Genomic DNA, 236,445 nt, shown 5'->3' with positions numbered 1-236,445 from the left:
AATAGTATGGAGAAATCAAGACCTGGGCACTAGGTTGTTTATTGTTACTGCGGTGACATTGTTTCTAGATCCTCTCAAAAGACAGAGGGAAGTTGATACATGTATATACATGCACACATATTCATATGTGCATATACACATACCCTTGAGCATCTGTTTCTATTTCTATGCCTACCTATGTACATATATCAAATCCCATGCATTCATTTTGATATCTAGCAGACATATTTTAAACACCATCACCTCTGGTTCAAATCTTGATTCTCTAATGTTCTAGTTCATGAGACCTGGAAGTCAAAGAGATTAAGTTACTTTCCTAGGTTTTAAAAAATATTAAAATGGGAATAATTAGTTGCCTATCTTGTAGTTTATTTTCAGGGTTATGTGCTATGATGCATGTGGAATGTGTAAGGGCATTACACAATGAGAATTTTAAAATGGTCTTCTTGTGACTGCGTCCTTAAGAGCGGAGAGTACAGGGCAGAACATTCCTGTTTCTATGTAGTGGTTCTGCACTCCATTTTACAGGCAGTGTGGGAAGCTACTAGGGATCAAGAATTCAAGAGTCAATATCCAGGAGAGGGATAGAGTGGCTAAACAGCAAACTAGACTTGGCCACACCTAGAATAGGAAGAAATAGGACAAGATGTCAAGCTTGATAGGAGGAAGCTGTTGATATGAGGGGAGAGTTAAGCGGAGAATGTTGAGTCCATGTGGAACCCCCTGGGCCTCTAGGCCAATTCGGGGGAAGAGCTTAAAGGGAATATGAGTATTCCTACTCACAAGAGCAGGCAGAGCCATCAGACTTTTGCTCTGACACTGTTAATGAAGTACCATTTTGATATTCCAGGTATGAGACCAGGGGACACATGTCTCCCATTTGTAGGATATTAATAATACAATGCCAGTTCCAGGGAAAACACTCAGAACATTGTTCTGATTCTCTTCTAAGACCGTTCCTGTTCTGAAAACTCTTAGTGAACTGAGAGTACCAGCACTCCACCAACACTGACAGAATAAAGGTGACAAGCAGCATTTGTTGACTACATGTTTTGTGAAGTGCTTTGTACATCTTCTCATGCAAACATTGCAATATTCTTGTGAAATAGGCACCATTGTCCTCATTTGAAAAAGGAGGAAAAGGAGGCCGAGAGACTTTCAATAGCAAGCCAGGTTACGCTTCTAGTAAGTGACAGAAGTGGGATTTGAAGAGCATCTACTCCCCACTTTTGGGCTTTACACAACTCTTTGGAGGGACTCAGGAAGAGGAGAGCTTCTTTGTGTATATTGCCCATGTGTCCTCTCCAGGCGAAGTATTTGAGGTTCTGAAACCATTATCAGACTTGGTTGTAAATTCCCTCTCCATCTTGGACCTTTTCCTATGCTCTTCCAATGGCCCTTTGCAATGGGTAATTAGACCTCAGTTGTCTACATGGGTGAGATCTGCTCAACATGGAGGGGGCTCTATTTTTCTACACCTTTGATAATTTGTGGATTTGGGAGAGCATGCCCAGTATGGCTTGCCAGGGCTAACACATATGTCTCCGTTCATATGTCAACTTGGCTTCATGGGTAGGGGCTGCCTGGAGTCCTGGGATGAGAAGGACTCCAAGGTTGCATTCCAACCAATGACATTGAGGGGCCTGGTTAATAAATGATTTCTATTAGGAGCTTGGGAGGTGGGGGATGTGTGAATGTTCTAAGTACTTGCCATTTTGGGTCTCTCAATAGCCCCTAAACCTGTCTATCCTAGAACCACTTGAAAGTTAAAATATTGATGCCTGGGGCCCACTCCAAATTAGTTAAATCCAAATTTCTAGGAATAGGGCCTAAGCCTCACTTAAAAAAAAAAAAATTGAACGTGTTAGAATGTATATAGCCACAATTGAAAAACACCATTTGTCTACACTATCATTAGGCATGATTGAAATTTATCTGCCTTGATCCTGCCCTGATCTTGCCTTTGCTACAATATTAAATGAGCTCTTATTATCAACAAATACATCTAAGTATTCTCTAGGTCTTTTATTAGCTTGAATTATTCTTATTCTGCAACATAAAAGATTTTGAATGTATGGTCTTTGTGGTTGATGGTCTAAATAGCTAAGTACAAACCTCACTGCAGCTGTGACTAGAAAGTCCTCATTGATGGAGAACCCTAGAGATCCTTTTACAGAAGAAAAAATAATTCAGTGAGCTAAGCTGTAATATTTTGCCTCTGATTCTCAGATTCCTTGTTGGTAAAATGGGAATGCAAAATAAATAAGGACTCTATAGTAAGTACCTAATGAGTATTTGTTGAATAAATAAATTAGTGGAATACAAAATTAAAATACTTGTCTCATTAAACATCTAGAGAAAAAGGAGACAGATACAGAGCTAACCCATGCCTGTTACACCATTTAATGCTAGGCGTATGGAAGCAGATACTGTGTCTCTCTAGTTTCACAGGCTCTCAGATTGGGAGGAACTGTACTCCAGGAGCTGCATGTGACTAGTCATTCCCAAGCAGTCCCCACCCCAATACCTGATTTGATGAGATTCTGAACTTTTGTTGATGCTGAAGGGGGAGGAGACTTTTAGGGATGTTGGGAGGACGTAAGTGTATTTTGCATGGGGTGGGGGATGTGAATCAATGGGGGCTGGAGGACAGGATTCCCAGCAACCCCTAAGATGGCCTCCAGTGATCCATGCCTCCTGGTATTCATGCCATTGTATAATCCTCTCCACTCCCTTGCATGTTGGCTGAACCTAATGTCTTGCTCCTAACAAATACAATATGGTGAAAGTGATGAACAGCACCTCTGAGAGGTTACAAGAAGACAGTGACTTCCATCCTGCTCGCCCTCTCTTGCTCTCTAGCTTTCTTGTTCTGACGGAAGCCAGCAGCCATGTTGTGGGTGTTCTATGAAGAGGCCCAGTGGCAAGAAACCGGAGGTTGGGGGAGTGTCTGACCAAGAGCCAGCCAAAACCTGAACCTGCTAATAACCACATGAGTGAGCTTGGAAAGGAAGCCTCCCTCAGTTGAGCCTTCAGATGAGGCCATAGCCTTGTACTACTCCTTGATTGCAGCCTTTGGAAGACTGCGAGCCAGAAGACCCAGCAAAGCTTTGCCTGGGCTCCTGACTCATAGATACTATCAGAAAAACACTTGCTGTTTTAAGCTGCTAAGTTTTGGGTTAATTTGTTACTTTGCAATAGATAACTAATATAGAAGAAAAGGGAGAGAACATTTATTGAATCCTTCACTATACCCCAGGTACTTTGTAAACCTTTTTCCATTTCATCCTTAAGTCAACCTGGATGAAAATATTCAGGTTCAGAGATGCTGGGTGAGTGCCAAGGGCAGGATATGAAATCACTACTGTTCGATTTGAAAGCCTGTGCTCATTTCTCTATTCCAGGACGCAAACCAGGAGATGTTTTCTAGTCTATGTTTCTCTTTTCCTTTCTTTTCTTTTCTTTTTATTCTTTTCTTTATTTTTCTTTTCTTGTGGCAGGGGGACAGGGTCTTGCTCTGTCATCCAGGCTAGAGTGAAGTGGAGCAATCATGGTTCACTGCAGCCTTAAACTCTTGGATTCTGGTGATCCTCCTGCTACAGCCTCCCAAGTAGCTGGGATTATAGGCATGTATCACCACATCTGGCTAGTTTTTTTGTTTTTTTTTTTTTAATTTTTATTTTTATTAGAGACAAGGTTGCCCAGGTTGGTCTCAAACTCCTGAGCTCAAAGGATTCTTCTGCCTCAGCCCCTACAAAGTGCTAGGATTACAGGAAGGAGCCATTGTGTCCGGCCACATTTTCTGTGTTCGTAAAGTCACCAGTAGAATAGTTAACGTTGTTGCTAACAGTTTGTATAAAATGAGTAATTATTAGTGTCCCTGCATGCAGCCACCTACTGTTGCTGACCTTCTGGGCCTCTGCAGCCAAACACACACCAGGTACTTATGTGCACACACTCCACAGGCACAAAGATGCCTCCACAATACACATGTGCCCAAGATGCAACTGCGAGCACACAAGTGCACAAATAAGCACACACATGTGTCTTCACAAAGAACTATCTCCACCTTCATTTTCTCCCATCCAAGTACTAACCAGGTCTGACCCTTTTTAGCTTCTGAGATCAGATGAGATTGGGCATGTTCAGGGTACATGGCTGTAGCCTACAACCTCATTTTTTAATGAAAGACCCTTTGAGACAGTTCGTACCTAAATATGTAAATAGTACACAAGATTTTGCAGCCTGAACAGAAACAGCCACTATCGTTTTTTCTCCTTAGCAATTTTCTATGTGCTTTAAGCAAATTTGAAATCTGGCTAGAGACTTCACAAATCATGTTGACCACTCCCCGTATTGTGCAGATGCGGAAATTGAGGCCTTGAGAGACTTGCCCAAGTACCCCAGCAAAGTAGTGTGAACTGGAGTCCAGGTCTCCCAACTCCCAATGGACTGTCCTTGCTGTGGCACTGTGCACTGTTGGTGGGGAGAGCACTCCTGGTCCTTGGGAATCCATTTCCGAAGGACATCAGGAGCACAAACAAGTTCAGGCCCTGTTGTTCTTTCCACGTAAAAGAAGTTGATGACATTTATGCTTTTCTCACAATATCCCATTAAGATAGAACATTGTTGAATTATTTGTGGATTAAATACAGATGTGCAGGGATTTTAGGGCCCTGATTGATTTTCTACTGAAAGAAGTGAAAGGAATGTTAATTTACAACTGGCAAATGTTAGCTCTTAGGAGGCGGCAAAACAGCATTTCAAAGGCCTGTTTTTCGTTTGGTTTTGGTATTTCATGAAAGAGATTTTTCTGTGCAAGGTGGCAGGAAGCCATTTTCAACAAGAGCTAAAGGGAATGAAGATTTAAAAAATGGACTGAAAACAAACTCAAAGGTGCCGGGCCTTTGTTACTGCAAGCCCCTCCTGCAGGATGAGAGGCTGCTAAAACAAAATCAATAATTTAAGCAACTTTCTGTCCCTCTCTCCCCTGCTATTCTGGTAAAATGATTTGGCATTTCAGACAACAAGAATGAACATCAGACCAGGAAGAAAAGGGCTTGGGTATGAGTCCCAGGTGTGTGATTTTAAGTAAATGATTAAATGTTTCTGAATTTGGTTCTCTCATCTCTAATAATGAAACCATCATGCTTACATCTTGAGTGTAAAAGATGCTCATTTACTAGAACTCACCCCCTATCAGATGCCACATTAGGATTTGTGCAGAGTGATCTCATTAATTCTTTTTTTTTTTTTTTTTGAGATGGAGTTTCACTCTTGTCACCCAGGCTGGAGTGCAAGTGTGATCTTGGCTCACTGCAACCTTTGCCTCCTGGTTTTTGTTTCAAGCGATTCTCCTGCCTCAGCCTCCCGAGTAGATGGGATTACAGGCGCCCACCACCATGCCTGGCTAAGTTTTTGTATTTTTAGTAGAGATAGGGTTTCACCACGTTCGTCAGGCTGATCTCGAACTCCTGACTTCAGGTGATCCACCCACCTCAGCCTCAAGTGCTGGGATTACAGGCGGGAGCCAAGACGCCCGGCCTCATTAATTCTTTATAGCAGCCCTGTGAGGAGGTCTGTTCATTCTCATTGTACATCTAAAGGTGCTGAGGCTCAGAGAACTCAAGCTCCTCGCTCAGGGTCACACAGCTAAGAAGTGACAAGGTGGAGATTTAAACCTATGCTTGTCTGGCTAGGCACTGTCTTATATAGTAAGAGTGTGGGGATGACAGATTGCAAAACAAAGCAAAATAAAACTCACAAGCTCTGAAAATGTAATGACTGCCTACTCTGCCCCTGTGCTAGTGACCCAGAGTTAAAGATGGGTTCTCATCATGGTCTCTGCTTCTGTGGACCCCTCAGCGGCTTGAGAAGAAAGCAAACCTGGTGGTGGCGACGAGGGGATCTGATACTTTGGATTCCATTTTGGACTCATTTTAAAGTGCATATGGGCTATCCAGGTGGGTGTATGAGCTGAGGACCAGAGCAGAGGTCTAGGTTTGGGACCAACATCACCAAAGATGATAGCCAACCCTGAGTGACTGCTTAATTTGTGCTGGGCACGGTGCCAGACAGTTTTCATGCATTAACCCATTCTCTTTTTTTTTTTTTTTTTGAGACAAAATCACACTCTGTCACCCAGGCTGGAGTGCAGTGGCGCGATCTTGGCTCACTGCAACCTCTGCCTCCTGGGTTCAAGCAATTCTCCTGCCTCAGTCTCCAAGTAGCTGGGATTACAGGTGTGCGCCATCACACTCAGCTAATATTTTTGTATTTTTAGTATAGACGGGGTTTCATCATGTTGGCCAGGGTGTCTCGATCTCTTGACCTTATGATCCGCTTGCTTTGGCCTCCCAAATTGCTGGGATTACAGGCATGAGCCACTTTGACCGGCTGCATTAACCCATCCTATCCTCAGACTGATGCCGTTGAGGCTGCTGTCCTCACCCTGCTGTACCGAGCAGTGAGAAAACTTGCTTGTAGGTGAAAGTTAAAACCTCAAGGAGGATTCCTCTTGAAAGCCATCCCGGGGTTTTTCTATTTGGTGATTCATGATCAGTGTTATGCCCCAAGTCCCCACATTCCGTCTATTTTGAGTCACTCAGTCTCATAAGAGCCCCTGGTGTCTTTATTTTGCTTCATTTGAATTCTGGATTCAGCGTGCATCAGAAATGTTCTCCCTGTGAGCTGGAAAGCATTTTTGTGATGGCTGGGCTGGAGGACCATTAAGAAAATATCTTTGCACACCAACAAAAAAGACTAAAGCCTTAATTGCTGATCAGAAAGGCAACAGGAAAGGATGCACCACTGCGTATATGGTGAGGGACACATTGCCTTGGTCAGGGCACAGGTCCTCTGTCCCTGAGTCCTGTTTCCTTGTGGGGGTAGAGGGCGTTTTCATACTCTCTGTCCCCAAAAGACCTCAGGGGGAACCAAAGAGTAGCATGAGCAGAGGACCATGGTCCTGGGCATGGACCGGGTGCTTGCTACATGCAAAGCTTCTGTGTTAAGCACTCTGGAAACACTCACTCATTCAGTGTCCCAACAAAGCCAGGATGTAGGTACACGTCATAGTCCCACTTTACAGGTGACAACATTGAGGAATAGAGAGGTTCGGTGATTTGCTCAAGGTCACACAGTACATGTGGCACAGCTGAGATTCAGACCCACAAGTGAGACTCTAGAGCTTGTTCTTCTCACCGAACCCCCTGCCTCTCATGGTTCTGTGGCTCATGCTTCCATAGACTTAAGTCCTGAGGCTGAGGAAGGGTCCTCAGAGAAAAGACGTCAATTTCTGTGTCTTTTCTGAGCAGCCCTCATGAACATCAACACTCATTTGAGGTTATTGAGAGCATTTTCCTGACCTTAACATTGTCATCCCAAAGCTCCTTGCCAATCCATTCCCATCTCCACAGCCCTGTCTTTCTCCAGCAGGCTTGGTCTGTGGTTCTAATGAACACAGGAGGCTTGGTTCATTTGGATGCAGGACATGAGGAGGAATAATATGAATGGGATTGATCAGATGCCTCAATTCTAATCTGCTGAATGGAGATACTTATCATACCACCTTATGCAGTGCTGTAAAGATTAGAAGGGATTCTTTATATAAAGGACTTAGAACAATACCTGGCATGTTGTTAGTACTCAATTGACTTTATACAATGTATTAGTCAGGCTTTGTTGTGATGACGCTGCATAACAAGTAATCGCAAAATCTCAATGCTAACAACATTTACTTCTCATTTCCGTAGGTCAGCTGTGGTTCTATAGGGCTCTTCTGGACTTGGCCAGATTCAGATGGGCCTGGATCTGGGTGGTGAATTGGGTTCCTATTTGCTTCACTTGGCTCTCATGAGAGGATCCAGGGAAGTAGCAGCAGCTATCTGAAGCATGCTCTCTCATGCTGGAGGACAAGATCACCAGAGGCCATGCAGGAATATTTAATGCCTCTGCTTGGATGTGGCAATCACTGAGTCACTCACATTCCATTAGATGAAGCAAGTCACATGGCTAAGCCCAGTGTCAGTGGGATGGGGAAGTACACCACTTCCATGGAAAGGAGGGAAAACAGATGTTTGCTGAATAATAATACAATACTATGATCTACCACAATACTATGATCTATCATTATACTATGCTCTACCATTAACATTTCTGGAGTGCCTAATAGCTCTCAGGAAGTGTTCCAAGAATCAGGGATTTTAGAGATGAATCACATAGCAGCTCTGCTCTCTGCTCTCAAGGGTGCCCTCACTACAGAGTGTGGTCACTGTGATGACAGGTGGCCCCAGGACAACTTAACCTCTCCTGAACTGTTTTAATTCTCACAATTTCCCCGTAACCCCAGTATCACTATCCCCATTTTATAGACAAGTAAACTGGGACTCAGAGAGGTTCAGTAATTTTCTTTTGTTCCCATGGCTAGAAAATGGCTAAGCCTAGAACCAAACCCTGGTGTGATTGTTCCAGGGTGCCATTCTTTTCATGACCACTCTGGACTCAAGTATGTAGGCAGAGACAATAGAACTGAGACGGAGACTGACCAAAACTCTCATATCTTAACAGGAGCCCAAGTCTGCGTATGTATGAGCCTCATCCATACATACGCAAGCTCTGGCTGAGACATTTGTAAGCTGGACTTTCATAGCTGGGCTACTAACTTCATCATCTGAAGGAAGATTCAAGTTATCAGCTGCCACCAATTCAGTGAATTATCCATAAACTTGTTTCTACATTGCCCTATGATGCTCAGTCCAAGCCCAAGTCAAATGTTCCCTCCTGAAAACTTCTTTGATTCCTTAGCCACCAGTTTCTGCCTGTGTTGCCTGTCCACAGCACCAGACACTTAAGACACTTTCTCCATGATCCTACGATTTTTTAAAATTTTTTTGAAACAGGGTTTCACTCTGTCGCCCAGGCTACAGTGCAGTGGTGCACATGATCCTACAATCTTGATGTATATATTTTAGGCAACCACTGCTCACAGAAAGCCCATATTCTCCTATTCCACCTCCACAGTCCCCAGAGTTCCGGCCCAGTACTTGGCATTCAGCAGGGGCTAGATGAAAGTGTGTGGAATGAGTGAATGAATGATGGATGGATAGAGGCTTCTGGGTCCTTAGGAAAGACAGCAGATGAGATTTATTTTTTATTTTTGTCCCTATCCCCTCTTTGGTCCTTTGGAGGGATTTTAGTCAGGATGGGTCTGGTGCAACCAGGTGATCCAAGGGTTAAAGGCATAGAGGGAAGTAACTGGAGCTCCCTTTGGTTACCACAGTAAACACCGGTGGTGGAATGCCATTGTCTTATCTTCTGAGAAGTAACAGGAGGCTTCCATATTCTTGTGTTTCATCAACTGTCTCCAATCATTAAGCCAAATACTCAGCTTATGCAATGCACTTAACCCAGATGATTTAGAAGTGGCACCTTCCCAGTCAGTCTAGAGCATTTGCGTGGTCACTGTATTCCAACATTCACTACAATTCGGGACTGCCAGAGAAGCCTGATTGTCTTCAGGGGTTATTTATAACCAAATCATAGTAGCAATCATTATGTAAAGAGAGTTGTTTCTCCACACCCCCAACTTCCTCGCCTTGCCCGCCCCCAATGTCAATCCATCTATTTTGTTTAATGCTTCTGGCTGCAGTGATTAGATGTAATGAGCATGATAGGGCTTTGAGTTGGAAAGTGCTAGAGGCAAAGGAGTTTTGTTATTCTCATCCTTAGAGACACAGAATCCCAGAGGTAAAGGGGACTTAGAGATTTCTAGTCCAGCAATCCCATGTTATAGATGGGAAAACTTGAGGATCAAAGTCAGGTAGCTTCATGAAAAGGGCATAAATGTGGAAATCCAAGACTCCAGTTCTAACTGAGGCTTAATCACAGATAATGTGTGTGATCCTGAGCTACTTGCTTAGTGTCTCTGGGTCTGAGTTTTCCTTTCCGAAGATGGGGAAACTAATACATATTCTAGAGTGATTAGAGATAAAGTGTAGAAGTAGCCAGGTGTATGGCAGCTGGTACAATGGATGCCATAGTAAAGGAGTTGGTGCCAGCATCACTGCGTCACTGCTGTCTTCCCATCACTCCACATTGCCTTCAACTAGCTGAGTGCTCCTGCTGAAGAACCGACTCCCGTGTTCCCTGGCTGTCAACCTGACTCAGTTTGACTTTTCATAAGTGCAGGTAAGCAAGATAAAATGGAAGTTCTTGTTCCTCTCTACAGACAGAAAATACCAGCAGGAGACCAGCCAAGTAGAGCTGTGGAAGTCTTCAGACTCACCCCATGGTCTCTATGACCTTTGTCTTAGTTCCTTTGAGCTGCTAAAACAAAATACCTTAGATTGGGTAATTTATAAACAACAGAAGTTTATTATTATTATTATTATTATTATTATTATTATTATTATTATTTTGCAGTTTCAGAGGCTGGAAAGTCCAAGATCAAGGCATCTGCAGATTCAGTGTCTTAGTGAGGGCTTGCTCTCTGCTTTAAGATGGTGCCTTCTTACTATGTCCTCACGTGGTGGAAGGGGTCAAAAGTTCATCTTCATCTCTTTTATAAGGTCATTAATCCCATTCAGAAGGGCTCTATCCAAATACCTTGATCAGCTCCTAAAGTTCCCACCTCTTAAAACTATCACCTTGATTAAGTTTCCACATATGAAATTTGGAGAGACACAGACATTCAGACCATACTAGTCCCCATCCTCTGATGTGGACCAGCAGCACACTCTCAGTCTTGCGTAAATGACGTTGCAAGTGCAGCTTTCTGAGCTCCAATCCAATTGTCCCTCCTCCCACCTCCATAGCAGTTTTGGTGAAGCCCTGTGTAACTTCATGACCTACAGGCAGATTTAATAGATGGTGTTATGTTACTAGGAGTGGGGAGCTGCCAAAACACAAACCTTAAAATGTGTGGCTCTAGGGTCAGATGGCAGTGAGCAAGAGAACTGTTACTGAGGGTTGGAAAGATGGTAATCTATGTTATTCAGTGGTGAAATATTTGGTAAGGCTGTTGTAGGAATAACTTGAAAGGCGGATGATGTGCTGAAGGAAATTAAAGCTTAAGGTGAAAAAATGGGGAAACTGAACGTTAGTAACATCCCTTGGTCACTACTGTAATGAAGAGATGAGCTCAGAAAAGAATTGGCTAAATTCTAAGCAGGTATAAAAAGAAATAGAGAGAGTCCAGGACTTCTGGAGTCCGATTTATCCTAGGAAGGGGCCTGCCTCAGTATTCCTGCCAACCTCAGTTACTGGCTGGGAGCGGCTTATGGGAAGCTTGAACTCAGCACAGAGCTGAATTTCAGAGCGCTGCAGCTGGGCTCTAGGTATGGACGTGGGTTGAATTCCTCCCCCTCAAATTCATATATTGAGGTCCTAACTCCTAGTACTTCAGAGTGTTACCTTATTTAGAAATGTCCTTGCTGATATTATTAATTAAAACAAAGCCCTATGGAGTATGGTGGATCCCTCATCTAATATGATGGGTGTCCTTATCAAAAGAGGAAATTTGGACACAGGCATGTATAGAAGATGATGTGAAGCCACAGAAAGAAAGTGGCCATTTATAAGCCAAGCAGGGAGCTCTCAGAATGAAATCAACCCTGATGACACCTTGCTCTTGGACATCTATCCTCCAGAATTGTGAGAAAACACATTTGTGTTGTTTAAGCCATCCACTTTGTGGTACAGCCAGCCTTCCAAATCTGTGAGTTTTGCATCCTTGGATTTAAGGAACCACGGATCAAAAATATTCAGGAAAAAGAACATTAAAAATAACAATCCATCAACAAAAATAATGCAGTATAACAACTATTTTCACATAGCATTTATATCGCATCAGGTATTATAGGTAATCTGGAGATGATTTAAAGTAGATGGGAGGATGTGTGGGGTGATATGCAAATACTATGCCATTTTATATCAGGAACTTGAGGATTTGTGGATTTTGGTATCCTTGGGGTCCTGAAATCAATCGCCATGGATACCAAGGGAAAACTATATTTTGTTCCAGCAGTCCTAGTACACTCATGCAGTCAGGCACAGTCCCTGGAGTTGGAGGTCTGCCAGGTTCTTCTCACGGCTGCCACACCAGCTACTATGACACAAGCAGAAGAGTAGAAGGCACTTGCAGACTGGTGTTTGCTGCTTCTGGAAACCCTGCTTCTACCACATGTGTAAGACACATGGCTCATTTGAATGTGGCTTTTGTTGTCAGGAGGAAAAATAAAAGACACATGGCTCAGTCCCCTCTTTCACTCCAGCTGACAGGCAGTCAACCACCTGGCAGGTCAGCAAAGCTATCCTAGACTTTCTCCGCAGTCTCTCAGCCTCACTGCCATCTGATCACAGACACGTGAGCAAACCCAGCCAAGATCAGTCTAGCTCAGCCCAGAGGGGCCCCTCCTGGGCCACTGCCTGGTAAACTTACAAGCTAAATACAATTTGGGGGAGTGGTTTCTTCCAGCAGTAGCTACTGCTAACTGAGGATAATTATAACCTCACAGAAGAAAAGCCAGTTGAGGGTGTGTTTTTGAGCTGGTTTACACTATAAATTCAACCCAGTTGGAGACCCTAGTGAGCTGTGGAGAATGCAGTCAACACTGTAGCTCTGAAGCATAAGCGGCTGAGGGACTAACTCAGTGAGTCTCATCTGCCATCATTGAGGGTGGTTCTCGCAGACATTAACTCTCCTAAACTGCTGGGCTAGGGGTTGAGCCAGTTGCTGTAGCTTCACAAGAAGTTGAGGTAGAAAAGTTGAGCCTCAGAGGGCCTTGAGATGAGAAACCATCAGGGTGCCCAGAAACTGTCCCCCCAAGCAGCAGGTGCAGTCAGCTACGGTGGCATCTCCTGCACGTGGTGAATCTAAGTTATAACATGGACAATGCAAAGAAACAAGGGGGTTACAGGATAGGGGGACCGGCCAAGGAGAATGGGTGTGGGAGTGCTGTGAAACTGCTGAATGTGATGCATTTTAATGGCTTTTCTTAATCTAACTCAGGGGATCACTTAAGGGTGAACATTTCAGGCAAGGGTGAGCAAAAGACAGACTCCCAGTTGATTGATTGGGCAGCTGTGTTTGGGCTGCAGCGCTGGGAGCTCTACTCCATCCCACTCGAGCTGCTTCCTGGAGGAGGCCACCTGCTTTGCCAAATGTGGTCTTGTTCTGCTTCTCCAATGATGGGCTTATCAGCATAAGACAAGTGCTTACTAGCCAGGCTTGTTTACTCAGGACCGAACCTTTTAGATGGCCCTTCCAGCAGAGAAATAAGGATGTATGTGTTATGTTTGATTAGAGACAGGGCATTTACAGATTAAAGGGTTTGGGAGAAATGTTTCTTAAAAATGCTTTTTGTTTTTTTTAATTTTAACTAGAGCTCATAATGAGAAGTAATGAATTTCAAAGAAGTGGTGACCTGTGGATCCTGGCAATGCAGAAAATACAATGTTGGGTCTGCAGGCTGGCCCCCACTGCGCCTCCCCAGGACATTCAGGGGCAGCCAGTGCCATGTTTGGGAAGGAAGGGCTCTGTGGCTGATGTGGGGGACAGGACTGGGTGAATCTCCATGCTCATTAGCATAATTAGCATATTCATCTCTCTCAAAAGATGAGCAGTAAAGAGCTTTCTTTTTTTTTTTTTCTTTCTTTTTTTTTTTTTTTTTTTTTTTTGAGATGGAGTTTCACTCTTGTTGCCCAGGCTGGAGTGCAGTGGTGTGATCTCAGCTCACTGCAACCTCTGCCTCTAGGGTTCAAGGGATTCTCCTTCCTCGGCCTCCCAAGTAGCTGAGATTACAGGTGCCCACCACTACGCCTGGTGAATTTTCTTTTGTATTTTTAGTAGAAATGGAGTTTCACCATGTTGGCCAGGCTGGTCTCAAACTCCTTACCTCAGGTGATCCACCTGCCTTGGCCTCCCAAAGTGCTGGGATTACAGGCGTGAGCCACAGCGCCCGACTGGGTAAAGAGCTTTCTAATCCTGCCCAACCCAAGAACATTTCCCAATTGTACTCTATCACAGAACCCTTTCTAAAGACCCCAATTAACGTCCTCAGCGAATACTTTGTAGACACTGGACTGCAGGAATTCACTTCACACCCATTTTCTTGATAGATATATGGTGTCAGAGGAGATGAAACTTGCTTGGCAAATGTATTGGCCTGGGAATTGGAAGGTTTGGACCTGGGCCTGACTTTGGCACTATCTTGCTATTTGTCCTTGACAAACCACTTAGCCTTTGTAGGTGACAGTCTGTCTAATTCTCTCTGTTTTCTCATCTGTTAAATAAGGCTAATAATAGTTGGGTTGTTTGAAGATTAAATGTGAGTTCATGGGAAATTCTTAAACAGCCGGAACACAATATGAACTTGGGGTGTTACTGTGACAATGATGATTTTGATGGTGATGATACATGGGACTTTGTGCCTGTGATTTGACTATATCCTCTAGCCATACGCATTGCCATTTATTGGTTGTATATCAAGAACTGTGCTAAATGAATTATCTATTTAAATCCTCACACCAACGCTTAACATAGGCAATATTCTCCCCATTTTACAGATGAGAAACTGAGGCTTAGAGAATTTATGTTACTTTCTTAGGGTCCCAAAGCCAGGATCCAATCCCAGCCTGAAATCTCTTTCCCAGTAAAAGAATAGTCCCGTGTCCACCATGAGGGATTGAGGAAACCTTTGTTGACAGCTATGGAGACACGTTCTCTCACACTCTGATGTCTTACTGTACTTTCAGTAGCACTTGTTATCACTTGATGTTATGTGTCTGTGGTCTGCCTACCCCATAGAATGTCAGCACTAAGAGGAACGGAGTTCTTGGTTGTCCTTGAACTATGGTGTCCCCAGTGCCTAGAACCCAGCTGATGCAGTAGGCTCTCAACAAAGAATTGTTGGATAAATGAATGAAGGATATACTTATTAAATTCCTCCTACGTGCTAAGGGATATGTTAGATCCTCTGATACAATAATCACCAAGATAGCTTGTGTTTTTGTTTTTTGATAAAGCTTAGATGAAGTTGTCTAAAGGTTATATCTATTCATTTCTTACCCTCCCTCTCCCAACAAAATACGTATCAAGCACTTTTTAACCATTGGTGCTCTGCAGAGTGATTTGAAGGTGTTTTACCCATGCACGTTCTTCTCAAGAAGTTCATGGTTATAAGGAGAGCAAGATACATGAACGGATGATAAAAATACAATTTTAAATCACTAGAAACTCTGTGTATGACGAGAAGAAAATAGCTCTACCTGGTGTCATGAAAGCTTTTGGAAGAAAGGTGATTGAATGTTTGTGGGTGAATAGGGATTTGCTGAGTGGACGCAGGAGTCATGAACTTTTATGGCTCCAGGGTAATGTCAGCAGGTCTAGGTTGTGAGAGGTCAACACACATGTAGAGTTCATTTGGTTTACTGTTCACAACTTCTTTAAATGGCCCTCAACTCATCTGCCATTCTCTTTGACTTTCATTCCTCACTTCCTTCACCCATGGGCTGTTCAGCTGAGCACAGTAGCTGTGACCTGTGGAAAGCAGCTTCTGTTCTGGGAGGATGGCAAGGGGTGGGACCCTCTTTTTATAGGCCACTGCTTTATTCCCATTTACTGACTCCCCGCCACATACCAGCCAAGTTACCTGCCTGCCTACTGTGATGTTTCTCCCCTCCTTTCCTCCCACCAGGATTTTGAGGCTATATCCTGTCTTTGGCTAAATGCTGCATTTTTTCCTATTATTGTGTTGGAATCACTCTTCTTTAATCCTGCCATCTGCCACATCAGTACTACAGTCTTCAAGAGTTGCAGCAGGATGGAGAGGAGAGAATTGCTTGGGCTTTGAGATAGTTTGATGAGGTTTCTAATTCCAGCTTCGCCACTTCGTTAGGGTAGAGTCCACTCATGACAGTGGAACCCAGGCCTGGAAGTTCAAAAGACAGACTTTAACATGGGGAAGTAATTGGAAGAGCTGAGAGGGCTAACAGGAGTGGGAACAGCCCCGTTGTTAGTGACAGCACGAGGCTTCTATCTTCCCTAGAGCTACAGGGACAAAACAAGGAGATGATGGGGCCACAGGGGAAATGCGGCCCCTGAAAGAGACTCTGCCTGAAGTGGAGAGTTGCCCTGGCCTCGCCCTCTGCCTGCCTGCAGATCTCCTGCCTGTGTCTGCCACTGACTGAGTCAGCTGGGCTAGGCTGGGTTAGGCCACATGACACACAACCCCCGAATCTCAGTGGTTTACAGCAGCAAAGCTTTAATTTCTTGCTCGTGCTGTAGTGTAGTCAGTGGTGCTTCACTCCAGAACCCAGGCTGATGGGTCGGCCTCTCTGTGGGATGCTGCTGATTTTGTGGCAGAAGGACCATAGAGAGGTGGTGAGCCACGAGCTGGCTCAAAAACCCTCTGCTCAGATGCAATACTCATCAAGCCCATCCATGTTCCATTGGCTAAGCAAAGCCTCATGGTCACTTCTGAATTCAATTCATTAGCAAGTATAACCCTGCGGTGGCTCACACCTGTAATTCCAGCACTTTGGGAGGCTGAGGCAGGTGGATCACCTGAGCTCAGGAGTTTGAGACCACTGTGGGCAACATGGTGAAACCCCATCTCTACTAGAAATACAAAAAATTAGCCAGACACGTGGCAGGCACTTGTAGTCCTACCTACTCAGGAGGCTGAGGCACGAGACTCACTTGAACCCGGAAGATGGAGGATGTAGTGAGCTCGTGCCACTGCACTTCAGCCTGGACGGCAGAGTGATTTGTGATTTGACTACAAATCAAAATCAAAAGTCAAATCAAAGCCCCCATTGATCCTGATAAAGGAGCGTCCACTCTATCTTCCAGAACTACTCTGTGGATGAATAGTAATAGCAATAGCCAACAGTTATTGTGGGATTATTAAGTGCTGGGCACTGTTCTAGGGGTTTTCCATGCAGTAACTAATGATGTTCTCACAATAATTTTAGAAGTAGTTCTTACTATTATCCCCATTTCACAGTTGAAGAATGCTGAGGCAGGGCAGGTTAAGCAACCTGACCAGAGTCTCACAGCAAGTATGTAGTAGAGCCTGGACTTGAACCCAGGCTGTCTGGCTCCAGGGATTGCTCTTCTGTGCTATACTTCAAAGGGGAGAATGCAGAGAAAGTGTTAGCCTTAGGCTGGGAGCATCAACACTCAGTAAATTCTTTCCACCTGCATGTTTGGTTGTTGGGAACAAGCCCCAAAATCTGGCCATCAACTGGCTCCAAAACTGGCCATAAACAAAATCTCTGCAGCACTGTGACATGCTCGTGATGGCCTTGATGCCCATGCTGAAGGTTGTCGGTTTACCGGAATGAGGGCAAGGAACACCTGGCCCACCCAGGGTGGGAAACCGCCTTAAGGCATTATTAAACCACAAACAATAGCATGAGCGATCTGTGCCTTAAGGACATGTTCCTGCTGCAGATAACTAGCCAGAGCCCATCCCTTTATTTTGGCCCATCCCTTTGTTTCCCATAAGGAATGCTTTTAGTTAATCTACAATCTGTAGAAATAATGCTTATTACTGGCTTGCTGTCAATAAATACATGGGTAAATTTTTGTTCAGGGCTCTCAGCTCTGAAGTCTGTGAGACCCCTGATTTCCCACTCCACATGCAGTATTTCTGTGTGTGTGTGTCTTTAATTCCTCTAGCACTGCTGGGTTAGGGTCTCCACAACCAAACTGGTGTCAGCATTTGGTTCCACTGGAGAGGGCGCTGGAGAAAGCACCCTCCCCTTGGAATAAAGGCTGTGTGCATGAGGGGTGGGAGGGGAGACGTGGGGGTAGTTGGGGAGCACAATGTAGAGTGCCTAGCTTCACAGCAATCTGGGAGACATTGGCTTTCGAATCCCTGCATGTTTCTTGAGGCTGGAAAAATGGCTTTCTGCTGCCTGGCTCTCAGTGCCTGTGAGGGTCGCTCGAGGGGATGTGCTTGAACTCAAAGTAGCTTCTCTGGAGGATGCTTGAACTGACGAGAGGAGCATCTGTTTGGCTTTTAAGACTCATGAAGACTGAAAGGGACCAAACTCATTGATTTCCTCGTGAGGCCCCTTCTCAGCCCGCTCTTCCAGCTGACTGACACCTGCCTTCTGGTTGTTCACGTGTTCATGTGGTTTGTCTGGGTACAGAAGATGGACCCTGTTTCTTAAAAGTAATCCCAGACCTAGTGGCCATCCAGCTGGCTGGCATGTGGATGGAGGAGATGCTGTGACTACAGAAAAGAGGGGCCGGCACTTCCACAAGGGATCAACTTCAGGTGAGTGCCTGAAGACACTGGCGACTTTCTCTCATTTGTTCTTCCCAACAAATGGCTGATGTAGGGACTGTCATTTCCCTGCCAGGAAACAGAGGCTCAGTGGGGCTACAGAGACTGGGAACAAGAGCACCCAAGCATCCCTGGGGGACATCCAAGGCCAGGTGACCCTTGAAATGAGACTTAAAGTATAACTCAGAGTCTTCCAGGGTAAAAGAGGTGGAAAGACATTCAAGGCAAAGCAAACAGCATATGCAAAACTTAGAGTGGTAAAGGAAGGAGGCATAGCCAGGAATGGCAAGTACAGCTGTAGCAAGGACTCAAGAAAGGCAGTGTTGGGGAGTGAGTGCAGGCCACAGTGTGGACCACCATCACAGCAGCTTGAGCAAGACCAGCTGCAGAGCTATAGCAGTGATGGAGTGAAGCAGACAGGCAACATCAATGCCCAGACAGGGGAAGCAGTACTGGAGGATGAGAGGAAAGGGAAGCATGCTCTCAGGGAGTGGCATCAGGACTTGGATGCTGACTGCACCTGGTGGGGAAGAGGACAGCTGAGTCCATGCGGTCCTCTGGTTTTTAGCCTGGACAGGTGGATGGCAGCGGCTATTCTCTGAGACAGGGTGCACAGAAGTAAAAACAGATGTCAGCACAGGTGAGTTCTGGTTTGGACGTGCTGACGAGCAGTGCCTGCAGGTGTCCAGACGGAGATATCTAGTGGGTATTTGAACACAGGTCTGCTGCTCGAAAGGGAGATCTGGCCTGGAGATACACATCTCATAGCCTTCAGCATGTTGGGTTGTTGAAATCATGGAGATAGGAGATATTTTCCAGGGATGGCATTTGGATGTGAGAGGGATGAAGGCTGATGATGGAGCCTCTGTAAGTGTAGGAAGAACAGCAAAGGAAGCCAAGCAGGAATGCTTAGAGAGGAAGGAGTGTCCGAGGCCCATGGCGTCACCATTCACTGGGCTACAAGTGCCCCTGGGCACTGAGTGTGGGCCATCCTGCCTCTCTGGTAGGTCAGGGAGGGCTTCTGGAAGAGGTAATATCTGAACTGAGCCTTGAAAAATGGCTCTGAAGCTGGTGAGGAAGGAGGGATGTCAGGAGGATGGAGAAGCTGGGCACACGAAGGAATAATCTGTTACAATAACTGTAATTGGTGACATTTCTGGAGAAATGTGGAAGCAGACTAATAAAGGGGCAGTTGCTTCCCTCTGAACAGCTCTCCAGTACACCAAGCTGACCAGGTTATTCTTTGGCTTAAAAAAAGCATCTGAAGTCTCCCCAGAGGCTCTGGCAGATTTCCCAGAGTGTTCTGTGGGATGGTAATAGCTTTTCTATTCTTCCTGGTTCAGTAGGCTTAGGAAGGGAGGGGTGACATGGTTTGGCTGTGTCCCCACCCAAATCTCATCTTGAATTGTATCTCCCATAATCCCCACGTATCACGGGAGGGACCCGGTGGAAGGTAATTGAATCATGGGGGAGGGTTTTTCCTGTGCTGTTGTCCTGATAGTGAGTAAGTCTCATGAGATCTGATGCTTTTATAAAGAGGAGTTCCCCTGCACATGCCCTCTTGCCTGCTGGCATGTAAGATGTGACTTTGCTTCTCCTTTGCATTCCACCATGATTGTGAGGCCTCCCCAGCCATGTGGAACTGTGAGTCCATTAAACCTCTTTTTCTTTATAAATTACCCAGTCTCGGGTATTTCTTCATAGCAGTATGAAAATGGACAATGGGGTTAGACAAAGTTAAACAGGTTTTTGCTACAGGGCCTCTCAGGACTTTTATTATGTGAACGCACTCTGTGACTCTCCAAGGGAGTTGGATAGTGTGAGGGTTTTCCCAAACTCATTTGACCACAGAACCTGTCTTTCCCAGGGGTCCCGGGGCTCTACAATTTCAGGAAGAACACTTTGGGAACAGCTTGCCTTCAGCACAAAGGCCTTATTCCTTAAAATAGAATGCAAGATCCTGTCTGCTTCTTGAGTCTAGAACTTTATTACACCTTTACACTTCCTAAAACACCCTGAGGGCCAGTTTCATCAGCCCCAAGCATGGTCCCCATGTGCCACGTTTCATGTGTCCAGGGCCTCTGAGCAGTGGCTCTTTCCTTTTTGCTGGGCAGGCCCTTTCATCTGTGACTCCCTTCAGTGAGAGCCCACCTCCTCCAGGAAGCCTTCTCTGACTTTCTCAGTCAGGTTGGGTGCCCTGCTTTAATCCCATAGTGCCCCATGCTTCCCTCCATGCCAGCCCTCCTCTCATCACCCTGAGACTGTGCACCTGACTGTCCTTTCCCATCAGGGGATATGATGGATTCACCTCCATATTGCCAGTGCTGGGCACACAGTGGGTGCTCCTCATCATAGTTTTTGAGTTAACGGGAAGATGGAAAGAAGCAGAGACTGAGCTTGCCAGTAACATTTCTTCCAGAACAATATTCTTTGATGTAGCTGCTATCAACCCACTGGCAATTCCTTACATCCCAGAGCCCTGTCTAGCTTACAAACCATGTTCTATACACTTTCTCAGTCCCTGGAATTATCAGTAATAATAATTGCTTTATTTGTAGTAATAATTATTACTGCAACCTGCCTTCTCCCAGCCTCTTGGGATAAATTATTTAACCTGTTATTAGTATGGTTCCACATTTAAAGGAGAGACTTTGAAATTCTTCCACCAGCATCTCGCACCCACAAATAAAGATCACCCACAGGCAGGATGAAGCCTCGTAGATCCAATCTTTGAGAAAGGTTGTTCTCTCCCTTTTGCAACATGCTTCCAAAGTAAGCAGCAGTGTGAACCAGAGAGAACACTGTCTTTTGGCTTATAAATCTCTCTTCTCTGTCCTATGTGGACTTGGGGGCAGAGCTGCCCTGCACAACTCCATGGGCGCCATTTACACAAAAGAAGGTACAACACAATGGCTCTGGCTTGGACTGTACCTGGGATGCATCGGTTCTTTCTTGAATCAGACATCAGGATTTTTGCTGCAGCCCTGGAAATGGGCAACATTTGTGTTTGAGTCAACTGGCCTTTCTTGGGAGCCCTCTGATACAATGGAAAAGAATGATTCTGATTTGCCTTAGTTGGGAAAATCTGTTCATTTTCTCGACATGATGTGGCTTGGTAGAATGTACATTAAACTAAGGTTTAAAGTAGTTAAGTTCTAGGAAATCTTGAGCAGGTCACAGATGTCAGACTCAATTTTTAATTATTCAAATGGACAAAAGTGGACAGATAACACCAGCCTGGAAGTTTCCTGGAGGGAGCAGAGTGTGTGGATCAGATGTCCTTGGGTATCATATCCCGCTGTCCCCAGCCCAGCTGTCTTGGTTGCTGGGGGTCATGGGAATGTTAGTGTTGCTCTGAAGCCAGGAAAGCACCTAGTTAGTAAGGACTGGAGGAAAAAGCATTGGGCATGGGTAGCCCACTGTCTTTTCCATTCAAACAGAAATACTCTGTGGACCACAGGGCACCTGGTTCTAGTCTCTTGTGTGTACTGGGGTGGAGAGAAGGGAGCAGAATGGCCCAGGCAGAAGACGAAGAATCATGGAAAGGCTGGAGAAAGGAAGCAAACAGCTGAGCACATTCCAGATGACCCTTCAGCCTGGCCTGCAGCGCCCAACACGACATACCTTCTCCCAGGCTCTCTCGGGATAAGTTATTTAACCTCAGCGAATCCGTTTCCTCACTGGTTAAATAGTGAGACCAATACCTGCACTGGCAGGGATGTCGTGAGAATTAGAGATAATTCATTTTAGGCACTTAGCAGAGTCCTGAATAAATTATGGATATTGCTATTACTATCAATGGTTTTAGCTTATCCCAACCTATACAACCCTAATCTAGCCACCATCAACAAGTTTTCTTTTTTTTTAAATTCATGTGATATATTGTTAAGTCAGGTCTCCGGTCTAGACATATGCATGCAAAGATCATTTTGTCCAGGCAACCTATTTTATAGGTGGGCACCTGAAGCCCATGGGTAACATTTTGATGCTATTCTTATGTTATTCTTCTCTGGCCATCCAATCTAAAGTCACAATCGAGACACTTTCTAGCACACCACCATGTTCTAATTGTTGGCATTGCACTCATCACCATTTGACCTTTTTGGTGGTCTATTTATTTATCTGATTATTTCCCATGTTTCTCCACTTGAATGTCAGCCTCATAGAAGGCTGGGCATTTTCCGTCTTCTTTACCACCATATCTACAACACCGAGAACATTACTGAGTGCACAGTAGAGACAAAATTAAGTGTTATGTGATGAATGGATTGTATTGAATGAGTGGTGAAGAGCCTCTTTCTGCATTATGGTTGCCAGCTGTGACTGTGGGCCAGTCATTTTTCTCATCCTTAGTTTCTTCTGAGATTAAGTGGGGACAATACCTAGAGGCAGGTGCAGCATGAGCTCAGACATCTCCAGCCAGACCTCAGGGAGACCCTTTAAGGGATGAGATTTTGGTAAATTCACCATGGTGTGTCTTTTAGCCTTCAAGATCAAATCTTCCTTAGTATCTGAGAATTGGTTGGACTGGGAAATGAATCACACCTACTAGTCTCACGAGAGACTGATCCATGAGCCAGGCATGAGCATTTACTAATTTTTGCTGCAAAAATAGTATTATTAAGAAAAGTCGGCCATGCGCAGTGGCTCATGCCTGTAATTCCAGCACTTTGGGAGGCCTAGGCAGGCAGATCACAAGGTCAGGAATTCAAGACCAGCCTGGCCAATATGGTGAAACCCCGACTCTACTAAAAATACAAAAATTAGCCGAGCGTGGTGGCGGGCGCCTGTAGTCCCAGCTACTTGGGAGGCTGAGGCAGGAGAATTGCCTGAACCCGAGAGGCAGAGGTTGCAGTGAGCCAAGATTGTGCCACCGCACTCCAGCCTGGGCAACAGAGTGAGATTGTGTCTCAAAAAGAAAAGAAAAGAAAAGAAAAGTCCGTGTTCAAATTGGCCTAGCCAGTTTGCTGGAAGCCAAGTTATAATCAGAAAGCTGCTGAAGGATTACGGAATGAGAAAAAGGGACATGGGTTTACTGACGTAAGTATTTGCCATTTCCGGCGGTTGGCTTGGAGAGTTATGCATTCATTTCCAAAGGAAGGAGAGATTGGACAGGTTGAGTCTATAAGTTGGGGCATTTTCGTCCTGGAAGGGCCAGTGAGCAATGCCCTTTGACGCTCTGAACTTTATCTTCAGACTGTCACTGCTGATCATCATTCCCTTAGGATGAACAGAGCCTGCTTTGAACTGCGCTAGCATTAGTTTTGTCTTCCAAACACACTTTTCCAACCTTTTCTGGTTTGTGGGAGATTTCCTCCCTGATTCTAGGTGGCTCTGAAACAGTTGTCCATGAGATTATTCTACTTCTTGCCCTCTCTCCTATTAGCCACTTCTGGGTTGAGCACATGACTACGCTGGCCAATCAGAGTGACTAACCCTCCTGGGCCACTGGGATGGACTCAGGGATACACAAATGACCTGAATAGGGCCAATACAAATCTTTGCAAGATTGAAGTCTGGACATTGGGGGTGGTAGATAGTTTGCAAAGTTGGCCGTAGTAACTCCTCATCCTGCATGCCCCTTGGGGATGTGACTTTGGGGGCCTCTTATCTGGAGCTGAAGACTGCTTCCCCTCACCTTGAATTCGGGCTGGTCCTATGACTTGGTTTGATCAATTGAAGAGATATTGTATGAGTTCTGAGTTCTCAGCCTTGAAAGGTCTTGCAGTTCTCTTCCTGCTCTCCTTTCTAACACTGCTACTTTGTCAGAAAGTCAGGCTGGGGCCTTTCTGAGATGGTAACGGTTGGTCTAGGGGCCACACTGAGAGAAGAGAAAGAGGGAGAGACATCCCAGCCATTCTAGCCATCCCAGTTGAGTCCCCTGACAGGTGAATAAAACCATTTCAGACCAATCACCTCCAGCTGATGCCATCTGGCCACAAATGCCTGATTAAATTCAGGAGACACCACAGGGATCCACAGGACTGCCTGGCTGAGCCTTGCCTGAATTGCTGATGCACAGAATTGTGAGAAAAGAAAAGGTTGTTTTTTTCAAGCCACTAAGTTTCGGGGATATTTTTTTCCTCAGCAATACATAGCTGATACATTGGGAGGCAGAAGTTTCTTCCTCACTGAGGTGGCCAAGCTGAGAAGACACAAGGCTAAGGCTATGGAGGCTGCCATCTTGAGAAATTGAAGAATAAAACCAAGCAGAGAAAAGTAGAAGCGAAAAATAAAGGAGGCAGAGTTGGAACTTTGAAAGATGTTATTTGAGTCCCTGAATCCAGACAAGACATGAGCTTACTGTGCATCAGCCTTACAAGACTTCCTAGTTAAGCAAATAAGAAACTTCCTTCTTTTATGTTAAAGCCACTGTGAGTCCAGATTCTGTCACTGGAACCGAAAGAGTCCTAAGTAATAAACATTTATTTGTTGAGTGTGTTATTACATGCAACTCGGTTTCCACCAAATTTTATTGGCCTGGTGACTTTCAGCACTTTTAAAGTTAGTTCCTATATCTCTCAACAATCCCTGATTTTTAAAAATTACCTTACTCGTGAATTAATTTATTCTTTCAGCTGCACTTTATTTAGCACTTAGTATGTGTAGAAACTGTGGCAACTCGTAGAGATTTAGCAGGAAATGACATATCCAGCGTTCCCAACTTCCACTCAAAGTTATTTAATTAGAATTGTGTTAAATTCCAAGAAGAAAAAGAAATGGGCATTACGAGAGTGTGAATATCCTGTCCTGCAGTCTTGTTGTGAAAATCAAAAAGGATCATATGTGTGAAAATACTTAACATAGTTCCAGCATACACATTTTATATATATATTTTTTTACTCATGGTTTGAAACTATAAGCCCCTTTCTAACATACCTGCTCTCAGCACTAAAAATATCTGTCTTTAGATGTCCTTTCTGCATCTAGGTCTGGCATCTAGATGCAACATTCTCAATTTGCCAAATGCGTAGGTAGCTGAGAAGTGCCACATTTTAAAGACTGCTCTAAATTCGAGAGACACATAGTCATGGAACTGCTGGAGGTTTGGGTTTCCGACACACTCTGAAATACTGCCTCTCTCCTCACCACCCACACTTCCTGCTGAGAACCCAAGTTCTTTTTCTTTGCCTTTATTACTTCCAAGCTCTAGTTCTTGGCTGAGACAAACTGCAGTCCCCAAATGCTGTGATTTAATGAGAGGAAATTTACTTGACTTAATGTACAAATTTGCCAGGGGAAGTGATTTTGATAAGGATAATTACATTCACATCTTAGCGTAAATTATAGCAAATATCTTACACTGTGAACAGCTGCCGAGTCCCTGTCACTCAATGTGACCTCTGTTCTTTGGGGTTCATAACCAGCTAATGAATGTTTAGCGAAAGCAAAATGAGAAGGCTGATTATAATGATCTGAACTCCCAGAGCCTCAGCACTTATTCAAGTAAGAGGCAGTATCAGAATTGAGTGTTTTCTGCATAGACCTATGTTCAGCTATATATGGAAAATGTGGGGCAGGCAGGTTGCAGGAATATTTAGGAAGTGGTGTTGGTGTGATACTCATGGTTTTTCAGAGTCTGGGCCAAAACCATCAACCAGTTTCATCACTCATTCTTACTCTCATAGCCACCACACTTGTCCATACCAACAGTTTGCTGTTCTCTGAATATTCCATTTACTTGTTCACTCCCATGTCTTCTGCCCTTGGTCTTGAATTTCTTTTTTCCTTCTTCTCAGTTTGATAAAATCCTAACCCTCACTGGAGATGCAGCTCATATCTGCATCTGCACCTGCCCTGGTCACCTGGAGCCACACTCATTCCCTTCACAAGGCACCCATTACATTCTCTTTATATATTTATGATGGTATTCATTTGTTCAGTAAATACGTAAGGAGCACTTACTAGGTGCCAGAAACGTGGAGCCCTAAGAAAAATCCAATGTAGTTAAGGATCCCAGAGTCTATCATGGGAGATGTGCAAGTGAAAAATAATCACAACGATCCTAAAGCAGTGATAAATCCATCAATAAAAGTGAACACAGGCTTCTATGGAAGTCAAAAGGAAAGAATCTAGCCCAGACTGGGGAGTCAGAGAAAGAGTTCTAGAGGCAGGGGGCCTCAGCATAGTCATTAAGAATGAATGGGCCAGGTGATGTGGCTCACACCTGTAACCCCAGCACTTTGGAAGGCTGAGGCAGGCAGATCACTTAAAGCCAGGAATTCAAGACCAGCCTGGCCAACAAGGTGAAACCCCATCTCTACTAAAAATATAAAAAAATTAAAAAGTAAAAAATAAAAATAAAAAAAGAGCCAGGTGTGGTGGCACGTGCCTGTAATCTCAACTACTTGGGAGGCTGAGGCAGGAGAATGGCGTAAACCCAGGAGGCGGAGCTTGCAGTGAGCTGAGATCCGGCCACTGCACTCCAGCCTGGGCAACAGAGTGAGACTCCGTCTCAAAAAAAAAAAAAAAAAAAAAAAAAAAAAGAATAGAAGTTATCCAAGTAAAGAGGAGGAGAAGGACGTTCTACACAGAGGAAATACTAGACTCATTCTGGCAATCAGTGGTTTGTCTTCCCTACCATTTGCTCAACTTGTTGAAGGTAGATATTTGTTTCAGTTCTTTTTATATTCCAATTACCTAGCACAAGCATAAAGTAAATGCTCCAAAATTGTCTGGTAGATGAATGAATGAACCATTAATCCAGAGAATATTAATTCTGGTCTTGTTTGGGGATCCGAGAAGTGCTAAGAAATTCACTGAATGGTGAGAAAACTGTGGCCAGAAACAGTGGGTCTGTAGTAGCCATCTATTGCTGTTTAACAAACCATGCCAAAAGTTGATGGCTTAAAGCAACAATAATTTATTATTTCTCATGATTCTGTGAATCGATTGTGCTCTTCTGTTACTTCCTTCTGGGCTCACTTGTGTTTAACTGGAGTGTCACTTGGATCTGGGCTTAGCTGGGACAGTGGAGACAGCTGGGGCTCTGCCTTTATGTGGTCATTCATCCTCAAGAAGGCTAGATTGGGCTTCTTCATGTGATGACATCAGCATTCTGAGAGAAAGTGCTAGAGCAAAGGTGTTTATCAACTTCTGCTTCTATCACATTTTCTGACGTCTCAGTGGTAAAAAAAAGTTGCATGGCTAAGTCAAGAGACAATGTGGTAGAGGATTACACGTGGGCATGTAGTGGGGGGCACGGTCCAACAAGACCACAAGGTTACTAGATGTCAAAGTGCCATGGTGAAAGGGATTAACAAATGGATGTGGTACACGCAGATAGGGAAACATCATCACTCTGGAGACAGAGTGGATGTGGTACACGCAGATAGGGAAACAGTCATCACTCTGGAGACAGAGAGGTCCTGCAGTGTAGTGATAGGAACACTAAACTTGACTGGATTGGAACCTGGAAGAAGAGGGTTTGAATCATAGAAAATAACCCAATGATATTTACTTCACAGGTTGTCTCCAGCATCATACACAATAGTATGAAAGTATTTATGCAAACTTGAAGATAAATTAGCACTGCTAGGTGGAAAGTCCACGCCAGCACCACGGACAGCACCAGAACTCCAGCAAAGCTGCTGTGACTAGAGAATCCAGGACTAGGAATCCATGCTCCTTTAACCCGGAGGCATCTGTGCCCCACAGAAACAACTTGTCACGTGTCTAAAGAATTGGGCTGGCTTCACATATTCTCATTTGCGTTGTGCTCTTTCCTGTCATAACCTGTATGGATTAAGTTTAGGTTTATTCATGAGTAAGAGAAACCCAAATAAGAGTAGCTTAAACTAGACAGAAGTTTTGACTGTTGTAAGCACAGGGCAGAGGTAGGCAGATCACAGCTGTTACAGAAGTTCTGCTCTGTGAAGTCCAGACTCAAGAGCCTTAAAGCTCCCTGGCCTGTGCCCTTAGGGTGGGGCCTTCAGTTGCATGATCTAAGGAGGGTGGCCAGTGAGCCTGTCACTACATCTGCATGCCTCATTTCTTCCTCCCTCCAATAAAGGCAACGTTTCTGGTTCCTACTATGTACTAGAAAGAGAGTAAAAGGTGTTACATGTGTGGGATTAAAAGTCAGCCCTCTTGGGATTCTAAAGGAAGGTGGAAAAGAGAAGTCCTTCAAAATGTCTGTAAAAAGCAGCAGCCAAGGTGTCTAAGCAAGGTAACGGCTAGTTTGGATTAGGACAGTGCTTGAATCATGTAAAATAAAGTCCAATAATATTCACTCTAAAATAAAAAAAATGAGGCTGGGCACGGTGGTTCACGTCTATAATCCCAGCATTTTGGGAAGCTGAGGCAGGTGGATCACTCGAGGTCAGGAGTTTGAGACCAGCCTGGCCAATACAGTGAAACCCAATCTCTACTAAAAATACAAAAATTAGCTGGGCGTTTTGGCACACGCCTGTAGTCCCAGCTACTTGGGAGGCTGAGGCAGGAGGACCAGTTGAGTCTGGAAGGCAGAGGCTGCAGTGAGCTGAAATTGCACCACTGCACTCCAGCCTGGGTGACAGAGCGAGACTCTGTCTCAATAATTAATTAATTAATTAATAAAAAGACCTTCTAACATTTTCTTCTCACATCACAATAAAGCACCTTGCGCTCTACTCACTCATTACCTGCTCTGGAGACAACTGCTCTTGGCTCTCTGTAATAGTTTTCTGCAGCTGCTGTAACTAATTTCTAAAAACTTACAGCTGGACAGAGAGGAGAATGGTGGTTTCCAGGGGATGAGGGAAGGGGAGAAGTGGAAAGATGATAGTCAAAGGGTACGAAGTTTCAGTTATGCAGGATGAATAGGTTCTAGAGATCTCATGAACAGCATGGTGACTAGTTTCAGGTATTGTATGCCTGAAATTTGCCAAGAGAGTAGATTTTAAGTGTTCTCACCACATATAAAAAGAAAAGAAAATGGTAAATATATGAGATGATGATACGTTAAGTAGCTTGATTGTGGCGATGGTTTCATAACGTATACTTTTATCAAAACATTGAGTTCTACATCTTAAATGTGTGCAATTTCAGATGTATGAGTTCTATATCTTAAATGTCTAGCCCTTGTGAGTCAGTTGATTATACTTCAATGTAGCTGAAAATATGGAAACCTGGGTGATTTTCTCTTTTCGTAAGTTTTCTGTAAGTGTGAAAGTATTTCAACACAAAAAGCTAAAAATTAAAATTTTAAAAAAAGATGACACGCACATACACCCTCTTAGTGGCTCAAAACAACACAAGTTTATTATCTTACAGTTCTGGAGATCAGAAGTCCTAAAATCAAAGTGTTCATAGAGATGCAACACCTTGGAATCTTTAGGGGAGAATACATTTCTTTTCCTTTTCCAGTTTCTACAAGCTGCCTGCGATCCTTGGCTCATGACCCCTTCCTCCATCTTCAAGGCCAGCAGTGCAGCATATTCAAATCTTTCTCTCTCTCTCTCATCTCTTCTTCTAGTATCACTTCCTTTCTGACTCTGACTCTGCCACCTCCCTTTTATAAGGACCTTTGTGTCCTTATGAGGACATCAGGTTTACCCAGTCATCCATGTTAATGACCCAAACTCAAGATCCTTACTTTAATCACATCAGCCAACATTTGCCCTGTGAGTTAAAATACTCGAAGGTTCTTAGGATTAGGCCCTGGACATCTTTGAAGGGGCTACGATGCTGCCTGACATACTACTCATTCATTCATTCATTCATTCATTCATTCATTCATTCATTCAATGTTTGTCAGGCACCTTCTACATGTGTGCCAGGTACTATGTTGGCTGAATACAGTGGAGAATAAAACAGACAAGACTCCTGCCCTCCTGAAGCAGTTCTTCATTTTTCTAGATAAGCACCGCTGATCCAGCCCAGAGTGGGTCAACATATGCAATAACAGAAGAGGAATGTTTCATGTGCTTAACATACATGCACAAACACATCCACTCACATAGTCACATTTGTATGAGTGTCCTGGTCACTGTAAATGTTTAAAATGTGTTTTAGAAACTTTTTTTTGTTTGTGTAATGTCCACTCTGAGTCCTTTTGCTAAATGAATGGGACTTCATTTATAAGGGAACACCCCTCTCAGTGCAACTCTCCTAATTCTCAGTCTTATTAAACAATAAAAAGCAGGGAGATTTTTGTCCTACCAAACTTCAGTCTTCATAATCTCAGCTCCCTCATCTCTCTGGAAGCCATGGGTGACTCCATCCTGTTCTGCAAGAGCAGCAGACAATCCCTGCTGCCAGAGGCCAAGCTCGACCAATCACTGGCTTTGTCTCTCCCTCTTGTTTGCTGGTGTTCGGCAGGGCAATTGTGCCGCATTCTTGGATTGACCAGTGAATACATGGCTAAGCACTATTTTGAGTGACTGCCTTCCAGTGCTACACTACTTATAGTTTCCCAAACTGTAAGACAAATTGGGGTTGAGGATTATAGGTTCACTAGTCACCTCCTTGTCAGAGGCCCAGCATCTTCAGTTCCCTTCATTGTCTGCACTCCAGAGATGGATGCTGGATCATGGATGACTCTAGCCATGCTAAGCAGGTGTCCTATGCAAGACTCTCATCTCCATCTGACACTGTGCATGGGCCAACCATTATGTATGTATCTTATTTCTTCCTGGATCTGTTAAACAGGAACTTCTGCTCTTTTTACTCACTCCTCCCCCAAGCAAGGAGGACTAATCTTCTGGCTCAAGTTTTTGTTTGGATAAAGTATAGAGCTATGAGTATCGTCGAAGAAAAATTCCACTGGACAGACTGAAACAGGTAAGGGGAACTTTATTCAAAACTGTTGTGTAGGGGTCAAGACTATTGCAGTAGAGGAGACGGCTTGAACTTAACTCTGATTACAACATGGCCAGCTGGGTATTTATAGTAAGGAGTCGGGTGAGGGAGTCAGTGGATGGAAAATTACTGAGAGAGCCTTGGTTAGGATTCAGGGTTAGGGAGTTTTCACTAAACTGGCTTAGCAGGATTCTTGCTAACACTGGGGCTGCAGGTCAAGGCCAAGGCCTAGTGGAGAAGAGTGCTCAGAGGAGCTGGACTAGAGTTTGGTCAAGGAGGAAGTCCCTGTCACGATTATTATTTTCTCTGTCCTGGGAATTGTTTGCCACAGGATTGACATAGTCTCTGTTCCTCCATCCAGAGATGGTCTAGCCCTTGTGAGTATGTGTGGGGTGGGGGCAGGTGAAACGCATATAGGTCTTGGTGGGTACAGTCAGCTCAGGGGTTCAATATTAGGAAATATGCCTAAGATGTTTTCTCCAGTACAGCTTCAGTCAGTAACAGAGACACTATTTTGATCACCACTCCACTGGCTGTTTCTGTTTTTCATTCCCACCAGCCATCTATGAGAGTTCCCACTGCTCCACATTCTTGCTAACACTTAGTACTATGAAGATTTTTGTTTTAGCCATTTCAATAGGTTTGGGGTATCTCGTGATTTTAATTTTGGTTTCCCAAATAACTAACCGTGAATCACCTTTCTTCATGTGTATTTGCCATTTGTATACCTTGCGCTTGTTCATAACTTTTGCCCAGTTTTTGAGTTGTTTTCTCATTATTGAGTTTTGAATGCTCTTCATGTATTTTTGATACAAGTTCTTTGGTGGATATGTGTGTGAGAAAAATATGTGAACATATTTTTATCCCAGCCTGTAGCTTGTCTTTCATTCTGTTAACAGTATGTTTTGGCCCGGCACGGTGGCTCACGCCTATAATCCCAGCACTTTGGGAGGATGAGGTGCGCGGACCACCTGAGGTCAGGCATTCAAGATCAGCCTGGCCAACATGGTGAAACTCCATTTCCACTAAAAATAGAAAAATTAGCTGGATGCAGTGATGCGCGCCTGTAATCCTAGCTACTCTGGAGGCTGTGGCAGGAGAATCACTTGAACCTAGGAGGTGGAGGTTGTAGTGAGCCGAGATCACGCCACTGCACTCCAGCCTGGGTGACAGAGCAAGACTCCATCTCAAAACAAACAACAACAACAAAACAACAACAAACAAACAACAACAAAACCCCCCAGTATCTTTCAAAGAACAAGGTTTTAAATTTCAATGAAATGTAATTTATCAAATTTTCTTTTATGCATTGTGTTTTGGTGTTACATCCTAAAGTCTTTGCTTAAATTTAACAAGAATTTCTCCTAAGTTTTTTCCTAAACTTTTTCTAATTTTATGTATTATATTTAGGTTTATGATTCATTTTGAATTCATTTTTAAAGAGTGAGATATAAGTTGGAGTTTATTTTCTTGCACTATTTCAGAACCATTGTAGAAAAAATAATGCCTTTGCACTTTTGTCAAAATTCAATTGATCATTTTTGTGTGGTTTCATTTCTGGAAGCTCCATTTTATTCCACTGATCTTTGTATCTATACTTTCACCAATATTGTAGTGTCTTGATTGCTGTAGAATTATAATAAAGCTTAAAAATCAGGTAGTATGAGTCCTCTAACTTCATTCTTTGTTTAAAAAACTGTTTTTGCCATTTGTATACATTTTAGAATAGGCTTGTTAATTTCTACAAAATTTCTTTTGGGATTTTGATTGAGATTGTGTTAAATCTTAGATAAATTTAAGAAGATTGACCTTTTAACTTTAGTAAAGTCATTCATTCAGGGAACACGGTATACCTTCCCATGTATTGGTTCTTTGACTTATTTCATCAGTGTTTTGTAGTTTTCGGCAGAAAACTAAAGAACATAAATATGTTTTGTTAGATATTTAACCAAGTATTTCTTGTTTTTGGAACTATTATGAATAGCAACATTTTTTATGTTTTAGATTTTAGTTGTTCATTGGTAGTACAGAGAAATACAATGAATATTTATGTGTTGAACTTCTATTCTGTAACCTTGTTAACTTTTTAGTTCAGGTAGATTATTGGAGATTTAATATGTAGACAATAATGTGTGTGAATAGAAGTAGTTTTATTTTTAATGTTTTGCTTTTCAATCTGTATACCTTTTATTTATTTTTCTTACCTTATTACATTGACTTGAAATTCCAGTATGATGGTGAATAGAGGCAGTGATAGAAATATCTTTACTTTGTTCCTGATCTTAGGGGAAAAGCATTTAGTTTTGCCTCACTAAATATGATGTTAGCTGTATATTTTTTGTAGATACTCTTTTTTCAGGTTAAGACAGCTTTTTTCAATTCCTGGTTTGGTAAGTGTTTTGAACATAGAGGGATGTTGGATTTTGTCAAATGTTTTTCCTGTATCTATTCATATAATCATATGTTCTTTTCACCTCAGTCAGTTAATATGGGGGATTAAATTGACTGATTTTGGAATATTGAAACAGTTTTGCATTTCTCCACCTTGTTGTGGTGTATTCTCCTTTATATATTGTTGATTTAACTTGCTAATATTTGATAAGAAATTGTGTGCCTTTGGATGGATGAAGCTGGAAACCATCAATCACAGCAAACTAACACAGGAACAGAAAACCAAACACTGCATGTTCTTGCTCATAAGTAGGAGCTGACCAGTGAGAACACGTGGACACAGGGAGGGGAATATCACACACCAGGGCCTGTCGGAGGTTGGGGGGTGAGAGGAGGGAGAGCATTAGGAGAAATATCTAACGTAGATGACAGGTTGATGAGTGCAGCAAACCACCATGGCACGTGTATACCTACGTAACAAACCTGCACGCTCTGCACATGTACCACAGAACTTAAAGTATATATATAAAAAAGAAATTGTGTGCCTTTGTTTATGACAAACATTGGTCTGCAGTTTTATTTTCTTGTACTGTTTTATTGTACTATTTTGGTATCAGGTTTGTGTTAGTTTCATAAAATGAGTTAGGAAGCATTTCTCCCTTTTGAATTTTCTGGGATAAATTGTGTAGACATTTTCCATCAGCATTTGGTAGAATTTTCCAATGAAACCATCTGGACCTGGAATTTCCTTTGTTGGAAAGTTTTAGCTAAAAATTCTGTTTATTTAAGTGAATATGGGACTATTTGGGTTATCCATTTTTTCTTGAGTGACTTTTGATAGTATCTTTTGAAAATTTATCTATTTCATTTAAAGTTGTTGAATTTACAAGCAGGGTTATTAATAGTATTTCCTTATTACCCTTCTAATATCTGTAGGGTCTGTAGGGATATCGCCTCTTTCATTACTGCTCTTGGCAAGTTGTGTCCTATCTCTCTCATCCTTTCTTTTTCTCCCTCCATCTCCCCAACATCACTTCCTCCATACTCCCTCTTTTGGCTAGCTTGGATAGAGGTTTATCAATTGTATTGATCTTTCCAAAGAACCAATTTTGGGTTTCACTGATTTTATTATCTTGTCCTGTTTTTGATATATTTCAATTTTTGATTTCACATATTTTTATTCTTATCTTTATTATTTTCTTCCCTGTGTTTGCTTTTTGTATAGTTTGCTTTTATTTTTCTAATTTCTTGAAGTGAAATTTTAGATTATTTACTTGAGAGCTTTCTAGCATTTAGAGAATGTAACACTATAAAATTTCCTCTAAGCATCGCTTTACCTGAATCCATAAAATTCAATCTATTTTATTTTCACTTTCATTTAGTTCAAAAAAAATTTTTTTTGAGACTGAGTCTCGCTCTGTTGCCCAGGCTGGAGTGCAGTGGCGTGATCCCAGCTCACTGCAACCTCCACCTCCCAGCTTCAAGCGATCCTCTTGCCTCAGCCTTCTAAGTAGCTGGGACTACAGGCACGTGCCACCACACCCAGCTAATTTTTTGTATTTTTAGCAGAGATGGGGTTTCACCGTGTTAGCCAGGATTGTCTTGATCTCCTGATCTCGTGATTCACCCGCCTGGACCTCCCAAAGTTCTGGGATTACAGGCATGAGCCGCCGCGCTCGGCCAGCTCACAATATTTTATTACTTCCTTTGAGATGTCCTTTTTGACTCATGGGTTATTTAGAAACATGTTTTAAGTTTCCAAAATTTGGGAATTTTCCAGATATCTGTTACTGATTTCCATGTGGTCAGAGAACATACTTTTTATGATTTGAATCCTTTTAAAGTTGTTGAAATTTGTTTCATGGCCCAGTATATACTCTATCCTGGTGAATGATCCAAATGAACTTAAAATGAATATATATATATTTTACTATTGTCATTAGGAGTGTTTTACTGATGTCCATTAGTCAAATTGTTTAATAGCATTGCTTGGGTCTTCTATAGCCTTGCCATTTTCTACTTGTTCTATTGATTATTGAAAGAGGAGCATTAAAAGTCTCCAAGTGTAACTGAAGATTTGTCTAGCTTTCCTTTCTGTTTGATCTGGTTTGCTTCATGTATTTTGAAGCTTGATTTGAGATACATGCACATTTAGAATTTTTATATATTTTTGGTGAATTGGCCCATTTATAACTATATAACTTTCTCTTTATCATGAGTAATTCTTCTTGTTTCATAGTCTACTTTTTCCACTATTAATATGCCAACTTTCTTTTGGTTCACATTTGCATATTATATCTTTTCTCACTCTTTTACTTTTAACCTATCTATATCATTATGTTTAATGTGGGATTCTTGTAAATAGCATACAGACAGGCCTTTAAAAAATTCAAACTGGATTGACAGTTCTTTCAGCATTTCAAAAAATGCTGAGATATTGTTCCAGTCTCTTCTGGCTTACATGGTTTGTGGTAAGAAATCTAAAGTCATGCAAATCATTTTCCACTCTATGTAACGTTTTGATTTTCTAAGGCGCCTTTCAAGATGTTTTCCTTTATATTTGATTTTCATCAGTTGGATCACATTTTTTTCTCCAAGGGCCACGCCTTTCCTGTCACTCTGGGCAGCGATAGAGGCAGGAGATTTATCCTTCAGCTTTTTCAGACCATGTCCATTGCGCAGTTTCCAAAACTGCCCTGTACTGGATTATAAGCCAGGAGATACTCACTGCCATATTAACTATCCTTTGGGTTTTGATTTCTCTCTTCAATTTTCCTGACATAATTTATTCTTCAGAGTCCTTATATGTTTGCATTATGATTCTGTCCAGGGTTGCTAGTTATGATCAGTGGGGGAAATAGGGTAGAGTGTGCTTACTTAGCCAGAACTAGCAGCTGGAAGAGTTACTCTTAGTGAACCTGAAATGAAGAAATGTAAACCTCCATGGCTTGGAGATGAGAGAATATGTAAAATAGAAAGACAAGGGTCTAATCCCCAACTCCTGGTCAGGAATTAGGAAAAGAGACCTGTTAATTTGACTAGAGATTCTTTTAGGGTGTGTGAATGGATACAGGGTGCTGTAGGCAGCTAGTACCTTTCAGCCAAGAACCAGAGCCTGTGAAGCAAAGCTCATGAAAATGTCTGTCTCTCTGACTCCTCACTCCCCATTATATTTGGGTATCTGGAAAACAACTTTTTTTTTATGTCACATGATTTTATTTCATTGAATATTATATGAACATCGGGAAAAGTGTGAGACAACAAATCCTAGTTTATCAATGTAGGTAACAGAGAGGAGGAAGGCCCAAGCAAACATAAGAAAAAAGTTCTGCACTGAAACACAGCTATTCCATTCTACTCATCTGTAAAGTTAAAGTGTGAATATTAGAAAATAATACAATATTAAGACACTAAAAGAAAGAATAGCCCCTAGATTTGTGGTACAAGCGTGTGGCTGTGAAAAACAACTTTATACATGAAGAATTCACTGGAGTGAATATCAGAGTACAAACAAAAGGGTTTGGAATTGAGATGATGCATTTGATTTAATATAAAGTGGAAAAAATAGAAGGTAAAACACAAGATGATTGTAATTGTGTTTCATGTATTCTGTGATTCCAACTGGATGAATAATAAGCAAGAAATGGACAGAGCTGTCTAAAAATTAAACTGCTCATGTTGGGGGAGTGAAGGATATGAGATTATGGGTGTCTCATTGTTTTATTTTCAAAAATTTCCTTAATGTGGCTGCTATGGTTTGAATGTTCCCTCTAAAAGTCATGTTGAAACTTAATCCCCATGTGGCAGTATTGAGAGGTGGAGTCTTTAAAAGGTAGTCGGGAAACGAGAGCCCTCATGAATTAATGGATTAATGAGTGAATGAATGAATAGGTCATCATGGGAGTGGGACTGGTGGTTTTATAAAAAGAAGAGAGACCCCAGTGAACACACTGAGCTGCCTCGCCATGTGATTCCCCGTGCCGCCTCAGGACTGCAGAGTCCCGGCCAGCAAGAAGGCACTCGTCAGATGTCTGCCTGACCTTGAACTCTACAGCTTCCAGAACTGTAAAAAAAATAAGTTTATATTCTCTATAAATTACCCAGTTTCGGGTATTCTGTTATACACAACAGAAAGTGGAGTAAGAAATGGCTCTATGAGCTTTTCAAATATAATAACATATAAGAATAATTCCTGGCCTATTGCCTGATAATGATATTGTTCCCCATTCTATTTCTGTAACTTATTTGAGAAGGTTTTCCTGATTTTCACCTCTCAGCCCAGTCATCCCTGTTGCATGTTTCTATATCACTGTATTGATGACAATTTACTATGCTGTAAAGTACAGTACTGATGACAACTTTACACTTAATGCTTTGATTTTCTATCTTCTCTGGCAGACATGGACTTTTGCAGGTGAGGGCAGCATATTTTCTTGCTCACTGATACATCTTTAGTACATAGCTAGTGCCTTGTCTATGGGAGGTACCTAATAAATATTTATTGCCTAAATTATCAAGTCTCCAAATAAAAGAGAACACCAAAAAGCTAAGATTTTTATTTTGCACTGTTTTTGGCTCTTTTGGTCTCAGCACTTTTGGAACCCATACCTCACTTTTTCTTCGTCTTGACAAACACTGTCCACATTTTTCAGCCAACCCAAAGCTGGATGGCATGGTGCCTTGAGTTGGCAATTAACCAAAGGAGTGGCCCAGTGATGAAAGAATAATCCACAGAAAAGGAAAACCAAACTCAAGTTTTGGCTAAGGCTGCCATCGTCAAGAATGATCTGAGGAAACCCAAGGGATTATGGCCAAAAGGATTCTAGTGGTATTGCTAAGTCAAGTCCTCTCTGGCCCCACTCCTATGAAATACCAACCAAACACACTGGTGCTAATTCAAGTGCACTTTACTTTAGGACACTTTGTTTCATTTTAGAAGCAAGTATAGGAAATCACCCAAAATACAAGCCACACATTACGATGGCAGGCTGCAAGTGGCTCTTACCAAACAACCCTAGCATGTAAGAGTTAGAAGAGCTTCTCAACATGTCTGTTCCAAACACCTTTCTCCAAAGTTGACACAGATTTTCTTAGCAACAGTCAAGATGAGTAATCACCCGGTCTTCCCTTGAGCACTTTGAGTGATGGTGAACTCCCCATCTTTCAAGACAGTTCATTTCCTTTTCAGAGAAATCTCTTCTAGACTTGGTAAACATGAAGTACATGTGCTGACACTCTGAGCCCCACACTTGTGGCAGAGATCACCAATTAATCACAATGTTTTTTGGTTTTTTTTTTTTCCCACCAAGCCTAGGTTTAGCTTTAGAATCATCCTCAACATTGTTTTTCATTTGGATAGAGGTCAATTTGCAGTCCCTGTTGCAGTTTCTAGAAAGTTAAGTCTTCTGCACATAGCTCTTCTTCATGTTCTCTGTGAGCACACAGGACTCTAATAGTCTGGGGCGAGGACAGCGTCAGCCCTTAAGTCTTGAGCCCATTCCTGGAACACAGTTTGGGAAAGACAAAATCTGCAGGCTGGTGGGTTGGTATTAGGCTCTCCAAAGCCTGAGATCCACAAGGTCAAATATTGGAAACAGGCATTTCTTAGGCACGATGAATAATCTTTCCACTGACTTCTGAAAGCCTATACGGGGGATGGAAGCCTAGGGTCATTGATGCGCTGGGACCCAGGTTGAGGGCAGATCAAGGCTGCTTGTGGTAAAGCTGGGACTAGAACCTCAGTCTGTGATTTCTAATCTGTTGAGTCCCCTATCAGACCAAATTGTCTTTCTTTGATAAAGCATTAACATACTATTTCCCCAATTTCATTTTGAAATCGTGGATTGAGTCATGAAGAAGGCAGGTCATCAACCTGTATGGAAGAACGTTGGGTCCAGTGAAACATAGAGGGATTCCTTGCAACTTCCAGAAGAGTTTGGGAGATTTAGTTGTGAATAATGCTAACATAGTTGCAATGTTAGATTAGTACAGGTTTACTTTTAAATACTTAATAATATAAAAGACTTGCACAGCTTCAATTCATTTAAGCCTCCCAATAATGGGTAAATTTTAAGTTTCCTGAAAAGTGAGATTATCCATTTAGACAATCCTGTTTTTGACATAATTGTCCAACGTGGAAGAGGAAACTTGTTCAGAACTTCCGTTTGTCTTATCATCAGTGACAGCTGAGTCGATTTTCTCTTCTGGTGGGTATGCTTTGTTCCTTTTGGAAAATGCCTGACTGATTTCTGCCTGGGTTCTGTTTTTGGTCTCAGGCAGCACAAAATATAGGTAGATAGCACCTGTGATACAAATTGTAGCAAAGACTAGGAAACAGTAGGTGTTCAGACTTTTCTGTGGAAAGGCAGAGACAAAAACCATCAAATAGATAATCAGTAAAGTTGCTGTCAAACCATCTCTACACAGATTTTTAAAATAGCTCCACATTCATATACCAATACTCCTAGACAAAACACCATGTGTGATGCTGGCTCTATAAGGCAAGTGTGCCCTACATGAAGTGTTATCACATGAGGCTTGAATAAATCAGCTTCAAACTCTGGTAAAGATGAGCAAATGATACTTTTTGTTGTTGTTGTTGTTGTTGTTGCAAATTTGGCATTTAAAAATTAATCATCATGAAAGCAAAATGGTATGCTTGCTGAATATTAGCTTAAGCTTATATTTACAATTAACCACATTGTCTCCTTGATTCTACTATACACATAAGACAAGAATGACATCAAAAGGGAAGAGAAATGCCTCAGTTCATAGGAAGAATGTGGAGCATAGAACAGGCCAAGGTAATGCCAGTTTTTCTAATACGCAAGTGATCTAACTCACTAATTGACACTCTGAGATGGCCTTGCACAAATAAGAGAGATGAGAAAAAATAGAAATGTTCAAAGCAATCACTCCATTTTATGTATCCTGATTAGTGCTTGGACTAGAATAACCCTGCCAACTGCACTAGACCTTGAGCTTCTCAGTGACGCAGTCACCTCTGTAGCTCCTGTGCCTCATAGGAGGTACTCAGGACATGTCTGTGGAATAAAAGACTTGAAATCCTAGCCTGAAGCAATCCACCTGCTTTGGTCTCCCAGGTACTGGAATTATAGGCATGAGCCACCTCTCCAGAAATAAAAGACTTTCTGGGTCCCAGCTGTCAGGATTGTGACTATCATATGCAACAAACATCTATTGATCCAAAGATAAGGTTACACTGTCTTTGAATAATACTTCCCAAGAAGCAATATTCAGATATTAGTCCATTCCATTCCATTCTTTGATTTGACAAACATTTATTTTTGGAGAATGGCAGAGTGCTTAAGCTTGATCTCTGGATCACATCCTAGATCTACCATTTACTAAATCTGAGACTCTTTGTGCCTCTGTTTCCATGCTTGAAAAAGAGGATAATCATGGTACATGCAGGGTTGTTGTAGGAATTAAGTGAGACATTCCCTTTAAAGTGCCACATGCAGTAAATGTTCCACACCTGGGGATGCTTAGCTCTTGAGACTGTGCCTTCTGCTCATACAAAGACTTCAAGAGCAGTATGGAGAAGGGGGAGAGTATGGACTCTGAAGCCAGTCGAGTGGGATTCAAATCCTGATCCCATTACTCACATGTTGTTTTAACACTTATGATGTGCCATTTAAGATAGAATTTCAATCCACTGAGCATCTGTTTCCTCATTTGCAACATGGTGATATATACCCACATATTATTTTGAAGATGAAATGAGATATATCAATTTTGCATTCAACATCCTCCACACCCCCATCTGCATGCTGAATGGACATCTGACTTATCAAGTCCAAAGTGGAGCCTCTAAAACTGCCTACTCTAGCCTTCCTCATCTCTGCTGATGGCACCTCCATCCTTCTGATTGATTATGCCAACAAAAACACTTGGAGGCAGGCCGAGCTTCTCTCTCTCCCTCTGTCTCTCCCACCTACATCTGCTCCATTAGGAAATCATGTTGCTCTACCTTGAAATGTATTCCAAATCTGAGCGTTTGTCACCACTTCTATTGCAACCCAATTTTGGTGCAAGCCACCATCATGTCTTGCTTGGATTTTTGCAATAGCTTGTCAACTGATTTCCCTGCTTTTCACTTTAAGCATAATCTTGAGATTATTCTTAACAGACAAGCCAGAGTGATCCTGTTAAACAAAGGACAAAACTTGTCACTCCTCTGCTCAAAACCCACCATGACTTTCTAAGTCACCTACAGGAAAGCCAAAGTCCTCACCACGGCCTCCAAGGCCACCGACCATGTGTCCCTCTTACTTCTCTGATCTCACTCTCCTCACTTTCTTTGACCGAACTCCACTGCCTTTATGATTTCCCTCCAGTATTGGGCCTCAGAACCTTTGCAAATGCTGTTCTCTCTTGCTGGAATAATCTTCGTTTAGGCCTCTGTATATCCTGCTTTCTTACTCCTCTTCATCTGACTTATAGGTCATTTTCTCAGAGAGGTTTGCTTTGACTCTCATTTCTAAATAGCCCCTCCCAGCCCTGCTTCATTGCTCTTCAAAAACACTCACCACTATGCAGCATTGTAGTGTGCAACTGCCTGTTTATCAACCTTCTCCCTACCAAGAGGTAACTATCTGAAGGCAGAAGTCATCATTTTTCTTGTATTCCCAGAACCTGGAGAGTGTCTGATATACAGTAGATGCTCTGAGTATCTTACTGAGTGGATGGATGGACTGAGGCTCAGAGAGGTTTCCTGCCCCATCCCAGGCCACATGCAGGGCTTTCTAGGACCTCTCTGACACCCACACAGCTGCCTCTTGCTTGGCTTCCTTTTCCCAAGGGACCTGATGGGGGTGGCGAGGATTATTCTCACAGTTTCACAAAATTCAGTCAAGAACACGTGGTTCAGCCGAGCACAGTAGCTCACGCCCGTAATCCCAGCACTTTGGGAGGCTGAGGTGGGTGGATCACTTCATGTCAGTTCAGGACCAGCCTGGCCAACACTGTGAAACCCCATCTCTACTAAATTTACAAAAATTAGCTCAGCATGGTGCAGCCACCTGTTATCCTAGTTACTTGGGAGGCTGAAGCAAAGATTAAAAGTGGACCCCCTCCTTACACCTTATACAAAAAGTAACTCAAGATGGATTAAAGACTTAAATGTAAAACTCAAAACTATAAAAACCCTAGAAGAAAATCTAGGCAATACCATTCAGGACATAGGCACAGGCAATTTCATGACAAAAATGCCAAAAACAATAGCAACAAAAGCAAACATTGACAAATGGGATCTAATTAAACTAAAGAACTTCTCCACTGCAAAAGAAACTATCATCATAGTGAACATACAACCTACACAATGAGAGAAAGTTTTTACAATCTATCCATCTGACAGAGGTCTAATATCCAGAGTCCACAGGGAACTTAAACAAATTTACAAGAAAAAACAACCTCATTAAAAAGTGGGCAAAAGACACAAACAGATACTTCTCAAAAGAAGACATTCATGCAGCCAAAAAACATATGAAAAAAAGCTGAACATCACTGATCATTAGAGACATGCAAATCAAAACCACAATGAGATACCATCTCATGCCAGTCAAAATAGGGATTATTAAAAAGTCAAGAAACAACAGATGCTGGTGAGCTTGCAGAGAAAAAGGAATGCTTTTACACTGTTGGTGGGAGTTTAAATTAGTTCAATCATTGTGAAAGACAGCATGGTGATTCCTCAAAGACCTAGAGGCAGAACTGCCATTTGACCCAGCAATCCCATTACTGGGTATCTACCCAAAGGAATGTAAATCATTGTATTATAAAGATACATGCACGTGTATATTCATTGCAGCACTATTCACAATAGCAAAGACTTGGAACCAACCCAAATGCCCATCAATGATAGACTGGATAAAGCAAATGTGGCACATATACACCATGGAATACTATGTAGCCATAAAAAGGAATGAGATCATGTCTTTTGCGTGATGTGGTGACGTGGATCCAGTGACATGGATGGAGCTGGAAGCTGTTACCCTCAGCAAACTAACACAGGAACAGAAAACCAAACACACTGCATGTTCTCACTTATAAGTGGGAGCTGAACAATGAGAACACATGGACACATTGAGGGGAACAGTACACACTGGGGACTATCGGGGGGTTGCAGTGGAGGTAGAGTGTCAAGAAGAATAGCTAATGGACTCTGGGCTTAATAGTAATACCTAGGTGATTGGTTGATCTGTGTAGCAAACCACAATGGCATATGTTTACCCGTGTAACAAACCTGCACATCCTGCACATGTACCCCGGACTTAGAATAAAAGTTGAAGAAAAACAAAAAGCTCAGAAAAAGTTTGACTAGCCCTGCCCATCTCACTCTGCTGAGACATTCAGGATATGACCCAATATTCTTCAGGTTGAAAAGAATAATTTGCTCCCTTCCAGAATTTATTGAACTCAAACTGGATTTTACAACTCGAGTAGAATCAAAGAGGCATACATTTGCATGCAATTTTCTCTGAATCAGAAAATATTGGCAGTCCACACTGGAGACTGTTTTTCGCAGGCTTTATAACAAATGGCCCAAGCAACACTGATGCTGACCACAGCAAATGCTGCCAACACGATCCCAGAGCCGGCGTGTGGAGGTGAGCATGAAGGGATGTGGGCTCCTCCCCACAACCACAGTGGCCTCCTTTCTCTGTTGGTGACGAGAGGTCTAAGGATTTTCCATTTTACAGGTGAGGGAACTCATGCTTGGAGAGAAAACCTATGCTTGAGGAGTATGCCCAGGGCCCTGTGCTAATACATGGGCTACAATACGGTGTGATTCGTGCTATTGTCTGTGGCTCTACTGGCTCAGATATTTTATTCTGAGGAAGAAGTCCAGGCTTCTTAGGGGTCTGTTTGAGGGCTGGAATACATTTGCCACTGACACCTATTGGAATAAGTGAAACAATCAAGATGTGTGAGTAGTTTCTCTTGGTGGCTCCTGTGGGCTGAACTGCGTCCCTCCTGAAATTCATACATTGAGTCCTAAGCCCTAGCACCTCCGGATGTGATTAAGTTAAAATGAGGTCATTAGGGTGGGCCCTAATCCAATATCCTGCTGTCCTCATAAGAGAGGAGATGAGGACACAGATCCACACAGAAAGGAGACCACGTGAGGACACAGGGAGAAGACAGCTGTAAGGAACATGGCTGTGCTTTGGTCAAGGGTAGGCTGAGGTAAACATCCAGAGCGACTCAGTGAGTTTAGAGGGCAGGTGTCTAACGCCACTTGCCATAACATGGGAAGGGCATCCCTTGGCCCTACACCACTGTTGTCTGTAAATGTATAACTGCCCTGCTGACACTGTACAGGCACTCTCGCACTGGTGCCCAGAGAAAGAGAGAGAGAACCAGAGATGTCCATCTGCAAGATGGAAAGAGGAGAGCCAGGACACAGTCGGAGTTCTGGTGCCCAGAGGAAGAGTTAAGCTGCTGACCCTGAAGGGCGAGCTGGCAGTGCAGCCGTGTGTGGGAGCTGCTGGACTAGGCAGCCAAGACAGGGTGGACAGCGTGAGAGAACTAGTGTGAGTGAGCTGCTGATGAGAGAACTACATTGCACCTGTCCACGGCCCCTTGAGTGTTCTTCCAGCTGTCTGCTCATTCACCCACTCCCTTCAGACCTCAGTATGAGCTGGAACCAGACCCTGGGGATAAAAATTGGCATAGCCGTGAACTTGACCACAACCATTTACAAGCCAAGGAGAGGGATCTCAGAAGAAATCAACCCTGCTAATCCCTTGAGCTCAGACTTCTAGCTTCTAGAATTGTGAGAAAACGAATTTCTGTTGTTGAAGCCTCTAGTCTGTGCTATTTGGTCATGGCAGCCTGAGGCCCGAGTAGATGAACACAGTAGCTCTTGATTGCGGCCGAGCTGGCTTTCAGAAGGGAGGTAGGTCAGAAATGGTTCCTGTATGGCGTCTACAACACATACATGTTGCTCCTGTGGGTGGGTGTGGGTGGGGCTGGGGTGGGCTGGGGTTGGGGGATGTGACTCAGAACTTGTTAGCCCTGTATTTCTCTAATGCATTGCTCACTGCTCACAGCAGCCCCCTGAGCCCAGCTCTCTGACTTGCTAAGCCCCTCTCCAGAAAGGAAATTAACCGTGGCTGCCTTCCCAGGCTTGGGTCAGGAGGCTGACATTTCACAAAATACTAAACGTAACTACCTGCCCAGTGTCTCCATCCGTGTGTCCGGCCTGGCTGTTCCCGCTCCAATGAAGGTTCATCAACAGTCACACCTGCAATGTTTCCTTAATTACCCCCTGAAAACCCAGACACCCTGGACATGCCCAGCTGCTTAGAAACTGTTTCCAGAAGGGATTTGTTTCGAAATTGCCCATAGGCCTAAGAAAAGGCTCATAAATGACAGGCAAGAGAAGCAAGAACAAAACAAAGAATTGATTCCAGGTTTTAGAAATACAAAAAATTATCTAGGTTTGGAAGTGCGGTAACCTTGCAAGTTACTACATCTCTCTGAGCTCATCCCCTTGCCTGTCAAAGGTTGTGATACAGGCACTACCTCCCAGCATAGATGGCGGTGGAGTACTCTGGGCACACAGCAAGCGTTCAATGAACACTATGCTAAAGTGGCATGTTGGTGCTGTTAACGCTCAAACTGTGGCAGGCCAGCAAGGTCTTTCACACCCCACACCTGCGAGTGGCTCAGAAGATAGTGGCCTGCTTCTCGGACATACAGATCTCAGGACTGGGCCATGTGAAGGTGCTGGAACTTCTCTACTTAATTTATAAATGTGATGGGGGAACCGTGTTGACAGAAACAGCTTGAAGTTAACTTTTGCCATAATAATGACGATTTTACTGACACCTGGCTCTGCCGGCTTTGAGCCAAACTGTAAAAAGCCACTTAAGGTTTAAAAGTCCATTGAAAAGATAACTTGTTATGTTCTGACTGCAGCCACGTGAAGATGCCCCCGGATGGGAGTAAATGAGTGTGGGACCTTGACAAACTCCATGGCTCATGGAGCCCCCAACAGCACTTATGTTTCAGAAATAGAGTGGTTGTTGCTAAAACACAAAGATGCCTTGAAAGTTACAGGGTGTGGCAGCCTTTTAACTCTGAGACCAGGAGGCTGTAGTAAGTGATGGATGGAGAGGGAAGATGAGGACCAGGTGGTGAAGTGGAGAAACTGGGTCTGATGCTGACTGTGGGACCTGGATTGACCACGTCTACTTCCTGGACCTCCTTGCCTGTACAGTGGCAAGGATCAGAAACTCCAGCTCAGGACTGTGTGAAGGTGATGTGGGCACAGAAAACCATGCATGGGGGAGGGGGTGGCACAGAGCAACTGCTCCGTAACTGTGAATGCAGAAACAGCCACCATGCAGGCTTGGAACTGGGGTGGCTGGGGCTTGGAGTGCCGCAAATACTGACCTTCAGCTCACCCACGCTGGCAGCAGAATCTCTGGGATGTGTTGCGCTTGGCACTAGTAAATTAGCAGGCAGACTCCGAACTGAGTGCACAGAATAGTTGGTGAGGGGAGGAGGACAGGATTGAAATAGCTCCTAAGAATGGATGGTGATGTATCTGACAGATTCTCACCTTCTCCAGGTGGTACCACCCAGCACAGAGGGCAGCAGAGAGCCCTGGTAGGCATTTGAGCAGGGATGCTTCATCTTCCTTCTGCAAATGCTTCTGGGCCCCTTGCTCTGTGCAGAAGGCTTGCAAAGACTTTTGTGTTCCTGCTCCCAGATAACCCTGTGATCTGATCCTCTATCTCACCCATCTTTCTTGCTCACTCTGTTTCAGTCATATAGGCCTCTGGGTGGTTTCTTACACAGGCCAAATCTAGCCCTGCCTAAGGGCCCTGCACTTGCTGTTTTTCTAGCCAGGACTTCACCATTCCCGGACAGCTCTGCTCCCTCACTTCACTCAGGCCTCTGCTCAACTGCCACCACCTTCCAGAGCCCTTCACGACTGCCCCGTCTCAAATAGCACTTCTGCCTCCTTTGTTTCCCCATTCAGCTCCAGGAGCAGGAAACACAGGCTTTGTTACCACTCTATCCTCATTGCCTAGAATAGTGCCTGGCACACAGCTGGGACTCAACATATATATGTGTTGAATTAATGAATTCAGTTTCCAATGAATAGATTCTTTCCCTACCCAAAAAGAACTTATATCTGATTCTTGAGTATGTGAGCATTTTCCTACCGATCACTGTCACCCTTGGGATGATGATCCCATTAGCTGTGGTTATGATGATGACAGTGAGGATGTTAAATGGGTGGTGGTTTGCAGTGTGCACTGGAACTATTAGATGGAATCTGTCTTACACAGTGATGAGCACATTGCAAAAATGATAAGTAGGTTGTAGGTTTGAGTTGCTAACCTAGGAGTCCTTGCATAGTCTCAGCAATGGGTAGCCCACGCCCTCAGAAGCAGCCCATAGCAGTTAGGGCAGCTCTAGGAAGGCACAGGAAAGAGAGAGGGATGAAAGGTTTTGCCCGAAGCATAGTTTCTTTCTTTCTTTTTTCTTTTGGAGAAAATATTTGGCTTATATAGCCCCTTTATTCTAGTCCTAATCCTCGATGCATTAGACATAAAGTTGGAAGTGTTTTTGTATATATATATACACGTTAAATTCTAGGGTACTTGTGCACAGCGTGCAGGTTTGTTACATATGTATACATGTGCCATGTTGGTGTGTTGCACCCATTAACTCATCATTTACATTAGGTATATCTCCTAATGCTATCCCTCCCCTCCCCCCACGCCATGACAGGCCCCAGTGTGTGATGTTCCCCACCCTGTGTCCAGGTGTTCTCATTGTTAAATTCTCACCTATGAGTGAGAACATGTGGTGTCTGGTTTTCTGTCCTTGCGATAGTTTGCTCAGAATGATGGTTTTCAGCTTCATCCATGTCCCTACAAAGGACATGAACACATCCTTTTTTATGGCTGCATAGTATTCCATGGTGTATATGTGCCAAATTTTCTTAATCCAGTCTATCACTGATGGACATTTGGGTTGGTTCCAAGTCTTTGCTATTGTGAATAGTGCCGCGATAAACATACGTGTGCATGTGTCTTTATAGCAGCATGATTTATAATCCTTTGGGTATATACCCGGTAATGGGATGGCTGGGTCAAATGGTATTTCTAGTTCTAGTTCCTTGAGGAATTGCCACACTGTCTTCCATAATGGTTGAACTAGTTTACAGTCCCACCAACAGTGTAAAAGTGTTCCTATTTCTCCACATCCTCTCCAGCACCTGTTGTTTACTGACTTTTTAGTGATCGCCATTCTAACTAGTGTGAGATGGTATCTCATTGTGGTTTTGATTTGCATTTCTCTGATGGCCAGTGATGATGAGCATTTTTTCATGTGTCTGTTGGCTGTATAAATGTCTTCTTTTGAGAAGTGTCTGTTCATTTCCTTTGCCCACTTTTTGATGGGTTTGTTTGATTTTTTCTTGTAACTTTGTTTAAGTTCTTTGTAGATTCTGGATTATTAGCCCTTTGTCAGATGGGTAGATTGCAAAAATTTTCTCCCATTCTGTAGGTTGCCTGTTCACGCTGATGGTAGTTTCTTTTGCTGTGCAGAAGCTCTTTAGTTTAATTAGATCCCATTTGTCAATTTGGGCTTTTGTTGCCATTGCTTTTGGTGTTTTAGACATGAAGTTCTTGCCCATGTCTATGTCCTGAATGGTATTGCCTAGGTTTTCTTCTGGGGTTTTTATGGTTTTAGGTCTGATATTTAACTCTTTAATCCATCTTGAACTAATTTTTGTGTAAGGTATAAGGAAGGGATCCAGTTTCAGCTTTCTACATATGGCTAGCCAGTTTTCCCAGCACCATTTATTAAATAGGGAATCCTTTCCCCATTTCTTGTTTTTCTCAGGTTTGTCAAAGATCAGATGGTTGTAGATGTGTGGTATTATTTCTGAGGGCTCTGTTCTATTCCATTGATCTATATCTCTGTTTTGATACCAGTACCATGCTGTTTTGGTTACTGTAGCCTTGTAGTATAGTCCTAAGCCAAAAGAACAAAGCTGTAGGCATCACGGTGCCTGAAGCATAGTTTCTTCCTTCCTTAGGAAAATAGCATGAGTTTCCAGTTGAAAGGAGAGAGATCAACCTCTGCTCTATGAATCACCCCTTAAAAGCTGCAGAATCAAAGGGAACCCCATGGGCAAAAGACTCCTTTTCAGTCATACCTGAATGAATGGGAAGAGGAGCCCAACAGCAAAGTTGGAGAGCCAGTTGACGGTGCCTGCGATGATGAAGGTAGCTGGCTGCTGAGATTGCTGGAAGTACTCACCTTAGTCAAGATGAACGGGATGCCACCTGCAATGTGTGAACCAGGACATGGAATTAATCAATCTGAGGAGGTCATGCCTCCAGCATCCATCTCCATCTGCCACACTTTAGAGCCCCGCCCCTGCCACTTGACTGGATGTGTAGTGGGCCCCAGTTTCTGAGTCGCCCTGGTGACTTAGTGTTACTCAGTGGAGACATCATTGACATTGGGGTGGGACAAGTCTTTATTTTGAGAGACTGTCCTGTGCAATTGCAGGGCATTTATTACCCTTTACTTTCTGATGCCAGGAGAGCCTCCAGTCACCACCACAACCCAAGCTGCCCCCGCCACATTTCCAAACTCACATGTGGTCTGAGGTCTATACCCTTCTATTCCTCCATATCCTGTTCAGTAAGACCGGTGATTGCACCCTTTGCCCAGACCAGGACCTGGGGCTCAGCACAACTGCTGGGATCCCACTTGAACCTCCCCATCTCCAACTGGAGTCACCACTCTGCCAATGAGATCTACACCTGGGTGTTTCTCAGACAAGACAGAGTGGACAATGGACAGGAAATCCCTCAGGGACTTTTACCAAACTCTAGAGAGACACTGAACACAATTTGGAAATTACTAGGACGGAGCCATTCATTGTGTCAACATCCAACAATTATTTATGTGCTGGGACTGTTCCAACACTGAGGTCAAAAGCAGCATGTCCTTGCTTTCATGGGGAACCCTTGTCTGCTGGGATGATTTGTTCATTAAAATGGTAGTGAGCCCAGGAATGGAAAACCAAACCTCATATGTTCTCACTCATAAGTGAGAGCTAAGCTACGAGGATGCAAAGGCATAAGAATGATACAACTGGGGCCAAGGCATGGTGGCTCATGCCTGTAATCCCAGCACTTTGGGAGGCAGAGGCCGGTGGATTACATGAGGTCAGGAGTTTGAGACCAGCCTGACTAACATGGTGAAACCCCATCTCTACTAAAAATACAAAAATTAGCTGGGCGTGGTTGTGCATGCTTGTAATCCCAGCTACTCGGGAGGCTGAGGCAGGAGAATCGTTTGAACCTGGAAGGTGGAGGTTGTAGTGAGCCGAGATCATGCATATTGCACACCAGCCTGAGGTATAAAACACTACAAATTGGGTGAATGTATTTTGCTTGGGTGATGGGTGCATCGAAATCTCAGAAATCGCCACTAAAGAACTTATTCATGTAACCAAACACCACCTGTTCCCCCCACCAAAAAAAAAACCTACGGAAATAAAAAAATAAAAATAAAAAAGGGGAGTGAGCAAATGAATAAATAAATATAAATCAAAATGTGATAAGCATTCTGGAGGAGATACACTGTCTATTTTGGTACTGGGTGGAGAAGGATGCCCTGCGGAGGAGATGGTGGAGATGTGGATTGAAGAAGGAGAGGTGGCTCCTGAAGATCTGGGGAAGATCATGCTGGGTGGAGAAAGGGGCCGGCAGAGGTCCTACAGGCGAAAGGATTGGGCCAAGGTCTACAATAGGGGCCAATCTGTCTAGACACCTGAAGGAGGCAGAGAGGAATGGGGTGAGGTAGCAAATGTGAGCAGGGGCAATGAAGCAGCCTCTTGTAGATCATGGAGGGGATTTGCGGTTGAAGAAAACTACTTTGGGCTGCTGGGCAGCAGTTGAGGTGATCAATCTGCATTTCACAGAGGTCACTGCTGTTTGGAGAAAAGCCGGGAGGGTGTAGGAGTGGATGCAGGGGGCTGTCAGGGCAGTCCAGGGAGGAGGCAATGGTTGTTTAGGAGGGCTCAGATCATGGCAGGTGAGATGAAAGGAAGGGACTGAATTCAGAGACAATTGCCCCATCAAGGTAAAGCTTTCAAGGTAAGCATTGCACACACACAATCACTGAGCAAGCTGACCCAACCAAGCAACCCAGGGTGACAAAGACACAAAGCCAGGACCAACTCAAGTCTGAATCTCTCCAGACCTTTCACCGTTATCACTCTGCTATGTTGCCAGCAAGGCTTGCACTCCAACAAATCAAAAACGACTCAGAGTGGACGGTTGCCCAACAGTCCAATATAGCTTAAACTTTGAAAATTAGCCCCAATTAATTATGCATGTGGGTCCACTCATCTTGTTACCTTATTAGAGTCTTCTTTGTTATCTTGTTTGAGTATCCTATTCTGGATTGCCCCAGAAGCAGACACTGAGGAGCAGTTTATGTGCCAGTTGATCCCAGAAAAGGCAGGGAAGAGTGCAGGGAAGTGAAGGAGGTGGATAAGGGGTGTGTTATTAGCAACACCACCATGGTCAGCCACATCTTAATCCAACTGGGACCCTTGGGAAACTGTGGAAAACACATCTCAGAGTTACCCCATCTGAGGGGTAAGAGGGCTGGATTATCTATCCACCACGTCCCATCAGTCACTGACTGTTACACTTTGAGCAGTGCTTTTGGCCGGCCACAATGTGGGCTGAGAGGGCCGGGGAAGTCCTCAGGCAAAAAGCCACATATGGGAGCAGTCGTAGGTCTGTCCGGGAATCACAAAAGGGTGTGGACAACGGGATTTGGGGAAGGTAACAAGAATCTTTGCTACTGCCATCTATTCCTTAAGTGTTTAACTTCTCAGTGACTATTGCAATAATCAGGTAGCCATTACTAATAACAACAGTGATGAAAATCTTTATATCATATACACCTAACTACTCGTTTCAGGAGCTGGGGTATAACACTAGGGTTAAGAACATGGGGTGGAGGTCCCACACTCTAATTAGGAGTGTGCAGTGGGGGTCTTACCCTAAAGTTAGGGGCCTGAGGTGAGGGTGTAACACTGTAGTTAGGGGCCTGGGTGGGGGTCTGATACTATAGTTTGGAGCATGCTGCTTCAATCAGACCATCTGGGTTAGAGTCTTGGTTCTGAGACTTGCAGGCTCTGTGTGACCTTGGGCACACTAGTTCACCTTTCCGGCTCAAATTTCCTCCTCTGTAAGCAAGGACAATGGAATTGATTTCATGGGGTCATTACAAAGCTTAAAGGACCTAATACAGATAATACACATTGAATTGTGTCTGAGGTGTGATGAACACTCAATAGCTTTTAATGATGATGATGATGATTATTCAGAAGAAGCATGTTCCAGGAGACTATGAATCATGTGATCAGAGTAAGCTTCCCGGCTCCTGGATCCCATGGACACTGAGCCACACTGGTTGACTAACTGTTTTTCCTGAGCGGGTGGTCTGCCCGCCAATTTGCTTTGGCAGAAAAGGGCTTTCCCAATAACATATAGTTGCTCTTGCCTTAGTAGCACATACATTGTGGAAAAGGAAACCAGATTTGAATCCATGCATTTGAGGCATAGAAGCCTAGGACTCTAGGTAAAATAAAAACTCTTATTTTACAGATTAGGAAAATGAGGCTCAGAGAGGGAAATGTATTTGCTCAAGGTCATAAAACTTGGTGGAAGAGCCAGATTTAGTTTAAAAAAAAAAAAAAGTCCCTCTGACTCCTTTCTTTACAGAATATCAAGAGGTGATATGGATTGAGGTATCTGTCCCTCACCTTGAAATTATTTTATTCCCCTCTTTCTCTCTCCCCATCTCTTTCCCTCCCCCACTCATTTTTCTCCCTTCTTGCCAGGAAAATAGAAAATATGTACTGATTAATTGAGTATTCTATGTAAAAATTTGCCAAGTAATTTAAAAAATTCTGTAGATACCCTAAAAATATTCCTAATAATTTTGAGACATTGTTCACCTCATTAATAATGTATCGATCTACTTCGTTAATAATGCCATTATTTTTCCTTCAGAAATGTTCATAAGCAAAGAAACATTCTTCCACCTCATTGGTAAATTCCTAATAGTTACATTTAGTTATGTTCAAGTGAAAAGGAATTGAATTATGCACGTTCTTCATACAAGAATTACTTTTTGAAAACTGCCTTTTCCTCCAAATCTCTGTTCTCTGTGAATCTGTGCTCCAGCTCAGCTGGCCTAACAACCAAGCTGCCTTGTGGCAACAGCGCCCCTGGTGTCTATAGTGAGGAACTATCTGCTACCTTTCTTTCTCCAGAGGTAAACCTGATATAAATTCCCATCACTTTACCTACTAGCTATGTGACCACATGTACCTATGGTTCTCAGTTTTCTCATCTATACAATGAAGATAATAATAGTTCCTACCTAGTTTTGTTTTGTGCATTAAATGAGACTATGCTTAGCAACGTGCACCTGTGGTATTTCTCTAGAGCCAGCTTTGTTATTTCTGCTTCCAGCAATGTTTCCTACATATTATCTTTAGGCCCTTTCTCCCTCCTCTCTATTTTCTAACTCTTGCCCATGTACCCTAGAAAAAGTTCAATTTTAATTTTATTTTTGAATAAAAGAAATAAAGGGCAACTGCCCAAACTTTTCCTTAATTCATATGTATTAAAATGCTTCCAATGGAGCCACTATCATCAATTTCTAAAGCCCTTCAAAATGCCTAGAAACCCCCTTAGAAATTTCCTTTAGTGTGTCCATATGTCACTTAATCCTTTAAATAAATGTTCTGTTAAACACCAGGTTTAAAAATAGCTCTTTTCTTTTATCAAAATATAATCATTTTGAAAACTCTTCATGGCCATTCTGCTTTGTTTACGTCAATAGACTTTATCTTGTTCATCCACTCATTTATCCATTTCCATCCGACATTTACATGTCAAGTGCTAGGCATTTGCAGACACTACTAGTTGATGTAAGAACTATCTTGGGAGGCAGTTACTCTAACTCCATTTAACTGGTGAGGAATTTGTGACCCAGAGTAGAGAGTGACTTGCTCAAGGTAGCACAAGCAGTAAATGATAGACTTGGCTCCGAAACCAAGAGATCTGGACTCAGGTAAGAGACTTTCTCCTCTGCCCTTTCTCTAGGAGAGACATTTGAGAATTTGAAAATGCACAGGCTCCCAAACAGATTTGTTCTATGACAACAGCCAAGATATATGAGCAATTAGAACTCATGCCCTGCAGCCTGTTGGGAGGGGTGGGACCAGAGTGCACACAGGAAGCTCCTCCCCTCAGAGGATGTATAGGAGGTCTGTCCTCATTTCTGAGAGGAGCTTAGACACCCACCTCCTCAGGCATGTGCTTCCTAGGTAGGGAGGCAGAGGAGGCTGCTGAGCAACCAGGGATGAGGAGGTGTGGCAGATGCTTCCTGGGGGCTCCTTGCAGAGCCTTGACTCACCCTGACTCTCAATGGGCTCCTCTGGCTCTGCCGACCACGAGATGGGAGGCTTTGGTCCTTCTCTAGACCTCAGTTTCCTTGCCTATAATCTCACTTAATGAGCCATGTAAAATCTCAGTAAAGTCAAGACCTTGATAGTGCTTACTTGGCACGTGGCAAATTATTACCATGTGGAGGTGGCCAGGCTAGTAGCTAAGAGCACTGGCACTAACTCTTGCCCAAGTAACCAAGAGAAAGCTCAATTGTAATTTCATGTTTACATAAAAGAAATAAAGGGTACTGCCCAAACTTTTCCTTAATTCATATTTATTAAAATTCTTCCAATGGAACCACTATCATCAATTCCTAAAGCCTGCCCCCCAAATGCCTAGAAATCTCCTTAAAAATCTCCACAAGTGTGTCCATATGTCACTTAATCCTTTAGATATATTTTCTCTTAGTCACCAGGTTTAACCCAGTTTAAATTCCCCCTCTCCACTTCCAAGCTGTGTGACCACAGGTAAGTCATATCTCTGGCTCTCCATTTTCTTGTACATAAAATGAGGACAGAACAGGAGTTCCTGCCTCTTTGGTCTGAACTGGGGATTAAATGAGATAGTGTTTAGCAACATGTTTAATGTGTGGCTGTATTAGTCTGTTTTCACACTGCTGTAAAGATCTACCTGAGACCAGGTAATTTATGAAGAAACGAGACTTAATTGACTTACAGTTCTGCATGGCTGGAGAAGTCTGAGGAAACTTATGATCACGGTGGAAAGGGAAGGGGAAGCGAGTATATCTTCCTGTGGCGGAACAGGGGAGAGAAAGTGAAGGCGGAGATGTCACACGCTTTTAAACCATCAGATCTCATGAGAACTCACTCACTGTCATGAGAATAGCATAAAGGAAACCACCTCCGTGATCCAATCACCTCCAACCAGGTCCCTCCCCTGACACATGGGGATTACAATTTGACATGAGATTTGGGTGGGCACACGGAGCCAAACCATATCAGTGGCAAAGGCCCAATCAATATCAATGATTATGGCGATTCCTCTTCTGCTCGTCATTAATCCCCTCAGTGTTTGCTGGGAACTGACTATGTGCCAGGAGCCACGCTGGGGCATCGATGGTGGCAGAAAGCTGATTCAACTTCTGCCTTCAAGGAGCTGTCAGCATCTGAGGTCCACTGTGTCAAGAAAGCCAGGCCCAAGCACAAGATTAATGTTCTCCTTTATTGGGCAGCAATAAAATAGTAAAAATGTATTGAACACTTTCTATGTGTTCTTGAAAGGTTTTCCCTTTGTAGGGTTTCTAATTATTTTAGAAAAGGAGTGATAAAATGGCATCAGATATGGCATCAGACATTGTTGATCTTGGGCAAGGAAGATCAGATTGTCAGGAGTCATTGGTCTGAACTGAAAGAGCAAAGGAAGTTTCCTCCTGTTGTATTTGGTCATTGGTCTGAACTGAAAGAGCAAAGGAAGTTTCCTCCTGTTGTATTTGGTCATTGGTCTGAACTGAAAGAGCAAAGGAAGTTTCCTCCAGAAACACTGCAAAAGTTAGAGGCAGAAAATACCTTAGGGACCCCCTAGGCCAGCCCCAACCCAATATTTCAGGTGGGGAAACTGAGGCCAGAGAGGTGGAGTGAGACTCCCAATGTTTCAGAGGAGTAGGATCTAGAACTTCCAAACTAGCCTGATTGACTGCTCTATTGTGTCCTCCTTGCGAATTCTTGGTGCTCACCCACACTTTGACTGTTCCCACTGCTGGAAATGCCCCCCAGCTTTGGAAAGATTTCAGGGCGCACAAGGATATGGGCAATTTACTTCACATGAACTTGGCTCCCAGTATGGGATAAAGAAGCAATGGTGCCTTTCTCCCCTTCTACACAGCCCAGCCAGGTAGCCAGCAAAAGTATCTATGCAAGCCTGTGGTCTAACCACATGGGACATGTTTTCTAAAAAAAAAATGGAAAGGAGACTTCTCCAGGAATGGGCATGAGACATGAGCATCTATTTAATTAGGCAAAAGGGGGAGGTCCCTCCACCACTATCTTATTCTCGATCACAGCCTCATGTTTATTTATTTCCATGGATTGCATCTTCATCTTTGCATTTATCTTTTGCTTGTTCATTGTGCTCCTTGAGGGCAGGCATTTTGTCTCTTTTTCTCACTGTTGCTTCTCCCATAGCAAATCATGTTTGTCTCTTGGGTGCTTGACAGATGTTTGCTGAATATGCAGATGAAGGGAAAACGATGATAGTTAAACAGATCTTTTAAGGATGAGTGGAAATTCTTTTTCTTTTATTTTTTTGAGACAGAGTCTCGCTCTGTAGCCCAGGCTGGAGTGCAGTGGCGCAATCTCGGCTCACTGCAAGCTCTGCCTCCCGGGTTCATGCCATTCTCCTGCCTCAGCCTCCTGAGTAGCTGGGACTACAGGTGCCCCCCCCACCATGCCCGGCTAATTTTGTATTTTTAGTAGAGACGGGGTTTCTCCATGCTGGTCAGGCTGGTCTCAATCTCCTGACCTCGTGATCCACCCACCTCGGCCTCCCAAAGTGCTGGGATTACAGGCTTGAGCCACCGCGCCCTGCCGGAAATTCTTTATGCAGTTGAGGAGACGGAGGGCTAAACCGGGTGCAGGTTTGGTGAGAGCCCGGCTGCGATGGGGAGGTGGGACAGCAGAGGCATCCTGTGAGGGGCCAGCAAGGGTAGATTCTAGGGTGTCTAGGAGGCCATGCTTGGGGCAGGAGTTTGCATGCAGAAGCTGTAGGCCCGTTGAAGGGTTTTAGGTGAGAAACAGGATCAGATTTGTGATTTGAAAGGTGTCCCTGATGCAGGGTGGGATATGGGTCAGTAGAGGGAGGAAGTGGAGGCAGACGGGGACACTGGTTAGGAAACAGTGGTTCAGAACTCCAGAAACACAAGGGAAGATGTTTGTGAAAAAGAAGTTCATGCCTCTCAGCATCGTTAACAACCATACATGGTGATTCTAACTTGAATTTGTGTAGGATCAGTCATAAGACTAAGATTGTTTCCTGATCTCTGCTCTAGGGAAATATAAAGAGATTCTTCCTCTTGACTATTCATTAGTATATTTTGACATACACTATTTTCCAGTGGGATTTAAAATCTGTGTTCTTTAGTTGAATCAATAGGCTTGAACATTACCATCCTGGACTGTCTGGGGGAGAGGATGTTTTTGAACAGCCTCAGGAGCAAACGGGCCATGTAAGGCCAAACTGACTGTTAATTCTAATTAAAAAGAGGAAGCTGCTACAGCATAATGAGTGGGACAGTTAATTAGCAGGTTAGAAAACACAATTAAAGTCTATCAGAACAAACCCACAGTGATGTGTTCTGTTTGGTGGTGAGTTAAGCACACTCAGATGACCTGTTTCTAAGCTTGGTGACGAGTTTCTGTTTCAATAAAGACGGAGGCCAGCAGTCTTGCTGGCAGGTTCTCGTGGGCGCATTTTAACATTCTTCCTTTTTGGATGAGCACGGGGCTGGGAGGGGGTGTTGAAATAGAAAAGTAAGGGTGACTAGATAAAAGAGGGTCAAGCTAGGAGGAACATCTCCCACCAACGGACTGGGACATCAGGAAGATTGGCACACTCAAGCCATATCCTCAGAGAGAAGGCATTGAGAGTGGATAGAGGGAGGATGCAGATGCTGGGCTGAAGCCGGGAAGTCTGGGAACCCTGCATGGGGCTGTTAAGCAAAGGGAATTGTTTCCTGGCCCCCAGTGACTCCTGGGGAAGGGGTGAGTTGAACAGGTGAGTAATGGCCTGCTCTCACCATGGACTTCCAGAATCCTAGCAGCAGGAGACCCCACAACCCCACAGAGACTTGAGATGGCAGGGAGAACTGCTTAGATGGTGGCAGGGGCAGGACTCCGGCCTGTGTAGTGCCCAGAGGGTTTGATGTGGGAACATCTGCAGTGAAGCATGGCCAGTAATGCCCATTCCCCAAGGCTTGCCATGCTCCTCTACAAGGCGTTAGCCTTTGCGTGACTGTCAGACCTGGACAGAGCAGGGTGGCCTTGCCTGTGGGATGAAGTCAGTACATTCTGAATGCCCCCTATCTGCTGGACTCTCTTGGGGCCCCAGCCTGGCTGTGCCCATGTGTAGTGCAGTGTCAGATGCCCAACCAGGGTGCTTTCCTGGGGCCCTCATCATGGCTCCTTTGCCAGTAGACCATGTCTGACCATTGGAGAACTCTAGCAGACTGGCCCCCACTGGTGTGCACCAGCCCACCCACAGCCTCCCCTCACCACAGCCTCCTTTCACTGGCACACACTTGTTCATGCCCCACTCCCCACCACCCCATCATCACTTTGCTGGTGCACTGTGAGTGGACCTTGCCTCCCCCTCTTCCAGTACATGTGTGTGCATGTACCCCATAGTGCCTCCACTGCTGGCATGTGTGCACCCTGCTGTGCCCCCTACTGATACATGGGTACCCTGACATGCTGCCACTGCCAGCATGAATGCACAAATGGACACTGGCAACCCTGCTCCTGCCATTGCCCCACCCCCACTGGTGCAAGGACTAGCACAGGTGCTGGCAACCCCACTCCCACCAGTGTCCCACCCCTGCTCTGCTGCCTTCCATCACTGGCCCAGCTATGTTCAGGAACACCGTCACCCAACTCCTGCTGCGCCCCACCCCAGCCAATGCACATGCACCCCACTGCACCGTTGCAGCTGCTGGCACATGTGAGCGAGTATGGATCCCACTGCTGAAGTGCTTTGGCTGGCACACCCATTGGAGTGTTTTGGTCAATGGGCTGGAAACACCTTGGCCCATTCAGCGTAACAGGTTCCTAACCTTGAGGGGCCAGAGAACAAATCTAGGGGCCCAATGTCAGTCCCCCAGAGCCAGAGCATGCAACCCAGGAGTGCTAAGCTGAGCATTGGCTCCCTAAAATCTTCCCGAAATGAAGACAGTCAACTGAACCCACCTCATGCCGCAATCAAACCCCCAAGGGTATCAAAGAAGATAAAAGCAAAAAAAACCCCTATCTAAAGGTCAGCAGCCTCAAAGATTGAAGGGCCATTAGTCAACACAGATGAGAAAGAACCAGTGCAAGAACTGTGGCAACTCAAAAAGCCAGAGCATCTTTTTATCTCCAAATGACTACACTAATTCCCCAGCAACGGTTCTTAACCATAGTGAAATGGCTGAAATGACAGACCTAGAATTCATAATATGGATAGGAATGAAGATCACTGAGATTTGGGAGGTCAAAACCCCCAAGGAATCTAAGGAATTCAATAAAACAATACAGGAGGTGAAAGATGAAATGGTCATTTTAAGAAAAAAACCAAACCTATCTAATAGAGCTGAAAAACTCACTTCAAGAATGCATAATATAATCACAAGTACTAGAAGCAGAATAGCCTAGGATGAAGAAAGAATCTCAGAGCTTGAAGACTGGTTTTCAGAAATAATTCAGTCAATAAAAATAAAGAAAAAAGAATAAAAAGAAAGGACGAACTCTCTGAGCAATATGGGATTATGTAAAGAGACCAAATCTATGACTCACTGGTGTCTCTGAAAGAGAGGGAGAGAAAGCAAGCAACTTGGAAAACATGTTTGAGGATATTGTCCATGAAAATTTCCTTCAGGAAAAGCAGGGAACCCCTGCAAGATACTGTATAAGATGAACATCCCCAAGACACACAGTCCATCAGATTCTCCAAGGTCAAAATGAAAGAAAAAATGTTAAAGGCAGCTGTAGAGAAGAGGCAGGTCACCAACAAAGTGAACCCCATCAGGCTAACTGTGGATGTTTCAGCAGAAACCCTACAAGCCAGAAGAGACTGGGGGCCTATATTCAGTACTCTTAAAGAAAAGAAATTCCAGTCAAGAATTTTGTAGCCAGTCAAACTAAGCTTCATAAACAAAGGAGAAATAAGATGCTTTTCAGATAAACAAGTGCTAAGGGAATTCATTACCACCAGATCTGCCATATAAGAGTTCCTGAAGGGAGTGCTAAATGTGGAAAGGAAAGACCATTACTGGCCACTACCAAAACACACTTAAATACACAGACTAGTGATACTATAAAACAACTACACAATCAAGTCTGTAAAATAATCAGCTAACAATATGATGACAGAATCAAATCTGCACATACCAGTATTAACCTTGAATGTAAATGGACAAAATGCCCCAATTAAAAGGCACAGAGGCCAGGTGTGGTGGCTCATGCTTGCAATCCCAGCCCTTTGGGAGGCCGAGATGTGCGGATCACTTAAGGTCAGCCTGGTCAACATGGTGAAACCCTATCTCTACTAAAATACAAAATTAGTTGGACGTGGTGGTATGCACTGTAATCCCAGCTACTCAGGAGGCTGAGGTACGAGAATCACTTGAACCTGGGAGGCAGAGGTTGCAGTGAGCCGAGATTGTGCCACTGCACTCCAACCTGGGTGACAGAGTGAAACTCCCTCTCAAAAAAAAAAAAAAAAAAGGCACAAGTGACAAGCTTGATAAAGAAGCCAGACCCAACTATATGCTGTCTTCTTCAAGACACACATCTCACATTCAATGACACCCATAGACTCAAAGTAAAAGGATGGAGAAAAATTTACCAAACAAATGGAAAACAGAAAAAATCAGGGGTTGCTATTCTAATTTCAGACAAAACAGATTTTAACCCAACAAAAATAAATAACACAAAGAAGTACATTATGTAATGATAAATGGCTCCATTCAACAAGAATGCCTAACTATGCTAGATATATATGCACCCAACATGGAGTACCCAGATTCATAAAACAAGTTCTTAGAGATCTACAAGGAGACACAGCACACAATAATAGCAGGAGAAGTCAACACCCCAATGACAGCATCAGACAGATGATCAGGGCAGAAAACCAGCAAAGGTATTTGGGACCTGAACTTAACACTTGACCAAATGAACCTGACAGACACTTACAGAATTCTCCACCCAAAAACAACAGAATAGACATTCTTCTCCTTTGCACATACTCCAAAATTGACCAGACAATTGGCCATAAAACAATATTCAGCAAATTGAAAAAAAATTAGACCAGCCACACCCTTGGAACACAGTGCAATAAAAATAGAAATCTTTACTAAGAAGATCACTGAAAACCATACAATTATATGAAAATTAAACAACATGCTCCTGAATGACTTTTGGGTGAACGATGAAATTAAGGCAAAAATAAAGAAATTGTTTGAAACTAATGAGAACAAAGATATAACATACCGGAATCTCTGGGACACAGCTAAAACAGTGTTAAGAAAAAAGTTCATAGTGCTAAATGCCCATATCAAAAAGTTAGAAAGATCTCAAATAAACAACCTAACATCACACCTAGAGGAATTAGCAAACCAATCCCAAAGCTAGCAGAAGATAAGAAATAACCAAAATCAGAGCTGAACTGAAAGAAATTGAGACACAAAAAAATACAAAAGATCAATGAATTCAAGAGCTGATTTTTTTTAAAGAATAAATAAGACTGATAGGCCACTATCTAAACTAATTTAAAAAGAGAGAAAATTCAAATACACAATCAGAAATGACAAAGAGACATTACCACTGACCCCACAGAAATACAAAAAGCCCTCAGAGACTATTATGAACACCAAGAAGAAACTGATAAATTCCTGGAAATATACAACCTCCCAAGATTGAACAAGGAAGAGACTGAAATCCTGAAGAGACCAATAACAACTTCTGAAATTGAAGTGGTAGTTAAAAGCCTACCAACCAGAAAAAGCTCAAGAACAGATGGATTCACAACTGAATTCTACCAGATGCATAAAGAAGAGCTGGTACTATTCCTAACAAAACTATTCCAAAAAATTGAGGAGGATGGAATCCTCTTCAACTCATCCCATGAGGCCAGCATGATCCTGATACCAAAACCTGGCAGAGACACATACATACACAAAATAAAACTTCAGGCCAATATCCTTGATGAACATAGATGCAAAAATCCTCAACAAAATACTAGCAAACCAAATCCAGCAGCACATCAAAAAGCTATCCACTATAGTGAAGTAGGCTTTATCCCTGGAATGTAAGATTCCTTCGACATATTCAAATCAATAAATGTGATTCATCACATAAACAAAAGTAAAAACAGAAACTACATGATCATCTCAATAGATGCAGAAATGACTTCTGATAAAACTAATATCCCTTCATGTTAAAAAGCCTCCACAACTTGGCATTGAAGGAACATACCCCAAAATAATAACAGCCATCTATGGCAAACCCAGAGCCAACATCATACTGAGTGGGCAAAAGCTGGAAACATCCCCCTTGACAACTAGAACCAGACAAGGCTGCCCACTCTCACCACTCCTATTCAACATAGTACTGCAAGTCCCAACCAGAGCAATCAGGCAAGAGAAAGAAATAAAAGACATCCAAATAGGAAGAGAAAAAGTCAAACTATCTCTGTTTGCAGACAATATAATTTTATACTTAGAAAACTCCATAGTCTCTGCCAGAAAGCTTCTTGATCTGATAAACAACTTTAGCAAAGTTTCAAGATACAAGATTAATGCACTAAAACCAGTAGCATTTCTGTACACCAACAACATCCAAGCTGAGCACAAGATCAAGAATTCAGTCCCATTCACAATAGCCACACAAACACACAAAATAAAATTCCTAGGAATAGAGCTAACCAGGGAGGTGAAATATCCCTACAATGAAAATTACAAAACACTGCTGAAAGAAATCAGAGATGACACAAACAAATAGAAAAACATTCCAAGCTCATGATAGGAAAAAATCAGTATTGTTAAAATGGTCATAGTGTCCAAAGCAATTTGCAGATTCAATGCAATTCATGTCAAACTATTAATGGTATCCTTCACAGAATTAGAAAAAACTACTATAAAATTCATATGAAACCAAAAAAAAGAGCCCAAATAGCCAAGATCCTAAGCAAAAAGAACAAAGCGGGAGGCAACATGACTTCAGACTATACTACAAGGCTACAGTAACCAAAACAACATGGTACTGGTATGAAAACAAACACATAGACCAATGGAACAGAAAAGAGAGTCCAGAAATAAGGCCACCTACCTACAACCATCTGATCTTCAACAAAGCTGACAAAAACAAGCAATGGGGAAAGGACTTCCTGTGCAATAAATGGTGCTGGGATAATTGGTGAAGTATATGCAGAAGACCGAAATTGGACCCCTTCCTTACACCATATACAAAAATCAACTCAATATGGATCGAAGACTTAAATGTAAAAACCCAAATCTATAAAAACTCTGGAAGAAAACTTAGGAAATACCCATTCTGGACATAGTCCCTGACACAGATTTTATGACATAGATGCCAAAATCCATTGCAACAAAAACAAAAATTGACAAATGGAACTTAATTAAACTAAAGAGCTTCTGCATAGCAAAAGAAACTATAAATAGAGTAAACATACAACCCAGAGTATGGGAGAAAATATTTGCAAACTACACATCTGACAAAGGTCTAATATCCAGAACCTGTAAGGAACTTAAGCAAATCAACAAGCAGAAAGCAACCCCATTTAAAAATAGGCAAAGGACATGAACAGACACTTTTAAAAAGAAGATATACATGCAGCCAACAAGAACAAGAAAAAATGCTCAATATCAGTAATCATTAGAGAAATGCAATCAAAACCACAATGAGATACCATCTCACATCAGTCAGAATGGCTAGTCTTAAAAAGTAAAAAAATAACAGATGCTGGCAAAGTTGCAGAGAAAACAGAAAGCTTATGTACTGTTGGTGGGAATGTGTTAGTTCAGCCACTGTGGAAGCAGTCTGGCAATTTCTCGAAGAACTTAAAACAGAACTACCATTTGATCCCGCAGTCCCATTATTGGGTACATACTCAAAGGAATATAAATTGTTCTACCATAAAGACAGATGCATGTGTATGTTCACTGCAGCACTATTCACAATAGCAAAGACATGGAATCAACTTAAATGCCCATTAACAACAGACTGGGTAAAGAAAATGTGGTACATATATGCCATGGAATACTATGCAGCCATTAAAAAGAAAAAGATCATGTCTTTTGCAGCAACATGGATGGAGCTGAAGGCCATTATCCTAAGTGAACTAACATAGGAACAGAAAACCAAATACATGTTCTCACTTACAAGTGGGAGCTAAACATTGAGCACACATGGACACAAGGGAACAACAGATATTGTGGCCTACTTGAGGGTGCAGGATGGGAGGAGGGTGAGGACTGAAAAAACAGGTACTATACTATGCTTATTACCTGGGTGATGAAATAATCTGTATATCAAACTCCTGTAACGTGCAATTTACCCATATATCAAACCTGCACATGAACCCCTGAAATGAAAATAAAAGTTAAAAAAAACAAAAAAGTGTTCTTTGTATGGGTGCTGGAGTTATAAGGCTGCCTGAAACAGGGTCAAGGATCCAGGGGACATAGCTCAGAACCTGGGTTCCCACTCATTCCTGTGATGTGAGGCCATCACACCCTCAGCCTAGGTCTTGGTTTTCCCGGCTGCAGAACTTTGTTTGTTCATTCAGTGAACAAAAGGTACCGAGTTCCTGCTTGGAGGGAGTGCAGGGTTGGAAACTGAAGACAGAGCCCGGAAGAAGCCACAGTCCCTGGGCTAGACAGCGTCTTAAATCCTGTGCAGTTCTGTTGTTCTCCAGCTCAGACCCTGGAATGCTGAGGCAGATGTGGATGGCTGGTCTTTACTCTATCCTCCCTCACCATCTCAGGCTGTCACCTCCACCTGCCTGCTGGCATCCCTGGCAGAGGTTTTTGTTGGCTTTTCACAAGCCAGAAGGGCTGGGGAGCTGACAGAGCCTCTCCCCAGGATGGACTGAAGAGAGCTGGTGCCTTCATGCTTCCTGTGAGAGGATGCAGTTGTCTTCCCCCACAGTCTTCCAGAGCTCCCCAGAGGATCATGCTGCAGGTGCCCACAGCAGGAACTTGCCCTGAAATGCACTCCATGGCTGCCTGCCTGGCCCTGCCCTGCCTCAGTGCCCACTCCCTCCTGATGTCTCCTGGGATCACCCCCAAACAGACTGCCTTCACTGGCATCTGTGTCCTAGGGTCTCTTTTGGAGAAACATTTTCCAGCTTTTCAGAGTCCTGCTGTCCCCTCCACTGAAGCCTGCCCCGAAATGTCCTTTTCTGAACTCCTACTGCTTTCTAATCCACACTGCCACGGTACTTAGGGGAACCAACTTACTGTCCCAGCTTTAAAAACAGAATATCCCATGTCTCAGAAACCCCTTCAGAGTCAGCAAATCAGACAGTCACTCTGGTAGTACCACAATTAATTATTTCCTGATTACCTACAAGGGTTTATTATATTGTATTATGATATGGCGAGAAAGAACATTTGAATTGTAAATGGTTCTGAGACACTAAATTGATCTGCATAGGGAAGCACTGAGTAGAAAGAGGGGAGGTGAGAGATGGGAAGGTACAGGGTTCAAATGTGAAGTAGACCTGGGGACATGGAGTGGGCAGGAGAAGGACTTTAGGGGTAGCTTGATACTTTAGCAATGCTGAGGTTAATTGATGGTGTGAACGCATTTCCACGTTGGTGTCTTTGTGACTAGCTGGGGTGGAATATAAATTTCTGCTTCTCCTTGTTAATGAACTGATGTTTCCATGCAAGTACTTTATCAAGACTGCTATGGTGGAAAGCGGGTGGCATTTCCATGTTTATCAGGGTTTTTCCTTTGCATTCCCTTCATTCTCCCTCATAAAAGTCCTTGGGCATGGCACTATCCATTTTATTGATGAGTAGAGACACCATGCTGTTTACTTTCCAAACTCAGACATTTTGAGAGTGTAAGGGGGTGGTATTAGTAATCACATTAGGATGTCAGGCATAATCTGAGAGTGTTCCGGGCAAACTACTGATGAGGACACAAGGTAAAAACTCTTAGCTAAGGTCCCACAGCTAGTAAGGCAGAGGCAGAGGTGGAATGATGGTTAATATTGAGTATCAACTTGATTGGATTGAAGGATGCAAAGTATTTCTCCTGGGTGTGTCTGTGAGGGTGCTGCCAAAGGAGATAAACATTTGAGTCAGTGGGCTGGGAGAGGCAGACCCACCCTCAATCTGGGTGGCCATCATATAATCAGCTGCCAGTGCTGCCAGAATAAGGCAGCCAGGAGAAGGTGGAAGAGCAGACTTGCTGAGTCTTCCAGCCTTCATCTTTCTCCCATGCTGGATGCTTCCTGCCCTTGAACACCAGACTTCAAGCTCTTCAGCTTTCGGACTCTTGGACTCACATCAGTGGCTTGCCAGGGACTCTCGGGTCTTTGGCCACAGACTGAAGGCTGCACTGTCGGCTTCCCTACTTTTGCGGTTTGGGGATTTGAACTGATCCACCACTAGCTTCCTTGTGCCTCAGTTTGCAGATGGTCTATTGTGGGACTTTACCTTGTGATCATGTGAGTCACTTCTCCTTAATAAACTTGCTCTCATATATACATCTATCCTGTTAGCTCTGTCCCTCTAAAGAACCCTGACTATTACAGGTGGGATTTGAAACCAGGTCTATTGGACTGTCCACGGGGTCCTCTCCGTCAAGGCAAACACCTTCAACAAACATATCTACCATGTGCTGACCATTTACAGTGTGGCCTTCCATGCAGAGCTATACTGATTGATTTTTACATGCTAAGACTCTTTCTAGATAGGTGGTATTATTTCCAATTTACAGATGAGGAAACTAAGGCACAGAAAGATGGATTGCTCAAAGTCATTCACCTAATTTGTGGTAGAGATAGAAATTGATGAATGGTTTTTCTCCTATACCAGCCATGAGGCCAAGTGAGGGAGCACAGAGACCGAAGCCCTTGTTCAGATTAAAACGGAGATCCTCAGGGTGACGGAATAGGTGAAGTAAGGCCCGCTTTAAGCACCCTGCGCACATGTGACCTCATCAGCCTTTGCCACTGTTTCTGACTTCTCTTGAAAGTTTCTCCCAGCAGAAAAGTGAGCTTATTTTTCTTTTCCAGGTGTCTTCCTCCGACTTGCACAGCCTGCAGCTCCTGTTGCTGCCACAGGTATTAAGACTGATATCAAAGCCCCTGCTGGAAGTCAGGCAGCGCCTGCTCTCTTTGCAGAACCGGCAGCCCCAGGTGTGCTATCTTTCCCCAGTTGGCTGTGACAAGTGACCTCTGCAAGGCCGAACCATTTCCAGATCCAAAAGCTGAATCCCCCTCGGCTGCACTCACCCCCAGGTACCGAGGGTGTGGAGAGCCAAAATCTTCCTGCTGAGCCCTGACAGTTGCTCATTCTGGGCCCCTTCCCACAGCCTGGCTTCTTCCTGCCAGGAGAAATTCGTCTTTTCACAGCAGAGGGAGTGAGGACAACCTGCAGCTCCTGCTGGATGGCACCTGCTATCTCTCTGCCCCCTGGGGAGTACCAGGTGTTCTCCTCTGTGGGAAATGCCCTTCCTCCTCCTTCTCCTCCCTCCTCGTCTGCCTGAAAAACGACTCAGCTTTTACAATTCACTGCACATCACCACCTCTTCCCTGCCTTTGAGGCTGTTGGGGTCTCCCTCTGTGTTCCCACAGCCCCTGCCCAGCCATCTGGCACAGCCTTCTGCACACAGAAGGACACTACCCGTCATCCTTATGGATTCATGAGTGGTGAAGCGACAGACCTGGCACAGATGAGGTACTTGATGAGGGTGTTGAATGAAGGTGGGGAGATCAATGGATGGGTGTGTGAACAGATGAACAGTAGTATTTAGAAATGAATTAAAGACTGACCCAGTAAACAAACAGGTGAAGGAATAAGAACTGAGGCGCTGAAATCCTGCCTTCCCCAGGACAGGACTGAATTTGAACTTGGTTTCAATACTCATTCATTTCATCCCTTTAGGAGTGACATTGTCCCTTTCAGGTCCCACCTTTCCCAGATAGGGCTGGACTCCAGGCCAGCCTGGCTCCCTTGTACACCTCAATTGATGGGCAACTCATTCCTTTTTGAAAGAAAGAGTCCAGCTTTCTGATGGAGCCCCAATCTGAGTCTCAATTGTCTCCCAGGTCCCTGATCAGATATCACAGCCCCGGGAAGTCCTCCCTGAAGCCTGAGGCTGGTGCATGCACCTTGGGAACTGCGATCATGAATCCTGAATGACACATGGGGCCTTTGCACCAGCTGCTCCTCCGTCTGGATTGCTCATGCGCAGATGTGCACGTGGCTGTCTCCTTCTTGTCTCCCCATCTCTGCTCCATGATCAACTCTGTGGAGAGGCCTTCCCTGGCTACCCTAAGATAGAATCTCCTCCATCATTCTCCTCCTCATTTTGCATGACTTCCCTTCAGTGCACTTATTGCTACATGTATTAGTCTGTTCTCCCATTGCTATAAAGAAATACCTGAGACTGGGTAATTTATATAGAAAAAGAGGTTTAATTGGCTCATGGTTCCAACAGGCTGTACAGGAAGCATGATGCTGGCATCTACTCAGCTTCTGGGAGGCCTCAGGAATCTTCCAATCATGGTGGAAGGCAAAGGAGAAGTGAGGTGTCTCACAGGGTGGGAGCAGGAACAAAAGAGAGGCTGGGGAGGTGCCACACACTTTTAAATGATGGGATCTCATGAGAACTCACTATCACAAGGACAGTACGCAGGGGATGGTGCTAAACTATTCACAAGAAATCCATCCCCATAATCCAATCCCCTCCCACCATGGCCCACCTCCAATACTGGGGATTACAATTCAACATGAGATTTGGTGGGGACACAAATCCAAACCATATAATTACATTATATTTTCATGTGTTTACAATAAGCCTCCCTCAACAGAATGTCCATTCCTTGAGGGCAGGGATTTTTGTTTGTTTGCTTTGTTCCATGCACTGCTCCAGTTTCTACAACATTATCTGCCGTATAGGGGCTCCTCTTGGCATATGGGGCCTCTGGGCTCAATAAATATGGGTAAGTGAATGAGTGAATGAATGAATGAATCTGGCTGTGTCCTCATCAGGAGAGTCTTACTCATCTTTGCATCCTCTGGGTCTAGTATGGAACCAGGCATGTCGTAGGTGCTTAAAAACTACTTGTTGACTTAATGATTAAAGCACAGACACATCTTTCACATTTTGATCAAATCCTTCCTCTGCTTCAAATCTCCAATGGCTTCCCATGGTGTTGAAAGTAAAATTCCTAATTCCTTACCATGGAGTTATGAGATCTTCTATCCTCCGGCCCCTACTATCCTTCCAACTTCATCTCTAATTTCATCTCTTTCCTTTACTAACATGGAACATCAGAATATTCCACCTCAAAACACAAAGGACTGTTGAGCTAAAGGCATTTAAAAAGAAGTAGATGCAGGAAAGCTCTCTGCCCTTCCCTCTATTTGCCTAAAAGCAGGACACAGATTTACAAAGACAAGAGATATTCTGCCCCCACCCTCTTCTGCCAGGGAGAACAAAGGGTACCACCACTGATGACAACTTTGGACCTCATAGGTCTGGAGCTTACACCAGAGGAAACTACATGAACCAGTTTCCCTAACCCACCTCGATCTGCTACTTACCTGTTTTCCCCCAAGTTGCCATCACTAGAGACTCAATGTCCTTTTGTTTTATCTTGTTGCTTCTTTCAACATTTATTATTTTTTCTCGAAGCAGGAATTTAAAGCCACTTCTTTGAGCACTACTCATTCCCTGGGTGTCTCCCATGTATATGTGAAATATACATGTTAATAAGCTTCTGTATTTTTTTCTTGTGTTAATCTGTCTTTTGTTACAGGGGTCTGTTTCAACTAAGGACCTACGATGGTTGAAGAAAAAATATTTTTTATCCCCTATGCTACCAACACTGCAGCCTTTCCTGAACCTTCCAAGCGAGTGCCTGCCTCGGGACCTTTGCACATTCTTCCCCTGCATCCTCACAGGGCGGCTTCCTTCTTAGACCCAAGTCCTGCCTGTGGCGCTGGCTTCTCATGGGGGCCCTTCCTGTACACATCACAAAAGCAGTCCTCTCCTCCCATCGCCCTAGCCCCTTACCCTGTTTACTCCTTCTTAGCACTGGTCAGTAATCCTCAATATTTATTAGCTTACCAGTAATGGTTCTATAAATATACACTTGTAGTGGCCTGTGTCATTCGCTGGGTATCTCCTGTGCCTGGATCAACACAAGAAGTGCTTGATTAATACTTTTAACAAATGCTCTTGCCTATCAACCTTGTTTTTCCAGCTCCTTCCTCTCTATTGCACTGGACAATAAAGCACAATGAATGTGCCCCGCCCAGGGAGGCCTACTGTTATCAGTGTATATGTCTTCTTAATTGGATTATGGGCCTGACGGGGACCGAGAAATGTCTCTGACTCTATTTCTGTGTCATCAGTACAGAGTACAGTACCTGGTACATAGTATGTGTTCAAAAATTTTTTTTGTTTTGAGACAGGGCCTTACTCTGTCACCCAGGCTGGAGTGCAGTGGCATGAACATGGCTCACTGTAGCCTCAACCTCCTGGGCTCAAACCATCCTCCCATCTCAGCCTCCCAAGTAGATGGGACTACAGGCATGCACCACCATGCCTGGCTAATTTTTAAATTTTTTGTAGAGATGAGGTCTTGCTATGTTGCCTAGGCTGGTCTTGAACTCATGAGCTCAAGAAATCCTTCTGCTTCAGCCACCCAATGTATCGGAGCCACAGTGCCCAGCAAAAATCTTTTGCTGAATGAATTAATTTGGGGTAGAACTGAGAATATATAAAAGGGGAAAAATGACTGTGAATGATCAGCATGTAGTTCAGAAAATCCTGCATTAAAGCACATGCATTAGTTTCCTCTTTAAGACAACCTCCCCATAGGTCCTCTTAAGGCATAATTCTGACAAGCTTGGTTTTATATTTTAATCCATATTTTGTTTCAATAAAGAAGTTGGGCATGTAAAGGGAAGCACCTAAGGGGTGAGAGAATGAATGTCCACTGACCAGTCTTCTGCTCGCTGGACCTGACGAATGAGACTTCACAGCGGGGTGAGAATTTCCATCAGAGGCTATGTGGGAACAAGAGTGACTTTATTTTAAATGCAAATCCACCATGTAACTTCTGACTAACCCCACATCCAGGAATGCCTCCAAGAAGTCGAGTTGATGTATTGCTCTTTATGTAGACAGACCCTGTCATAGAATTTTCTCTAGTAAGTCACGTAACGGTATCATTAAATTATAACGTGCTCATCATTTTGGTGGGTTTGTGAAGAAAACAAATTTGTATGAGACCATTTATCATTTCTTTCCAGAACTCTGAATTTATAATTTATATTGTTACAGAATACTTTAAATCTGCCTTAATAAAAGCAAGGAGGTGAGGAAGGAAATTCAAACTCACTAAGTGCCTTCTGTGTACCAGGCACCATACACATCGCTTAGCAGTCTTTAAATAGTTCTTATTGCACAATAGCTCTCAAGGTGGAGGCTTAGGGAGGCTAGGTGACTTCCAAAGACATCACACATGGCTGGAGGTGTAGCCTGTGTCTGACTCAAGCTCATGCCTTTCCCTCGAGGCCACATGGCAGGGCTGAGTTTCCTACTCTTTCCAGGACATAAAGGAAGGGAATGGGCAGGAGCTGGTTTTGTTTGACAGTCTTTGAAGATTTGCCACAATTGGATTGATGAGACAGCCCAAGGTCCCTGCAGTAACACTGGTTTGCAGGAATCTGGCCCTGGGGCCCATGATTTGCCATTTTGGCAAACAGAGCATTTCAAAGCATATGGCCCCCAGATGCAAGGACGTGAAACAGAGAAGTGAGGCATAGCCAAGCACTTCACCCAGGACCCCTCTGCCTCCAGGTAGTGGTTTCATCCCTCAAGCCATTCAGGATGGCAAGGAAGGACTTGTGGCATGGGGGAAAGGGCCCCAGTCCTTGCTTTGATACTAACTGCAATATGCAGGGCCCGTTACTTATTCCCCAGCTTTCTCATCTGTAAAATTGGTGCACTGATCCAACAGAATGATGGATATGAACATGGATGCTAATTACTATTGTATTATCATTATTTTACCATTATTATTATTATTATTATTGAAATATCTGCCTCAGGGCAGCTCCCCTCTGTTGAGAACACCTTGGGCACATGTCCTCCAATATGTTAATCCACACAACAGCCCATGTGATCATTTGAAATAGAATTGAGATGACGTCTGTCCTCTGATGCACACCCGCCAAGAGTTTCCCATTGCACTTGGAATCCAGCTGCTGAACTGACCAGGCTCTGTGGCCATGGAGTTTGCTTCCTTCCTGCTCTCTGACTTGGTTTTCCTTCACTCTGACCCTGCTGATTCCATTCCAGTCACACATGCCTCCTTGTTGTTTCTAGAACGACTCAGTCTTCATGTTCAGGTCAGCGACAACCTGAGAACTGGGGAAGGAAGATGGGGCTGAGACCTGGGATCCCAGGCAAAATGGCACATCCATGGATACAGGGACAATGCTGCCTTGAGTGCTCCTAAGGCAGGAGCCATGAGGAAGGCAGTGGCAGCCAGCACCTTGGACGTACTCCACATCCACACGTGTGGGCTGCATCTGACTCGCTTCATGTATGTTGTCTCCTCTCAGCACCTAGCGCCCATTTTACATGTGGGTAAACTGATGCACGAGGGTGGGAACAGGCCAGCACCACTCTACTGGTTGCATGGAGGATTCGACGCACGGTGGGTGGACTCACAGCTCACAGTCCTCCCCAATTCATGTTGGCTCTCCGGGAGAATCATCTTTTGTTCTTTACGCATCCACTTTTGGAGCCTAGAATCTCCTGAATGCTGGTCACACTGTTCCCAATATGGGGAGACGAAGAGTAGTCCTTCAAGAACTTTTTGCCAGCGTGAATCTTGCTTTCCTCCGTTTAACAGAAAAACAATGGGCCGTGCGTGAATGCAATGGGCCCTTTTCCATCCTAGCGCTTTATTTTTGACACCTCACAGAAGTGAATCATTGTCATGTAACTACATCTCATTTGCAAAAGTACAAATTAAAACAGAGTTAATGCCAATTCCCTCAGCTTCCACAAGAGCTTGGTAATTAAAGCTGCTAAAGAACAAAGAAAGTGGAAGCAGTGTTTCCTTCAAGGCCTGGTTCCATCTCCCAACCCAGCCCGCACTCTCTGCAGCCACATGGCTTTCTCACGTCAGCTGAGGCGACCGGAGTGGAATGCCTCCCTTTCTTTCTCAACTAACTCTTGAGCTTCTTGTTAAAGGAGATAATGCAGGTAAAGTACTTAATTCCATGCTTGGCCCATAATAAGTACTCAATAAATAGTATTGGTGATAATGATGATGATGATGAAGAAGATGATAATGATGATTATCATTATGACATTCCCAATTAGGAATGGAAGAGAAAGTGGGGAAGCAGGGAAGATTTCTACAGAGATAGAGGGGCACCTATTGCTGAGCATAAGTCCCTTTCCCTCGCCCCATCATGGGGAGTGCAGGGGAGCCTCACTCAACCCAAGCCTGGTGAGAAGGACTCACACTACCCGCTGAGAGCTGGGGACACCGTGGACAGAGGTCTGACTGCCTGGGAGAGAAATGGGCTAATGATCAACTGCTTAAAAGGATGCAGGGGTTGAAATAATATTCCTGAGATTTAATGGACTGTCCCCCTCTGCAGGGGACTAAACATGAAGCCTCTGCATGCTGATCCCGTTCTGTGAACTGGTGGAGAGAATTCATGCATGCCACTCACAGGCGTGCCCCCCCACCCGAGGCCCTGGAATGCACTGCCCAGACACACTCAATTACGGGCCTCTGAGAACGTGCCTTGTGCAGTCACACCTCAGTGATTCTGCTCATGCTGACTTCTCCACAGGCATGTCTTTCCCCTCTGTCAGTCTTGGAGCTGAAAGAACCCCAAGTGGTGGATTTTCGCCTGACCTGGGATCGTTCCATGCGCTCCTCTGTTGTCCTCCAGGCCCTCTGCTATGTTCCTGCTGGAGAAAGTGGTCTCTTCTGGTGGGCATTAGTCAAGTTCTGTCTGTTTCCCTAACCAGAGTACCACTCATCTCTGATGGGGCCATGCCCGGAGCAGCGGCTCAAGAGTGTTCTGACCTCAGAGCTGCCTGGCAGTGCAGCCTGGTGCCTTTGCTAGTCCACTGTGGCAGGGCAGGCAGTTGTTCCCTTAAACTCCCTTGGGCACGTGGCCCATCATGTAATTAGAAGCCAGGTGACCTGATAATCATCAACTCCTGCCTGGCTGGAAAGCTCTTGACTTCAAAGCATCCAGCTACCCAGGGCTTCTTCCCCAGAATTGTTTACTACCCTGATGGGGAAATGCTATCCACCCATTTATTTCGACTGGGCACCTGCACCTTCATAAAATGGCATGAACTAAACAAGGAAGTCCCTAGAGTCCTCTGTACCCCAGTCGTCACCTGTTGAGGAGCTCATATGTAGGGGATATGAGAAGTCAATTGTCTGTGGAGCTGACAGCCAGCTCAAAGCTCTCCCCCCTGTCACCCCAGGAACCCCCATATCTGTGGGATTAACTGAGCGCTTCATAAGCCCAGAGCAGAACTTCTCCCCTCAGTAATTTTGTGACTAACGCTGAAGATTTTGGAACAGAATGTTTATTTTTTTTTCAAGTTTGAACATTGAGATAACTAAGTCAGCTCATGTTTGCATCACATTTTGAGCAGTGGTGAGGTTCCCAGGGGGAGAACAGCTCTGTGTCTGCAGGAACACCCCCCAAAGGCATGAGTTCTGATTCCCTCTGGGGTCAAAGTTGCTGACATATAAAGGGGAATGTTTTCCTTCATCAAAGAGGTTATTCCTGCTCAGCCAGGCTTCCTGATGGTTTTTATTTTAGTGTTTATTTAACCCAAAAGCGAAGTCAATGAAAATGGTCAACTAAATTCTGTGTATTCACAGAGCTTATTGGCAATAATGATCTCATTTGACTCTCACACTAATCCGTAAGAGAGAAATAGTGTAAGCTGGGATCTGGACTTTTCCACAGAGAAAACTGAGGCTGAGAGATGGATGGAACTGGGGAGTGGCCCCAGCCTCAGGCCTCAGCATCAACCTCTGTCTCCACCCAGCTTCTAGAATCAACTCTCACATGCAAACCTGGTCAGTCCATGCCTCCTGCTTAAAACCCAACAGTAGCTTCCCACTGGCTTCAAAGCAGGTCTACACATTAAGGCCTTCTGTGTTCTAACTTCTGCCTACCTTTGCACTTTCACCGACTGCTGGTTCCCATTTCCAGGCACATGGTCAGCCTCCTGCCTCTGGCCCTGGGCTCCTAGGCTCCTCCTTCCTCTGACAATGCCCCCTCCTCACATTTGCCCAGGGAACTCCTCCCTGCTCACCTTGCTAGACCACAGCCAACCACTTCTTGCTCTGGGACTCTTATCTGACACACCAGGCAGATGGGATGGCTTGCAATACATCAGTTATCACTCTTATTTGATTTGACACCAGTCTTTCTCCCAAGGGTCTGGTGGCTGTCCCCTGCTCATCTCTGTAGCTTAGACCTAGCACAGTGACTGGCAGACAGTAAGAAGGTGTCCAGTAAACTAGGATCTAACTTGAATGAACTGTTTTTGGTAGAGGAGGCCAAAGTGTTTACCAAAGCATATGAGAAAACAGATGCTTATCTCTAGTCCAGTGCAGTGGGCTGAGTGGCGGCCCCACAAATGTACATCCATGTCCTCATCCTGGAGTGTGCAAATATCACTCAAACAGCAAAAATATGATTAGGTTACAGATGTTGAGAGGAGGAGCGTGGGTCCTAAATGCAATCAACATATGTCCTTGTAAGAGCATGGAAGAGGGAGTTTTGGGATGCACACATAGGGGAAGGCCTGTGATGGTGGAGGCAGAGACTGGAGTGATGCAGCCACAAGCCAAGGAGCACTGGCAGCTGCCAGAGGCCAGGAGAGGTGCATGGAAGGGACTCCCCTCAGAGCCTCTGGAGGGGCACTGCATCCCTACTGAAGCCCCTATCTCTGCCCTCTGGCCTCAGAACTGTGGAGAGCACATTGCTGTCATTTGTGGAACTTTGTCACAGCAGCCACAGGAAATGGATACAGCCCAACAGAGGACTGTTCTCACCATCTTAGCAGCTGCAAGGAATAATTAAGTGACAAATTCCTCTGCTGGATTCCCAGGGATTGCCCAAGTGACAGTGAAGAGGAAGACAGCTGCTGACAGAAACTACGAGAAAGACCTACGAGCCTGGCAGGTGTCACTGATTTCAGGGCCCCCAGAGCCAATTTTTGAGGTTTTCTACATTTCTGTTGAAAACCCCAGCGTATGCACCAAAACTCTGAAGGACTCAAAATCTTTCTCAGAACAGCATTTGCTTGGACTGCTTCTGAGGGGAGAGATTTTCTGGCGGGTTTTGGCAAAAAATCGTAAGGAGCACTGCCACGTTTTCGCATTCAAGTTTCAGGTGATAAGCTCACTAATTAACTCTGCCATAGGCTGCGGGAAAGTGATAAGTAGTAAAACGGAACATGTGAAAATGCAAGGGAGACCGACTGGAAAAAGGAGACTTCGGAGTTGGGCAGACATGCGTTCAAATCCTGACTGGGCCACCTACACTATGTGCCATGAGATGTGGCCCAGGCAGGGCTCCCTGGAGCTGTGGTGTCCTCATGGGGAGAGGAGGGTCTCCTTGCGGAGACTTTGTAAGGATTAGGGTGAGTGTGGCCAAGTATCTAGCACTGACCAAGTGCTTAACTTAGGAAGATTTTTTGGAGGTGTGTGGGGTCTTGCTGTGTCACCCAGGTTGCAGTACATTGGTGTAATCTTAGCTCATTGCAACCTTCAAGTCCTGGACTCAGGAGATCTTCCTGTCTTGGCCTCCCAAAGTATTAGGATTACAGGTGCAAGCCACTGTGCCTGGCTAGAAAGATAATATTATTAATTTTTTTTTTTTTTTTTGTGAGACAGAGTCTCGCTCTGTAGCCCAGGCTGGAGTGCAGTGGCCGGATCTCAGCTCACTGCAAGCTCCGCCTCCCAGATTTACACCATTCTCCTGCCTCAGCCTCCCGAGTAGCTGGGACTACAGGTGTTCATCACCACGCCCGGCTAGTTTTTTGTATTTTCTTAGTAGAGACGGGGTTTCACCGTGTTAGCCAGGATGGTCTCGATCTCCTGACCTCGTGATCCACCTGCCTCGGCCTCCCAAAGTGCTGGGATTACAGGCTTGAGCCACCGCGCCCAGCAGATAATATTATTAATTTTAAAAGTTCCCTGGTGTTCTTGAAAAAGCAGAAAGTGCACCATAACCTTGGCAGGCAGCTTGCCCACCCACCATTGTTTGACATGAAGCATCGAATGGTGGAGATCGCTAACTTCCAAAGCCCTGGTACATCCACAGCTGCGTGGGGGGTTAGGAAATACTTTCCTGCCAACTTAGTGGCTATATTCATTTTCTAGGGCTGCTGTCACAAATCACCACAAACTTGGGGACTTAAGAGAACAGAAATTTATTCTGTCATTGTTCTGGAGGCAGAAGTCTAGAATCCAGGTGTAGGCAGAGTAGGTTCCCTCTGCAGACTCTGAGGAAGAAACCATCCACGCCTCTCTCCTGGCTGCTGCTGCCGGCAATCCTTGGTGTTCCTTCGATTCTAGATGCACCACTCACTCCAATCTCTGCCTCCACCTTCACATGCCCTTCTCCTCCCTGTGTCCTCTCCTTGTCTTATACAGACACCAGTCACTGAATTTAGGGCCCACCCTAAATCCTGATGGTTTCACTTTGCGATCCTTAACTGAGTACATCTGCAAAGACCTTATTTCCAACCAAGGTCACATTCTGAAGTTCTGAGAGAACATGAATCTTTGGGGGACACTACTCAGTCCACTACAGTAGCTAAGAGCACAAACACTGCCTCCCCTCTGACTTCGGGGGCACCTGCCCTGTAAAACCTATGAGTTATGATCTCTCAGAGACTCAGCCCTTCATGTGCGAAGTGGGAATGAGATGGTCTGTCTCCTGGGCTGCCATGAGGATTGAATGAGGTGGATTGCACAGCCACAGGGTTGGTAGATCGGGCCATCAATTCTGGAGCCTTTGGTTGCTGGGGAATCATTCAGGAAATATGTGGAAATGCTGTCCCTGGGCCTCCTCAGCAGAACCTGGATGAGGTCCCTCCTCATCCAGGCCCCCGGGTGGGGGATGTTCACCTAGGGAAGGGGGTTCTGAAGTGCAGCCATGTAGTTAGCCCTTAATCTGGTTCAACCCCTCATTTCACTGATGGGGAAACTGAGGCCAGAGAGGGACAGGGACTTGCCCAAGTTACTGTAGATTTTGGAAAAGGTCACAGCAAGATTCCAAGAGCATCTCAGACCATCTCTGCCCTCTACTCAGACATTCCTCCTTTTCCCTTTAGCTGGCCACCTCCAAGGCCACTTCTAGCCCAAATGGCACTTTTGCTATTAAAAAAAAAATGCCCCTTTCTCAAATAAAATATTGTACAAGTTAGTGCATTACTGAATAAACAGAATGATCACACCCTGTGACCTGGTCCAGCCTTGCCAGGGAAGTTCTCCAGATGCCCTCTCTGATGGCAGCAGCTCTACAACCTCTCTGTGAGTTGGGGCAGGCTGCAGTGGGGTGTGGTACCTCTGTGTCCTGTCCAGGAATGAGGACTCAGAAATGCCACAAATGAAAGTCACACTGTCAGCTCAAGGTTAATTCATCAAAGAGCAAAGACTGGTAAATGCATTTTTGAATAAAAATATGTTAACAAAAGAAACCCGATCAGTGAATGTGCAGGTATCCCTCTCACTATCTGAACCTTTGCTATCCAGACTCTTGTTTTCCAAACAGAGGAATGAATAAATTAGATAAATGTGTTGATATATTGCTTGCTATCCAAATCCTATTTTCTGTTGTATGTATAAATTTCTGGAACAAAATGAATTTGGAAAGGGAAAGATATATATATATATATATTCTTATTGTGGATAAAAGTATATTCTATGCCACTTGACTGAGGCTTCTCTCTGTTTACTAACCTCCAGCTACAACAACAGGGAACTGAAGCAGAGGGAACAACAACAACAAAAAGCATTCTACAGAATTCACTACGCAGACATGATGAAGAACTTAGAAACGGATCAAAGTTGTTAGAATCATTCTATTCTATGCACAAAAATATACATTCTTCATAAATAGTTAAAAGAGATAAGGTAAACCCAGCAAATTGTGTTTCTCTATTATTTGACTTTCAGCAATGTGACCACTCAGTGCATTGACTTTTGATGAATTAACTTTCGTTAAGTTGCTTTGTTTTCTTCACAGCTAATGGCTGGAGGGGTGGAACTCTGGAAATGACCGTAATACGTTGAGACTGCCAGAACGGTCAAGGTCTTCGGCATTCCCCTATAGCCCTCCTGCACCGCAGCAATTTGTGTCCTTTTTGAACATTCCTCAGAATATCCCAGTTTGACTGTACCATATATTCCCAGTGGGGCCCCTGACCCACCACTGTTATTGAAGGTCAGATCCCCAAGGGCAGAGACTCTGTGCGTGCGTGTGTGTACGTGTTTGTCTGTTTGCTCTACCATTGCATCTCCAGGCCTAGAAGGAGGCCCACTTTCTAGTAGGCACTCAGTGATTATTTGTGGAGTGGGGTAAGTGAAGGAAAGCCCTAATTGTCATCTCTTGCCTATTCTACAGTGACTGCCTCTGGGCAATTGTAGAATAGCTGGTTTTTTGCAGCCGCTCCCCTGGGAGGTAAAGTCTTTCTCCATCCCTTGATTCTGGGCTGGCTTTGTGACTCGCTTTGGCTGAGAGAATGTAGCAGAAATAGTGTGGAGTTCCAAGCCCAGGCCTCCGGCAGTTTTGCACACTTCCCCTTCTTCTCTTGCAACCTTGCTACCATCATATAAACAAACCTGGTCTCGTCTGTGGGATAGTGATGGACATGTGGTCAAGTCACCCTTTTCAGTGCCAGACTGATTAATGAGGCCACCTTGGACTAGCTGGTGCCCAGATGACCTGCCAGCTGGATGTAGATAGGAGGAAATAATCCAGCAGAAATCAACAAAGCCTGGGCCAGAAGAGCAAAACTGCCACATTGACTCAGTCTTGGGAGCAATAACTGGTGTTTAACCCATGAGGCTTGGGGGCTATTGTTTACACAGTGAAAACTAACTGACAGAAATTCCTTAATGATCTTCCTGAATTCACTCTTCCCAAGCCCCTCCCATATTCCACATTTTACCTCTGGTTTATTCCCTCCTCTGCAGACTTTTAAAACACCCGTCTGATAATGCCATGTCCCAGCTCAAAACTCTTTGGTGGCAGCCCACTCCCACAAGGACAAAGTCTAATGATTTCAGCCTGTGAGGCCCACGACAATCTGGCCACCGCTTCCCCTGCATCCTGATGTCCCCTGAGGTCCCTTTACTCCAGAGTATCTCTCCAGTTATACATGTGTCCTAGGCTTCCATTAGCACATCCCCTCTCTGATGTCTGCCCTCTACTCAGATGTTCCTCCTTTTCCCTTTAACTGGCCACCTCCAGGGCCACTTCTAGCCCAAATGGCACTTTTGCTGTTTAAAAAAAAGTGCCGCTTTCTCAAAGAAAATATTTTACAAGTTAGTGCATTACTGAATAAACAGAATGATCAGTGTTGTAATCAGAATGATTACTTCTTAGTGTTTATATCCTGTGGCCTGGTCCAGCCTTGCCAGGGAAGTTCTTCAGATGCCTCTCTGATGGCAGCAGCCCTGCGGATGCACATGTGTGCCCCCACAGCTGTCTGCTTTCCCCACCCATGAGCCAGTGTATACCTAGGCTCTGTGCCCTTCCAACAAAGTGGAGCACCCATGCCAGTTTTGGAACCGTGCAGAGGATGAGAATCAGGTCTCTGAGAGTGGGCTAGAGAGGAAGCTCAGAGGCTATCTGGAGAACGGAGTGCACGTGTGTGTGTGCATGTGTGTGAATCAGTATGTGCGGATGTTGTGTATTCCCAGCTGTGTGCATGACTGTTTTGCTTGTGGGTTGATGTAGGAGATGGTGCAGCCCTGTTGTGTCAGAACCTGGCTGGGAGACCTCACATCCCCACATTGGCACCCATGTTCTCATAGGTTAGTGTCTGCCTAAGATGGGATGCTGTGTCTTTAGAAATGGCCATAGTTTAGTGTCTGCCTAAGATGGGATGCTGTGTCTTTAGAAATGCCTTTTTGTGTAGTGTACACCCTGAGAACCCATACTTGGTGGCTGTGCTTGCTCTGACTCAATATTTAGAAATCAGTCTAAGTTGTACCTCCTCTAGGTAACGTGATGTCCATTCACCCAGACACACATGTCCTCTGTGCTCCCTTAGTGCCCGGGACCCGCCTTTAGCTTAGTTGCCTATTGTAGACCTTAAGGGACTCAGGCTCTGGAGTCAAACTGATAGGAAGTGGAATTCTGGTTCACTGCTGTGTGATCCAGGTAAAGCTCTTAACCTCTCTGAGTCTCATCTTCCTCTATCCACCTCCCCTTTTACCCCAGTGACAGAGCCAATGACTACCTCTTCCTCTTCTTTACTTGGAAACTGAACTCCAAGCTCCTGGCTGGGACCCTTCTTATTCCTCTTTGTGCTCCCAGGGCTGAAGGACTAATTACAATGTTACTGACTTAACCTCCATTGGCACTGGGCATTGCCCTGTAAAAGGACATCAGAGTGTGGGGTCTGACATGGGGCGCCCAACAAAGCCACAGGCAGGAGCACATCACATTGTTGAATTTGCCTGTTTGGTTCTCAGAATCTCAAAATAGTTTTAGATAAAAGCGGAAATGAATCTCTGCCATGCATTGTCGACAGGGGTGAGAACTGGCTCTTGGGAGGTGGCAAGAAATCTTAAATATCACAACGGTTTGCAGAGCTGCAAAAGCTTAGCCCTACCTGATGAAATCTTACTTCTTAGTGTTTCTATCCTTTTGTTATGGAGAAATTTAACGAAAATTAGTTTACCCCTGAAGTGGTGGCAGCTTCCCACTGTTGTTCATCCCGGAAGGCCTCCGTCTCTCTCTGGTTCCCTATCCCTGCCCACAGGACTATAAATAGTCCATTCACGCACTGCTTTTAAAATCCTGGCAGTCCATGCCTGTAATCTCAGCACTTTGGGAGGCCAAGGTGGGAGGATAACTTGAGCCCAGGAGTTCCAGACCAGCTTGAGAAACATAGCAAGACTCTATCTCCACAAAAAAATTAAAAAGTTAGCCAGGTATGCTGGCATGCACTTGTCCCAGTTGCTCAGGAGGCTGAGGTGGGAGGATAGCCTGAGTCCAGGGGGTGGAGGCTGCAGTAAGTCATGATCACACCATTGCACTTCAGCCTGGGTGACAGAGTGAGACCCTGTCTCTAAAACAAACAAACAAACAAACCTGCAAACAAACAAACCAAACCCTCCTGACCGTAGCTCCTGATTCCCTGATGCCTGCTGGAGCTGGATGGAATTCCACATTTCTATAATGGTTTGGAGTTCACAGGGTAGTTTCAGATAGTTCATCTTTTAAGTCCTTTCCCTGAAAGCCTGTGTGGTACTGGCGTGGCGTCTGGGTCTTTGTTTCTGGACAGGGACTAGCACCAAGGCTGGGGTTAGTTCTCACCTTCTGAATACGTTCATTTTAGAGACATTGATGTGTCCTGAGCAACGGCTACTATTTAGTTTTAAGTCTAGATTTGTGAGACTTTCCATCTGATTTTCACTAAACAATTTTTCAAAAATTGTGACTATATACCAGTTTAGTGTCGTTATGTCTCTTAACTTATAGCTGTAGTTATTTTAATGTGTATATGTTTATTTCTTCTATCCAACACTTTCTGCTTGGTCAGGAGGGTTAGAACGTCATTTGTCATTCTGCTTTGCACACAATTCCCTAACCTCTGAGGGGGAAAGGAGTCATCTGATTTGACTCCCCCTAAAGGTCTGGGATACTTAAGGTAATTGGGGCGAGGCCAAGGCCATGGATAGGGTTTTTTCTTTCATTTAGTATTTCTTCATTCACTTGGTTATTCATTCAACAAGTAAGAATGTGCCTGTAGCTGCCTAAGCACCCCATGCCAGGCAGGGAGACCTTGCTGTCTGCTGGCTGAGCTCCCTCTCGGGGCAGTGCAGGCTGGTGCACAGAGCCCTCCCCACTTGGGGTAGTGCCGGCCCCCCTGGCATGAGATTCAGAGGCAGACCTAGCTAGGCTTGAGTCTGGACTCCACCTTGCCACTTTTGGGATCATGGATTCAACCTTGCAGGCATGAGAGAATTGAAAGGGATCACGTATGAACAATGGAATTTGACACACAAATTGTGTCCTACTTTTTTCCCTCTCCTGCCTCCTGTAAATCCAGTAAGCAATCATTATTCATTCCCAGGTCTGTCTCTTTTGTGGGCTCCTCCAGCACCGGAGGAGTTAAAGGACTGAGCCCTTCCACTTGTAGGACAGGACCAGGATGCTTCATGGTTCCTTCTTTTCAGACGTCGCAGGTGCAGGCCTGGCATTGAGACAATGTCGCGCAAGTGCGTGGCTTTGACTCTTTATGTTATCTGATGCTCCTCCCATCTTCCTGCCCCAGACTCTTCTCCTGGGTCTGCTGGACACAGCCTTTACCCGCTCTGGATCTCACCAGGCTCCCATTGGGGCACACCTGCTGTGTGCAATCCTAAGAGCCTGGCTGGGATGATCAACGTTGTCTGCAGGAGGGTTTTGCCCTGGGGTCAGTCGGGGCCAGCAGCCAATGCAGTTGAGAACGCCAGCCCCCTTCCTCCTATAGAATGTCTAAGTGGTCATTCTCACCCGGTTTCTGTCCCTCTCCTCTTCCTCTGTGGGGATAGGGGATAGAGACACTGTCTTGTTCATACTTTTATCTCCAGCTCCCAGCCCAGGGCTGGCACTGTGGCATAACACACAAACACACACACATACACACACACACACACACACAAAATTGCAATATATATATTTGATTTTTGTCCCTAGTTTTTGGCCCAGATTTCTTAAAAGCCTTGGGATTTCTGGAATAACAAGAGTGGCTTTTGTAATTTATAATGAAGCCCTGATGTGGTGACTCAGGTGGGCCATTAGATGGTTTCAAGGCAGCAGTGGCCATGTTTGGAGGGCTGGAACCTTCAGCTCCATCTTCCAGCCTCCAAGGAAGGCAGAGGGGCTGCAGGCTGAGTTCAATCACCAATGGCCAATAATGGAATCAATCATGCCTACATAATGGAGCCTCCATAAAAACCTCTAAATGACAGGGTTGGGGAGTTTCCCAGTTGGTAAACACACTGAAGTGCTAGGAGGCTGGTGTATCCAGAGAGGGCATGAAAGCGCTATGCCCCCTGACACACCCCCATACCTTCTCTATGCCTCTCTTCCACTTGGCTGTTTCTGAGTTGTAGCCTCTGTAATAAAGCAGTAATTTTAAGTAGGGCACTTTCCTGAGTTCTGGGAGTCATGCTAGCAAATTATCAAACCTGAGGGTAGCCTTGGGAATCCCTGAATTTATAGTCATCAGGGCAGAAGTGCCGGCTCCCTGGGACTCTATTTTTGGCTGGTGTCTGAAGTGAGGAAAGTCCCGTGGGACTGAACTCTTTAACTTGTAGGCTCTGTGCTCGCTCTGGGCAGGCAGTGTCAGAATTGAGTTCAATTGTTGGACACCCAGTTGTTGGTGGAGACAAATTGGAGAGGTGGTGTGGAAAAATGACATGTATTTGGTGTCAGAATACACACACACATTTGGTGTGAGCTGTGGTGGTAGAAAACACCACACACCACAGTAGTAGGAACTCAATGAGTATGTTTTGAAAGAATTCATGAAAAATACAAGCATTTGTTGACTGCTGACCCATAGTCAGGCTGTGTGTTTGGATACAGGGGATAGAAACAAGGTTCTTGTCTTTGAAGCAGTCCCTGATGTTAGGAGGACTGACCAACAATGGCCATTGTAATAGGGGTAGGGGGAACCACTAGGAGTTAATCCAGGGGGCTGTGGGAGCCCAGAAGGTCTGTCTGTTTCTAAGAAAGCCTCAGCAGTATGAGCTGACTTTTTGAAGATGAGAAGCCACACCTCAAATAGATGAATAAGAGTGGTTGCTGCAAGTGGGCAAATAGCACATGTAAAGGCTGGGACCATGAAGTGTGTGTGGGGGACGGGGGGCAGCTGCCTATGGCTCCAGATGGCTGCAGCGCAGGGAGAATGTGGGATAGAGAGGGAGGGCAGGCAGGGCAGGCAGAGCCGACCACGTAGGTCCCCTCAAATGCTAGTACGCTCCTGCAGTCTTTCCAGTTGAAATCAATGTGATAAACAGAGGGGTCCTTTTTCCAAGCAAGGTATGCACTGAGAAAGGCATTTCCACCAGGACCGCTCCGTCCTCTGAGGTGCTCAGACCTTAATTCGCACCTTGATAATGGCAATGGCCTTACCGCTCCATCTTGTTTGCATCTGTCCACCCCACTGAAACACAAACTCCCCACAGAGGACTTAACTTGGTGCCAGGCACAGAGTCAGGGCATCATATTATTTTTAAAACTGGAATTGACACATTTTGGCAATGATCTTTTCTCAAAAGGTGAAGCTCTTTTCTTTTGCCTCATTTGTTAGACTTCCCTGCCACTGCCTTGGAGTTATGCACACAAATAAAATATGCAGCAGGAAACTGCCTCTCTTGTTTTCTTTCTTTTCTTTCACTTAATTTCAACTCCTTGCCAAGTCTTCTTACATCGACCTGTTCCTCACAGAAGCTGCCTCAGGCGGCCTCCTGGCCCCCTTCTGGGAGATCCATCCCTCTTCTTTAATCATGGAGAGCAGGCCAGTGAGTCTCTCCGCCATTCAGCTCTGAGCGTCTTCCTGCCACATTTTCCCGGGGTGGCTCCTCTGGGGACTCGCTCTTCCCTGTCCACTTAGGAAGATGCAAGATGATCTCACAGTCTAAGTGGCAGCTTTCCTTAGACAGGTAAGTTCCCTGAGGCTTTAAACTGTACATTATCAATGTGAGTTTAAATGAAGCTTCTAAACCCCGGTCAATCTTGTGGCTAAAGTCATTGCTAGTCAGCGAGGCGCAGATGCTGGGTCAACACAGGGGGTTGAAGGTGGACTGGGGAAGCGGAGGGCAGGGGCTGACAGGTGATCTGCGATTGGGAGGCACAGGCCGCCTTCCCTCCAGGAAGTCTCATAGACACTGATGGGGAGCCCAGCATTTAAAGCCCTGGAAATGCAGCATGTTCTACAGTCAAAAGAAAGCCACAGTTGCAAACAATTGGAACAGAATCAGGATCATTGCGAAAAGGCTTGGGGGAAACAAAAAAAGAAAAAAAAAAAAAAAAACAGAGAAGGCTAAGCTTTGTGGTTTTGGTTAGCAAGGAACTTCAGGCAGATTTGTGGATGAGTCCAATCTGGCTTATTTGTGTGAATGGGTGGGGAAGAAGGTCAACTTTTCACTCAGATACAATGCTGACATTTACTGTTTCTTTTGGGAAAACAGCTGTTATGGAAAAAAGAAAACTCGAGAAGCACTAAATCACACCGAGAAACGCACAGCTTTCTTGCCCTCATGACCTGAGCTTATCATAGTGGCGACGCCCATGGGACCCTTCGCAGGGGTGGCATTGTCCCGGATAACTGTCCTGGGCTGACGGCTCCAGGCCCCTGGCGGGTGTCTCTGCCTCCAGTTTCTTCTCGCTGCAGGTCTGCCCTGTGGCATTCATGCACACAGATTCCCCAACAGACCTCTAGGGAGTTCCACAAAACTGCAAATCCCTAGTGCAACATCTAAGACGCTCTGAGATCTGCCTCTAGCTTATCTCCGGACTCTTTCTCTGTGTCTCACCCTGCACTCTGGGCAGCGGTTCTTGATGGGCACACAGCTATCATCGGATGAGGCCTGAATATCCGTGTTTGCTCTGTTTTTTTTTTTTTTCCCCTAAGTCACCAGGTGATGGTAATATATTCAGCCGGGGTTTAAAAACTGCTCTAGCCCAGTGGTTCTTGAACTTGGCTGCACCTTGGAATCATGCAGCGCTAGAAAATGCCAAGCTTGAGCCCTATCCCTCCAAGATTATGGGCTGGTTGCCCTTCAGTGCAGCCTGAAAACCAGGGCTTTAAAAGCCCTGGTGACTGAGCAATGTTTGAACACCACTGCTCTGGCCCTGGTGGTTTATTTAAGGTTCCTTTGACATGAACTTCTTTCTATGCTCTGGCAGTGGCTGCTCTCACTGCCTGGAAATTCCTCCTTCCCTACCTCACAAGCTAGCCCACTCTCCCAGTTCCAAATTTCAGAGCTAAGGAACTATAGCAGGGGTTGACAAATGTTTAAAATAGTTAGAAAGAAAATATATGAAGCTTGTCAGGCCACATGTGGTCTCTGGCATGCATTCTTTCTTTCCCCCTTTTAAAATGCAAAAGCCATTCTTGGCTGGTGGGTCATACAAAATGGGCCAGGACCAAATCTGACCTGTGGACGTAGAATTGCCTGTTTTGTGAGGTGGTGAGTTCCCTGTCAATAGATGTAATCAAGCCATGGCTGAAGGAATTCCTGGCAGGGAAACCATGACTAGGACTTAAGCTTCTGATAAATGACTGAACTAGAAAATCTTTACGGTCTTTCCAAACTTGGGATGACTTAATTCTAATTCGTCTTAGGCCCTGGAAGGTTTCCTCGTCTGCCAGCTGACCTCCCTCCAGCTCTGAAGTCATTCCCATGTCGTGTTCTGCCTCAGTTAATTGTGAACATCTGCATATGTCAGCACAGACTTCATTTCAACACCAAGTGCTAAGATTTAGGGGTCTTCGAATTTAGGAGACAAAGACCAAAGAGTGTTCTTGACCTCTGCATTGAGTTAATACCTGAAGCAGGAATGGCTGCAACCACAAAAATCAACATGCTTTTAATTCACCCTCAGCCAAGCTGATTTGCCAACTAGAAAGAAACGAAAAGACCAAGAAGCCCCCTTCTCAGTCTGACCTTGGCCTCTGCTGGAGGTCCCTGCTGGACATGGACACAGAGCCAGGGAATGGTAGGATCCTCAGTCGCATTGCATCCTTGTCATTGTACAGATGGGGAAACTGAGGCTAACAAAGAGAAGTCTCTCCTACTGACCCATGGCTAGGAAACAGCAGGGCTAGAAATGAGTCCTGGGTAAACGGAGACTGGGATACTCCAGTTGCACACTCACGCAGGTACCATGTAAGCTGTTGGTGGGGGCCTGGGCCTGGCAGTCAGGCCACTCCACCTACTCACTCATGCAAGTCACCTTCCATCTCTGTCTTCTTTGGAACTGTCCTCAGCCTTAAGTGAGCTTACATAGGTCAAGTTCTTAGCCAAGTATAACACAAAATCAATGATTAATATGTCTTAGACATGGCCATGATTATTGCCACATCTTTCACCCTAGACAGTAACTGCTTAGGCACAGACTGTGTGACTTGGTTGTCTTTGATTCATCACAAACCAGTGTCGCCTCTGGCTCCAAGCCCTCCCGCGTGTGAACTGCTCTTGCTGTGCGGTGGGATATTATCTCCCACTCATCTTCAGGTGAGCCCGTTTTCACCTTCTGTGGGGTAGACTGCAGACAGTCGGCTACATTTCAATCGGGCCAAAAGGAAGGCAGCAGACACACATCCCCAGTCAGGCTTTGCTTCCTCTGGGCTCTAGGTGCCCCATCTGTATGAGGAGAGCTCCCCAGCTTGGTGATGCCATGAGCCCCTGGGCGGGGCAGTGAGGAGGGAGGGGCGCCTTACCTGGCCCACTGCAGAAAGAGGCGATGATGGCCAGAATGTCCACGATACTCAGGTAGGGGACCCAGGGGGCACGGTCCTGGGAGAGAACAGGGAGTGGTCAGGTGAGGAGGTGATGGTGTGTCCAGAGGACCTGAGTTCCCACACCAGCTCCTCCTCCACCCATCTGTGCGACCTTGGACAGGTCACTGGATGTCCCCATGGGAACAATGACAACCCTTCAGTCATTCCATCTGCTTATTTTATAGCCATGATGAAATCAGATGAAGCCTGTGATGAGTTTGACATAGTCCTGGCATACAGGAAGTGGTAAATAAATCAATAACTCACATTGATTGAGTGTTTAGTTGGCAGCAGGCAATATGAGCAATTTTCACAGCTTTATCACATTTATAAAAGTTCATCATTTTCAGCAAACTGACACAAGAACAGAAAACCAAACACTGCATGTCTCGCTCATAAGTAGGAGCTGAACAATGAGGATACACGGACACAGGGAGGGGAACATCACACACCGGGGCCTGTTCGGGGGTCAAGGACTGGGACAGGGATAGCATTAGGAGAAATACCTAATGTAGATGATGGGTTGATGGGTGTAGCAAACCACCATGGCACATGTATACCTGTGTAACAAACCTGCATGTTCTGCACATGTACCCCAGAACTTAAAGTGTGTGTGTATGTATGTATATATATACACATATATATATATATTTCCTCATATACATTTTAAAGACGTCTATATTTTGTTTTTAAAAAGTTACCTTAGTTCTGGTATTATTATATAAAGAACCGTATTTGTACCCCTGCCGTCTTGCAAGGTGTGAGATGAGTTAATTCATTTCACGGAATGTGTCTGGAGAAGCTGTCACTCATCTGGGGGTTGGGCGGCTTGGTGCTGGTTGCAAAAGGATGTTTTGGGATTGCTCCTGCTCTAGCAGACTGGACGGCTGAGCATAGAACACAGTGCCACTGGTTCTGAGTGTGTGGGGGTGCCAGGGCTGCCCCAGGAGAGGCCACCTGACTTGAAGGGAAGGTAAGAGCCTGCACTCACCTCTGTAGGTTGAGCCAGAGTCAGCCCAGTGGGAAAGGAAAGGAAAGAGGTTCCAGGAGGGGGTTCAGCATACACAAGGGCACAGAAGCCTGAGAGGGCACAGTGCAGGGGTGAACTGCAAATAGTCTGGAGTAGAGGACGACGGGTACAGAGGGCAGAGGAATGGGGAACTCCTTACTTCCCCTTGTTCTGTGTCCAAATCCATTAGCTCTAAGGGTTGAGAGGAGCTTCGCAGACTTTCGTAAGCTGTATGAGAATCTGTACCAAGTCACTCACTCACTCATTCAACTGATTGATCTCAGCTGCCCCTGAGTGCCATGCACTGGGATGGGAGGTGGAAATGCACATATGGTTCAGGCATGGCCCTACACAACTCACTCACTGTCTATTGGGAGAGAGATGCATCAACAGTGAAAGTCAATGGTCCGTGATAAGTGATCTCACAGGGTTCCCCCTTGGGGCTTATGGGAACTCAGGAGAGGGCACCTCACCCAGACTTGGAAGCAAGGGGAGGCTTCCTGCAGGAAGAGGTGTCCAGGAGTGTCCAAGGCTTCCTGAGTCCAGAAAGCAAGGAGAAGCTAGCCAAGCACAGAAGAGCCCTAGGAGAGGAAACTGCCAGGCCCCTTGAGGAGCTGCCGGGGGCAGGGTGTGGGGCACTGGGGGAGACAAAGGTGGCCAAGCCAGGAACAGCTCTGAGACCTTGTGAAGTGAGGCTTAGATGGGGTTCGTGGGCTTCAGGCCTTCCTTTTAAACTTCTGACACAAGTTTCAGAAAGACAATGGCCCAGAACATCACCCAACTAGCTTCCTGAGGACTTCAGAGGACTGTAAAGATGCCCGGGCTCGGGACAGCTTGGGCCTGGCTGTCAGGAAGGAACTGCACCTGCTAGTAAATTGTCCTTGAAGGCAATGCTTCCACCTCCTGCCAGTCAGCGTGCTCGCCAGCCCCACCTCTTCGAAGGGCACCCATCAGACACCACCATGCTAACAGTGCCTTTTTCTAGAAACATTTGGGCCACTAAGACATTTGACAGGTGATCAAAATGTGCACCTATCAATTTCCAGATGCATTTTTGAAAAATGCAAAGATTGATCAATTGCTGCAACCTTGCTTCATGCTTCCCATGGCACCAAGATGAGTTGGAGACACTGAGGCAGTGTTCAATTAATGCAGGCTGCCCTGAGCCACGCAGGGGACAGAAGCCCAACATCTGGGGATCTAATCCCAGCTTGCCACCTTCTGGTGGTGCAACCTTGGGAAGCTTTTTTATTTATATTTATCTCTCAGTTTCCTTATCTCCATAAAAGAAAAAAATACCGATGTTGTAAGGATGAAGTCCTTCGTCACCCCTCCACCTACATGGACGTCCACTGAGTGCTTGTTCCAAGTGCTTTCCGTGCATTTTCTCATTTCATCCCACAACACCCCTGGACGAAGGGACAACTGACTGTTCCATTTTAGAGATGAGGCCTGGAGAGGAGCTGACTTGCTAAAGTTTCATTACCAGTAAGGAAAAGCCGAGATCCACACAGGCTGTCTGGCTCCAGAGCCACTGTCTATAAAATTGTGACCACTGGGGAAGTGGCTGATATGCAGCACCTGGCATTCACGCTGGGCGGTGACAGCTGGAAGGGGCATCTTAGGGTTGTCTAGTGCAAGCTCTTCTATTCCGCAGATGGGTGAACTGAGGCTCAGAGAGGGAAAGTGTCTTGCCCAAGATCACACAACTCGTCAGCGGAAGTGACAGGACCAGAAGTCAGGTCTCTCATGTCCCAGTCCAAGGACCCCTCACCAAACCCTCTTCACTGAGACCCTGAGCAGCTCCAGAGATGAGCTGCCCCCAGGGAGAGCTTTATCACAAGCACTGCTGGTAGAAGTATGAACCCACAAATCAAAGGCCCCAAAATGATGAAGCCAGAAGCCAGCTCCATGCTTATCTTCCTCAAATGTGACAAGCACATCATCTCACCTGCAGGGTCAGCATGATGGTGAGGGTCCCAAAGAAGAGTGCCATTAGCCCAAAGTCACCAATGAGGAGGGGTCTCCGTCCCAGGTGCTCAATGACCAAGCCCTAGTCCAGGGTAAAAGAGAGAGAGAGCTATTATTCCATTTGTAACCACAATGTGGCACTGGGAACTGGCAATGGCATCATGATTAAAAACCGGCTTTGATCCTGAGACAGCTGGGTCACCTTCTTCACAGCCACAGCCCTGAAGCAATGCCCTTTATGAGAAAGGAAAAAGTGAGGGAGAGAAAGTCACAATTCTTGAGCACCTACAGTGTTAATACGAGCACGTTCCTCCTAATCTTCCTTGCTGGGGTGGACTCCTCCAATCAGGAGTTTGGGAGGAGGAACTGGATGGATGTGGTCAGCACAGGCCTTCTCTCCCTTCAGAGCCAGCCTGCATGGAAGGCGATTCCTCTGTGTTTCCATGTGGTGGGTTTCGTAGGGGTAGGCACCCACAGCGGGTGCAGGGGTGGGAGTAGACAGAGAAGCCCATGTCGTTTTCCAGTCTGCCTGTGTCTGGGGGAGTCAATTTCATTGTGGGATGTGAGGTGGGGAGTCCCTGAGGAAGTCCCTAAAGCTATGTCCTCCAAGTCCGCTTCCCTCAGCCTAGGACTGTCACTGACCTCCATCTGGCTGGCTCCTGTGCCCCCTGCGCCCCCTGTCCACTTGGTCAGAAACAGCTCCTCAACTGCCAATGACTGGAAGAGTAATCGTAGCTGAATGTCAGAGACAGAAAAACCTGGGTTTATATTCTGGCTTTACTACTTTCCAGATGTATGAACTCTGGCATGTGACTTCACTTCCCAAGGCCCCAGGGCCTTTATCTGTGACAAAAGAATCGAAATATCCTTCAACAGGAGTGTCTGCAGTGGAAGTGAGGGTTAAAAAAGAGACTGCATGCAATACACACATTAGGTACTCATATTATGTGAGGTATCCTCCTCTCATGCCCCATTTCACAAAAAGAGAACACTGAGGGTCAGAGAGGTGAGACAACAGCAGACACCACGGAGCGAGCAGGAGAGAGAGGGCCAGAAATTGAGCCCAGGGTATTTGAATAAAAATTCATGGATTTTCTCAATGAGGCAATCAGGTGAGGCTTCCTGGAGGAGGCAGTAGCAGGCAGAGATGTGGAGAGCTTGTCAGGCAGAGGGATTAGTGGGAGCAAAGGTTTTGAGGCTGGCAGGTCCTCATCATGACAGTCATTTATCTTGGGCAAGGGGAAGCAGTGACACTGCTGAGGGCCATGAAGCCAGAGCACACATGCCTCCTGCCTGCCAGCTTCAGGTGACGGCGCAAAGGTCACAGCACTGAGATGAATAGTTGCAATCCTGCCCCAAAGCCTCAGGGTTTCTCCACAATGGAGTCCAGCTGCAGGGACCCCAGCGCCCTCTACCTCTTCCTCTTTCCTCATACCCTGCTCCTTAGAGGGAAGCAGGTGAAAAGCCATCTAGACAATGGACGGTTGTTCTGCTTGGCAGAGCCGGCCAGCACTGAGCAGTAAGTGACAGCTGCCTGTGTGAAGGGCATAGCCCTGTGGGTCAGCTGAGCACCTCGGCCATGTGTTGCTGCCTGGGGCCACGGACCTTTTGGTCCCCTAGGCACGAACGTTGAAGGGACCGGAGGGTGCTGACCCAGAAAGGCAGAGGCCTGGGAGGAAAACGTGCCTGGCTGATGACTACATGTCTCAAAAAGGCATTTCTAGTCAGGACAGGTTACACCAGCTTTGCACCCAGGACAGGTTACACAGCTCGTCCAAGTCTCAGTTTCCCCACCTGGAAAATGAGAATGATAATACCGTCTTTGCAGGGTAACTGTGAGATAAAGGGAAAGAACTCACAGTGCCTGAAATAGGCTCATGAACAAAAGAGGTTGCCAATAAATGGCAGAAAATATATCATTCATTTTAACTAAGGAGTGCCCTGGGGGTCCGGTCCCAACTCTTACCTGTAGCCGGCTGTGTGGCCTTGAACAAGTTAATTAACCCTTTCATGTCTTAATTTCTCATCTTTTCTGATGATAATGGATAGATATTAACAGCTAGTCTAGATGTTAACAGCTAATGATCATTTACTGAGCACCTACTATGTGCCAAGCACTGTATTAAGCACTTTGCATCCAGCAGCTTATTTAATCCTGACACCCTTGAGTATGTTCTATTATTTGCTCCATGTTACAGGTAGAAAAACAGAGGCACAGAGGCTTTGAAAACTTGTCCAGGGTCATGTGGCTGGTAAGTGGCAAAGCTAGGATGATCTACTAAATCTTTTCTGGTTGTTGATACACTAAATTTTCTTGACATTAAACTAGAAATAGACAATGCCACCACTTGGTGACAGCCCAGTGTCCCATCTGGATGTCCAGCTCCTGGACCCAAACAAGAGCACTGATGGCTTTTCTGGTCCTCTGCATTCCTGGCTCTCTGATTCTCTTTCTTCACTTGAAGGCCAGGCGCCTTCATCTTTGCTTCCCCAGAGCCTAGAAGGATATCTGACAGGTGTGGACTAGGTATTTCCAAGGGAGTGAAGGTCTGTCTTTATAAGGCAGGCAGAATGATTCTCATTTGCAGAGGAGGACAGTGAGGTTCGAGAACGCTGAGGGACAGTAACTTCACTTGGTGGGAAGTGGGGAGGGAAGTCAGGCCCAGCGCGAGTCATGGGGAGAAGCAAAGACCAGCAGCTTCTGAGAAAGAGAGAGCGGGGGAGGGATTGAGGGAAGAGGGAGAGAGGCCTGCATTTAAAGCATCCCTTCCTCCTAGGGCCTCATGAGCCGGGTCTCATCAAAGGGGAGACACTGATGGGGCTGTCGTGCCAGGGCCAATGCAACATGAGCAAGGGAGCTGGGTCCCACTGCCAGGTAGGACTCCTGCAACGGTGATGGGAGAAAGAGCCTAGAAATATCAGGTGCTTAGAGAGATTATGAAATTGTGGGCCCAGAGAGATTACGCTGATCTCTGTGTAACTCATACCAATTTCAGTGTAACAATGCAACACACATTAATCTCAGTGCAACACATGTCAATCTCGGCATGGCATGCTCAGTGATCTGGGCCCAGGATCAGAGGCCAAGAGTGACTATGGTATTTATCAAAAGTCACCTGGGGCTAATTATTCAGAGAGAAGGAAGAGGGATAGATGCTGTTTTAAACCAAGGGGCAGCTGCAAATGTCCACACCCTTGGACTCAGTCACTCACCTTCTAGGCATTGATCCTAAGGAAATAGATGTTTGGTCAAAGACTCATGGACAAGGACCTTCGTTGGTGTGTTATTTATACTACTGAGGAAATAGAAATAATCTAGAAATCCACCAACAATCAGTTAAATAAATACTGGAATATTTAGATGATAAATATGTAGAAATTAACATAATTTAAAGAACTGTAAAATGATATAGGAAAATTCTCAGGGTACAATCTTAGGCGAAAAGAGTAGGACATAAATCTGTATATACTAAAACATGTAGTTATATAATATAAATTACATATGCAGAAATAGTTTATAATGGCTAACTCTGGTTGGGGGAATATGTGATTATTATTTTATTTGTCTGTCGTTTTCCTGATTTTCTATGGAGATTTTTGACTTAAAAACACCAAAAAGTAGATTTAGTTGAAGTGTGTGGATGCAAATCTCTGTCCATCCCCTGTATTATGTCTTTATTCTTTCCTAATCACCAAAGATTTCCAATACTCATACTGGTAATTTTTCATAACTGTGTAAAATATGATTTTGGTACAATCTTTAGATGTCACAGCTTTTCTTGTGGCTAACAGGACAGAGCCCAAAGTTAAGCTGTTGCTGAAAATGAAGGCTGTTCATAACTGGTATATGCAGGAACTTTGTCTCCTAAGCTTCTTAGGGGAGTTGGATTAGAGTATCCAGTGACCTGGTGCTGAAATGACAACAGAATGTGCCATGAAAGAGCATCGCAGTTGCTGGGAGATATTATTACACTGCGACCAGCATGTGTTACATTGTCATACTGAGATCAGCACGTTACATTGTTATAATGAGATTAATATGTGTTATATTGTTACACTAAGATCAGCATGTGTTACACTGTTACACTGAAATTAACATACATGGTTACTGACTTCAGTATTTTAAAGTTTTTAAAAAAGAGTTTCAAGTGCATCACCCACAGTTTCAGAGTCAGAAAGTGTGCTTACAAAAGTCAGTTGAGAACCATTTTCTTACACCATGATGCTGACGTTCAGATGCTTTGGAAGGGGTGGGCTGAGGGACATGTGGCTCTTTGTTTTGTTTCCCTAAAGTCTCTTGCGGAACCAGTAACTTGAACCAATGAAAAGCTGAACACATTCTCCCTGATTTGGAAATGATCTTTAAAGATGGTCCAGGAACATACCAGGGAAACAGCTTTGAAAGAGAAAGAAGGGATAAAAACAACCCTCCTATCCGAGAATCAGTCTCCCGGCTCTGTTCTTCCTTCCTCCCTCCTTTAAGTCCAGTTAAAGTGCACCCTGTCAGAAGGGATTAGAGCGAACATGATATTTCCACTTGACATTAAAATCATGAGTGAAGACATTAACTCAGACGAACAGCATACTGAAGGTTACTGATGTCAGCTGGGGATGAGTGTCAGAATCCTAATGCTCCCAGGAAACCCCTCTGGGGGCTTCAGAACCATGGGGTCACCCATCAACTCAGCCCCCATTCACCCAGCACCCAGTGCCCTTCCCCACAGGTCTGGGACCTATGGTGAAATAATAATGGGAAACTTTTGTTCTGGTTAGGATTTTAAGAAGCAACTTTATAAAGGTGTAGTTTTCATTCAGTATAATGTACCCATTTGAATTGCACAGTCTGGTATGTTTTAACAAATTTATATACCTTGTAACCACAACTACAATTAAGATATTGAACGTTTCCATCACTTCCCAAAATTATCTTGTGTCCCTTCCCCCAACCCCAGGCAACCTCCGATCTGCTTTCCAGCACAAGGATTCGATTTATCATTTCTAGCATTTCATATTGTTTATTGCAGTGTTTTCGAGATTCATTCTTCTTGTTGTACATTTTTTTTTTTTTTTTTTTTTTTTTGAGACAGAGTCTCGCTCTATCACCCAGACTGGAGTGTAGTGGCGCAATCTCGGCTCACTGCAAGCTCCGCCTCCCGGGTTCACGCCATTCTCCTGCCTCAGCCTCCTGAGTAGCTGGGACTACAGGTGTCCGCCACCACGCCTGGCTAATTTTTTGTATTTTTTTTTAGTAGAGACGGGGTTTCACCATGTTAGCCAGGATGGTCTTGATCTCCTGACCTCGTGATCCGCCTGCCTCGGCCTCCCAAAGTGCTGGGATTACAGGTGTGAGCCACTGCACCCGGCCTCTTGTTGTACATATCAACAGTTCTTTTGTATTGCTGATCAGTATTCCATTGCATGGGTATACCAAAATTTGTTTCTCCATTCACCTGTTGACCCAATAGCTGTTTCTAATTTTTAGCTCTGAGAAATAAAGCCATTATGAGTATTGATTGGTATATGAGTCTCCATGTAGACATGTGTGTTGATTTCTCTTGGGTAAATACCTATGAGTGGAATGACTGGGTTGGATGGGTAAAACCTTCATAAGGAACTGCTGAAATATTCTCTGAAGGGGTTGTGCCATTTTACGTTCCCACCAGTGGTGGGAACATCCTTGGCAACACATGGTATTATATCAACCATTTAAATTTTTGTCACCCTTTTGGTGAACAATGGTATCTCACTGTGGGTTTTAGTTTTAATTTGCCTGATGACTAACAATGTTGAGCGTCTTTTCCTGTCCTTTTTGATGTTTTCGATATCTTCTTGGGTAAAGCATGTGTTCAGATATTTTGCTCATTTTCAAGTGGGTAGTTGGTCTTATTATTTTTAAGAGTTCTTTATGTATTCTGAATTCACGTCCCCTCTCAAATGTGTTTTATAGGTATGTTCTCCACGTCTGTGACTTACCTTTTTATCTCCTTAACAATACCTTTTAAATAGTCAGTTTTTAATTTTGATGAAATCCAGCGTACCATTTGAAAAATGGTTTGTGATTCTGTATCTTTCCTATCCCAATGTTGCAAAACTTTATTCTTTGCTTCTAGAAGTTTTAGAGTTTAGCTTTTATGTTTAGATACACGATCCATTTTGAGTTAATTTTTTGTATGGTGTAGTAAGAGTTGCCATTCACATTTTTCCATGTGGATATCTACTTTTTATGGCACTATTTGTTGAAAAGACTATCCTTTCCTCATTGAATTACTTTAGCAACTTCTTGTTTTCTGGACTCCATTCTGTTCCATTGATCTGTGGGGCTGCCCTTATGCCAATCTCATGCCGTCTTTATCCCCATGTTTGAACATTGTTACACCCCTTACTATGTACCAGGAATGGTTCCGGGTGCTTCACATATATTAATAGCTTAATTCTGATAACATTTTCTTGGGGTAGGTGCTATTGTTATCCACTATTATATCCAGAACTTGAGGCTCAGAGGGGTTTAGTAACCTGGCTAAGGTTGCACAGCGAGTCTGAATTCAAGTCTAGGTACTCTGGCTTCAGAGTCTTGCTCTTAACCCTTGTGCTCTACTTCCTCTCCTCAGTGTTTCTGAGGCAAATACACAGTCACATTTGTCAAAAGAATAGGCACATGCTCCCAAAGTTTTTCTCCCTTCATTTGTGTGAGCTGCCTGAGGTCACTGAGAGCCTCCAACAGCATTGGCACTGGGGCACAGAGAAGACAGAACCAGGAGTCTCTTTCCTTGGGGAGCTTTATGGGCTGAATTGCATCCTCTCCAAAAAGGAAATATTGGAATCCTAATCTCCTATTCCTAAGAACGTGACCTTATTTGGGAATAGGGTCTTTATTTTTAGGTGATTAACTTAAAATGATATCATTTGGATGGGCCTCAATCCACAATGACTGGTGTCCTTGTTAAAAGGGAAAGTGTGGACATGGAGACAGACACGCACACATGCCTGTAATCCCAGCACTTTGGGAGGCCAAGATGGGTGGATTGCTTGAGGTCAGGAGTTCAAGACCAGCCTGGCCAACATGATGAAACACCATCTCTACTAAAAAGAATACAAAAATTAGCCAGGTGTGGTGGTGCATGCCTGTAATCCCAGCTACACGGGAGGCTGAGGCAGGAGGGAGGTTGAATCGCTGGAACTGGGATGCAAAGGTTGCAGAGAGCCAAGATTGTGCCACTGCATTCCAGCCTGGGTAACAGAGTGAGACATTCCATCTCAAACAAACAAACTAACAAACAAAAAAGACATAGACAGAATGCCATGTGAAGATGAGGCAGGGGTCGGGATGATGCTTCTGCCAACCAAGAAGCACCCAAGATCACCCTGCAAGTTCCCAGAAACTGGGAGAGGCACTGGACGTTCTCCCTCACAGCCCTCTGGAGAAAGGAGCCCTGCACATGATTTGCTCTCGGCTTCTGGCCTTGAGAACTGTGATACAATAAATTCCTGTTGTTTAAGCCTCGTAGTTTGTGGTACATTGTTTTGGCAGCCTGGGCAAACCCATACAAGGAGCTAACACCTGATGGAGGGCAGGGCTTGTAATGTTGCCTGCTAAATGATTGAATGTATGTAACAAAAGAAGGAAGGTACTCCCCAAATATGTGCAACTATTATATGTCAATAAACAACATTTAAAAAAGGAAGAGCTGGAGGGAAGGAAAACATTGCCTAAAATTTCATTTATTTCAAATTTATTTCAACTAAAGCTTCCAAATCTGATTTAATGTGCTTTCATATTATTTTACATACATTACTTGATACACACTTTATTTATTGCTCATTGTCTATATTGTATTCAACGTGTATATCTCTCTATATAAACTGCATGCGGTACTCCATGCACGGCAGGAGTTCCTGACTTTCTCAGGGACCACAGCGTCCTGCATGAGTTCCTTCCTGTGCAAGCTTGAGCCTTTTGGTCACAGAAGATGCCCCATTCTGTGTCCAACTCCAGGCCGGGGCCTTTTAAAATTCTGCTGATTACCTAATCCCCGACCTTGCTTGGTTTGATGCTTCCGGGTCTGTGGGCCATGTGGACTGACTGTCGCAGGGCCCGAGAAGCCTACCAGGAGGAAGCTCTGTGGGTGGGGGCTCTGCGTCCCTCAGGACGTCCTGTCTGACTGCTTCCTGCAGGGATCCCAACCAAAGGCAAGCTGCCTCTTTAGTCAGTTGGTGTGATTTCCTCAATAGGCTTTACTTGAGTCCTACACCATTGAGCAAACCATTAATGGTACTGAATGCATGACAACTACCACAGCCATGTCTTTAAACATGACACACGACACACACACACACACTCTCTCTCTCTCTCCCTCCCTCCCACCCCCCACCCCGCACTTTCTCTCTTTCAAATTTACATTTTAAAGCAACTCTATGAGGTTTCCCCTGATAACTCAGCCAAAGCTGTGGAGACAACTGAGACTCTTTCAGAGAGAAATGCAAATGCTGGGGCAAGATGTGGCCCAGATGAGGGCCACCCCCCAGGCATCCCTAATAGCTGTTTCCTATTCATGACGCTGGGATGGAGGAGCTCCTGAGGAACCCTTGACACACGAGCAATTGGTGACTCTCTAGTCAGAAGTTGGATTATTGTCTAAGTTTTAGCTACAAAAGGATGGGAGAAAGGAGCGGAGAATGGTGTGGTTAGCACTGACGCAGCTCCCTCAGCAGAGAAAAGAAGGCCAAGATATATTACACGAAAAGAAATTTCACATTCCAGTATTACTTTTAGCTGCTAGTAATCCTGTTTTAAACAAGCAAAGGCTAATCTTTACTTTCACACATCTCTCTGAAAAGAAGCCAAGACCTTGGAAAGCCGTGGTTATTGCAAGCTAGTGAAATTTTCAAATTTATGTTCAGAGGACAGAGTTCAGAAATAATTTTCTGCTTGGGACAGGCTCTCTCTAAATTAAACACAGAATATAATTCAATGAAACAAACTTTTTGGAGAATTTCTGCTTAAAAGATGAATATGCATAAAAGATATCTGTATCTCTGTCTGGGCCAAAGGTGTGAGAAATGAGAGTTGCATTTTAAATAATTATCATTCCAGGGTGGCCCATGATCTCTAAGTATAACAAATTAAAGTATCTTGAGACGTTTCAACCAAAGTGCAAAACAGACTTGGGTTGGGGCCAAGTGGGATGGAAGGAAAGGCCGGCAGCAGAGAGGCTTTCTGAGTTCTCCAGTCCTGTGGACGTCTCTTCCTCTCGGGTCACTTTACAACCTTGGCTTGAGGCCGTAGCTTCTGCGGTTTCTAAGTGAAGCACTCCCCCTCATCCTCTTACCCTCCTCAAAAAAGGTAAAATGTAGTTCTAAACAGGTTTGTGAGGATACATTCAAATTGTTCTTGGAAATTTGGGCAAGTGGAAAAAAAATTAGTTCTTCAAGGAGCAGAGAAAGAGACACTGGATGTCCAGATGACTTAGGAATCAGGGCTTCCACGCCAGGAGCATAGTCAGCAGAGGGCAGTGGGCAGTGGGAACAGCCACCACTTAGCACTGACACAAGGGGATGGTGAGTGCTGTCTCCACCCCATACCCCGTGAGCCATATCCTCACTTTCCTTTGGTGAGTGAAGCTGGTGGGGCCAGTCCAGATACAGGGGAGCCAAAGGATGTTATCAGAGGGATGGGGAAGAAATCAGGAAAATTTTGGTGGGAAGTAAAGACTCAGGAATATATCCCAAGAGTCAGAGGGTGAGCTGCAGGAACGGACTTGTATGTATGTCCTTGGCCAAACTCAAAAATAGAGCTACTTACTTAAAAGGTATTATTCAGAGCTTGGGGTGGGTGGGAGTGGGGACTGCAGGGGAATGGGCTTCCAGGGCAAAACCCCACCTTTTCTGCTTGGAGATGATGAGCCACTGACTCTGTTTCTTCCCTTCCTCATCCCCACCCAGTCCGCACCCCACGAGGATGACCTGTCATAACCAGAAGTGTATTCGTTCATTCTCATGCTGCTATAAAGAACTGCCAAAGACTGGGTAGTTTACAGAGGAAAGAGGTTTAATTAACAACGTTCCACAGGGCTGGGGAGGCCTCAGGAAACTTACAATCATGGTGGAAGGGAAGCAAACTCCTCCTTCTTCACATGGTGGCAGGAAGGAGAAGAACGAGTGCCCAGTGAAGGGGGAAGTCCCTTATAAAACCATCAGATCTTGTGAGAACTCACTCACTATCATGAGAACAGCATGAGGGTCACTGCTCCCATGATTCAATTACCTCCCACTGGGTCCCTCCCATGACACATGGGGATTGTGGGAACTAAAATTAAAGGTGAGATTTGGGTGGGGACACAGAGCCAGACCGTATCAAGGAGAGTCCACACTCCTCTGCCTGCTTCCTGCTCAGGCAATGATAACACTAAGGCTTTTGATCTAAGCTCTGAACATGAAAAGTCATTTAGCCTGAGTTTTCACTTCTCAGATCCGGCAGTGCCACCCAGCCCAGACTGAGCTCAGGCCCCCAGGGGGTTTGGGTTGGGAGCCAAGAGGAAAATCTAGCTCTGCTTCCGCTTGCCACAGCCCTCATTTCTCCTAAGGTCCTGGAACATTTGTTAAATAAACTGGGGACTTGATCTAATATTTTAGTGGATGAAGGGTGTAGCTTCTTCTAGTCTGTGACCTATAGAAATGCCATAGAATCATTATTTATCAATGAAAAAGGAATGACTGTCAAGGGAAATTAACTAAACTCAGTCCTTTCGAGGCTAGTTCGAGAGCACATGTCAGTCTGATGATTCACAGGGAAAATCAGCCTCTCTCCAAGCCTCGTGACAACGCTCCCTGTTTCTACCCTCATCACCCTCTGCCATTATCTATTTTGTCTACAGCTGCCGGGGGGATTTAAAGCATGACCTGCCACTCTCCTTTTAACACCCCTGTCCACTAAAAGCCTTACAGACAGCAAAGAAAACAACGAAAAGTGTGAAGAGAAAACCTACAGAATGGGAGAAAAGATTTGCAAACCATATTTGAATCCCCACAAGCCCCATGCCCCCCCACCAGCCCGTTGGTCCCTCAAGCGGCAGACACATCCTTGCCCCTGCCTTGGGCTGCTGCAGACATCCCTGTCACCTCTCAGATTCTTGCTCTCCGTCCTAGAGGGAGACCCATGAGTTCAAATCAACAAGCTCCCTGCCCTCTGACCTCTGGGTGGCTTCAGCAGAAATCAGAAAGCAGCGGTCAGAAATCGGAAGGCAGAAGAAAGAGAATGAGGCCAGGGGTTGGTTGCCTGGTTCACTTTCTACAGGGACATTTTGCCTGGCTCTGTCCCTCTATCAAAGGTTGCAGCTCCTGATAGGTGGGGTACCCACCCTACATGCCCTCCACTGCCCTGAATTAATCTGCCCTCCAGCTGCTCAGGTTCACTGCGTCCCTCTTTCCCAAAGGTTTTTCTTTCAGCCACTTCTTTTGCTTGACATGCTCTTCCCAGACAACTGGGCTCACCTGGAGCCTGACCACAGTATTTAAGATGGCAAGTGTCCCTGCCTCTCCATTCCCCTTTCTCTGCTCTACTGTTTTCTCATAACACCCTTCACCTTTTAAAACACTGTGTGGGGTACTCCCTTGTTACACTGTCTGTGCCCCCATGAGGAGCTCTCTTTCTCCACAGCAGGGACCTTTGTCTGTTTTGTCCACTGGCACAGAGCAGGGGCCTGAGGGAGCATTTGCTGAGTGCTGGAGGAAGAAGCGCCTGGCCTTGGGCTCGTCTTCTAGTCTTTGAGAGGCAGCAGGGCAGCTTCGGCACATGTCTGCTTCTCTTCAGGGATATTAACAACAAGAGTAACTGTGTGTTTCCCAGGGCTGCCGTGATAAGGTCCCACAGACAGAGTGGCTTCGGCAATAGAAATGTGTTGTCTCACAGTTCTGGAGGCTGGAAGTCCGAGTCAAGGTGTCTGCAGGGCCCTGCCTCTGGAGGCGCCAGGGAAGGGTCTGTTGCAGGAATTCTCCTGGCTTCTAGTGTGCTTTGGCTTTGGGCAGCACAATTCTAATTTTTAGAGGGTGTTCTGCCTGTGTGTATGCCTGCATCTAAATTTCCCCTTTTCTTAGGGACAGTCGTATTGGATTAGGGGCCCACCCTATTCCAATATAACCTTATCTTAGCTTAACTAACTACAACTGCAATGATCCTATTTCAAATTCAAGTCACATTCTAAGGTACTAGGGACTTCAACATATGCATTTTGAGGAGGCGCAATTCAACCTATAACAATAGTTAAGTTTATTGAGTATCTTCTCTATGCCAAGCACTGTGAATTACAGTACGATTCTCATGACAATACCTGTTGAGGTTTAGGTCTGTTATTATTGCCACTTTCACTAAGAGAAAAATGCGTATCAGAGAGGTTAAATGACCAGCTCAAGGTCACCCAGCTAGCAGGTGCGGGACCAGTATGACACACAGCCCAGAGGCTCTATCACCCTGCTTTCTCTCTTTCACCACGTTCACCTCTCACACGTGCTGGATCCAGTGTCATGAGTTCCAGCAGTAAACTCTGAGGCCTTTGATTCTGAAATTGTAGAATTTATTGGGAAGCTACGGGGAATACAGGCAACAGAAACCATAAGGATTTTTATTTTATTTTATTTTTTTACTACTACTCAAGAGCATATTCCATTCTTGCCAATTATGAAAACTTACTGCACTGAATCAGAATGACTTCCTGTGAATTCTGACCCCCTGATTTGTAAAAGCACAGAGTCTGTGCTTCTCAAGAGTGAGCCCTCCCCCGACAAAGCCCCTGCCCCACGCGGCCTGAATGATGCTCACTGGAAGTTCACTCTTCAGAGAGTTAACACTGTGCCAGGCAAATCAATTTGGAAAACCAGCTGTTTCTGAAAGATGGCAATTATTTCTAGTTGCCCAAGCTGATGACTGAGGCCGTGAGCCAAAATTAATTGCAGATGAAATGAGCAAAGATGTCTTTCCCTTCTCAACTTTATTAGCCTCCTGAGCCATTTTAATAGACTGTCAGAATCTTATAAGAGGAATGAAAAAAACTGGAAAGTCTTTTTGGACAGGCAATCACTTCAGAGGGCTGGATGAAATATGTGTGTGTATATGTGTGTGTTTATTACATATGTAACTGTATATATAAATATATATTTATTGCCTTGTTTTCAAATATATTTCAAGTATGTGTATTTGAAAAGAAGGTAATATATTTAATATATACAATTATATATGTAATAAACAAATTTATGTATATTTGAAAACAAAGTAATAAATACATATATACAATTATATATGTAATAAACACGTATTTATGTATCATATATGTATGTTATTTATATATGCTGTTTATATAGTATATATATTTTTATTCTATTATATTGTATTATATACTAAAAATATATATTTATGTTATATATAAATATATATTTACATATTTTATATGTATATATGTAAGTATATAATATATAAATATATTTACATATATTTACATGTATATATGTGAATATATACATAGAGCTATATACATATTTTATATATGATACATATTTATATATCATTTATATTTCATATATAATGTATACACATATACTTTTATATATCATATATTTATTTCATTGTTCTCAAATATATAATATATAAACATTATATTATGTATATTATACGATATAATATACAACCTATATAAATATGACATTTTTATATATATAAAAACTTTGGAAAGGGCATGGAATTTACCTTATATTGACTCTCTGTGAGGAACAGGGGAGTGGCTTTCACACTCCTTGGATTTTGTTTCCATAATTCTGTTGGATGCTGTATTAGTTTCCCATTGCTGCTGTAGTGAGTTACCACAGACTCAGTGGCTGAAAACAAGCCAGGTGGAGTATCTTATAGTTTTGGAAGTGAGAAGTCTAGAATAGATTTTGCAGTGCAAACACGATGGTGTCTGCAGGGCTGGTTCCCTCTGGAGGCTCCAGGGCAGAATCTGGCCTGCTGCCGCTTCTAGAGAACATCTGCATTCCTGGGCTTGTGACTTCTTCCTCACCTTCAAAGCTGGCAATGGTGTCACTCCTGCCTCTGCTTCCACCATCACATCTCCTTTTCTGACTCTGACCCTCCTGCCTCCCCCTTTCACTTACAAGGACCCTGTGATAATATTGGGCTCACCTGGGTAATCCAGGGTTCACTCTCTGTCTCAAGATTGTCCCACCTGCAACATTCCTTTGCGCCATGTAAGGTAATATATTCCCAGCTTCTGGGAATCATGGTGTGGACATCTTGGGGAGCCATCATTTTGCCCACCACAGGTGGGAATGGTTATGTCCATTTTACAGATGAGCAAATAAATTCAGAGGTGTTGGGCAATGTTCCCAAGACCACTCAGCTGGTAAGTGGATGATCAGGATCTGAATTCAGAGTAGCCTCATCCTAAAGCCAAAGCTCTTTCTCCCCAGAACGTTTTTCTATTCCACATTCTCAGCCTCATGCTGAATTTAGTCTCATGCCTTTCCAGGAATTGGGGTCAATGCTACCATTTTAAGGACTGTTTCCAATGGACTATTCTGCATCTGTCCTTGCATCTCCAGCTCTTTGAGAAGATGAAAGAGGGACAGACTATCCAACGCACTTCACTTCACCTAACTTCTGCTGGCCCTTCAGCTCTCAGGTTCCTGGTCCCTGTCTCCAGGAATCCCTCCCAGAACACCTTATTTCAGAGGGAAGCTTGTCTACGTGTTGCATGTAGTAATTGTTTCCAGGTTTGCTTTTCTCTCTAGATCATGGCAACTTCACCTGTGACAGCTGGAACAGTATGAGTGCACCTTAGGTGTCCGTGGAACGGATGAATGCATGCCTGCATGAAAGAATCCACCAAGCATCACTTCCTGCTCAGAGGAACCTCCCACACAGAGGTTCCTGAACCTCTACAACAGCAAAACATCATTTATCCTTGGGTCATAGTCAACCTCCTCCATTGGATGTGAGCTCCTACAGGCAGGCACCATGGCAAAGGCCCTCTGTAAGCCCAGCACAGGGTCAACAGTCTGACCATGGGAGGAGCTGGCAAGAGCTTGCTAAATGGCAGGGTACCAACTGGCCATGGTCCAGATGACTGAGATCCACCAGGTCCACACTTAAAGGCAGCGGCAGGAGCACTCTCCAGAGGCTGCGGCTCTGAGTCCTGATTTTAGAAAGGACTCCTCCTTCCCTTTCAGGACTGTGAAGTCATTTACTCTCCTTTCTGGGGTTCGTCTTTCCAAGGAATACTTTGCCCAGTATTGTCAGCTTTTAAGGAAGATGATCTGCCTGCCAGAGCATGGGGACAAGAAGGAGTGGCTTCTGGAGTCTGGAACGAATAAGAATGGCTTCCTGTGAAGTCTTCTTGGACCAAGGGAAGAAGCGTAGCCACTTCCTCGTGTGCTCCTCTTTCAAACAAGGGCAATCACTGGACTTTCAGGCATGACGTGAGCACTCATGAGGTCCCGTGTAGAACACTTTGGGGTCTCACTGGGGGGCAGCAGGAGCCCCATGATGATCTCTTTTCCCACTCCCTCGGGTTCTGAGCCAGCTGACTGTGTGACCCACAGTAAGTCACTCCTTTGGGTCTTGGTTTCCTCAACTGTCAAAAGATAGCAAGAGTCCCTGTAAAATCCTGCTGTCTACAAGGATGTCCATCGTAGCCTTATTCAAAATCACAAATTATGGAAATCTACCTAAATAGGACAAAAATAGTTACCACTTACTGAATGCATACCATTTGCCAGCCACTGCTGGAATCACTTAATGTACATTCATTGGTACAATCCTCAGCCCATCCCTATGAGGCAGGGATGATGGCCTTTAGAAGTGGGGAAACTGAGTCACAGAGCTGCTGAATAACTTACATGGGGGTCATGCAGCTAATAAAAAGACACAGAGTCGGAACTGGAACCCAGAAAGCATGGCACTGCCATCAGGTTCTGAGCAGAGACATTCAACAACCCCACCCTCAGACAATGGTTAAGGAATGATCATATAGAAAATTACTGGAGAAGGATAAATCTTTCAACACTAGTGTTAATTCAGGGAAGGTGATGATCTGCATAATTTTCTGCATCTATGATACACTTCAACAAAAAATACTTAATAAATAAGAAAATAGAGAATCATTCTGACATAAGATTACGTGAACAAAAGCAGATTAGAGCACAGGATTACTGTGCTACTATGCAAGAAATATACATCTATGCACAGAAAGACAAGGGAAGAATTTGCCAAACTTCCTTGGGCAGTATGATTGTAGGTAATTTCTTCTTTGTTCCTCTCTATTTTTCTGAATTTTACAAGTTTGCCCTAATGAACTGGTATTGATTTCTTTACAATACCAATAAAATACTTTACAAAAAACAAAATGAAAAATTTCCCGTACTTTCCCCATAATTTTCATCTCAGACTGACTGTGTTTTTTCCACAGCTCAAAGTAAAAATTAATAAAGAAAACTAGATGCAGTCTATAACTTAAGAATAACGAGAATGAATCTTGTGAAACTTCCAGAACGTGAAACGTTGAAATGTTTTCCTCCAACAAAAAGGCTGTGAAGTGGAAAAAGAGACAAAACATCATTCCTCTACATTTTTTATGATATCTATTTTTAAAAAGCGTCTCGTTAGAAGGACCCATTAAACGCGAGGTGCAGAATGAAGTGTCCTGTCATCAAGAAGTCAGAAAGACAATTGCAAGCCTCTGCCTGTTTGCATGGGCATCAATCTTGTCAGTGTAAATCAGTGAGCAAGAGTGAAAATAAACAAACTACTCCATCAAGGTCAGAGAACACAACCCTCTAATTTTAGCCCTCTCTTTCCATTTGGAAGGGAGCCTAACTGTGTCCTGTGTGCCTAAAATGTGAGGCACAGTCATACCTACAAGAAAGAAGAGACACAAACATCTCATAAAGAGGGCAACTGAAGCTCAGAGATGTTGAGTGCACTGCTCAATGCTACACAGCCAAGAAGTGCCAGAGCCAGGATTCAACTCCAGTTTGATCTGATTCTAAGATGTGGAAATTTATTCTAGGTTCTGAAGCCACCCAACTTTCCCCTTCACCAAATGTTTCTTTTGCATGTCGGAGGTTGAGAAACAGTGACGAGCTCTATGCCTTCTTTTGAACATATTGGCTTATTATTAAGGTCTTCCTCTCTATTATACTGGTCCACTGGAATGTCCTTTCTCCTTTGCCTTGCAAACTCCCACATGTCTGGGGTAATGAGATGACTGCTAATGGTTTTGAAATATTTTAAATGTCATGGCAAGAGATTGAAGACTCACATCAATTCTCTGATCCGAACTCCTGGGGACAATATGGCCCTCTTTCACATATTTTATTCATTCATATTTCATCATTTGTGACTAGGTGAGAACTCAAAAGATGGAGTTATTTATTAAAAGGAAGATGACAGGGAAGCAAAATATAGAAAGGAAATATCCTCTGGATGGGTAAAATGTCAGTGAAGAACTGCATGATGAACTCCTAAAATCCAGCCCCCTTGGGCATGACAAAGGACGTGCTCCTTTAAAGGGATGCCTGTTTGTTGCCTGGGGTTCCCACAGTGCAGTGTTGCCTGTCCCATGAGGTGTCAGGGACTGGGTGAGAATTGTCACTCTTCAATATTCACTTTGAGGTTTCGGATCAATAGCCTGGACACAAATGATGTCTGGATTCTCCCCATCCCAGCTATTTCTTTAAAACCAAGAGTTTGCTGAGTGATAGAAAACCACATTGTCCTAATTGATGAATTCTGATGGGGAAATCCCCTGCCTTAAAGGACCTTACGAACATCCCTACTGTGCTGTGTAACCCTCTGTGGCATTCTCAGGAGTAACACTCAGTTGACTTACAGAGAAGACGGCAGCCAAAGTCTCGATGCCCCCTGTACTCAAGATGACATACGGGATCTTTGCTGGAGGGATCCCACCTTTTCCAAAGACGCTGTTGGTATAGAACCAAATCTGTAATGCAGGAAAGAATGAGAAGAGAGAATGGTCAGTGGAAGGACTTAATCTATTTTCTAAATCAAATTTGGGTATAAGGTGGTCTCTGGATTAAACTCAGAGTCCCAAGGTGGAGTGGCGTGGATGCTCATTTTTCGCCTTCATCCCACCTTTTCCCTTTCTTCATTACTAAAAGAACTCCTGGATACTGGGAGTTCCCAGCTAAAAGACTACACTTCTCAGTTTTCTTGCAGCCAAGTGTGGCGGTGAGATAGAAACAGTAATGTTGGTGGAGCTTCCAGGAAGTTTCCCTTTTTTTAAAAGGAACTTTTCATCCAGGAGGTGTGCTTCCATTTTTGTTTTTTATTTTTGTTTGCCCTTCCTTCTTTCTGTGTCAGGATGGTGGAGGTGATAGCTGGAGCCTCAGCAGCCTTTTTTGGATTACTAGGTGACTTCAGAACAGCACGGCCATTAACCTCCATGGTAACTTTATGAGAACCAGAAAAGGCCTCCACTACACAAAATGGTTTACTTTCATCCACTGAAAAATTGCCATAGTAAATCCACAATGCGTACAAGGTGAAAGATGTTCCCCAGAGTTGGGTAATGCACAACCTGTTTAACTATACCTAGAGCCCCTGCCTTGGGATGAAAGCTGCTTATTTGGATGCTGGACCAGGAAGTTAGAGTTAGCCTGTGCCCTCACTGACTACAGTGGTTCTGTAATTTGTTATCCAAACATGAACACTTTTGAAAGTGTTGATAATTATGCTGGGACAACACACATATATTGAGTGCATCCTGGGAAAACCAGTATGTGTGGTCTTAGAGTTGCTATACCAGCCCTGGCAACTTACTTCATGTGAGACAGAAAACCTTCCATCTTGTTGAGGTCTCTTTTGGGGTTTCTGCCACATGAGGTTAGGCCTAAATCCTCATTGACTCTCATGGCATCAGACAAGCACTGATTAGGAGTTTGGAGACCTGGCTCCATCTTGAACTAGCTGCATGACCTCAGGCAACTCGCTCTGCCCTGCAGAGATTCCTACTCCTCCCCAGTCAAACGAACATGACCATGCTTATCTTGCCTGTCCCATGAGGTGTCAGGAACTGGGTGAGAATTGTCACTCTTCAGTATTCACTTTGAGGTTTTTAACCTGGACGCAAATGATGTCTGGGTTCTCCCCATCCCAGCCATTTCTTTAAAATTGAGTTTGCTGAACCATAGAAAACCCATTGTCCTAACTGACGAATTCCGATGGGGAAACCCCCTGCCTTAAAGGACCGTATGAACATTTAAGAATAGTTTGATCCCTATTCAGCAGAAATGTTAGAGCACATTGTTCATATCCTGTCAGGTCCAACATTAGCTGGCCACACTCTTGCGTTTTGCTCTTTGTTTCTGGATGCTCTTGTTTCTATAGATCTGTCTTATTACCAGATGTTTTTAGCAAAAATTATTCATGCATTGGGGGGAAGATTTAGGACCTACTTATATCTACAGATGGTTAAATTTTGTGAAGAAAGTAAACCTCCATAAAGTTATGGGCAAACCGAGAGATGCCAGTGAAAACTACGACACCCATTTCTTCAAGCTTGCAGGCAGGCATACATCTATTGGCAAAAACAGGTTTTAATATTCGTGTAAACAAGAACCTTCCTGTTCTGCACCTGTCTCTCATTTGAGTGAGCGTTAGACTCCAGAAAGCACAGGTTAAACCCATACTCTTCGTCAGTATCACCTTGTTCTAGGCAAAAGTAAATGGGGTGCTTAAAGCCTGAACCTTTGCTGTCACATCCATGGTGTACAGAGGTAGCGTCTAATAAATCCACCAATTCCTACAGTTCTCAGAGCTATAACAGAAGCTAACATTATCCTGAAAACCCTGTGTCCATTGAATATGTTTATACAATCGACTCCCCTTTAGGGGGTAACTGTGATCCCCAGTGCACCTTCAGGGTTGGATTCCAGAAGTGTAAGAGCCTTTCTCAGTCATCAGCCAAATTCACTGATTTTCAATGGCCAGCGTTCTCTAGGGGCCCTCTTAATGCCTTCAGGCTGCCACGCTGTCACCCATGTGAAGGTGTCTGACGTTTGTGTTATTCATAGCCGTGATTCTGATCCCCGTGGCCCGACCAGCTCACGTTCCTGAGGTTCCCAGCCCTAGATCCCACTTAATGTGAGTCCTCTTATGTTGCGGCCAGCACCTCCTTCTGGCTCCTCTCACCCCCTGGTTTCAGTTCTCCCCATAGAGACACTGCTATAGATGTCCCTTTGCAGGTTAGTGGAGAGAGTCATTCGCATAAAATTCTAAGTTCAGTAAGGGACAGTTATAAAAACAGCAATAAAAGCCATATTTATTTTTACAACCGTTCATGCATCAAAAGGCAGAAATCAGCCCACAAATCCTCTCCCCAAGCCCAGGGGCTGCAGGGGTCCTGCCGGGCTGGCCCTGTCCCCCCCAGGGCAGGCCTGAACGTCACACACACTACCAGTCTTATTCTGTTTGTGCCACGAAGCCACTGCCCGCCCCTTGCATCAGCTGATAGAGTGGGAATGTGACTGCCTCCAGCTTTACCTCTGCTCACACTGATGCTTATTTGATTGGACAGTTTGAGGTCGCTGTAAAATAAGAAAACACCCAAGAAACTTAAGAGTGCATCCTGCCCCGGAGCCCCCTTTGTATCCAGAAGAATACAAAGTAAGGACTCAAATTTTAAGAGGGGCCAGAAAATGCTTGCTTTTAAAAGCTTTTCAAAGAGTGTTGGATCACCCAGTCTTGCTTCTCATCTTACAGATAAAAATCTAACCTCACACTGACCCAGCCCTTAGCCCAGTGATACCACCTTTCTGGCCTGCTCTCCTTTGAACTCTGACATGAGTGATTGAGGCTCAGAGGGGTGAAGTGTCTCACCCAGGGCTACACAGCTAGGAAGTCAGAGGATGTGTGCTGCAACCATCGCCTCCCTGGCGGTCTCAGGCTGGGGCTCCTTCAACAACATAATAGCTAAGATTACAGAGCGCCACCTATGCGGCTGACCCCACGCTGAACCGATTTATTTATTTATTTATTTATTTATTTATTTATTTGTTTGTTTGTTTGTTTGAGATGGAGTTTCGCTGTTGTTGCCCAGGCTGGAATGCAATGGCGCGATCTCGGCTCACCGTAACCTCCGCCTCCTGGGTTAAAGCAATTCTCCTGCCTCAGCCTCCCGAGTATCTGGGATTACAGGCATGCGCCACCACGCCCAACTAATTTTCTATTTTTAGTAGAGATGGGGTTTCTCCATGTTGGTCAGGCTGGTCTCGAACTCCTGACCTCAGGTGATCTGCCTGCCCCAGCCTCCCAAAGTGCTGGGATTACAGGTGTGAGCCACCACGCCCAGCCACTGAACTTTAAATGCATCCTTTCATCTATCTTCACCACCACTTTACAGCTGGGGAAACTGAGGCACAGGGCAATCATGACAACTTGTCCAAGGTCCCATACTTCAACAGTTCAGTGTTTCAAGTTGCATGCAGGCAGATGACTCCAAGCCTGGCCCTCTTGACCACAGTTTAGGGTGGCCACATGGAGGGTCTCTTCTCAGCCTTCTCCCTATCCATCAGGACACAGCCAATTGCTGCAGTGAGATGGTCTCCGCTATTATGATTACAGAACGTTTTAGATTCTTCCAATTTGATCTAGGAAGTGATTTCAGGAGAATCTTTTCAAAACAAAAGTTATTAATAACTGCTTCTGAAATTGTAATTTGAGATTTTGTACAAAACCTGATTTAGGCTCCAGAACTCCTAATGATGGTTCAACAAATCAGATGGACCTTCATGCGGTTCCAGGCCAAAAGAGGGGGAAAGTACCACAGTTTTCTATAAACACATCTAAGGTTTCATGTCTCCTTCCCCTCGTCCCTCCCAGTGACCTCCCTTCCCTCCCTTCTACTCAACTGTTTAGAGAAAGGGTAAGAAATCTGGGACTCTCTTAGGCACTAAGGTGACAGCAGACAACACAGGTCCTCATCTGCCCTAGAAGACCTCTTAGTCTGGCAAGGAAGGGAGGAGTACACAACAGTTTCCCAAGTAAGTGGTTAGAGGAACACACCAGGAACCCTGTAATGCATGGGCATCCCACCAAGTGCAAAATCCCAGGCAGCCGTCCACCGCCGGTGAGCACCCAGAACCAATGTCACCAGGCCCATATGGGTTCATTCATGGCTGGCACTCTGATCCTCTTTGCTCTTATTTTACATCGATTTCTAACACACTTGGGTGTCTTGTTTCCCAACCAAGACTGCATATCAGGAAGCAGCAGACTTTGAAACTGCATGACATTGAGAAAGGAGAAAACAATGCTAGAAACAGTCGTGCTGATGACAGCAAGGTTGGGAGGAGATTCATGCACGCTGAGCAGTTGCCACCTGTGAGATATTTCACATAATTCCACAGATTCCTCATATCAGTTGTGCAAACTGAGTATTATCATCCCCATTTTTCATGATGGGAGACTGAGGCCCAGGGAAGTGACTATGATTGGCTTCTGTGTTTAAGAAAGAAGGAACCCCAAGGAAGGAAGGGTCATCCCAAGTAGATACGAGAACCACGCCATGACCCTGGGCATTCTGGAAGATTCAGGAAGGTTCAAGAAAATGAAGGCTTCCCCACACTGGGCTTGACAATTGATATTGATCCAATTTTTAGCCCAGAACTCCCTATCTCCTGCCCTCGCCTCCTTTTCTCCCCTAGACACTCAGGTGCCCACCACGTGGCATGGGCTGCTCTGGTGCTGGAGACACAGGGTTGATAAGATGCAGCCTCCATCTTCAGGGATGGAGACCCACTAATAGCTCTCTCCAGGTGAGGGGAGCACAGTGGAGGGGTAGGAGCTGCTGTGGCCACCCCAGCAATGGGGAAGGGGGTGGGCCTAAAGCCAGGAGCCTCCTTCACACTGGCAACAGACTGACACTCACACTGAAGCCTGGTTTTCATGCTGAGGACAAACTGCTCAAAAGGAAGGCAGCTGCCTAAAATAAGTCACTTTAAGCGACAGGTCTAATTTTAAAGAAGGGAATTTGAAAGCTTATTGTGTGAGGCAGGGGGAAAAAGCAACAATCCAACACCAAAAAGGAATTTAGAAATAAATAAATAAATGTTGTTTATTCCAACTTTTGAATAATTTCTTTTTTCCTTTTTTTTTTTTTTTTTTTTTTTGTGATAGAGTCTTGCTTTGTTGCCCAGGCTGGGGTGTAGTGGTGTGATCTTGGCTCACTGCAGCCTCTGCCTCCCAGGTTCTAGTGATTCTCCTGCCTCAGCCTCCAGAGTAGCTGGGTCTACAGGTGCCTGCCACCATGCTTGGCTAATTTTTGTATTTAGTAGGTTTCACCATGTTGGCCAGGGTGGTCTCGAACTCCTGACCTCAAGTGATCCGCCTGCCTCAGCCTCCCAAAGTGCTGGGATTACAGGCGTGAGCCACTGCACCCGGTCAACTTTTGAGTGACTTCCAAAGTACGTGAATACCATTCATCGGTTCCTTAGCATAAATACACTGAGCATCTGTGATGTTGGCTTGATACAGAGGTTCTCAGCCGGGGGCAATTTGCTCCCACTGCGATGTCTGGCAGTGTCCGGAGCCATTTTTGGTTGTCACAGCTGGTGGGGCAGACGGTGCTACTGGTACCTAATGGGAAGAGACCAGCGAGGCTGCCGAATAGCCTAGGCACACAGCATAGCCCCCCTGACAATGAATTTTCCAGCTCAAAATGTACATAGTTATGAGGCTGAGAAATGCAAGTCTGGTACAAAGTGCCTGGGTGGGCTGTACCGGGAGTGCACCCAGCACCAGCAGGTGTGACTTTGTCTGTGCAGGCACCACCCCTGGGACCTTGGGCAAGGCCTGACCCTCTGTGAGCCATAAGTTCTTCGTCTAGAAAATGGGGGCGATACCACCTACCCTGTGGGACTGTTTGGGGCTGGAATAAGATGACAAACACAGAGATGCCTGGCAGTATTTATGGATGTCTCAAGTGACAGGTCATGTCCCCCAAATAATGTCTGGGAAAGTGAAGAAGACAAAACAAGTCTTCCAAGGCAGCTAAAATTTTGGATCCATGTTAGATCTCTTGGACCCGTGAATCTGGATGACAAGGCAGCAGGTGCAGGGGAGAGCTGGACCACAGTACAGCAGTGATGCTGGCATTTGCCACAAAAGAGCAGGGTTCTCTCTGTATGTAACACTGAAGAAGACTTGTCCCTGTGGCTGCCTAGGGATGGCCTGGGGACACAGCCTGAGTGACATGCATGGGGGTGCTCCGAGGGGGACCTTGGGGCCAGATAGCTGGGGCTCAAGTCCTTTTTCTACTATTCCTTGCTGTTTGACCTTAGAAAAGTGTCTCAATGTCTCTGTGCCTAACAGTGGGGCCTAACTCACAGGGCGGCCATGGGGACAGCTCCTGGCCCACGCTGAGTGCTACATGTATGTGCACTTGATTAGGCTTGCAACCCAGTGGGCGGAGGCCAAGCGAAGGGGAGCAGCTGGCCTAGGTTTCTCACTGCAGGTTTGTGTCCCACTGAGATGGGAAGCCAGGCCTCTGACTCTTGGTCCAGAGCTCTGCTCTGGGTCAGGTAAAGCACGTTCAGCTGCAAGTATCATTCCCAACTTAAACATTGAAGATCTTCAACACGGGAGGGCAGAACGCTCTGAGGCTGGGGCCTGGCTTTGGGAGTAGCTGAGATTTTTTTTTCATCACGTGCTTAGGCAGCACGCCTTGCAGGTACACCACAGCGGAATTTATGAAGTTATACGGCGGATGCAAATAGGAAAATGATGTCCCTGTGGAGAAGTGAATTCTGTTTAGAACTGTCATGGTTCTCAATGTAAATGCCTCATTCACTACAGGTTCCATATTCAGTCTTCAAGACTTCAGGCGTTAGCTTTAAGAAATGATTCATTTCCTCTCTCTACTCTCCGAGAACAAGGAGCGCCTCCTTGAGACTGTCTGGCACAACCTCGGTCTCGTCAACAGGAAGAGACAGCAGGACTCTCCCAGGATCACTCGGTTAATGTAGGTAGAGCCACTGACCCAGGCACCTGCTCAGTCTGCTGACTTTAACCAGACCAAGGAGAAAGGTAAAAGCAAAAAGCAAGGTGATCTCATTTCATCCTAGTGTTTCCGAAAATAGAACCAACAGTTGTGGAAAGGAGGTGGAACACTGTGGTTGCAGCTTTCTATGCTGCTGTTTTTTCTTCTCTGGACAGGAATGACTCCCCTTCACTTCATCTTCCCTAGACACCCCCAAACGCCCTCCCTGCCCACCTTTGGGGGTGCTGGGCTCATGCTTATTTAGTATAAATGCAAGCTGTCTTACTTGGGGCTCTTCAGAAGGGTGCTGGCAGCTGCCTCTTCTCCCTCCCTCTGGGTTCAGCCAGTCTCCTCTCAAGTGACATGAGTGACCTCAGAGGCAGTTTGGATGCTTTATGCAAGAATCTCCTCTACACTCCCCTGCCAAGTGGTCGGCCAGCCTGTTTGCACACCTCCATAGATGGGGAGCTCACCACCCCTAGAGGCAACCCACTCCATTTGTCCGAAGCAACAATAACAATAAAGATCCAGACTCTGCCTCCCTAAGTCTCCAACCAGGAATTCCACCTTCGAGTGCCCTCAAGGCAGAGGAGACTGCTGCGAACATCCAAGCGTCTGGGGAACCTCATGGAGAGACCTCCTCAGACTTCCCGGCCCATGGCAGCTCAAGCCCCAGAGCATTTCTTACTTAAAGCCTTGAGGTTTTTTTCAAGCCAAAGTTGTGAGTTGAAGACAACCCAGCCAAGAGTACTTTTATTAAAATCATCTCAGTGTCTCTCACTTCCGACTTCCTAATATCCGTTTTTTAAAGAACTATGACTTTTAGACATGTCTAGGGATAATTAGTGCTAGCATTTATTATGGGATATTTCTGTGGCCAGCGGCTGACCTGAACACTTTGCATGGATTGTGTCTTTCCATATTATGCGATCCCATTTTACAGATGAGGAAACTGAGGAGGATCAGTCAAATTACATGGTTGCCTAACAGCATAGAGTTTGTGGTGATGACAGAGCTGAGACTTGAACCTGGGCATCCAGGGCCCAAGCCCTGAATCTCCCCGCCCTCTGATCCCTCCAGTCATGTGAGGATGCCCACCGGGCCCCAGGACTCACCGTGTTGAGGCCACAGAGCTGGTAGCAGGCCATGGTGACAATCACGGTGACCACCTGCCAGTGGACGTAGCCAGCTCTCAGCAGCTCCAGCACAGACACCAGACAGATGTTTGCGGCTCTCAGCCAGGACCTCCTCTACTTCTCGGGAAACATCTGCCTTACCCAAAAACGTCTGGAAGCTGCAAACAGAGGCACACGTGGACTTTCAGCAGGGATTAGAGTGTCCATCGTGTCTAATGCTGGGCCCTACAGGGACGGGTCCCACCACCCAGCCACATACCTTAGCTGGGGGTGGAACTTGGCAAGGGCCTTTGAAACTATGGAATCCAAAGCCCGTGTTTAAAAATGGGAAAACAGAGGTGCAGCGAGATGCCATGATTTGCCCAACCACCCAGCTGGCTGGGAGAAAAGCTGAGAACGGGGGTGTCTTGACTGTCTCCAACGCAAGGTAGAGCACACCCAGAGTTCAAATCCATCTATAGCATTGGGCAGCTGTGCCCCTGTTCATCTTTTGTTATCATTCCTGCCTCCAATGGCTGTTGTAATAATTGCATGATATCATATACATTCAACCATGGCTTGGAGCTTCCCTCACTGAAGCTCGTTTGCTGAATATTCACTAAGCGCCTCCTGTTTCCCTGGCTCATGCGTTCACCCTCATCACAGGTGTCCTGAGAGCGGTAGGATGTCACTTGGCCAGGATGCCCTGCAGTCCACACTATTGTGGAAAGAAGGATTGAGCTTAATGACTGTAAGGCCCTTTCCATGAGACCCTCTGAAATACAAGAAAACTTGAGTGGAAATAGTCCCAAAGAGTGAATCTTCCCAAGACTCAAACCCACCCTCGTGATTTATGCCTTTTCCATGTTGAACACTGCAAACTTCTAGCCTCAGAGAATCTGTATTTTTTTTTTTTAAATGAAGACCTTAATTGTTCAAACCTCTATGAATGTATGCTTGAAGGCGGGCTGACTGATTAGACCCCTGAAAGCACAATAATCAGATCATGGGGCACTTTCGGACACAGATGCCTATACTCAGTGCTCTGATCTTTCTTCCTCCTGCAGGGAAAGGTGGCTATTGTGATGGCTCCTGAGGACAGTCCATTCCAGACACAGCAGGCAGCATCCCTAAAACAGGCTCTGCCCCTCAGGGTATGTGAAAATGCTCTTCTTAAGCAAATGCCATTAAACTTGCTCCAGATTCTCCAAGAAGCAAGTACCCTTCCAAAGGCTTTGGAGTGTTATTTCCAGCAGAGTACTAAAAACTGCTTCAGAATGTCTTTTTTTATGAACTATAAATTAATGCTTTCCCCAGCATTTATTAAGGGTAAATGAGAAAAGCAGCTGAATGAGCAACATTTCTGTTTCATGCACTAAGTATAATATTTCTACTATTTCCTCAAAGTTCAAAATGCAACATCCATGTGATAAAATAACTCTAGACTTTTGGGGTAGAAAACCATTTCTTTCCTTCATGACCTGCATATTTTCTATTATAAAATAAGGATAACTTCATAACCTATGTTTTTTTTCCTCTTTTCACCATGGCTGCCAGGAAGCTCTCAGACAAATTCAGTGTTTAGCCCTTAACAGAATTTCCTGAACCAAAAAAAATCTCTCTTCTTTCTCTTAAAATTTCCTATCTTCCAGCTCCATCCAAGTCCCTGCAAAGGACATGATGTCATTCCTTTTTATGGATTCATAGTATTCCATGGTGTGTATGTACCACATTTTCTTTATCCAGTCTATCATTGATGGGTATTTGGGTTGATTCCATGTCTTTGCTACTGTGAACAGTGTTCAGCAAACTAATGCATGAACACGTGTTCTCACTTATAAGTGGCAGCTGATCAATGAGATCACCTGGTCACAGGGAGGGGAACAACACACACCGGAGCCTGTTGGGGGGCTGAGTAGGGGGAGGGAGAGCATTAGAAAAAATAGGCGATGGGTTGATGGGTGCAGCAAACCACGACAGCACACGTTTACTTATGTAAAAAACCTGCCCATCCTGCACGTGTATCCTGGAACTTAAAAATTAAAATTAAAAAAAATTCTGATCTTGTCTTAAAGCTTCAACCCTCCTATTGTATATATGTTCATAAAGTGGGTGACACTGTTTCAGAGTGACCCCCAGCCTATGAAGGAGCAAGGAGGCTGTCCAAGGGCCCAGCCATTTCTGCCCAGTGGGGGACCTCCTGCAATGCACAAGTTTCTCCAGAGCTCTCCCTTGGTCTTGCTGAGACTTTGCCAGGGGCACTGTGGCCTGATAGCTCCTCCTGCCCAATTCTTCCCCCATCCTTGTCACTTCCCAGGTGTTACTCTCCATTGAAACTTTGGCACTCCTAACTTGTTCTCAGACCTGCTTCCGGGAGAACCCAAACCTGCACCAAGGACTTACCTGCCGGGGCCTCCCACACCCTTCAGCCCCTGCCTCTTGAGTGCCCTGCAGGACCCTGGCCCAAGCGGGCCAGACTTCTATTTCCCTAACTGCCAAGTAAGCCCGCCCCCCACCCCTCCATGACTCTCTCACTATTTTCAATCACTCCTAACAACGGCCTGTTGGGATTTGGGCTTGGGGTCCTCACTATTCCACACGTACCCTTTCTGGCTGAGGGCTCACAGATATTCTTTTGAAAATAGCAAACACAGAAGACTGAGCTGGAGTCCTGAGGGGGCACCAAGGAGGGGGCGTTTCAGGCTGCCAGAGAAGGCAGGGGCACTCCGGGCAGGAAGCAGAAGGATGGAAAGTCGTCTCCTATTCCTGACACTAGGGTAAAGCAAGATACATTCTGTAAGGTACATGGGTGTGCTTTGGTCAAGGAATAGGCCGAGGTAAACATCCGGGCCAGAATGACTGAGTGAGTTTAGGTGCGCAGGTGCATACTCCACTTGTTATATAACCTGTTTCTGTAAGTTCATACTTGGTTTGGAGCCACTATCATTTGGGAAGGTATAACTGCCCTGCTGACACTGTACAGGGCTCTTGGGCATGGCTCCACATGACTCTTGTGCAGCTGCTGGTGCCCAGAGAAAGAGCGAGATAACCAGAGCCGTCCATCTTGCAGATGGACAGAGGGGAGCCAGGGCAGGGTTCAGCACAGCACGGCATGGCACAGTTCGCGCTCGTGCCCAGAGAGAGAAAGAGTTAAGCTGCTGACCCTGAAGGCGAGAGAGAGCTAGCTGTGCAGCTGAGGTGGGAGTGGCCGGCTCGAGCAGCCGAGACAGAATGGACAGTGTCTGAGAGCTGCTGATGAGAGAGCTGCTGATGAGAGAGCTGCTGATGAGAGAGCTGCTGCTGAGAGAGCTGCTGATGAGAGAGCTGCTGAGTCAAACCATATTCACCTGCTTACAGCCCCCCAGGTGTTTTTTCAGCTACCTGTCCATCCACCCAACCTCCTCGGGCCTCAGCTGGGGCGGAAACCTGACACATTCATCTGCACCTCTGGCTCTTTCCTCAATCTGGAATGTTCTTTTGACCTTTCTGCACCTGGCTACTCGCTTCGTTCTTTGAACCTTATCTCTGACACCTCCAGGAAGCCTTCTCTGATGCTTTCCTGGCTGGATGACAACGGAGGAGCAAGCCAAAGAGGGCCTTGAGTGTTTGCACGGGGATGAAGTTCCTGCCTACAGGTCACAAGGGATGGCAAGACCAATAGTTCTGAGCGCCCCAAAGGTGCCAGGCATGGGCCTTGGGAGCTGGGCATATGGTGATTTAAAAAAAAACCAACCCAGATTGTCCCATCCTCTGGTCCAGCCTCATTATCTTATGACCAACAAGGAACAAAGAGAGAACCTGGTGCTTTAATTTGCGACACGTGTTCCTTGTGTCCCTGTAGCAGGTGCTGCATGCCACCTAAGTCTCTCCTGCACATGGACAGCTTCCTATGCCTGGCACCTGTGCCTCTCTGTCTGCGGCTTTCCCTGGGCACAGGTGTGTGCTCAGCCCTCAGCAGTTAACACCCCCAGGAGCAGGCCTCACTTAATGACAAAGCTGATGTTAACAGAGGTATACCTAGCTTCCTCGCAGACACCTGAGTGAGTTCTACGCTGTGCCCCAGAGGTGACTGGGGGGGGGGGTGGGGTCCCAGTTGCCCACAGCTGACACCTGCTCACTGATGAACCTCAATGCCTCCTCCGCTTCCCTGTCCCACTTCCCACCTGGGGAAGTGATGCTTCCTCAATTGCACCCTCCACTTCCCTGTCTCATTTCCCAGCTGGGCAAGTGGTGCTTCCTCAATTGCACCCTCCACTTCCCTGTCTCATTTCCCAGCTGGGCAAGTGGTGCTTCCTCGAGTCACCTCTCAAATAAACTTCCCATCCTCAAAACCTTGACTCAGGCTTTGGGGGCACCTGACAACAATCACAAAGTCACCTAAACTAGATGCCTGTGGTCACATAACCCAGACACTGCCTTCCGTGTCTGATTTGTCTGATCTAGTGACTAAGCCCCTTCAGCGTCTAGAGTCCATGTGCTCCTCTCTGCCTGAGCCCAGGCCTGCCTTACTTTAGGTCTCAGGCTCGCCCTGCTGGGCTCATTATCCCCAGGCTAATCCCCAGGAGGACGACTGGGCCGCTCTTCTGCACACAAACCTGTGCTGTCTTGCCCCGGCCAGCAGGATCCAGTCCAAATTCTCATCTTCCATGCAGAGCCTCCTCCCACAGTCCCTGTGGCGTCTGGAGGCTCCCCCCATCTCTCTTGGCTGCTGCCCTGGAAAAGGCACTCGTCCTCCATCCCACATACCCCACAGCCTGGCCTCTGGGCCCTGCTCGTGCTGTTCCTTGTGCCCAGAACACCCTGCCACTGTTGCCTGCCTAGGACATCCTTTTCCGAGGATCCCCTCAGCAGTCACATCTTCTGGAGACCTTCCCTGTCCCCATGATGGCTAATCACTGTCACCCTCTCATCTGGGTCGCCCTTGCACCTGTGTCTGTCTCTCTTGGGCACTTTCACTGTTGTGTGGAGTGTTCTGTCTGCACACCTGCTGTGCCCACCCCTGGGAGCGCCCCCTGAACAGGGGCCATTTAAGGGATGCTGTGGTACCATGGAAAGCGGTGGGCCTTGGAGTCGGAGCAACCTGGGCTTCACACCCAGCCCTGTCTCTGCTAGGAGACCCCGGACTAGTCACCTATTCTCTCTGCCCCATGCTTGTTCTTCCACAAAACAGAAATCAAAAACACCTACCTATGAGGTTGTTTTGGGGAATAAAATCAATATGTATTAAGTGTTGGCATGTAATTGGTGTTCACTAAACAATTATTATTATTTTTATTTTCTCTCTGTGGAGTCTGACATAGAATGTACATCCAACCCATGTGTTTTGAATGAAATAGTAAAAATCAAGACTCAGGTGACAGGGAAGGAGAAGAAGCATGTTATAAACACGGAAGCGGGGGCAGGCTGAGCAAACAGGAACAGAGGAAAATTATGCTAGATGTCAACCAAATTGAATCAGCAGGGGGCCAGTATCTGCTCCGCGTTCTCCCTACTCTTCCGGGCATGGTGTGGTTTTCCAATGGCAGGTTCCCCGTGGTCCTCAGACACCTTCAGAGCACAGCAGAGTGACAGACACTGATGCATGTGGGGGTGGCCCACACACGACTGCAAGGAGATGAGACTGAGCCTGCCAGCCTCCCTCAGGGTCCTCAGAGAGCCACGCTGTTAGCACAGGTGTCATCCTGGCCTGGAGACCCCTCCAGGTGTCTGTACACCTGCTGAGCCCGCCCTGGGAGTGCCTCCTGAGCAAGGGCCACTTAAGGGACATTGTGGTACGGTGGGAGAGGGCAGGCCTTGGAGCTGGAGAAACCTAGGCTTCACATTGTCTCAGGGCCAATGGGTGCTCACCAATGCAAACACACATTGTCTCGGGCCGATGGGTGCTCACCAATGCAAACACACATTGTCTCAGGGCCAATGGGTGCTCACTAATGCAAACACACATTGTCTTGGGGCCAATGGGTGCTCACTAATGCAAACACACATTGTCTCGGGGCCAATGGGTGCTCACCAATGCAAACAAATCCTGGCTGCATCATTTTCCATCTAGTATGATACCAGGTGAATTACTTAATGTTTCCATGCCTCAGTTTCCCTGTCTGTAAAATAAACATAATAGCATTGGTGTTGTAACCAGTGTTCAATGTTGGCACACATGAAGTCCTCAGAACAGTACCTGGCTTTTGATGAGCAAGGAGCATTATGAATATATATGCTATCACTGTGGGGTACTTGCTACATTCTCCCTCTCCCTTTCACCTTTAGCCTGGCAGTGGGTACAAGATGCTATAATCTTCTGTTGTGGGTTGAATTGTGTCTTCATAAACATATGCTGAAGTCCTAACCCCTGGTACCTGTGAATGTGAACTTACTTGGAAATAAGACCTTTGCCAATATAATTAAGATGTAAGTTAAGAGGAAGTCATACTGTAGTAGGATGGACTCTGGATCCAATATGACTTTTGTCCTTACAAGAGGAGGAGACACAGATAGATACACACAGGGAAGGCAAGCTTGTGATCACAGAGGAGAGGTTGGAGTGATGCAGCTGCAAGCCAGGGAGCGCCAAGGACTGCTGGTCACCATCGGAAGCCAGAGCATGGCCCTGCTGGCACCTGGACCTTGGACTTCTGGCCTCCAGAACTGTGAGGGAATCCATTTCTGTTTCTGTTGTTCTTGTTTTGTTTGTTTGTTTTTGTTTTTTGTTGTTGTTGTTGTTGAGACAGAGCTCCGCTCTTGTTGTCCAGACTGCAGTGCAATGGTGCAATCTCAGCTCACTGCAACCTCTGCCTCCCAGATTCAAGTGATTCTTCTGCCTCAACCTCCCAAGTAGCTGAGATTACAGGCATCTGCCACCATGCCTGGCTAATTTTTTGTATTTAGTAAAGATGGGGTTTCACCATGTTGGTCAGACTGGTCTCGAACTCCTGACCTCAGGTGATCCACCCGACGTGGCCTCCCAAAGTGCTAGGATTACAAGGCACGAGCCACCACGCCCGGCCCCATTTCTGTTGTTCTAAGCCACCAACGCATGGCACTTTGTTAGGGCAGCAGTCACACTTTATCGCCTCCTGCTAGAGCAAAGTGCAGAACAACCTGGAGACCTCTTCCCTCTTGTGATCAGGGGCCTGGGATTAGAAAGGCAAAGGGACTTCACGTGACGCACAGGGCAATAGCCTCGTATAAGTTGCATGCCCAGAGTGGCACTGAGCTTGTTCTCTCTTACACAGTGCAGGCCTCATGCTTCTAAAAATAGGAGATTTCATCAAAGCATTTATTTTTCCAACTACTAATGGAATTTAAGAGGAGGAAGTCATTGAGTTTTTAACTTAGGTTCAGTGTCTTTTTATTACCCACAGCAGTCAGATCCAAAGTAGGGTATGTACGAAGGGGTGTAGCAGGAGATATTGGAGTTCCTATTTACAGTTTTATAACATTTTGTTATGGACTGAACCTGGAGCCTTCACATGGCCTGTGTGAGTGGGGAGCAGAGCTCCACTGTGTGCAGAAGCTGACAGGGTGCAGAAGCCTTTGATCTGTCTTTTGATATATTGCTGTTTACTTGTGCAGTTTACCAGTTAGCAGATTTGGGAATGGTAGTATATGGTTTGAATTGAATTAACCCTAATGAATGTACAGCTGGCTTGTAAAGAATCCCCCAAAGCTGAGTACAGTAGTACATGCCTGTAGTTCCAGCTAATCTTTTTGGGAGGCTGAGGTAGGAGGATCTCTTGAGCCCAGGAGTTCGAGGCCAGCCTCAGCAACATAGCGAGACCTCATCTCAAGGAAAAAAACAAATCCCCCAAAGAAACCACGAATTAAAGGTAAAACTAACAACGCTCACACAAAGACAGACAGGACAATCAATAGTGGAACCCACCATCTCAACTCCAGGTGCAAGCCCACAGCTAGCCTCAGCGACCACTGACAGTACACTGCTTCACAGAGATGTCAAAATTCAACATGGAGTCAATCTGTTGCTTCAGGATACAGATGACATTTTAACAGGAGTGAGAAAGTAGCAACCTTTTATAAGAAACTGTTCCATAAAAAGAGATGTGTCTGTCACGTGCTTTGGTAGACAAAGTTATGTACACAGGCTACCAATAAAAACTCTTGTATCTCAGCTGGGAGCACTGACTTTCGCCTGTAATCCCAGCACTTTTGGAGGCCGAGGCAGGCAGATCACCTGAAGTCAGGAGTTCGAGACCAGCCTGGCCAATATGGTGAAACCCCATCTCTACTAAAAATACAAAAAATTAGCTGGGCGTGGTGGCAGGTGCCTGTAATCCCAGCTACTCGGGAGGCTGAGGCAGGAGAATCGCTTGAACCCGGGAGGTGGAGGTTGCAGTGAGCCGAAATTGTATCACTGTACTCTAGCCTGGGTGACAGAGAAAGACTCCGTCTCAAAAACAAACAAACAAACAAAAAAGTCTCGGATCTGCACATTCAAAAAGAAAAACTTGCAGGCAGTTAAAAAAAAAATTTTTCTGTTTAAAAATATTCCAAAAGAAAAGTTTCAGTAGGTTTTGTTAAATGATTATTGTTAAAATATAAAAAGGCAACATCTTCTTACTACTCAGCAAGGACAGTGGTTGATACTAAGGAAGATGGAAGTTCACTAGCCTGCATTTTCACCTCCAAAAACACTTCATTCCTGATGGATGGGATTACAGGTTGAAGCCGCTTCATCAAGTTCAACCAGGCTTGATGTAGCTTCCGTTTGGAGCTACATCTGTTTCATGAGGTTCATTTTTGGGCTATCCACATTGCAATAACATTGGCCACCACTTGCTAAGGGTTCCCTTGTGTTTTATGCACCCTTATTCATTTAATTCTCATATAACTGTCCCCTGAAGTAGACACAGTCAGTATTCCTACTTTGCAGGTGAGAACATGGGAGAAGCTTGCCCATGGGCAGGGACACTATGCCCTCGCAGCAGAGCCTGAGACACACGCTGGGGGTGGGAAGTTTACAGGCTGGAGAGCGAGGCAGCCCAAGGTGCGTCTCGTGGAGACTTCTATGGGCAAAGGGCATCAGTTCTGCGGGGCTTCTGAGTAGTTCTGGAATATCTCCAGAACTGTCTCACAGGGGAGGCTGGGGCATTCATCTGCCAGCTCCTGCCCCCAGGGGTATTAACTCCCTGAAAGTCTACAGTGCGCTGCAGATGTCTGAGCAGCTTCCTGGCCATGGAGAGGGCCTGAGCATTTGGAGAGGCACTTACTGTGCTTAAGGTGGGCAAACATTGGCCCATACCTGAGCCCACATGGACTGTCTGCCACAGCGGGGCTGAAATTACAGTGGGCAGAGGGAGGGTGTGAGGGGGACACTAGAAGGGGCTAGTCCTGTCGTTCAGCAGGGGAGTGGAGGAACTAGGCTTAGAACCCGCACCGGGGCTCCAGAAGCCATCATTTCCCCAATGTCCAGCAACGCTTCCCGGAAGCTCGGCCAGCTGGGGCTGCTACAACATCATACTACAGATGAGTGGCTTAGACAACAGGCTTCACAGTCCTGGAGGCTAGAAGTTCAAGACCAGGGTGTCCGCAGAGTCAGTTCCCTGGTGAGAGCGTCTTCCTGGCTGCAGACGCAGCCTTCTCACTTCTCAGGAGGCACCACTCGCATGATTTCATCCAGCCCTCCTCACTTCCAAAGACTCCCCTCCAAAGACCATCACTCTGGGGAGCTGAGTCTTCCAGACAGAAATTAGGGGTGGGGAAGGAGCACAAACATTCAGACCATGACGGGAACTTGGAATCAGACCCTTCAGAGCTTTGGAATGCTGTCCTCCCCTCCAATCCTGCCTGTCTCTCTCCTCTCCCCTCTCCTGCCTCCCTTCCACCTTTCCTCCCCTCTCCTTCCTCCCTTCCACCTTTCCTCCCCTCTCCTTCCTCCCTTCCACCTTTCCTCCCCTCTCCTTCCTCCCTTCCACCTTTCCTCCCCTCTCCTGCCTCCCTTCCACCTTTCCTCCCCTCTCCTGCCTCCCTTCCACCTTTCCTCCCCTCTCCTGCCTCCCTTCCACCTTTCCTCCCCTCTCTCTCAATCTCATCTGAAATTGAAAGACACTCATCCACTCTCTGGCCTTCACCCAACCTTCCCTTCACCATCACTTTCATCAGAGCAAGACGGAGATCTGTGTTGCAAGTTCAGCAGATGCCAGGTCTTCCCCTAAAGATGAGTGGAAGGAAAGGTAGCTCCTCACAGGCCCAGGGTGGAAAAGAGGGCGGGAGGGAGAGCCAGAAAGTCCTCTCTGTGCTTCCAACATGTCACAGAATTGGTGCTAAACTTGCAATTGCCTGTAGTGCAGTGTTGGGCGTGTGCTGTGTCTGGTAAGTGGCCACACCTGTGCTGGGTCCTGTCCTCACAGTCCTGTCAGCTCGGGGCAGCGCTTGCCTTAGGTAAGGCTCGCGGCAGGTGCTTCATGGAAGAGGCTGGTTTTCCTCTGCGTCTAGAATGCAGAGTTGCTCACACCATGCTGGATGAAGGTCATGAGCCCTACTCATATTTGCAGATGTCTAGTCTGGAGAAGGGAGTCTCCCAAGAGGAGACGCCTGGATTGGATTTGCTTTCCTTGGCTCTGACGTCAGAACAAGGCCCCAGGCAAGAGCTCTGATGTGTGGGACCACAAGGAAGAACTGCCTGATGGATGTGTCCAAGGACGAACATGTTTTTTTGAGCAGAGAGTTCCCCATCCCTGAAGGTGTGCGAGAGAAGCCTGGTGACCACCTGTCAAGCATATTGTGGAAGGGACCCAGGCATTGGAGAGGAAGATGAACAACAGGGTCTCTAAAGCAAGCCCAGAACCTCAGATGTATACAGGCTGTGTAGATGATTGGGAGGAGATGGGGCAATGTCACCCGTAGGGTGGGAGGGGACAGAGTTGACACCTCCAGTTTAAACTGGCTGCCCTTGGAGAGAGAGCAAATGGCCTGGGAAATTGCTATCTATCAGCCCCTTTAAAAAATACATGAGCTTATGGAAGGTAACTGTCTCAGAGGAGTTCATTCTCTTGACTCTCCAAGTCATTTAACAATAGTTCATCCAAGCCCTACCCTCTGAGTGCATGTTCCCCACATTCTCTCTTCAACTTGAAAGTAAGAGGCCTTTCTATGGCTCACACCTCATGCATATTCCTAGCCATGTTCTAATCACTAACTCCAAAGAACTTGAAAGAGGAATGAGAAATTGCATTTCCCAATTGGGGGGAAAAAAAAACCAAACTCTCTGGGTAGCATGGCACACTCCTGGGTTGGGAGAGGGAGCTGTTACATAATCAGATCTTGCCCCAATTACAGATTCAACTTTATTCAAGAAGAGTCAAGAGACACTGAGCAGGGAAGAAGAGGCTAAGGGTTATTGTGTACCTACTGTGTGCCAGGCTTTGTGCAAGGTGTCTTACAGAAACAGCCCTTCAAGGTGAGTGCGTTTCAGTCCACTGAGCTTCAGGGAGGTGAGGAAATGTGCCAAAGGTTGCCCAGGTGAAGAGTGAGGAGTTCACGCTCCGATCTGGATCTGTCTGATCTTTCTTTCCACACACCTCAAAAGAAACCTCAGGGCTGAGAGGCTAAAGAGCCAAGTTCAGCTCATTTCCATTATCTAGCAGCTTGCGAGAGCTTGCTGTGCACCTGGGATGGGGTGAAAAGATCCACTGTGTTAAGGGAAGAACAAGGAACAGTTTCTGCTCCCAGGAGGTCTCTAGTGAGAGAAAGACATGACTCACTACCACTTGAGTCGGTGGGGCTTGATGCAGGAACTGTGGGAGCCTCATAAAACCCCTGACGCTCAGTGCTCTCATTGCATTTAACAGACAAGGAAACTGAGGCTCAGAGGGATGAAGTCCCTTAGCTGACGTTTCACCCCTGTGCCCACAGGGTCCTTGTGTGACTTGGGAAGTTACTTGACAGCTAAAATCTCAGTTCCCTTTTGTAAGGAATTAGAGTCAATATCAACATGAACAAGACTACCAACATTTATGGAGGGATGCTCTGGGTTTGGAGGAGGTTACTTGTAAGAATCAGGTGACATGGTGGATATGTGGTGATAAGTCCAGGGATTATCCCCTACGAACAACAGCTGTGGGAGGTGGAAGCAACAGTGGAAGCACTTGTCAGAAATAAATAAACAGAGCCAGGTGTGGTGGCTTGTGCCTGTAATCCCAGGTACTTGGGAGGCTAAGGCAGGAGGATTGCTTGAGCCTAGAAGTTCAAGACCAGCCTGGGAAACACAGCGAGACTCCGTCTCAAAAAACACCCCAAACCAACCAACCTTACAAACCCCAAATAAACAATGACCAAAACCAGGCATCCTCCCTGGTCAGCATCTGCCCAGCCAGCCACATGTATTCATGGGCTTATGGTCAACCCTCCATTTATGAATGGGTTTCCTCTCTGTCTCCCTTCACTGAGTTCATGCCAACTCATCTACCAGCTCAGCTGCCGCCTTCTCCAGGAAGCTCTCCCTGAACTCCCCCTGTTAATCCACTTAGTGTTCTCAGCTCCTCCCTTTGCAGCTCCTGGTCCAGGGCAACTCCACACTCATCTACGGGGCACCTGGTTTCTGTCCTGTCAAGGTCCCTGGCTGACCCCGTGCTTGGGCACTCAGTGGCCCTGTCTGGTTTTGCCCCATATTTTATCCCCAGGGCTTAACATGGTGCCCAGTATTCAACAGAAACTCAATGAGTATGTGGATGTTGAGTGAGTGGTGGCTCTGGAAGGTTCCTGACAACTCAGACTGTATTACAATGGCCTTCCGCAGGCTGCAGTTCAGTCTCCTTCTGCTCTCCTGAGGATCCTCTAAGGAAATAAACCATAGAGAGAGATCTTTTGCAGTTGTTTTAACTTTAGTTCAAAACCTGTCTGTTATGCATCCCAGTACCACCCGTGGAGGGCCCCTTGTAATACATGACTTTGAGAGTTGACTACATGTTTCTTCTGGTAAGTTGACCTGCTACTTATAAAGGGAGAATGTGTGGAGAAACCAGTTCCTTCTCTTGCCCTGGCTACCAGGAAGCTTAGAGAGTAATTTAGTGCCTCTTTCTGGAAAATATGGAAATACTTCTTGCAATCTAGTCAATTTCTATGTAAAGTGGTAAGCTCTTTGTGTGAATTAAGTCATTTAAATGTTCAAAACAATCTAATGAGATTCGTACCACAGACAGGGAAACCATGCTAAAGCCATGCATAGCTAGAAAATGGAAATGCAGGGATAAGAACGTAAGCAACTTGGCTCCAAAAATCTAGGCTCCTGTGTTATCGCTTGGTAGCTCTGTTAAATTCCATAGGGATCTTCTTTCTTCTAGGACCCTGGGTTTAGTCTATAAACACACATACACACACGCATACACATATACACACAGTTTTACATATATAACCACGTATGCATATACACACATATATGTACACACATAAACACATACACATATGCACTTATACACAGAGATACACACATACACACAGATACACCCATGCATTAGTTCATTCTCACACTGCTATAAAGAAATACCCGAGACTGGGTAATTTATAAAGAAAGGAGGATTAATTAGCTCAGAGTTCCACATGGCTGTAGAGGCCTCAGGAAACTTACAATCATGGCAGAAGGCACCTCTTCACAAGGCAGCAGGAGAGAGAATGAGGGCCAGCAGGGAAAACGTCAGACACTTATAAAACCATCAGATTGCATGAGAACTCACTCACTATCATGAGAACAGCATGGGGGAAACCGCCCCCCCTCATGATTCAATCATCTCTCACCGAGACCCTCCCACAACATGTGGGGATTATGGGGGCTACAATTCAAGATGAGATTTGGGTGGGGACACAGCCAAACCATATCAGCACATATATACACACATAAACATACACATACACTGCGCGCACACACACACACAACTGCACTGCCAGCTGCCTTGATTTTGTACTGAATTTTCTATAAAGTGGAAGAAGTCAATAATCCTTGTGAAAATGAGGAGAAAGAGGCCCCTAATGTGTGGCCTGGGCAAGGCCACGTGATCTTTAACTTCCAGGTTCTTCATCTCCAAGGTGAAGACCACCCATGGCCACGCATCTGAACAGCTTTGCCTCCCATATGCTAAATAGAAGGAATTGGAAGAGCTATTTGCACCCTTGCGCCAATAAGCCATTGACCTGGGAGCAGAAGGCTAAGGGCGGGGACTGACTAGCAGGCTAGAAACAAATCGAGTCACCATCAGATGCATCACTGCACTGAAGGGGTCTGAGCAGGCAGGCCTTCCCCTGAACTTGGCCCAAAGCTCCTGCTCCGTTGGGGGCATGGGGAGGGGTGATGACAAGAAGAGTGGACCTTGGGCCAGGAGAAAGAGCTCGGTCCCGGCTCAGCCACTGGCCTGCCCAGTGGCCTCAAAGTGCTCACCTCTGCAAAATGAAAGGGTTGCATTGGCATTGGCTCATTTCTAATTTCTGAAGCCTAAAAGAAGCTCCTCGCCCTGGTTTAGCTCAGCTAGTCTCCTCCAGTCACATTCCATTTGTGTTAAACTTTGTCCCTTTTGGGTCATACCATGCATATCCCAGATTCTGTGGTCTTATAGAGCCAGCTTTGTTGCCAGGTGAGTTTCAGTTCAGGAACTGGTCTCACCACTTGCTAACTGGGTGACCTTTGCCGGGTTATGCCAACCTGCCAAGCCTCTATTTTCTCATCTGTAAAGTGGGGGTAAGAACACAAATCTCTTAAGACTCAGAGAATGCCACAGTGGGTGAGCCAACAGAATGCAGCTCTATGCCCCAGGGCCTTGGCACAGGACAAGCCCCACTCCTGCCTCCTCTCACACCACTGCATAGATTGAGGACGCCCTCTACCTGGGTTTTAAGAAGGCTTCATCGGTTTGTTCCTTCATTCAACATATATTTATTGAGCATGCATTATATACCAAAAGACAGTTCTCTGTGAACCCTAACCTCAGTTCCTAGTACTTGGGATTTGACTTTGTAGAAAGGTTTGTAGAGTGCATTGTTGGTCTCCGTGTTTAGCTAAAACTGCTTTGGACTGGGGCCTCTGTAAACATGAAGAGGCTGCATCTTCACTGAACACTTTGTAAACATTTGACAGTCTGGTTCTTTCCCTCCCAGAACACTTTCAAATATCTCTGCCTGGATAGCCTTCCCTGCCACATGGAGAGTGACTGCAGGGAGACCTGAAATGAGAAATGAGAATGACATATACACACACACACACACACACACACACACACACACACACACACGTGTGTGTGTATATATATGTGTATATATATATATATATGCCTTGCCTGACTTGGAAAATCTCTATCCTGAGGAAACCTCTCCAGAACAGAGGTAGAAACTATCAAGACAGAACCATCACAGAAGGCCCAAAGCAATGGTCTGAAATATTCCCTTGTAAAAATGGTGCGCTCTCTCTCTCTTTCTCCATGCCTGCTTCTCCTCTGGGTGAAATTGCTTCATGTTCCCACAGCAAGTAAGTCTCCATCTGATTGCTATAAACACCTCCAAGAATGTACCACAGAACTTTAAGCAGCAGCATGCTACAGTCTGTACTTAGCCTTTGGTATACTTTGGTTTTCTTTATTCATGCAACAATTATTTAGTAAGTAAATGCCTACTGTATGCCAGGCACTGCTCTAGGTGCTGGGGTTTCAGCAGTAAGTAAAACAGGAAAAGTGTCCCTCCTCATATGGAGCTTTTCATTCTCACGGAGGAGAGTGATACTAAGCAAATTAATTTATAAACATATCATTTCAGGTCATAATGAGGGCTAAAAAGAAAAATAAATCAGGGTAAGTGGCAGTGAGAACAGGGGACACTGAGCTACGGCAGCTGGGGGAGATGTTTTTGAGAATATGCAATTTCAATAGAGACCTAAAGGAAGTGAGGGAGGTGTGGGTCATGCAGACATCTGGGGAAAGAATCTTCCAGGCGAAGGAGCCAGTGCACAGGTGCTGACATGAAATGTGCTGACAGCATCTCACAATTTATGAGTTTATTGCATTTGCCTTATTGGGACTCTGCCCCACAACCACCCTTTTAGAACTCTTTTGTGTCATGGGGGCTAGAAGCCTACAAACTGCATGTCCTTACTCCCTATAAATGACCTCTCCTTACTCCCATGCTAGCAGAGTCCTGTTTGATTCCAGTAGTGAGATGCACTGATGCATGGCTGAGTGTTGGAGGAAGAAAGGACCTCTTCTACTAGTCAAAGCTCCAGCACCATCAGCTGTGGCTCCTGGTTAGCCTCAGAGGCTGTGGTTCCCACGTCACCTGTGCCAAGAACATCAGCCACGTTAGCAAGAGCAGCTCCAGCATCTGCCTTGCTGCCACGGTCATGCTTCCAGTAGCGTCAGTAAGAGACGGGACGAGTTCTTGAACCCAAACTCACCTGGCATCAAAACTGGCTCTGTAAGACCACAGAATCTGGGATTTGCATGGTGTGGCCCAAAAAGGAGGACAAAGTTTGACACAAATGGAATGTGACTGGAGGAGAGTCGCTGAACTCAGCCTCGGCAAAGAGGAGCTTCTTTTAGGCTTCAGAAATTAGAAGTGACCCAATGCCAATTCAACCCTTTCATTTTGCAGAGAGGTGAGCACTTTGAGGCCACTGGGCAGGCCAGTCGCTGAGCTGAGACCGAGCCCTTTCTCCTGGAAAGGGGAGGGAGGACGAACACACAGGCTCCAGGGTAACTCTGCCCAACTCCTTTTGTTCCCCCAGCCCTACTGGCACCTCTGTAACCATTTCCTGGCATCCAGTGCCTCTCTGAAATATTATTTCCACTTCCCTGGGTGGAACACTGACCAATGCACTAGCTCTGTGACCTTGTCATTTCCTTGCTGAGTCTTAGTCTCCTCATCTATAAAGCAAAAGGTAGAAATTTTGTAGGCTTTTTAGGGGGTTGAGGACTAAGGTAATGGTTGCCACGTACCTAGCTCTATTGCTACAGTAAACTACAGTGGAGATTTATCATCTTCTAGTTCTGGAGGTCAGAATCTGAAGCAGGTGTCACTGAATTAAAATTGGGTGTTGCAGGGCTGTTTTCCTTCTGCAGGCTCTGCTTGTCTTTTCCAGCTCCTGTGGTCCGCCTGCATTCCTTGGCTCCTGGTCCCTTTCCTCCATCTTCAGTGCCAGCAACCTTGGGCCAACTCCTTCTCAGACTGCCACTGGTCTGGTTCTCTCTCTCTTTGCCTCCTTTTTCCACTTATAAGAACGCTTGTGATTACATTGGGCTTACCCTGGTAGTCCAGGACTACTCATTCCAAAGTCAGCTGATGAGCAGCCTTAATTCCATCTGTGACCTTAACTCCATCTGTGGCCCTAATTCCTTCATCATGTAACCTAACATATTGACAGGTTCTGGGAAGAAGGAAGTGGACATCTTTCAAGGTGGGGTGGAGGTCATTATTCTGCCTCCCACACTAGCATATAAGAGGAACTCAAAGAAAGGAAGCCATGAGATCTCCCAATCGAATCCCCTCTTTGTACAAAGCAAAATTCACAGCTTTGTCTGCCCACTGCACCCCACCTGGGTAAGCACAGAAATGATAGCAAGTAGATGAAGACACTATGTGTCTATTGGGGCCGCTGGAGCACATGCTTCCCTGGGTAGCTGGACACTTTCTTGACCACAGGTGACTTTTTATTTTTTCTCAAACTACTTTGCCGTGACTCTTGTGCCCCAAAACAGCTGTATCCCTAAGACATTGTCTGATGGCAGAACAAGAATCCTCACTGTTCCTGGAGGAAGTTTCCATCCTGACAGAGGCCTGTGATTGATGCTGGAAGAGTCCTTTGATACTATCCAGCCCTACACTGGCCATGAGCAGATGAGGAAACAGTCATCTGGAGAGATGCATGATGGCCAGTTAGTAGCAGAGCTGGATTTACCGCGGGGAAATTTTTATTTTTATTTTACTTTAAGTTCCAGGATACATGTGCAGAATGTGTAGGTTTGTTACATAGGTAAACATGTGCCAATGGCCGTTTGCTGCACCTATCAACCCATCATCTAGGTTTTAAGTCCTGCATGCATTAGCTATTTGTCCTAATACTCTTCCTCCCCTTGCCCCCTACCCACAGGCCCTGGTGTGTGTTGTTCCCCTCCCCGTGTCCATGTGTTCTCATCGTTCGGCTCCCACTTATGAGTGAGAACATGCAATGTTTGGTTTTCTGTTCCTGTGTTAGTTTGCTGAGGACAATGGCTTTCAGCTTCATCCATGTCCCTGCAAAGGGTATGATCTAATTCCTTTTTATGGCTGCATAGTATTCCATGGTATATACATACCACATTTTCTTCATCCCGTCTATCATTGATGGGCATTTGGGTTGGTTCCATGTCTTTGCTATTGTGAACAGTGCTGCAATAAACATATGTATGCATGTGTCTTTATAGTAGAATGATTTATATTCCTTTGGGTATATGCCCAGTAATGGGATTGCTGAGCCAAATGGTATTTCTGTTTCTAGATCCTTGAGGAATCACCACACTGTCTTCCACAATGGTTGAACTAATTTACACTCCCACCAACAGTGTAAATAAAAGTGTTCCTACCTCTTACTGGGGCAGGTTTGAACCCACTTAGTGCTCATTCTCTGCCGTCTCACTGTCCCTCGGAGGGGGAACAATGACACTTATAACCACCTGCTGTGGGAGCCTGTGGGTGGTGGTAGAGCCCGAACACCTGCTTCCAGGAGCCTTGGGCCTGACAGTAGTCCCTGCCCCTACGTGCCCTGGTTGTGACCTCAGAACCTAGAGCTGGGCTGTTCTTAGAGAGCGTCTCGTTCCACTTCTGATGGTACAGGTGGGGAAACACAGCCCAGAGCGGTGTTGTGACCAAGCCAGCACTCCTGACCCCTGCCCAGTGTGCAACACCCAGACCCCGCAGTCTGTCTGCACCTGCCATGTGGAAGGACTCAACAAGACTGATGTCCAAGAAGTCATTGGTGAGGAAGCCCAGAAAATGCCGCATGTTGTTTTAGGGCGTGTGCCCCTGAACATTTGCTCCCAGCACCGTCTCGCCTGCAGACGCGCCCAGCCAAACCTGATGGGTCCCAGGGCCTCACGTTGGGGGCTTAACAGTTTCCATCCCACTCTTTCCTGCAGGAAGCTCTGTGGCTCATAAAACATTAAAATGAGCATTGCTGCCATTTCATGAAATGCCCAGCCTGTGAAGAATGGGTTAAGGGATTTTGGGGAGCTGTTGTGTCTAAACCCACCAGGCGCATCTGGGAGGCACATCCATGAATCTCCTTCCTCATTAGCACGGCAGCTCTTCACCCTACGCCCCAGGATGGGGCAGCTGTCTTATGCTGCCTCCTGATAGAAATTGGAGCCCTTCTGCCAGAATCCCATTGCTATGGGTGGAATGTTTGTGTCCCCCCAGAAGTAAAAAGTTGAAAATGAATCCCCAAACTGATGGTATCAGGAGGTGGGGCCTTTGGGGAGGTGATCAGGTCAGTGGGACAGAGTCCTCAAGAACAGGATTCGTGCCTTTATAAAAGAGAATTACAAAGCACTCTCACATCCATGGTCTGATATGATCATTTCTGTGGGCCCCGGAGATAAGCATTTGTGTTATTCACAGGCAAGAAAACTGAGCCTTTGTCTGAGATAATGGGCAGCTTGCCTGAGTCACACAGCTGCGGTGTGGGGAAGATGGGGCGGGACCCCAGCTCTGCTAACTCTCAGCTAACCCTGGGCCACATGCTGTGACACACGGTAGGCCTTCCAGAGAGGCAGGGAGCATCAGGATACCAGCAGCGACATTACCAGGTACAAAGCGGGGAAGAAAAGTGTGTCAACTTCATGGCTGACACCCGAATGTTTCTCAAGCACTGTCATGGCTAAGAAGATTATTTAGATGAATGCCTGGAGCAGCAGGTGTCTGCTGGATGTCTGCATGTGTGCTGGTTCCAGCTTCAGAAGGGGCGGGAAGGTGCTCGGCATGCTAGAGGGAGGAGAAATCGGGGCCCCAGGGGCATCTAAGAAGGCAGGGGGGATGATGAGCAGAGATGACAGGGAGAGGAAAGAGGAGGCTGTGAGTGGCAGGATGGAGTGACTCCCCCACCACCCTGAAATCTTTGATATGGTCTCTAAACACTCGAGTGATCTGCTGTACATGGGTGCTGTTGTTTTTAAGAAAACCAAAGAAGGTACTGAATTTCAAGTTGGGACCATCATGGTCATCCCAAGAGCAACAGAACTGGTCCCCAAGAAGCAGAGGAGACTCAAAGCACAGGGATGCTCTGAATGGTAAAGAAATGTTGAGCTTCCTTCCCTGTGCTGTGGAATTGAAGGTACAGTTGAGAGCTTCCTCCCAGCTCTCAGGGGCACAGAGACCCCCAGCAATCTCAGAGGTTGCACAGGTATGGCACCCACCACAGGCACAACATAGAAAGCATCCTCTGCTTTGGTGAAACCCTCAGCAATTCTCTAAATCTAAAGTGCGGCTGTCCCTACAGCAAGAGTTGCTTGCTCTTTAGAATGAAGAAGTGTGTGAGCAATTTCCACACGCTGAGGGCTGGAGGATTTGGTAGGGTGGTCTCCGAGCTGTGTTTTCCCAACCCTTTTTGGCCCTCGGGTTTTCAGTAGGAGACACTTATCTCTGTGGCCCGCTGTTTCTTCGCTCAGCACCCCCTCCCAACAAATTGTCTCTCTAGCCAGGGAAAAGGGAGTCCTGGGGCGTAGCTAGTCTGTGGGCCAAAATGAGGAGAGCCTCAGAGGCCACCTCTCTTGGCTCACATCTTAGAAAAGAAGCAGAGCAACAGTGGGGGAGGAGGGCGCTGGTCTTCCGGGAGCAGGTGACCATGCCAGCAGAGACCAAGGGAAGACCTCCGAGGGAGTGCGTCCCCTCCTCCCTCTGCCCAGCTCCCTCTGCCCGGTTTAGGAAATGGGGACATCTTTATCATTGACAAGGGTGAGCATGGAACATTACACAGCCCCTCTTCTTTCCTCAGTCATCTCCAGGTGGGTATAGGTGAGCTGAGGGCCTCCAGGCAAGGCCACCACAGACGGCAGGGCCTGCGGAGCTAGCTGATCACCCCATGGCCTCCTTCCTGGGTTCTGCGTTGGTTGCTGGTGGGTGCATTTGGTGCACAGGGGAGGGAGTAAGGGGGGAGTTTACCTCTGTTGCCCCTCCCTCACCAAGAGCCTACAAAGCACAGAACCCAGCTCCCTCATGCATCAATGGCCTCAGTTTGTGTTTGCCTTTACCTGGGCCTGCCCGTATCTATGATGTCTACACTTCTGTGATCACACAGATTCTTTTTATGTTCTCTTTGTTCCCCTCCAAACATTATGTCCTAAGCATGCCTTCATAATGCTACAATCATCTGTAATAGTTTGTTAAATAAGTGAATAAAATTGGCATTGGGATATCATTTTCAGTTTTTTTTTTTTTTTTTTTTTTTTTTTTTGAGACAGTCTTACTGTGTCGTGCAGGCTGGAGTGCAGTGGTGTGATCTCGGCTCACTGCAACCTCTGCCTCCTGGGTTCAAGCAATTCTCCTGCCTCAGCCTCGTAAGTAGCTGGGATGACAGGTGCGCACCACCACACCCGGCTAGTTTTTATATTTTTAGTAGAGACGGGGTTTCACCACATGTTGCTCAGGCTGGTCTCAAACTCCTGACTTTAGGTGATCTGCCCGCCTCGGCCTCCCAAAGTGCTGGGATTATAGGCGTGAGCCACCACGCCGGGCCTCATTTTCAGTTTTAAGTAAATACACGATTACTTACCTAACTGTTCTTAGATAAAATTGATGCAAATCTGAAATTTAACCCTGCCTTAATATATAAAGTCATAATATTTCAGGAGAAATTTTCTGTGTCCCCAACCCATGGATCAATAGCCCCCAAATCCCTTAACCCATTCTTTTTTTTGCTTTTTTTTTTTTTTTTTTAGACGGAGTCTTGTTCTGTTGCCCAGGCTGGAGTGCAGTGGCGCGATCTCAGCTCACTGCAAGCTCTGCCTTCCAGGTTCACGGCCATTCTCTTGCCTCAGCCTCCCGAGTAGCTGGGACTACAGGTGCCTGCCACCACGCCCGGCTAATTTTTTGTATTTTTAGGAGAGACAGGGTTTTACCGTGTTAGCCAGGATGGTCTTGATCTCCTGACCTCGTGATCCACCATCCTCGGCCTCCCAAAGTGCTGGGATTACAGGCGTGAGCCACTGCGCCTGGCCGATCTTTTGCTATTATTGGTTGTCTTTATGTGCACATTATGTCTTATAAATAAGAGACAAAAAAGCTGAAGGCAGCACCCTGCACTTCAGTGAATTCAGATTTGAATGAGACAAACTGAGTTAGAATCTCGTTTCTGTCACGAACTATCCGTGGTATCTTAGGCAAGCTACTCAGCCTCTGAGTGGTCATTTCCTTGTCTCCAAAGTTTTGGAGACATATTGGAGATCCAGAAGCAAAGCACCGTGTGTATCACAGGCACTTGATAAATTGTAGTAATAACAAACGTTATATTTACAAGAAAAAGCTTTAAAGGCCTCATGCATAAAGACCTTTAGCCCAGTTATTTTGTATAAAGAAAAAATATTAGAAATAATATTTGCCAGCAATTTTGAGAATTGAGATAAGGAATGTTTTAACTATATTTAAAACCAAGGAGGGTGGGTGCGGGGGCTCATGCCTGTAATCCCAGCACTTTGGGAGGCCATGGTGGGTGAATCACCTTAGGTTGGGAGTTCGAGATCAGCCTGACCAACATGGAGAAACTCTGTCTCTACTAAAAATAACAAAATTAGCCAGGCGTGGTGGTGCACACCTGTAATCCCAGCTACTTGGGAGGCTGAGGCAGGGGAATCACTTGAACCTAGGAGGTGGAGGTTGCAGTGAGCTGAGATCATGCCATTGCACTCTAGCCTGGGCGACAAGAGCAAAACTCTGTCTCAAAAAAAAAACAAAAAACAAAAAACAAAAAAAAAACAAGGAAACATTATAGTCCCACCTTAGCTTACTTTCCTCCCTTAATGTGATGTGTGAGCTTTCCATTGTTGCTATAGAAACAGACAACCATGAACTTACTAGCTTAAAACAACACTTAGTTATTACCCTACAGTTCTGGAAGTTTGAAGTCTGACATGGGTCTCACTGAGCTAAAAGCAAGGGGTCAACAGGGCTGCATTTCTTCTGGAGGCTTGAAATAGAGAATCTGTTCCCTTGCCCTTTCCAGCTTTCCTGGGCCCTGGCCTCTTTCCTCCAACTTCAAAGCCAAAAGTATAGCATCCTTTCTCTTCTCTTTCTCTCTCTCTCTGACCTCTGCTTCCATCATCACATCTCCTTCTCTGCCTTTTCTGCCTCCTTCTTTCACTTAAACACGTTGTGATTCCATTGGATTCACATAGATAATCCAATATCATTTCTCCAGCTCAAGGTTCTTAAGGTAATCACACCTGCAAAGCCCTTTTGACATGGAAGGTAACACACTCACGGGTTCTGAGGCTTGAGACATGGGTGTGAGTAATGGACTTGGGGACCATTATTCCACCAACCATACACGACAACATAGAAACAGTAATAAGAAAACATGCTTAGGGTACAGAGATGGTCAGGAAAGGGAGTGGTGGGTAACATTGGCCTAGCAGATGAATCCCTGTGATTGCCGCCATGTCAACATGAACAACAGGCAATGAATGCTCCAGTATCACTGACAACAGCGGATTTTTAAGAGCTGAAGTTGTGAGTGATTCCCAGCTTCCCCAAAAAACATTTACAAATTTCTCTATTCCCAGAGCAAAAAAAAAAGTCAAACTCATTTTAGCCATAGAATACCTTCCTTCCAATGCAAGGTGAGGCAGAAGTGCAAAGCACAGAAGCAGACAATCCTCTCACACATACCAGCTTAATTTGAACTTTCTCTAGTTATGAGTACTCTCTTATTTTTTTCTATTAGGAAACTGAAGCCCAGAGAAGATCGGTAGGCAGGAGAGCAGGAGTGTGACTGAGTGTGACCTTCTGGCTCTGTTTCCAGTGGCTCTTCCCATCCCTGTCCAGTCCTCAAACACCCCCGGAACGAAAACTCTCACCTCCATAAACAACCCATTACAGTCTTACATCTCCTTTCTTAAGGTGAGTCAAAATCTGCATCCCTGTGGCTTCTCCCATTTGGTTCTGAATCTGTCACCCCAAATAAGGCTTCTCCCTCATCCCCTCAATGGCTTCTCAATGAATTGGTTATTTGTCCCCTGAGTCTTCTCTTGCTCAGATAAGACTTGCACAGGCTGGAGGCTGGCGCGATGGCAGCCATCCTGGGCCATAAGTGGGAGGACAGTGAGGGGAGCTGGGACAGCAGGAAGGTCGGGGCATCCTTACATCATGGTGGGTCCTCCAAGGCAGAGACCTGAGACCACCGGTTGTGCTTCTTCCGGGCCTTCATCTGGCTCTGCCACCATATGCAGGCCTGACGACCTGGACCTCAGACCTGGTCACCCCAAGGACCTGGACCTCAGACCTCGTCACCCCAAGGAATCTATGCTTTTCTTGAGGGTAAAGTATTGCAGTGGTCTGGGAAAAAGCTTGTATTTTCAGCTCACATCTGGCATGAGTTAACTGGAGTTAACTTCCTTCTTACCTTAATAAAAACCAGATCCGGCCGGGCGCGGTGGCTCAAGCCTGTAATCCCAGCACTTTGGGAGGCCGAGGCAGGCGGATCACGAGGTCAGGAGATCGAGACCATCCTGGCTAACTCGGTGAAACCTCGTCTTTACTAAAAAAATACAAAAAACTAGCCGGGCGAGATGGCGGACGCCTGTAGTCCCAGCTACTCAGGAGGCTGAGGCAGGAGAATGGCGTAAACCCGGGAGGCGGAGCTTGCAGTGAGCTGAGATCCGGCCACTGCACTCCAGCCTGGGCCACAGAGCGAGACTCTGTCTCAAAAAACAAAAACAAAAACAAAAACAAAAAACAGATCCTATGGAACCAAGTCAACACACTTTAGCTTCTAGCACAAAGGAGAAAAGGAAGTCAGCTGACTCCAATAGGGCCACTGTTGGGACCCACTTGTGACTTGCTGATGTATGTCCTTGTGTCTGAATGTCTCAGGCCAGCTTTGGTCACTAAGGCTGTGGCCCAGGGCCTCCACAGAGAAACTGCACAGTGCCATTCCCTAAGGCACTATGGTGTATGGCTCACACCTGTCATTCCAGCACTTTGGGAGGCCAAGGCGGTCTGATCACTTGAGGTCAGGAGTTCGAGACCAGCCTGGTCAACATGGTGAAACCCCATCTCTACTAAAAAAATACAAAAATTAGCCAGGTATGGTGGCAGGTGCCTGTACTCCCAGCTACTCGGGAGGCTGAGGCAGGAGAATCGCTTGAACCCAGAAGGCGAAGGTTGCAGGTTCGAGTTGCTGCACTCTAGCCTGAGGGAGGAAGCGAAACCGTGTCTCAGAAAACAAAACAAAATGAAAAAACAAATGGCATGAGATGCAAAAGGTACTTTACCAGGAGGTGGCTGACAGTCTTCATGGGGTGGGAGTAAAACTGCCATGGGGTGCTCAGGATTGACAAAGGCAGGCAGGTCCCATGAACTTTGGGGCTTTTGCTTAGCTCCATGGGTGCGGGTAGCATCAGAACTGAAGGGGAGCAGTCCTCGTGTGCCCACTCAGCCCCATTTCTAAATAAGTTTCAAATGGCTGTTTAAACAGTGCCACACGTTGTCAGCTTCCAGGGCACTCAAAATGCCTCAGTTTCACTGGTCCCAGCCATAGGCACTTCCTTTGCATGCTTGCTTTCTTGTGGCAGAGGCCATAGGTAGCAAGTTTCATTATTCATGCTCCCCTCCTCCTCAGGAGCAGACCCTGACTCTTGTGGCAGCCGTGCATTGAATGATGACATTTCCCAGGCTCCTGGCTGTCAGGAGCGTCTATGGGATTCCCTTCGGTCGAAGCAGACAGGAGCAAAAGTGTGTGAACTTCCAAGAAGAATTCTTGGAGCAGAAGGGGCGGGCAGTCCCTTCCTCTCACCCTCTTCCTTCTGGCTGGAATGCAGTTACGATGGCCGCTACTGTGGGCCATGAAAGGACCTTCTGAGAATGGCAGTCAAAGATGAATAGAGCCAGGTCTCTGATACCAGGAAGAACCATAACAGCCCTAGACAATCTACTTTGAGCATTTTTTTTAAATGTGTGACAGAGATAAACTTCTACTTTGTTTAGGACACTATTACTTTGAGTTTTCTATCATAAGGAGCAGGACTTAATCATGATACACATGCCTTTCTCTACCAAAAACAAAACAAAACAAAAGAAAGAAACTTCCTCCAATCAAAATGCCAATGAAAATTCCACTGGTGACCAATAATGGATAATCTTCCTTTTCTATTTAGGCCAGGGTTCCAGCCAATAACTGGCTCCCAAATGCTATATCCCATAAAAACACACTCCTTCCCATACACAAAGCAACAAAAAAGGAGACACATCAAGACTGCTCTGAACTGCCTATCTGTGGGCTGTGGTCTGAGATCCCCGCCAAGTCTATCCCCAGTTGGAGTTCAGACAGCAAAGACCAATACAGACCATGGAGGACAGGGGACATAGCACTACCAGGGAGAGTGCATCCAGATGGGATAAAAGGGTCATTTCTGCATGGTGGTGGCCATCCTGTACTTTTTTCTCTTGCTGCATCTTTCCCTTGAAGCTGTCCTCCTGTGCTCCCAATAATCTCAGTAGAGATGTCAATGAAACCTCATAGCCCTCCATCTCCCAATCATCAGAATGGATGGCAACTGGCCAGTCAGGGAATTCTAATTCCCATTGCAGTGATTGCTTCAAGGATGGCCATAACCCAAGAAAGACCAATTATAATTATTTTCTTCAGAGAGTGAAATGTATGATGTGTGACAGAGAATGTCTCTCCTTCTGAGATAGTCTTACCAAGTTGGAGCTGCTCAGGGCTGTCTTTATATCAAGTAGAGAAAGCCTGTCTGAGAATGAAGCCAATGAAATACTAAGAATGTCAAGATTTGTTGAGAGAGAGGCAGTACCTTAATGACTTGGATTTAGCTCCTGGATCCCACCATGCCTGAAGGAAACCCAGCCGTTTCACTGCTTATGATTAGGAAGAACATGTATTGCTCACTCCTGATACTGCTTTGTTCATGAAGGGCATTAGTGTGTCATTCTTCACCTCACTTGCTCCTGTCCAGGAGATGAGAGGGAACCTATCTAACTGGTTAAGTTGATTTAGTTCCCGGATCCCACCATACCTGAAGGAAAACCAGCCGTTTCACTGCTTATGATTAGGAAGAACACTTATTACCCTCTCCTGATACTGCTTTCTTCATGAAGGGCATTAGTGTGTCATTCTTTACCTCGCTCACTCCTGTCCAGGAGATGAGAGGGAACTTACCTATTTGGTTAAGCTAGGGGAGAGAAATGGCCCGCACAGCTTAGTTCCTCCCTTTCTTTTTGGGACCTATCTGGCTGGAAGAGCACACTCTCTGTTCCATGTTCTAAGTCTTTCAAGGATGGGCCCTGTCAGAGAGGCCATGAGTAGGTGGCAAGTTCAGTTCAGGAGCACAATCTTAAGAGGTTCTCTTGGCCATCAGACCTAAAGCCAAAATCTCCTAGTAGTCTTTATTCACACTAAAAGTGATCATTTTAACCCACCTCCTCCACTTGTGTATCCATCTCTTGATTGATTTCAACTTTGGCTGGAAAGAGGAAGAGGGCCCATTATTGGTGCCCTCAGATCATGAGGGACAGGAGCCAAAAGTTCCCCTTTTGCTTACACTGCTTTGGATGCAGTTTCTACCTCTTACATCCCAGAGAGTCCTGATCAATGCAATTTCCCTGACCCTAATTCCTGAACGTTGTCCTTTTACATTCCCTATGGTAATATTTCATTTTTATTCAATTAAATACATTTCCCTTTCTCAGAGTAGAAGTTAGGGTGTTCCCTCATTTTTAGGTACTGGAGGCTGGGATTCTCCTAAACTGACAAGAGTGGCGTAAATAAATAAGACCCAGGGCATGGGACTCATTCCCTGCCACTATGAACTGGGGGTGGGGATGGAGTGCGATAGGGACATCCCGAAAGGGGCCTCTTGTCTAAAGTGATTGTGTTGATGGCCCAAGTTCGTGGCCTCCCTACATTTATGTCTCTATCCTAAAACTTTGAAGCCCCCTTCCACTCTGACTTTGGGCTTAGCTATGTGACTTACTTTGGCCAATAGGATTTTAGGAGATTTCCAACTTAGAGAAACTGCTTGTGTTTTCCATTTCCTCTCTGATTACCATGAGAATGTGCCCTGCTGGCCAGCTGGGGATGAGGTACATTGAACAGAGCTAAGGCCAACCTAAGTCAGCCAGCTGACCACCAGACATGTGAGTGAACTTCAGCTGGCCCCAAGAAGGATTACTAAGATTAACAGAATAACACAGTTCACCTATAGGTTTGTGAACTAAGGAATACTATTATCTTAAGCCAATGTGTTTTGGGTGTTTTTTTATGCAGCATTATTACGGTAATAGTTGACTAACACAGGGCCCCTTTTCCCCAAATTGTCAACAGACTGGAGAAGGGGTGTCACCCACAGTGCCCAGCATGGTGCTGGGTAATAAAGCGCATTTTGTTTACATTCGTAAGTTCCAGAGCCAGATTGTCAGAATTCAAACTTCAGTGCTGTGATTGGCTAGCTTTATGTCTTTGGCCAAGTTATTCCATCCTCAGTTTTTTTTTTGTTTTGTTTTTGTTTTCTTTTTAGGTCTTAAAATGGGAATAAAAATGTGACCTACTTTCTATGGTTGTTGTGATGATTTAATGAGCTAATGTATGTCAAGTGCTTAGAATGAAATAGTTTTCAATACAGATGAGCCATTACTGGGTGTTTCTGTCCATCTCCTTTAACTAGACCTTTACCCTCCCTCACTCCTAGGGGGCAGGAATGTCATTTCGTACCACTGTCTGACCCTGTCACCTGGCTGAATGCCCAACATGGTAAATATCCATTGCTTGCTGAATGTCTGGAGTAAAATTAGCACTTTTATAGGTACAGATGAAAATTTCAATAATCTATTTCAACTTAAGGTCAGTATCTTTGTTCATTTTATAGAGTGCACATGTAATACTTATCATGTTTTGTAACTAGACTTCTCCCTTACTCCCTACTGTGCTATGAAATAAAACTTTAAAACCTTCTTCACTGTCTGGCATTGGCATGCACTGTTCATTCCAACTGTACTTAATTGAAGCATTTCTTAAGAGTTTTTCCCGAGCAGAGCCAGAGGGTGCGGGTTACCCTCCCAGGCCAGTAGAGACAGAGCTGGAGGGCTCACCCTCTTCCAACAATGCACAGCCCAGGTGCTTTCTAGAATCTGATCTCCTTGGTTCTCTCTCTTAGTCACCTTCTTTTTACTCCAGAGACTCTGCCATCTGACAACCACCTGAACCAAAATTTAGTTAGTTTTTCTCCTCACTGGCCACATGGGAAGTCACCTGGTACAACAGACACTACTTCCCTTTCCTGGTATCTCCCTGTGCACAAGGGGTGTGGGAGGAAAATCTTCCTTGGGTTCCAATCCTTTGGTTACTAATGGGTTTAAGATTGGGGGTGGCAGTTATTAACCAGGGTCCTCTGGAGAAAAGAGGGCTCAAGTCCCAGGTCCATCACCAAAGCCATAGGCAGAATTTTGTGTGTATGATCACTGCATTGAAGAAAACACTATCATTTCCATCATATTTTCAAAAGCCTGTATAAATCTCTATAAACGAAAACCCACAGCTTTGGGAAACGGACTTCATCTCTGTAAACCTCAGTTTCTTCATCTGCAAAATGAAGGTAATAACAATTACCTTCTCTGACTTCACTTTAGAGAAATGTTATAAATGAGAAAATGAATCTGATCCATAAACTGCTAGACAAATATAGGCAATTGTTAACATTTCATTATGCCATTTGTTAACTCAGAAAATAGGTAGTGTGAATTTCAAAAAATGTTGCACAAATTGTATATATAATTCTCAAGGTTTCTCCTGGATTTGGACATAAGTGAAATTTAGAGCTAAAATGCACAGAGTTCTCAGTAATGAGGACAGCAGATAATACTACGAACCTTATCCGCACCATTAATCCAATCTTCACAATGGCCCCACGAGGGAAGTTTATGTCATTTCCTTTCTATAGCCGAGGGTTCTGAGGCTCAGAAGGTTTAAAAAAATTGCTCAAGGTCAGACAGCAGAGCTGGATGTGAAGGTAGTGCTGGTTACCTTCACATGCCTAACTAACCATGGCGCTGTCAACTGCGTCTCATTTGATAAAACTAGAAGAATGAGAATGTGATTGTTCGTTCTGCATTGTCTATCTCTAGGCAACATAGTTTTGCCTTTTCAGGGCTCTGTAGAGAGATGTCTCTGATTCCGAAAGCCAGGCTTTGAATCTGACTCAGCATCCTCCCCATTTAGGGCATTTAAAGAAAGCTACCTGAGACAACTCCCAAGCGCCTTTGAGAGCCTTATTTTCCTCTCCTGTAAAATGAGTGTATGCTCCTTCCTCCCTCCAAGGACTGCTGGCAAGGTCCCATGGGTCATTGTGCAGAAGCACTCAGACCAGTGCCTGGTGGGATCTGGTGTTCACTTTGTGCTTACATCTTTTCCTTTCCTGGCATGTAAATGTTAAGACAGAGGAAGTCAGTGAAGGGAGAAGGAGTAGAAGGAGGGCCGCTATGCACCTAAGCCACTCAGAGATTTGAGATGGCTTCATCTCTGTGTCTGGAAACAACCAAAGAAGCAGTAGTGGGAGATGCTGCCCAGAGAGGACCTGCATCTTATCTTGCCTGTTCTGGCTTTTCCAGACTCCCTGGGAGACTCCCTGGGTGACTCTGTGTCCCCCGTCTGTCCTCCTAGCAAGGCTGTTGGGAAGATGAAATGAGAAGGTGCCCTATGACCCCCAACCCAGAGTGCCTGCAAAAGGAACAATGACAGCACCCCTTCCTGTGCCCACTGGCCCAGGTCCCAGCATGCCTTGCAGTGCTGATCTATGCAGGGGCTGGAGCTGTGCAGGAAAGAGAAGGGCCCTCACCTTTCACAGCTCTCGCCTCGTTGTGCTTCTCCAAGAGCAGGTAGCGTGGGCTCTCCGGGAGAAAGGGCAGGCTCAGCAGCTGGACAACGGCAGGGACCACAATCACTCCAAACAGGTACGGCCAGGTACTCTCCTGCGGGAGAAGGAGATGCTGCTGAGGGCAGTGGCCTCTGGTCATTGTTGAGGGGACTGAGCCACTGGACCAGGTGGTTTCGACCCTGCAGAACATCTTCCTGCCCAGCATGATCCCCACGAACAAAGGCTGAGGGAAGGAACTGAGCCAGGTTGGGTGCCAGTCCTGTGTATACAGCATTTTCCATGCATGAGTCCAGAGACTCCTCAGAGTCCCCTGTGAGATAGTGACCTGGGCGGTAGCTCTGAAAAGCAGGTGGCTCAGGCTGGCCAAGGCCACTCAGGAGCTGCTTGTCTCCACCTCCCTGAGGAACCATGGTGAGCCTGGGGGATCTTAGGGTCTCCTTCTCTTCACCACCAGGGCTGCCTCCCAGGCTGCCCCGAGAATGGAACCTGCACATGGAGGTGACATGGGCACCACCACTAGACATCTAGAGGCCCACGACATTCGACCATCTCTGTCTTGTCAGTGGGGACACAAGGAGGGCAGCTGGAGCTCTTGCAGACCCCATGGGAGTGAGGAAGAGGGGGCCTGTGGGGCACAGCTTACCCCTTAGGGAGAGGAGAATTTTCACGTTCCAGCCAGCTATGAAAGGCAAACAGATCCCTGTGACACGCACTATTCAAGAGGCACTTGACTCACTCCAAGCAGTGACATCCCCTGCAGTGTAGCTTAAATGCAGCCCAGAGCACACGATGCGATGCCCGTAAGGTAGGGTTCTTCGTGATCTGCTTTCTTCCTACCTCAGTTTACAAATAAGCTCCCACTGTGCCACTGGAAGAAGAGAATCCCGCCCACAATGCAGTTCCGATCATGAGGAGGAAAAACCAAGTCCTCGACGCCACATCCTTGACATGTTTATTTCCCAAGAAGGTACAAGGAGATGGCCAAGGACAAAATAAGACACACTCAGGCCTGAAAAGATTTCATATGATGGGCAGAGGCTCTGTTGGCTTCAGGTGGGGCCCATGGGACGGTGCCCTCAGGATCCTGGGGCAAAAGCACGGGCAGGGCCTGGGGATAGCCTCCCCACCTCTCCCCCAGCTGCCTGCTGGGAGTCAGGGCTTCCCTCTTCTGCTCTCCCAAGGCTTGCTCCCTACTGAGGTCCATGGTGATGGAGACTTTTGCAAGTTCTAAGATCCCGTGAGGGGAGAGCAGCAGGGCCCCAGGCCCCAGAGTGTGTGGGGACGTGGCCTGCCGGGGGCACACGGCCAGCAGCTGGTCCAGTCCTCATCTCCACCTAAGGGGTGCCTTAGATTTGATTCCCTTTTCTGTACCTAATAACAATTTTTATTCACAAAACTCCTCTGGTTCCATCAGCCGGCAAAGCCCTTCCAACGCCCTTTGAGGAACTGGCAAGGCCAATGTTGGCTTTCCAGTTTCAGGAGGAGCTCTCGTTAGAAGGCTGGGAGGGGTAGGCTAGGGCTGCTGGGGGGCCGAGAGGGCTGGGGACAGAGGAGTGGGGATGACTTCTCATAGGTGTGGGGTTTCATCTAGGGTGATGCAAACACCCTGGAATTAGGGAAGGCTGATGGTGGCCCGACTCCACGAAGATACCAAAACCCACTGAGTTGTATACTTTAAAAGGATGAATTTGATGGTATGTGTGTCATAGCTTGATTGAAAAGAAAGACCAGGAAGCAAAAACCCCAACATACATAGAAGTGGAATTTCCACTAGGCCCGCGTGTGGTGTTGCTGATTTTATTTTCTCTAGGGGTTTCGCTCCTGTCTCAGTAAGGGTAAAAACAGGATCTGAGAAAACACAAGGGAACCAACCCCATGAAGCTCTTACCATGTGCCAGGTGGTGTGAGCCCTTCCCACAGCTGTCTCCTTCCACTGCACAGCCACTCACCCCCCACACGGCTGGCACGTTAAAGGTGCGGTGGGCGATTCCTGTGCTGAGGCCTCCCAGCCAGGAACCACACAGGTGGAAATCAAGCCCAATCTTCTCCCACAGCATCATCACAGAGGGGGCACTTCCCAGGGGTGGTGTTTGTGGAGCTGCCACTGGGTGGAAGGGCACCCCCAGAGTAGGAACAGCATGTACAACCACACAGAGGCATGATCTGCCCAGGCTCACTGGGGAACAACTGTAGTGGAAACACAAGGTCAGGAGATGCCGGAGATGTGGGAGCTGAGGCTGAAGCCTTGAGCAGAAGTCAGGTCATGGGTGGCTTTGCTGCCTTTCCATGGCTCTTGAACGTGGCTTGAGGACAACAGGAACCTCGGAGGGGTGTATGCGCTAGTTGAGATGGACACTCTCTATTTCCTTGAATCTACAATTCAGTGTTTTTGGAATCTTACAGTCAGTGGGTACATTTAACATTGCATGACGTATTCCTGAAAGGCTGTTATCAAGTTTATGGCATAGCCTTTGATCTCTGGTGTCTTAAATACAATGACATGTGGACTCTTTCTTAAGGGGGGTCACATGGGTGACTACGGTCTTATTTCTACCTCTGGAGAAAAGGCGGATTCTTTAAACCTCAGGGTGGGCAGCCCCCGGATTGGGATGCCAACATTTCTGAACTGGGGAAGGACAGTGGCAGTGGCCACTCTGTACGCATCCCTGGGGTGAACAGTGGAAAAGGTGAGGGTCGGGAGTGTCCAGAGTGGAGCTCAGATAAGAGTTTACTCCAGAGGGACTGAGCTGAGCCAACAGCGACGTCTGTGAACCTGGCTTTTTCCACCAAGTGTTCAGAGATTTCCTGGAGATAGTAGCTGGCTGCAGGGAGGGGTGATGTAGTTAGGAGAGATTATTCCCCTCATCTTCTACCAAGAAAAGTGTGATTTGGTGTGTGGGTAGGTGTGTGTTGAATGAAGGGTTTCCACCCATATTATACATGTGGCCCACCCAGATAATAAAAGTAGCTTGGATGACCTGCACACACGTCATCTCAATGAGTAAGCCTGCCTCCCCTGCTCATTCACTCCTGCCCTGGGGCCACAATAAAGGCTCTGCTACGCCCTGTGCGTTACGGAAGAATTTCTGACAATGAACATGCACGTCTTCTCTCCCAATGACAGTGGTAAAGATGTAATCGCCATCAGCAACCCTTACTGAGCAGGGGCTTACAGCCTGGGTCGGGGCAACCTAGTGAGTGGTTATGGGCACAGCTCTCTTGCAGGCGGTCTGGATTTGAATTCTGCCTCTACCCCCACTCACTGTGCCATGGGCAAGTTATTGAAATGCCTATGCCTCAGAGTTCTCATCTGTGAAATGGGGACAATGTCAGCACGTGTTCCTAGGAAGGATTGCTGTTGGGAGGATTTAGTCCATGAATGGATGTCCGGAGTACTGAGCACAGGCCTGCACACACTGTAGGTGTTCAACAGGAAAGAGCGGCTTTTATTACCAAGCACGTTGGATAGTTCATCAACCCTCATCCTCACAACAGCTCGCAGACAAACAGCCTGTGATATCTCCACTCTACAGAAATATTAACTGCGGCACAGAGGGCTTCAATGGCTCATTGAGGCCACAACTCGGTCATAGAGGCACGACTGGCCACCAAGTCTGGGATCCCAGAGTCTGAATTCAGATCCAGGAGGCCTGATAAGACATACCTAGTGACCAGAGAGGAGCCACAAGGCCACCAGACTCAGGGGAAGGGCCAGGAGAGCTTGGTCTGACCTTCTTCCACCTGACCCAGGCCTAAGACCCTCAGTGGCCCTCGGTGGAGGTCCTGAGCACTTGGTCCCAACACAGAGCTGAGGCCTCAGCGTTTTACATTAGATGTGCATGGCCTGAAGGCAGAGACCTGCCAGCACACAGTAGCGGTTCAATACATGTGTATTGAAGGAAGAACTCAGCGCGAGAAAGGGCTTTCCTACACACTGGTCCCTTTCACAAACAGCCCTTGCTATTTTCAGACAGTGGCCTCTGAGTGTCTTTTTCAGGGGCTGTTAAAAAAAGAAGGCATGTTTTAAAAAACCGCATATTACTCGCCTGACACAAGACCATGAGGTGCCACCAAATGACAACCTCAAAGACGAGTGTGGTGTTGGTTCAGCCTGCTGGGTTTGGTAAAGCCCTCGAGCATCCATCTAGAACACGGGCAGAGTCTTTGCACCTGCTATTTCACTCAGGAGGAAAGAAAAGAACCGTCTTGTTGGCCAAGGTGATTTTTAACTCCCAATCAGGTCAGGTGAATGGGCTTTGCAATAACTCTATTATCTTGTTCTTTAATCTGCAAGGTTTCCATGTTTTAAATAGACTTCTAGGTCACATTTCCCCCAAGCTACAAACTACATTAGTCTATAAATAATATCGTCCTGGACTATGATGAATCAGCAAAAGATGTCTAAGTAGAGTTGAAATCATTACTCTTACCCCAAGTCGAGTTCTTCTAAGGGTGTTCCAACAAGCTGATGGCCTCCAGACAAGGGAGCATGGCGAGGGGATTGATGCTGGCTGGGCCACTTATGCCACTGACAGCAAAAGGGCTCCAGAGGTGGCCATTGCTCCATGCTGCTGGATTGGAAAGAGGAAGAGCAAGCCCTATCTTACACAGCTATTTGGGGCATTAAATGAAATGCTCTTCTTTATATTTCTTCATATGTAGGCTCTTATTCTAATAATGGCTGACATTGATCAAGTGGGCTCCATGTGCCCAGCTCCCTGCTAAGTGTGTTACAAATGTAACTTTGTGTTACCTAAGAACAGTCCAGAATGTTATCTAAATACAACCTTGATCTTTGTCTCCTTGTTTCTGTAAAATTTAATTCCTGGGGCTTTATTTCCCTGCCCCATTCTAGGGGCTTATGTCTTTTCTGCTCAAACTGAGCAGGGTCCTATCCTAGAATCACAATTTCAATTTAGACATCAGAATGGCCAGTACAAAATAATCATCAAAATCAACCAAATTGAATGGATTGACTGACACATCTTCCATCTCCCATACCCCTTCCTCCAAGCCTGCTTTAGGCTGGAAGCCTGCAGTGGAAAGAGGTAGGGTGGGAGGTAGATATGGTCAACTTCTCTATTTCTCTTCTCCTTCCTACTGTTCTTCCCCCCGGCTTGCTAGCCAGTGTCTGACCCCTCTAGGGACCAAGTGTGTGAGGCTGTACATTGGGACCCTGGGGCCAACGGACGTGTAACACTGATAATGTTCCCTCATGAACAATTTCTGAGGGTTCTGGAGTGTCCCAACCTTGGGACCACCCACTCGCCCCTGCAGTTCTCCTAGCCTGCAGGTTGGCAGGTGCTCTTTCTCTGTCTCTGCTGCAAGATGTACATCTCTTTCTGTCTCTCCGCTGCAACTCAAGGGATCCAGGGTCAAGGCTACTCTGTGTATTTGTGAAAGATGCACCCAGCACTCAGCTCCCTGATAAGGGGGTGAACTGAGGCTAAATCCAGCCCACTCTGACCCCCAACCTAGGTGGCCATGAGGTTAGTGTATTAATATTAATCATGTTTTACGTGTTCTGTGTTTTATTACGTTTTCATATTGTATGACCTTTCTGATTTCAGAGAGACCGACCTTTCCCGAGCAGTTATTATCAGCAGCTCCCTAGCTATTAATAATTCCTAGAGCTAGTAAACACCCTGCCTGAGAGCACGCCTTTCCTATGCAAACCCACCAATCCAAAGTCTATACTCCATTCACTTCCTTCATCAAACTCTCACACTCTGAGCCAACATTTCCCCTCCCACAGGTCACTCCAGAGGCAGCTATCAGACAACGAGGGAACAGCCCTGTAGCCCAGAGCCTGGCAACATGACCTTAAGCCTGCCTCCCCTGCTCACTCATTCCTGCCATCAGGCCACAATAAAGGCTCTGGGGCAGGCTGTCCCCTCCCTCCTTCTGCCTCCTGACTGACCCCAGTGCTTCCCCGCGTGGCCCTGCATGGTGTGGTATGCCCCTTCTCCAGGGAACTGTGAGTAATAAATTCTTCTTTCAAACACAGTTGCCCCCATGTCCATCACCTCACCATACAGGATTAATACAAATTCTGGGTACATTTTAGAACAGCTGGCTGCTCCTCCCACTCAGGCATGTAGGTTCTTGCTGGAGGTGGCCACTTACTTCTTTCTAAATACCCCCACCCTCGACCCCTTGCCTTCCATGACACACTCTCCCTGGTTCTCCTCCAGCTTCTCGGGATACTTATCCAGGGTTGTGAGGCAAGCCCTCCTCTCATTCGTCTCGCACACATCCCCCGGGCAGTGATTCTTGAACTTGGCTGCCCATTGGAATCACTTGGGGAGTTTTTACAAACTACTGATACTCATTCCCCAATCTCAGAGATTTGGGGTTAACTGGTCTGGGGATGCGGCTTAGGTGCTGGGGTTGTTCAAGCTCTCCAGGTGACTCTAATGTAGAGCTATTTGATGGCCACTGACCTAGGGCTTCCCCAACACCTGCGTCACCTGCAGCGGATGGTGGTGCATAATCCAGAACTGACAGGCTTGTCTTATAGCTGCTGGGAGCATTGCTGGCTATGGACCATGGCTGGGCCTGTCCCCTGGAAGTGCCCTTGAAGGATGTTTCCTCCACCAAGGCTACCTAGCCCTCCCCAAGAACAAACTGCATCCAATGGCTGACTGATGTGGGGGCATGAAGATCTGTTCCCCCACCTCCAAATTATCCCACTCTGATGGGCCATCCCAGCTCCAGAGCTCCCTGTGTGCTCAACTGAGACCTCTGTTGTGCTGAGAGCGGCTCACCTTTCCCTCCGCTGAATCCTGTCCCTTTCTCTCCCCTGCAGGCATTGATCTGAGCTCATTCTCCAATCAGCTTCCTGCCTACATCTCCATCTCAGGGTCTCTTTTCTGGGGAACTCAACCTAAGACACATCTACGGGCCCATGATTCCAAATCTTCATGTCCATCCACATATCTGACAAAAATTATTTACTTGGCCAAACATTAGTCAGTCAATTGAAACTTCTCCTAGGCCCATCTGTGTACTTTCCTGTAAAATCTAGCTTTAGCAAAGGACGCTGCTGGGCCATTTTAGGAAGAATCCCTTTCTGCAGCACATCTATCTACTCATCCTTTACATTACAGCATTCCCTCCCATGGATGACTTCTCTATCTGTACCAATTTCCATTAAGGCACTTGTTACTCTGCATAGCAATGTGCTTTTTATGGGTGTGATTCCCTGTAGACTGAGCTCCTGAAGGGTCACCTTCAGGTCACCTGTTGCCTTGTTCTTTTATGTATCTGCCCAGTGTCAGGCACAAGGCAGGTGTTTAATAAATGCCTGTTTACAGAATGTGTGTTGGGGAGGATGAATGACAGCACAGATAAGAGATGCTCCAGCTAGAGACAGAAATCCCTGAAACAACAGACACTCCTGCTCTTAAAATACTTTTTATAAAAATGCTAAAACTTTCCTATATGTTGTCCTGTTAGAGGGCTGATGTTTTATAGTATTATAAATAATATTTTCCCACAAAGTATTATTATAATTTCCAGTCCGTAGAAGAGAAAATGGAGACCTGTAAAGGTCAGGTAACCCACGTAAAGGCACATGAGAAATTAGGGGGTCCGACAGAACAAGAGCCTGGCTCTTCTGATCCCCGCTTGGGGCTCTTTCCTTGACATTATTCCTCAGATCTGCAGTTCTTGGGGCAAAGCAATGCCACCTTGCCACCTTCCCTTCCCTCTGGTGGCAGTTGCTAGATGAATAGGGAATTTATATGCAGATTCTATCAGGCTGAACCTGTCACTCTCCTCTATGGCAGGTCCTATACAGAACTCATCAGTGATCACTCAAGCTTGACTCCAATAGCTCATGCTATTACAAAAACACCAAGATCGGGAATCCTGCACTCACGTTCAGTAAGGTTGCTTTGTTACATCTTTGAATGCTTCCTGCTTGTTTAGGAGTGGGGCCTCACAGGGAACTAGCGACAGTCAGCAGATGTTCATGGAGTTTCTTTGACCTTACTGTCCCTCCCAACAACTGCCCCCGGGAAGGACCCTGCAGGCCACAGCTTTACTGAATCCTGGGGTGAGGAGCATGTGGCTGGTAGTGTTTGCCTTACCAACCTTACCTATTGGGCATGAGGGTCAATGTCACCCTCTCCACACCTGACCCCACAGAGTACAAGCCAGCTAGTAAGATGGCTCAATTCATTGCAGCAAACGTGTTGTTCTAGAATTGCTATTTTTGGTGCGCATTCATGCTCTGATTCTATTGCAACACTAACAATAACAGGTATCTCAAGAACACAGGCTCTTTTGATTACCCTCTCATTTCTCTCTGTTGGAAATAATAATGAGATGAACTTCCAAGGCTACAACACTTACCACACAAAAAGTGGCTTTGAGAATTGGATGTGAGAGAAGCACCCACACGGAGCCCCACCATGGGTCATCTTTCAAGAAATGTTCCTTCCCCTATTCCTGAAACATTTTCTATTTTTCAAAGGGTTTGGATGTCCTCTGCCTTGCTTGGTTCTCAAGCAATCTTACAGGAAAAAATGCTCAATATCACTAATCATCAGAGAAATGGAAATCAAAACCACAGTGAGATATCATCTCACCCCAGTCAAAATGGCTATTATTAAAATGACAAAAAATAACAGATGCTGGCAAGGATGCAGAGAAAAAGGAAAATTTATACACTGTTGGTGGGAATGTAAACTAGTACAGCTGTGACGGAAAACAGTATGGAGATTTCTAAAAACTAAAAATACAATTACCATTCAATTCAGCAATCTCACCTCTGGGTACTACTCAAAGGAAAAGAAATCCATACGTCAAAGGGATCCCTGTACTCACATGTTTATTGGAGTACTATTCACAATAGTAAAGATGTGGAATCAACCTAAGTGTCCACCAATGGATGAATAAAGAAAATTTGGTATATATACATAATGGAATACTATTCAGCCATTAAAAAGAATGAAATCATGTCATTTACAGCAACGTGGATGGAATTGGGGGGCATTGACTAAAGTGAGATTAGCCAGGCACAAAAAGACAAATATGGCATGTTCTCTCTCACTTACGTGTGGAAGCTAAAAAATTTGATCAGATAGATGTGGAGAGTGTAAAGAGATAACAGAGACAGAATAGTGATGGGGTGAGACAAAGAGAAGCGGGCTAAAGGGTATAAACACAGAAGGAATAAATCCAATGTTTGATAGTAGGGTAGGGTGACTAAAGTTAACAAAAATGTATTATATTCAGGTGATGGACACCTAAAATATTCTGACTTAATCACCACACATATACATGTAACAAAATTTCACACATACGCATGGAGGACCCACCAAAGGCAGGGTGAGGGTGGGAATGAAAACAGAGATTGGGTGGCAGGCCTTTAGACCCCATGCCCTTTATCCACTTCTTGATGGGAACCAGAAGGTGGGGTTCATTCTCACAATCAATGGAACCACAGTCATTCCAGGCTTGGACATATCAGATAGAGCAGCAAAACAGGAGGCCAAAAGCAGGAAAATAAATCTCAGAGCCCTCAGTCACTGGCAGTGAATCTGCTCCCAGAATAGGCATCTCCCATTCTTTGGAGGAGAATCCAAACCTCCAAAGAGAAAAGGCATTCACACACTGACTTGTGGGGCCACCCACAGCTTTTGCTCACCTTCTTTTTAAACATGAATGGGAGAACCACACTTTTGAAAAAGTGTCTAACACAAAGGAGAAAGGCAAAAGGAAACCAACAGAAAGATAAAGCAATCTGGAGCAAAGAGACAAAAATGTAGCCACAGAACAAATGTAGGGGACAATATACCCTAACAGTAATACCCTCTAAAATATAGTTGTAAATATTATATCTAAAAAACAATTACAGGATTCCATGAAAAATGAACAGGGGGGGAAGCTCTTCAAAATTAAAAATATGATAAAATAATAAAAATACAGTCGATAAGTTGGAAGATGGATTTGAGAAAATCTTCCATAAAGAACAAAATGATAAAGAAATGAAGGAAAGGACAGAAAATACTAAAATAAAACTTAGAAGAGCAGCCTATTATCTGACTGCAAGGAGTTTCAGAGAAAGAGAGCAAGAATAGAAAAATGGGAGATGAGGAGAAAATTATCAAAGTAGTAACATAATGATTTAGAATGAAAGGAAATGAGTATTGAGAATTCTGCACAATTAAAGAGAAAGATTCTCACCTGTGGAAGTAATTACACAATTTCAAAAGACGGGATAAATAAGATTCCAAAAGTTAACATAGAAACAACAGTTCACATATAACTGATCAAAAATAAGAAAGGCATCAGATTTCTCATCAGCAGTGTCAGATGCTATAGGACACTGATACAATGCCTTCAAAATTCTGAGGAAAATTATCACCATACAAGAGTTCTATAGCTAGCCTAACTATCTATTGGGTATAAGTATAGAATAAAGACATTTTTAAACATGGAAGATCTCACAAATTTTGTCTTCATTGCATATTTTCTTCTTAGGAAAGTACTGCAGGAAATGATTTAGCACAACAAGAAAATCAACCAAGAAAAAAAGGATGAGTTCATGTTCTTTGAGGGGACATGGATGAAGCTGGAAACCATCATTCTCAGCAAACTAACACAGGAACAGAAAACCAAACACTGCATGTTCTCACTCATAAGTGGGAGTCGAACAATGAGAACACATGGACACAGGGAGGGGAACATCACACACTGGGGCCTGTCGGAGGTGAGGCCTAGGGGAGGAATACCATTAGGAGAAATACCTAATGTAGAGCACAGGTTGATGGGTGCAACAAACCACCATGGCACACGTATACCTATGTAACAAACCTGCATGTTTTGCACACGTATCCCATAACTTAAAGTATAATAATAAAAACAAGAAACCTAAAAAAAAAAAAAAAACAAACAGAACAACAACAACAACAACAACAACAAGAGGAGGACACAGGGTCCAGGAACCAGTGGTTTCCACCCAGGAAAGAGGCAAAAATCCCAGAAGGACTGTTCTGCATCAGGACCTGTCCAGAAACGAGCCATTTAGATGAAAGCAACAGGCTAGAGGGCTGAGGTATAAAAATAAAGTTGATAGAGCATCTGTGATATATTTAAGAATTTTGTAAATTTATTATCAGGTGTCTAATGTTGGAGAATTTGAAAAAATTAATTGTAGGTACTTAGAAAACTAAGCAAATAAGAAAATAAAAACAATGATGGAATTAATAACTCCAGGAAAAACAAAAGGTTGTACAAGAAAGGAAAGTAATTGGTACATAGTCATACCAATATAAATGTTGACCAGTGAACTAATAAAAATTGTATTATATGTGTATTTGTAGGTTAGAGGAGGGGAAGGGAGGGATGGTACTGGAAGAATGCTAAGGCAGGTGGATCACTTGAGGTTAGGAGTTGGAGATCAGCCTGGCCAATGTGGTTCAAGATCGGCCTTGCCAATCTCTTTAGTAGAGATTTAGGCCAATTTCTCCTAAATATATATATATATATATATATATTTTTTTTTTTTTTTTTTAAATTAGCCAGGTGTGGTGGCGGGGGCATGTAATCCCAGCTACTCTGATGGCTAAGGAAGGAGAATCGCCTGAACCTGGGAGGCAGAGGTTGCAGTGAGCTGAGATTGTGCCACTGCACTGCACTCTAGCCTCGGAGATATGCAAAACTCTGTCTCAGAGAGAAAAGAAAAAAAAAAAAAGAATACTAAGGCCTCAATCATCCGGTTGATGTCTCAACCTTAGACACCAATGGATAATGTCTAAAGAAAATGAATTTAGAAGTAGTTCTATCATCAATTATTTTAAAATATGGTGGAATTATCAAATAACAGGTAAAAGAGTTGTAAGAGATTGCCTCTGGAGAGCAGACGGGGAGCTTGAGGGGGTGGGACAATGGACCTCTGTTTGCCACTATAAGCCTTTTAGTAGCATTGAATTTTTTCAAATCATTTGCATGCATTGTATTGACTAAAATAATTTAAAATTTAAGACAAATATGAAGTTGAACTATGAATACTTTTCCTTTGGGGTTCCCTTTGTGGAGTTTCAAGTGCCCCCTTGAGATTTGTTTTTGGTAGTGAATCCCTGGTCTACACTCTCAGGCTCCATTTGCCATGACTGAGCCGCACAACCGGACTGTAGCCTGGGCCTAAGAAACGTGTTCTGGGTTTTGAGGGGCTGAGTCACATTCAGGGTCTGACTTGACAGCTAGATGAGTTTGGTGGCAGGCAGGGAGATAATTTATTTCCAAGTATTGTCCCACTTCAACACCACGCCCTTCTAGGCAGGAACCAGGGCTAACTGGGTTATATTCTACCCCAGTGTTTAAAGCATGGAAAGGAATCATTATCAGTGGACATTGCTTGGAAAAGCCCCAAGTTAAGGAAGTTATACATGAGAGGAGCCTTATTGTTCCAAATATTAGAACTCGAAACCTGCCAGAAGCAACATCTGTCTCATCCAGTTATTGAAGTGCAGCATTTGAATTTACATCTCCCCTGGGCCTTGCGCCTGCCCAAGTCACTCAGGCTCTGCTAAAACTGCACAGACTGGCAGTAAAGACGTAAAATAGGCCTTTCTGCCTGGAAAATAGGCTCCCCCTTCACTAGCCCCAGATATCATCCTCTATCCAAATAAGTTAACATAAAATGCTGCCTAACTGTCCCTATCAAATGCTTAAGTTGGTGGACAATATTAATGATGCCTACTCTATGCTGGGCATTGCCAGGGGAGAAAGGGGAATCTGAAAAGGAGTGGCTCAGCCCCTTAAGGGTTTACAGTCAAGGTGAAGTCAGAGGGAAGCAAGAAGACACGGCCCCTCCACATGCACCCCTATCTGATCGAAGGCACTCAGAGCATGTGAAAATTCAACAGAGGAAGAAAAAGCTTTTGTCAGGAGCCAAAGCTCACGTGGCATTCAGCTTCTCTTCTCACTTCCATTTTCAGAAGGGCTGTGAAAATGCTATTTCCTTTTTGTTGTTGTTTGAATTAGGCTTTTCTTGAAGGCTGAGGGACATGGATTGAGAGGGGTGATGAGAGAGGTGATTCCAGGCCCAGGGAGTGGCATGAGGATTATGGGATGATAGTCAGCAGAAGGGAGATGTGGGCAGTTGAATGGCACTAGAGGATAGAATGGGTTAAAATTGGAGACTGAACCCAAATTCAGGAGGCTTTAAGGCCAGACTGAGGGATTAGGGCTTCATTTGGTGGACACAGGATCCATTGTTTGACTGGATGGCTCCCATTTGTAGAAAATGGTACAAAGTCCTTTACATATAGTGTCTCTTTTAATCATTGCATTAACTCCATGGAGTATGTATTAATATTATTGTCCTCATTTACAGAATCAAAACCTAAGCCTCAGAGAAGTGAAGTAACTTGTTCAAGTCATACAGATAGAAAGCAGCAGAGGTAGAATTCAAACCTTCAACTTCCTGTCTTCCAAATCAGAGCAATTTCCACCATGGTAGGCCCCTTCCCACCAAGAGGCTTGGAGTAACCCAGCCAAAGCACAGCACTAAAAAGATGTTTGGGCGGTATATAGCCAAGACAATCCTAAGCAAAAATAGCAAAGCTGGAGGCTGGCTTCAAACTATACTACAAGGCTACAGTAACCAAAACAGCATGGTACTGGTACAAAAACAGACACATACAGCTGTGCCACCCACCTCCAGGGTCACCTCTATGGGGCTTGGGAAATTCTCTCTCCCAGCTCCCACTCCAGGGCATCTACTCAAAGGGCAGCTGAATTAATGGTTTCCCCTGTGGCTATTTTGAAGATTGGACAACAAAGTTGAGACAAGCTTCAAAGACTTTCTTTACAATTCCAGATGACATGACTTCATTAAATTTATCTTTGTGTCCTTTCAGCCTTCCTTGTTTGCAGAATAGAGAACTCAGAAATAAGACTGAACACCTACAAACATCTAATCTTCAACAAACCTGACAAAAGCAATGGGGAAAACATTCTCTATTTAATAAATGGTGCTGGGAGAACTGGTTACCCATAGGCAGAAAATGGAAATTGGACCCCTTCTTTACACCTTATACAAAAATTAACTCAAGATGGATTAAATGTAAAACCCAAAACTATAAAAACCCTAGAAGAAAATCTAGGGAATACCATTCAGGACATAGGCATGGGCAAAGATTTCGTGACAAAAACATCAAAAGCAATTGCAACAAAAGCAAAAATTGACAAATGGGATCTAATTAAACTAATGAGCTTCTGCACAGAAACAAAAAAAAACAAAAAAACCAAAAAAACTATCATCAGAGAAAACAGCCTACAAAATGGAAGAAAATTTTTACAATCTATCCATCTGACAGAGGTCTAATATCCAGAGTCTACAAGGAACTTAAACAAATTATAAAAATCAAACAAACAAACATCATTAAAAAGTGGACAAAGGATATGAACAGACACTTCTTGAAAGAAGCCATTCATGTGGCCAACAAACATATGAAAAAAAGCTCAACATCGCTGATCATTAGAGAAATGCAAATCAAAACCACAGTGAGATACCATCTCAGGCCAGTCAGAATGGCGATTATTAAAAAGTCAAGAAACAACAGATGCTGGTGGGGCTGTGGAGAGATAGGAATGCTTTTACACTGTTAGTGGGAGTGTAAATTAGTTGAACCATTGTGGAAGACAGTGTGGCAATTCCTCAAAGACCTAGAACTAGAAATACCATTTGACCCAGCAATCCCACTACTGGGTATATACCCAAATGAATATAAATCATTCCATTATAAAGATAGATGCACGTGTATGTTCATTACAACACTATTCACAATAGCAAAGACATTGAATTAACCCAAATGTGGTTAATTCCACATAAGAAATGTGGTACACATACACTATGGAACACTATGCAGCCATAAAAAAGAACAAAATCATATCCTTTGCAGGGACATGGATGGAGTTGGAAGCCATTATCCTCAGCAAACTAACACAGGAACAGAAAACCAAACATTGCATGTTCTCACTCATAAGTGGGAGCGGAACAACGAGAACACATGGACACAGGGAGGAGAACAACACACACTAGGGCCTGTCGGGGGGCTGGGCAGGGGGAGGGAGAGCATCATGAAAACAAGCTAATGCATGCTGGGCTTAATACTTAAGTAATGGGTCTGTAGGTGCAGCAAACCACCATAACGCATGTTTACCCATGTAACAAACCTGCACACCCTGCACATATATCCCAGAATTTAAAATAAAACTTAAAAAAGGAAGATGTTTGGGCAGATGTGACTCAAACTGTAGATGTGTGCAGGTGGGTGTGGCCCCAGCTGACCATCCACCTCATCACTTGTTGTCACCTCTGGCACTCTTATTAAATGACTCTCAGTTTCTCAATGTGCTGAGCTCCCTCTTGTTCTTTTTTTGTTTTTGGACTGGCTATTCCCTGTGCCTGGAATGGTGTTTTTTCTTCCCTTCCATTTGGCTAATTGTCCTCCAGACCCCAAGGTGGATGCCACCTTCTCCAGAAAGCTTTCCATGGCCCTCTCTCACTGCATTAGGGCAGCCCCCTGGGGCCCTTCTGCCTTTGGGCTCCCTATTGGCCTCCAGGCCACATTTATCTCACAGCCACCACAATCTTCCCTCAAACATCCCGCTAGCAGTGAGCTCTTTGTAGGCATGGACTCTGTCTGACTCATTTCTAGTGTCTGGTGCATTGTGGATGCTCCATAAACACTGGCTGAATGAATTGATTGAAATTTTATGGATATAAGAGCCAGACGTTATAGATGCTATGGTCTAGAGGGGAGGAGAGTAGGACCTGAATTTAGGGGCATCCAGTGGGGAGGGAGAGGGGGGATGTGTGGGATACAGATTTGAAAGGAGAAAGACAGGGCCAGAATGGAGAAGAAAGAAGCCAGGCTAGGCAAATCTTGCCCACAGAGGCATTACTGGGGAAGAGTGGGGATGTCCTTCCCCAGGGATCTGCCCCAGTCACTCCCATGCTTCATGCTGGGCTCAGCCCTTCTCTCACTGGTCACCCTCCCCGTTCCTGCCTTGTTCTATTTCACCAGTCATCACTACTAAGCTTTCTATATTTATTTGTCTCTGATCTGTGTCCTCCATTAAAATGCAGGGCTAATCCTTGTAGGTCTGTTTTGTTCACTGCTGGATAGAGCCTAAGCATTCAATAGATGCTTGTTGAATAAATACATCAGGAATAGACAAACTGGTTCAAGTCGCAGGCTTGGGCTTATGAAGACACTAGAGGGCGTCCAATCCCAGGCCCAGTTTGGACGCAGTGCTCCTGACTGCCCCAGCCTTGGCCCTGCAGTCCAGGGCAGCAGCAGGGGCTTGCCTGCCCTACCTAGCAGCTCTTGGTAAGAGGTGAGCCCTGGGTCAGGCTGCTTTGGTTATAGACAGACAGTAATTATGTGCAAGGGTCTGGGCTCCACTGGCTGACCCCTGGCTCGGGGACCCCTGGCTCGGGGACTCCATGTGGCTTTGGGCAAGTTCTCCAATCTCCTGTGGGACGTGGTTTGCTCATCTGCAAAATGGATATAATAATAGTTATCACGCCCCATGGGATTGTTGTGATGTGGGGACTACATGAGACAATGCTGGTGAAGATTGTAGCACAGGTCCTGACACGTGGCAACCCCTCCAGAAACAGGGGAAGGCCTTTTATGCATTCACTGAACAGCATCTAGTCCTGTCTTCTGGGTGGTAGGCATACACCATGAGAAGTCATGAGAGGTGAACTGAATATTCAGTCCTCACAGTGAGGAAAGGAAAGAGGAAGCTAACAGACATCTGGACCATTATGTGCTAGGCCCTGTGCCGGGTCTCCCATACCATAGCACATTTCTAATGCCTACCCAGGTTCAAATCATGCTCCAGGATCACTGGCCATAGAGCCCTGAGCAAGGCTTCCCACTGTGAGTCTCCATCTTCTAACCTATAAAATGGGGATGATAACATAACCTACTCTCTAGGTTGAGGTGGGGATTAAGCGAGACGACATGGGTAAAGCCCACTGCTTGGCACAAGGTAAATACTTGCAAATTTTGGTCCTCTTCCTCTTCCCACTTAATCTTTCCCTCAACTGTCTGAACAAAGGATCATTATCCCATTCTCCAAAGAAGGAAAATGGAGTTCAGAGAGGCTGAGAGACTTGTGCAAGACAGTCAGGCAAATCCAAGATCGGGGGATTGTGCTGGTCGTCTTGCCAGGATGCTCAACCTCCCAGAGCCTCAGTCTTCTCATATGTAATGTAGCCATGCCCCACCCCAGATGGTGGCAAAGACGCATGACATAGCACATTCACAGCACCCAGCTCTGCAGCTGAGAAACAGCGGAGCTCAGGATCTCTTTGCAAGAGAGAATGGCCACTGCATGGGGAAGTCAACAGGGCTGGGATCGGCAGCCAGAAGGCTACGGACCCAGTCCTCCTCTGTAGCTGTGCCACCCACCTCCAGGGTCACCTCTGTGGGGCTTGGGAAATTCTCTCTCCCAGCTCCCACTCCAGGGCACCTATTCAAAGGGCAGCTGAACTAATGGATTCCCCTGAGGCTATTTTGAAGACTGGACAACAAAGTTGAGACAAGCTTCAAAGACTTTCTTTACAATTCCAGATGACATGACTTCAAGAACTATTAAATTTATCTTTGTCTCCTTTCAGCCTTGCTTGTTTGCAGATGGAGACACCAGCTGAGCTGACCCAGGGGCTCAAGTGCATGCATCACCATCACCACTGGCCATCACATCAGACGCTCCAGCAAATGGGAGCTTTGGAGCTACTTTTCTCTCACATTTACAAACCCCTTCATATTACTGATAATGAACTTGAGGTCAGAAAAGGTGACCCCAAAGTCTTAGAACGCTGAATACTCAGTGGCCTGAGTCTTGACCATATACGCATCATAACAGGTAGGCATAGCAGGAGGTCTGTTGTGTTCTCAGAAGTAAGAAAGTTGTATTAGTTTGTTCTCACACTGCTAATAAAGACATACCTGAGATTGGGTAATTTATAAAGGAAAGAGGTTTAACGGACTCCCACAGTTTAACATGGCTGGGGAGATCTCACAATCATGGCCAAAGGCAAAGAAGGAGCAAAGTCACATCTTGCAATGGTGGCAGGCAAGAGAGAGCATGTGCAGGAGAACTCCCATTTCTAAAACCATCAGATCTCATGAAGCTTATTCACTACCACGAGAACAGTACAGGGGAAACCGCCCCCATGATTCAATTATCTCCACCTGGTCCTGCCCTTGACACGTGGGGATTATTACAATGCAAGGTGAGATTTGGGTAGGGATACAGCCAAGCCATATCAGAACCATTAAAAAAATTCACTAATCAGGGTCTTCTTCATAATTCCAAGTCAAGGGAAATGTGTAGCTTCCCTCCACATTGAGGGGGCAGCTCAATGCCCCAGACCCCATGGTAGGCTCTATGTTGATACAAAGATGAGAACTTGGACTTTGGTCCTGGGTAAAGGTGGACACGCAGATGACCACCTGACCACTACGTAGAACAAAGCAAGTCTATGAGAGAGGAGTACTGTTTGTGGGAGGCTGAGATGGGGATAGCTGATTCTAGTGGCTGGCAGGAGAGAGGGCCTCTCAAGAGGCCCCTGCTTGCTGGGTTTTGCAGGATGACAACAGTCAGGGAACGTAGAAAAAGGAGGTCGGGAGGAAGAAACGGCAAAGGCAGAGGCTAGCAGGTGGGACCCCTATTGTGGGGTCCCGGAATGGGATGTGGGGCCATAGCGGGATCCTCTACCTTTTCTGTATGCAAGAATCACACCCAGGGAGTCTGATAAACAATGAAGATTCTGGGGGAACCATCTGGTTCAAGATTCAGATCTTGAGGTCTGGAATGGGGCTGAGAAGTCTCATTTAACAAACACCCAATGTGCTTGTTAATTCCAATGTGCTGTCCATTGGGCTTAGCTGCTCTGTGAGGTGGAGGGGTGGATGGGTGGAGAGAAAGAGCCTGGAGCCAGGTCATGCGGACCTGGCATGTCACCATCCTGGGAGGTCTAAACCCTGCAGAGGGAAATCAGGGCGTCAACAATGAATATCGAGGGGGAGCCATTTGAGAATTCTTACAAAAGAGTTGCTGAATGTTTATTAAAGCCAATTTTGGATGCACCTGGGTATACAAAAGAGTTTGAAATTATACATGTAGGTTTCAGAATCTTGGTTCAACAGGGATTGGCCAGGGCAGGGATGAGAATTTGTATTTCTAACAAGTGCCTTCCCAGCTGGTGCCAATTCCGCTGGTCCTGGGAACACGTTTTGAGAGCTCTGGGTGTCATTTAAAGGAGTTCGGGCATTAACCTCTGCGAGGGACTCTGAGGTAACAGGAAGAATGCAAAGGTGATAACCTCTAATCTTCTTTTCTCCTGTTTCCCTTCAAAGGAAATGCATCGTACAACTGCTCCCAACCCAACCCATTTTCTCCAGCTACAGAAAATGCCTGGGTCACGCCCCGAAATGAATCTTCTTTTCAAAGAGAAAAGGTAGGATTTACAGGTCAGTGGAGGATAAGGACGATGTTGCTGCGTGGCTGGGGCTTAAAATCACTTTGAAATAGATGAGTACATTTCTTGTGATATTCTTGATAAAAATCAAAATTCTTCTATTCCTGGGCCTGAATGAAGTCCGGAGAGTTCTAAGTCAAAAAGTTCACAGAAAACAGGTGCTTTCACACACTTAGGGTCTGGATGAGAAAAATATGAGGCTGAAAAGGACTGTTTTGCTCAAATTCCTATACCAGAATCTAAGCTTTGGGGACAGCCCTCTTGCCTCCCCACCAACAAGTCAGGACATTGGTCCTACGGCAGAGAGATTATGGGCGGCAAAACCAGGAAGCTCAAGTCCCACTGCCTGCTGCAGACATTCGGAGTAATTATCACCCCCCTCAGAGACTGAGCTCTTCGTCCGCAAAACAGAAATTTCATAACATCTTTTCTAAGTACTGCCACATGAAATAAATGCTGTGATGACTGACATCAATTTGGCACCGGTTCCAGGCACTGTTCCAAGTACTGAACATATATTCTCTTTCTTAAGCCTTACAAAATCCCCACGAAACAGGTACCATTGTTAATGCTATGGTATAGGTAAGAAATTAGACTCAGAAAGGTTAGCAACTTGCCCAAAGTCCCACAGCAAGTATGTGTGTGAGAGACGTGGGGAGCTGGGATGCAGACCCAGGCAGTCAGGCACGAGGGCCCAGGTGCCCACTACGCAGCCCTGCAGAGACTGTTTTGGGCCTTTCCCTTTGAAGCTCATTTCTCTCTGATAGAATCACACATTATCACCCTTTTTTAATCTTATGGGAAATTTTTCTGTATTTTATGGATTAACCATAATTATTGTGATATAATAAAAATCATTTTGTAATTTTGGATCTGTTTTTTACCATTGTAAAATGGTAACTGCTAACAAAGAGCGGCCATCCTTAAGTAAACATGGAATATTAACAAAAGGTGATCACAAACCGACCACAGAATAAACTATCATATGTTCCCCAAAGAAGAAACTTATGGATTACCTTTCTTTATGCAATCAAACAAAACTGGCAATGAATGACGATAACAAAATCCCATCTACAAAATCCCAAAACCCCAATTGAAATCATTGTTCTAAATAATTAATCTGCATTCATTTCTGTGTTGTTTATGGTACCTGTTTTTACACTTGATTCTTAAAATCATTTGAGTTTTTAAATGGTATAAATTTACATAGTTGTATGCTAACAAAGTGGAAAGTTTCCATGCAATAAGTGTCTTTATTGAAAAGACAGATATTAATAACATCGACTGAAAAGAAAATAAAAATAGATTTTTCAGAAAGTAAATAAAAGATATTCAAAGCATTTTTTCCCCCAAAAGACTCCAGGGTGGGATGGTTTTACTAGTGAGATCTTTTAATACTTTGATTATCAACTAATGAAATGTGAGAAATTACATTTCTGTCTCTGCTGTGGTTATTTGTTACAGCATCAACAGGAAACCAATATACCTATAAGAAATTCTCATCCATTATTTTTGCCTATCAAATACCAAAGACTTGTTTAAATGCTTGTGGATGACAGGGGCAGAGTGAGACCAATGCCCTTGTGCACTGCCAGCAGGAATGGAAACTGAAGCAGATTATCTGAAAAAAAATTGCTCATATGTACAAAAGCCTTAAATAAATTTATACTCTTTAACCTGTTATTTCTATTTCTTGAAACACTAAACTACATGAATAATTACAGATTTGAATAATGATTAACATAGAAGATTATTCATCTCAAGTTTACAAATCACATTTTTCAGTAATAAACACACTGGAGGCTGGGTGCAGTGGCTCACACCTGTAATCCCAGCACTTTGATTATCAACTCAGCTGAGGTGGGTGGATCACCTGAGGTCAGGAGTTCGAGACCAGCCTGGCCAATATGGTGAAACTCTGTCTCTACTAAAAATACAAAAATTAGCCAGGTGTGGTGGCGCACGCTTGTAGTCCCAGCTACTCAAGAGGCTGAGGCAGGAGAGAATTGCTAGAACCTGGGAGGCGGAGGTAGCAGTGAGCCAAGGTCGCGCCACTACACTCCAGCCTTCGCAATGGAGTGAGACTGTGTCACTAAATAAACAAACAAATGCTGGAAACAATCCAAATGTCCAGCAAATAAAAGAAAAATGAAACAAATTATAACTCATAAATAGAAACTAGTACAATTATTAAACTATGGTGTAATGTAAGCATTGCTTTGGTCTTTTTTCCTACCCTTTTCCCATTTTTTCCTAAGCTATTCATTAAACCAAACAACCTTTCTCCTCTGTTGATTTTTGAGGTTTCCTTTTGCACACATTAAAATCACACATAGAAATTAATTTCTGCTTCTGGCCATCCCTTAGGGCCTTTGATCTTTCCATTCTTGTGCCCATGCTGCATTGTTTTAATTGTTGTCACTTTATTACATGTTTAATGTACTCACCAGTGTCCATTTTCAAAATGATGTCAGAAACATTCACTCGTTTATTCTCTTGTGGAACTTTAGAACTCTTTCCTCATTTTCCATCACAAACAAAAATGTCATTGAACTTTTGATTGAAATTGTATTAAATGAATACATTAGTTTGAAAACAATTGACATTGTTTTTTAAAATTCATTATTATCATTATAAATTAGTAAAATTATCACAGCACATAATTTTAATGACTTGTTCACAATATCAGGTTGCAAAATAATCAGAATACAAAAAGTTATAAATGAATGAACCAAATTATGTGCTTCTTAAATTTTATAAAAGACTAAATATCATTGGGCCTATTAATATACATTAAAATTATGTTATGATAAAACATGTTTATAAAACTAAAAAATGGTTTCATCTATAAAATATTTGTATGTGACAGTTTAAAATTTCTTTCTAGATTTTCACTAAAAATTAATATTAATAAGAGTTAAACATCCTGATATCTACATATAATTCTGTACATAAAATGTACCAAAAAAGTAAGAACTGTTTTTAATTAAAAAAATTATAAGACAAAATATTTACTTCATTTAAAAATAATTTTGTTTAAATTAAAAGGTTATTAAAAGTTGTGTCAAAATACGGATTTAGAAAGAAAATATAAACAAAAAGAATCCAGTAAATAGGAGAAAGAGATATAAAGAAAGCTATGGGTATAAAGATATATTTTTGGTAAGAAAGATTTAAGAAAAGAAAATAACTTTATATTTAAAAACCTTGCCTGATAAATGTTTTTTCGTAAAATAAAGTGACTGGTTATTTAAAAATAAGAAAGTATAGAACAAAACAAAAGTTGTAAGCATGTCATGAAAGTCATGAAAGTCTGTGTAAGTTGTAAAAGGTCGGAAAAGGATAAATTTATAAAAGATATTTTGTATGTGATCAAGTTGACTATATTTTAAAGGGAATTATTTATAAGCCTTTCTAAGGTTTGAGTTTTGGTATTAAAAATACACCAATACAAAACTAAAAATTTGGTCCCTTATGTTAAAGCAACAAAGTTTTCTTGAAGCAATGATCTGCTTTTAATAAAATTTACAAGAAGTTTTGATTTTTAATTCTAAAAATTTCTAGCCACTTTCTAAACTGTAACTTTTTTGTTTGTTTTATAGTCTCCATTTAATTTAACTAGTTTTTAGTTTAAAATGCTATCTTCTTCTTAAAAATGGTATCTTCATCTCTCAAGGTAGTTTTCCTCTAGAAGCTTCTCAGAGTCCTATCTCAGAAGTTCAACTTTTAAAGCGTGTCACAGCATAGGATGTGCAGTTCATACTACATTGCCTTCCGCTCTTTCACTTTCTTCCCTTGAGAAGGTACATCTTTTTGCTTGGCTGGAATGTTAACTTTCTCCTTCAACGTCTTCGTTAGCTCCTATAACTTTTTCCTCTGGTTCTAACAGCTATTGAGGCCTGACACTAAAAACGTTTGTCTCAAAGACCTAGAAAAGCAATGTTTTTTTTTTTTTCCAGTATAACCTGATTCTGTACTTAGCTTTTCTTAATGTGTCTAAACTGTTCCATGTAACCAGGGAATTTCCCATGCTTTTATTAAGAGCCATATATCCCCCTGCTCAAGGTAACACTTTTCTTGTTTATGTTCCACAGTGTAAAGTCACAGCCTTTGATACACATTCTGAATACATACAAACACTTTTTCATCAGGTTATCTGAACAGGCTTCCCATGAGGCAAACCAATCACACAGAAGGAGGTTTTTCTTTGCCTTTTTAGTAGCTGGCCTAAGAAACAAATGTTTTCTATTTTATCAAGATAATTTCCTGTGTTGCCTTTACTAAATTTTTTTATTACTTTAAAAAATGGAGACTTTAAGGGTTGAAGTTTTTTTAATATCTATATAACTTTCTGTATTGCTTTTACAATCTATAATTATCACTCTAATTAAATAAATGACTATCACATAGTGCCCTGTGATCCTGTTTTGATCAGGTATTTTAAACCTTTTGGCATCTTTAATAGACTTCCCCAGCATCAAAATGCTAAATTAAATCTTTTTGATATAAAGGTAACATAGAGATTTTCCAATCAGGCCCTTAGAAAGACTCAAAGGACTTCTCTCTCATCTTGTAGAGATATTAAATAATTGGGCTTATTTGGTAAATTATATGGGAAATAGCAAATGCTAAGTGATACTAGATCTTCTTTCAGTTACATTTTTGGATCTGTTATTGGTATAAATATTCTAAAATGGTAATAAAACTCTTAAAATCTTCTATGTGTTATCAGTCATAATTTTGGTTATTATATTGTATGCCACAAAATAACTAAATTTCCTTGTAAATTTCTGGTAATGGGGAACTTCCATCCTATTTTCAACTATGGTTGTTTTAAATTTTTGTCATTTACAGTTATTTTGAATTTTTCTCTAAAGGTATCTGCAATTAGATTCATTACAAAAAGACTTTGACAAGTACTCTTAAATACAAGTTTCAAATAACTTTAAGATCAGTGTGGTTTTTTTTATCCCCCAAGATGGCAGATTAGAGGCATTGTTAGTATGCCTCTTATATTAGTCCATTTTCATGCTGCTGATAAAGACATACCTGAGACTGGGTAATTTACAAAGAAAAAGAGGTTTAATAGACTCACAGTTCCCCATGGCTGGGGAGGCTTCACAATCATGGCAGAAGATGAAGCCACGTCTTACATGGCGGCAGGCAAGAGAGAGCATGTGCAGGGGAACTCTCCTTTGTAAAACCATCAGATCTCATGAGACTTATTCACTATCATGAGAACAGTATGGGAAAATCCTGCCCCCATGATTCAATTATTTGCCACTGGGTCCCTCCCACAACACATGGGAATTATGGGAGCTACAATTCAAGATGAGATCTGGGCGGAGACGAAGCCAAACCATATCACCTCTCATACTTGGAAAGACAAAATAGTGTGTAGAGACTCGTGTTATAATTTTTTTCCCAAGAAACACCACAGGCATTTAACCAGAAAACTGAAAGAAACCACAGACTCTTTGAAAGAACTGGGGGCAGCAGCCTACACCACAAGCCAGGTGGAAAACTGTGAGTCCCCAGAGTGTGACAGCAGGAGAGACTGCCTCTGTGATACACACTCCCACTAGGGAACCTGATAATATAGGCCAGGGGGGAAGGCCTTGGCCCCACCCAGCACTGGAGCTGAGTGGTGGGGAGTGTTGAGAAGGAGCAGCATTGAACATGCTTTGTGTGCACTCCTAGACTTCAGTGGGGATGGTGGGAAGCCATTCCTAATTCTACTTCACAGGGAGCCTGGCAGAAGTCAGCCAGCTAACTCAGGCCACAGTCACAGGTTGAGAGAAGGTCTCAACTGTGATTCATGACACAATCTTAAGTGGGGATGAACTCCCTTGGCCAGAACTAGGGAGCAAGCTGACACTGCTGCTTTAGGGTGGGCCAGGAGGGGCATGGCCTGAAAGCCACAGCTTCTGTCTGGATGGGGAAAGTTTATAGCCTGCAGCAGTTTTGAGTTCTCAGTGCAGGGTTCCTGGAACCCAGCTAGCTGCGTTAAACAAACAAAAAGGGTCTATGTTGTTGCTAATACTGCATGCTATACTTGGATAAATTCCCCTAGAAGAGTTAAGACTCAAATACACAAAATTAAAAAAAAAAAAAAAAAAAAAAAAGCAAAACAAAAAACTGCAGGTTACAACAAGTTTCACCTAATTCCTCATGGTCATTTAATTAATTAAATTTATTTAACTGGCTGCCTTTAAACCTAAGTTCATGGATCACAACTACTATATAAGCTCAGATTATCATGTTACTATTAATTTTACTTTGTATTTTTCTTTTAAACCCTGTACCTGTTACTTGTTAAGTTTCTACAGAACAATTCTTCACAGAATAATGCTGGCCCAACACTTTGAGATAATAGTAAATGCCTACAGAATAGACAAAAACTTAAACTTAACACTTGATTTTAGGTAGATGTAGCCTGAGAACCACTCCCTCCAAACGCTGTTGTTAGTCAAATGTAGCTAAAAGAGTTTAGACCCTAACTCCAATGACGCCCTGCAATGTGAGACCAACCAACAACGAGAGACAGGTCTATCCCAGCTGTCTCGCCTAGGGATCATCAAAACCTCACTACAGCCAGGCGTGGTGGCTCACACCTATAATCCCAGCACTTTGGGAGGCCGAGGCGGGCGAATCACCTGAGGTTGGGAGTTCGAGACCACCCTGACCAACATGGAGAAACCTCATCTCTACTAAAACTACAAAATTAGCCATGTGTGGTGGCACATGCCTGTAATCCCAGCTGCTCAAGAGGCTGAGGCAGAAGAATTGCTTGGACCCAGGAGGCGGAGGTTGTGGTGAGTTGGAGATCACGCCATTGCACTCCAGCCTGGGCAACAAGAGCGAAACTCTGTCTCAGAAAAAAAAAAAAAAAAAAAAAAATCTAACTACAAAATGGTTAACCAGTGATATTCTTTAAAATCTTGATCAAAAAAAGGAAACGTGAAAGTTGGCAGAATAAAAATAAAGTCACCTGTGTTAAAAAGCAAAAATAAAAGCAAACCCCTGAAAAATGAAGCTAGGGAAGGTCATGAAAGGAAGATTCTCATATACAAATGCCTGCTGACAAAAACTATCACAAAAGACTCTGCAAAAACCTTGCACAAAGGCCACTACAACCTTACATAAGAAAATACTGCTGCGAGAACACCTGCCTAGCAACTGACTGTCCAGCCTTGGACTGATGCCACCCTTGTTATTGATACATCTATTCAAAGATAACTCAAAAACAATTATGTAATTTTTCTCATTTTTTTCTTTAAAAACCTTTGTCTTCTTTTACCTCCCTGAATATGCACATGGTTTACTATGGCACACCTACGCCAATTGCAATGCCTAGTCCTGAATAAACATCATTTTCTTTCAGAAAGTATCCCTCTTTGCTTGTTATTTAGATTGAAAAAATTTACAACCATTAGAACATTTCTTTCCTTGAGGGGAAAGAAAAGTGGGAGCTCAAAGTTAATCATTTTATCTGAAATAAATGTTCTTCTGAGCGTATAAAATCATTCCTTTATGGCCTCATATCATTCTTAATCTCTCTTCTCATACTTTTGCCTATGGTTTTCATCTAAGTCTATTTCTTCTTTACCTTTGCAAGAGAAATAGCTAATTGATTTGTTTTAAAAAAATATATCATTTGGAGTCACATAAATGTTCAATCACGACAGTTGTTTTATTATGTATCTTTGATTAAATTCATGGAACCAGCATTAATTCCTACATTTATTTCTCTTTCTTGCCTTCTGGCAGCCTATTCTAAAAGCCACCTTCATCTACCACAGGCTCAGCCATAAAGCAAGCCTCAGTAGATTCAAAAGAATTAAACTCATACCAACCATACTCTCAGACCACAGTGGACTAAAATTAGAAATCAATGCCAAGAAGATCTCTCAAAACCACACAATTACATGGAAAATAAATGACCTGCTCCTGAATGACTTTTGGGTAAACAATGAAATTAAAGCAGAGATCAAAAAATTATTTGAAATAAGTGAAAGCATACCAAAATCTCTGAGATGCAGCAAAAGCAATGGTAAGGAGAATGTTTAGAGTGTTAAATGCCTACCTCAAAATGTTAGAAAGATCTCATATTAATAATCTAACACCACTCCTAGAGGAAGTAGAAAAACTAACTCCAAAGTTAGCAAAAGAAAAGAAACAGCTATAAAATCAGAGCAGAAATGAACAAAATTGAGACCCAAAATCCATACAAAGAATCAACAAAACCAAAAGTTTGCTATTTGAAAGGATAAACAAGATTAATAGAGCAGTAGCTAGATTAAAAAAGAAAAAAAGAGAGAAGACCCAAATAGGCACAATCAGAAAAGACAAAGCTGACATTACAACTGATTCCACAGAAATAGAAAAGATCTTCAGAGACTATTATGAACACTTATAGACACACAAACTAGGAAATCTAGAGGAAATGAGTAAGTTCCTGGAAACACACAATTTCCAAAGATTCAATTAGGAAGAAATTGAAACCCTGAACAGACCAGTATCAAGATCTGAAATTGGAAGAGTAATAAAAAACCTACCAGCCAATAAAAGCCCTGACAGCCAAGTTCTATTAGATGTATGAGGAAGAGCTGGTACCAATCCTGCTGAAACTATTCCAAAAAATTGAGGAGGGACTCCTCTCTAACTTGTTCTATGAAATCAGCATAACACAAATACCAAAACCTGGCAAAGATACAATAAAAACAGAAAACCACAGACCAATGTCCCTGATGAACATATATGAAAAAATCCTTAACAAAATTACCGGCAAACTGAATCCGGTAGTACATCAAAAACTTAATTCACCATGATCAAGTAGCCTTCCTTCCTGGGATGCAAGGTCAGTTCAACATATGCAAATCAATATAGGTGATTCACCACAATAGATGCAGAAAAAGGTTTTGATAACAACAAGCCTTAATGATAAAACCTCTCAAGAAACTAAGCATTAAACAAACATACCTCAAAATAATGAGAGCCAACTACGACAAACCTGCAGCCAACATCACACTGAACAGGCAAAAGCTGGAAGCATTCCTCTTGAGAACTGAAACAAGACAAGGTGCCCACTCTCACCACTCCTATTCAGCATAGCAATAAAGTTCTAGCCAGAGCAATCAGGCAAGACAAAGAAATAAAAGGCATTCAAATAGGAAAAGAAGTCAAACTATCTCTCTTCTTCGCTGATGATCTAGAAAAGGCTCCACCAAAAGTCTCCTGGAACTGACAGGGGATTTCAGGAAAGTTTCAGGATACAAAATCAATGTACAAAAATCAGTAGTATTTCCATACACCAATAATGTTCAAGCTGAGAGCCAAATCAAGCATGCAATCCCATTTATAATAGCTGCAAAAAAAAAAAATAAATAAAGGAAATAATCTAATCAAGGAGGTGAAAGATTTGTATAAAGAGAACTACAAAACATTGCTGAAAGAAATCACAGATGACACAAATGGAAAAACATTCCATGTTCATGGATTAGAAGAATCAATATTATTAAAATAGCGATACTGCCCAAAGCAATCTACAGATTCAACACTATTTCTATGAAGCTACCAATATCGTTTTCCACCAAACTAGAACAAAATTCTAAAATTCATATAAAACCAAAAAGAGCCCAAATAGCCAAAGCCATCCTGAGCAAAAAGAAAAAAGCCAGAGGCATCATATTATCTGACCTCAAACCATACTATGAATCTACAGTAGCCAAAACAGCATGGTACTGGTACAAAAACAGACACATAGACAAATGAAACAGAACGGAGAAGACAGAAGTAAAGTCGTACACCTACAGCCATCTGATCTTCGGCAAAGTTAACAGAAATAAGCAATGGGGAAAGGAATTCCTATTCAATAAATGGTGCTGGGATAGTTGGTTCGCTGTATGCAGAAGAATGTAACTGGACTCCTACCTTTTACCATATACAAAAATTAACTCAAGATGGATTAATGATTTAAATGAAAGACCTCAAACTTAAAGAATCCTACTAGAAAACCTAGGAAATATCATTCTGGACATTGACCTTGGGAAAGAAAATTGCAGAAGAAATTGCAACAAAAACAAAAATTGACAAGTGGAATCTAATTAAACTGAAGAGCTTCTGTAGAGCTCTTCAATTCAAGAAACTATCAACGGAGTAAACAGACAACCTATGGAATGGGACAAAATAATTGTAAACTATCATCTGACTAAGGGCTAAAATCCATAATCTATAAGGAATTTAAACAATCAAAGAAGCAAAAAACAAATAACCCCATTAAAAAATGGGTAAAGGACATGAACAGACACTTCTCAAAAGAAGGCATACAAGTGGCCCACAAACATATTAAAACATGCTCAACATCACTAATCATCAGAGAGATGCCAATCCAAACCACAATGAGATACCATCTCATACCAATCAGAAGGGCTATGATTAAAAAGTCAGAAAACAACAGATGCTAATGAGGCTGCAAAGAAAAGGAAACACTTATGCCCTGTTGGTGGGAATGTAAATTAGTTCAGTCACTATGGAAAACAATATGGAAATTTCTCAAAGAACTTACAACAGAACTACCATTTGACCCAGCAATCCCATTATTGGGTATATATCCAAAAGAAAATAAATTATTCTACTAAAAAGAGTGATGCACTCGTATGTTCGTGGCACCACTATTCGCAATAGCAAAGACATGAAATCAACTTAAGTGCCCATCGATGGTGGACTTGATAAAGAAAATGTGATACACATACATCATAGAATACTATGCAGCTATGAGAAGAAGCAAAATCATGTTGTTTGCAGCAACATGGATGGAGCTGGAGGCCATTATCCTAAGTGAAATAACACAGGAACAGAAAACCAAACACTGCATGTTCTCACTTATAAGTGGGAATTAAACAATGGGTACTCATGTACATAAAGATGGCAACACTAGACACTGGAGACAGTGGGACAGATGGAGGGGAGGAATAGAGGGGACAAAAGTTGGAAAACTATTGGATAGTATGTTCAGTACTTGTGTGATGGGATAAATTATACCCCAAACTTCAGTATCTCTCAATATACCCAGGAAACAAGTGTGCACATGTACTCTCTTAATTTAAAATAAAAGTTGAAGTCATAAAATAAATAAAATAGCTACCTTCTTGCTAACCTCCTTCACCCTCTGTGTTTCAAAGCAATTGCCTGCATTGAAGCCCAGTTTTTCTCTCTCTTTTTTCAAAGCTTGGTTGTCTCAGTCTTTGAAGATAAATGAGAAATATGATTAAAATACTGAAAATGAAATTCTGATGCTTAGTGAAATAACTGTGAATTTCACTTGGCTGGAACACTGCAAATCCCCAGAGACATGAATAAAAAAATCCCATTTGATGTTCTTTCCTAGACCAGAAGCCCTAGATCCACATTCCCAGAGCACAAATTTGAAAACAAAAGGATATTTACAGGGTTCCTCACCCATCTTCCTGGCCAGGGCCAAGACTGTCTGGAAACGCCCATCTGATGGGAAGAGACAGCCTATAGGGACCAATGGTACAACTTCTGGTTGGCTCGAGGCCAGAAGGTGGGCGTGGGCAGCTGTGCCCCTTGGCTGCCATCATGTTCATGAGCCCTGTTGTCCCTGGGAGAGAGTGTCCCAGCCTCAGAATCTAGGTACCCAGGTTCTCGAATCAGCTCTTCCTTCCAGTTGCTATGTGACATGCACAGTTCACGTCAGTGAACTTGTCACCCTGTCCCCTGCAGAGCTGCTCCTCCTCCTTCACAGCTCCCTGTCTTAGCATCTGGTACCACTATTCTGTCTGGCTGATGTGCCAGACGCCTGGGAGTTATTCTCGACTCTTCTCTGGCACACCACATCCCATCACCACTAGCCTCACTCAACCTCATCCGCCTCTCTCCATCCACACTGCCATTACTCTGACCCAACTCATAACTGGACCAGTCAACCCCTTCAGTCCTGGCTGGGATCCAATTCTTTCTCCATGCTGCAGCCCAAAAGCCTTCTTGAAGCACTTGTCATGTCCTCAATCATGTCCCATTGCTTTGGGGTACAAACAAGCCTTCACAGGTACACACTGCCCATCAAGGTGTGTGAAAGGTGGTCCTAAGGCTGGACCCAGGCCACAGGAGGTAGGTTTTTTGTTTTTTAAAGGTCAGTTTCCAATATTTACAAATTATGAAATATGACAAATCTGGATTTGTAATATCTCTTGAAACTCAGAAAATCTGTCATCTCTAGGCCAGTGTCTGTGATGGAAACAGTAGGGGCTGCCCTTGTCCCCCAGGCAGCCATAGGTCCAGGGAACCCCTCACCTTGCCCATCCTTCCCTGTGCTCATTTACAGCATAGGTGTGGCCCTCCTGCCCACAGATCTGCCTGACCAGTGCCCTCTCCCTCTCCCTTTCCCTCTCCCCCTTCTCCTCCCTCTCCCTCTCCCTCTCCCCCTCCCTCTCCCTCTCCCTCTCCCTCTCCCTTTCTCTCTCCCCCTCCCCCTCCTTCTCTCTCTCCCTCTCCCTCTCCCTGCTCCTGTCATCTGAGTTTTTCTGCCTCTGAACAAATGCCAGGGCCTTCCCCCATACTCTTACCTCTGCTGGAACGCCCCACCCCCATTTTCTCTCTCTTCGTACAGTCCCACCCAGATAAATCCTACTTGTCCTCAAGCCATGAGTTTAGATGTCACTGCTGCAGGGAAACCACCCCCGATGCCCTACCAGAGGTCAGTGCCTATTTTCCTATCACCTGTGGCCACTGGTCAATCACTCTCCTGTGAGCTCCCAAGGGCAGGGCTAGCCTGATGACCTGACCACTCTACCACCAGCAGCCAACCCAATACCTGGCACACAAGAGGAGCTTTCTAAACATTTGTTGAATGACTGGATAAACTTGACGCCTCTGGGTTATTGTGCATACAAGTAAGATGCCATCAACTGGCAGGACAAGACGCGGAAGCAAACGGAAATCAGTGTGGGAGAGGTACAGGTGCACGGTGTCCTGGAATATGCTGAACAGTCACTATTTGACAGCGATGTTTTCCCAGAGGAAGTCAAGCTTCAGTGGGGCTTGGGAATTTGGGACTTGCAACCATGCCTCCTACTGAAGACGACACTGGTTAGAGAGGTGAGTTGACCTGCCCAAGGTCACACAGTCCTTGCAGTCTGAGCAACATTAAGATGTGGGCTGTGCCTGACATGCTCAAAGCTGCAGCTCCAGCATCAACTCAATGTTTAACAAATGTGGTGAATGAATAAATAAAGGATGAAGACAGAGGTTGAAGAAAGACCTTAAGGACTCAAGCAGCAGAAAGAACTTGGTATTGATTTATAAACAAAGAGGAATTTGGAAATGATCCCCAAAGAGAAAAGCTTAGCTCTACTGAGGCAAATATTTATTTGCTTTTTTACTCCTAAAGGACAATAGCACTCTTCATTAACTTTTAAATGTATTTTTGTTTAGGGAGCTGAGGCTGTTATCTTGTTTTTAATTGTCAACACGAGGTGGTTATTTTGAGAATTTTAAAATATCTTTAAAAACAAAAAGCAAAAGAGTCTCTTTAGTTTGGAACCTCACTTAGGTAGAGAGACTGTTTCTAACACATGCAATTAATTATAGAAATCGTCACGCATACGACAACTGCAGATGTAAAATGTGAGTTGTTTCTGTTTTTGCAAAAGAAGAAACTAAAGTTATAGCCATAATAACCCAGAATGGTAATAATAAAAGATCAGAAGCAGATGCCTCTGAGGTGACCTCGACTGGCTGAAATATAAAAAGTCACTTTTAATACCACAGAAAAGTACACTTAAGAATGGTCAAAATGGTAAATTTTATGTGGATTTTACTACAATAAAAAATGTTCAAAACATTGAAAATTTGTTTGAAAAATGTAATGCAATGATTCCTCCACTTATAAAACCTTCCACTGAATGTGAAAGGAGCTGGCCGTAGAGTCAGTGAGGCTCAGCAGCTGGGACAGAAAGGACCCCGTGGGCAGAACTAGTCCCTTCTCTCCAGAGCTCGCACATTCCCAGAAACACCAGTGTGATCCGTCCTTGGCTGTATGAGACACTCCCCATACGTGGCTTTGAAAGTACACAGACCCAGGTTCTGGTTTCAGCACCAATATGTCCTTGTTCATGAGAGCTCTGTCCCTTACCTCTCTCTGCTTGCGTCCAAGGCTGCAAATCTGAGCTACTCACAAAGTAGCTGTCAGGATTTGAGCAGCATAACAAACGAGCCTTTTATATAACTGCTCTAGGACTTGCGAATTCGTTATGTTTGCCCCCTGCTGCTAGAATTCAGCTCCACAGGGAGCTGTTTGTCTGTTTGTGCACTGTTCATACCTAGAACAGTCTGGCATGCAGTGGGCATTTGACCATCATTAGTGGTTTAATCTCTGCCCGCCCTCCTGCCCTGCCTGTGTGAGTGGGAAGGGAGCGCCCCTGCATACCTGTAAGGCATCCCTTGGGAGGAATCCTAGCAAGTCCAGTGGCCTCTGCTTCCACCATGGTCTTGAACACACCCATTCCTCTTTATCCCCATGTCCACCACCTCAGTCGCAGCTGCATCCTTCCCTTACCATGTGTACCAATAGCAGCAGCCCTCTGCCTCTCTCCTCCCCACCCTTCCCACTCTAGTCTACACTCACCGCCTCCACCCCAGAGCCACCTTCTAACACTGATCTGGCCATGTCACCCTCCAGCTCCAGTGCCGCCCAGGGCTTCCTATTCCCCCAGGGCGAAGTCTGTGGTGGCTCAGTGAACAGACCTTCATCTCTCACCCTCCCCATGCTTGTTCTCTCCTCAGCCCCAAAGCTGTCTGAGTTCTCTCCCAGGGCTGTGCCCCATCTTGAGCCTTTTCTTTACTGATTTCCTTTCTCTGGTATATCCTCTCTCCCAATCCCCATTATCACCTGCCTAACTCCTGCTTACCCTTCAGGAGTCCATTTAGAGGCCACCTCTTCTGAAAAGCCTTCCTTGATTTTACCCCACCCCATTCAACCTGAGTGAAGTGTTTCTTTTCTCCCTGCCAAGGCCACACAGCAAGTAGATCATTGAACTGGGATTCAAATTCAGGCCCACCTTCTCCCAAAACAGCAAGCCAAAACCAGAAGACTCTACTTACTTATTTATTCAGGAAAAAAGAGACTCAAGAATGAGGTAGAGCTAAGTTAACATCTTGAAAACATGCCCAAAATATATTAAATGAAAACACGAGGTTGTAGATCAATGTATATGGCATAATTCCATCAAAACCACAATAAACTATGTATGTTTATATAGGTTTTAAAGAACAGAAGATGCCTAAACACAAATTGAGCTATTAATGATAATTATTGGGTGGGTGAACTTAAACATTCTATAAGGTTTCAATTTGTTATGTATTCTTTATGTCCTTAAAAAAAATTAAACTCAAAGGAACTCTACAACTTTTCTCCAATAATAAAGAAGAGGCTTGAACACCAGGAATTGCAATATACAGGGACCAGCTTTTGGAGAAAAGGCTCCTTCCTGCAGTGGTAACATGAGATGAGGGCAGATGCGGTTGACCAGGGAGCCACACTCACCTTTCCCAGCAGCTCGGGCAGGCCCAGCAGCTCCCAGTGAACACGCCAATGCAGATAAAGATGGCAGTTACCTGCCCCAGAGAGCCACGGATCTTCTTGGGTGAGATCTCACTGAGGTACATGGGGAGCACACTGAGGGTGATGCCTGTAGAAGAAGCATAGCAGCAGTTAGAGAGGTGTCTTCCTGAGGGAGCCGCACTCTGGTTACAGTACCTCTCTTGGCTCTGCTTTGCCCTGGACATTAAATAGCACTGTAGCCACAGCATCTTTCCCAGCACTTTGCACAAATTGCCAAAGCTTTCCCATGTACTTTATAATTTAATCCCTAAAGTATGACTGGAGGTGCATTTCAGAGGACAGAACACAGCCGATGGTGTTGGTGGAGGTGATGGTATTGACAGTGATAATGATGGTGATGGTGATAACGGTGGTAGTGGTGGTAGTGATGGTCATGATGGTGATGATAATGATGGTAGTGGTGATGGTAGTAATGGTGATGGTGGTGGTGGTAGTGATGGTCATGATGGTGATGATAATGATGGTAGTAGTGGTGATAGTAGTAATGGTGATGGTGGTGGTGGTAGTGATGGTCATGATGGTGATGATGGTAATGTGGTGGTGATGATTGTGATGATGGCTGTGGCACTGATGATGATGGTGATAATGGTGGTAGTAATGATGGTCATGATGGTGATGGTGGTGGTGATGATGATGATAGTAATGCTGACAGTGGTAGCAATAGTGATGATGATGGCAATGGTGATGATGATGGTAGTGATGGTGGTGGTGGTAGTGATGGTGATGGTGACGGTGATGGTGGTGGTGGTAGTGATAGTCATGATGGTGATGATGGTGGTGATGATTCTGATGATGGTTGTGGCAATGATGATGATGGTGATAATGGTGGTAGTAATGACTGTCATGATGGTGATGATGGTGATGGTGGTGATGACGATGATGGTAATGTTGATGGTGGTAGCAATAGTGATGATGATGGCGATGGTGATGATGATGGTAGTGATGGTAGTGGTGGTGATGGTGATGGTAATGATGGTGATGGTGGTGGTGCTGATGGTGATGATGGTTGTAGCAATGATGATGGTGATTGTGGTGGTAGTAGTAATGGTGATGATAGTGATGGTGGTGATATTGATGGTGTGGTGGTGGTGGTGATAGTGATGCAATGATGGTGATGGTGGTGATAGTGGTCACAATGATAATAGCCAATACACACAGTGGCTACCAAGTAACAGGAATCCTTCTCATCTATTTATATGTATTAACATATTTACTTTTAACAACAGTCTTCTGAATTAAATATACTGTTACTATTTCTCTTCTAAAGATGAGTAAACTGAGGCACAGAGAAGTTGAGAAACTTGCCTAAATCACCAAGTCATGTCTAGAGATGTTTAAAAAAATTATTTTGCCCAACAGAGCCCCAGTGGGCCTCTGATCTTAGAACTTGAACTTTTCCCGCCAGCTAACATTGCCTCTTGTCATAAATTAAGGGACTCAGTTATGGCAGATGCTATTACACTCATTTTATAAAAATAGGTCACCCACATATAATCTAATGATGTTTGAGATAAATTTACATGTTCAGAGGCTTATGATAGGTATTTTGAATAAAAACTAACAGTTATAAAGATGTTTTACAAAGTGCTTACTACACACACAGTGGGCCTGTAAGTAAAAATTATATAAGGACTCGTCAACTTAAAAAAAACAAACCTTGCTTTCCCCCATACCTGAGCAGGGCTATTCTTAAGCCACGTTATAGGCCTATAAATGACTACATTGCACTTATCCCAGGCAGATTCATTGCTTGTTTAGAGCACAGACTGCATAATCTGGAGTCACAAGGCCTCTTGGGCCAAATCCCTGCAACTTACAAGCTGTGGGAACTTGGGTGGGGTTGTGAGTTTCTCTCAGCTTCCACAAGATGGGGATAAGTATTGAGCCTAGCTTCAGAGGATCTCTGTGAGAGTTGAGATATGCTCAGTTACCCATTCATTGTAAAATACTGTACAAATTAGCATTATTAGCACCTATTACTACCATCTAATTTTTCACCGGGTTGTGAGGGCATCAAAAATATCTTTCCTATCTCAGTTTTCCAATGTCTCTAGGATAGTTCCCGACACAGTTTAGGCACCAATCAATGTGCTTCAAGTTGAACTGAGTTCACTCCAGTTGCTAGCATTCAGGAAGGACTTTCCCGAAAATTAGTGAAGGGAATGCACACCCCAATTTACAAACTGGGAATCTCATTCATTGCCTCTTAGCCCAGGATACTGTTTCTGGTTTACCACTCAAAACAAACATGCTTAAGAAGCAAAGAGATGGAAATTATTTGTCACAACATAGACCAGATGATGCTTGAACTTTTATCCAAAACACATATATTGGGAGCATATGGCCTCATGGAGTAATTGGCTGGCCACCAAACAATTTAGTCTATTATTCTTCGCAAGCAGGGCAATAGAGGGAAAACTGTGCTACACTGGACTCAAGTCCCACAGCCCTGGTTTCCTCACAGGGGGATCTCAATCAAGTCACTTCATCTCTTTTACTCTCAGCTCACTTATTTGCAAAATACAGTGATGACTATTTCTGCTGTAATGAGAATAAAATGACTGCATGTAAGGCACTGGGCTCACGTGTGGTCACTTGATAACACTTCAAAACCTGTTCTTTATCCTGATGCTCCTTCCCCCCGCAAGGGGATAATAATCATTATCTCACAAAACATAGTAAGGAAATGAGGGAGCTGTAGCACAGCGGCAGTGTCGTCAGTGGCGGAGGCATGGAGCTAACTTCTCTGCCTTTTCTGTAAAGCTAGGGTGGCAGTAGCATCTCCTTCACATGGTGCTGCGCGCCTACGGAACACATGTCAAATGCCTTGCAGAGTGCGCAGCTTAGATTCAGCTGTCAATAAATGGTGACGAATTGTTCTTATTTGTTCATTGCGAGATGACACAGAAGGGGAGATACTAGTGGCTAAAGCAGCAGTGAACGAGGAGGTAGGCTGCGTGAAAAGTCCGCCATCGGGTGACCAGCTCACCCCGGTTTGCCCAGTACCACCCAGAAACCCCCTCAGTCCTGGACAAACCAGGATGGTTGGTCATCCTAGGCCCATGATGCTGTACCAAGCATCCCTACCCGTGAGCAGCCTCTTCTGACCTCTGAGCCCATCTTCTGCCACTCTCCTCCCCAGGAGTCCTGGATGTGGAGTTCACTGAACACTCCAGGCTCATTCTGATCATAGGATGTTGGCTTCTGCTCTTCTGTTTGTCTGGAACTCTCTGTTTTCAGAGCTCCACAGCTTCTTAACCTTCCAGTCTCCATTCAGTGTCACCTCTTATAGTGAGTTGCATGGTATCCTTCCAAAAGATATGCTGAGGCTCTAAATCCTGTTACTTGTGAATGTAGCCTTATTTGGAAATAGGGTTTTTGCGGATGTAATCAAGTTAAGATGAGGTCATACTGGAGTAGGATGGCCCCTAAATTCAATACTTTTCATTCTTAAAAGAAGGCCATGTGAAGACACAGACACAGACATGAGAGAAGGCCATGTGATGAGGAGACAGAGACTGGACTGATGCAACAATTAGCCAGGAAATGCCAGGATTTCTGGCCACCACCTGAAGGTAGAAGAGAAGCCTGGAACAGATTGTCCACAGAAGCCCTCAAAAGCAATTGATCCTGCTGATCTTGGACTTCTCCTAAAGTAGCAGACATGGGCTTGTCCACTAGCGAGCTCCTAATTCAGAAGACGTGACCTTGCGCCCCTGGGCATGTCGACAGCACTGGGAAGGCCATGGCAGGGACATGTCCAGTGCAATCTTCCACAAACACAAAGTAGTAGTACAGTCTCCTATTTTAACTTTATTATGTACATGAATTTTGCTTCCAACACCATTTGGTATCATGTTTGTACTGATGTAAAAAATAATATGTTTTTTTTTCTCTAAACCTTCTAGATGAAGAACACTCCAGGAAGATGTCCTGTTGTCCTACTATGGTTCCAAATACTCCGGGAGACCCTGGCTGGATCAGCAAGTCTTAGAGCCTTCTATCATCTCAAAATCCTTCAGGTTTATCATTTGGCTTTAAATTCTTTTTTTTGTTTGTTTGTTTTTGTTTTTTGTTTTTTGAGACGGGGTTTCACTCTTGTTGCCCAGGCTGGAGTGCAATGGCGCGATCTCGGCTTACCACCACAATTTCCACCTCCCGGGTTCAAGTGATTCTCCTGCCTAAGCCTCCCGAGTAGCTGGGATTACAGGCATGCACCACCACACCCAGCTAATTTTTGTATTTTTAGTAGAGATGGGGTTTCTCCATGTTGGTCAGCTGGTCTCGAACTCCCGACCTCAGGTGATCCGCCCGCCTTGGCCTCCCAAAGTGCTGGGATTACAGGCGTGAGCCACCACGCCCGGCCTGGCTTTAAATTCTTTATTACAAACAGATCAGCCAGTTCAGGTAATGGCAGCAATATTCCTTTCTTTCTGACCAATTGTCTCACCTTAAGTGCCCTCGAGTTCCTCTCTCTGCTCTGAGAGGGTTGATGAGAATACATGACATGAAGTCTCCAAGTCCTGTCGTGACTCCAGGCCACGTGCCGCAAGTCAGAAAGATCCCAGTTTTTTCTTTCCTCTTTGTTCTTCTTTCTTTCCTGCTTCTTTTTGAAAAGCTCATAGGAAAAAGGGTCTAAAAGACATTTGTTCTATGTCTGTGGTTTTGTAAAAGGGCCATCTTGGAATGCAGCTTATTTTTAGTTAAGGAAATTCAGAGATCAATTAGTTATATGTTCGAAGGGTGAACTCCCCAGATTAGTCAAAGCAACAAGAAAGGGGATAATGGATAAAATATAAAACTGCCAAATTGAGAGAATCTCACTTGCCTCCACTAGGAAAGGACTTCCCAGGTGATCCACTGCAACCTCATTCAGCCTTTCTCCAAAGTAGTCTGGGCCTTTGAAACCCAAATCCTAGATCTGTACTTTATTAATTAAGAAAACAAATAACAACAATGACAACAATACCATTAGCATTCCTGAAGTGGGGCACTAAGTGCCTGGAACTACACTAAATACTGCACATACATAGTAGATCATTTTATTTATTTATTTATTTATTTATTTATTTATTTTTGAGACAGAGTTTTGCTCTTGTTGCCCAGACTGGAGTGCAATGGGCGATCTCAGCTCACTGCAACCTCCATCTCCTGGGTTCAAGTGGTTCTCCCACCTCAGCCTCCCGAGTAGCTGGGATTACAGGTATGTGCCACCATGCCCAGCTAGTTTTGCATTTTCAGTAGAGACAGGGTTTCTCCATGTTGGTCAGGCTGCTCTCAAACTTCTGACCTCAGGTGATCCACCCGCCTCGGCCTCCCAAAGTGCTGGGATTACAGGTGTAAGCCACTGCGCCTGGCCCATTTAATTTTCACATCACCCAACCAGGGAGGCCTTACTATTAAGCTGCCATGCCAGGTGGGAAAGAGGCCAAGACTGTGAGGTTAATGGTTGCTGCGGTGGTCCCTGATTTGTATCCCCTCCCTGGATCCACATCCTTGGGGAGTCAGTCCTCTCTGACATTCATTCTGCACCTGTCCATGGGACTTGCTTGGGCCAAAGGGACATCAAGGGACATCAGGAAATGTGCATGCAAAGTGCTTACACATTGGGACTTTCTCCTTTGGCTGCTACTGGCAGCCCACGAACTTTATGCGAGGCAACCCAGGCCCCCCTGGCCCAGGGTGGGAAGCCAAGAAATGAGCTGGCTCACTGACAGCCCCTGAGACCAGGCCACCTGCTAACACCCCAACACAGGCGTGAGACTATCCCAGGTTATCCAGTCACTGACCAACCTGAAGCCATCACAGACACATGAGAAGGCCCAACAAAGATTGGCAGAGCTGGCCCAGAGCAGAACAGCCCAGCCCACCCACAGAAGTGAAAGCACAGTAAAATGGTTATTATTTCAAGCCACTACATTTTGTTTTTTGTTTTGTTTCATTTTGTTTTGTTTTTAAGAGACAGGGTTTCGCTCTGTTGCCAAGGTTAAAATGCAGCGGTGCCATCATGGCTTAAGTTTTCGGGTTTTTCAATGCAGCAAACCTAACCTATACAGATAAATTAATGAAATTAATGGAAGCAAGTGAGAGCATTCAGGCAGTCTGACTCCCCAGTCTTCACCTTTAACTACTTTCCCGCTCCAGCTTTCTGAGCATTAGTGCCCGCATTTGTAAAATGAACATGAAAAAAACAGTCTTTCATTACAGGAGGAGATCAAAAAAGATGAAAAACATGAACACGGTTGGTCAATTACAAAACATTACATAGATACCAGCCATTATTCTTACGGATAAACTCTCAATAGCCATCTCCCTTCTACTTGAATAGAAGGCATCTATTAAAGTAGAATAGACTAATGAATAGACAGATGATCGAGGAGTCATTTCATCATGAGTTTGGACTATCAGAGAGTCCTAGATTATTCCCCTCCAGCAGGGCAACAAAGGGAAGTGAAACCTCCTCTTCCCAACCTTACTTCCAGGCCCCCACTCTCCTGCCCACCTCTCCCTGAGACATTTTTGTTGTTCATCTCACTCAGCTGAACAACCCAGTACCCTCAGCTGTTAAGACATCGACAAGGAAGGGAATTAGCCTTTAAGAAGCTCATGCTAGGTTCCAGGCAGTATATACATGTGTGTGTGTGTTGGTGTGTGTGTGTGTGTGTGTGTGTGTGTGTGTGTGTGTGTGTGTGTGTGAGAGAGAGAGAGAGAGAGAGAGTTTCCATTCAGCCTTATTATAGCCTTTCAAAGAAGGTATTATTACCTCCATTTTCCAAATGGGAAAACCAAGGCTCAGAGCCATTAAGTAACTTGTACAAATCAGAAATTGGCAGGCAGCAGAACTGAGATCCAAACTCAGAGATTTCTAATCCTAAGGCTTGCAATCTTTCCACAAATGCCTAAAAGTGACACTTTATGGATTTGCCTATTTAGAAAGAGAGCAGAGTTTGTCTGACAATATATCTTGTCTCCTACTCTCACTCCCATAGCCAGGATCTGTCCCCTTCTCCCTAGCTCCCCGCCCAGCCCAGTCCCTTCCCCTGAACAGGTGGCTCCTCTGATTCCACTCCTGGCTTCCCCTCACACTTCCTTATTGGAACAAACCAGTCCATGTCACATTCCTCTCAACCCTCCCTGCACACTTGGCACAGGCCCACAGTCCTCGCCGTGGCCTACAAGGTCTTGTGTGATCTGGCTCCAGCTCCTCTTTGGCCTCATCAGCACCCACGCATCTCCTTGCTCTTTCTCAGACATGCCATGCCTCCTTCCGCCTCTGGGACATCATACACTTCTCTCTGCTGGGAACAGTTCTCACACTTGGCTCCTCTGGTCTCCGCTCATATTTCCTCCTCTGAGCAGTCTTCCCTGATTGGCCTTTCTAAAACAGCCCTCACCACCCTCCTGCCCTGCTTTGTTTTCTTCCTAGGACCTGCTACTATCTACCTTATGTATCTGTCTGCCCACTAGAATGTAAGCTCCATTCTGTCCCTGTCCAGGGACAGGGTCTTGTTAATCATTGTGTCTCCATCCTACAGTGTGCCAGACCTTGCAGGTGCTCCACAAATGCTTGGTGAGTAAATGAAACAACGAATGAGTCAGAGGCCCAGAGAAGAAACACCATCCTCACAAAAGCCCCCTGAAAACCACAGATAACCTTGGAATATGAACGTTATGATGAAGGTGACCAAGCGGAAGGCATGACATGCTGAAGACCATCCAGGTCTTTGGGGGTAGACTGGGGACCCTGCCCAGCATTCCTCAATTAGGGGCTAGAGCATCATGAATGGGATGGTTCATCCCATAGGACTGTCCCACTTTATGCAGAGTTCCAGCATCCTTGGTCCCTGCCAACTCAATACCAGCAGAGAGCCCCAGTCATGTGACAGCCCCAAACACCTCTCACATTTGGGACACCCCCAAGGAGTATGTTACTGTTCCCTCCCCATCATGGTGAACTCTCACCTCCATCTATGCCCATGATGAAGCGTCCCAGGATGAGCATTTCAAAGGCTCCTGCCTGGAGTGAGCAGGCCATCAGCAATGCAGCAGAAATTGCAAACCCATTATTAGCCAGCAAAGTGTGCTTCCTGGAAAGAAAGGAGAGATCTGATGAAGACGTCTCACCATGAGGCGTGTCACTGAACTGTCCATCCCAGGAGCAGGAGCCAGGCCCTTCCGAAGGGTGAGCAGAGTAACACTCAAGCACAGTGTGGGGAGCACTGGCCTTGCCACCTCTGGCTGTGTGACCTTGAGCAAGGAACGTCATCCCCCTGGGTTCAGCTCTAGGGTCTACTAGGTCACTTCCAAAGGCACCATCAGCCTTGACACCTACAAATTCCCTGTGGTAGTATTTTATGGCATTAATTCTAGGACTATCATTTAACATTTCTGAAGTCAATGGTCATCTTATAATTCATGAGTCAGGGTCCAGGCAGGAAAATGGAAACCACTCGAGGTACTTTAGTGGAGATAATTTAACATACGGAATTGGTTAAGCAGATATTGGAGAACGGAGATGTCAAAAAGGAAGACCTCTAAAGAAGGGATGTTTCCCATGTGGTGCTGACACCTCAGGGGCCTGGAGGAGGGCCCCGAAGACCTCTGAGAGTGGGCACTGTCCACTGGACTCTTTCCTCTGAGGAGCAATATGATTCTGGTTCTGGAAATGGACAAAAGTTGGAAGCTGGAATCAATTGCCAATGTCATCACTGGGACTGGCAGGAAATTCAGAAAAACCTGAAAAAGCAAGTCTCTTCTCTCTCCTCTAGTGCCCCTACTGGCAAAGGACAAATGGGGGTGCAGCTCCCAGCCCTAGCATCAGAGAGAGAGCGAACCCAGAAGGGTAAGTGTGGAGCTGGGAGACAACAGCTTGACAAGCAGCATAGCGTTCTACAACTTTAGTTGGCTCCCTCCCTCCCTCCCTCCCTCTCTTCCTTATTTCCTTTCCTTTCCAGTGACTCATAAAATAACAATACTCTTTAGACCCAATGGCATCTTAGATTTGACGAACTACAGTACTAAGTGCATGACTGGACTAATCCTCTCAAAGAAGATCAGGGAAATTTCCATGGCAATAATTATTATTAACAGCTCTGTGTCAGGACTGCCATCACTGTTTTACAAACACATGCCTAAGACCTCATGGCTCAAATACCTGACTTGTTTGGAAGTCTGGGGACCTGGATTCCTGCACCAGCTCTATCCTTCAGGAGCTAGGAGACTTTGAACTTCATTGCTCTGTGTTTTCTTTTCCTCACTTTTGCAAAATGATCCTAAAAGCCCACATTTATTGAATTCTTGCTATAGGATAGACCCTGTTTTAAGTACTTTCCATGAGTAGTTCATTTAATCCTTAAAATGACCCAAAGAGATAGGTACTCTTATAATCTTTATTTTATAAACAAGTTAACTAGGTTGCTGGCAAGCTAGAAACTTGCTTTATTTTTAATTTTTATTTTTGAGACAGAGTCTCGCTCTACCGCCCAGGCTGGAGTGCATTGGCACAATCTCTGCTCACTGCAGCTTCCACTTCCCGGGTTCAAGCGATTCTCCTGCCTCAGCTTCCCGAGTAGCTGGGATTATAGGTATGCACCACCATACCCAGCTAATTTTTGTATTTTTAGTAGAGACAGGGTTTCACCATGTTGGCCAAGATGGTCTCAAACTTCTGATCTCAGGTGATCTGCCCACCTCAGCCTCCCAAAGTGCTGGGATTACAGGTGTGAGCCACCACGCCCGGCCTAGAAACTTGTTTTAGGTCATGTAGTCAGTGAGTCAAGGAGTTGGGGAAATAATAAGCCCTTTACAGCTTATTTTTTTCCTATAGACTCAATGAGTTAGCAGATATTAAATTGTTTTGTAAATTGTGGGAAGCTAGGAACTTGATAGGGGTCCTTTTAAAAATTACTTTTAGGAGTTAAATCTCTTGACTTGTAGTCCACAGCCCTATCCACTCTTTCTGATTTGTTTCAAACTTTCCACTAATTTTTATTCTCTTTCTAGATCTTCCTGGAGAATTCCATGGTCAATGACTTTTGTAGCTCAATGACGATAGTACAAAGCTTGTTCACTGTAGTAGCCCGTGGTTGAGACAACCCAAGTGTCCATGAATAAAGGACTATTTAAATAAATTATGATACATCATATGGTGGGACATGATGCAGACATTAAAACAGAGGCAGCTTTCCATATTCTGATATGGAAAGATCTCTAAGATATACCAAGTACAAAGAGTAAGGTACAGAACTTTTTGTAAAATATGCAACAATTTATGTAAAAAAGTATCTGTGTGTGTGCATCTCTGTGTGTCTCTGTGTGTGTAGATTAGACACAAACCTTGGAAAAGACATACAAAAAACGGGTAACACCAGTTGCCTCCAAGGAGGGGAGCAGAATGGCTGGAGAACAGAAATGGAAAGGAAACCCTTCACTTTATATTCAGTTGATCCCTTTGAAAGTTCAGCCACAGGAATGTATTAATTATTCAAAAAGAAATATAATTTTGCTTTTAAAGAATCCATTTAAATGGACCTCATGGTAGAAAATAGAAAGTCATTGACTTGGCAGACACTTAAAACCTCCATTCAAGATGCAGGTCCCTGATTCTGTGAGCAAGGTCACAAGCTCTGGGTGCAATCAAGATGAGCCTGAAGGTATTCGTTTCTGTTGGTGGAACCTCCACACACAGCAGCTACACACGACACTGCTCAGAGTTCCTGGCTCTCCCTGTGGGCCTCTAAGGAACCTCCAGTTTCCTTATGGAGAAAGTGGGGCAGTGGGTGAGAGGAGGGGTGGGAGATAAGGCTTTGGAGTGGGGAACCCGGGCTGAAAGCGTGTTCTCCAGCTCAGTCAGCAAACAGTGAGGGTCAGACACTGGTATTCTGCTGGGAAAGGGAGTCATTCCTGTTCTCACCTCATGGACTTTACAGTCTAATTAGGAACACAGGCATCAAATACATTGTCCCACAAAAGCTTATTAAAAAGCAATCCTGACTTGTAGAAGTAAAGGCATCGAGGCTACGGGCGTGTACACCTGGGACCTGTGCGTCTCCTGCTTGCTTGTTCTCTAGTATCTGCTCTGTTTCCAAGGGAACTGCTCTCCCTGAATCCCCTGCCTTCTGGCTTCATAGGAGGAATTCCTGGTAGGATTGGCCACTCTTGGTAGGGTTCTGGCTTCCTGGGGGCTGGGGTGTTGACCAAGGAGAGGCCTTCATGGAGGACTGGGACGGGGAAAAGCAAGCTGCCCCACTCCCACCCTCTGTGACCATCGCAGGTGCAGCTCCTCTGTGGCTCCAGCCTTCTCTTTGTGGTCCCTGCCCCCTGCCCCTCCACCACATGACCCTAGCTTTGGGCCCCAGAAATGCTGCCTCTCTCTTTGACCTTCCATCCAAGGGCAGAAGCATCCTGACTGCAAAACCTTTTTTTCTTTTTTAATTTCTCAGGACAAGCCAAAATATTCTCTCTGTAGCTCCCATCTATGGGCCTGTGGGTCTCGGTTCTACCAGTTGAGGCCTCACAGGGCAAATCTTCACTGGTGTAGGTTCTGGGGTAAGAAAAGTTTGTGATAAGACCGTCCAGATAGGTCAGGCAGGAGAGGAATGCAGTGGCCGGATTCTGAGGGTTCTTGGAGGTTGGGCAAAATGATGTGTTCATTAATCTGTAGACAGCGAGAATAAAGGGCTGGCGAGAAATCAGAACTCGACCCCCTAATCCCGTACACCTTCTCCACTGCCCTGCGACAGGCAGATTGGACATTGGATACTCAGATAATATTACTGATGATCTTAAGAGTACTGTGAGCCCCTCTGGGGCACCCTCAAGCCTGACTGCTTACTAGATTCACTAAACTAAACACAAATATCTAGATTCTCGGACCCACCCCTTAAGACTTGTGCTCCCTAGGACAGACTCAGTGTGAGACCTCTGGAATAGTGCAAGAAAGCTGACAGCTGTTACAGAGGCTGTATCCTTTAATCTTAGACACCTGTATCTGTCAATGTTAATGATCAATTCACAGAGCGGGTGGCAAAGGCTGTTGTCAGCTGAGGACGATCTCCTCCAGCCACCCCAAACTCACCTGCCCACCTGCGCCTGGGTGAGCTCTCCCTGCTCTGATCCAGGGCGTGCCAGTCTCCTCCCGCATCAGATTTCACCTCCTCCTTCCCAGGCAGCCTCCACCCCAGTAAAGAATTCCTTCCAGCCAGATGAAGTGGCTCACACCTGCAATCCCAGCGCTTTGAGAGAGCAAGGTGAGAGGGTCGCTTGACCCAGGAGTTTGAGACCAGCCTGGGCAACATAGTGAGACCTTGTCTCTACAAAAAGAAAAAAAAAAAAAAGAAAAGAAAAAAAAAAGAAAAATTATCTGGATGTGGTGAAGCACCCCTGTAACCCCAGATACTTGGGAGGCTGAGGTGGGAGGATTGCTTGAGCCTGGGAGGTCAAGACTGCAGTGAGCCATGATTGGATCACTGCACTCCAGCCTAGGTGACAGAATGAGACCCTGTCTCAAAAGAAAAAAAAAAATTCTTCCCTCTCAACTCATTCACCCCTGCACAAACACATCTCAGTACACATCTCAGCACTGTCTCTCCTGGCCCTCATCCTCACAGCTACTGGCCCTTGCCTCTGTTCCTCTCCAAGTGAGACTCCTCGACAAACGTGGCCCCAGCTGTGTCCTGTCCTCACCCCCACGTGAATTAGTTGTTCCTACCACTCCATTGAGACTGCCTTTCTGAAGGCCATCAACATCTGCCTTGACAAATCCAGCGGCCAATTCTGCCTTTCCCTTGTACAGCCTCTCAGCAGCATGTGATATGTGGGCCACTCCCTCTCTGTTGAAACCTGGTCTTCTCTGGACATCTGCAGCCCCACTCTCCCCTGTTTTCCCCCTCCCAGCCTCTCCTTCTGTGTTTAGGCTGATTTGTCCTCACCCCTCAACCTTGGGTGTCCCAGAGCTCCAGCTCATCTCTCCAGTCACTTTTCCATCTATATGCCCTCCCTGGGTAGTTTCATCCAGTCGCTTTGTCTCAGATGATGACAATTCCCACCTATGTCCCTGACCTGGATGGACTCTCCTCTCAACTCCAGACTCACATATTTAACTGCCTCCTGGAATTCCCACTTGGAGGCCTAGGAGGTTTCTCAAAACAAGCACGTCCAAAACAGAACTCTTGGATCCCCACTACTAACCAGCCCCTGCAACGTGCACCAAACTCTTCTTTCCACAGCCCTCCCATCTGAGTAAATGAAGCCTCTGTCTTCTAAGTGGCCTAGGCCAAAAGTCTGGGAATAATATTTAAATCTTTTATTTTCTCAACAACCCATATCCAATCCATCACTGAGTGCTAGCTGCACTACTTCGAAAACAGATCCCAAATCAAACCACTTCTCCCATCTCCAGTCCCCCAGTGTGGCTGTGATCCAGCCACCATCAGCACATTCATTACCAGTCATACCACTCTTGCCAACTCCAAACTCATCAGCCTTTTCACTGCCCTCTGGGTGCACAAGGCTGGCTCCTGACTCATGGCCCTTGTCCCTGCCATCCATCCCCTCTTCTCGTGACATCACAGTCTTATCTCACCAGGGTTTTAGCTCACATGTCACCTCCTGACACTGTCTGATGGCTGCTACCAACTGCAGAGCCCCTTTCCCTCAATCCTGTCACTCCATCTTCTCTGTTGCTCCTGGACTGCAGGGGGCAAGTGTGAAAGCAGGGGGACCAGTTGGGGAGCTACCACAACAGCTTAGTCAACCACTGGTAACGATTTGGACCAGGCTGGGAGCAATGCGCGTAGTGATAAGTGGTCAGATCCTAGCATATTTTGAAGACTGAGTTGGTGGGATTTGCTGATGGACTGGATAGAGGTGGACAGGCATAGAGGAGCCAAGGATGCCTCCAAAGGCTTTGGTCTGAACCCTTGCTTTGGACATGATGGTGTATTTTGTGCTAATGTTAAAATTGCATGAAAGGTTGTGAGAATGTTAAAATTACATGAAAGTCTGACTTGAAACGTGCAAATGGGACTGCACACTCTCTGGGCTAGTTTATCATATTAATATATTCCTTCCCAAAATAACCCTCAGTCTGACAGCATTGCAGTGAGGATGGAAATGTGTGCAAATTCTTTGCAAAGCTGACTCACTGGGCTTCAGAGCAGGACTTTAATCATTGTTTCCATTTGTTTCCTGTGGATGGACAGCAACAGAAACAAGGGAGATCAATTCTGAAAGCAGAACTCCAGTGCCCCCAGAACTCCACCTGGGATGCCTGATTCGTTGTTTTTAGCTTCTCCAATGGTGTAGAATCTTCCCAATGAAACCCAGAAAGTCATCAGCTCTCAAGGGGAAAAAGAGACCAAATACAAGGAAGAACGGTAGGGTGATGAGGAGATTGGAGGGCATGTCCCTTGAGAAGTGTCAAAGGGGCTGGAGACATTTCGCCTGGACAAGAGAAGGCCAGAGAAAGCATGAGAGCCACCTTCCTCCATGCCATGCTTTAACTTGGTGCAGAGCACCAGGACGGATTAGGGGAAGACACAGGGAATTCTACTTCAGTTTGAATTTGGAAAGTGCTTTTCATTAAGCCCTAGTAGACCAGAGAACCTATGGAAATAATGGCTTTCTCCACAGACCCTTCCAATAAATCTTCAGCCTGACTGGGCCTATAAGCCAAGATCATGCCTTGTTTCCACATCCCTCACCCTCCTCGTGTCCATCCATTCCTGCGTACCCAGCTAGAATTCCTTGGCTCATCCCTTTAAACATTTATATGCCCATCCACCCCCTTTCATTACATATGCCTGGCAAAAACCCAGCTGCTTAAATCTCTGTCTACCGGGCATCTACAAAGCTCAGGTTGGCTGTAGAAAAACCTACGACTGTGTTGTCCTGTCTCACCTGAAATTCATGACCACCAACCTCAAGAAGCTTTAAGGCTCCCCTGAGTCTATATATTCCCAGTCCATCCAGCACCCTTCTCTCCTAGAGGACTATTTCATATGTCTTCTCTCTCTCTTCAAATCCCCTATTTATCATTCTCAGCTGATGACCATGCTTTCTTTTTCACTGAGAACACAGAGGCGATCCCAAGAGACCCTTCCCACATGCCCTCTGCTTGTATTTCTGCACCTGCATCTGTGCCCAGACACCTGCCTTCCCTTGTTTTCCAGCCCTGGTGCAAACCATGTCCTCTCTCACCTGGGCTATTGCAAAGTTCTCCCAACCAGGCTCTGAGATCCCCTGATAACAGCACACCCTTCCAAATGCAAGTCAGATAAGTTCTTTAAAAGTTCCAGTGACTTCCCATTTTGCTCAGAGGAAGAGTCTCAACCCTGGCCCGCAAAGTTCTCAGGATCTGACTCCAAATATCCCATGTAGCTTCCTATGATTATCTCTACACTGACCTCCACTCTCATCTTCAAAGAAGTGGAGCCTCTTTCTGCCCCTGGGCCTTTGCACCTGCTGCCTTCTCTGCTTGGAGAGCTATTTCCCAGGGTTGGGCATGGCTCACTCCCTTGCTTCCTTCAGTGCTCCCTGCACAAGTCAGCATTTTAGAGACCCTTTTGAACAAAGTGGTGAGCTCTTCACCCTCCCCAGCATCTTCTGACCTCTTTGGGCTGCTCTATTTTCTGCATTGGTACTTGTCACAGGCCGAATGGCACAGTCCACATGCTTGTCACTTGGCTGTGCTCCCTGCTTGGCTGCATGCTTCAGGAGGACAGGGACTTTGGCAGCTTTGCTCATGCCTGAGTGCTTGGCGTATAGAAAGCACTCAACAGATACGTGGTGAGTAAACAAATGGATGAGGGAACGGAAAGCGTGCAAGCATACAAGGATGCTCAGATGCAAGCAAGGATGGCCACACTGGGGAGTTGTGGGAGAAAAATTCAAGCATCGAGCATTCTCCACCCATCCTTCCATTTATCCAACCAACGTCTACTGCTTGCCTGCTGCACACAAGCTGCTGTGTTGGGAGCTAGGGGCCATAAATACACATGGTTCTTACGTCGAAGAGCTCCCTTATCAGGCAAGAGACAGGAACATAATGAGTACAACCCAAAATGCCAAGTGACATAACACAGGGAACCGAAAGTCCTGTGTGAGCTCAGAGAAGGCCAGTATTTGGTTCTGGTAGATGTGTGCTAGGCAGTGGGGGACAGGGGTGAAGATTTCTTATGATTTCTATCCCTGCTTTCCCGGCTCATGCATCTGTAATACCAAAGGGGTTGTGTCCATAATAAAACAAATCGGTGATGCAGGGACAGCTTGTACCATTGAAGCCTCATGTTTTGGATGTGTTGACGCTTTGTTTTACACTCTGGAACCCTGCCTTCCCGAAGTCTTCTGGTCTTATCTATCATGCCCAGGCTTTCTCCTTATGTCCCATCATGAACCCGTTTCCTTCTTCCAGAGTTCTTGCCATTCTCACTACGCTAGTCAAGTCTTCTAAGGCTGGGAGAAGCAGGGTTGAGGATCAGGTTTCCCAGCTGGCTGGTATCTACCTATCCCCTCAGGGATTTCCCCAGCTCAATGAATGCTGGCTTCTAAAGGCTCAGGGTTGACTCTTCTCCAGAAGATTGACATTGGCTCCGAAGGTGGATCCCCCTCTCCCAGGGCTTCCTGCAGCGAGTGACAGATGAGTGGTAGGGGCGGATGCAGCCCCCTTACTTCAAGTTGGGTGACTCTGTGTTGTGATTATATCCCAGAACTCCCCCAGATGAGGCTAAACTTGACCGGGGAGTGCAGCCTTGCCTGGCTCCTTCCCCTGTTGCTTTCTGCTTTCCTCACCTTAAAGATTACTCCTGAAGAGCCCTTCCTCCACAAGCCATGTGCACATCCCAACCCCTGTCTCAGGCTCTGCTTCTGGGCAATTGACTTTCTGAGACAATTACAGCCTGAAAGTCATGGACTGAACTGTGTTCCTGCCCCCTGGTTGAGAACCCTTGAACGCATGTAACCTCGCTCAGGCCAAGGAGATTCATGCCTGGGACTTTAATTACAATGATCGGAAGGAGAATTTCCACCAAACTGGGGCCACCTTGCACCTCCACAGGAGAGAATGCCTGACAATGAAGCCAACACAAAGCAAGCTAAATTTAGAGGTGGAGAAAGAGACAGATTTGGATGTTTTTAAGGCTCGCCTGTTAAAGCCCTAACCCCTAATGTGACTGCATTTGGGGACAGGGCCTTTAAAGAGGCAATTAAGCTAAAATGAGGTCATAAGGAAGCCACCCTAATGTGGGATGACTGGTGTCCTTATAAGAAGAGGAAGGGACACCAGGGATGCACACACACAGGGAGCACACAGCGAGAAAGCAGCCATCTGCAAGCCAAGGAGAGAGGCCTCGGGAGGAAAAGACTTGCCGACACTTTGATCTTGGCCTTCCAGCCTCCAGAACTGTGAGAAAATGAATGTTGTTGAAGCCACTCCATCTGTGTATTCTGACACAGCAGCCTGGGCTAACCAATGCAGGCTTGCCACATGCACTGCAGGCTCCTCCAGCAGGCACCTAGAGAGACACAGTTATTTTCTACTACTATAAAATAAAGATGCCTTTTAGAGGGTTGAAGTAGAAAAAGATGAGGGGAAAAATAGTTCTTGAGAATCTGCTGTTTCCCTGGAGTGATGTATGGGATGCCTGTTATTGGTGCTTGCCCAACCTCCATCTTTCCTCTGGGAGGAGTTCCTCGAATTTCCACCAAGAAACCTTCCTGCCTGTCTCCACCTAACCATGGCTTCAGGAAACAGAAGGAAGTGGATGGATGTAAGATATATTTTGAGAGTAGAATAGGCAGGACTTCCTGGGTGATTGGCTCCAGGTTTGAGAACAGAGGGTGCTGCAGAAAGTGAAAGAAGAACACAGAAGATTCCCAGGTTTCAGACGTAAGCAAATGGTCTGATGGAAGGAAATGAGGTGAGGAGGGGAGACACCCTCTGCTTGCGAGGTATTTATCTTCTTTCTGTTTTCTCTTTCTTTCTGGCTTCACAACTATCTTACTGATAGCATGGAGTGAGGATAGAATATATTATCAACAGCTACAGCTATTTATATTGATGATGAAGTTTCCAGACCTCAGTGCGCAAGATACTGATCTACATCATGCACTGACTCATTCAACAAACATGTGCTGAGTACTGGGCCCTGAGCTAGACACAGAGATGAACATACGGAACATAACCCTGGATCTCAAAGATCTTCCATCCACTGGAGCTGATAATGCATTGTGTCATTTAAGGATGCTCCTGGCTGCAAGTAACAGGAAACCTCAACTCAAAATAGCTGAACAATGAGGACACTTACAGAAATGCAAATTTACAGGAGTGGTGAGCTTCAAGGAAGGCCGATCTAGTGGCTCAGAATGGCCAAGAATCCAGGTGCCACCTGGTTGCTTCACTCTGCTTTCCATAGTTTTGACCTCATCCTAAGGCAGCATGCGCTCACAATTGTAGGATGGCTCCTGGTAGCAGTTTCGGCCACATGCTTTTCTATTCATGCATGGCTGGAGAAAGTAACGTCGACCTCTCATAGATCTCTTGGTGCTAAGAGGAACTTTCCCGGAAGCTTCTAACAAACTTCTCTTTATGTCCTACTGGGCATAGTTGGGGCACAGATCCCTTACTATACCAGTGTGGAATGGGACTCATCAGCCTGTACCTCTGCCCCTGAATTCCTTTCCTTTATCTCCTCCTCCCTACCTGAGTGAATGGGACCACCATTCTCCAGTTGCTCAGCCAGAAACCACGAAGTCATTCTTAACTCCTGCCCTTGATCCAATTTCCTCAACTAATCCACCCTCACTCATCCCTGACTGTTAGGGTTGAATTGTATCTAACCCTATACCTCCAGATTTATATACTAATGTCCTAACTCCCCATATCTCAGAATGGGTCCTTATTTGAAATAGGGTCACTGCAGGTATAATTAATGAAGATGAGGTCATATTGGAATAAGGCCCACCCTACTCCACTATGACTGGTGTCCTTTATAGAAAGAGGACACAAAGACAGACACTGGTACACAGTGAATTTTGTTCCCCTCCAAACTTCATATGCTGAAGTCCTAATCCCTAGTACCTCAGAATGTGACCTTATTTGGAGAGTCTTTACAAAGCAAATAACATTAAAATGAGGTCATTAGAGTGGGCCCTAATCCAACGTGACTGGTACCCTGATAAAAAGGGGAAATGTGGAGATAGGCACAGGAGGAAGATGATGTAAAGAGGCATGGGGAGAAGATGGCCATCTGTGAGCCAGAGAGAGGGGGCTGGCACTGAGCCTTTCTTCAAAGCCCTCAGAAGGAACCCACTCTGCCAACACCTTGATCTTGGACTTCTGGCCTCTAGAACTATGGAATAACACATTTCTGTTCTTTCAGTCGCTCAGTCCATGGTACTTTGTTACAGCAGCTCTAGAAAACTAATATATTGCCTGGCTTCAAAAAGGCTTCTCACCACTTCCACCATTCCACCACTCAACTGGTCCAAACTGCCATCCCCTCACTGGGGCTACCAGGACACTGATTCCTGAGCCCTCATTAGGGTGCTACCAGCAGCCTTCAGAATGACCACTGTGTTCTCTCTCAGTGGCTGGACATTTACCTGACATTGACCACTTAGTCAATGTCAAGGCTTTATGTCCTCTATTGGACATTTATCTGCCTTTTAGGCTCACCGGCATCAGAAGCCCTCTTCCCACCTGGAAGACTTTGCTGCCTTAGAATCCTGAGTGGGAAACAGAGGACACATCACTACAGAAGCTAAACATGCCAGACATTCGCTCTCCCAGCATCCCTTGCAGCTGGAAGTGGACATGTGACTAAGGCTCAGCCAATCAGATGCCAGAACTTTGACCAAGGTGCTAGTGGGGCTAAGACATGGGGCTGAGAAGGATTCTCCAGCAGCAGAGGGAGCTCTGGTGAGATTGGGTTTGGGGGCAGCAATGTCCTGTGCCAGCGGTGCAGTCAACAGCAGTGGTGGCTGCAGAGGAGCCCATAGGACCAGCTCTGGGAATGATTTAGGGTAGGATCTCCAGCTACAGAGCTTCCAAGCCAGGCTCTCCAGCCCTCCCACTGATCCTGTGGGCAACCTACTCTTCTCAACAACTTTTTCGGCTTTACTCAGATTAAGTTGATGTTGTTCCTTACAACTACAGAAATACAGAAACTCTAGCAAAGCACATAAATAATCTCACTTCACCCTCACGACAGCCCTAGTGGTAAAAGCCCTCATTTACAAACAAGGCGCCTGAGAGTTATATAACCTGCCTACAGTCACAGCTTATATGCGCTGGAGAGGCTTTTGTGCTGGAGCTGCCAAACTTCAGGGCACAAATGCAACTGCTCCACAAACTGAACTCTTGAACTCATGATTAAGATGTAAAAGTTAAGCAGATAAACCTAATGGTGCATTTATTGATTTAAGAGTAAATATTGGCTGGGCGCAGTGGCTCATACCTGTAATTCCAGCACTTTGGGAGGCCAAGGCGGGCAGATCACCTGAGGTTAGGAGTTTGAGACCAGCCTGGCCAACATGGTGAAACCCCATCTCTACTAAAAATACAAAAATTAGCTGCGTGTAGTGGCGCATGCCTGTAGTCCCAGCTACTCAGGAGGCTGAGGCTGGGGAATTACTTGAACCCTGGAGGCAGAGGTTGCAGGGAGCTGAGATTGCGCCACTGAACTCCAGCCTGGGTGACCGAGCGAGATTCCATCTAAAAAAAAAAAAAAAAAAGTAATTATCAACTATATCAACTAAGCCTTTGCTATGGACTGGATACTCTGTCAGACCCCAGTGAATACAGCAGCAACTACCCCCAAGGACTACAGAGTCTAACAGGAGAAACAGTGATGATTGCTAAGCGCAAGGATTAGAGGGGCCACAGCAAGACAGGGGGTAGAGGCTGCCCCAAGAACTACTGCAAGTACCTACAGAGTAAAGACCCTTCAGAGAAGCTGGCATACGTAATGAGTATCCAGGACTTCACAGACACCCCTCCTGCCACCTGATGAGCAGGAGACCTCCGCATGTGCAAGGTCATTCTTGCACGTGAACTTGGTCCCTATGGCACTCTTAGACTAATTCAAGCAATTGCAGCTGTCTTGCAAGGAGTCTGGCTAATACCCACCCTGGAAGGCCTCAGTAATGACTGGTTTCCTGGAATTAATGTAAGGAAACGAAAAGGATGCTGATCGGGAGGAAATTTTCTCTTTTCCTTTGTGTTGGCACTGCACTCAGGAGCCTGGTGGGAAAAGACAGGGTTTTCAGCTCACCCACTGCCAAGCATTGCTTTGGGAGTCTGCGCAAGTTTCTTACTGTGACGTCGGGAAATGGCCGACAGAAGCCTCTACAGACTCTGGAGGGGCTGGAAGCCTTGACACATAGCCTGGGTCCCCTGCAGGAACACTTTTCTCAAAAGTTCCCTGCAAGCTGTTTGTAAGCCAATGCTTGTCTTCCAGGTCTGAATTCAGCAATAGCCCAGGTGAAAGGCCTTGTTACCCCAAGGCTGAAGCCCGTGATGAAGTTTGCTCAGAGAATTCACTGCACAAACATTCCCCAAGCTTGAGATTTGTGAACCTCACATATGTGAACACATGACTGGTGATGCATGATACAGAATGGGTGCTTAAATAAGAATTTGTTTTGAGTTTTTGCTGTGTGGCAGTAACCATATAATAATAAAAGAGGTAACCCACACATCATAGTTACAATATGCAGTGTACTATTCTAAGAACTGGAGGCATACTGACTCACTTCCTGCCCTCCACAAGGGTACTATGAGGTGTCTGAGCCACAGAGCCACAAGCAGCCCTCCCAACCTCACACCACTGGCATGCCCCAGGGAGCCAGGATCCAGAGTCCATCTCTTAACCATTACTTTTTCCAGTTCTAAGTGTAGAAAATACAAAGATGATGATATCAATACCTGTTTTAGGGGAGAAGAGGAGACATGGAATGAAGATTGGCTGACTGCTAAGTACGTATCAGACATTTGGATATCTCATCTCATTCAAACCTTGTAGCCATCCTGAGAAGTTTCATTCACAACAGAGAACTCTGGAGTGGAGAAACACATCCCAAAGCCATGCCAAAGATGGTAGAACTGCAGGGCCTGCTAGACCGCACAGTGCTCTTCTCTTCCTGGACACACTGCCAGGCCACCTTACCGAGTCCCTTGCATCTAGGTGGGGCCATATGACTACTTCTCAAGCAAGGAGTGTGAGTATAAGGGACATGTGTCACCTCCACCAAGACATTTTGAGTCTGTTTGCCTGCTCCACGCTTGCTCCTGTCAGCTGGCCAGCCGCAGAGGAACCAGCAGAGGACTCCAAAGCCCTAGAGAATGGTGGAACCGCTTCACTTAAGGAATCGGGGTCCCTGAATGGCTTCATGGAACAGAGTGTTCCCGCTCATCTCCTTCAAATGAGGTGATATAAATGAAAACTTTCATTGTGTTAAGCCACTGAGATATAGGGGCTTGTTTATTATAGCAGCAAGTCTACCCTGCTGACGTAATCAACCCAACTACAGAGCCCATGCCATCACAATTGCACTGTGACCTGAGGCTTCAAGAAGGAGGAGAGGTTTAGGCCAAGTCATAAAGGCTTGGAGATATAAGCCTTTACCTAGAGCTTTCCTTTTATGTGTTGGGAGAACTTGCTCCTGTTTGGAGAAAACATTCTGCAATAAAAATTTGCTTTCAGACCACCGTGGTAGGTAATCTCTAGGCCTGCTTTGGGACATCTCACTCATTCGTATCTCACTTGGGATTCCTTGTATTACTTTTTCATTCAGCAAACAACCACGAGGCACACTCTTGTATCTTTCTGTCTGACTTCACAGGTCTGCATCCTCACTACCAGGGGCCCAGCTTCCCATCCTGTCTTCTAGATACAAATTATGCTGTTTCTTGCCTTCAAGGAGTTCAAGATCTAGTGGAGACAGTAGCCAAGTAAACATACAATTATAACATGGAGTAAAAATGCCATGATAGTAGGAAGCCAAGAAAGGCTGTGGAATCCAAGTCAAGCAAGCAAGAAGGGCAGATGGAGTGGGCTCAGGTGGAGGATGGCAGACAGAGTGAACAGAATTACTGAAGGTGCAGAAACTGGAGACCACAGGTTGCCACAGAGGAGCTGTAAAAGACACAGTGGGTTGGAAGGTGGCCCAGTAGAAGTTTGGAGGTTGCCTGTACCTGGCTTTGCCTGCCAGTCTCAGGAGTGTACACAAAATTCTGTGGGCACTGGGGAGCCATTGGAGGGTTTTAGCATGGAATTGACAGCTCTAATTTGTGGTTAAAAAGGTTCTTCATAGGTGCAGTGTGAAGGCCATTTCAGGAATTAGACTACAGGCTGCTAGGCCTGTTAGGAAGCTCCTGCAATTGATATAAGATGATGAGTCTGATCAAAATTGTTATGAGTTGATGCAGAAATATTGATGTTACAGCTAGTACTAACTACAGCCTAAACCGCAAACAATTGAATAAGAGGCTACATGGTTAAAACAAAGGAGGCTTAACACAGAGCCAAGAGTTCTGGCTTTAACACTTGCTTGCACCACTGAGTCTTTCTGTGATCTTGGGTGATCTTCAGCAATCTGTGTGCCTCTCTGGCAGTGCTGTCAATGTTAAGGGTCCTTGGAATTGGCTTTATTCCACTCTCAGCTCTGCCGCTTCTTTGCTGGGTGACCTTAAGTAAGTTACTTAACCTCTCTGTGCCTCAGGTTCCTCATCTGTTAAATTGTTGCCCTCCTTAAAGAGTTATTGTGAAGATTTAATGAGAGAATGAAGATACAGCACAGTGCTGGGCTGATATGAAGTACATAATAAAAACTGGAAGTTGGGGTGGTTAGTGATAGTGTTGTTGATATTATTATTTCTATATTTGTAAAATAAGGGGACTAGACTCATTTATTTGTCAGATTCAAGAATCCACGAATCATTTACCATTATCTCCCAGGCCAGGAACATGGAGGCCAAGCTTCTGGACATAAAATTGAACTCTGCAATTCCCAGCCAAGAAGACTGGCTTAGAACATCTCCAAATAATAAAAGAAACTGCCAGACAATGGGAGCAAATTATCTTGTAGCCTGTTTAACAATACTAATGTGTCTTACTGATTCACACAGAGCCTCTCATGAACTCCCTTGGAATTATTCTCAGGAGTGCTATAAAAATACACGGAAGTAGAACACTTGGTGGCCGGGCCAGAGTACACACACCATTGCGTAAGAGAGGAAGTCATGCCACAATGCCTTAGGGTTTTATAAAGACAGTCTGCACCACTGAACACACTGCCACAGGGAAGAACGCAGTCCAGAAGTCCTTTAAAAAGTGCCTGTTGCTGAACCAGGCCCTCTGAAGTTAGGGCCACACAAGAACAAAATTCCACAATCCCAGCAGTGCTACCTAATGTAGCCTGGCTCCCCGAGGTAAGGCCTCCTGTGTAAAAAGAGCTTGCACAGCAGGCCTGAGACTTCTCTTCCTAGAAAAACCTGCTGCAGGGTAAGCCCTGGGCTTGCATCTGGGAATCTAGATGTTGGAAGGGTTGCCACCCTTCCCAGATCTGGTAAGAGTGACTCAATGTACCTAAACTGTGCAAACAGTGTGGCTTATGCTGTCTCAGTATGGCTTATATCTGCTTTCTTTCTGGAAATCTGGAATTTTTTGCTTGCCAAGCAGAGAGTGCCTAGATGACCACCCCCCAATAAAAACCCTGGACTCTGAGTCTCTAATGAGTTTCCTTGTTAGACAAATTTTACATGAGTTGTCATAACTTGTTGCTGTGGGGACGAAGTGCATCCCGCGAGGCTCTGCTGGAGGAGTTCTTTGGAGCTTGCCCCTGGTTTCCTCTGGACTTCACCCCTGCACCTCTTCCTCTGCTGACTTAGCATTGTGTGCCACCATTGTGGGCAGTCATAGCTGTGAGCACTTCCGCATTCCTGTGCCAATTCCTGTGCCAATGCCTGTGACTCACGCCAGGGAATTATCCTACCTGAAGGTGGTGTTCGGAGCCCTCAGTACACCTCCCTTGTGCTAAGAAAAACACTCAGCTCCCATTTTGGCTTGACTTGATCATTGGGTTTGCAGGTTTGTGGTATTTTTTCCTCCTCCCCAAGTGATTCTCCCGGAGGAGCCTGGCTGACTCACTGGGAAAGAGGCTCCTGTGCCTCTAGACACCTGAGACGATTTTGTTTCCACAGCTAGCTTTCAGAATGAAATGAAACATGATGAAAGAGGAGACATCAGTTACAAGCAACAGCCAGGCAAGTAAGGCTTTCAGAGCCTCCTGGGTTTCCCCTCATCCACCTTTGCAGTGAGGGGGCAGCCAAAAGCTTGGGTTTAATGAGGGGAAACATAAAGAAGGTAAATTTCATTGTCTGTTTGGCCCCAGGCAGAAGCAGAGAAGTGAATGCACTCCCAATATCGTTTTTATTCAATCACAATCCTGAGCCTAACTCCTGCTGGAACATTCTTCTGAGAGGTTGCATAGCTGTGTTTACAGGGGACAGTGCATTGACGCAGACTTGAGATGATATTTTGCTCTCCTTTTTGCATATCCTCCGGTTGGCCAGAATGAAAAGGGCAAACTGTTTTCATTACCAGTCAAATCACTTCTGGTTGCTTGAGGTAGCAGGGGCTCCATCTGCAACATCAATTCTGGAATAACTCATTTATAGAACGGGAATAAGAACCCCTAGCTTGTAGATGAGGCCACCAGAAGGATGAAATGAGGTGTGTGAAGTCCCGAGCATGATGTCAGCATATAGCAGGTCCTCAGTAAATGTCAGGGTCTTCCTGTGGGTCAGAAATAGGGTGTTTCTAGTTTCACTTGTCTGGTTTGTTCACACCAGCTGTGCCACTCCCACATGCCCCTCCAAGTGTCCCCACCTCCCATCTTGCTGGATCAGCTATCCCCAGCTTTCTGGCTACAGAAACCACTGCCTCCACCGCACTAAGCTGAGCTTCCTTGAGACTTGATGGGACCAAGGTCCTTTCCCCATTTGGCTCAATAAAGGCATTTTTCTTGGAGAAACTTTATGAAATGAGAAAATTCTGTATCAAAGAGGCAGGCTGTCCAGCTCTAATCGCTGGGACCTCCAGGGCATGGCGCAGGGGGAGTTGGCACCCACAGCCTGGGACACCTGGATACCAACACCCCAGGCTGGAAAAGGTCCCTGGGCCCTCATCAGTCAGCAGCTGTGCTGGCTCTGATCAAACCAAACCAAACAATGACTCACAGCTCCCCATTTAAACAATGCAGCAGCGTCTCATATTAGAGAAAAACTGATAACAACCTCAGAGGCCCACATTAGGAGGACAGGACATCACAGAAGGCAGCTCCACACTGCTGTTCAACATCCTAGTGATGGAGGACTTTCAATAGCATAGAAAGGTGCTTACAAATAAATAGTAAGCCAAAAAAGAGAGTATTGAACAGTGTATATGGATGACCTTCGGATAAAGAACGGATTCAGATGAAACATTAAAAGCGGCCTCTGGATGGAGTCTGGGTTTTGACTGTGTTCAGGCCCAAGTGTACCGCCTATGGGCAGCCGTGGGCCAGTCACTCAATCTCTCCCTTATTTGTAAAATGGGGTTATTGGCATAATATCTGCCATATGGGACTGGTATACAAATGAGAGAGATCATCTGTCACACACAGAAGAATGTTTGTATGTGTAGCATCATTATCACATTTCTGTGCTGTTTTTTTTTTTTTTTCTAATGGAAGTCTGTTGCTTTTACAGTTACTGAAATAAAGTGAGACAAAGCAAGAGGTAAAAATGAAAAGAGCGGGGGGTGAGGGGACGAAACTCTGGGATTTGGAGATACCCATTTTGTAGACATAATTGCCCGTTGTTTCTGCAGTGACAAAATGCGCAGGGTCCTCCTGTAATCTCAGCCCTCTTCCACAAAGTCTTGAGCCTACTATGCCTCTCCCTCACCCCAACCAGAACTTATGTCATTTGACACAGTCTCTGCTCATCGTTCCCTCCTGCTTTCCTTGAGAACGGGTCTCAGGTCACATCAGAGGCACCTGCCATGGGACATGCTTCTTTCTCTAAGATCGCCTGGGTTCCCGGAGCAGCCTGCTAAGATGGCATTGTGGGGTGGGATCAATTGAAAGCACCAGAACTTGCTTCTGGGTTCTCTCTCTCTTGGTTCACCTGAATCTTCTTTGATCAGGTTCTAACATCTGCCGCTAATTGGGCGGCTCTACCCTTATAGAGAGAAATGTTGATTTTGCTTTTTATTATCATTTGTTTATCTGCCTTTAGGGAAGGAGCAGAGAGAGGAAAATAATAGAATATACCATTTATGCTGGGAAATGTATGAGGAGTCAAGTTAATTGCTCTACAGAAACCCTGGGCTTGAACATTAACACCATGGGGGATGAGCCTCTGTGTCTCCCCTCCCAAGAAGACAAAACATTGCCAACTCAAAAACCACTGGAAAAGTGAGTAATTTCTTATCAAAGCCAAGCCATTCAGTATTATTTGTGTGGCTGCCAGTGCTGTTTCAAATAAATCCTAATTTATATTGGATGGTGTGGGGCCAGTGAGTTAGACTCCTAAAGTTAAGTTCTCATTCATTCTTTCTCACCCTTTCCTTCCCTCACTCACTAATTCATTTAATAAACATTTTTTGAGTATTTTCTGTTTATAACATGCATTTGTGTAATGTACATCTTATATATCCAGTAGACAATTGTATAATAAACTTTGGCTGGCTTTTGTCTCTGGTTCTTAGGAGGTAGCCTGTGAATTCTTGGGACTTCTTGAGTTATTCATGGCAGACCTCTCAGAACCCCCTTGATAGTGTATGTTAACAAGATACACTATTAGGTATCAGATACACTATACAGGATGGGGGTTGGCCATGCCAGAAAGACCAGCCATGTGATACAGGGTTGGGGCTTTGAGCCGAGTGACATCAGCCCTACCTCCAGGGAAGAGAGGAGGACCAAAGATTGAGTCCAACCTTATGGCCAATGATTTGGTCAATCACATCTACATGATGAAACCCCAATAAAAACTTGGAACACTGAAGCCTGGGTGAGCTTTCCTGGTAGACAGCAGTCTGTGGGTGGAGAGAGAACACCAGAGCTGGAATGCTTCCAGATCTTGCCCTGTGATCTCTTCTTGTGGCTTATTCTGATTTGTATCCTTTTTGCTATAATAAAGCTGTAATTCTAAGCATAGCACTTCCTGAGTTCTGTGAGTCATTTGAGCAAATTACCAAACCGGAAGGGGTAGTGAGAACCCCCAAATGTGTTACCATATGCTCAGGGAACCCCTGAGCCTGTCGCTGGTGTCTGAAGTGAGGCCAGTCTTGTGAACCACTGTGCTCTTAACCTGTGAAGTTTGGCCTAAATGGCTAGTTAGCATCAGGAGTCATGGCGAAGCTGTGTGCAAGGTACTTTAATAGACGCCAGGGAAACAAATGAACAGTATTGTTTTGGGTGACACTTTGAGCTGTACAATCCTAACTTTTGCTAAGCCTCCAAGCATCTTCCCCAAGCTACAGGCTAGGAACTGCACAAACAGGCACCAAGTTCACTCTCTATCCTTGTGATTAGCCCTGAACTGTCCCTCCCACCTCACCTTCTGTTCCCCCAACCGCTGCATTCCCTGTTTGCTTTCTCATTTTTATTTTCACTCATGCCTCCTATTCAACACACTCATTACCTCAACTTTGGTGCTTTTCTCTTGGTGACTTTTCTTAATGTCCATCCCCAAGTGGTCATTCTGCCTAGGCTGGCTGTTCTCTTGGGCTCACTGCAATGTGGGTTCCTCCTACAGTCATGGGAAGTGCATGAGTCCTGGGTCAGGAATCCATCCAGGTCTATCACCTCAATAGTTGCTTCTCATGGATCAGCTACTCTTGAACACCACACCCCTTGGCTTGTTTTCTGTCTTGGTTGGGCCCTTTTGGACTGAAGTCTGGGCTTCATATTGTCCGCCCTGCCACAGACCTTGCATTTCTTTAGAACACTGCTTCCATAATCTTCCTATGGGCTCTGTGGACAACACCCATGAGCAAGAGGAGCTTTGATGCTTTGCCCAGGCACTGGGTTTGCCCAGGCACCATCATCATGCTTTGCCCAGGCACCGTCATCCCACCCAGGCCTTTATCAGCACTGTCTGCCCATTTCAGTCCCTAGAGAATGGCCCTTGGGGCTCAGAACCCCCCACTCCAGTCTGTGGGTCTCCATCCAGCCCTCAACAATCTCTCAGGTGGATTCTAGACACTGGGTGCTCACAGGTACCAAGAGGACTTCTTTCAGCACAACTCTGGCAATCATCCCAGATGACTCTAGCAGTATAATGAAGCAGGTTCCAGGCACGGCAACATTTTCCTACCAAAGGTCAAGGATTACAATGGCATAAATCTGAAGCCATTTGCAAGGATTCAGGTGAGCATATTTGCATGCATGACTGTCTGAAAATTCAGGCTGCATTTGATTGGTATGCAAATTAGCCCTGAATTTGGCAGTCTTTTACAATAACTTCAGGATGTTTTAGACAGACAGGTAGGTAGATGGATAGACAGAAAGATACAACTATGCCAATTAGAGCTAGTCACCGGAAACAGAAAGGACAAAGCCTAGACAATCAGCAAAACATGAACAAAAGAAAGGAGATTAGAAAGCAAATATCTTCAGGAAGATTTAGGTGCTCGCATTTAGATGCTATGCAGCACAGGCTGTGGATTAATTATTCAGCCAGCCAGCCCTCTGCCCAAAGGGACTAATGACACAAGGAATCTACAAGAGCCTCCTCCCTTTCCTAAAACTTCTAGCACAGGGGTTAGCCAACAATTGGCCAGCAAGTGAAATCCTAGACCACCATCTATTTCGTAAACAAAATTTTATTGGCACAGACCCTGGCCCATTCATTTACATATCATCTATAAATGCTTTATCTCTACATAGCAGAGCTTAGTAGTTGCAACACAGGCCATATGGCCAACAAAGCAAAAACCATGCACTATCTGGACCTCCACAGAACATTTGCTGGACCTTCACAGAACGTTTGCCAACTCACAGAATGCAGCAGATCAGCCTAGTGGAACAGAAAGAAGGGATACTCGGGAATTACACAGACCAGGGTCCAAGTCCCCATCTGTGAACATGGTGGAGGCGGTCCTAGAATTTTTCCATAGGACAGACTCACAGCTGGCAATTTGTTTGAGAGTGAAGAGACCTAAGGACTTGCCTTGGACTCACTTTAAATTTAAATTTATCCATTTGCTCATTTAGCAAATATTCTTTATGAATGCTTACAATGTGTCAGCCATTGTTCTAGGTGCTGACACTGCAGAAGCAAGGACCTTTCTAAAGTGAAAGGAAGGATGGACAAGAAGTAAAGGAATATATCGTATCTCAGCTAGTGTTAAATACCATGAGAAGAAATAAATTCACTGAGGGCTAAAGTGTGACAGAGGGGCGCCATTTTGGATAGGCTGGTCAGGGAAGACATTTCTGAAGAGGGAACATCTGAGCAGAGGCCAGAAGTAACCAAAGGAAAGTGCACAGGAAAATCAGAGGAAGAGCACTGCAGCCAGCAGGAGCAGCATGCAAAAAGGCCCTAAGGTTCCAGTGTGCAGTGTGTTTGAGGGGAAGCAAGTGGGGAGAAGGTTGTGTAAATGGAGAAGAGGGAGTGAGCGGGGAAATGATGATAGAGTGGTCACAAGGCCCCAGGTACCGTGTAGGTCACCACAGTCTGGCTTGTTTTCTAGATATAGCAGGTTTTGAGCGGAGGGACAATACATTCTTCCTTCATTTGTCAAGGATCCCTTTGGCCTTTGGGTAGAGAATAAACTGTAGGAACCAGAGTGGAAACAGAGAAACCAGTTAGGGTTTAGTCTAGAGAGTGAACAGAGCCTAGCTACTGTGGTGTTCATCATGGTGATCAATGCACCAGCACAGCACAGATAACCCTGAGTTTCAACAGCTAAGGACAATAAGAACCTCTTGCCAGTTCATGCAAAGTCCAGTGTGCATTTAACGGTTCTCTGCCATCCGGGGAAAGAAAGAACTGAATATCCTGAGGGATGCTGCCAAAAACCAGGCCTCATGCAGCCTATCAGCACCTCTGTTCACATCCCACCCACCAAGCTGGCCAAGGACCCTTGTGGATGCATGAGGCGCAGGTGTTCTCTTCCAAATGGGGCACGAAAAGTAGTCAGATCCTGGGGATTCTTGGAAAGTTGGGTGGCCAGGAGGCACATCCAGGTGATCGTGTTGAGGAGAGGTCAGTGGGAATTTTTAGGAAGTGTCCCATCCCTGAAACTTGGATGCATTGGCTTCCCTCAGCCTCAGTTTCCTCGCCTTTAAAAGGGGGTTAGTGATGGCTCCCTTGCAATATTGTAACAAGGATCCAATGTGTGCACAATTCAGAACTCGGCCAAGTGCAGAGCTAGTGCCCAGAGGTGAGTTATTTTTGTTTTCAGCATTACAGAAAGTTTCCAAATATCTGAGGAGAGAGGAGCACCGAGTTTTTAAGGTTGAGGCTGCCACGGCAGCTACTGCATGGATTGTTCTAATGGTGCAAGCTGCCTCCCCTGAAGGTAAATGCCCACGGCCTGCAGTCTGTGCCCCGGTCACCTGGGCCCCCAGTTATCCAACAGCTGGAGAGGCGAAGCTGGCTGGGCCAGGGACTTGCGAGACTGGGCCGGTGCTAAAGACAGCATCCCTTCCCATGGGGCGGCATCCACACACCACCCCCTGGTGGCAGCCTTTGTTCATCATGTCTGCGAGCAGACACCCACCCAGCACCCAAAGCAGCACTAATGTCTGCACCTCTTCCATTCCAAGGGTTTCTTTCTTCTTCTCAAGAGCCCAGCACCCCAGGTGAAGCCTCGCTCTCGCACCGCAAACCCCCACCAGGCTTGGGTCCTTCCAGCCTGCGTTAGATCCCATTCCTTAGAGTCTCTGCTCTGTTCCTGGTCTCCCTGGTCCTGGGGCTGCCTCACTCACCCATTCCTATGCCCACTGCAAGGGGAAGAGAGAATTCGAGGTGATCACTGGATGCTGGGCTGAGCTCCTCCAGCATCACGTCTCCTTTAATTTCACAGCGACCTCACAAGGGGCTCGACGCCAGCCCTCTACAGAGGCACCTACGTGGGGAGCTGGGATTCTGTGCAGGCCTGCTCAGCTCACGCTCGGGGTGGTCTCCACCTCAGGAGGGCCTCCCAGGGTGAGCCTCGGCCCTCAGCCTGCTCACAGCCTGGGTGGTGCCGGATCATGCTCCTGTTCTGGCCTCCGCAACCTTTCTGGTCTGGCCTCAGCTCCCCTTTCCAGCCTCTACCTCTCCAGCCCCTTGGGCCCCACATCCAGTTACCCTTAGGTCTTCACCATTCCCAGAAAGCCTCGAGCTTTCTCTTTCAAGCCCCAGAGAGGCCCGACTGACCTCCCCAGGTAGAATAAAGTCCTTCAGCTGTCCTGTGGCTGCATGCAGCCTGCCTCACTGTCTGGTATTTATTAAGCCTCTGTCACTGCTGCTGGTCTGGGGGCACCTCGAGGACATGGACGTATGTCGTATTCATCTTTCTACCCCAGACACAACAAGGTCAACACCCAGGGAAGGGCGCTGAAGGATTGCCTGAAGAATGATCCCTCTCTTCTCACAAAGCAGCACGAGTAAACAGGAAACATCAGGGCCTTTAGGCCGAGCAGAGCAGAGGTTACAGGACCGCAAACCCCACAGGGAGGGAAGAGTTTGGGGAGTGATTCTAGCCAATAATAAAGCCGTCTCTGGTTTCTCAGTTGGATCAGGTCCTTTATGAGGATTGCTCTACGAGATCCCTGAGGGAGGGAGGGGTCGGGACAGGATTCAGACGATCACAAGTTTCTACCTATAACACGACGGCAGCATCATCCACCTTGTCCTTGAGCCCCTAGGTTGTTGCAGTGAGACCTTGCCCTGTCTTTTGGTTGGTAGATGGACAGGTAAGCAGCCCTGGGCTTGCTGTGGCTCCTCCCATCTCCCCTTGTTCCTCTTTGCTTTCATCGATCATGTTAAACTCCCCCACAGCTGGACTGCTGGTGCCTGCCATTAATGGTCAGGGGCAGGAAGGAGCAGCGGAGCGCATGGCATGGGTCTTGGATTCAGACAGACCTGGGTTTGAATTCCAGCACTGCCACCTCCTGGCTGTGTGATCCTGGGCAAGTTGCTTAAACTCTGAGCCTCTGTTTCTTTGTTCATGAAATGAAGGTAACATCAATAATTAACTACCTTGAGCCGAATTGTGTCCCCTCCAAAAATGTTGCATGACATTTTTGTTGCAAGGATGGCGCATGTTGAAGCCCTAACCCCGATGTGATGGTATTTGGAGGTGAGGCCTTTGTGAGGTTACTGGGGTTAGCGGAGGTCATGGGGGTGGCCTCATGGTGGGATGAGTGTCTTTTACTCCCTTGCACTTTTCCTCCCTCTGTTGTGTACAGACAGTGAGAAAGAGGCCATCTGCAAGCCGGAAGGATGGTCCTCACCAGACAACGAATCCACTGGCACTTTGATTTTGGATTTCCAGGTTGGAGAAGTATGGGAAAATAAATGTCTATTTCTGAAGACCCCAGCCTGTGCTATTTTGTTACAGCCAAAGACACTGACGTCTCAGTATTTCTGAGAATGGAATGCGCCTGGCACGCAGTACATTTTGGCAGAGTTGATGAGCTGGTGATCACAGTCTCTGCTCCTCTTCAAAGACAGACGGCACATGCAGGGAAGTAGCTGCCCAACTGGGGATGACACTTCCCAGCCCCTGGATCTGGGCAGATGGCTCAGTCCTGCACTCAAGGCCTTCTCGGGGTGCTTGCTCTGGGCTCCTGTAAAGTATGCATGACGAGCCATGGTCTCGAGGCTCAAAGGACATCAGGCTAAAAAGTGCCTCGTGATGTCTCAAGACTGAACACCTTGCTGTTCATGCTGGCCACAGAGGTAGAGCTCTGATAGCCCGAACAAGAAGTCCCGTGGCCTAACACTGGCTGGCACAGAAAGGATCTGTTTTAAAAATGACTGAAAATGTGTCTGATGCCTGGGAAACCAGAAGCCCACCCAGCGCCAAACTCTGGCTCCACTTGCTATGTGCCTGTGGGCAAGTCAGTGAACAGTGTGCCTCAGTTTCCTCATCTGTAAAATGGGGATAATAATGATCCATACCTCACAGGGCTGTCATGAGGGTGCACTGAGCTGATTAATGCGTCAAAACTGCATGGAGGAGGGCCTGCACCTCATGCGGGCTTTTTCCATCTGTGCTGTTACTGATGCTGTCATAATATATGTTATTCATCTTAAGAAACATAAAGGCCACCCTGGCTGTGTAGGTCTTCAGAAATCCCCTCCTCTCCCGAAATGGAGGGAGGGCATGTTAAACCCTCTTTGTCTGGCTTACCACGGTCTTTCCCATTAAATACCTCTAAGCTCTGGCCCCTCCTGTCCTTCTCACTGACATCAAAGTTGCTTTTCTAAAAAACAGTGAGCATATTAAATAAGTAAACAAATAAGGGGGCACGTGTTCTCAGGACCTCCTGAGGCTGTGTCATAGTTAAAGAAGAACAAATTTTAATTTAAAAAACTGTGAGTTGTAAACCCCCACCCCCATGAAACTGCCATGGTTCCCCAGTGCCCAAGACTAAAATCCTGATCCTCAGCCTAAGATCTTAGGCCCTCTTCTTTTGACTTCATCCTGCTTTTCCACCTGTTCTTTCATCCCAGCTCCCCATTCTCCCTAGGTACTGGCACATCACACGCTATTAACTTCCTACTATGCCACCATGTGGGCACAGTCGGGCCTTTGTGTGTGTGCTTCAGCTCCCTACCTCCCTGTGACACCTGTGGAAATCCTACACATCCCTCATGGCTCAGCTCAAATACCACCTCCTCCAGGTTGTCTTCCCTGATCCCCAGAGTTGGACACATCATAAACTTTCAACAATGCTTGCTAAATGAATAAGTGAGTAATGGGATTGCTCCTTCCTCATGTTCCCACAGTCAGTGCTTGAACCCATAACATTCTATCCCAGGTGCAAGTTTCACATACCTCTGCTCCACAAGCCATGAGCACAAAGGATCTGCCCCCTCTCACCTGGATGTTTTGATGAACTTTCAAGATGAAGCAAGAGTCCAAATTCCTAGCCCTCTTTCAAAGACAAATATGGACAAGTCAGATCCCCATCTTGAGATGACGCCACAATGACAAAATTAAAGATCACCGACTGTTGCCAGTGCTTGCTGAAGCCATCTAGGCCCCCTGGTTTTCAAACTGTTTTTAGCAACAGAACTGAACAATGTCAAATAATTAACAAACTTTTTCAACATAGAACTGATCTGCGCAAATAGTGCTTAGATCCCTGAGGCACCTCTGAAAATTCCAGGGCTCCTGGGAACCTTTGAGGCTCACGGGCCCAGGCTTCCCCTGTGTTTTATACACAAGGATGCCCGACTCCCAAGCAAGGAAAAGCCTGGAAGGCACTCGGGGCTGTCCTCAGCCTGCTTCCTGTCTGCCCCCAAAACAGCCTGTGCTCCAAGAACCTGGAGCTCCCTACATTTCCCCAGATGTGTCCTACAACCCGGCCCCCATCCATCACTCCACCTTCCAAACTTGCTCAGGCATCACTTCCTGCAGGAAAGCTTCCCTTAACCCTCCATCCTGCCCTTACCCGTGGGTGGTGGTGGGTCAAAACCAAAGCCAGCACCCACAGGATAGCACCTAAACCTTACAGCCTAGGTAGGCGGGACCCAACCTTTAACTGCAAACCAGAGGCACAATGTGAAGAGGGCCTGGGAGAATTGCACCTGGATCTGATTTCAGAGTAAACCACAAGCCAAAGACGGGTCTTATCCAGCAGATACCTGAGTGGCCTCTGGTTGTAATTTAAAGTCAACAACAACAGGCCGGGTGCGGTGACTCAAGCCTATAATCCCAGCACTTTGGGAGGCCAAGGTGGGCAGATCGCTTGAGGCCAGGAGTTCCAGACCACACTGGCCAACATGGCGAAACACCATCTCCACAAATACAAAAATTAGCCGGGTGTAGTGGCGCACGCCTGTAGCCCCAGTTACTCGGGAGGCTGAGGCCGGAGAATCACTTGAACCCGAGAGGCGGAGGTTGCAGTGAGCCGAGATCGCAACGCTGGACTCCAGCCTGGTGATAGGGTGAGACTCCATCTCAAAGATTAGATAGATAGATAGATAGATAGATAGATAGATAGATAGATACCAACAACAACAAAACAAATCAAGAAAATGTCCAAGTTTCCATGCATAAGGCCCCTCCTGCTCCTTTCCCCGGCATTAGGGGCCAGAGGACAGCTCCCCACCCCACCCCGGGACTTTCGAAGCCCCCTCTCATCGAGTCTCCCAACGTTCTCTCAGGACACCCCCCCTCCAGCCGCAAGAACTGTCATTCCCCGCCCCCGTCCCCGTGTCATCATTGTCTGTTTTTGTGCCTACCCCCCCCCTGCCCCGAGCGGGGCCTGGTGTCTGTCCCTGCGGCGTCCCGCACGAGACCGGGCGCTGGAGCCCAGGGCCCTTGCGCACCCGAAGGTTTCCGCGGGGCCGCAGTGCCCTCTGCCGGGCCTTGGCGCGCACTCACCGGGGCGGGGGCGTTCACCACCGACAGGCTGTAGCCGTAGAGGAAGGAGGAGCCGAAGGCGCCCGCGAGGGAGGCCACGAGGAGCGAGCAGGACCAGTCCTAGGCGGAGAAGAAATCACGTCAGAGCCGGCACCGGGCGCGCAGCCAGGTCCGAGGGAAGACCTGGAACGTTCCCTCAGCTGGGGGAGGCCTTCCGGGGGAGAAGTCGTTGTCCTTGGCTGGGATGGAGGCAGAGAGAAGAGACGCAAATTGAGGGCCTGCAGACAGGGTTCCGGTCCACGTCCGCGTGCGCAGGCCGGGCGCCCTCAGGTTTAGCGGCCACGCCCCTGCCTTCCTTCCGGGTTGCGTGAGGATCCCTGAAACGCAGTTTTCAGCAGGTGCTCTGAGCAGCTCCACATGATCCTTTTAGCGAATTTGGCGAGTGTCCGACCCGGACAGAAAAATGCAAAGCCAGACTCCAAGCGCTATCAGCCAGGCGTGATTCTAAGCACTTTCTGAGCATTGTCTCTGAGTCCTTAGATCAGTGCTGTTATATCCTGTATTACAGGTGAGGAAAGAGGGGCACGGAGCGTGGCTGGTGCTATCTGTGATGGGGACTGAAGTCTAGGTGGCCTGGCTTCAGTGCCCCTGTAGTCACCACTGCACAGTCCCCTGCTGACTCGTCACCTGAGTGCAGTGTCCAGGGGCCTGAGGTTGCTGACCACCACACAAATGTGCACACACACACACATGCACATACTGTTCTAGGCTGAGGTGTCAAACTACAGGGGCTGGTCCAAGCCTTGGGACAAGGGCATGCAGACATAGAGATGCAAGGTTTGGCACAGAGAACAGGGTGTCTGCCTTGGTGTTGTCCTGTCCTGCAGCCCCATCTAAAGACAGCCACCACCAGGACAGGGCCACAGGGCAGAAACACCTGGATCCCTGGCAAAGGCTGACAAACTGGCACAAGCCAGGGCAGGAGGGACGGCCATCCTCAGCTGGTGGGGGAATATGGGCCAAGTGGACAGGGACCAGGTGCTCCAGAATGCACTTTCTTTGCCATCATTTGACATATTTGTGAGTGTGTGTGTTTTGTAGGCGCCAGGCCCTGACAGCGCTGTGGGGATGCAGCAGTGAAGAAGACAGATGGGTCCATGGTTCAGGGACCCGAATCAGTCAAATCCCATCTGGAATGGAATGTGGGTCTCTAATGGCCACTTCCCTGCTCTGCCCATCTCGTTGGTCTCCTCTAGTGCTACCAGCCACAAGATAGAGCTTTGGGGCTTTGAGCCAAGTGATATCAGCTTTACCTCCAGGGACGGCCCCATCAGCTGTAGGAGCCTGATCAAGTGACTTGACTTTTCTGGGGCTCAGCTTACCCACCCGTGAAATGGGATCTCAATAGCAGCCCTGGCCACACATGTTGTTGAGGAGCTGCTGCAGAGGAGGTGCTCCGCAGAGGCTGCTGATCACATGCGGGGGCAAGAGGGAGCATTTATAAGCCTTGGGGATGGGTGCTGCCAAGTGAAATGTAGGACCAGAATATTTTTCTACAGTGAGAGGAGCTTGAGCTGAATGGGGATCCCCAATGGAACAGAATCACATTTCAGATGAAACGCCTGTTGTCTATCATTCTTTCTCTTTAAACCTATCCTCTGAGTCTTAGCACAGATACCACTTCTTCTGAGCCCCTGGACTGTGCCATCGTTTCTGTGCCCTGTGCCTTCTTTGCTCCCAGCCCCGATGTCCTTAGAGGACACAGACTCCTCCCTTATCTGCACCCCATCAGATTGGGAGCACCTGGTGTGAAGTGCCCCTGCCAGAGGCTGGTGAAGGGCCCGTGGGGGCCGTCTCCTCCTGCCTCAGCTGTGCTCCCCGGAGCCCTCTGCCTGTGTGGCCCGCCTGTGCCCTCCACCCGCTCCCCACTCACTGCAGGGGCAGAGGGCGCCCGCTGACCGACGGCGCTGCTGCCCGTGCCGTGCCCCAGGGAGGGTAAGAAGAGGGACACCACCATACAAGCACGGGGCAGGGCAGTCTGCCACTATAGCCTCGTTCCATGTACACACCCAGCCTACCAGAGACACTGTTGCCCCAGTCAGCTGGGGCTTGGAGAGAGTATGCCAAAGTCACACAGATGGAGAAGTGCAACTCAAACTGGGGCCTCCCTGCCTCAAAGCCCCAGATCCCCCAGCCACACGCTGCCAGGCTGGGGCTGAGCACTGTCACATGGCTGCCACCCAGGCCTGCCCTACCCGCAGCCCTCCAGCCATGCAGAAAAGGTGTCTGTATTTACCTTTCTTCTCCCCCCACCTGGCACCCCGCTCCTCAGGTGGTCACACTCCAGCAGTGCCCTCCCTGGCCCTGGAGGCCCGGCATGGCTGGTGTCATCTGTGAGGGAAACTAGGCCCAGTTCCTTGGAATTCATATTTTGTTTCCTTGCCACAGGTCTCGGTGACCCAGCTGATGGCTCAGTCCAGGGACCCCGGACTCTGCCAAGGCATCTCCGTGAATGAGGAGGCAGAGTCCACTTGAAGGAGGGCAGGAATTCCCGACAGGAAGTGTGGCAATTTGATCATGCCTGAACAGGAAACGGGGCCACATTTTTTCCCTGCTCCTAAGTTATTACAACAACGAAACAGTCCAAAAAGGGAAATCTGTCCTCTCCAGGATTACCACCCAGGGGGTGGAATTTTTTTTTTTTTTTTTCTTAGCATCTTTTTATTTTTCTCTCTTAACAAAGCCTGGAGCAGGGTGACTGCCATTAATCTAGGATACCTCCCTAATGCTTGAAACAGAATGGAGAGGTGGCTGAATTTGACACAGAAGCCTGGATACAGCTCTGCCCCTGACTCCTCCTTTTTTTTTTTTTTTTTTTTTTTTTTTTTTTTTTTTTTGACCGAGTCTCTGTCTGTTACCAAGGCTGGAGTGCATTGATGCAATCTCTGCTCACTGCAACCTCCGCCACTTGGGTTCAAGCAATTCTCCTGCCTCAGCCTCCCGAGTAGCTTGGACTACAGGCCGTGCGCCACCACGCCTGGCTGATTTTTGTGTTTTTAGTGGAGACTGTGTTTCACCATGTTGGCCAGGTTGGTCTTGAACTCTTTACCTCAGGTGATCTGCTCGCCTCAGCCTCCCAAAGTGCTGGAATTACAGGCGTGAGCCACCACGTCCGGCTGACTCCTCCACTTTTTAACTGTGTGTCCTCAGGCAAGTCACTTTATTCTCTGAGCTGCCACTTCTACCACTGCAAAATGGAATATTGACCCCACTCTGACTGTCCTACAGACTTATTCTGAAGCTCAAATAGAAAACAGCCAGCCCTGAGTGGCGTGCTGGAAATGAGCGTGGGCTATCCTGGAGCCTAGGACAAAGGCGAGGGCTGTGGGTTTGGAAGAAAAAGAATTCGCCTCTTAGTCATTCCTCCGTCCTGCTCATTCAGCACTGGCTGACGGGACATGTCCTGTGTGCCAGCCCCAGGCTGGCTCAAGGACAGTGTTGAGAAGGCGAGGACCTCATGCACGCCAGGAGGTTGTGGGAATCAATTCATCACATGGCCATGTTGCCTCAGATGCCAGAGAAGCACCTTCAATTTTGGCTAGGACAGTTCGTTACCAGAAGCAGAGAGCAGTGCAGAGGCTGGGCCAGAGCCAGGGACAGGCTTGGTGAATGCACAATGTCCAGGAAGCAAGGTGGGGCTCAGTCCACAAAAGAGAGACCAAAAAGTTAGCAAAGTACGTTTAGTAAGAAGCACACACTAACATAAAAGGTGTGGAGTACAGCAGACATGCCAGGAAGCTGGAATGCGAAACGCACACGGAAACATCCAGCCCCGACGTGCACGGTGGTGGGAATGTGGCTGCTCACAGCAAGTGGGGAACCAAGACTTGCAAAAAGGAAGACGACCCCTCGGGAGTTAGGCTGGGGATGTATTGAGCACACCAGTCATTCAGTGCAATCGTCCTTCTGCATATTAATCTGTCAGGCACGCCCCTGGGAGAAGCGGCTATTTCTTGAACTGGATTTCAGCCGTGCAGCCTGGTTTCCTCATTGAGTGGTGGGCCTAGAGCAGCATTCTGATGTGCACATCCTTAATTACAACATGGCCTAAAAAGGCAGGATTCCCCAGGACAGCATGGAGGAGGCACCACACCAATCTCAGCTGGATCTCGGAGACCCCCTGGAGGAGGCGGCTTCTGAGCAGATGGAGAAGGATATGGGGTGAGAGGGCAAGGAGCCAAGGCCTGCAGGCACAGATGCCTGCAGTGTGTGGGAGGAAGTGAAATTGTCAGTGGAGCATGGTTGGGGCCTGAAGTGCAGGAGATGGGCAGAGGAGGGGCAGGGACAGCCGCATCCCTGTGCATGGAGGGTCCCTCTGCCCCTATGCTGTCCTGATGGGGACTGCATTTTCATCACCTCGTTTACCCTCCTCATCCCGTTGCTGTGACTCCCCTCTGTATACCCTCCCTGTTTCCTCATCTGTAACAGTGGGGACCTCACCAGATTTTGCTAAAGTGCAAATTGGATCAGGTGACCCCTCATCCCATTAAAAATTGCTTCGTAGTTCTCTGTTGGGATTGCAAATTCAAAAGGCACCAGGAATTAGGCAGTTGACATGAATGTGTAACTACAGCTGGAGAGAAAGTAAGAGAGGGGGGATGGGTCCCTCCCGGACCCAGATGGCAGCTAACCAGGGCTCCTGGTAGCCAGAGCACTTGCCTCACCTTCAGCTCATATTACACATGCACAGGACTTTCCCAAGTGTGTTCACATTCATGATACCATCCAGTCCTCAGAGGAACTATTAGACCTACATTTTGGTGCAACAACTGAAGTTCAGGGGGAGCATGCAGGAGCCTGCCTCCAAAGCCAGGACCGGTTCCCCATTCCACAGGGCCAGCAGCCCCGCACTCCAGGCAACTGCTAAGGAAGCAACTCCTATCACAGATGAAGTCATAAGACAAACATCCCCAGATGTTCTGGGCTGGGGCATGTTCCGCCTGCTCTGACACTCATCGGTTCCTTCATTCGCTCATAACTTGCCTGTCTTTATGAAGTTCCTACTCATTCAGGTTCTCCTGACCTTGCTCAGGCCCTCCCTTCTGACTGCCCTGAACTGTGCTCACCCTTCAGCACTGAACTCCCTCGCCACCTCCTCCCAGCAGCCTCCCCAAATCTTGCTGCCTCTGTGTTCCATGTGCGCTGCTCACACGTGCCTTCCCCTCTGCACAGGAGCTCACCGCGGGCAGGGATAGTGTGCGTCTCAATGGGCTGATTGTGTCCCCCCAGATTCACATGTTGAAGTCCTCACCTCCAGCACCTTACAAACAATGTGACTGTATTTGGAGATAGGGTTTTTGAAGAGGTAATTAAGGTTAAATGAGGTCATATGTATGGGGCTGTATTCCAGTATGCCTGGTGTCCTTATAGGTAGAGGAAATGAGGACACAGACACACACAGAGGGATGACCACGTGAGGATGCAGGCAGAAGGCAGCCACTCATGCCAAGAAGGGAGGCTTCAGAAGGAAGTAACCTGCTGACACTTTGAGCTTGGACTTCTGGCTTCCAAGACTGTGAGACAATACATTTCTGTTATTTAAGCTGCCCAGCCTGTGGGACTTTGTCATGGCAGCCTCAGCAAACCCACAGTGTCCTAAGCCTCTTTGTATTCCTAGCCTTCCTCCAGCCTGGCTCAGGGACAGGGTCCAGTAGATAGGCATCACTTCTGGAATTGACCTGAAACTGTCCTCTGGATGATTTCCTAAGGCTAAAAAGTTATCTTAGACAAGGTGGAAATTTCCTAGCAGGGAAGAGTTGGAAAAGAAGGGGGGTTTCTATTGAGTATCATTTAAGCAGAATGTTTGAAATGACTACATCCCTTCCTTCGTTACACTAAATACTTAGACAGTAGATTCTTGACTCACCTAATGTAAGCACCAAGAAAAGATACAGTCTCCACTTAGAGAGAATTGCTGTCTATTTGGCATTATTCTTGTGTGGGGTCTTGGGTAACCTCAAACAGGTGACTGCACCCTTATCCTCCATTTTACACCTCTATGGGGACAATGATGTTCAGTTTGTCAGTTTCACACTTTGTTGACAACTTGGTAAATGGACTTGTGTTGATCTCTGTCCTACCGAATACAGGTTTATTATAAATACAAATACATTTTCCCTGGAGTCACAGTAGCTTCCACACTCATCACAGGAGACAAGGCACAGATAGTCCAAGGTTTAAGAAGGATTCAAACCTGTACTAGCCACATAGCCTTGGACAGTGGCTTCATCCCTTTCTGAGCCTCAGTTCATTGCCTGTAAAATAGGGCTAGTGATGCCCTCACCATGGTTTGATCCAGACAGAACCATGTAAAGAGTCTGTCTTTAAATGGGAGCCCTATGTAAAGGTCCAGCACAGAGTAGGCGCTCTCTGGCTATTGGTTCTTGAATCAGGTTTAAAGAGAGGGTCTGATGAGTCCCAAGAAGAAAGAAAGTCATTCTGTTAATAGCTGCTGAGGACTTCCTGGAGGAAGGGGCAGGTGGACTAAGCCTTGTGATGGATTAGGGGGTGGATTTTAGTGTATCTTTAAGGATGATGACATAATCATTGTCAACATCAATGTCCCCTTGTTGAGAAATGACCTTTGTAATGGAGACTTTTGCCCCAAGCCCAGAAAGTCACCAGCAGATCAGGACTGTCAATTTCACTCTTCTGAGCCTCACCCCATACGCTCTACAATCCTGATGCCTCCTTCCCATAGAACTTGGCTTTCAGCTGCTGCTCACTCTTTTCTCTGCCCAGCTTCACCTTAACAGCCTCCCCTTGACCCAGGGGGAAGGGGGAACTACCCCCTGGGTGACCAGAATAGTCATATAAGGGAGACAGAAAAAAAAAAAAAGCACTGACCAATTTCTTTTTCGCTGAATCACTTTCTTCGTCTTCTCCTTGGTCCTTTTTACTGAGTTTCATGGTTCACTTTTCAGGTATTGAACTTTTGTTGTTGTTATTTCTGAGAAAGAGAAAAAGAAAGAAGCCATTAGACAACTGCTTTCTCAGATGTGCAAGTCAGAGGAGGTGGCCCAGAGCAGCCTTCGAAAGGTTTGCTGTGAGGAGCTCTGGCTGGGATGCCAGGATGGGACTTAGCAGCATCCTCACTTGGGCACCTCCCTGCTCTCCTCTGTCCTCAGTTTCTCTATTTTTGAGTGCAGGGCTTCCCACACTTGCCTTGTTGCTTATTAAATACAGGCTGTTCTCTGGAATATTTTCATTCAGATGGTAATTCGTATGATGAGGCACATTTTGAAAACACTAGGCTAGCTGTCTCCAAGATGTAAAAATAAAATCAGTGCAAATTAAAACAAAGTGCCAGTCTCACCTGTCAAATTGGAAACAGTTACCAAAATCATACCCTGAATCCCTGGCATGACAGAAGTAGAAAATTCTATAGCTTTTCTGGAGTTTGGAAATATGTTTCTAGAACCATAAAAATATTTCTGCCCTTTTGCCCAACTACTACACTTATAAAAATGCATTCTAAAGCAGGAATAAAAATGTGCACAAGGAGCTAAGGTCAAGATGTTCATTGCAGCATTTTCCATGTTGGAAAAATGGTATTTATAATAGGATAAAAAAATATCTAGCAGAAAAATATGGATAAATTGCAATACATCTATATGATGAAGTCTTACGGAGTCCTTAAAAATTTTGTTAAGGAGTCCTTTAAAAAAATAGGACTGGCACGGTGGCTTACGCCTGTAATCCCAGCACTTTGGGAGGCTGAGGCGGGCAGATCACGAGGTCAGGAGTTCAAGGCCAGCCTGGCCAAGATGGTGAAACCCTGTTTCTACTAAAGATACAAAAAATTAGCTGGACGTGGTGGCGTGTGCCTGTATTCCCAGCTACTCAGGAGGCTGAGGCAGGAGAATCACTTGAACCCAGGAGGTAGAGGTTTCAGTGAGCCGAGATTGCACAATTGCATTCTAGCCTGGGTGACAGCGTGAGACTCTGTCTCAAAAATAAATATATATATATATATGAGAATATTTGATGCCGGGGGAAATGCTCATAATAAATTCTTACTTGACAAGAAAAAGGAAGATATATAAACAAACATTATTCAACATTAGTTGTGGGGTGGGGGGAGGGGGGAGGGATAGCATTAGGAGATATACCTAATGTAAATGACAAGTTAATGGGTTCTGCACACCAACATGACACATGTATACATATGTAACAAACCTACACGCTGTGCACATGTACCCTAGAACTTAAAGTATAATAAAAAAGAAAAAAAAATAGATGCCCTTTTAATAGATTCACAAAATATATGTACTTAAACTATGTTCACGTGTCTTTTCGCTTAAACCTAAAACATCATATTTATACGTTAAATTATTTATTCAACAAATATTAAGTGCCTCGTATTCTAGGCTATGGGGATACAATTCTGAGGAAGGCAGACCTTGCCCTGCCCTCGTTAGGAGAAGAGGTAGTTTCAGAAGAGCAAACAGACTATGCATGGACGAGTGGAAAGGGAGAGGCCTGGCCCAGCACAGGATGGGAGAGCAGCAGACACCGGCCACAGAGATGAACAGAGGACAGATGCATATTTATGGACATGGAAAATAGATGGGCAGAAAACCGACCAAACCATTAATAGTAGTTACCACTTGGCCAGGATATTCTAGTCAATTTTTATCTTATTATTTGTTTTCCTATAGTTTTCTAATATTTTGCAGTGAAAAAAATACTTCTATAACTAAAGAAGTTTTTCAAATTGCTTTAAATTAAGAAGAAAAATTGATGTAAGATTTAAGCCCTTAAAGTCTCAGGTAGCCAGGTAGAGTTAAAATAATGCTTGAATGTCCTGCTTCCTAGGACAGAAAATACAATTCTGGAAGAATATCCATTTCTTACAGTATGATGGGCTCTAAGCTACTGATTTAGGCTCAGCTGGTCTGACAAAAATGATAGTTGCTGAACCACTGGGTCCAAACTTTACTGTGATATTCGAGGCCGTGCACTGAGGGGCCAGCCCCTCCCCTCACATCCCAGCATGCATGTGAGGGGAGCACCAGCCTCTGGACCTCCACGTTCCTGTAGCCTTGTGCTTCTCAGGCCTGTCTTCCATTGCATAGGCTGCACCATTGGCCTGGGACGTCTTTGCTCCTTTCTCTGTCTCACCTTCAAGGCTCACCTCCTCTGTCCATTTGTCCCTTCTGGAAATCTGAATCACTCCTCCTGTGCATCCCACAGCGTATCCATTAGCCTGGCAGGAAGCAGAAGGTATGGACTGACTGTTCTCTCATCTGTGTCCTTGCCACTGATAGGAAGTGACCTTCCTATCCATTAGCCCGGCAGGAACCAGAAGGTGTATGGGCTGACTGTTCTCTCATCTGTGTTCTTGCCACTGACTGTGACCTACATGTAATGGCTCATTTTATGTGTTGAGTTGGTTAGGCTGTGGTGCCCAGTTGTTTGATCAAACATCTGGAGAATTGTCCAGATATTGCTGTGAAGGTATTTTTTTTCAATATGATTAATGTTTGCAATCAGCTGACGTTAAGTAAAGCGGATGACTCTCCATAATGTGGGTGAGCCTCACCCAATCATTTAAAGACCTTAAGAGAAAAAGCTCAGGTCCCCTGCAGAGGAAGGATTTGGCCTCAAGACTGCAACACAGAAATTCTGCCTGTGTTTCCCACCTTCAGAACAAGACTGCAGGGAACGTCAGCCTTGCCGGAAGTTCTAGCCTGCTGGCCTGCCTTATGGATTTTGGGCTTACCAGCCCCCACAACTGCATGAGCCAATTTCTTGAAATAAATTTAACCAGATAGACAGACAGAGAGGAAGTGTGTGTGTGATGTGTGTGCATGCATGTGTATTTATTTATTCATGTTATTGGTTCTGTTTCTCTGGAGAACCCTGACTGATACACTTCTATACTCCTCACGCTCAGGGGCCATAACCGATTCATCTCTGTGTCACAGTCTGACAGAGTTCCTGGCCAGAGGTAGGCAGGGCAAGCAGAATAGATGGAGTGGAAGAGAGGGGAAGAGGTGAGACAGAATGGAGTCAGGTGGGATGGGAGGGGACAAAGAAAGCCAAAATGACAGTAGTCACGGCCACCACCCTGCCCGCCTTGAGGGACTCACTCTCATTCTATTTCATGTGAATGACCGTCTCTGCAAAACTCCAGGAACCGCCATCCTCACAGATGACATGGTAAATGTCCCCTTAGAAGTATGCAACCTGGTGGCCCTACAGGGGCCTAAGGATGAAAATTGTCTCCAGATTATTAAGCAAGAGTCACGATTTGAAAAGATGTGAGTGGAATAGAAAGAGCAAGGCCATTAGAATCAAGACCTGAGTCCCTATCCTGGCTTTGCCACTGTGATCCAGGGCAAGTGACTTAGCCTATAAGTTTATTTCCTTATCAGTCAATTGAAGATAGATATCATTCTCTCATATTATAATTGTTAAATGAGGGATACAGTAGCTAACAGGTCCTGGGAGATGCCTGGCAAATCCTTGTTATATCCTTTATGGCAACTATCATTCACTGAGCTAGAGAAGACTCGGAAAGTAACAGATTTGTGGGTGGGGGAAAATGAACAGTTCTGGTTAGGAAATGTTGACCTAGAAATGTTTGTGGGACATCAAATCATACACATCGCTGGGGCAGCTGGAAATAAGAGTGGTGCTCAGGAAGTGGTCTGGTCTGGAGATAAATCAACTGGTATTTAATGCCATGGGGTTAGGTGAGGTCACCCAGGGAAAGAGGGCAGAAGGGGAAACTTTCTAAGGAACTCTAACCTGGAGAGAAGCTAGAGATAGTCCATTTCAAAGGAGACTGAGTCAGAGAAACAGGGAGAGCAAGGTGTTAGGAGTGGCAAGACAAGAACTGTAAGGAGATGTGAGTGAATATTAATCAGGGGTCACGTAAGAGGCACGATCAGCATCCATGGCACGTGGCCACATGGAGGTCCTTGGTGACTGTTACAAGGGTGCTTTGAGTAGAGTGGTTGGGGTGAGGCTGGAGAGCCTGCAAGAGGAGTCTGTGTACAGAAAGTTGTCAGAGAAAGTTAATGTGAATCGGAGCAGAAGAGGTGATGAGGATGTGAGTCCATGTATGGGTAAAAGTACAGCAAAGATTGCAGATGTGGAAGTGTGGTACATGGGGGACTTCTGTCCAGCGGCATCTGTATTGAGTCCAGTGGTACCCACATGAAGGATGGGAAAAGCCATCAACTGCGGGGGAAAGAAGGAGGGTGATGGTGACAGGAGTGAGAAGCCGGAAAACAGCCACTAAGGAGTGTGGAGAGCTGTCTTAACAAGCCTGGTCAGGTTGTGGGAAGGTGTTGAGGGCCTATTCATGGCTCAGTAGTGGAGAAGACAGTGTGGGGGAAGATGGTGGGCGTCCAGAGCTAACACTTTAGATCAAGCTTGTCCAACCCTTGGCCTGAGGGCCACATGCGGCCCAGGATGACTTTGAATGCAGCCCAACACAAATTTGTAAACTTTCTTAAAACATTATGAGATTTTTTGGGGGGGTGGTTTTTGTCTTTTAGCTCATCGGCTATCATTAGTATATTTTATGTGTGGCCCAAGAAAATTCTTCTGCTTCCAATGTGGCCCAGGGAAGCCGAAAGATTGGACACCCCTGCTTTAGATTTGAGAACAACTGAGGGAAGCTGTGATGCCAGCTGTGGTCCGAGCATGGCTTTTGTTGGGGTATGCCTTGTCCATTCAAACTGAAGTCAGAGCAGATGAGCAACCACAAATGTGGAGGAAGAAGCCAGTACAGAAACGGGGGGAAGGAGAAGAGAAGGCAATGAGGGGCCATTTGCAAAGGATATTCCTGTAGGATGGGACTAGGGCAAGGGAACATGGCCACAGGGTGGGTAAAGAGTGCTCGGCAGACCCCAGATGATGAAGCCTCCGTGTTGAGAGAGAGGAGGCTGAGGACAAAGAGACAATCGTGCATTCTTCCCAGAAATCATGTTGCAGGTAGAGAACATTGTCAGCTCCAGGAGGATGTGGGTGGTGGGTTGTCCTTTCTGGGTCACTATCAACTCCCATCTTCTCCTACTCCCTGTCAGCAAGGAAAAGGCAGAAGGTTGTTAAATCAATAAGAACCCACTGCCACTGGAGCTGTATCCAGCAGAGGCTCAACACTGTGTGCCTCACTCTTCAGAGATCACTACAGAGCTGAAGATGCTTTCGTCGTCCCTGGGACGTCACAGTGGGAAACTGCCTGCCTGTGCAGTGCAAGGCCATGTACAGACAGTTTGTACCCCAGGCATGGACTCTGGAGCCATGGGTTCAAATCCCAGCTCTACAGCTTACTAACTGTGTGATGGGGAAAATTACTTCACCTCTCTGTACCTCCATTTCTTAAGGTTTCAAATGGAGGAAATAACAGGACCTACCTCTGCTGGCTGTTGTGAGGATTAAATGAGTCCATGTATGTGAAACACATAGCAAATGCTAAATGCACTCAGGCGAGCCTCATCATCCCCAGAGGCAACACAAGTAATAGCCTCTGTGGAACACAGAGAAGGTGCTCCTTGTTCATAAGCGCCTCATGGAAGGGATGATGTCTTAAAACCGGTTTTAAGAGAAAAGGGACTGGGCACCATGGCTCACACCTGTAATCCCAGCACTTTGGGAGGCCAAGGCAGGTGGATCACCTGAGTCAGGAGTTCATGACCAGCCTGGCCAATATTGCAAAACCCCATCTCTACCAAAAATACAAAAATTAGTCAGACGTGGTGGCACACACCTGTAATCCCAGCTACTTGGGAGGCTGAGACAGGAGACTCGCTTGAACCCGGGAGGTGGGGGTTGCAGTGAGCTGAGATCGCATCGTTGTACTCCAGTCTGGGCAACAAAGCAAGACTCTGTCTCAAAAAAAGAGAGAGAGAAAAAGGAGAGGGGCCCATTTGGTCTTTGACTAGAGAACCCTAAAATTCCTCAAAATAATTTTCTAAAGCTTAAATAAAATAATAAATACAATCCATAAGATAAAGCACAACCTCTGTGTATGGTGAGAGCTCCGAACATACTAGGTCCCTGTCTTTCCCATCTTCAGTAACAATACTAAAATGACTGCTATTCAAAACTAATGCTCTGCTGGGGCCCACAGGCGCAGTCATACTGGTTCTTAAAAGATCAAAATGCTGCTGTGCCCGTTGGTGAATAGCCACCTCCCCAGGTCTCCTGAATGCCCATCTGCAACCTAGGCAGCCCACGCCCCTTTCTGCAGGGCCTCCCCACAACCTAGCAGCTGCAAAGTTAATATCCAGCGCAGCAGAGGATGAGGACTCTGCTCCAGGCGATCTGACTGGCCCCTACCTAGGCTGCATCTGGAATTAAAGATTTAGAAAATGACTTTTGCTGCTGCTAATAAGACCTTGTGTCTGATGCTATGCCAGGCCTATGTTAGAAAGAAAGCAACCAAAGCTCGAAAAAGTAACTTCATTCACCCAACCTGTCACAGAGGTTGGATCTGAGCCCAGAGAGCGTGAAGGCAGACCCTCATTCAGAAGCTGGAGTTGGGTAGAAGGAACAAGGTGAAGAGAAGACACTGATGAGCGTCAGTGTACCCAAATGTCGGCAAACTGCGAACGTGGACTTGTTCTCACAATTCCAGTTCGTGCAAGCTGGAGATCACGCTTCCTTGAAATGCCTGTGGTCGCTGCCTCAGACACTGTCCACTCTAAGATGTGGCCCTGCAGGGCAAAACCATGTGCATCCTACAAGTCGCTGGCCAACAGCTCTGGACAGAGAACCCCACAACACATGCAGGGCCCCTAGTTCTCTGATTCACACTTGGCTGTGACATTTTTCTTAATTTTCAGGGTTGTCTGCTGATTTTGGCATGAAACTAAAGTGGATCCCAAAACAGGAAATTGAAAATGAATATAAAAAATAGAGGAGCTTTAAGGTGGGGAGAGAGAGAGAGGGAGTAAGGTGCAGGAGAGGAGAAGGAGGAGGAGGAACGGAGGGAGAAAAGAAGGAAAGAAGGGAAGGAAGAGAAGAAAAAAGAGAAGGAAGAAGAGAGAGAGGAAGAAAGAGGAGGGGAGGACAGGGAGGAGGAGGAAGAAGGGAGAGAAGAAAGACAGGGAGAGGTAAAGGGAGAAAGGAAGGAATAACGGGAGTGGAGTGAGAAAGGAGAAAGAGACAGTCATTACCAGATTATCAGACACTGGAATAATTACCATAGCCATAATCACTCATAATCAACTGCGTTTTCTGGATTAGCACTTGTCAGATGCCACACTAAGCACCTTATGTGTGTATTTCCCCTTAATCTTCACCAGAATGCTGTAAAGTTGATTTCAAATCCCTCAGTTTTCAAATCTCTCATTCCTGCTGTTCTGTAATAATCTCGGTAATTCTTGAAATCCTCTTTGAAGCAGACCCAGGTCTGTGAGCGTGACTTACCTGTCTCCTGGGGTTTCCCTTGCCTGTTCTAGTCTAAAGAGCAAATGGAATACGTTTCATATATAGATGGGCTCTCAAGGTAATCAGATGTAAATCTGGGACATTGTCAAGGAAAACAGCATTAATGATTAAACTCCATCCAGCTGTTACTGTAAAGATTTTCTAATGCCCATATTGATAAGTGATTAATGGTTAACTATTGATGGCTAGTTCAGCTTATTACAAATATACTCAGATGTGTGTCAGCATATTCTGGACTGGGAGTCTGAAGGCAGAAGAGTGTCAGCAAAACCACTGCTGACTAATGGATTCACCTCAGCTTCACCTCCCTGGG

At 45.5% G+C, this 236,445-nt stretch overlaps 1 protein-coding gene across 1 annotated transcript; it reads right to left on the bottom strand.

Annotated features, from left to right (window-relative positions):
- Nucleotides 1–36,720: 36,720 nt before the first annotated feature.
- LOC105465861 (solute carrier family 2 member 9) lies at nucleotides 36,721–236,150 on the bottom strand. Its single transcript, XM_071092692.1, is given in 18 exon segments — nucleotides 36,721–39,821; nucleotides 49,678–49,782; nucleotides 49,785–49,807; nucleotides 89,680–89,755; nucleotides 92,700–92,801; nucleotides 110,590–110,700; nucleotides 118,872–118,983; nucleotides 118,985–119,052; nucleotides 149,889–150,020; nucleotides 185,011–185,042; nucleotides 185,045–185,155; nucleotides 193,051–193,175; nucleotides 193,656–193,747; nucleotides 205,721–205,798; nucleotides 221,685–221,783; nucleotides 228,570–228,672; nucleotides 234,448–234,565; nucleotides 236,112–236,150. Coding segments are annotated over 16 exon segments (1,614 nt in total). The 5' UTR covers nucleotides 228,633–228,672; nucleotides 234,448–234,565; nucleotides 236,112–236,150; the 3' UTR covers nucleotides 36,721–39,536.
- Nucleotides 236,151–236,445: the final 295 nt, after the last annotated feature.

The sequence above is a fragment of the Macaca nemestrina genome, chromosome 3 (genome assembly GCF_043159975.1).
Source record: "Macaca nemestrina isolate mMacNem1 chromosome 3, mMacNem.hap1, whole genome shotgun sequence".
Taxonomy (NCBI): domain Eukaryota; kingdom Metazoa; phylum Chordata; class Mammalia; order Primates; family Cercopithecidae; genus Macaca; species Macaca nemestrina.
The sequence above is the reverse complement of the archived record's forward strand: the minus strand, read 5'-3'. Positions and strand labels throughout refer to the sequence as shown.